At 61.3% G+C, this 274782-nt stretch overlaps 8 protein-coding genes and 1 long non-coding RNA gene across 21 annotated transcripts in view; 5 read left to right on the forward strand and 4 right to left on the reverse strand.

The window, feature by feature from the left end:
- Positions 1-806: 806 nt before the first annotated feature.
- AATK (apoptosis associated tyrosine kinase) lies at positions 807-32433 on the reverse strand. 6 transcript variants are annotated; one of them, XM_042965859.1, is made up of 14 exons: positions 32294-32433; positions 16095-16228; positions 13064-13211; positions 10787-10866; positions 10189-10307; positions 9904-9991; positions 8962-9095; positions 7498-7582; positions 7284-7405; positions 5860-6009; positions 2787-5397; positions 2505-2652; positions 2189-2374; positions 807-1195 (listed from the first exon to the last, which is right to left on the reverse strand). In XM_042965859.1, exons 1-14 carry the CDS (start codon positions 32373-32375, stop codon positions 1155-1157), a joined length of 4128 nt encoding a protein of 1375 aa, XP_042821793.1. In that variant the 5' UTR covers positions 32376-32433; the 3' UTR covers positions 807-1154. The 6 variants fall into 6 exon arrangements, with proteins under 6 accessions (XP_042821793.1, XP_042821792.1, XP_042821794.1 ...); XM_042965858.1 differs by having other exon boundaries at positions 9904-10069; XM_042965860.1 differs by lacking the exon at positions 32294-32433 and adding an exon at positions 26801-27112 and having other exon boundaries at positions 9904-10069.
- A 10249-nt stretch (positions 32434-42682) lies between these two features.
- On the forward strand, positions 42683-44587 carry PVALEF (parvalbumin like EF-hand containing). The gene is made up of 4 exons (XM_042967924.1): positions 42683-42788; positions 43019-43154; positions 43454-43569; positions 44544-44587. Exons 1-4 carry the CDS (start codon positions 42683-42685, stop codon positions 44585-44587), a joined length of 402 nt encoding a protein of 133 aa, XP_042823858.1.
- A 5008-nt stretch (positions 44588-49595) lies between these two features.
- Positions 49596-69377, reverse strand: CEP131 (centrosomal protein 131). 6 transcript variants are annotated; one of them, XM_042966125.1, is made up of 27 exons: positions 69202-69377; positions 68855-69060; positions 66839-67040; positions 66117-66226; positions 65524-65638; positions 65186-65325; positions 60950-61063; positions 59930-60085; positions 58542-58659; positions 58113-58229; positions 57700-57865; positions 57130-57224; positions 56490-56672; positions 56059-56235; positions 55865-55984; positions 55566-55691; positions 55070-55186; positions 54162-54264; positions 53224-53425; positions 52915-53022; positions 52716-52833; positions 52240-52314; positions 51221-51363; positions 50965-51142; positions 50733-50885; positions 49911-49971; positions 49596-49827 (listed from the first exon to the last, which is right to left on the reverse strand). In XM_042966125.1, the coding sequence occupies exons 3-27, from the start codon at positions 67022-67024 to the stop codon at positions 49715-49717; spliced, it is 3294 nt and encodes a 1097-aa protein (XP_042822059.1). In that variant the 5' UTR covers positions 67025-67040; positions 68855-69060; positions 69202-69377; the 3' UTR covers positions 49596-49714. The 6 variants fall into 6 exon arrangements, with proteins under 6 accessions (XP_042822059.1, XP_042822060.1, XP_042822062.1 ...); XM_042966126.1 differs by lacking the exon at positions 68855-69060 and having other exon boundaries at positions 65186-65313; XM_042966128.1 differs by lacking the exon at positions 68855-69060 and having other exon boundaries at positions 50722-50885; positions 65186-65313.
- Positions 69378-76916: 7539 nt separating this feature from the next.
- On the reverse strand, positions 76917-86419 carry TEPSIN (TEPSIN adaptor related protein complex 4 accessory protein). 2 transcript variants are annotated; one of them, XM_042966130.1, is made up of 13 exons: positions 86269-86419; positions 85108-85180; positions 84729-84820; positions 84498-84591; positions 82656-82723; positions 82416-82494; positions 82209-82280; positions 81268-81477; positions 80306-80483; positions 80106-80219; positions 79948-80026; positions 79576-79710; positions 76917-78616 (listed from the first exon to the last, which is right to left on the reverse strand). In XM_042966130.1, exons 1-13 carry the CDS (start codon positions 86314-86316, stop codon positions 78104-78106), a joined length of 1755 nt encoding a protein of 584 aa, XP_042822064.1. In that variant the 5' UTR covers positions 86317-86419; the 3' UTR covers positions 76917-78103. The 2 variants fall into 2 exon arrangements, with proteins under 2 accessions (XP_042822064.1, XP_042822065.1); XM_042966131.1 differs by having other exon boundaries at positions 85108-85721; positions 86269-86324.
- Positions 86420-86457: 38 nt separating this feature from the next.
- On the forward strand, positions 86458-89293 carry NDUFAF8 (NADH:ubiquinone oxidoreductase complex assembly factor 8). Of its 2 annotated transcripts, XM_042966132.1 has the most exons (4): positions 86458-86759; positions 86871-86981; positions 88257-88336; positions 89053-89293. In XM_042966132.1, exons 1-3 carry the CDS (start codon positions 86676-86678, stop codon positions 88323-88325), a joined length of 264 nt encoding a protein of 87 aa, XP_042822066.1. In that variant the 5' UTR covers positions 86458-86675; the 3' UTR covers positions 88326-88336; positions 89053-89293. The 2 variants fall into 2 exon arrangements, with proteins under 2 accessions (XP_042822066.1, XP_042822068.1); XM_042966134.1 differs by lacking the exon at positions 88257-88336 and having other exon boundaries at positions 86475-86759.
- A 1555-nt stretch (positions 89294-90848) lies between these two features.
- SLC38A10 (solute carrier family 38 member 10) lies at positions 90849-137438 on the reverse strand. The gene is given in 18 exon segments (XM_042965767.1): positions 90849-92402; positions 92405-93103; positions 93325-93486; positions 95548-95571; positions 96734-96862; positions 97504-97959; positions 98262-98429; positions 103639-103795; positions 115440-115546; positions 116605-116716; positions 120532-120714; positions 121637-121739; positions 124542-124666; positions 125885-126028; positions 126235-126328; positions 127088-127133; positions 131805-131922; positions 137034-137438. Coding segments are annotated over 18 exon segments (3279 nt in total). The 5' UTR covers positions 137133-137438; the 3' UTR covers positions 90849-92049.
- A 191-nt stretch (positions 137439-137629) lies between these two features.
- On the forward strand, positions 137630-139931 carry LOC122233581. Its single transcript, XR_006211210.1, has 2 exons — positions 137630-137761; positions 139366-139931. It is a non-coding gene; the product is annotated as an uncharacterized LOC122233581 (long non-coding RNA).
- Positions 139932-219310: 79379 nt separating this feature from the next.
- Positions 219311-223407, forward strand: LOC122233544 (the record flags this gene model as incomplete). The annotated part of the gene is given in 5 exon segments (XM_042966405.1): positions 219311-220042; positions 220044-221304; positions 221307-222821; positions 222824-222988; positions 222991-223407. Coding segments are annotated over 5 exon segments (3750 nt in total), but the record flags the coding sequence as incomplete, so codon positions are not given.
- Positions 223408-236919: 13512 nt separating this feature from the next.
- BAHCC1 (BAH domain and coiled-coil containing 1) overlaps positions 236920-274782 on the forward strand; it is a 59277-nt gene continuing 21414 nt past the window's right edge. Inside the window, 4 exon segments of the mRNA XM_042966785.1 lie at positions 236920-237106; positions 259757-259936; positions 270040-270162; positions 273238-274782. The exon segment at positions 273238-274782 is cut by the window's right edge and continues 219 nt beyond it. Coding sequence (XP_042822719.1) covers positions 236920-237106; positions 259757-259936; positions 270040-270162; positions 273238-274782 — 2035 coding nt within the window.

Consider the following 274782-nt stretch of genomic DNA (forward strand, 5'->3'; position numbering starts at 1 on the left):
TGTGCCCTCCCAGGCAGAGCTGGCAGCCAGGCCCCACCCCAGCACCACCCGGCCTCCCCACCCCCGCCCAGGGATTTATGCGCAAACCCCAAAAGAAAACACACGCTTAGCATGAAGGCTTGTTTTCTTAGCTTGATTTCTTTTAAAAAACAAACAAAAAAGGAACAAGGAAATCATGGCACCAGCATCCGAAGCCTCAGACTAATGAAAACAAAAAACACAAACCCAAAACAAGTCCCCCACCCCCACCCCCAAAGCAACAGTAAATCTGACATCTCTTTGGCAACAATAACTTAAAATCACCCCGCTTCCATTTGCTCAGACAACAGCAGTTACAAAAATACTCCCTGTGCTGCCCAGCCCCCCACTTCCCTCCCACCCGCACCCCCACCCCTGCAGGCAGGGCCCCTGACGCGGATTGTGGGGGCTGCCGGGCCAGGCTGGCCAGCCGCGGGCACCTCTAGAACAGGTGTGGCCGGAAGCCCCCATCTTTTGGGCCACCCGCCTTGCCCCACCTGCCCAGGCTCCAGTCGTGGACTCAGATGGGAGCTGGCCCAGACAGGTAGGGAGGGAGGGTGTGCGGGTCCAGCTGAGTCACCGAAGGGAAATACAGCCACAGACTCTGAGGTAAGGGTGGCTGGGGACACACAAGCCCAGGGTCCTCTTCTTGCAAACCCAGAACCAGGCAGAAGGGGAGAAGGGGACAGAGAAAGGCCGTCCCAGCGGGCCTGTGTCGTTCACCACAGGAACTAGTGGGCAGGGTGTGCAAAGTCCTCCCCCCACCCCAACCCCCCCCCCCCCCCGGGGCCAAGAGCCGGTCCCCTGGGCTCAGAAGCCAAGCAGCCCGCTAGCAGAGTCAGGGCAGAGGGGCAGCTGTACGGAGGGGACCTGCTCAGGCCTGAGGCTAGAGGGCATCCTCAGCAGCTATCAACAAACCCGTGTCCAGGAGAAGTCCTGCCCCTCGGGCAGCCCAGGACTGGCGCACACGGCCGGAGGAGGCCTCTTGTCCCGCCCTGCTCCGGGGCGCTGCATGGGGCACCGAGGCTCTGGAAGCTGCTGACGACCACCAACACCGAGGTCTCCACTCTCGGTCACCATCTTCGCTGCTGCCTGGAGCAGGACTGGCAGGAGCTCCAAGGGTGCCCGCCTGGGCCTCAAGCCTCTTTACAGCTGCCCCCGGCACCTGCTACAGGGCCTGGCAAACAGGTGTCACATGAGTGTTTGGAGAGACAGCGGGGACAGAGATGCCTGAGAGGGCCCTGCCCTCTGGGGACAGCCGACAGAGTCCCCTGCCCCAGCACTCCCCCCTGACCTCCACCCTTGGCCTAGGGACCAATGACCACTGGGGCTGCCCCCCTCGGGCCCCTTCACCGCAATGGGTCTGCCTATCCATCTAGGTGGGAGCCGGACCCTTTCTCTTTCCACCACCTCACCAGGGCTCAGGCGCAACAAAGCTCATCCAACAAAGGAAATGCCCCGGCTCTTCCCCAGACGGACGGAGCCTGCCTGGGGACAGAGAGATCTCATTTCCTGGGTGGGCTTTCAGGGAAGGCTGGCAGGAATGCAAAAGAACTTGTCAGGCACATGGAGGGGGTCAACCTGGCAGGGACGAGCCCGCCTGGTCGGAGGCTGACCGAGGAATGGAGCCTGGAGGGAGGGGTGAGCTGGGCACGTTAGCCACACAGTCATTTGTGTCTCCAGACAAGAGCCATCGGGTCTGATATGTGCCAGGTCAGGGGGAGAGGGGCAGGCAGCGGATGAAGCACATCGTGGGGGGGTGGGGAGGGAAGGGGCTGGGAAGGTCGTGATGCGAGAGGCTGCTGCCGGTTTGGGGGACTAGGGTCAGGCAGAGGGCGAAGTGGGGGGCGCTCAGTGTCCAGCCTGGTGCCTCCAGAGAAGGGAGAGGAGGGCGAGGCCCAAGGGCCAGGTGGCATCCCATCTAGGCACCCAGAGAGGTGCTGGACCAGCCGGGGGCGGGACACTGCATCTCCCCAGAAGGCAGAGAGGCGAGGCCAAGGTGGCCAGGACAGACAGGCCTGGGCGTGACCCCGCCTCTCCCAGCCTCAGTTTCCCCGTCTGAAAACTGAGCTTGTCCAGAGCCTCGGCCCCTAGCAGGTAACCTCCCGGCCGCCCTCTCCACTGTCCCGACTCCGTGTCCCCCCTCCCGCCAGCCCCGCCGCAGCCTCACCTCCCACGGATCCGGCGTCCGAGTCGGAGACGTGCGTAATGGAGAAGCGGGACGCGGGCGCAGGCGACACGGTGAAGCGCGAGAAGGGGCCGGGTGCGGTCTGCTTGGGGGGCGCGGCGGGAGCGGGCCGGGCGGCCTCCGGGGCCGGCGTCGGCGGGAAGCCGCCGTCCCACGCGAGCCCTCCACCTGCAGGCCGGCCGCCCGGTCACTCGCGTGGCGTGGTCCCGCCCACCCGCGACGTCACGCAGACCCACCCACCCTGACGTCACGGTCCACCCGGCGGCCCCGCCCCCGCCGCGCCCAGCGCCCCGCTCACCCTCTTCCGCCGCGGAGCCGTCGGGGGAGCGGTCTGCCCGCCGCGGCCGGCCGGGGGCGCTGGGGGAGCGGGGGCCGCCCGCCAGGAACGCGGGGGGTGACTCCTTGGCTCCAGGGAAGGGTTCCCCGAGCTCCCGGGTGGGGCTTTCCTGGAGGAGCAGAGCAGCACGTGGCTCCCGCGCCAGCAGCGACCACGCCCACGGCCTCCCGTCCCGCGCGGGAGGGGGGGAGGGTCAGGGAGGGGACCCTCACCCCCGCGCAGAGCCCGGGGCTGGCCGCGCACCTGGTCGAAGAGGTAGACGGTGACGTCGTCGAAGAAGGACACGGCTTTCTTTTTGCGCTCCAGGTCCTCGCAGAAGGCCTCCGACAACAGGCTGGGTATCTTGAGCAGACTGCGCAGGTTGCGCGCGCTCTGGCTCTCGGCCACCACCACGGGCACGGGAGGCGCCTCCTCCTCGCTCTCCTCGCTGGGCTCCTGGATGCTGTAGCAGCGGAGCTCTTCATCCGACTCATCGCTCTCCTCGCTGTCCTCCTCTTCCTCCTCCGAGCGGCCCTCCGGGGCTGCGGGCAGTCCCGGCAGGGCCAGACAGAGTGGGGTCCTGGGGGCACCCGGGCTCCCTGTCCGTTCCTGCTGGGCGGGTCCGGACGGCAGTACTGGGGCCTCCTGGAGCTCAGGGAGGTGGCTCTCTGAGCTCAGCGGGACCGGGGTCAGCAGGAAAATCTTGGAACCCCCGGGGCTGGGCACTGGAGGCCCTTGGGCAGGGCCCTGGGGCCAGGGAGGGTCCGGTCTGGGGCCCTCCGGGCATGTACTTGGCCCTGGAGAAAAGTCCTCAGGCAGCAGCGGCAGCACCTCTCTGGGACCAGTGCCTCGCGTCCCCCCAGCCACACCAGACTCAGGGGAGGGCTGTGCGGCCCGCAGCCCAGAGCTCTCCAGGTCCAGCTCTAGTCTAGAGGTCAAGTCACCTCCTCCCTTCTCCTGGGGGCCCGAAGTGCAGTCAGGCTCTGTATCCAGGTCCGAAAAGTAGGCTGAGTCACGGTAGGGGTTCTTCTGGCCAAGGCCACCAAGAGAGGTGGAGAGCTGAGTCTCGGGCCCAGGGCTCTCCTCCTCGGAGACCAGCTCCCCACAGGCCTCGGGCTCACATGGCTCGTGTGCCTCCTTGAGCACAAACTCAGGGGACTCGTAGTTCTCTGTGTCATAGCCACTGTCCAGGGCTCGGGGCTGCCCGCCGGGAGTGCCGATACCTGATGGGCTGAAGGCCTCGCGGCCACCACCATCACCGGCTGAAGGTGGGATATCCAGGGAGTCCCCAGAGTCGGGGGTCCCCGCCTGCTTCTGCAAAGAGCGGAAGGCCAGAGTCACGTCCGGCTTCTCGGCCAGTGGACCATCGCTGGACAAATCAGCGAAGACACCAGAAGTGGCCTCTGTCATGTCCTCTTCCTCACTGACTGGCGCCCCCGGCTCAGGGGAAACCCTGTAGCTGTCTGGGGTCTGGGCTGCCTCAGTGGCAGTCTCCCAGCTGCCAGCAGGCGTGGGCAAGGCGGGCAGGGTGTCGAGGGCACTGGCCGCCTCGGCAGGAAGCAGGGCTCCCTCTTGGGATGGGGCTGGGACAGAGGGAAGGGGTAGCTGAGGTCTGGCAGAGCCCTCAGCTTCCTCAGCAAGCCTGGGCTCCGTCTGGGGGCTGTTAGCCTGGCTAATGGCCGCCTGTGTCCGGGAGGATGTCACCAGGCAGATGGCCGGTGCCAGGCCCTCAGCAGGACACAGATGTGGAAGGCCAAAGCAGCGGCCTAGCTCCTGGCCAGAGGAGGCCCCCTTTGACCCAAGGAGAGGCTCTGTGGGGTCCTCTAGGGCCAGGGGACCGCCTAGCTCAGGGGCAGCCCGTAAGGTGTGCTCTGGGCCAGGGCAGCAGCCCACGCAGCCAGCCACGTGTCCCGGGTCCCAGGAGCCTGGTGCTCGGCTGCCACTGTTGTTGTTGGCGGACACGTTGGAGCTCCAGTGTCTGGGCTGGGCGGCCCTGCAGGCCTCGGTGGCCCCCATCTCCTCCCTGCCCGAGGGGGACGTGCCCACTGGGTCCTCCAAGAAGGGTGGGCAGAAGGCAGCTGTGCCCCAGTCGGCGTCCTCCTCCCTGGGCCCCGCCGGCACGAGGGTCCCGGGTGAAGGCGAGCTCAGAGGACAGGACGGGTCCCGGGCACAGCTCCCATGCAGGTAGTAGTCACAGCGGCCCCAGGACCCCTCGGGGGGCGGCACATGGCCCAGCAGGGGCTCCATGGCCGACGAGGTGGCCGCGCTGCCCTCCGAGTCATCGTCCTGGTCACCACCATCGGGGAGCAGGTCCACGGCATGGGGGCTGAGGGTGCAGCCGGCGCAGTCAGGGTCGTGGCCGGCGGCGGGCGTCGGCTCCTCCAGCCGGATGAAGTACTCGCTGCCCACCGAGGGGCTGTGCGCGCTGAGCACAGGCACCACGCCCGGGGGCGCACCGTCAGCGGCACACAGCTCCTGCGGGCAAGCGGCACGGCTAGGGCTCGCTGCAGCCCCGGGGGGTGGGAAGGCCTCGGCGCCGCGGCCCGCTTCCCACTTGTACTCGAAGTTGAGGCCGCGACTCGTCTCGGTCACCGTCAGCACGTCGTCCCCGTCCGCGTGGAAGCCGTCGCCTGCGAACTGCTCCAGCAGCGGGAAGGACGAGGCGGAGGCCAGCTCGCCCGCGCCCCCCAGAGCCAGGCCTGCCAGCCCAGGGCCTGCGCCACCCCCGCCCGGCCGCAGCGAGCGCCAGCGCCGCTCAAATTCTTCCTCCGCCTCGGTGGCGCCCTTGGCACAGAGGTAGGACAGCAGCAGGTGCACCTCCTCGGCCGTGGGCCGCTGTTCAGGCTGCAGCCAGCAGAACTGCATCACCTCGTACCTGCGGGCAGGGAGGCCTGGGGCTCAGCCCCTGCCCAGGGGTCCCTGCCCACCCCGCACCCGGGGCACCGCCCTGCCAGGACCCCACTTCCCCGCAGAAGAGCAGATCGGCCCTCCGCGCGAAAGTCTGGGGGCCTCTCCTCATACTCAGAGTTCTCCAAGGACGTTGAAGAGAACTTCCAAGCTCATTACAGGAGCCCCAGCTCTCCCAAGGTGGGCCCAGAGGTTTGGGGGCCGAAGCACTTTTCCGTGAGTGCACCACCCCCACCCACCCCCCCCGCCCCGGCTGCAGGTGAGTTTGAGTTTTGGTTGAAAAGGCTCCTTTCTCTGTGGGCTCAGGATGGGGCCTGGAGGGGAGAGCCAGCGGGGGCTGGAAACCGAGGCGCTCACACTCAGAGCACCCTCCGTGGTCTTGACCTTCCTACTGGGGACACTGCCCAGCCTGGCGTCCCGGGGTCCTCACCAGCGGTCAGACAGCGTCAGCTGCAGCTGGGGCTTGGGGAGCTTCAGCTGCTGCTCCCGGACTGCGTAGGCCAGCACCTGCCGGTCGGAGTGGTGGGGGTAGGGCTGTGCGCCCAGCTCAAAGAGCTCCCAGATGGTCACGCCCAGGGACCTGCGGGGGCAAGGGCCATCAGAGGGGGCCGGCGTGGCTGGCCACGGCAAGGCTGCGTGGGATCTCAGAGCCGTGGGCACCGCGGGGCAGCTCCTCTCACCACCCCAGTGTCCTAGGGACGCCCCTCCCAAAGGACAGCACTTTCCTTCAGTTAACTGGCAGGACGTGCCACCCGGCCAGGCCCAAGCCTGTGTCCAGGGCACCTGGGCAAATAAAAACCACACTGGTCTTTCCACAAACTCAAGTCTATTCCTTTGCGTGCTCGTTCCCTTGCTGCGGTGAAGGCCAGACACTGTTCCGGGGGTGGGGGTGGGGGCCTGGAGAAGCTCCCAGCCCTTGGGTGCCACTGGGGGCTAGAACGAGGGAGGGGCGCGTCTAGGTGCTCCCCAGCCCGGCAGGAGTGGGCCCGGGGGACAGGCAGGGCTCTGAGAAGGCGACTGGGTTCCTTCTGGTATACTTCTCCCAGCTCCTTGGGGCCCCAGGCCGTCCCGGGAGACCGGGAACGTGAGGAACAGAACAAATCTGGCAACGAAGAAGTCAGGGGGCCCGGCCCAGAACCGTCTAAGAGACCCCAGTCAGCGTGCGGCAGGGTAGGCAGGTTGGGGAGATCAGTGATGGAACGGGGTGGCTGATGGGCTGCAGTTAAGCGACTCAGGGGTGCTCAGGAGGGAGGGTGGGTCTGTGGATCCAGGCTCCGAGGGCTCGCCAGGAGCAGAGGGAGGACAGGCAGGCCCGGGGAGTGGGGGTTGGGGGAGGGGCTGGTCAGGCACAGGGATCCCCACAGAGGAGCATCTGGAGGCTGCAGGACTGAGTCTGTGCCCCACTTGGTGCAGGTGCTGAGGATGGGCGGTGCCTCCACACGGCGGTCGTGGGAGATCACCGGCCCCTCCACGGAGGGCACTCGGCACCCGCTGCTGCTCCCAGCGGGCCTTCCAGCCTGCACGCTGGCTCTAACCCTGAGGTCCGTGGGCGTCAGCGGGGCCTGGGGTGAGGCGGGGCCGTGGGCCACTGGCACCGGGAAGCGACGGGTGGCCCAGCAGCCCCACCTCCTACAGGGTGACGAAGTGGGACAGAGAAGCACGTCACCGCACGTGTGGCTGTCCTGGCCCTCACCCCCTCCAGCGCGGGGCGGGAGAGGACTCGACCCGCTGGAGCCTGCGGGCCCTGGGCCCTGGCCTGGCAGCCGTGAGCTGTGATGGCGGGGGACAGGACGAGGGCGGGCACTGAGTGCGGGGGGGGCACGCCCCGGCCGCGCCCCCGGGACCCCCGCTCACCACACGTTGCTGGCCTTGGTCTGGTCCACCACCAGCAGGTTGCAGTGCACCTCGTCCACCAGCTCGGGCGCGATCCAGCGCAGCGGCACCCACAGCTGGTCGGCAGTCACAAAGTAGTCTTCCTGCAGGCGCGGGGCCCAGGGTCACCCCAGGGTGCTGGGCGGCCGGCCCTGACCCCCCCACCCCCGCCCCCCGCGCGGCCCCGCCCGCTTACTCTGTATTTGCCGTGGGACAGGCCGTAGTCGCCGATCTTCACCGTCAGGTCGGCCGCGAGCAGGCAGTTCCTGAGGGCCAGGTCACTGGAGGGCGGGAGGGCAGGAGGGCGGGGGTCAGCGGCAGCGCCGGGCTGGGGGCGCTCGGGGCGCTGAGGGGCCGACCCGCTCGTGGCCAAGGGCATCGCCGCGAGCCGGTGGGAAGGGGCGTCTGAGAGGCGGCCCATCCACCCGCTGCCCCGAGCCCCGGGTCCCTCACCCAGCACGGGGCTCCCCGGGGCGTCCACGTGGACAGGGCCTCGAATGTTACAATGCAGACGAGGAAAGCGAGGCCCAGAAAGGGCCGGGGCGGGCCACAGGGCCCTCGTGAAGGCACTGCCCCACCGTTACCGGACCCCTCTCCTGACCCCAGCGGCTCAACGTCTGCTGACCCGTCCCGGGCACGAGCCAGCCAGGGCCGCTGCAGGCTTCCTTCCCGCCCGCTACGCCCTCACCCTCAGCTCCCCAGGAGGCGGGCAGCGGCAGGGAAACGGAGGTCCCGAGTGTCCCAGGGGATCCTGCCCCTGCCCTGCTCGCACAGGGCTGGGCACCGTTTCCGGCCCAGGGCAAGGTGGGTGCAGGGAGTGACCGCCTGCGGCCCCGTCGGTACCCCCACCGGGTGGCCTTGGGCTGCGGGCTTCTGCCCTGCCCGCTGGGTGGCCACAGGGGGTCTGGGGGCACAAGGCACTGGGGCAAGCATGGGGCCAGCGCACGTCCACCAGGGCCACAGACAGGCCTGCGCCCGTCGGGTGTGCGGGGGCCTGGGGCTGGGTGGGCCCGGCGGGCAGGTCAGGAGGCTGGCAGCTGCCCTCTTCAACAAAATCACTGATGCTGGAGTTGTATGTGTCATCACTCAGCACCAGGATATTGTTGGGGAGGACGGCCTGGGCAGAGTCCGGGAGCACCAGCACATTGTAGGGGAGGGCGGCCCGTGCGGAGTCCGGGAGCACCGGGACATTGTTGGGGAGGACGGCCCGGGCAGAGTCCGGGGCTGGGGGTTGCCGCTTGACTGTTACCACTTCTTCTGGGCACATCCTCCTACGCTGGGCACCCTGGTCCACCCCTCCGACTTCCAGGGCCAGGGAGGGAAGCAGGACAGAGCCATCCCCCCCCCCCCCCGCCGGGGTCTAAGGGAGACAGAGGCCAGCAGGGCCAGTGTGGTGGCTCTGACCCCCTGGAGACAGAGGATGGGCCTTGGGCCCCCCCGGGTGCTGCCCAGGCCAGCCGGCCCCCCTGCAGAAGCAAGCATCCACCTCCCCACACCCTCTCTGGTGGTTTTTCTTTAACCAGATTCCTTGGCACAATGGTCCCTAGAGGCTGAATAAATAAAGCCAGCTAACCCTCACACAAGCCCCGAGGCAGGGGCAGAGCCGCACAGAGAGCTCAGGGGGACCCCCCGGAGAGCCGCCAGCCCCGCACCCCCTCACCTGTGCACATAGTTGTTGCGATGCAGGTGCAGGACGCCACAGGCCACCTCGCAGGCCATGCGCTGCAGGGTCAGGGGATCGGGCGCCATGGACTCCGCCAGCCGGCAGCTTCGCAGGTAGCCCTTGAGGTCCCCCTGCCGAGAGGGGCAGCACTGTCACCGCCCAGCCCTCCGCCCAGCCCCTCCCGCCCGGGGCCTGCGGACTACGTGGGGGTGCAGCTACCCAGAGGAGCCACCAAACCCGCCCCCTAGTGGCCGGCTCTCAGTAGGACAACCCCACAGTCAGAGGGCGCTTTCCCCACTGTCCCTGCAGACCCAGGCAACCCTGCGGGGCCGGGAGGACCACGTCCCGTGTGCAGACTATCAGGGCCCATAGGCTCGCCACCTCACTGCTGGCAAGCGGCACACAGGCCATCTGAGCAGTGACGCCCAGCCGGGTGGGAACACAGGGCAGGCGACCGGAGGGTCAGCTGGCAAATCCCTGAGGAGGGCCCAGCCGTGCTGGGGGAGCCCCGGGGGGTCACGGCCACCGCCAGGGGTCCAGAAACCAGACAGTGGGGGCCTGCACGCTGCAGGGACCCATGTCTGCCGAGGGCCGCTCAGAGCAGGTGCAGAGCTGTCTGGGGGGGAAGGGGCCCTGGGGGCATCGTGCAGGAGGACACGCCGGTGAGGTAAGCGGGACTCGGGAAACTGGCTCAACTCAGCAGGACAGGCGGCTGGGCCCGCCCCAGACCCAGCAGCCACCCTCCTAGTGACCTGGAGCCCCCCTCCCCCCTGCAGGTGCCTCTGCCCCGGAGAGCCCACCTCCGGGGGAACATACGGGAGGGTGAGGAGGGGTCCCCAGCTCAGCAAAGGCTCCTCTGTGGGGAGGCTGAGCCCTCCTAAACATCCTGGACAGACGCTCGGGGCGGAGGGGCTGGAGGGCCAGGCAGCGGGGACTCACCATGGGGCAGAACTCCATCACCAGCAGGTAGGGGGTCACCTCCGCGCACTGCGCCAGGCACTGAAGCAGATTGCTGTGCTGCAGGGCCCTGCGGGAGCCAACAGGCTGCCCCCCTGACTCGAACTCAGGGCAGGAGGGGGCGGGCGGGCGGGGAAGGGGGCTGGCTCTGCAGGGGTGGGGGAGGAGCAGGGACAGCACAGAGCTCGGCTTTGTCCACGGGGGCCCGGCGCCCCGCGCCCCCAGCCCCCCACCTCCCCGCCCCAGCCGGCCCCGGGGGCCGCCCACCTGTAGGGCTGAGCCTCCTCCAGGAACTGCGTCTGCTCCTGCACGCTGGCGCTGGCCTTCAACTCCTTCACCACCACCTGGGTGCTGCTGATGCCCGAGTTCACCTCCCCCAGGAACACCTGTGGGGGCGGGCGTCACCGCGGCCCCCCGGGCTCCGCCTCCAGTCCCTGCTCTTCCTCTCTCCCCTTGAACCCGAGCCCGGAAGCCTCGTTACGCTCATCTGCAAAAGGGCTTCTGGGCCCCTCCTGGGTGGACCCTCCCAGCTGAAACACTTGCTCTTGGTGGTCACCCCAAGCCCCCCAGCTGTCCTCAGCTCTCTGGGGGTCTGCAGGGAGGAAGAGGGACCTGTTGCTGCCCCACCCGGGCTGGGGATCAGGGAGAAGCCAGGACTGAGACGCTGCCCCCCCACCCCCGCCTCTCAGAAGTACCTCCCGGCATCTGACAGCAGGGCTCCCCCCCCCCCCCGGGAGGGGACCCCAGGGCTGGGGTGGCTCCCAGGAGAAGCAGGCCTCCACCCTGCCCCTCTGCCTGCCAGGGGAGAGAGGGGCCCACGGGGTCAGCCCCTCTCCCCCACCCCACCCCAGGGTCAGCAACTCACCTTCCCGAACCAGCCGTGGCCAACCTCCTCCAGGTACAAGAGGCTGTGACGGCCCAGGTCTGTGGACTTGAGCAGCTGCACTATAACAGGGTGGGGGTGGGGGTGGGGGCTCAGGGACCCCAGCTCAGGCTGTCACTGCCCCGATCTTCCCTCACCCGGCGGCCCCTTCAGGGGTTGTCCACTTGGCCTTTTCTGGGGAGCTGCCCTGAGACCCCCAGAGCCGGGGCTGCAGCCGGGGGCCGCCACCAAGAACAGGGTGCCTGCCTCCCAGGGGAGCTGCAGACCTCCAAGTCACGTCCGGGCATCTTTCTCCTGGGTCTGCAAAGGCTGTGCCCCTAGGCCACCGGGACGAGCCAGGCTGAAGACAGCAGGGCCTGGAGCCAGGACGGGCGCACAGGCAATGCCAGGCAGGCAGTGTGGCCGGGGCCCAGCCCGTGGGGAGGAGGGCCCCGGAGCAGCCCGTCCCCTCACCCCTGCCACAGGCTGGCATTCCAGCACCAGGCACACCAAAGGCTCCTTTGTTGGGGTCTGCTTGGCACAGCCCTGTACGGAGCACACAGGGCCCATTCTCCTACAGGCTGTGCTGGGTGAGGTCAGTAGGGAGGAAGGGTCAGTGGGGGCCCCAGAGGAAGGGCCAGGGCTGCTGAACCCACTCGTGCCCTGCGCCCCAAGGGATTCCCCGAATTCTGCTCCCACGCCAGCTGTCCTGAGGGCCCAGGGGACAGGGCTGGGCCTGGGATGCCAGGAGAGCCTCGGGGGTGGGGGGCTGCTCCCGGGGAATATTGACCTTGATGCTGAGCAGAACTGAGGGTGGGGGTTGCACGGGCCCCGAGTCTCGGGGCTCCCGGGCCCCAGCCTGCGGGCTCCTCCACATTCTCCAGGTCCAGGTGATACCTGTTACTCAGGGTTTTAGCCCTTGACCCCGGCATCACCTGACGTCTCTCCCGTCCCCAGGGACAGGGAACCCTACAGAACTACACGTGAGCTACAGAAATGGAGAAAGCCGGCGGCGGCCGCTCGCTCCTACGCCCCGGCCCCCCACCCTCAGGGACGGTCCCCTGAGGGGTGGGAGAAGCCAAGTCTCAAAGATTCTTCAAGGTCCCCGACACTGCTTGCAGGTGACAGGGCCAGCCTGGCGGGGGGCTTGCAGGTGACAGGCCCAGGCATGGGGGGGAAGGGAGTGTCCCCTGGGATGACCCTTGGCTCCCCCACCAGTTACAGTGTCCAGGGTCAGCACAGGCTCAGAGGGCCCCACGGTCACCCAGGAAGGTCGGGGGGGCCTCCTACAGCAGGGTGTGTCTACCTTCAGGGTTTTATGGGGTGTTGATTCGGGCCAGTCAACAGATGTGCACATGCCTTGGAGCCCCAGGCCCTGTCTCCTGCCTGACTCCGGCTCGGGGGGTGGGGGTGGTGATACCCATGGAACCCTGGGCCCTCGGGCTGAGGACCCAGACCAGTGCCTTGGGGGCCCGCAGCCCTTGATGAAGTCTGGGCTTCAGGGTCACGGGCCTGGGAAGGTGTGGAACAGAGCGGGTGGGGTGGGCCAGCTCATGACCACAGCAACAGGCTGTCCCCTTCCCCCCCCCACCCCCACCCCGGGGCCTGACAGCCTTCCCAAGGTGCCCCTGGAGGAGCTGGGGTGGGCACCGGCCTTGCCTAGGAGGCTCCAGGGAGACGACTTGAGATCAGGCTGCCATGGAACCGAATGAAGCCAGGGACCGTCTCCCACCCCAGGCTCCAGACACACCTGGGGGCTTCCACAGGGACGGCCTCCAGCAGGCAGGTTCAAAGCCCAGCTACTATGGGAGGAGGCCCCTGCCTGCACCTGCCCCACCCCCAAGGCCTGAGTAAAAGGCCCATTCACAGCCCCGCCCACAGAGGGAGCCCCAAAGAGCCCCTCCTCCCCGAGTGGGTGGGCCCCACCCACTGGGCACAATGGGGCCCATGTGCCCGCGTGGCCAGCCGGAGCTGAGGGGGTGGTCTGGGGTCAAGCGTCCAGGGACAGCAGAGGAGCCCCTCCTCCCTGCACACGGGCAGCCCATCCCAGGACCAGGGCAACAGGTCCCTCGCCCCTGTGGCCACCCCTTCGCACAGCAGCCCCCAGGTGGGGGAGCTGGCGGGCAGGCTGACCCAGGCCTGCCCGTGGCGCCCCCGGTCCCAGCAGAAGGGGGCACACGCCAGCCCTTTGCCACCCCCGCCCGGGGGGGGAACACCGGCTGCTGAGGCCCGAGTCGCACCTTCTGCACACCAGCTGGGCCTACTGGGGGGCTCACTCACCTGAGCGCCCCGGCTGCTTGGCCATGGGCAGGGAGACCTCGGTGAGTGGCAGGACATACACGTCTGGCCCGTTCGGAGCCCCCGAGGCAGGGGAGCCCTGTGCCGAGAAGCCTGCTGCGTACTCTTCCCCCTCGGCATTCTCAAACTCCTGCAGCGGTAGGTGGGTGCCAGGCTCGCGGGGAGCGCCAGGACTCCGGGGACGAGGGCAGGGCAGGGGAGGGGACGGTCACAGGGCACAGGACAGGCTCAAAAAGGACCGAGCTGTCACCTCTTCTGGACCTGGGGGTGGAGCAGGCTGGGGGGCCTGACCTAGAGTTGGGGCACCTGCCGGCTGCCCCTTGTACCCCTCCTCTCGCTCCTCAGGGCAGAGGACACGCGGCCCTCCGAGCCCCTCCCCCTCCAGGGGACCAGGGACACCAACTGCCCAGAGGGCCAGAGGGCTGCTGTTTGTGTTGGTTGGTTGGCTGGTTGTGAGGAAAACCAGCCTCCCAAGGCCAGAGTCTCAAGCCTGGGGGGCCATGAGCCCCAGGGCAGCAGCGCCTGGCCCAGCCCGGTCCACCCCGACCAGCGACCAGCGACCAGCGGGGGTGGCAGTGGGGCCAAAGACAGGAGACCGAGAGGCCCAGGCCAGCTGCCCCTGCCCATCCAGTCAGCACCCCCTCCTCTGTCTGCCACCCCTCCCCACTGCAGCCCGAGCCCCGCCCAGCCTGTGAACTCAACCTCAAGGTTAGGGCTGGAGAGTGGGGACAGGACGGGGATGGGGGGGGAACTCACCACCCCCCCCCCGCCCCAGTGGAGGGGCATCTAAGTGCCCCTACCCCTTCCAGACAAAGAGCCTTCCTGAGTGCCCAGAGCAGGGAGCCCACCCCCACCTCCACCCCCAGGCCAGGCACCCTGCCACCTTCCTCAGCCGTCCCCCTGGACCTTGACCCAGGTGGGCCTTTACCCGCTCCCAGGGCTCCTTAAGAGCCTGGCCTGGGCAGCCCGGGGCTGGGCCCCACCTGGCTGGCTGCTATTTTGAAATGCCGCTGCTGCACCTCTCTGTGGGGAAGACCCCTCCCCCCAGGTCCAGAGCACATTCCAGAGGAGAGCCAAAGTCTCAGAAATCCAGAGCCTGATGCAAAACAACTCCTACTGAAACAATAGCAGCTCTCCTCCCTGGAGCCCACAACCGGACTGCCCAGGTGAGGAAACTGAGGCCTGGAGGGCCCCACCCATATGGACAGGCAGCTGGACTCGGAGCCAGGGGGCCTAGGTTTCTCCCTCAGTGCTGCGTGACCCCAGGACCCTCCTTTCCCCTGGTCTCTGTGTTCTCAGCTTCCAGGGGTGACTGGAGACCCCCTGCTGGTGTCCCTGTGGGCCAGCCCCTGTCCTGGCCCAGAGAGGACAGAACATTGGGGGCAGGGGGAAGGGGCTGGTGCCTGCGACGACCCCCCTGCCCAGGGCCCTCAAGACCACCCTCGGGGCCCTGAGATACTGCAGCTGTAGGCCCACACACCCCACCGGGGCCTGGCCCAGCCCATACCTGATGGTGCTGCCCGACAGCCCGCTGGATGGTTCCGGCACAGCGGGCAATCAAGTAGGACAGTGTGAGCATCGCTGCCCGGCCCCTTCTCCCAGCAAGCTCCACGGGGGTGCCCAGCCCTGGGCCCCCAGAGACCAGGCAGGAGCCCCCGGTGTAGGCAGGCCCTCCCACCAACACGTACTGGGGCTGGAATGTTCTGGGCACCATGTTCTCCAGGAGGTGAGGAGGGCAAGGGTAGGAGGGGCCGAGGCTGGCACTTGTTTGGGGCCTTGTTCTCACAGTACCCTGAGGAGGGGCTGACCTATACAAGGCTCCCCCGCCCCCCACCCCCCATGACCTCACGGCTCTGGCCCCAGGATCCTGCCTGGCCCAGATGCTGGGTGCCCGCAGGTCAGGGAGACCGTCTAGCCAGGGCAGGGTGCAAGGAGCCACAGCCCTGCCACGGAGGCACTGAGGGGCCTGGAAGGGTGGCCTCTGTAACAGGCAAGTTCCTCGTCCTCACCAGGCAGGTGGGCAGCTCCTGCGGGCCCCCACTCCGTGACATGCCATACCAGGGGGGGGGCGCTATTTCTCTAAAACGGGGTGTGGGCCACTTGGTGTGGACACTGATGGGTGCCACAGGACGGCCCCTCCCCTCCCCAACTCGCCAGGCCCAGGAATCCGACCTCCAGCCCAGGGCAGGGGGTGAATGACCACAGCCCAGCCCGCTATTTGCTAAGTTGGCAGGAACTCGACCCATGTGGGCGGGGTGGGGGGGGCAGCAGGGAGCCTCTGCTTGGGGTTCTCAACTGCCAGCTTCTCCCCCTGGTCCTCCCCGCTCAGAGCTGCAACCAGACATAGCGGGGTGGGGGGGACAGCCCTCCAGGGGGTACCCCTCAGTCATCATCCTCAGGAGGGGGCCCCAGAATTCAGCCCAGGACCCTTGGGAATTTAACTCTGGGGAGCGGCCGTAGTGAAGACGGGGCCATACATTTAGCTGAGGCTCCGTGAGTAGCAACGACCACTACCTCTGTGCACGGTCACCCTGATTTCTGGCTCCGGCACACGATCCCCACCTTGTGGGGTAGAAGATGCCCCAGGTCCGGCTGGCAAGGTGGTTTTGGTGCAGGGAAAGCGTGTCTGGGTGGCTTTGGTTTCCTGTTGTCGGTTCGAATGAGCAGGAACTTGAGGACCGCTGGGCCAAGAGCCCTCCTCCTCCACTGGGGAGTCAGGGGCGTCTGGGGAAGCGAGCCCCCTCCCCAACCGGCTCAGGAGCCCCCCGTGAGCCCTTGCAAGGCCCATCCTCACTGTCCCAGAGTGCCCAACCCATGTGTGGCACTGAGTGGCCTGGCCCTGAGCTGGGACATGCCCACACAGAGGGGGTCCAAAATGGGGGAGACAGTGGGCTGGCCTCCACGGCCCTCCTGTAGGCAGCCCCCCAGGGGAGGGAGGCTCAGTGCCGAGTGGGCACAAGAGAGCCCAACCCTTGGGATCCCGTCCGCATCCCCTTGGGCCCCCGGCCCTCACCTTGAACCCGATGCCACCCTTCTTACAGCACAGACAGGCCAGCATGAGGGCAATGACAGTGAAGAGCCCGGAGAAGGACACGGCCACCACAGCCAGGGAGGACGACCAGGAGAGCTCACTGAGGGGGGCGCCGTCTGCCGAGGAAGAGGGGGTCACGGGGCAGCCTCCAAGGCTCCGGCCCCCCGGGCTCACCCTGTCCCTCCAGGTGCACCCAGGGCCCAGCCAAGCCCCTGACTCCCCAGCCCGCCCTGACCCTTGCTCTGAGACCTGCCACCCACAGGCACAGCCGCGGGGCTCAGGGCAGAGCGGCCGCCCCCCGGAGCCTGCAGTTCCCCGGACGGCCACTGGGTGCCGCTGCGGCCTCACTCAGAGAACACGGAGCCGGTAAAGCGGCTGGAGCCTTTCCCAGGTCCCAGCTGTGGGGGTTCACGGACGCCCCTCCACGAGGCCAGGGTCTCGGGGCTGTGGGAAACTGCCCTCCACGTCTCTTCCAGACCTTGGTCACCCCACCTCCCCTCTCCGGAGCCTGCCCCAGGGGCTGTCATGCCCCCAAAGCTACAAGGACAGCACCCGCCAACACTGCGGGACCCCAAGGGCGAGGAGGGACCCTCAGGGCGCACTGTGCGGGAGAGGTGTGGGGGCAGCCGTGTGCCAGGCTCTGTGCCGCTGGGGGCCAGAGCCATGAGCCAGGCCCGTCTGGCCTCTGAGGCACAGGGACCCCACTGCCCTGAGAAGGTGGCGCTACAGCCGTGGGGCAGCAGAGTCCCCCCATGTGGCTTGGCCTTTCCAAGTCACCCTCTTGCTGAAGCGCCCAGTTTCTGTCCTGGGAACAGCAGTGACCCCTCGTTCTGCAGCACCTGGTCCACAAGGGCCCCCTCATGGCTAGCCCTCACCAGATGGGGAACCTGATGTGCCAGGATAGCATCACGTGGCCCCCCCCAACACATACAGGTGGCCCCCAAGCCAGGGCTCTGAGCTGCCCCCATCCACCCCCCCCAGGCTCTGCTCATCTGGTGTCCACGGGCCAGCACGGCAGGGCCAGCCCGGGCGTCCCCCAGACAGAGGCGGGCACGGCAGGCCTGCCCCTCCTGTCCTGTCACACTGCACCCCCTTCCCCCAAAGACCTCTGTCTGTCCATCCCCGATTTGGCCCCTGGAGGTTTTCTGCCCTCAGTTCCTCTGCACACACCAAGCATCCCCACCCCTCAGCCCCCAGTGGCCGATCCCCCAACCCGCCACCCAGCCCAGCCCACCTGGCATCCCGAGCCCATCAGTTCAGGTCAGATCCAGTCTCAGCAGGGCCTCGGGGGTCCCAAATGGTCACTGAGGTGGCCCTCAGGCCTGACCCCGATGGACAGGAAGAAATGAAGGCTCCGTGAAAGTGAGGAGCCTGCCTAGGGTGGCAGAGCTGACCTCCGACTGACGTGCCCCGTCCCCGTGCCTTCTGTGCCGACATAGGAACCCAAGCTAACGTGGCATCTGGGAGGGCTGCCTGGAGGCAGTGTGAGCCTGAGGGCCTGGAAAGATGGTGAGCACAGCCTGGACTCCCGCTCGGGTCTCCAAGCTCATTCCCCACACCCACACAGAAGATAGAGGGGCCCAGGGAGCAGGGGCCGGGCAGGGCCAGAGAGCCAGGAGGACGGGGCCACCGTGGCAGGGGAAACCGGCCGGGCCTGCACCAGGAGGAAACCTGCGTGGAGGGCAGCCACAGGCCGAGTCCCGGTGCCCCAGGGGTCCAAAGCGGACACCCTCCCAGGGCCTCTGCAGGCCAAGTCGGGTGTGTGTGTTGAAAGTCGTGCACTGGGCTCCAACACCTGATAGCGCACGGCCCACAGGCGCTGGCCCGTGGCGTTTCCTCCCGGGGCTGGAGATCCCCGCGCCCCCAGGGAGCAGCCAGAGCCCTCAAGGCCGCTCCCCTGCCATGGGGACCCACTGGGCACCCAGCACGCTCCTCTCCAGGTGCCCCCACCTGCACACGCAATCCTGCACCTCCCCCTCCTGGCTTCTCCTGCAGCCCGGGGCAGGGCTTCCGGCCCGCTGGGTCCTTGAGGAAGACAGCAGGCACCGTGGTCCAACAGCCACCCACCCGGCAGGCTGCACAGGCTGCTGCGGGGCACAACTACCTCAGGAGGCCCAGCTTCAGCCTCTGCCCTCAGCCTCCACGCTCAGCCTCCCCTCTGTGTGCAGAACTGGGGGCAGGGAGCAAGTTCACTGAAAACAGGGTTGGAACACTGCAGGGCCTGGGGGTGGCCGGAAGCACAGGTCGAACCGTGGGCCCAAACCCCTTGAGGGGCGGCTACAGCCTGGGGGCAGCTGAAGGAGGTGGGGGTGGGTAGGGGCGGGGGTGGTTCTAGAGGAAAACCCCAGGGGGGCCTCCTAAAAGCAGCAGCTAGAGCCCTCCCTGCCACCTTCAGTGCCCTGCGGGCTGAGCAGGTCACAGTTGGGGCATAAAAGGGGCTTTTCTGTTGTCATTAAGGTCCTGCTGTAAGCACGTGAACCCACACTGAAGGGACCACAGAGTATGGCTCCTTCACGTGGAGACACGAGACGTCAAAGCCAATACGTCCAGGAAATGGACACACCCGTGAGAAGGGACAGCAAAAGCTACCGCGCACACAGCAGGCACCCTGTCATCGCGGGCGCTGGCTCTGCCGACCAGAACCGGCCAGCATCCCGGCCACCCTGTCCCCGGTCCCGCCTCTGCACATGCCCTCCTGCAGGGGCCGTTTATGGCACTGGACCGTCTTTTGCCAGTTACATATTTTTTTTAATGTTTGTTTATTTTTGATATAACGCGAGAGACAGAGTGCAAGCAGCGGAGGGGCAGACAGAGGGAGACACAGAATCCGAAGCAGGCTCCAGGCTCCGAGCTGTCAGCCCAGAGCCCGACGCGGGGCTCGAACCCACGAACCGCGAGACCGTGACCCGAGCCGGAGTCGGACGCTCAACCAAATGCGCCACTCAGGCACCCCGCCAGTTACATTTAAGAAAACACTTCCATCCACTGCAGAAGCAACACAGAAAGTGAGGCAGAGACCCCAGGTCCTGTCACCGTCCACGGGTCAGCCTCCACCCTGCCCCGAACGGGACGCCTCCTCGATGGCCTGGTGGCCCGGGCACCACGGTCCGACGCGGCCGGGTCTTTCCCAGAGGAGGCACCGCGTTCTGGAAAACTGTACGGCCACGTTTAGGAGCAGTGCCTCACATTTATGGGGCACCTGCTGTGTACCGAGGTCTCCCAGGTTGCGAAGGGGACAGAGCATTTCTCGGGAGCTGGGCGGGAGAAGGGCAAGGCACAGGTCAGAACAGAACCAGGTGCCGGGCTGGGCTTCCCGTAAAAGGAAAATGTGACCTGTTTCTGCCATCAGGTGGGGACAGGTGTCTGGGCGGGACTGTCACATGACCTAGATCACCGCCCCCACCACCAGTCATCTGTCAGCGAGTCCTGTGACCCTAAGGGGGATGAAACTCTAACCTGGTGACAGAAGCTACAACAAGCAGAGAGAGGGGGTGGCCGTGTGTCTGTGGCTGATGACACGTGGAAAAGTGGTGATTGTCACCAGCACGCACGTGCTGCTGCGGGACGATGCGGGGAGCCAGGGCCGGAAGGGACAGCCCGGAGCCAGGCCGGCCGGCCAGAAGACCCCACACAGAACACAGGCGATGGCGGGATGGAGGGGCCGTGCAGGGGAAGAGCCACGCCCCCACACACCGCAGTAACTTCAAACTGACGTCTGGAAGTCAAATCACAGCACCAGAGAAGAAAAGAGGGAGACACCAGGCTTCTTCGTGGAAAAGAATGTTTAAGCTAAGAGCAATGGAGGGAATCACAAAATATCAATGGGTTTCGCTCCATAAAAACGTATGTTCCATAAAAGCCCCAAATTCAAAGCGCATGGCAAACCAGGAAAAACGATTTACAGAATACCTGTCACAAGACTGGCAGCATTACTCTACAGGGCCCACCATCAGCGAAAATAAAAAAAAAAAAAAATACGTTAAGACCCCACAACACAAACAGACTAAGCAAAGCCCACAAGGAAACGATCAGCCTCGTCCGTAATCAAAGGGGCGCAACTCGAAACACGAAGTCCGCTTCCGGCCTGAGCGAGTTCCCAGAACCCCCCGTCCTGGCTGAAGCCAGGGCACCAGAACCAGCCGCCAGGCTCCCCGTGCGAGAATCGGAGAATCAACTGGAAAGCGGTTCAGAGATGTGGGTGCAGCTCCTTGGGGACCGAGCTTCTCGTTGGCCAAGTGATTCCTTGTCTGGGAATTTATTTATTTTTTAATGTTGATTTATTTGGGTGGGAGGGGCAGAGAGAGGGGGACAGAAGATCCCAAGCAGGCTCCGCACTGTCAGCACAGAGCCCCGTGCGGGGCTCGAGCTCACGAACCGAGAGATCAGGACCTGAGCTGAAGTCAGACGCTCAACCGACTGAGCCACCCAGGCGCCCCCACCTTGTCTGGGAATTTCAACCAAGAGACTAACCCGGAGGGCGCACAAGTCCTGAATAAATGAACGGAGGAATGAGAGCGCTGACTCCGAAGACAGACACACGTCCCACGCATTCGCTACGGTGACAGTTCTAAGAATAACAAAAATGTCGCAAGAGTCCACCAGTGAGGAAGGATTGAACAAAACGGTGTATCTGCAAAGGAGCCAGAGAAAGTGAGTTGAAGAAGTTTTCAAAGTGGAAATCTCAACGTGACGCTACTCAGAAGAAGGAAGACACACGAGGACACGTTTGGGCGCCGGGCAAGTGTCCGTCACGTGACTGTGCGGCCAAGGGGTCGTGGGGCCCCCCAGACCACGCGCGAGGTCTCCCGAGGGCCAACCGTCAACGGGCGTGGTTGAGTCTATGTCAGTCACACGTCGATAAGGTTGAAAGCAAGAGGCAGGACTGCTCCTAATGAGTCACCGTTGTGTTAAAAAAAAAAAAAAATTCACCTGGAAGAAAATCTCTCAAACCGTGATCGGTGCCCGTCTGGGGCGGCAGAACCCGCTTACCGCCTGCTCGTTGCTGGCACATTCCATACGGCCGCTGCTGAGCACGCGGTCTCTAGAATCTAGTGTGTGTCATCTCCCGTAATTATCACTCACAACCCATCGTTCCGTCTGGAAAGACCCCCACGGCCGCAGAGCACACAGAACAGGGCCCCGGCGTCACCGAGTCCTGGGCTCGGCCCCCCACACCCTGTCCAAACTTGGGGGAGCCACGTGGCCAGAGGTCAGTGAGGTCTCCCCCGGGAATGATGGGGACACAGAAGGAAGGTGGAGGTGGCCTTCATCAGGCAAGAGAAGGGGCAGCGACCCTGGTTCCGTCCTCGAGTCCGTGGACTCACTCCAGGGACTTGAGTTTTGGCCACGCCGGCATCGTACAGAAGGGACGTGGGCTGAGCCGCGTTCTGGGCCCCGGGGCGGCCCTCCCGCACCTGCCCCTCTCAGCACCCACCTGGCTGTCCCGGCCTGGACCCTCCTCCCCAGCCCCGCCCAGGCCGCCAGGCCGCTGACACAGCGGCCACCAGCACAGCCAGGACCCTGTCCAACCTTCAGGGGTCTGAAGCTTCCAGGCCGTTCCTCACCCAGGCGGGCGCCATCTTCAAAAGCACCACCCACCAATGGCCCCTCTGAGCCATCCACGCTGAGCCCCACTTGCCCACGGGCTTGGCGTGAGGGGACATCCCTGCGGGCCTGAGACACAGGCAGTACTCGGGTGCCATGCTGAAGGAGCGAGGGCGGGGCCCGTCAACCCTCCAACCTCGACGCCACGTGCCTCGGTTTCCCCAGTCTCCTCTGGAGAGGCCACCCCCTGCTGTCCACCTGGCATCTGCTCTGAAGGGTAAGTGAGCAGTCTGACCACTAAGATGCCATGATTTTTGTTTACTTTTTGTTTATTTTATTCTGAGGGGGAGAGAGAGAGAGAGAGAGAGAGAGAGAACTCGTGGGGGAGGGGCAGAGCAAGGGGGACAGCACAGAGCCCGACATGGATCTCGAACTCTCAACCCATGAGATCGTGACCTGAGCCAGGGGCAGATGCTCAGCCAGCTGAGCCCCCCAGGCGCCCGATGCCATGATTTTTTAACGGGAAGTAAGTGTCGTGAGGCCCCACAGGTGTGGAGTCTCCAGAGCAGCAGAAAACATGGGGTGTTTGCCAGGGGCCGCGCGACGGGGAGTGGCTGCCGGTGGCTCGTTGTGTCGTTACGGGGTGAGGAGAAAGTTCTGGAACCAGAGGGGTGGGTGCACGACACTGGGCACTAAATACCCTGCATCGCTCACTTCCAGACGGTCCCCTTTACGTTACGTGAGCTTCACCTCGATTTCAAAGTGTCCGGAGAGCACTCAGACGCCCGTGGAGGCCAGGTCAAGGGTCACGTCCACAACAGAGAGTACTGTCCATCGAGGCCTGATGCCCTCTGCTGCTCGCACCACGGAGAGCTCACTCCCCAGCAGGAGCAGCCGAGGGGTCCCCAGCCCAGCCCAGTGCGCCCCGGGCTCCTCACGTGGCGTGCCCAGGCTGCCCAGCCCACGGGGACTCCAGCGCGGGGATCAGCCGCAGGCCCGGGGCGGGGCCTCGGCCGGGCGTCTGAGGACATCCTGGCACCAGTCCCCCTGCCCCCATGCCCGGTGACGCAAACGGGGTCCTGCACAGGAAGGAACCACAGCCAGGAGGGCGTTCTGCTGAGTTAACAGGATGAGGCAAGTGAACAGTGTTAAGGGTGGCAGTTTGCGTGCCCAGGGTGTCAGGGGCCAACGTCCCAGGGAGGCCCCACTGACCCCATCATCTGCCCCTGACACCCCCATCTCCCAGCCCCCTGCCGAAGCAGGCGGGAGTCAGCAGGATTCTGGGGTTCCAGGGGCGGGGGGGGGTGGCCGGCAGGAGAGGCCCCCACCCCCACCAGCCGTCCTGGGAGCAGAGCCAGTGCTGGGGGTGGAGGGGGCAGAGGTTCTCCACGAAGGTTGAGGGCCCAGACGTGGAAGTTTTCCCTAGAGGAACGGAATTCTGGAGCGGGGACACGGGCGCCCTCCACCAGGTCTGGGCCCTCATGTGGCCGGGCGCCTCCCAGGGGGACCCAGGCTCGTGTGTTTCCTCCCTTCTTCCCCCAGATTTCAGAAGATGGCGGGAAGGATGACAGAACGGACCGGGGATTGAAACCAGAGCTCCCACTTGTCTGTAAGGGGGGCTGCGGGCTGCCGGGGTGGGAGTGGCAGCCAGAGACACACGCGGGCCCCCCCGGGACGAAAGCCACACCTGCAGGAGACACCCCACAAGAGCCGGGACTGCATCCAGAACCGTCACGCACGGCCCCGAGGGGCCTAAGAGAGCCTAAGGGGGGAAGGACCTGACCACGTCCTCCCCACCTCAGAACCCGACTCTGGGCAGGGTCGCAGCTGCCCAGCCTCCGCCCCCCGCAGGTGCGTCTGGGTGGGGAGGCTGTGGCCCACTGCCCCCACCCCAGAACCTTCCAAACCTCTCACCCCCGAGTCCCGGTCTCCTGCTCTGTGCAGGACAGGGGGCGGGGGACGTGCACACAGGGCTGGACGGTGAGCAGGTGATCTGAACAGTCGTGCACCCCAAAGACAGAGGTGGGGCCGCGAGGGGAAGGGACGCCCCCTCCAAGAGAGAGAAGCGCGAGTGTCCACCTAGAGCGACAGGCCTGGAGCCGGCGGTCACGGCTCAAAGCTCTGCGGGTGCAGACGGCCTGCCCGGGCGGCCGTGGCCAGGGGCCAAGTGGGGTCACGGCAGCCGCTCACCCGAGAGGGCTCTTTCCGGAGCCCCCGACCACAGATCCACGGAGGGCGGCCCGGCAGCTGGCGTGGCCAGTATCAGCCCCCTTCCTGCTGTCGCTGTGGGTCGGAACCTAGAACCTCACCCAGAGCCTAAGAGGGGGAAGCCTGGGTTCCAGCTCCCCGGGGGCAGGATACCTCCGCGGGGGCCCTGGGGCCTTCCTTCCGGAGAAGGGGGGAGGGACAGCACACAGGTCCCCACGTCCTCACACACGGGCACTCACACGCACGTGTGCACACACACACACATACACACACTCAAGTACGTACACATTTGCTCCCACGCTCACATGCTTTCATGTGTTCAGTCTCCCACCCACGCACACCCACGCACACCCACGCACACCTCTAGGCCCTCACATGCACGCGCACGTGCCTGCTCCCTGATACGTGCACACACACTCGCACGCTCACACCTGCACACACACGCACTCCCCGCCATCACGCGCGTGCTCTGGAGCGCACACGGGCGGTTTGGGGGGGGCACACCCCTGGGGGCTCCCTCCAGGTTCCGCCCCAGGACCGAACCCCAGGGCCAGATGAGCAGCCGGCCAGCTCCGCCCCACATCAGGCCAGCTTGTCACAAACACAGGGACGGAAGGAAGTTCTGCAATCTGCACACTGTCCAGTGACACATGAGAAAGCCCAGGCCTGGCCACCACCCACATCAGAGCCCCCTCCTGCACCACGGGTGCACTCTCACAGCTGGTCCTGAGGAGGGGGCCTGGGGGTCTGGGTGAGGACCGCTAACACGGGTGCCGCGGCCTGCCTCTATGCTCCCCTCTGGCTGACACACGGTCCCCTCTGCACAAATGCTCCTCCCACTTGGTCCCCGGCCTCGTCCTCCTGTCCTCCTGAGACATGCAGCACGTCCAAGGCCCGCACTCCCCCTGGGGGCCTGTGGGTGACACCCCGGGAAAGCAGGCCCGACTGTCCTGTTCACCTGGGGACCCCGTTCTGACACACGCCCGGCACGAGGCCGCCCCGAGGGGCCGGAGCTGGATAGATGAGTGCTTTCTCTTGAGCCCGGCGGGGTGGGGGCTGCTGGGGGACAGCAGCTTGGTAGAGGCCAAGGGCCCACCAGGCTCAGGCTCGCCCCAGCCCCAGATCTCCTGCCATCCTCGCCTCCAAGTTTCTGCCTGGACCCCATGCAGGGCAGAGTTGGGGTGAGGCCGGCTAGGGAAGGAGGAAGGCAGGGACGTCGCCCAGGCCAGGGGAAGCCTCGGCCACGAGCAGGAATGCGCCCATGGGCCTAGCAGAAGGAGCCCAGGCCCCACCGAGGACCAGGACAGCCTCTTCCAAGGCTACGCGGCTTTGATCTGAGCAAGATCGTTCCTTTGGGCGGATCATCCGCGGGCGCTAGAAGCTGCCTCTTCGGGGGTGCACAGCCCGTTCAGAAGCGCAAGCGCCACGACACCTGTGTCTGGCCAGGAGCTTGGCCCAGGACGCGTCCACACCACGCCCGACCGATGAGGGAAAGGCTGTAACGGGCGTTCACAGAAGAGACGTGCAAACGGGCAACAAGGCCCCGGAAAGGCCTCGAAGGCACCAAGTGGCGGGAAAAGGCAAGTAAGGCTGCCGCGGGGCGCCCCGGGTTGGCGGCCACCACGCGCTGGGCGGCCCGCGACATCCACTGCGGCTGCCCCCACCCCGAGCGGCTCCAGCCGCTCTCCCAGCAGGGCCCTGATGAGCGTATCGGGGGGGGACAAGGGAGACCCCGAGCTGCGCGACTTGTGGACGCGAAATGTGCACGTGAGGCCAGCCCCTGGAGGCACACGCGGTGCCGGTGGGGGGCAGGGAGTGGGGAGGGCCTGGCGGTCAGCATGGGGACACCAGCGTTCCTAACCCCGCCGCTCAGATGGTTGCACGACTCCGTGAGTGCAGTAAACACCACCGGAGTACGCGCTTCACGGAGGTGAGTCCGGGGCGCCTGGGCGGCTCAGTCGGTTGAGCATGTGACCAGCTCAGGTCATGATCGCGCAGTTCCTGAGTTCGAGCCCCGCGTCCATCGGGTTCGCTGCTATCCGCGTGGAGCCTGCTTAGAGCCTCTGTCCCCCCCTCCCCTCCCCCTCTCAGAAATTAAAGAAAAAGCCAGGGGCGGGGTGAGTCCCTTGGAATGTGAATTCTATCTCAACAAAGCTGTCATAGGGAAGTCGGGACAGAAGGCAATGGCCGTCCACACCAGGTCACCGGCGGAACAGTGCCATCGGCGTGAGTGGGACGGACATCCGACAAACAACCCACCCGCCCGGCCTGAGGCCAAGCAAGAGCCACTGAAGGCCCTGGGTCCTCCTACTCGGGGGGGTCGGAGCCCCCGCACCCGCTGGGGACCACAGGCGGCCCCGCAGCCCCTTGTTCAAAATCATTAAGAATTTTAACATGGCAGAGCATGAAGCCTGTGGGACCCTCCCCGGAGCCAGACCCCGACGAGGACTCCCCAAGTCCCCAAGACGGTGTCCCCAGAACCATCCTGCTGCCGGGCTCCCACACCGGCCTCAGCACAGGGGAGGCCTCGGCGGAGTCCAGAGGTGGGACCCAGGCTCCCCTGCTCCCGGCCCGGCTCCCACGGACAGACAGCTTGTCCCCCCGGCCAGCCCAAGGCCAGCGGCCAGGGCACCCTGACCAGCAGGTGGGCACACCCTTCATGGCGAGGGGCACCACCGCACCCTCGCCGGGGCTGAGCAAGGCCAGGTCCGGCCACACCCCACCGTGGGAGGTGACCTCCCGTCGCCAGGACCCCACTGCCTCACGCACACGCGCCGACCCCTAGGCCGCCCAGCCACTGCACTGGCCCTGCCCACTCCTGTCCTGCCACTTCCTCCTCCCCAGAGCAGGGGCTGGGGCCTCTCGACCACAAGCCCCCGTCCCCCGGGGCCCGACGGTGGAGAGCGGCCCCTGTCCTCCCAGAAACCCCCACTTACCCCGCTCCGGGCGGCCGCTCCCACGTGGCTCCAACCGCTGGTCTAACCCCAGAGTGACTCTCCGGAGACCCCTGACCCTACTCGGGGCCCCCAGGCGCCCCGCCTCGGCCCTGCCACTGCCCGAGGAAGCCGGGGGGGGGGGGGGTTTGGCATGGACACGGCCCAGACAGGCCGCCTGGGAACTGGCCTCCGGCCCTGCGTCCCCTGCCCTCGCTTCCTCTGCTGCTTCCTCTGCGGGGGGCGGGGAGGCCTCGGGCCGCCGTCCCGCTGGCGCCCCTTCCCGTGCGACAGGCAGGTCCTGAGGATGCCTGCGCGTGGTCGCCTCACTTTCTTCTCAAGGCTCCACCAGGTGGGGACGGCCGCCCCGTCTGCACAGGTGGCGGAGGCAGGCGGAGGGCAGGAGGCAGGCTCAGAGCCACCAGGGGCTGCCGGACGGCACATCACCAGCGGGGATGGGGCACAACAGCGCTGGGAGCCAGAAGTCCTCGGTCAGGGCCACGCTCCCTCTGGGTCCTGCCGGCCTTTCCCAGCTTCTGGGGGTGCCAGGCGGCCTCCCGCATTCCCGCAAGGACCTCAGCCACGGGACTTAGGCCCACCCTGAACACTTACGAAGACTCCCATCCTGAGGCTCCAGATGGACAGGAACTTTGGTGGGGGACACTATTCCCTCCAGGAGCCCACTGTGGCAGGGAAGATGGGGTACGCGGGGGAGTTTCCCAGATAAAGGAGAGGCACGCGCCCCCAGGAAAGACTGTGGGTCGAGGGGCCCACCCTTGGGAAAGGCTCCATGGCCAGGGGACAGCAGAGGCAGCCTTTGAGGGCCAGCCACCGGGACAGAGAGCTCTGGACCCCGGAGCCCCAGGCCACCTGCTTCGGGCACTGACATCCCTGCCCCCATGACTGCAAGGAGAGCAGTGATGGAGCTGGGGGCCGAGGGGGAGGCGGGATCTGGTTCTCCCCTCAGCCATGACCCCACCCAGGATGCCCTAGTACCCACCCAGGCCAGCGGAAATCAACAGCAGAACGGGGCTGTGGGTGCGACAACCAGGAGGTCACGGCCCTGGCGGGGGCCTCATGGGCCGGGACCCCCAAGGACAAGGTGGTGGCAAAGTCCATGCACAGAAGCCAGAGGCAGTAATATGCCCGGCCCAAGGTCACCCAAGGCGGGGGAGATGGTCTGGCCTCGGAGGGATCAGGTCCAGGCCAGCCCCAAGTTCAGGTCAGGCGCAGGCCGGAGCAGCACGGACGGGCAGCCAGCGGGTCAGGAGGCCACACTCAGGGCTAACTGCGCCCAAGGGACACTCTCCAGCCCCAGCAGGTGACCACACATGTTATTAACAGGCAGGCTCTGCCCCGGCATGTCCGCACGAGGTGCACGTGTGTGTTCATCGGTGTGAAGGGGCACGTGTGCAGGCGTGCACCTGTACGTACGTGTGCACATGAAGAGTGTAGGCGTGTGCGACGGCTTATATGTGTGCACAGTGTGTGACCACGTGCGTGTGAGCACGTGTGTGTGTGCGCATAGGAGTGCAGGTGTGTGCACAGGTGGGTGAGAATGCACGTGCGTGTGTGTGCACATGAGTGCAGGTGTGTGCGAGGTTTATATGTGTGCGCACAGGTGTGTATGAGCACGTATGTGTGCGAGTGCACATGAGGAGTGGGGGGTGTGTGTGTGAAGTTTATATGTGTGCGCACAGGAGTCTGCGTGAGCACGTGCGTGGGTGTATCACTTTCACTCATGGGAGGGCATGTGTGCATCCGTGAGCGTTCACGCGTGTACGAGTGTGTGTGAGCCTCTTGCGTGGGTGCAGGGCCCTGTGGGGGAGAAACAGCCCCACTGAGGGAAGGGCAGAGCCTGGCTTCCCGGAGAACATGCGGGAAGCAAAGAAACCGGCTCCCCTCCCCCTGTGCCCGGAGGGACATGGCTCCCCCTGCTGGCCCACACCCCGCGGACCCACCCCGGAGGGCACAAGAAGGCCGCGTGCCTCTGTGGTCCCGGAGGGGCCTGGGAGCGCCTGCCTCCGGCTCCGGCCAGGCCTCAGGGCAGCCGGGCTTGCAAACTGCTGCCAGTTCCCCGGGCGCCCCCGGGGTCCTCAGCTCCCCTAGGTACACCCCTCCTTTCGTCCCCTCAGACCCCCCCCCACCGAGGCGTCACCCTAAGGCCCTGGCTGTGCCCAGCCCTGTGCTGGGAGTGAGCTCCCCGTGGGCCAGGCTCGGGGTGAGGATCCACCAGGGGCACGACATGAGCTGAGAGGCGGGGGGAACCGGCCGGGGCTGCCTTGTCTTCCAAGAACTTTCCCACACCCCCAGTCCCACCAGCCAGTGCACAGGACCCCTGCCCCGGGTCAACCTCGACCGGCGTGGCCAACACCTGCTTTCACGCCACCGACCCCGTGAACCCTCACGTGACCCCCAGAGGTGGGCACCTTACAGCTTAGGAAACTGAGGTGGCACAGAGAGGGCCACGTGGTCAGGGAGGGGAGCTCTCGGGGAGAAGCCAGAACCTGGAGGCGGCCCCTCAGACAGCCCCAGGCCCCCCGGGATCAGGGACTCATAGCCCTGCCCAGAAACGCAGCACGGTGACCAAGGCCGGCACCTGCCAGACACCTACTGAGGTCCCTCAGGCCTCATCCGGCCGGGTCCCCCCTCGGGACACTCCTACAGGAGAGGGGACCCTCACTCTCTCATGGCCACACCATCCTGTCCCTCCCGGCCCCGCCCAACTGCTCCTGACCCTCCCTGTGACACACCCATCATCCCTCGGTTCGCGCCTCCCACCTGGTCTCTCCAGGGTGAGGTTTCACGTATTTGGGACTGAACCTCAAGAGAGGTCGAGTGTTCGTTCGGCCCAAGGCCACACGGCACTGAAGTCACACGGCTACGTCTACCAAGAAATCCCGCACCCTCACCCGTATCCTGGGAAAGAGGACCCCAGAAGTGGCAGCCTGCACAGGCCCAAGGTGCCCCAAGACCACACATGCACGCCTGCCCCCCCCCCCCCCATGGCACCTGGCCCTGCCCATACCTGAGAGCTGGTGGTGGCCCAGGCAGGCACTGGTTTAGGTGGGGTCCCCAGGTCACACTTGAGCAGATACAGCCTCAGCCTCAAACTCAGTCCCCTTTTCTTTGTTTTTTTTCTTTTTTTGGTATTTTTTTTTTAATTTTATTTTTTTAAATTTACATCCCAATTAGTTAGCATGTAGTGCAACAACGATTTCAGGAGCAGATTCCTTAATGCCCCAGTCCCCTCTTCAATATAACTGCCACCGTCACTGCCTCCCGCCCATAGGGACCACCACGGAATCCCAAGAAAGCCACATGGCCTGGCCTGGTGACTTTATGAGGGACTCCCTGCACGGGCCTGGCCTCTCTGTCCACCCCTGACTGCTGGGCAACCACAGACACAAACTTCAAGACGGCCAAGAACTCGGGTCTTCCCTGCCCTCCGGACCATGCCCCCAGCATGGTCCCCCGCACCCCCCAACACGTGCAGCCCTCAAAAAGAGGCACCTGTCTCCACTCTTGGGTGGCGCCATGGAACCACCTCTAAAATAGCATCTCTGTTCACTAAGCCCCAAGTTTTTTCCCCAGGCACTTAACCTCCACGAGGGCCTGGGGGTAAGCACTGTTATCCCATTTTACAGATGAGAAACCAGCCCCAGAGAGGCGGGTTTGGGCAGAGAGACCCCAACGGGTGAGAACTGGGCTCCGAACGCTGGGCGCTTAGCGGGAGGCCAGGGGACCCCACCTTTCCTCCTCCCCAACGCTCCCGTGGGGCCAACACCCTGCACTCCTGCCCGTTTACCCACCGCCGCCGTTCAGGGCAGCCCCTCTACGCGAGGACACAGCTCTGCCCTTCACTGACCTTGCAGAGGAGACCTCCCCTCAGCCTCCGAACAACTTTTTTCCCTGGAAGTCATTAAACTGACACATTGTAATTACACTGATCACAGCTGTTTGCACTGTTGTTTCTCTAAAGTGGGGGAAGGGTCCGTGCCCAGGACACACCCGAGTGTAGGGAGGGGGTAAGTGAACCCCACACAGGGCAAGTCTGGGCTCCACAAATTGTGCAAGAGGGCGGGTGGGGGGAGGGCTTCCATCCCGGGGTCAGTCCTGGCGTGCACACACACACACAAGCACAAACGACCCTGCTACCAGTTCCAAGGCCGGCACTTCCTGAAGCTGGACCCCCGCCTCCCAGAGGGCACGCTGCCTGGAGCGCTGGCCTGGAGGGGCCTGGATGCCTGTCCCTAAAGGCTGCCCGGGCACAGGGCTGCTGCTGTCCGCCCTCCGGGCCAGCTGCTGATGACAGCGCCTTCTCCAAGCCCTGGGAGTTGGTTGCCTGGGAAGTCTTTTCTGAGGGACTGACACCCACACCCTAAACCCAACAGACAGACTTCACGTCAGCTCCCTCCTCCCGGGAGCAAAATGCCTTCGGATGGGGCCGTGCCCAGGAGACCCCGCGCGTGGCTGCACACGCCGGGCCCTGCTCCAGGGAGGGAGACCCAGGAGAGCCTGTCACATGTGCGCCCGGCTTTGTTTTGGCTGGATTAGCCTGTGCCAAAGCTCCAGTGACATGTGGGTGGGACTCGGGCCCCTGGGCCATGGCTCCAGGGCAGGGATTTATCTCTCAGGCTGGTGGAGGAGGCCCGGAGCTGGGAGGGACGGAGGGAAGAAAGCCTACCACCTCCTGGTGACGGATGCGGGCCTCCAGCTGCCCCCGGCGGCTGGGCCCACTGAACCTGCCCACCGCCGCCAGGAGGCCAGGCAGCCACGGGTAAATGTGGTGCCACCAGGCTGGCAGAAGAAGAGGCTGGGCCCCAGGGCCCCTGCAGCCAGCTAGATGGTGCTGCCTTGGCTTCCCCCACACTGTCCAGGGGGCCCGGACACCCACCGAAGCCCATCTCTCCCGAGCCTCTGCCCAGTGGGCCGTCCTATGGGTGGCCACTGCTCCCAACTCCCTATGCAGGCTACTGGTCAGCCAGGCAGGGCTCCCTAGAACCTGCCCCCAGCACCGACAGGGGCCTCCCACACCAAGACCATGGGCGGGCAAGGGGCCATGGTGGCCTGGGACCCAAAGCAACACTCCCACACCTCCCCGGGGGGCCCTGGTCCTGGCCACTTCCTCCCCTGGACACCTGGGGCCAATGCAGGCCTCCTGCCCCAGTTACCTGAGCCTCCGCGGCCCACCCCCCTGCCAGAGGCTTCAGCTGTGCCAGTGCCGGCACCACGGCCTGCCCACCTCCACCATCAGGCCCCTAGGGGGTCCTTCCCAGAGCAGTTCCTCCCGCGGGCTCTACTCAGGGTGGGGAAAGGGTTAATTTCCATGCAAAAGAGGAAACCGCGGCTCAGGAAGCATCATGTCCGCAGTGGGGGGGGGGGGGGGGGACTGGACTGGAGGTGGGGGTGGGGGGTTTGGCGGGCTGGACCGGCAGGTTGGGGGCAGCCGCAGCGGGCAGAGGGCTGGCCCAGGGGCGCGGCCAGCGGACTCACCGGGGTCGAAGTGCGAGCTGAAGGCGAAGCTGGGGTTGAAGAAGGACGACGACATGGCCAGGGCTAGCAGCGCGGCGGGCATCCCCGGGCTGACGCTGCGCTCAGGACGCCCGGGGCCCCGGGCCGCGCCGCGCCATCGCCCGAGCGGCCGCCGCAGGTGCGGAGCGCGCCCTGCCCGCCGGCCCGCCGAGCGCCCACCGCCGCAGCCGCGGGGCCGGGGCGGGTGCCGTGCGGGCGCGGGGCGGCGGCGGCAGACGAGGAGCCTCCGCCCGGCCGGCCGCGGCGCCGCGGGGCTCCGGGGCTGGTGCAGTCCGAAAACACTGGCGGGCGCGCGCGCGGGAGCGGGGGGGGGGGGGGGGGGGGGGGCTCCCTCCCCGGCGGGGCGGGGGGGGGCACGGAGCCGCGCGGAGGGGGGACCGGGAGGCTGGGGGGGGGGCGCCGGGACGGGGCGTGGGGAGGAGGCGCGGGCAGAGGGGACGGAGAGACGCAGGGTGGGAGACCCGGAGACGCGGGGGAGGCACGGAGGCAGGAGGGGGCACGGAGACGCGGGAGAGGGCACGGCGGCACACGCGGGGGTGGGCACCGTGGCGCGCAGGAGGAACACGAAAGCGCGCGCAGGGGGGCCCGGAGGCGCGCGGGGGGCCACGCGCGCGGGGCTCGGGGCCTGGCACGCGGCCCGCACACGCAGGTTTCGGAGGCGGCTCGGTCCGGCCCCGCGCCCTTGGGGCGGCGCCCGCGCTGGCGGGGGGTTATTTTTGCACTGGCCACCCTCGCCTGTGCCTCGCCGCGACGACCGTGGAGGAGGAGGCGGCCGCCCCCACCCGGGAGTGCACAGCGCCCGGCGTTTGGGGCGGGCGCGGCGGCGGCGCCGGGCACCGAGGGACGGTCCCCTCCACCCCCACCCCCCACGCCGCGCCATCTTGCACCGCTGCGGCGCCCGCTGCAGGGGACCCGTGGGGCGCGGGCGGCCGGGGTTGGGCGGGCGGGGGGGGGGTGCTGAGATCAACGCCCCTCCCCCTGTGGGAGCCGGGAGAGTTACAGTGTAGTCGGGATCTGGGTTTTATGTAACCTGGGTCACGCTGGTTCATCCATCCATTCATTCCCCGGCCGATGAGCAAAACCCCTTGGCAGGGCCCCGCTGGAGGGCAGGGGTGTTGTGGGAGGCAGGAGGGGGCACCTACTGCCCTCAGGGCCTGCGAAGGCTTTGGGGAGAGCAAGGACGCAGGCTCCCGCTGAGGAGTCAGCCCCTTAGGGAGAGGGTGCCGGAAGGTGGCCTTCTTCTAAGGGGTCCCCTTGTGTAGAAAGTGCCCCACCAAGGGGTGAAGGAATGGTCCCCTCCTTTCCCTTCAGACCTTAAGGGTCCCCTGCTATGAACAGTCCCGACCCACCACGGGCCTGTGGGAGCGAACAGGGTATCCAGAACCTTCTGACCGACCCTGATTGTGTGGAGGCTGCTGCTCTAAGTAGCTTTGACCCCACAGGCCGCTGTTGAGGATAAAGCAGCCACAGGTGGAACAGCCAGTAAGGGGCCCGGTGGGGACAGGTGCTCAGATCCCGGGGGCGAGCAGGGTCAGAGGCCACCAGTGGTGAAGGTGACTGAGGGCTGTGATCTCGGAGTGTACCCAGGAAAAGGGGCTGGGTCCACAGTCCGCGACCTCCCCTCCCCACCCAGGAGGTCGGCCCAGCACTGCCCGGCCCCCATAGGGAGGGTCCTGCCTCTGCCCACCCAGGAAGGTGCCCCGGATACCTGGACCCCGGGGAGGCTCCTTGAGGGACAGGCAGGGGAGATGACCGGTGGCCATCTCTGTCCAGACCCTCTGCACCACTGTGGCTGGCCTCAGTGACCAGGGTCAGAAGACAGTTCCCTGTGGCACGGTTTGCCTGTGAACACACATGTGGGCACACATTCAAACGCATGGGTCACCCGTAGCGGAAGCCTCATGCAGAGGGTGGGTAGATCTTGGAGCATTGGGGTTACGGACCTTCCTCTGGGGTCCAGGCAGGGCAGGGAAAGCCCCAGGGCTCCAGCTGCAACACTCCCCCCGCACTTGACCACAGTGACGCCCCTCCCCCCCCCCATCCCAGGCAGCAGGGTCTTCCCAGGTTTTCCTGGAGCCCTGCTGTGTCCCAGGCATGGTAACCATCGAACTTGAGGCATTCCAGATCCCCCCGCCAGCGTTCTTCTGTCCCTTGGGCTGGTACTTCCCACGTGGGGCCAGCCGGCAAGCATCACCGTCACCACGGTGTGGGGCAGGAAGCCTGGCACTGGAATTTAGGGGAGGGTCTGTCTGGATGCTCCCCGGAGTCAGAGCCAGGAACCGCTGTCCTGCCGGGGTCTCCTGAGCCCAAGGGCCCCCGGTTGGCACGAGCCTGACCCTCTTCCGGCATGATGAGGCCCACTGGGCAGAACAGGGCGCCGCAGCCCTGTGGAGGGCAGAGCTGAGCTGCTCGGGGCTGGCCAGGCTGCCTGGGACTCTTTCCCTGGCCTCTGGGCTGAGGTCCAGCCCCCTGACCTCTGAGAAAATACAGGGAAGACAAAGGATCCGAGCACCAGCAGCAAATACAACACCTTGTGCCCTGGGGCACTTGCTTGCCCAGTGTCAGGGGTGGGGGCAGCAAGACAGAGAGACAGGTCCCAGTGTAGAGGGCAGGCAGGGATGGCCCAGGGCTCCCGCAGGTCTGGCTTATACCAATCCCAGGGTGGGGGGAGGTCCCTGAAGACATGCCCCCACTTCCCCTGACCCGGGGGGAGGCCGGAGCCCCAGAGCCCTCCACAGCCAGAGCTGGGCCTAATAAAGGTGGGGGTCAGGGTGCCACACACCTGGGCGACCGCTGCCCAAGGGGCTGGCTTGTCACCCGTAAAGGCCAGGCTGGCAGGTGCTGTTTCCCTGGCTTCACCACAGGACCCACAGGAAGTCCTAGGCCACGGGGATCAAGGTCACGGCCAGGAGCCTCTGGGCCTACAGCACGGGGTCACAGAGGCATCTCGGGCAGATGGTGTGAAACACTGTTCCTGCCTCCCCGGTGCTTGGGGTGGAGAGGGGAGGGCACCTGTCCCCAGAAAGATCCAAGGGGGCCGGGCCTCGCCGGGAATGGTGTCTACAGAGGGAGTTTGGGCCTAGAGGAGACGCGGGAAAGCCCGAGGCTTCGGCAGCATGTGCAGGAGCAGTGTGGGGCCGGGCGGGGTGACGGAGTGAGGCCGCTCTGTCCCTCAGCAGGTGAGCGGGCCCACGTCCCGTGCAGGAAAGGGATGAAGCGTCACACCTGCGGGGACACAGGCCGGCCCTGGAGGCGTGCTCGGCGAGGGAAGCCCCAATGCACCAGGACAGAGGCTGTGGGCGCCCCCCACCCCCCGTGTGAGGGGCCCACGCTGCTCCCAGCCACAGAGATAGGACGCAGCCGGTGGGCCAAGTGCCCAGTGAAGTGACCGCTGAAGGGGTGCGTGGCCTCTTTTGGGGTGACTAAAGTGTCCTGTGATGCTCGTACACCTGCAAAACCCAGAATTGTGCGTTCTAAACAGTGACCTCTGTGCTGTGTGAATTATTTCTCAGTAAAGCTGTCGCACTTAGGAATCGGGTAACTGATATTTTGAAATTTTTTTTACACTTACTTATTTTTTTGAGAGACAGAGCGCGAGTGGCGGGAGGGGCAGAGAGAGAGAAGGAGGCACAGAATCGGAAGCAGGCTCCAGGCTCTGAGCCGTCAGCACAGGGCCCGACGCGGGGCTTGAACTCACAAGCCGTGAGATCATGACCTGAGCTGAAGTTGGACGCTCAACCGACTGAGCCACCCGGGCGCCCTGTGGGTAACTGATATTTTAATGCAATACCTTAAAGGGTCAAAATCAATGAGGAAATCCGCAATGAGCAACATACCACGATCTTGATTCACAGGAGCAGGAACAGAGCCGTCGGGGGCCTGAGACAAAGGGATGTCTGCCCGTCAGCCTGGCACCCCTTCAGTCCACACCCCAGACGAGCCCCTGGTCTGGCCAGCCTGGGGGGTAGCAGCCTCCTTTGTGCCCCTTGGGAACACGCAGGCCCCCTTTTAGGCCCCTAATAAAGGAGGGGGTCTGCTCTCCATTCTAGCTGGGTCCGCACCTGAGGCTTGGGGAGAGTGTCACAGTGGGGGACAGGCCTGGGGTGGGAGAGAGAGCAGGAGGGGGAGAGCATGAAAGGGTCAAGGGGAGGGGGCTTATTAAGTGTCCTGGGGCTGCCCTGACAAATGACCACGAGCCGGGGGGCTCAAAACAGCAGAAGTGTGCTCTCGTACAACTCCGGGCGAGGAGGGAAACTGACGGTTGGAAGGCACATCCCCTGAAGGTCTAGGGGAAGCGTCTCTGTCCTCTTCCACCTCCTGGTGGCCCCAGGGGTCCCTCGACCCGTGGCCATGTCACTCCAATCTCTGCCTCCATCATCCTGTGGCCTTTTCCCCTCCTCTGGGTGTCTCTTGTTCTCATAAGGAACCCGTCAGTGGCTTTAGGGCCCATCCCAATCTAGAATGATGCCATCGTAACTGGGCACATTGGCAAAGACTCTGTTTCCAAACAAGATCCCATTGACGGGTACCAGGATTCGGGTGTGGGCACACCTCTTGGGAGGCCCCCTCATCCTGCTACAGAGGTGGAGACGGGGCAGGGCCAAGGGCACAGGGACAGCATCTGTAGAGTCTCCTGTAATAATGAGACACATTGGCATTTCTGCACAAGGTTGCCCGTGTGGGGACGGGCACCACCGTGGGCATTGCAGGGCCCCAGGGACACCCTGCCTGCAGGGGTTTCACCCCCAGGAGATTCACGGCACCCACAGCCCCAGACCCGCTCCCCTGGCCCACCCCTTCCTGCTGCACCAGGAATATGACCACAGCCTGGGGGTGGGAGGAGGGGGACAGGTGCCTGTCCCTGCCTGTGTGTGTGGTGGGCAGGGGCAGCTGCAAAGGGAAAGGCCTGTCTCCCTCCCCCTGAACTTGCCCCAGACCCAGAAGAACTCTCCTACAGGAGCCTGCCTCCCACTGTTGTGCTTGGCAAGGGGATGACAGAAGGGGTTCTGGCATTTGCCAAAGAGGCAGGACGCAGTCACCGAGAGTGCCAGAGTTCCAAGCCAGCCTGGCCCCCACAGCACCCCCAGGGGGACAGGCCCTGACCTGGGAGGAGTCTGAGGCTTGCACCAGCCTTGTCCTTATGTAAAAACGGCTTCCTGTGAAAGAAGGGCTGATTCCCCTCATATTTGCGGGCCTTGGGGCAGGGCTGGGCTGCTGAAGGCTCTGCAGGGGGCAGGAGAGGGGGTGCGGAGACCAGGCCTGCCCCTCTCCCCCAGCAGTGGTTCCAGGCAGGAGAGGGCAGTGCCTGCTGTGCCCGTGCACGGGGACAACACTGTGCCCAGAGCTGTGAGGTGGCCCCCATGACCCATCCAGGCCAGCTCAGCCCAGAGAGCGGGCCCAGGGCCGCAGGTGAGGGGGTGCGGCCTGACTCTGGACAGAAATGAAAGCAGAGGGGCCTTCCAGAAGCCAGCTATCTGTCCGCTCAGGGCAGGTGCTGGTTCCAAGGGCCCGTCCGTCCACTCTCCATCCTGGGAACTCACCCCAGGCTTCTCACCCCTTACCTGCAACCTAAGCAGAAATGGACACAGGCCCGGCCTTCTGGAATATGCAGGGGCAGACGGAGCGGGGCTCAGCACTGGGCCAGTCACACTGCGAGACCCTTCACTGGTGCTTAATTTTTAGGTTTTCTCTCTGATTTATGCTTCATTAAAAGCATTGTTTCGGGGCGCCTGGGTGGCTCAGTTGGTTAAGCATCCGACTCTTGATTTCGGCTTAGCTTGTGACCTCACGGTCTCACTCCCTTAAAATAAATCAATCAATCTTTTTGTAAAAAAGCATTGTTTCCCATTCTACATTAAAAAAAAATTTTTTTATGTGTATTTTTCACAGAGACAAAGAGAGCAGAGCGTGAGCGGGGGAGGGGCAGAGAGAGAGGGAGACACAGAATCCCAAGCAGGCTCCAGGCCCCGAGCTGTCAGCACAGAGCCCGACGCGGGTCTCAAATTCACAAACCTCAAGATCATGACCTGAGCCGAAGTCGGACACTTATCCAACTGAGCCACCCAGACGCCCCAAATATTTCCTTTTTCTTATCGAGGTAAAATTTGTGTAACATAAAACAAACCATTTTAACATGAACGATTCAGTGGCATCTAGCCCATTCATAATGTTGTGCAACCAGTTCTAGAACGTTCTCCCCACTCCAAAATAAAAGCCTGTTCTATTTTAATTCCTCACTTCCCACCCCTCCATCCCTCAGCAACCCCCAGCCTGCTGTCTGTCTCTACGGATTTGCCAATTCTGGATATTCTAGACAAATGGAATCACACGCTCCGTGGTCCTCTGTGACTGGCTCCTGTCCCTCACGAGTGTGAGGGTTCGTCCAGCGTTTCATTCCTTGTGTGCCGAACAGTGTACATTGAGGGAATGTCAGCACTGCCTGCTGGGGACGAGACCTCGGGGTCCGCGTGCACGTGCAGGCGTGCATTCCACACGGGCACGGAGCAGACGGGCGTGCCGGGAATGTTTAGGGCAAGAACGTGGAACCGTCCACGGTTTGTCCCAATCATCCTGCTCTTGTGACCGTAGCCAAGGAGGAGACACTCCCCTGGACAGAGACACGCGTTGAAATAGCATCTCTATGACAAAAATGCTGGGATCTGTCCAGGGTCCAGCAGCAGTGGCCAGGGAGAGAAGTTTCTGGAACATCCTTAGCTTGCAGCCCTCACATGAAGTTGTTACACAAAGTAACATGTGTGAGCGACTCACACAGAGACGACAGATCTCAGAGCTGTGTCCGTGCTGTGCACAATCACCAGGGAAACCCACGCAGAGGAAAGCTGGATTTGGGGCTGGGAAGGGGCTGTTCCGCATGGCGTTATTGGGGCCGGGCTCTGTTGGTGAAGCACACGGGCCCAGAAAGCCAACGGACATAAGGTGTCTCCAGGCAGACCACAGCCAGGAAGGGTCCCCGGGGTGCAGCTGTCTCTGGTCTCCCTGCTCTCAACCTGGTGACTGTCCTGCGAGGAGGGCCCTACCCAGAGAGAGAGGCCAGCCCTGCCTGGGGTCCCACAGCCCTGGTGGGAGGCCGCGTGGCCTGACAGAGACTTCCCTGACCCCGCCTCACCTTTATGGCCAGCCCTGACATGGCTCCCTGGCCCCCTACAGTGACCCATGCACACAGGCCAGCCGCCCGGCCTGGATGCTCACCGGAGGAGGTCCCATCATTGTCCAGTGGCTTCCGGTGGCTTCTCAGACATGCTGGCCAGCCTGCACGCCCTGGGTGACCCTGGCAGGCCCAACCAGCCATCTCCTGGACCCCTCCACTCCCCTCAGCCCTATGAGGCCAGCAGGCAGGGTGGGACCTAATACAACAGACATTTGCTGTCCACTCTCCCCGCCCCCACCCCAGCTTGGGGAGACCAGGCGCTGCCGACGGTCAGTCTGCCCAGCCCAGTATGGATGTGCCAGGTGCCAGCGAGCCCCTGGGGGAGGCCAGCGCCAGGCTGGAGTGCCCGGGAGGGGCAGGGAGGGGGGACAGGTGCAACCCAAGCCGTAAACAGGCCCAGGAGTTGCAGGTATAAAAGCAGACTCTTAGCACCCCCAGCCTGACCTGCCACCCAGAACCCTCAAAGGAAGCCAGGCGGAGGTGAGCCCTGCCCGGGGAGGGGGGCATGGGCTCTGGGCCCAGCCAGAGCGTCTGGCAGAAGCTGGGGGCCTCATCTTCATCCGTAGGACAGGGGGAGGCCCAGGGGGCTGAGGAGACTGCAGGGAGGTCGGGGGGGAGGGAGGAAAAGGAGGAGGAAGGGGAGGGGCAGCCCCAAGGGAGCCCCAGTCTAAAGGCAGCTGCGTGTGCCTGGGTGGGCACGTGTGCACACTCATGCTGGTGTGGCCTCCAAGAAAGTGTTATTATTGGGGAGCAGTGTGGGGAGGCTGAGACCCACTCACTCACCTCAGGGCCCCAGGTGCTGAGTGCGGGGTCAGGGAGCCTGGGGGTGGGGAGGGTCCAAGGCCAACAGACCCGCTGACTCTGGCAGGCACGCTAAACCAGCTCTGGATCCCCTGGGACCCAGTCCCCATCCAGTGGGGCCCCTACTTCCATCACCCCCACTCCCAGCCCTCCCTGGGACCCAGTCCCCGTCTGAGGCGACCCCCTGCCTCAATTACCCTCCCCCTCCCCCCAGCCCATGCAGCATTTTTTCTCATGTCAGCATCTGAACTTGGTGACTCACTGGCAAGTGCCAGAGGCAGAACAGCCCCCAGGGGGGCTCCGCAGGTGGTCCACAGGGGTCTGGGGTGGGGGGGAGGTCCCTGCCAGCCTTGACCCCTGCCAGCCTTGAGAGGATGTTCAGGACATAGCAATGCTGGGGACATGCGGGGGTCTTAGCCAGGCTTTAAAGCTCCAATCCTGCTTTGGCGGGGAAAGTCAGTGAGGTGGGAGGGAGGGAGGGTCCTGTTGGAGGACAAGGACGAAGCGGGTGCCTTTCCAGGCACTGGGAGCAGCCCCGGAGGCTGGGCAGGGGGCCCACGGCACCAAAGGGCTGGCTCTGTGTGGTGCCCCACAGCTCCCACCCCCCAGCTCTAGCAGGACATATCAGCCTCCTTCCGGGGGTGAGTGAGACTCCATCCCAGGCCTTGGGTCAGGGCTATAAATACACCACCAGCAGCCTGAGGCCCCAGGCCCTGTCCCCCCTCTGGCTCTGATCTCAGGCTCCCCTGACTTCCTGTGGGGGGTACCCTCAGAGCAGTGGGGTGGAGCGGGTGAACGGACACAGCCCAGGGCGCCCACCAGGCTCGGGAGATGGGACGCCACCCCTGGCTCAGCCAGACCTGGCCTGGAATTTGGCCGAGGCCGTCCTCTGTAAAGCGGGTGACCTTGGCCCTGGCGGGGCCCCAAGTGGCAGGCAGGGCATCCCCTCCCTCCAGAATGGAGTTCTGAGACTCCAGGGTGGCAGAGGGGGAATCGGAGTCTCAGCCCAGGATGTGGGGTGGTGGGGCCTGTCTTGTGCGACTCTGTGGCCCAGGCCTGCCCCTGACCGCAGCTGACCACCGCCCCCCCCACCACCCCCGGGCCAGCCGCAGAAGTTGGCTGTTAGGGTTGACGCTTGGGGGCTCAGCTCCAGGCCCGCTCCAGGGCCCAAAGCCCTTTCCCCGGCGTCTCCCTTCCCTCCTGGTTCCTCACACGACCGTGAGAAGGGGCAGGGCGGGCAGGGGTCGCCCCGTTTCACAGATGAGGAGCCCGAGGCCCGGATCAGCTGTGAGGCATGCCCAGGATCAGGAAGGAGGATGTGGCTAGGGGGCTGTGTCCAGCACTCCCTGCCCCCCGGGGCTGCCAGGGTCGAGGTGCAACCTTTGACCTGTGGCTTCTTTATTGGGGAAGAAGGTAGAGACTCCTCCAGTCACTGCCCAGCCCCACTCAGGACACACGGGCCACTGGCTGCCCTTCCTGGCCATGGGAGTATGTTCCAGAAAGTTCTGTCACCCCATGAACTTTCAAGAGGGCCAAGGAGCCTCTGAAATAGCTGTTTTGCCACAAGCTCCAGAACCCAACCCCCCCCAGGGACGGCAACCCGAGAGCCCGGCGGGTCACAAGGCACCGCCCTGACCGCAGGACAGCCTGGTCCCCACCTGCTGGCCCCTCGGCCTGTGACCAGACCCCCACCCGCCTGACTGGAGTCCTGGCCTGCCTCGGTGGCTCCTGCTTGACACGGGCTCTCCGCGAACGGAGGACAGTGACATGCGTTCCGCCACGGGCCGTGGTCCTCCCTGCTCAGGACACCTAGGCTCAATCCACAGCCGGCCTGAGACCGGCCTGCGCTCAGCACACCTCACTGTGGGTGGTCAGGTGCCGGCCAGAAAGACCAATACCTGCCCGTCTGGGGTCTGGGGAGCGAGGCCGGGGCTGGGGGCCCCGAGTCCTGAGTCCTGATGGAAAGAGGTGGGGCTTTAGGTAACCACGAAGGCTTCCTAGAGGAGGCGGCTTTGAGATGGGCCCGGAAGGAGCGAGGGAAGCGGAGTGAAGGACCTTGTGATCGTTACTTACCGGACGCAGGCCTCAGCCTCTTCTGTGAAATGGGTGCGGTACCTCAAGGGGGCCGGCTGGCATGAGGCAGGTCTCAGGCACACCTTCCCCGAGGGCCCTGGACCCGGGAGTCTCTGTAAGGCCAGGGGCCCCAAGGGCCTCTGTGGTCAAGGGCAGGCAGGGGCCTGGTCCAGGCCCCTGGGGACCCTGCTCGGGAGGCAGGAGCTGGCACCAGGCAGGGGAGGTGTCTGCTCTGGTCTGAGCAGAGCGCCCCCCACCCAACCCGTGTGCACCCACCGAGCCGGCTCCCTGTCCGCCGCAGGGCCAGGATGGACGAGGACTTCTCCTCCCAGATGAAGAAGATGGCCTTGGCCATGGGCACGTCCCTGTCAGACAAGGACTTAGAGTTGCTGCCCACGGACATGAGGCATCACGGTATAGCACACCCCTCGTCCCCAGCACCGTGTCCCGACCCCGGGCCTGGCCCAGCCACGGCCAAGGAAGCAGCGGACACAGGAGCCCGTCTGTGAGCTCCCCCTTCCCCGGGCTGGGCAGCCTCGCACACACAGGGGTGGAGGGAGGGGAAGTGCAGGACACGGCAGTCCCCACCCCCAGGGCGGAAGCCTCCCTCTGGGCTCCCCGCGACCTGCGCCTGGCTGTCCCAGGTTCCTTCAACTACCTCAAGTTCTTGGAGTACATGCAGAAGTTCCAGGCCTCGGGGCAGCTGGAGAGCGCCATCCGCCAGGCCTTCCAGACTCTGGACAAGGACAAGAGTGGCTTCATCGAGTGGAATGAGATCAAGTAATGGCCAGTGGCTGGGGAGAGGGGTACTGAGCCTCAGGCCCCGTGCCCAGTCCATGGCCACCGCATCCACCCCGGCCCAAGACCTGGCACCCCCCGTTGGGCCCCAGCTGGCCTCGTGGGAGGTGGGGCGGCCGGAAACAGCCCAGGTCCACAGCACTGGGGCCAGGCCCAGAGACGACTCTCCAGCCGGGCCTCAGTTTCCCCACCTGTAAAGTGGGGAGTGAGCACCTTGCAGACCATCGGGCACCGGCCAGACACCCCCTCGGCTCTGACCCGAGCCCCACCCCTGGCTCCAGGTACATCCTGTCCATCGCCCCCAGCAGCACGCCCACCGCCCCGCTGACGGACGAGGAGGCAGAGGCCGTGATCCAGGTGGCAGACACGGACGGGGACGGCAGGATCGACTTCGAAGGTGGGTCAGCACAGACAAAGGGGGCAGAGGTGTCTAGGGACCTTCCTGGCCGGCCGCTCCCGGACCCCACGTCGCGAGGCACCCAGCTCGGGGCAACGCTGAGTAGGGCCGCCCACCCCCAGGCACCAAGCGAACAGCCTCCTCCTTAGGGGGCACCGTCACCCACCACAGATGGGAAGCTGAGCGTCAGGGAGGCTGAGCGGGTGGGGCGCTCACTGGACGGAGGGGAGCCGGTGGGGGAGAGGTGGGCTGAGGCGGCCATGGGCAAGGTCAGCCAGGGCGCAGCAGCGGTCCGTGGTGCAGGGGACGGAGCGCGGTGGTCTGAGATGGGCAGGGAGGTTTGAAGAGCGGGACCGGGGCCTCGGGCTCTCCATGGCTACCCTGGGGTCCGGGCATCTTGCAGCCCCGCCCGCCCCCCCACCCCCAAGTTGCTGGCCCCGGGGCCCGAGGGCAGAGGGCAGCAAAGTGACCCTGAGAAGAGTCGAGCAAGGCTCAGAGCCTCAGACAGACGGACCTCCGGACCCCACTGCCAGCTGTGAGCCCGTCCTCACCTCTCTGGGCCTGCAAACCCTGACTTACGGGGTAGCCCCTAGAATTAACAGAGGGGCAGCCTGGCCAAAGGGTTCGCTTCGGACTCAGTGCCCCAGCCTCTCTGCCTGAGAAAGGCAGGATGATCTCAGGAACTCTAAGGGGAATTCCTGAGGGTCTCCACAAAGGGGACCGAGGGTCCCAGTCCATCCTAAACCCCCAAAGGGGGCTGGCTCACCTCCACCAAGCAGGCCCTGGGTGGGGACACAAGGCACACAGCAACTGTGGGGGTCAATCCTGCTCCCCAGGGCTCAGGAGGGCTGGATGCAGGGTCCCCTCCCTTGTGAGACCCCCCCCCAAAGGGGGCGTGTGTTCCCGTTGGGTCTGCAGGACTTGAGGGGCACAAGGCAAGGGATTGTTCACCAGAAATCTGTCTCCTATTCTAGAATTTTCTGACTTGATCAAAAAGGAGAAAGTTCCAAAGAAGTAGTGCCACACCCAGCCCTGGGCCAGAGGAAGCTACCCCACGGGGCATCGCGGGGTGTTTGTGTGCCCGATCAAGGAGGCCATGGGGGTGGACACGGCATGTGCCAGGGAAATGGAAGAAAAATGTCATTAAATGAACAATGCGGCCCGAGTGTTTCTTGGGGGGCAGTGAGTGAGCTGGGAGAGGATCATGGGTCTAGGGGAGAGCTGGGGGGGGCGGGACAGGCGTATGGGGTGTAGGGGGGAAGACGGGAGGCTGGGCTGGTGGGTGCATCCAGCCCCTGCCCCTTCTGCCTCCTCCTTGTCCCCACAACCCTGGGGACACCTGCAGAGGGGTTCCACGGCCAGCTTTTGCTGGGCCCAGACCCCTGTAGGACCCCCTTCCCCAGCCCCAGCTGCACTCTGCTAGGCTGCCCTGGGTTCGCGCAGCAGCCACGTGAACACAGAGTGGGGACACCTGAGACCCCAGGGTCCCAAGGGGGCCCTGGCCTGTGTCCTGCGTTGTCTCCTGGCTCTCTCCTTCCTCTTCTTGATGACCCTTCTCCCCAGCCTCTTCCTGCAAAAGAGAAGCCCCTCCCCCTTGGGGCCTTGCCACCCCGCCCCCCCCCCCATGCTTGTCCTCTGGGAAGGGCGGGTGCTCCTGTCCTGCGGTTTAAGTACCACCTGGTGGCCAGGGCTCCCATATCCCACCTCTTCCCGTGCCCTGACTCCTGTGTCCATTTTGGCTTCCCGACGCCCCGTTTCATGGGAAAAGGGCATCCCAAGCTTAGAGCCCGGGGCTGAGCTCCGATTCGCCTTTCCCAAAGACTCGCCACCTGCACCTTCCTGTTTGTGCTGCCTCATTCCCGGGGCTGCTCAGTCCAGGAGCTTTGAGATGTGCACGCAGAGGGTAACGGCTGCCCTCCCCCTCCATCCTGGGGCTGGTCCCGGGGAGAGCACTGGGCCCCCTTCCCAGCCTCCCCTGGCCACGTGTGGAGGGTGAACACAGGGGCATGTGTGGCTTATGGTGAGGTTTACGGGAAGTGGATTCTCTCTTCCAGTCTCCATGGGACTCCCCACCCTCCAGGAAGGAGGGGCCAAAGGTGGCTGGGCCACCCTGGAAGTGAAGGCGCCCCTCCGGAGCACCCTCACTGGGCTGTGGCAGGAGCGAGGGCCTAACTCACATCTCATCTTGCACTCCTCCCCTTACCCACCCTTGTGGGGGTCCCACTGGCTCTGCCCTCAGAAAGCCCAGACAACTACCACAGCCCCCAGTAAGATTCCCACCTGCCACCTGACAATCGGTTCTCAGCACAGCAGTGGGGAGAGCCTTTAAAAATACAAGTCAGGGGCGCCTGGATGGCTCAGTCGGTTAATCGGCCGACTTCGGCTCAGGTCACGATCTCGCGGTCCGTGAGTTCGAGCCCCGCGTCGGGCTCTGTGCTGACGGCTCAGAGCCTGGAGCCTGTTTCGGATTCTGTGTCTCCCTCTCTCTGACCCTCCCCCGTTCATGCTCTGTCTCTGTCTCAAAAATAAATAAACGTTAAAAAAAAATTTTTTTTTTAATAAAAAAAAATACAAGTCAGATCTGGGGCTCCCAGCTGGCTCAGTCGATAGAGCAGGAGACACTTGATCTCGGGGTTGTGAGTTCAAGCCCTGCATTGGGCATAGCGCTTACTTAAAAAAAAAAAAAAAAAAAAGGAAGTCAGATCCATTGCCCCACTCAGAACCCTCTAGAAGCTCCCTTGTCAAGCCAAGTCCTTGGAATGCCCACGTGTCTGGCTCCCCATGCTCTCTCTGACTTCAGACCTCAGCCCCCACTTCAGCCACACTGGCCTCCTCACTGCTTCCCCTGCACAGCCGCTCTTGGGCCTGGCATGCTCTTCCCTAGAATTAGATCTGTGTGACTAACTCTGCTGCCTCCTTCAGTGTTTCCTCAAATGTCACGTCCCAAAGAAGCCAATCCTTACTCCCCTGTTGTACATCACACATGCCCTCCCCATGCCTTCCTCGTCTCCTTGCTCTGTTATCTGTCCCCGTAGCACTCACCAGCCCCTAATACACTACAACATTCACTTACTATGTTCATTGTGAGGAAAAAAAAGCACCAAGGACGTGGGGTCTGAGATCCCAGGGAAGGACGGCTTTGAGCTTCACGTTGGCACAGGTTCCCTGCCAGGCATCTGCCAGTTAGTAACGGTGGCCAAGAGGCTGGGCAGCTGAGGAGGGCATCTGGTGGCCTCCTGAGTGTTTGGTATCTTCCAGGGAGGAGGAGGGGTTTTGCTTAGGGCCCTAAGGGGCTGGAAGTGAGGAGTGAGGACAGGAGAACCAAGCCAGTCCTCACAGAAACTGGAGACCAGCCTCAGCTAGCCCAGTCCCTCCCCTCAGTTCCCCTCAGAGCAGAAGAAATCCCTCTGGATCAGGGGCAAAATGCAGCTCCGTACAGGCCAGCCCTGGCCATGCCCATTAATTTGCATATTATTTGTGGCTGGTTTCAAGCTGTTTTTAACTGGAAGGGCACGGAAAGCCTGGAAGTACGAAGAATCGCAGAGAGACACCATGCAGACAGTATGGTGAGAAAGCTGGTACAGTCACCACTGTCCGATGACAGAGACCGTAGGCAAGAGCGCTGCTAGACAAAGAGGCCATTTCATAAAAGTGAAGGGTCAGTCTGCTAGGAGAACACACAGCTCTAAATGTGTATGCGCCCACTAACACAGCCTTGGAATTCCTAAAGCAAAAATGAGCCAACTAAGATGATAAAGAGGTGATGCATGACCACAGGGGCAGATTTTACCATTCCTCTTGGGGACTGATAGAGTGAGGAGCAAAGAAAGCAGTAAGGATATGGAAGACTAGAAACACAAAGAGTGAACTCAACCCAAACGATAAAGATCAACTCTGCATCCAACAACTGCATTCTCTTTACGTCCACCGATAGAGCGGTTACCAAAATTGACCAAACGCTGGCCATAAAGCAAGTCTCAATGGAGTCAGAGAATTGAAATAACATAGAACACGTTTTCTGACCATGGGTAAGTCAAGTGAGAAAGCAAACCCAAAATGAAAAGTAATGCGGTGCTAAACAACCCACAATTCACAGAAAAAGTATTTTGAACCTAAGAATAATGAAACTACAATAAACCCAAGTCTCGTGTTGCTTGGAGGAAAATAGAGTGTTTGCTGCGTGGGCTCGGAAGGGAAAGGCTGACCATCAGCGATCTAAGAACACTTCTTGAGAAGTCAGAGAAAGAAAAGAAGATCAAATTTAAAGGAGAGGGAGGATAGTAGAGAAATTCTGAAAGGCCAAGGCCCCTGCCCCCGGTGCACACCCCATAGGGCAGGCTGTTAGTTTGTTTTGCTCATGGTTCTGCCTGGCACTGATCCAACAGGAACTTCGGGGATTCGTTTGTGCTGTCACTGGTCTCCAAAAAGGCACATGGTCAGAGGGCCACAAGTGCCGTGGGCCTTGGGACAGGGTCTGGGTGGGGTGGGGCCAGAGATCTCCCCCTCCAAGCTGCCCCTATAACCCACAGCCAGCTGGGGAAGGGACTGTGTCAGAAACTCAGGGTGTCCCCGCCATCCTGCCCATAGGGGGCTTCGAGGAGCTCCTGCCGGGTGGCGCCCGGTCCTGCCTGGGCTGGGAAGTCAGGCTGCCCCAGGTTGGAGCAGCACCTCTGCCCGTCTGCACAGGTTTCCTGCCTACCCCCGTCTCTGGCCCCCACCCTGTCTGTCTTCCCACCTGCTGAACACCTTACTTGCAAAAATACATAGCTTAGTAATTTACAGCGGCTTCCCCCTGGCAACTCCTAATGACAGCTTCAGACAAAAATACCTTTTACAGGAGACAGGGGGGAGGTCCGAACCATTCTTCCCCCGTGTGGCCCCCACCCTGCCCCTGGGAGCCGGCCCGAGGGCAGCGAGTGGCCGGCTCCTTCTGGCTGCAGCTGTAGCCCAGGGAGGGGTCTGAGCTGGTGCCTGCCGCCCCTCCCCTCACGGAGCCCCCACCCCTGGGGCCCAGCCATCCCCCCTTCTCGGGACTCGAGAGGACGCGTCTGGAGGTCAGCCTGACTCTTAGAACTGCAGGTAGAGGGGCTGAGCTCTGGGGCAACACTGGCCCCGCGGGGAGGAAGTGGGCCTGCAGCCCCTCCGCCCCTCAAGCCCCAGACAGGGCGCCCCAGTCACACACGCCAGACGGCCACTTCTTCCCATCCAGCATCTCACAGGACGAGACGGCCCCACGAGGAGGGGACGTGGACGGCCCCGAGCAGACGCCCCCGCCCCGGGCAGGGGTCGGGCCAGAGTGGGCCTGTGAGTCTCCGTGCTGCGTCCCGCTCTGGCACCAAAGAGGAGAAAGACTCTCCTGTGCAGATGAGGGAACCGAGGCTGGACACACCCCAAGGAAGGGAACGGCAGCGACAGGGGACGGTCCAGCAAGTGAGCGCCCTGCGAGCTGCCTCAGCCCTCCCCCGGGGCGGCCCTGCCACAACCCACGTGCAGGAGGTCACCCTGTGCGAGCTGGAGGGACTTCCTGGCCAGCACACGCTCCCCAGTGCGCCTGGCAGAGGGAGGGGAGGCGCGTCCTGGAGAAGGAGCACCCTGTCCGTGGGCCTCTCACCACCCCCACCCTGACTTCGGGGCGGCCTCACCCTCCTCTTGGGCACAGCCTGCCCAGTGCCCACCTCTCAAGGGCTCCAGGCTGCACACTTCCAGGGGGCGTCCCCAAGCGGGTGGGAGGAATGAGAGGGTCTCTGCCACAGGGGGAGCACAACCGCAGCTGGGGCACCCGAAGAGGGCGGGGGAAGAGCCTCCAAGCTCCTTCGGAGGGCAGGGCCGGCCAGCTAGGGAGCCCGGGAGAGCCCAGGCTGGAACAGACAGACATTCCCTGTGCTCGGGGGCTGGGACTCGACCCCAGGGGCGGGGGGAGGGGGGGGGCAGGCCGGGAGCACAGGCACTAGGACTGAGAGCAGCGCTGGGGACCCCGCCCAGGAGAGAGAGATCAGGCAGAATCACACCAGTACTAAAAACACCTCTTTACTGTCAAAACGCAGCCCCGGCGCTCTAGCCTCAGGATGACCTGAGCTCGGGGCGGAGGGAGGGAAGGGGGAGGGAAGGCCAGGGCCTGACGGGGGCCACGCCCCGCCGGGCGCCCTCAGCCCTGCTGTCCCCGCCGGTCCGGGCTGCTCTCGGTCACTTGGCGCTCGGGAACGGCCGCCTGCGCTGCTCCAACAGCTCCTCCAGCTGGTCGGCCCGCTTCACGGCGGCCTGCAACACGCGGGCCACCTGCGGTCAGGCCCCAGCCGCCCCCGCCCCTGCCCCCCGCCCCGGCCCCGGCCTCGGGGACCCACCTCGTGCTGCTTCCGGAGGCCGCGCACCGCCTCCTCCTTCTTTGCCAGGGCCACCTTCACCCTGCGGGGCGAACACGGACTCGGGCAGCTGAGGGTGGCAGGGCGGAGCCTCCGTCCCCCGAAGAGCAGGAGGGGCAGTTCTGCTGCCACCCCACCCCAGCCCTGCCGCCCGAGGGCACCGGGCCGCCTGGAGGGGCTGACGCCTGGCGCCGTGACCCCCACGGCTGGCCCCGGGCCGCTGCCCGCAGAACAGGCCTCGGCGGGCCAGAGCCCAGAGCGGGAACCCTGGCACCAGGACCGCTCCCTGCGGCCCTGAGGACAAAAGGCCCCGCCCCCGGCCCCGCCTCTCTGGAAGGACTGAGGGGCCTGCGGGGCTGGGGGCGCTGCCCGCTGCTACCCCGCCCCCACTTGGGACTCCTCCCACACGTGAGCTGCTGCTGCTTCACCCAGGCCTCTCTGGAGGCCGCGCTCCTGGGGCAGGAGGGGAGACCCTAGTCCCGCTGGGACGGCCGGGCCCTGGGGCCGCGCCTCACAGGGAGACCACAGCAGCTGCTGACGGGCCCCATTCTGCCTCAGCAACAAGAAGAGGCTCCCCTTTCTCAGGCCGCGCGTCCTGTCATTTGCAGCTGCGGGACCCTGCCCCCCTGTCCCCTCCCCCGTGCCCCCCAGGGACCCCGACTCCAGCCCGTGTCCCCCCCCTTCCCCCTCCTCCGTGCTCCCCAGGGACCCCGGCTCCAGCCCGTGTCTCCCCCTTCCCCCTCCCCCGTGCCCTTCAGGGACCCCCCCCCCCCCCCCCCAGCCCACGGCCCACCTCCCGTGCACCTCCTCCAGCTCCGCCTGCTTCTCCCGGGTCAGCTGCTCCAGCTGGGCCCTGGCCTGCCGGGTCTCCTCCTCGGAGGCTGCCAGGCGGTCGGCGAACTCCTGGCGGAGCACCTCGGCCAGGCCGCTCCGCTCGCCGACCAGCTGCTCGTTCACCTGGGCCGGCACGGGGCGGGTGTGAGCGGGGACCCGGATGCACCGGGGCCGCCCGCCCGCCCCTGCCCGCCCCGCTCACCGCCGCCGCGTCGGCCAGCTCCCTCTCCTTCTGCCGCACCAGGCCCTGCAGACGCAGGTTCTCCCCCTCGGCCTCCCCGAGGCGCCCCTTCAGCTCCGCACACCGTTCCTGCAGCTTCCGCTCGGACTGCTCCAGCTCCGAGAGCTCCGTCTCGTACTTGTCCCGGATGCGCCTGACGCTGGGGGGGCCGGCAGGGCAGGGTCAGGGGGCTCCGGGGCCGCGGGGCCGCGCCGGGGCCGCCGGGAGAAGGCCTCACCGGCTCTCGGCGGCCCGCTCGCTCTCCTCCCTGGCGCGCGTCATGTCTGCCTCCAGCCGGCGGATGACCAGCTCGATCTCCTCGTCCCGGCCTCTCCGGATTTCTTCCCTCAGCTCCCGTTCCCGGGTCAGCAGCCACGCCTCCTGGGGGGGGCGCACGGGGCTTGGTGGGGCTGGCCACGTCCCCCCAGGTCCAGCCCCCGGTACCCGGCAGCTCACACGGTGGATCTTCGGACCCAGGGCGACCCAGGACGGGACAGAGCAGGGGCACACGTGGGAACATGAGCGGTGCAGCCGGAGTCTGCTGCCAGACCCGCCAGGGTCAAAGGAAGGACCAGATCCTGGTTCTGAGAACAGGAAGGGACACCTCCAGGCCTGGCGAGCGAAGGCCCAGACGGGGCAGGCCTTTGGAAGGCAATTTGGAAACTCAGGTCAGGTTTCACGCCACACGCCCTCTGACCCAGCTGCCCACAGCTGCAAACACGTCCCACAAATACAGTGGCCGCTGTGCACAGCTACGGGGCACGCAGGGAGGCTGCTTGGCCACTGCTGAGGCCTTGTCACTAGGCCAATGGGCCATCGCCTCATGTGTGGCCCTGTGCACCTGTCCACCACAGCCTCCTTCCGGGACGGGTGAGCCTGGTGGCACAGTCCGTGCCTGTGGAAGGCACTGGAAGGTAAGGGGGGAGACCGCCTCCTAAGTGTTCCCCTTTTGCTCGCTGGCTGAGTGTTAGTTAACCCTGAGAGCAGCCAGCTGGAGGGCAGGGGCGAGGAACAGCCTCCTCTGACGTCAGCCGGGTCTGCCCCCCCACCCCCCACCTCTCCCGCCTCCTGGCGGCACTCAGGTGCTGCACACACACACTAGCACAATGCCACCGACCCCTGAGCTGCCCGACTGTGACACCGTGACACCGGGAACCCTGCCCTCGGCGAGGCCACGGAAGCGCGGAACCCCATGCCGCCTGCTCTGATGTCCGGGGTGCGGGGCAGGAAGAAACACCGCGGCTTCCCGCTCCCCACCTCCTTCTTGGCACAGCTGGCCTCCCACATCTGTCGCTCCACCTCCAGCTGGTCCTTCAGGGCCTTCATCTCCATCTGGGGGGGTGGGCGACACCGTGAGAGCAGGCATTGAAGCCCCGCCCCCCAGGGCCAGCTGGGCTGAGGGTGTGCAGGGGAGCAGGGGAGACGGTCCGCGGGATCTGCCCAGCTCTCCAAGTGGCCGCCATTCCGGCAGGTGGGGTCAGGCACGGATCGTGACCCTGACACGGTGCCCCCACGGTCCTGCAGCGGCTGACGGGGTGGGGATGCGGGGACGCCGGAGCGCGGGGGCGGGGGGCTGCGGAACGCAGGGAAGAGGGGAGGGACGAGGGGGCGACGGGGGGGGGGGGGGGGCGTGGACGGGTGCACGGGGACGCAGGAGACGCAGGGGGACGGGGGAGGGGGAGCGCCAGGGCAAAGGTGCGAGGCGGGGCGCGGGCGGTCGCGGGCTTGCCCACCTGGTGCCGGCGCTCCTGTTCCTCTCTCCCCTTCTCAAACTCGGCCCTGAGGGCCCGGCCCTCGGCAGCGCTGCTCTCCTCCAGCTGCTGCCTCAGCTCCTCCAGCTCTGCCCGCTGCCTGGGGGGAGGGGGAGGTGAGAGGTCAGCTGGGTGGGGGAGTGGTGGCGGCCGTGGGCGCCCGGGCCCCTCCCGGTGGCACCTGGCTGCCTGCTGGCCCAGCCGCTCCTTTTCCTCGGCCACCTCGCCGTAGAGCCGCCGTCGCTGCTGCTGCAGGGCCCGCTGCTCCTGCTCCACGTGCTGCTCGAAGCTGAGGGAGGAGAGAGTCTCAGCCGGGGGCGACCGCCACGTCGGCGGCCCGCCCCGCCCGGGACACCGTCGGTCTTCAAGGGGTTTGCGGGGAGGCCACGCCCCCGGCGCCAGCCTCCGCGTCCCCCGCCCTCCCCGGCTCCGCTCGGCATCCTCCCGTCCCGTCCCGCCCCGTCCCGTCCCGTCCCCGGGGCCCACGCACCGCTGCTGGGCGCGCTCCCGCTCCTGCTGGCCCAGCGCCTCCTTCTCGCGCTCCAGGTGCTCCCGCAGCTCCTCCACCTGGCGGCCGTAGCGCTGCGCCGCGCGCGCGTCCGCCTGCAGCAGCTCCGCCTCGTGCAGGCCCTTGAGCTTCTTCAGCTCCTGCTTATGCTTGGCGATCAGCTTCTGGATCTCCGGCTCCAGGCCTGGAGGGAGGGCGCCGCTGTGCAGGGGCCGCAGAGGAGCCCTGACCTCTGCCCACTCGGCTGCCTACAGCCCTGACCCTTGCCCCCAGTGCTGTAGGGGACCCCCCATTCTCGCCCACCGTGACACCAGAACTGCAATCCAGCCAGGAGATTTCCCCCCCAGGGGATCCCCTTCCCCCCCCCCCCCCCCAGGCTCCAGTGGAGGCGAGGCTGAGTCCACCTGGGCCCACGACCATCCGTCTCCCTCCGGGCGGCCCTGCAGCCTCCGTGGAGCTCTGGCCCAAGGGGTCTCCCCTTGGAGGCGACCGTCACTGGGGAAGAGAGTGTCCTAGAGCAGGAGGGCCGGGCGCAGGCCAGGCGTGGTGGGTGCAGCCCTGTCAGCCCCTCAGACCTACTCTCTAACCAGGTGGCAGGGAACCCCGTGTGTCCCCCATGCTCCCACCTGGCTGGCACCCCCAGAAGGTAAAAGAGTTCAGGCGGCAGAGGGAAGGCAACGCCCTTCCTCTTGGACCCACCCTTCGTCTCAGGTCCTTGGCCCGTGTGGCCAGCCCCCTCCCTGCCTCCTCCGGGCCTGAAGCTGGCTGGAGGCAGCACCTGAGGCCCCGTAACTGCCCTGGAAGGTCGTCTCTACTGCGGGCATAACCGAAACTGCTGTTCCTGCTCAAAGGCCCCCATGCCTCCCCCTGGGCCACGTGGCCTGTCAGCATCTGACCAGCGAGGTGTGGCCGGTCCCCACCTCGGACTGTAATTTCCTTGATTTTTCGGGTTTTCTCATTGATCCACTTCTCTCTGCGGACTTTCTCAGTGGCACTCATTAGTTCTTTGAGTTTCTTAATCTCCTGCCAGCAAGGAGACAGGAAGTCGACAGAGACCCCGGCCCCTCAGCCACCCCCCACCCCCGCCCCGGGGGCCCTGCACTCGCCAGTGGTCCTATTCTGCCCTCCCTGGAGGTGGAGGCAGGATCCAGTCTGGAGGCTTGAGATGGGGGAAAGTAATCGGCCTGCAGAGGCCCTACTGGGGTACCCCGAGTCCCCACTTCTGTGTGACGGAAGGCCCCCCAACCCTGGCTGTCCCCTGCGGTCGCTGTGGGGGAGGGGGCTTAACAATGCTGGTACCCCCCCCTCCCCCAGAGCCAGCTCTCGGCCTGGGGGCCATCGCCGCCCACACCGTGGGAAGTGAAGCTGGGCAGGGGAGAAGGCTGGTGCTGCCAGTAAAGCCCGATGAGGCAGGGCCCGGGCCTCGGCGGCAAAGCCAGGAAAGCTAGGGGAGGTCCCTCTGCCCAGGGGCCCAGAGCTGGGGCAGTTCAGGCTCCCACTCAGCCAGCACTGAGGGCAGGTGGTGGCTCCTCCCAGCCCCGCCTCCTTGTATGTGACACGGGAGGGGTAACCGGCTCCGCCCCAGGGTCTAGCACCCAGCGCAGCTCCAGCCCAGAGAGGGACGAGCCTGGGCTGGGGCGGCACCTCGTCCCGGGTGTGGGGCACGGGCCCGAGCCTCCACGGTGGGCCCAGTGATCTTGCTCTCAAACCCCCCATGACTCCCCTGCTCTGAGGCTGTTCCCCCCCCTCCCCACCGCCCACAGGGCCCGAGAGCGCCGGAGCTGCAGAGCTGCCGCTCCAGCCGCGGCCGCCCACCCGAGGGGCTCACCAGCTCATGCTGTTCCTGCACCTGGGCCTCCCTGTCCCTGCGCCTCTGGTCCCCCTGCTTCAGCTCCGCCACCACGGCCTCGCACCTCTCTGCCAGGGCCTTCTTGTCTTCAATCAGCTGTGGCGGGTCAAGGGCCGGGGCTCAGGTGGCTGCCCTGAGACGGGGGCCTGCCCCTGTGACCACTGACCTCCCCTCCCCTCCCCTCCCGGGCTCCCCTGGGGCCGAGACTGCAGGAGCCAGCGCTTGTGGACAAGGGGCGTGGCCGGGGGACGTGGCCTCGGGGAGAGCACCCAGTGACGCCCTGGGCTGGCCCGTCAAGCAGCTCCCTCACGGAAGATGCTGTGGTTTCTACACAAGGGAGCAGCAGGCCTGCCAGGAAGCCCCGTGGGTCTAGAAGTGTCCGTGCGGCCCAAGCCAGTCTGGAACCCAACGACCCCCTGGGCCCAGCGGGTCCCGGCCCCTCTTCCCCGGTGCCCGACTGCCTAGGCGGTGGCACCTGGTCAATGAAGGACAGATGCCGCTGGATGGTGGCCTCGTAGTGGTCCCTCTGCTGCCGCAGCTGCCGGCCCAGCTCCTTCTCAGTCTCCTTGACCCGCCGGACGGTGAGGTCCCGCTGCTGCACCTGGGGGGGTGGGGGGAGGAGAGGTGGGACACTGGGGACCAGGGGCAAAGCAGTAATGGCCCCGCGTGTGTGAGGATTTGCCAGGGTGGTGACGGGGCGACGGCCCAGGACGGGGACAGGGATGGGGACAGGGACGGGGACGGGGACGGGACGGGGAACCGGCGGGACGTTACCAGGGCTTTCTGCAGCAGCCCCACTGCCTGCTTCTTCTCTTCCACCTCCAGCTTCAGCCGCATCACAGACGAGCTCACCGTGGACGTGGGCTCCAGGCGCCCCTCGTCCGGCACCAGCCCCTGGGAAGGCCGCGTGAGTCAGGTGATGGCCAGGCGGGCGATGACCTGGCGCCCTCCCCGGGGACCCTCCGCACCTGAGGGGCTGAGGCCGGCCGGTCCTGGCCCGACTTCTCCATCTCGTGCAGAAAGCTCATGATACTCTGCAGCTTGGCCTCCGAGAGCAGAGTCCCGTCTTCGGGGGGACTGGCACACGTGCCGAGCCTCCCAAACCTCTCCAGGTTGTCTGCCGTCAGGGAGCTGGCATCGTCCTCCTACAGGGGAGGGGGCACGGCATCAGGGGCTGAGGGGCGGCCGAGGACGCTGGGCTGGCCCACCGGGAGCTCCTCAGGGACCCCCGGGTGGGAGGCAGGGGTGGAGCGAGTGCAGGGACGGCTGGGGAAGGCGGCCGGACCTGGTCTGGAAGGAAGGGCCTCTCCGCCTGCCCGGATGCTTGCGGGGCATCGCCCAGGGGCGCGCCGGCGGAGAGGCGGCACCCGTTCCCCACTCCCGGGCAGCCCGCGGTCACCTCGTCGGTCCAGGAGTATTTGTCCTTGTGATAGGCCCTGGGGTTGGGCAGCGGCTCGGGCACCTCCTCCAGCAGCCTTAGCGTGGCCAGCAGCTCGTCCAGGGTCGCCCTGGACTGGGCCTTGCCCTTGGCGGGACCCACCACCTCCACATCCTCACTGGCCACGTCCTGGGAGCCGGCATCCTGCAGCGGACAGGCAGGAGGGACAACCGCTGAGGCCATTAGAGGCCAAGACCCCCAGGGAACTGTGCAGGCGGGGAGAGGGAGGCCTCCTCTGCATCGGCCCACGGCCACTCAGCCACATGGATCAGGCGCACCCCGACCCACCTCCAGGAAAATGAGAAGGGTGGCTGGGCCTCCTCACCCCTCGGCCCGGGGGCTTCGGCCCACACCCAACCTCTGAGCTTCCTGCGCTCTTCTGTGGGCACGGACTTCGGGCCCCACCCCAGGGCGTCTGTGAGAGCCCAGACGGATTCCAGGGCCATCGTGAGACACCCCCCCCCCCCCCCGCCCCGCCTTAGGGCAACAAGACCCATTCCGGGCAGCCTTTCCCAGTCTGAGTGACCCCACAGCCACGCAGGGGCGGGCTCGGGCCACCCAGGCTGAGGGGGAGGGTGGACAGAAAGGGCTGTATGGACACCTGAGGCTTGTTCTCTGGAAACTGCCGGGGCTCTGGGGAGGAGTTGGAGGCCGGATGGCAGGGGTCCTCTGCACCTGCGGAACGGAAGCCAGCTCCTGCACGACAGAGCAGAGCGTTGGTCACGGGGGCATCGCCCCACCGGGGGGCAGCAAATCTGGAGGGCCCCTTGAGAAGAGACCACACGCACGGGAGGGAGAGCACGTGGCAGCGGGGACCACGGCAGACTGCATGCGGAGCAGAGGGAACATTCTGGAACCCTGACCTTCTGGGGTGAAAGGTCAGGGAAACTGGTGCAACCACCCCAGAACTCTCGGCCTGACTGGTCGTTAGGGTCATGGTGTCCAGCTTCAGAACAAGAGGGGCGGCAGTGGAGAAGCGGGAGGGGGCTGCACAGCCGAGGCCCCTCCTCCAGGGCGGAAGCAGGCGGGGCCAAGGGACGGCAGCAGAGGCCACGCCTCCTTCCTGGCCGCTGCCCTCCAGAGGGAGGGGGCGGGGCACGGGGCAGGGCCATGACCTTGAGAGTGCCTAGAGCTGGGAGGCAGAGGTGGGGCAGGCCTCTGTTGGGCTCACCCGCACTGGTGTTATTGGCCTTGTGGGTCCGGTGGGCCCGAGCGGTGCTGCCCGGCCTCAGGGCGGACTCTTGAGCGGGCTGGGGCTTCTCTGTCTCTCGCGCTTCCTTCTGCAGCCCAGGCTCAGGGTCGCCTGACTTCTGGGCTCGCTTCTGCTGCTGGAGCTCCTGCCGTGAGGGGCCCCTCTGAGCAGCCTCGCCCAGCACAAGCCGGCTGCCCTGCCCTTCCCGTCCCCCCTCTCCCCACCAAGCTGCCCCGAGGCCCAGCGTCCAGGGGCTGGGGGCAGGAGGGCTCAAGGAAGGCAGCAGGCAGAGGTCCCCCAGGAGCACAGTCTTGCTCTCAGGCACAGGGGGTGTACCCAGCAGTTGTCTGCTGACTCCACCCTGGGCTTCCTGCTCAGGGCACCCCAGGCACCTGAACCGCCAGTCGCCTGGCCTGGCGCGCCTTCTCCTCCCGGACCTTCCTCCTGGCCGCCTCCTTCTGTTGCTGCAGGTCCGGCACGTTCCTGTCTCCCAGCTGCTGCCGCTGTTCCTGTGGAACCACAGCTGGTTTGATGGCGAAGGTGGGGTTGCTCGTCCAGACCTGGGTTTCCACGGGACCCGCCCCCCAGCCTGCCTCCCTGCGGGTGGCCAGCGGCTCCTTCGAGTGGGGAGACAACTCTGCATCTCGGAGCAGGGGCCCTGACTCAGGGCAGGGAGGAAGGGAGCCCCCACATGGGGTGTGGGCCCATGGGGCAATTCCACGTTTCAATCCCGCTGGTCCCAGAAACCCCACTGTATGCAGCCGGGACCCCTGGGATTCCCGCCTGCCTCCTCGGGGCACAGCTCACACACCCCCGCTGACCTCTCGCTTCGGCGCGAGCAGGTGCTCCCGGCAGGCGGCTCTGGCCTGGCGCCTCTGCACCTGCTGGCGGTACCAGCGCTGGATGGTGACAGCAGCCCGGTTCACCTGGTGGATAAACCTGCGGGGGCAGGAGGGCGCAGGACTGAGGCAGGGCCCCAGGCAGCCGCCGACCCGAGTGAGTGACGGCCTCTCCCCCCTGGGCCCCCCGAGGGAGTGTGCAGCCGCACTCCCCAGGGGAGGTGAAAACGCCCATTCGCAGGCTCTGTGCGCAGTCACCAGAAATAACCCAAAGGCCCAGCGCCGTGCCCGGCACACCCGGCTGTGGGTCTGTGGGTGGGCGCTGCGGTCCTGACGGTGGACGCTATTCACCGACAAAAAGCAACAAACCAGAGACCTGGCCGGGCATGACAGGCCACAGGCTGAGTGCTCGGGCCATAGACTATTCTAGAAAAGGCAAAGCCCTAAGGGAACAGATGGGTGTGGCCAGGGTGGGGTCTGGAGCTGGATAAAAGCCCTCCGGGGGGTTCTGGGGGTGACGGATGTCCTGTATCTTGGTGGCTGTACCTGCAGACCACAGAGCTGCATACACGCGCCCGAACTCAGCCAGCAATACATCTAAAAGGGGTGCATTTTATCATACATCAATCACTTTGACTCAGTAAAGCTGAGTAAACTCTAAAAAGCCTTAACCCCGGCTCTAAGGACCACCTGCCGATTTACTCAGCCAAAGCCCTAACGGAGCATCCAGGACATGGATGGTTGCCGGCTTCGGGACAGGCGCACAGAGGGGCCTGTACGCTGATGCACAGCCAGGCGGGAAGCACCTGGCTGCCGGCTCCTCCCACGCGCCCACCCCCAGGGCCCCGTCCCCAGGCTCCCACGGGACAGCAGCGGTGGCCACCCACCAGGTGTTGGCTCCCACACTCTGACCAGCACAAGGTTCCTGACCGGCAGCGACACCCTGGACCAGGGGCCCCGGCGGAAGGTCCGGCTGCAGCCCACCCTCATCGCCCCCCTGGAGCGAGATTCAGGGGACGGGGCCATAAGGCTGTTTGGGGTGTTTTTAGTTTTATGTCTTCCTTCCAGTTAATGCTTTTTTAACTAACAGTTTTAGTGACGTACAATTTAGATACCATAAAATCTATCCATTTTAAGTATACAGTTCAATGGTTTTTCATAAATTTACAGGGTCGTACGACTGGCAGTGTGACCCAGATTCAGAGCATTTCTGTCACCCCCGGAAGGACCCCCTTCTGCAGCCACGGGCCCCAGGCAGCTGTGGCTCTATTTCCGCCTTCTCCAGATTTGCCTCTTCCTGACATTTTCTTAAGTGGAAATTTCTATCAGGGGAGCTTCAGGCTCCCTCCCGGCCCCCAGCCCGCGGTCACCTCTCGGCCTCCTCCTCTGTCACCTCCTTCCGTCTGAGCAGGCCCGGGGTGGCCCCGGCGTTGTTCTGGGCCACGTGGTTGCTGCTGGAAAAGTTCTTGTGTGGCTTCCCGGAGCCACCGCTCTCCCCCTCACCGGTGGCCGCCTTGAGGATATTGCTAACAGGAAGAGAAGAAGGGGCTCGCTGCGCTGGCCCAGGCCCACTCACGGCCCCGGTGGGCAGCTCTGCCTTCGAGAAGCGGGGCTGCCTCAGCCCCATCCCAGGGCCTTGGGCCTGGAAGGACACACCCACAGAACATCGGGGGTAGGCATGGCCCCCCGGTTCCCACACGCTAGTCGATCCCCAGGACCACCTGCCCCCCACACAGGGCCCACGTCGTGGGTTACTGGGCTCTTTCCGTTACAAAAAGCAAAGAGGTCTGGGGCATCTGGGTAGCTCAGGCAGTTAAGCATCCCACTCTCAACTTGGGCTCAGGTCACGATCTCATGGTTCATGAGGTTGAGCCTCGTGTCGGGCTCTGTTGATAGCGTGGAGTCTGCTTGGGATCCTCTCTCTCTGTCTCTCTCTCTCTCTCTCTCTGTCTGCTCCTTCCCCCAACCCTGTGCATATGTGCACATGCCCACAAGCACATGCCCACGTGTGTCGCTCTCTCTCAAAATAAATAAACAAAAAAAAAATAATTAAAAAATGAAAAAGCCTCAAAGTCACAAGATCCCAGAGCCAGACGGTGGTGACCCAGTGACCCACGACAGCCGACGGGCAATCCCTGACTCCGGGTGTGCCGGGCAGGGGGGTGGGGGTGACAGGTCCGGGCTGCTCTGGCCTCAGCCAGGGGGCCGGAGACTCGGGGAGAGGCTACGGCTTCCTCGGCAGGGACCCCTCACCGGGGGTGATCGCCCACCCAGGTCTGGTGTCTCTCTGCCCCGGTGCCCCCCCGCTGGCGAGGGCCGCAGCTCCGGGGGCGCCGGGGGTCCCGCCGCGGTCAGCTCCCGGACCTGCCCCAGGCCAGAGCCCACCTTACTTGAGGGAGGGAGCCGTGTGGTTGGAGCTCTTGGGCGGCGGCGCCTTCTCCGAGGGGGTGTAGCGGTTGTGCAGCATGGTGGTGACGCGGTTGCCCACGGCACCCTTGTTGCTCCTGCCGGAAGACACAGGGGTGGCGTCAGGCTCCAGGAGGCGGCACAGCCCGAGTCGTCTCACCGCGGCACCGTCCAGTCATCCCTGGGGCCCCACCGCGGCCACCACACCGACAGTAGGGGGCCTTCTCGGGACCCGGGACAGCTCCACCCAGGGACTCCCACAGAGCAGGACCCGAGGTGTCTGCTGACAGCAGAGACGTGCTGCAGGGAGAAGGTCAGGCCATCCGTCAACAGAGAATGGGCGTCTCTGTGCCAGGGAAACACGAGGGGAGGCAGACACCACTCTCTCCCTGCCCCTCTCTCACCCACCGGAAGGAACACACGCGGTATAAACACACAGGGACCAAGGGAATGCGGGAGGAGGCTGCCGTGAGGACACGACTGCAAAGTTTTAGCAGGATGAGAAGGTCCAGTGGTAACTGACACATGGAGGGACGGGGGAGAGGCCCCGAAGCGGCTGGTCTGCCCCCCTGGAGCCCCAGGCATGAGCCGGAAGTGGGGGCGCCCGGCTCTTCCAAAGAAACGCTGCACCCCAGATCCCTCCTGCACCCTCGCACCCAGGCACCAAGCCCACCCTGCGCTCCAGACAACAGGCTGGCCTTGCAGGAGAAGCAAGGTCTGTGCACTGAGCAGGACACCGCCGTGCCCTCTCCCGCTGGGCCCACAGCAGTGGCGGGCAGGTACCTAACCCCGAGGCAGGAGACCAGAGAACCGCCCCCCCGCTCCCCGCATCCAGAGAGGCTGAGCCGCCCAGACACTGATATGTGCGGACCCCCAGGACACCAGCCGGGTTCCTGCCCGGGCACCCCCAAGTGAGCCACCAGGCAACTTTTAGGGCCCCCCTCTTAGATGCTGCCAGAGCCAGTATTCCAGACGTTTGAGGAACAACCCGCACGCTAGAGGCCAACAAACAGGATGTGGTGGAGACGACACTAAGCAGAGGGAGGGTGTCCCAAAGAATCCATGCTGATGGCCGGGCCGCATGGACAAGCGTTACCAGCCCGTTCTCGGCAGGAAAAGCTCGGACTTGCAACGTTTGTCACCTTCAACATTCCCAGCACGGTGAACTCAGATGTCCCTGCGCGCAGAGGCGGGACGAACAGCCAGCCAGCCCCCCCCCCCCCCCCGCCCGCCGCATTTGGTGCAGGTTGCCAGCCACTGTTCCCCGCTGTCGTCAGAGACGCGAGAAGGAAAACCACGCGCCCCGAGCCGGAAGGCAGGCAGACGCCCTCGGGAGCAGGAGGCGCTCGTGGAACGGAGGGCTGTGCGGGGACGGAGCGGAAGGCAGAGGAGACAGGAGTGGTGCCCGTAGTCGGATCCGCTCAGCAACCCCAATCCCGGGAATAGCGGCGCAAAGAAAGGGAACAACTGAGCACAGTCTTGAAACCTCTCCCTGCCCAGCACCCTGGCTCCGGAGTCTGGCGGAGGATGTGCCCACAGAAGACAGAGGAGGCGGAGGTCGCACGGGGGGCGGACAGCTGGGACCTCGGGAGAAGCCAGGCTCCTGGGACAGGAGGGGCCCCTGCTGGACTCCCGGTGCAGAGGCCAGTTTCAGCCTTCTCTTGTCAAGTCTGGGACAGGCGGCCGAGACACAGACAAGCAGCTAGGGAAAAAGGAGCGATCGTTTCTAGCTCTGGGAAAGACAGGTGCACTGCGCTGCTCTAAGAGGCTCCCGGCTCACCCGTCAAACCCTCCTGACCCTGTGGGGCAGACACAACGGCGGCCCCTTAGTATAAATGAGCATCCTGGGGCCCAGGGAGGTTAAGTAGCGCTCCCAAGTCCCACAGCAAAAAAAAAAAAGTTGTGAACTCAGAACTCGGACCGGGAAGAGCCCCTGCGCGATAGCGTGGCCCCGTGGCCCAGGTCTGACGGACTCAGCTCTGCCACTGTGGAAGGACAGGGGAAGACTCACAAGGCGGCCACAGGGGAGCAAAGGCCCGCCTGCCACGTGGATTGCATGCGTCCAAGGCCGAAAACAGTCAACAACGAACACCACGAGCACGCTTTCATAACTGTTTTCTAGAAAATACTAGAAGAAACTGCTTGAAAGTAGCTGCTTCCAGAAGCGCCTGGGAGGTTCAGGCGGTCAAGCGTCCGACTCTTGATTTCGGCTCAGGTCATGATCCCAAGGTCGTGGGATCGGCCCCCAAGGCATGGAGACTGCTTGGGATTCTCTCTCTCTGCCCCTCCCTGCACGTGTGCTCACTCTCTCTCAAAGCAAATGAACATTTTTAAAAAAAAAAAAGAAAGAGGGGCGCCTGGGTGGCTCAGTCGGTTGGGCGTCCGACTTCGGCTCAGGTCACAATCTCGCGGTCCGTGAGTTCGAGCCCTGCGTCGGGCTCTGGGCTGATGGCTCGGAGCCTGGAGCCTGTTTCCGATTCTGTGTCTCCCTCTCTCTCTGCCCCTCCCCCGTTCATGCTCTGTCTCTCTCTGTCTCAAAAATAAATAAAACGTTAAAAAAAAAAATTAAATAAATAAATAAATAAATAAATAAATAAATAGAAAGAAAGAAAGAGGGGCGCCTGGGTGGCTCAGTCAGTTAAGCAACTGACTTCGACTCAGGTCATGATCTCACGGTTCGTGAGTTCAAGCCCCGCATCAGGCTCTGTGCTGACAGCTCAGAGCCTGGAACCTGCTTCGGATTCTGTGTCTCCCTCTCTCTCTGTTCCTCCCCTGCTCATTCTCTGTCTCTCTGTGTCTCTCAAAAATAAATAAACGTTAAAAAAAAAAAAAAAAAAAAAGGAAAGAAAGAAAGCTGGTTCCGGGAAGCAGGACTCAGTTCTGGGGGAAGGGATAGTGGGTTTGTTGTTTTTATTTTAAGTGTGTGGTGCTGCTCTGCTTTAAAAGCATTTTTTTTTTCATCTTTATTTATTTTTGAGAGAGAGAGAGCAAGCAGGGAGGATCAGAGAGAGAAGGAGACACAGAATCCAAAGCGGGCTCCAGGCTCTGAGCTGTCAGCACAGAGGCCGACGCGGGGCTCGAACCCACGAACCATGAGATCATGACCTGAGCCGAAGTCGGCCACTTACCCGACTGAGCCCTCCAGGCACTCCCACTGCTCCGCTATTTAGCTGTGTGCATGCATCACTGACAGAGATTAAAATTTAAAAAGTTTTTTTTAGAGAGAGGGAGCGCGCATGCGTGTGAGCAGGGGAGGGGCAGAGGGAGAGGCAGAGGGAGAGAGAGACAACTTCAAGCAGGCTCCATCCCACGACCATGAGATCGTGATCTGAGCACAAATCGAGAATCGACTGATTCCACCCAGGTGCCTCCAAAATTAATGTTAATTTAAATTCTTGCACCAAAAGGAAGAATCTTCCCGTGCTGACTCTGGTAGAGGATCCAAGACTCTTCCTCTGATGCATGGCTCTGGGCGTTAAGAAGTTCTTTCTTGCACTGAGGCACATGTATGTCCTTGTCCCTCTGCCCACTGGGCCCCCTGAGGCCAAGAGCGAGGGGGACCGGCTCTGCAGCCGAGGGCGGCTGTGCCGACCCTGAATTCCTCGGCGGCTTCTCCAGGCCCCCTGCCCACCCTGACAACCACCGGCCACCAGCCCCACCACCAAGGCCAGCTTGCCTAGCCCTCTGCAGACCCCAGCGTCGTGGCCATCCCTCTGCACGTGCTTGCTTCTGTCCTGCCGCGGGCGGTGCGGGCTGCACAGCAACCAGCTCTCGGCACCCAGTGAGCAGGGCCCGCCTAAGGCCACCTGCTCCACCCCTCCCGGAGGCCCAAGAACCTCCCCAGGGCCTTACTCCGACCTCTTCGAGAGCTAAGCCGGGCGTCTCGGGTCCTGGGGAGACAGGCCGCTCCACAGAGGAGAGGGCGGATGGAGGCCTGCAGGAGCCCTGGGCGAGCAACCCTGGGCCAGCAGAGCCCCCGGGTGCAAGGTGCCACCCCATGGCCTCCCTCCCCGGGCCCCTCCCTGCAGCCTCCTTCCCCAGGTGCAAGGTGCCACCCCGTGGCCTCCCCCCACCCCCCGGGCCCCTGGGTGGAGAAAACCAGTCACTTGTGCCCTCAGTCATTCATTCCAAAGCACAGGGCACCTGCCACGAATAAGACGGTCAGTCCCCAGGCGCTTCAGCGGTTGGGGTCCCTGTGCGGCACCCGCCTCAGGTCCCACCTGTTGTTGGCAGTGAAGTTGGGGGCCAGGGGAACGGTGCACTCTCTCCTCCGTGGGCCCACCGGCGCGCTGAGGGTGCCAGGACTCCCGGAGTCGGGTGGCGGGTCGAAGGCCCTGGGGTGGTCATCCTGTCGAGGACACTGACGCCACCTCAGACCGTGATGTGCTGCACAGGCCGCGGACCCCAGGCCCCAGGCAGGTCCCCCACTGCCTCGCACACGGATGGGGAGCTAACACGGACCCCCTCCCTGCGGCCGGCCCCTCCCACAGGTGCGGCCACAGCAAAGAACCGGGTGTCACTCTTGAAGGGACACTTAGACTCAGCCCCTGGCCCTTACCAGCACATTCCACGTGGCTCCCCTCTCGCTGGGGGCCTTGCTTAGACCGGTCAGCCTCTTTTTCCCACCAGGGCTGCCCTCAAAGAGCGTCAGAAAGTGGGGGTCCTCGGCTGGCCTGTGTCGGAGACAGGATGCCAAGCAGGGACAGTCACTCCGTCTGGGCGGGTCGGCTCCAGGAGCACAGATGGGCACGTCTTCCGAGGGGCCGGGAGGGGCCGGGAGGGGCCGGGTCACCGGAAGGGAATTCTGTTCCCAAGCCAACAGCTTAACTGTCGATTCTTCGCCATAATCTGACAACCGTGCCTGAGAGAGACGCTCACACCCTGGGCCGCGGCCACCCCGACACCCACGGGAAGAGTGCCGCAGGGACAAAGGGAAAGAAGCAGGTATGGGGGGCGCTGGCCTGGGGTCCACATCTCTACTCGCAGGTATGACGGGTCAAGACTCGGCCCGCCCGCCCAGCGCAGCATTGGCCTGGGTGCAGGTCGCGTCAAGCCCCGCTGCCCAGCCTGTGGCCAAGCTGTGGGCTGGAAGAAGGGCTGACGGAGGCAGGAGAGGAGTGTGCTGGGGGTCACCTGAGGGGGAGGGGTCACCTGAGGGGGCCGGTCCACGCCTGGCCGGCTGGTGGCTGGTGGACGTGCGTGGCGCTGTTAGATCTGCGAAGGTTGTTGATGGTTCGGGAACCTCCGGGCCCTGTGGCCTCCTGTAGAAAGGACGAAACAGCCGTCCCCTGGGTTTCAGACACTCACCAGTTCACCCCGAGCCACACCAGGCCTGGAAGAGCAGATTCAGGGCGAGCGGGTGGACGCGGCAAGAAGGGTCTCCCGGCTCTCGTGGACGAGAGCAGTGCAGGGTCCCGGGCATGGCCGCGGGAATCCTCTAGAAGCCCCGTCTTCCTGGATGAAGTGGGCACCCTTCACCCCTGGCTGGTGAGGGTCCGGGAGGAAGTGCGTGAGGCTTGGCCTGGGGGCTTCGGCAGAGGCTGCCCGGCCTCGTCCTCCGGCCTCGTCCTCCCCACCACCCGCTACCCAGGGAACGTGGTGGGCTCGCTTCCGCCGCAGCGCCTGCCGCCCGCCTGCCCACCAGGCTTTCCTCAAGGCCACCGGGGGCTTATCTCCTCTCCCCACCCCAGGTCACCCTGCTTCTTGAGGACCCAAATCCTAAAGCTGGTGGAGCGAGAGGGGCCGAGAGGCTGGCGACTTCGGTTCTGCCTCAGACCGGCGACCGACCCTGGCCTTGACCTCTTGGGGAGATCGCTCCGATCTGTGAGCTGGAGCCCCCGCCGGCCCTGGACACCTCCGGCCCCAGCACTCACCAGTGCCTTCCTCCTTGGCTCACTGCCCGAGACCGCGGAGAAGGAGCGGGCGATAGGCTTGGCGGCGGAGGCGCTGTTGGGGCGCCAGGACACAGGCGGAGGGAGGCCCGTCAGGCTCAGGTTCACACCTTCTGGGCTGCCCTCGGGGGGGCCGGAGGGAGCGCTGGCGGCCCGGGAGCCCTTCATGGAGGCTGCAAGGGCCCTGAGCAGGCAAGAAGAGGTGCAGGGGAATGCCTTCTGAGGAACCAGGCCTCCCGGCACACCACCACACCACCGCCACCCTCCTCACTGGGCGGTGGGGCTCCTTTGTCGGGAAAAGAAGCCACGTGGCAGAGCAGGGCTCCGGGCCACAGGGACACCTCTCCGTAGGGACCCTGCCTGAGGGTGGCCTGAGGCAGCATTTACTCCATGCCCCACCCCAAGACAGCTACTCCACCTGTCTGAGCCTCACCTCCTTCATCTGTAAAATGGGTATTGAGAAAGTGCCTCTTCCTGGGGTCGTCCTGAGGTGTGGACAAGGCGGCTACGTAAACACTCAACACGTTCAAACCAGGACTTGGTCTCATTGACGCTGCCCGACCCAGGGGCCACAGCTTGTCTGGCCACGGAACCCCTTCCGTTTCCTCGGAACCTCCAGAAACCCATGAGCTTCTGCGATGTGGCATCTGCCCTCTCGTGTCCAGGTCCCCCCCCCCCCCACCTCTCCTGGCACCAGGCACCCTTCACAGCCTTCCTTGCTGCCCCCCCACTCCCACCTCTGAAGTCGGAGGGCCCCTGGGGCTCAACCCCGGCCTCTCCTCCACCCACCCTCTCCCCTGGGGGACCTCGTCTGGCCTCCCGGCTTCAATCAGCGGCTGCCAGCTCCTGCCCCCTCGGTTCCCTAACTCCTGGCTCATGACCAGCCGTGCATTTGGCGCTTCAGCCCCAGAGAGACCAAAACAGAACCCTGACTCCCACCTCTGGCTGCCCCCTCCCCAGGGGTCATGCTTGGCAACTGGCTCAGGCCAAGGACCTCGACCTCATCCTGACATCTTCCCCTTCAGCGCCACACCTGCTCCCTCAGCAACCCAGCCAGCTGTGCCCTCTCCCCACACATCCCTCCCCTCCACAACCCGGATTGAGCCCCCTCTCCCTGAACCCGGACAAGCGCACCGCGCCTTCCCGGCCCCTCCCCGCACGGCGGCCGGGGCTGATGTTTCCCCACCAGGTCTCAGATCACACTGTGTCCCTGCTGAAAACCTTCTGAGGGTCCGCTTGGCACAGAGAATAAAGTCTAAATGCCCAACACCCCTCAGATCTGACCCTGCTCTCTCTGTGACCTCCTCACTGCCACCCCTCGCTCTGCTTCAGCCAAACCAGCCTTCCTGCAGCTCCTCAAACTGGGCCAGCCTGTTTCCATCCTGCTGGTCCCTCTGCCGGGAGCCTCTTCCCCTGGGATGTCACGAGGCACCCCCTTTATTCAGAGGGCCATCGGGCCATCACTTTGCTCCCTCGTCCTGCTTTATTTTCCTTCACCCTGCCTCATGGGCGGTCTGCAACGTCCGACCCCCTCACAAGAACATTAGCTCCGTGAGGACAGGGACCACGTGGCCCTGGCATGTGGCAAGCTCTCAAGCAACGGGAGTGGACGAGTGCACGAGCCGGTACCACGGGAAGAGGCAGCCCTCCCTGCCACCGAGGACTCTGGTGGGCCGACAGGCACACGCCATTACCACCCAAGGTCAGTGCCGCGGCCTCCTTCAGCCCCCCAGCCCCCTCACACACATGTGGGGCGCCCCGTGGCCAGGTGCCCCTGCCTCTCCGGCCTGGAGCACAGAGCTGTCCTGCCATTCACCAGGCCGGTGTCCTCAGGTATGCATTTCCGGTCGTGTGGGTGAAATTTAACACCCTCCTCTCCCCAGGGCACTGGCCACACCCAGCTGGACCCAGGCTGGCCAGCTTTCCCAGCCACGGGAGCGGCAGCACGCGGGATGGTAAACACAGCCTCTCCGTGGAAACCTCCAGGCCAGACCTCACCTTGCAGACAAAGATGTCTCTCCCAGCAGCCCACGGTGGGTGTCCAGGGCCTCTGCCCAGACTCCTCAAGATGGGCTGACCCAGGACCCCTGGCAGCTTCTCCACCGGGCAGCTCCCAGTCTCCCAAGGATCTGGCTCAAGGTGGTGGGACCTGAGACCTTTGATTGGACTCCGCTCACCGGTGCAGGCCCCCCACCCCGACACACCTGCACGGGGTAGGGGACAAGGGGGAAAGACTTCACCTGCGCGGGCCCCGGACTCCCTCATCCGCGCGAGCCCCTCTCATCTGCGCGGCAGCCCTCACCTACAGGGGCTGGGGCCCGTCACCTGCGCGGGGACCCCCTCACCTGCGCGAGCCGGGCCTGGGGCGCGGAGCCTGCGAGGCCGGCCCGCGGGGGATGTGCGAGGCCCTCCGGCGTGGGACGCCCGGGGCCCCGGCTTCAGGCTGACGACCTCGCACCCTGGCCCTGGCTCCGAGGCCCAGGTGACAATGAAGCGACCGGGCCGTAGTGTGAGCGGCGGCAGCTAGCAACCAGCAACCAGCCTGGCACCTCCTCCCCTGTCCGTCACCGAGGCCCGCCTTTCCTGCCCGCGCCGCCTCCGGATTGGCCGACCGGCTGCCCGCTCCGGCCGTCCCGAGAGCCCATTGGGCGCCTGGCTGTCCTTCGGGACGTTCAGGCGTGGGAGGAGCCTCGGGGAGCGGCGCATCTCCCCGCCCCCCGCTGGTGGCAGCGGGCCGCCGATTGGACGCAGTCAGAGGAGGCGGGATCTCTGCTGATATGGGGCGGGACCTGGGCGGAGCCTCAGGGAGAAGAGGCGGGGAAAGAGAAAGGACCGAGGGCAAGGCGGGGTGGGCAGCGTGGCGCTCCGGGCCCCTCTTTCTGAGCGACTCGGTCGGCCTGCGCTGGCATCCTAGCGGCCCTGGGCTCCCACGCGGTCCCGGTTCCCACGTCCTCCCCGGGCTCCCACGCCCTCCTCGGTTCCCACGCGGCCCCCGAGTTCCCACGCTGTCCCCAGGCTCCCACGTCCTCCTCGGGCTCCCACGCAGTCCGGTCTTCCATGCCGTGGCCGGGCTCCCACTCCGTTGCTGGGCTCCCACGCGGTCCTGGCTCTCTCCCCACTGCTGCTCTGGACACGTGGGTCCCGCTGCGCCCCTTCCCTGAAAAACTCCACTTAGGGCCCAGACCTCCCAGAGACCCGCTGGCTCCCTTCCTCCTGCAGCCCTGCCCCAGGACCTGGTCACTGAACCTGGCACCCAAGGCCCACCTCCCTTCATCTCTCAAGACCCCTGGGTGGCACATGTTTTGTTTTGACTGTCCTCTCCATTCTTCTACTCAGGGTTTTTTGTTTGGGTTTTTTTTTTTGGCCTCCTTCTCCAAAGTTTTAGTCACCCCCACCCCTAACGCCACTAGTCTTTGCCTGAGAGTTGTTTCCACCTGTAACCCCAAGTCCAGACCACAGGCCCTTCCCTCAGTGTCCTGTGTCCCAAAGCGGGCACTGCACTGCCTTCCCTGCCCTGCAGGTGGAAGCCACAGGCACCTTGTGCCCCTTCACCTGTCTGTGCTCCCTTCGCCTGGGAAGCCCCAGTCTTGCATCCCCTAACATCCAACACAGACGCCCTCTCCATGAAGCCTCTGGCCTCTACAATAAGAGTTACCCCTTAAACTATAACACTGCACGTTGGCTGGTCTTTACGGCACTTATTATAAAGTAAGTGCTTTTTTATTTTTAAAAACACACATTTACATACGAAGAAATTCACACTTTGGGGGCTGCAGTTCTGTGAGTTTTGACAGATGCACGTAGCTGTGTCACCACCGCCATCATGGTACAGAACATCCCTCGACAAAACACCCAGGGGCTGCCTCTTTGAAGCCAGCCACCCCCTTACCTAGGCCACCGCTAATCTGTGCTCTGTCGCAACTGTTTTGTCTTTCCCGGAATGTCACAGAGATGGAATCCTACAGAATGTAGCCTTGGGTCTGGCTTCTTCTACTCAGCACTGTGAGATCGATCCATTGGCGACTCGATTCCACCGCGTGGTGAACCACGCTTTATCGGTCATCGATTGAGGGACGTGGGGATTGTGTCCAGCTTGGGGTAATTATGAGTGAAACTACTGTAAACATTTACTTTCAAGCTTTTATATGAACATAAGTTTTCGTGTCACTTGGGTAAAAACTTAGGTATGTATTTATACTTGCATATATATCTATATATCTATATATCTATATCTATGTAGAGAGACTGTGTGTGTGTATACATATATATATAGAGAGAGAGAGGGAGGGAGGGAGAGAGAGGGAGACTAGATATGTGTTCAACTTTGTAAGAAACTTCTAGATTATTTTCCGCAGAAGCTGTACCATTTTATGCTCATACCAGCAGTTTATGAGAGCTCAGGTTGCTCCCCTGCCCCCCCCCCCATCACCCTCAACATTTGGTTGTTCAAATGTTTTTATTTTGGCTTTTTTTTTTTAATTTAAAATTTTATTTTTTGAGAGAGAGACAGACAGACATAGCTCGAGCAGAAGAGGGGCAGAGAGAGAGGGAGACACAGAATCCGAAGCAAGTTGCAGGCTCTGAGCTGTCAACACAGAGCCCGACGTGGGGCTTGAACCAATGAACTGTGAGATCATGACCTGAGCCGAAGTCAGATGCTCAACCAACAGCCACTCAGCCATCCCTGGTGTTCTCATTTTTAAAAAGTGATTCTAGGGGTGCCTGGGTGGCTCAGTCGGTTGAGTGTCCGACTTTGGGTCAGGTCATGATCTCACAGTCTGTGAGTTCGAGCCCCATGCCGGGCTCTGGGCTGACAGCTCAGAGCCTGGAGCCTGCTTCGGATTCTGTGTCTCCCTCTCTCTCTGCCCCTCCCCTGCTCATGCTCTGTCTCTCTCACTCTCAAGAATGAATAAATGCTAAAAAAAAATAAAAAAAATAAAAGGGATTCTAATTATTTAAATACTGATCACTTAGGTGTGTAGGGGTATCCCATGTCCCTATACTGATGTCGAGAATCTATTCCTAGGCTTATTTGCCATATATTTATATACCTTCTTTGGTGAAATGTTTGTTCAAATCTTTTGCCCACTTGGTAAATTGAGTTGTTTGCCTTAGGAGTTTTGAGCGTTCTTTACACGTTCTTGATAACAAGTCCTTCATGAGATACGTGGGTTGCGAATATTTTCTCCATCTGTGGCTTGTCCTGCTGTTCTCTTAACTGTGTCATTCAAAGAGAGGTTCTTAAACTTTGTGGTTTGTGCTTTTTGTATGTTGTAGAAGCCACGGCCTGACCCGAGGACAGAACATTTTCTCCTGTTTCTTCTAGAAGACTTAGAGTGTTAGGTTTCCTATCTAGGTCTGTGGTTCAGCTGAGATTTTGTGTAAGGTGTGAGGTATAGGGTGACATTTAAAAATTCTTTTTCTTTTTTGTACATGGATGTTGAATTATCCCGGTACCACCCGTTGAAAAGCTATCCTGTCTTCATTGAATTACCTTGACACTTTTGTGTAGTTTAAGTGACCATATTTGTGTGGGTCTATTTCTGAGCTGTCTACACTGGCCTATTGATCTGTGTCTGAACTTTCCCCAATACCACACTGTGTTGATTAGTGCTATTCCACAGTAAATCTTTGAATCAGGTGGTGGGAGTCCCCTTTGTCCTTTTTCAAAATTACCTATTCAATTTATTTGGCTCTTCCTATACTATTTAGTATCAGCTTGTCACCATGTACAAAAAAAAAAAAAATCCAGCTGGAATTTCGATGAGGGTATGTTAAATCTGTAGATCAGTCTGGAGAGAATGACGTCTTAACAATATTGTTTTCCAATCCATAACCATGGTATACCTCTCCATTTATTTAGGCCTAATCATTGATATCTTTCACTAGTCTTTTGTATTTTTCAGCATACAGTATTATTTTTAGCATACAAAAATACAGTTGGTAGTATAATTTACCCTGTATCCTGTGTCCTTGCTAAATTCATTTATTAGTCTTGGGGATTTTTGTGGATTCTATGGGAGTTTTCACATAGACCATAATGTCTGTGGATAATAACAATTTCTTTTCCAAGGTATTTGCCTCCTTCTCCTCCTGTTTTATTGAACTGGCCAGGGCTTTCTGTACAATACTGAAGAGAAGTGGTTGGAATGTGTATCATTGCCCTGTTCCCAGTCTGGGGGGGTGGGGGAAGCATTCAGTCCTACACCATTAAATAGGATGTTAGCTGTGGGATTTTGCAGCTACTTTCTACCAGGTGAGAGAAATTTTTATATTCCTCACTTGGGAAGAGTTTCCATGAATGCAATGTTGAATTTGATCCCTTGCATTTTCTGCATAAAATAGGATTTTCTTCATAAATACGTTAATTTGGTGAATTACATGATTGACTTTCAGATGTTAACCCACTAGACAAAAAGGCAGTGGTAGCAAGGGAAATGAGACAATATTCTGGGGGCTCCTGGCTGGCTCAGTCAGTACAGCATGTGACTCTTGATGGCCAGGTCATGAGTTAGCCCCATGTTGGGTGTGCAGCCTACTTAAAAATAAGATAATTTTTTTTAAAAAGAAGAAGAAAATACTGTTTTTCCCGCATTATATATACAATGTTTAAAATTGATTTTTTAATTTACGTCCAAGTTAGTTAGCATAGAGTGCAATCATGATTTCAGGAGTAGATTCCAGTGATTCATCCCCTATGTATAACATCCAGTGCTCATCCCAACAAGTGTCCTCCTTGATGCCCCTTGCCCATTTAGCCCACCCCCCACCCACAACCCCTCCAGCAACCCTCAGTTTGTTCTCTGTATTTAGGAGTCTCTTATGTTTTGTCCTCCTCCCTGTTTTTATATTATTTTTGCTTCCCTTCCCTTATGTTCATCTGTTTTGTCTCTTAAATTCCTCATGAGTGAAGTCATGTGATATTTGTCTTTCTCCGACAAATTTTGCTTAGAATACCCTTTAGTTCCATAGGTGTAGTTGCGAATGGCAAGATTTCATTCTTTTTGATTGCCAAGTAATAGCCCATTGTATATATGTACCATCTCTTCTCTATCCATTCATCCATCGATGGACATTTGGGCTCTTTCCATACTTTGGCTATGGTCGATAGTGCTGCTATAAACATTGGGGTGCATGTGCCCCTTTCAAACAGCACACCTGTATCCCGTGGATAAATGCCTAGCAGTGCAATTGCTGGGTCGTGGGGTAGTTCTATTTTTAATTTTTTGAGGAACCTCCCAACTGCACCAGTTTGCATTCCCACCAGCAGTGCAAAAAAGGTCCTCTCTCTCCACATCCTCGCCAACATCTGTTACTGCCGGAGTTGTTAAGGTTAGCCATTCTGACAGGTGTGAGGTGGTATCTCATTGTGGTTTTTGTATTTCCCTGATGATGAGTGATGTTGAGCATTTTTTCATGTGTCTGTTGGCCATCTGGATGTCTTCTTTGGAGAAGTGTCTGTTCATGTGTTTTGCCCATTTCTTCACTGGATTATTTGCTTTTTGGGTGTTGAGTTTGATAAGTTCTTTATAGATTTTGGATACTAACCCTTTATCTGATACGTCATTTGCAAACATCTTCTCCCATCCTGTCGGTTGCCTTTTAGTTTTGCCGATTGTTTCCTTCTCTGTGCAGAAGCTTTTTATTTTGATGAGGTCCTAGTAGTTCAATTTTGCTTTTGTTTCCCTTGCCTCCGGAGACGTGTTGAATAAGAAGTTGCAGTGACCAAAGTCAAAGAGGTTTTTGCCTGCTTTCTCCTCTAGGATTTTGATGGCTTCCTCTCTTACGTTTAGGTCTTTCATCCATTTTGAGTTTCTTTTTGTGTCTGGTGTAAGAAAGTGGTCCAGGTTCATTCTTCTGCACATCGCTGTTCGGTTTTCCCAGTACCACTTGCCGAAGAGACTGTCTTTATTCCATTGGATATTCTTTCCTGCTTTGTCAAAGATTAGTTGGCCATATGTTTGTGGGTTCTCTGTTCTGTTCCATTGATCTGAGTGTCTGTTTTTGTGCCAGTACCATACTATCTTGATGATTACAGCTTTGTAATACATCTTGAAGTCCGGGATTGTGATGCCTCCGGCTTTGGTTTTCTTTTTCAGGCTTGCTTTGGCTATTTGGGGTCTTTTCTAGTTCCATACAAATTTTAGGGTTGTTCTAGCTCTGTGAAGAATGCTGGTGTTATTTTGATAGGGATTGCATGGATTATGTAGATTGCTTTGGGGAGTATCGACATTTTAACAATATCTATTCTTCCAATTCATGACCTATGTATATATATTTTATTGAGACATAATTAAAACATTTATTCCCTCCAGGTTTACTGAGATTGAGTTGACGCATCGAGTGAATTGCCACCTAACCCTGTGCGAGTTTAAGGGGTACACAAAGGTGCTGATTTGATATTTATAGAATGCAAAAGGGTTACCTCCGTGGCGTTAGCTGATGCCTCCATCCTGTCACATGGCTGTTTCTTTGTGGTGTACATAGTATTAGAGTTCTGTGTCTTTCGAGGAGTTTGTACATCCGGGTAACCACCAACCTAATTAAGACATGAAACGTCACCATCCCAAGAAACGTTACTGCCTCCTTCTGCTCGATTCCACCACACGGGCACTTCCGTGTCTTTATTCTTTCACAGAGCAGAATGCTTTTGAAATGCATCCGTGTTGTGTAGATCTTCTATCGGCCCCCCGTTTGGCATCATGGCAAATCACGGTATGTGGCTTTTTGTGTCTAGCTTCTCTCCTAAGGTTCTTGGTGGCGACGCAGAAGCAAAGGAATTAGCAGGGAAGCCGGTGGAAAGAATCTGAGATCCCTAAACGGGACAAAGGGAGATGTTAGGATCTTGGCGGCAGCCAAGGTGGACTGTTTGGTGGCCAACAGAATGGTCTGGGGGAGCCTTCAAACTGGGGCACGTGCAGGGTTGGAAGGAAGGTATTGGGCGATCTGCGTACACCGAGGAAGCAGGGTAGGAGCGTATTTCTCCAGGAAGAGCCGGTCTTGACTCCCCCCAGGTAACTGCTGTTGTCTGGGTTCTTGTTTTTGCTGCGGATGCTTGTATTCAGCTTTCCTGAGTTTCGCTCTCTGGTTCTGGAACCAAACCTCCAGGGTCACGGCCACTTCTTGGTTCTGCAGGCTGGGAGGGGTGTGGGTTCTGACTGGACAAGAATTCCAAATCTGCTCGTGGCTTCTCCGTGAACATTGTTCGCTTCCTTTGTGAATGCTGCTAGTGCCTTCCTTTAGGAAGGTCCCCTGGGTCTGACATCCTGAGATCCACATGTGTTCCCATGCTCTGCTCCTGTGACCAAAAGAAGAGAACGTTCTGAACCGAATAAAAACAAAACTGTCAAAGTTCATGGGATGCAATCAAAGCAGAGTCTAGAGGAAAACTGATAGCATTAACATTTTTGTTAGAAAAATAAAGCTCTCGCGTCAATAATCTAAGCTTCCACCTTCAAGAAACTAGAAAAAGAAGAAAAATAAACCCAAAGCAGTAGGAAGAAACTAATAAAAAGCAGACAGCAATGAAATACAAAACATGGAATGGTAAGAAAAAAGGAAACCCCAAGGTTTAGTTCTTTGAAAAAACCAGTATTAACAAACTTCTAATCAGACTAACCAAGAAAAAGAGGGGAGAAAGTTATCAACATCAGAAATGAAAGATGGAATACCATTATAGACCCTACAGAAATTGGATAACGAAATTATGTCATAAAATATTCTATGGTCATATTCATCTTCTGTGAAATGGACCGATTTCTTGAAAAATACCTTCCTGAAACTCACCTGGGAAGAAAGAGATCACCCAAATAGCCCCACACCTACTTAAGAAACTTTGTAGTTCAAAGCCTACAATTAAGAATATTAAAGGACCAGATACTTCCACTGGGGAGTTCTTTCGAACATTTAAGGAAGAAATAACACCTGTCCTGCTTTTAGAAAAGAAGTTCTCTAAGCATGTCCTCATTAATGCTATCTTCATTAGCACACACGCGCACACACGCGCACACACACACACACACACACAGGAAAGAAAAACAGCAACGATGCAGCTTTGCGGGAACAACCGTGTTTATTTCGGAAGCTCTGGTGCTGTGACCCCTGGAGCAGCCGCGACCCTCTGAGGCACCAGAACCCTTGCCCCGAGGCCAGCCCCGCACAGTCTGCAGGGACCAGACACAGGTCGCACCGGGATCTGGCAGCAGAAACAGCCCGCCCCCCGCCCCAGGTGGATAAGCCGCTTGGCCGATTTATGACTCCCTGCGAAGGGAGCGCTCTGAGCCCCAAAATACTCAAGCCGTGCTTCCAAATCCACACAAAAAACCCTTGTTTCTGAGAGGCAGGCACGGGTCTCCAGGGGGCCCCTGAGGTCAGTGTTTCCCAGACCCGCTGCTGCAGGAATCCAAGTCCAGACAGCTAGCCTCTGGTAAGGGAGACATGGAGGGGAAACTGAGGTAGCCCCGAGCCCTCCTCCCAGGGTGGCAAGGGCCACGGCCCGGACTGTCTCCTCCTGACTCGTCCCCACAGAGGGGGCCGGGTGCCCTTCTCCATGGTGTCTGTGAGGACCCTGGGAGCCCCAGACAGATCCAAGTGAGGAGCCAAGCCTCTGCTCCTGTCCCCTCCAGGCAGGCCGTGCCACGCCCTCTGCCCCGGTCCCCCTCGCAGTCCTTCTGGCCGTAGGGAGAGCGGCCTGACAGTGTCTGCGGATGGGGCCCCCGGGACGGCTGCAGGGCAGGAGACCCAGCAGTCGGTCCGGGGCCCCCAGCCACCACCCTGAACAAGCAGCTCAGTTCCTAACCCTGCCCAGAAACCGGCACGGCTCGGCGCTGGTCCTGTTTCTCCCTCAAGGCCTCAGGCTGCCCCTCCGGCCATCACGCCCACAGGAAGGGCCCGTGCACGAGGGGGGTCCTGCCTCATCCACAGGAAACCGGGGAACCCGCTTTCGGGTTGGGAGCCGACCCCCGTGCACGGTGCCACCTGGCTCTGCTGGCTCGTGGACCGGCGGCACATCACCCGGGGCTTGATCAGCGGCCGTTGTATTCGCTCTGGTCAGCTGCCCGCACCGTGTCCTCGGTGAGTGAAGGGGGGACGCCGGAGGGAGGGCGGACCGGCCACACACACCCGAGGGGAACCACTCCTCGGTGGGATGTGGGGGCTGCGGGCGAACGGGACAGCACAGAGTCACGGAATCCTGGGATTTACAGGCCGGGGCCACGGTGACTCCACGTGTGGCCCAGGCTGGCAAGGTCACGAGTTTAGGAAAGGGAAAGCAGAAGGTTCCGAGCCGGGAGGGGCTCCTGCTGCCGCCGCCCTCTGTGGTGGCGTCCAGGGGGCCTGGGGGGCCTCTTCTGTGGCGGGCCCGGCCCCCAGCAGGCGGGGACAGGCCACCAGCTCCATGCCAGCAAACAAGGAGCTGCAGCCCCCGGGCCCTGGGCAAAGTTCCGGCGCTCCCTTTGGGGAGCCCGTGCCCGGCGGGCTCCACTCGGGTCCGGCCCCCTCCTCTCTGGAACCCACCAGGCCGGCCTCGGCCTCCCTGGGGACTGAGAGCGGGGAGCCATCGAGGGGAAGGGGGTGCGCAGGGCCCTGGGGCGGGAAGAGGGCGGAACTCAGCGGCTGCAGGAAGGCGTGGCTCCCGGAGAAGGGCACGGCGTCGGTCAGCAGGTCGGCCGGGCCCCCGCGGCCAGCCACAGGGCCCAGTTCGACCGGGGGCCTCTGGGCGGGGGGCCGCTGTCGGCAGGAGGCTTCAAAGTGCCTCAGGATCTGGAGGAGGAAGCGGAGGGGACCGGCTGAAGGTCCCTGTGCGCCCGGGAGCACAGAAGACACAGCCCCCCAGAGAGCAGGTGGCTCGTCCCACCTCCTCCTCCTCCGGCCACCCCCCACCGGCCACACCGTGTGCGCCCAGACACGGCGAACCTGCTGCTCTACAAATGCACATGTTCTCCGTCCCCAAACCCGGCCCCGTGACGAGCCACCTCAGGGAGGGGGGGGAGGGGTCCCTTGCCGGGTGCCAAGCAGCGCCTGACACAGATGCTGAGGAAACGAACGTGCCTCAAACCCTCCCGTCCTTCGCAACTCTGCACACACGGCCTCCTCCAGCCTTCACGTCCTCAGAGACACCGTGATGGCCTTGCCGTGGCGGGGTCACCGATTCTTTGACAAAGGACAATTTAAAGACACGCCACTGAGGATCCGAATTCTCAGCAGCCACAGAGGAGCGCAGAAGCCGGGGATGCCAGTGGGCAGGTGGAAGACGTGCTGGGGCCTGGCTGAGGGGAGAGGCCAGCAGCCTGTGAGGGCTGCCCAGAGGCTCCCCAGTGAGGGAGCCGGGAGGCCCGCACACAATTCGAGCATAACTGGGAGACGGACTCGCGTGAAAGAAAACACTTCTGCTCTCCAGGGGCCGAGCTCCTGAACTGTGACCCCAGGTGGCCAGCAGAAGGATAAATGGACCTGAGCAGGCAAGGAGGGCTTCCCGCAGGAGGCCACCCGTGGGCTGAGCCAGGCGGGATGGGGAGCTGCCTGCAGAGCAGAGCTGCTGAGCAGCAGGGCAGGGGAGAGGTCCCAGGAGCTGGAAAAATCCACGAGCCAAGGACCCCGGCTGTTCTAAGGCCCGGCCCATCCCGGCCCGGTTGGCGAGGGGCAGGAACGCGGAAGCGGATCTGGGAACGGCTGGAGGAACAAGCGTTCGACTTCTCCTCCGGGTCCCGGCTGCTGCCCACCTTGGTGGCCTTGTTGGTCACGGGTCCAGGGCTGCCCGCGCTGAGCTCCTGCAGCCTCGGCCGGGCGAGGAGCAGGATGTGCTCCTGGGAGAGCAGGTCGGTGCAGCCCAGGGACGCGATGGCGCCCAGGGCCCTCTGCCGGGCGGACAGAAGGTCAGCACGGTCCACCCCCGGAGGGAGGCCCCTCTCACAGCTCCGTCCTCCTCTCGGCCCGACTGCAGCCCCAAGGTGGGGGAGCCCCGGGGGTGGGCCCACTGCCCCCCCCCCCCAGGGCAGGCCCCGGGTGAGGCGGTCCCCGGCCAACCCCGCCCGCAACCCTCACCTGCGCACACCCATGCCCCAGGCGCCCCCCAGCCTCGGGCCGGCCCTTACCATCTGCACACGCTCGCTGGTCCCGTCCAGGTGGCGGGTCAGCAGTTCTAGGACCGCCTCACAGTTGAGCAGCCCACACCTGCAGGAAGGCACAAGCAGGAGGTGGGGGCCGGGGCCGGGGCCGGGGCCGGGAGCGGGGAGCCGGTGGGGGGACTCACTCTTTGATGAAGCACTGAGCCTCCTCTCGGCTCAGAAAGGCACGCGGCCCCCGTGTCACAGTCTGGACCAGGCTCTGCTCCTGCTGGCAGTCGCTCAGGGTCACGGCCTCCACCCTACCGGGGGCACAGCGGTCAGGGTAGAGAGAGACTCCTCCGGGTCAGGCCCCAACCCAGGGTGGGACCCCAGAAAAGGACCTCACCGCTCTGCCAGGTCGCTGGGTGCCTGGCTAGCCGCTGAGGGGCTGTCGCTGCCCGACCGACTGCCTGAGTCTGAGACCTTGCCTGGGTCACCGCTCTCCCGGGATGAATTCTGGGAGCTGGAGCCGCTGTCTGGCTCGTCCCAACCCCCTCCTGCCTGCCCGGGCTGGGGTCTCGTGACTGTGACAAACAGGACCGTGGGTGAGATCGGGGGCGGGGGGCCCTGACTTGCCTCATACACCCCTCCCCGGGGCACCTCGACCAAGAAACACCAGGGAAGAGGTGACACGGGACAGAGCAGGGCACCCCTCACACAGAACGGTCAGGGCGGGGACCGCCGACCTGTGGCGGCAGGGGCAGTGCCGGACCCCGAGGCACAGAACTCTCGGGGAGTCCCGACAGTCCTCCTTCAGGCCAGGCCAACTCCCAGGAGCTTGGGCCAGAGCACCGCGACGCTGTGGTCCCCTCTCACCACACACCTCGCTCGGGGATGGCCCTGTGTCAACATCCCCCCGACTAGAACGCACGCGCGTGGAGGCTGGCCCCCGGCCCTGGCCTCGCAGCCGTCCCGGCTGGACCGGCAAAAGCCGGGCTGCGGCCCAGCTCACGACCCAGGTCTGTACCCGAGGTGGCGGGGCCCTCCGGAAGCCCCCGCCCCCCTTAACACCATACACCCCAGCTCCTACTCGAAGCAACTGGCAAGAAGCTGGCAAAACAGCATCCAGACGCCGCGCGATCTTTGTACGGCACGGAGGCCACAGCGAGCGCACACAGAGCCACGGAGCTGGCGAAAGGCTGTGCGGGCCCGCGGCCCCCCCAGGACATACCACCTCCTTCCCCGGCCTCTGAGCCAGGAGCCTGTGCCCCTTGCCGGGAAGGTCCTGTCGGCAGCTCCGCGGCCCCCTCTCGCTCCAACACACCACGGGGACAGGCCTGCTCACCCGGACCCCCAGGAGAGTCTCACCGCTTCCTCGGGCGCCCGGGAGAGCTCCGGGGAGCGGCTTCCCGGCACTGAGGCCACCACGGCTGGCTGTGGGCGTCATGGCGGGCTGGTAGGCGTCACCCCGCGGGAGGGGCCTCCGGGTACCGGGGCTCTCGGGCCCGGGGCGCACAGCATTGGCCACCACCTCTGCGGCCTTCTGGATGGTGGAGAGGAAGGCTTCGCCCGCAGAGCCTGCGCCGGAGGGAGAGGGACAGGGTGCCAGCCCTCTTCAGTTCTGCCCGCCCCCGAGAGGAGTTCAAGAGGCCAGCACGTGAGCCGTAGTCACACAGCGGAGCCCACGTGGGGCACCCAGGCCCTTCTGGAAGCTTCCCCAGTGAATGCTGCTTCCGTGCATTCCCAGGCCCGACAGAGCCTGGCGCTCCAGCTTACGGCAAGGCCGTGCCCCCAAGTCCCCCGGCCCCACGTGGGAGCAGGACAGCTAAGGGGATCGTCAGAGAGCTCGGTCCCCATGGCGGCTCATGTCCAGTACGGGTGCAAGGGTGCGTGAGTGCCCTGACGGGACCAACCACCCTCACTCCCGAGTCAGGAACAGGCAAGGCCTGCGAGCCAGGCCTGCTTTAGGAATCAGTGCTCCCGAGGTACCGGGGGTCTGAGAGCCGAGACCAGAACCGGCAGCACCCAGGCCGGCTGCGTCCACTCACGACGGGCACCGTCCCCACGCCACCGCCCTCCGCCCTCAGCCCCTCTGAGGGACCAGGGCCTGGGTGCACGCGTACAGACCTAGCCTCCGCCCGGCTTCTCACCTGTTGGTTTCGCAGACTGGCCCTGCCTCGTTCTCCCGCGGGCCCGAGCAGAGGAGAGCGCGGTGGCAGGACACCGGCCCCAGCCGTGCCACCCGCCACGCCTCCCAGGCCAGATCCACCAGACCCTATGCCCGCGCCCCACACCCCCGCAGCACTCACCTGTGGGGCCCCGTTCCTTGCTGTAGCCGAAGCCCTGGAGGGCGCCCTGGGGCCTGGACTCGGAGCCCATGCCTGTGAGCAGGACCCACGTCAGTGCCAGTGTGGCCGCTCACGCTCAACCCTGTGTACCTGGGACAGGGGGTCGGGGGGGGACCTCAAACCATCCCCAGGGTGAACACCCAGCGAAGGGGATGGGCGGTCGCCTACCTGCCGGAGGCAGGGCCCTGGGTGGCTGGGAGGGAGGCGGGGGCGACAAGTTGTCCGAGAACAAGGCGCTCCCCAAGTCCTAGACGAGGAAGCAGAGGGCACTCGGCTCGCTGTGGTCCGGCTCTGTCCCCCCGCCCCCCTGCTCTCTCGGGGTCCCACAGCGAGGGCGGAGCCAGGGCCCCGGGTGGTGGAACAAACGTCTGGCAGTCTGTCCCGGGCTGCCCCGAGTGCTGGACTCACCTGGGCGGCCGCCCGCACCTTCTGGTACAAGCTGTTCCCGTGGAGAGGGTCTGGGGGCCCTGAGAAAACTGCAGGACGGAGGCAGATGCGCAGGTGAGCCGCAGCTACTGACACTCAGAGGTGCGGCTTTAATGCCCCCCGGCCCTCGTGGCGGGCACCCCCCCGGACCCCTGGCAGATGACCCCGGCACCCCAAGGGTCAAGGGCAGCCTCCTGAAACACAGGCCTGGCCTCCAGTCCCCGGGCGACACCCCTTCCAGGTCAAAGTCCCTATAGTGGCGGCCACCCTTCCGCACCCCCAAGCCCGGGAGCCCCCAGATCCACCTCATCCGGGACCCACTGCCCCCACACTGCTTTTCAGAGATATCCACCCACTGGGCCTATGGAGGCCGCACCCCGGCTGCCCCCTCGCTCATGCCCACAGAGTGGAGCCCCCTGCCGTCTCTCGCCGGGGTCCCTGCACTGGCCGCCTCGCTGTACCCGCCTCAACCCACTCTCCACTCGGAGCGAAGCGAGCAATCAAAGCCCCACGGAGGCTCCTGCGGCCCTGACGATACCACCTCCCTCTACGTAACAGCTTCAGCTGTGACAAACGAGTTTTTCCTAGAAGGAATTGAGTGACACCCCCGTTCCCAGTCTCTTGTCACAAATGCATCTCACTTTCTGCCCCGGCAGGTGGCCCAGGGTGCACGCCCATCGGCCAGCCGGGAATGGAACCACCAGGGAACCACCGGGGTGGGGGGGGGGGGGGATGGCGTGAGCCTCCCTGCTGTTCCTGCCGCACAGGACCCCCCCCTGCCCCGTCCCCTCGTGCCTGAGCTGAGGCCGTCACCTGCGGCCCCCCCCCACCCCAGAGCCACCTCCTCTCGCTACCCCACCTCCCCGACAGCCTGTGGCAGGGTCCCCCGGTTGGCACTCAGAGTACAACGGACTGGGACCGGCCCAGCAGAGACTCTGGTGCCAACAAGGACCCGCTGTCTGCCGCATCCCGTGCTGCCTCAGCTGCGCCCTGGGGTGGAGGACGGCGGTGAGGACGGGGTGGAGGATGGAGGCCTCCGGTGAAGAGACGGCCGCGGTTTCGGGGTGTGGGGGTAGGCCACCACCCGGCAGGCAGGATGCTGGAAATGCTCAGGATCCCCGAGGAGCACGCGGTGGCCGAGAGCAACTAACTGGGCCCCCCTCCCCGGCGCTGCCCTCTCGGGGACCCTCTCAGGGACGGCTCCGTGGGCGTGGTTCTTGCCTGCGGGCCGAGCCCTTCCGGTGTCACTCAGGGCGGGGTCTGCTGACGCTGTGCCCCTGAGACCCACTGCGGCCAGGACTCCTGCCTTACCTGAGGGGAAGGCCTCAGGCCCCGTCCCCCCAAATCCCGGTTAGGGAAAAAGACACGGGACAGCCCCAGGCCCGGCTGGGGAGTGAGAGATGGAACCCCACCCCAGACCCAGCTGTGCTAGACCTAGACCTCGACAGGCCGGAACCCCGCCTCTCCCGGGGGCCTCCCACAGACCTCCCTGTCTCGGCCCTGGGGAGCAGTCCGGGGGGGAAGACAGAGCCCCTCTGGTGTGCCGGGCACTGGAACAGGCAGGACGGGCCTGGGCTGCCCAGGCCAGGCAGGGCACACAGGCAGAAGTAAGCCACCGTGCGGCGACGGGCCCGGCGACGGATGGAAGGGAAAGCCCGTGACAGAATGAAGGCGGTGGCTGGGGTGCGGGGTGCCGGGGAGAAGACGGCAGCGGGCCGGGAGGCGAGTCCCGCTGGTGGGAGGGGCGTCTCTGTGAGATGGCGGTGGTCAGCAGAGGGACTCTGTGCAGCCTGCCCTGGCCGCCCCGCCCCAGCGCCCGGATACCTGCGGCTTCCTGGATGAAGGCAGGGTTGCGCTTGAGGATGAGCAAGGACGAGGAGGAGCCGTGACCACACAGGTGGAGCAGGATCTTCAGCACCTGGGGGACAGTCGCAGGGGGCAGCACAGGCCCAGAGGGCAGCCCGCACGCATCCCGCGGCGACCCTCTCCTCGTGCTTCGCCACCCGCTGGCCCGTCCCCCAGCGGAGGGTCTGCGGGGGCCGCTCGGGGACTCACCTTCAGCTTCACTCGGCCAGAGCCGCTGTGCAGACGGTTCAGAAGGTACTCCAGGAGGCACTGGCTGCTGCCCAGGGACTCGTGTGAGATTTCTGGCAGGCGCTCGGGTTAGGGAAGGAGCGAGCTGACCCCAGGCCACACGAGGCCACGCCGGCGGGGGAGAGAACCAGGCCTTCCTGCCACCAGACTTCTCCCGTGTCTTCCCCGCCAACACCCACCCGAGGCCCTGGTTTCAGGAGCTTGGGCCTCTTACGGCCTCCTGGGCCCCGCGTCATCAGTCGTGTGGCTTTTGGACCCACCCACACTTGGTCCCTACAGTAAAGGAGCTGGGGGGCCTCCGAAGGACAGGCCCCTGGACGTGGGTGACGAGGAAGGATACTGGCGATCTCCTCAAACAAGTAGCCCGGACACGGGACATCATCGTCCGACGTTCCCTTCAGGAGAACCGGGAGCTGAAAGGGAGCGCGAGCCCCTGGCATGATGAGTGGGCATCACAGGGAAAAAACCCAAACACCCATTCCCACTTGGCCCAGCATCTGGGCGTCTGGGGAGCGTGAGCCTCAGAGCAAAGACAGGTCGGGGAACCTCAGGGACACTCACGGGGACAAGTGCGTGGACTCTGCTGGGTGCTCACCACAGACTGACTACAGTTTGAAAGGGCAGCGGCCTGACGGCACGAGAACATGGGCCTGAAAGTCACCTTATTTATCCAGCAAGGCCCAAAGGGGAGCTGGACAGACGTGCAGAGCCGTGGAGGCCAGGGCCCAGAGCGGAGTCTCTGCACTAACGCAACCGAACCGACCGGCGGCTTCACCGGCGGCCCAGCCCCTGAACACCTGCCTGGCGACGCTCAAGGCCGCCCGCTGCATCTGCTTTGGCTCTGGCCAACACCAACGACAGGCCCCGACCTCCGCTTCTCGGAGCATTCGCCACGATGAACTGACGATGGTGGACGTGGGTCTCCCACAACTCGGGAGCGTCCTTCCCTAAGACCTGAGGGCCCCGGTTTGAAACGCAACCATTAGGAAGGCCCGGGCCTGGCTCGCACGCCCTGTACGGGGGCAGGACCCCAAGTCCCGAAAGGGCCGGCCAGCTGCCGAGTTGCACGGACACTGCCCGACCCCCGCCTCCCTCAGTGCTCCTGCCACAAATGGGAAGGGGCCGGGGCTGCCCGCGCGGGCGTCCGGCTGTGCCGTCTGAGACCCCAGCTGTCTCTTCCAATTCGGGTTCTGTCCGGGGGGTGGGGGGGGGGGGGATGTGAAGCAGAGGTGGCGTGCCCCGCCCACACGGCGTCGGGGATCGGGCCCCGACCCTGAGGCCACAGCGAAGAAGGGGACCCAGGAACGAGATGCAGGGGCAGAGGGGACACCAGGGGCCCAAGAACGGCCGGAGGGGCTCGCGGAGGAGGACGGGCACGGAGAGGGCCGGAGGGAGATGGAGGCATCTGTGAGCCTGGGAGGAGGCCCCAGCGGGCGCCGAGCAGGGCCGGGGAGGGGGACAGCTCTGGCCCGGGGTGGGGGCCGCGGCCGCCCGCACTCACCCGGTGCAGGAAGCTCAGGCGGTCCCGCAGCGGCGGCGTGGACGCCATGATGCCGGCCACCTTCCGGCCCCGCCCGCGGCCGCGGACCCCCTCCAATCACCGCGCGGGCCTGGACTAGCTGGCCAATCGCTCGCGCGGGGCGGGGCCTGCAGTCTATGCCGGCAAACAACCTGAGCCTGAACCAATCCGAAGTCCCAGATCAAAGACAGACAAATTCACGAGCCACTTGCAGGGCTCGGAGAGGCCCGGCGCCGTTCCGGAAGCGAAGCAGGGGCTGGAGCCGAAGCCTAGCCAAACAGAAAGCGCAGGGAAGGCGATGGGCGGAAGGCGCGCCTATCGAGAAGCTGGGCGCCGGAAAAGGACGGGCCTAAGATGGCGGCGCCCATGGGTGCCAGGAGGAGCCGCTCATGTCGGGGAACGGAGCGGTGTGGGGACGCGTGCGAGGCCGCCTCCGCGCCTTCCCCGAGCGCCTTGCGGCCTGTAGGGCCGAGGTGAGAAGGTGTCGGGCGGGGAGGGGGCGGGGGCGGAATCTGCCTTGGGTGACCGGCGGGGGGGGCGGGGGGCGCCCTCCGCGACCCTCGCCCGTCCCCGTCCGCCCCCAGGCCGCGGCTTATGGCAAGTGTGTGCAGGCGTCCACGGCCCCGGGCGGCCGCCTGACGAAGGACCTCTGTGTGCAGGAGTTCGAGGCCCTGCGGAGCTGCTTCGCCGCCGCGGTAGGTGGGCGCCGCCCCGGCCTCTTCCCTTGCCAACCCCAGCCCCGCCTTGGGGAGGGGCACCGGGCGGCGGGGACCCCGGCGTCCCAGCGCTGGACCGCTGGTCGGCCGCCCCCCCTCCCCGCCCCCGCCCCGCGTGTTCGGTGCCAGGCCGTACCTCCTGCCCGCCGGATCCCGCCGCCGCGGAGCTTGTGTGCCCTCGTCTGTCGAGCGAGGGGAACACCAGCCTCGTCGTGAAGATGCTGGTGGCGGTGGTGGCATGTATGCGAAAACTCTGTGACTGCTGCTGTCGCTGGAGCCTAATGCCCAAACGAACTGCAGCCCAGTAGTCCAATGGGCACCCGCTGTCTTAGCTTCCTTGGTGTTTAGGACCCCGCGTGTGTACCGCGCGTGCAGTTATAACCATAGGGCCACCCAGCACACACTGAGAGGCACCCCCGACTTCCCCCAGACAGCAACCCCATTTTGCAGAGGGTGGAAGGAAATCTATAGGCCACTGTCCTGGGTTTGTCAGAACAGGCTTCCAGAGGCTGGTAAGTCCTTAGCCTAGCTGCACTGGCTGTTCTTCACTGGCTGGGAAGTGGGCCCCGCTGGGAACAGTTTGCGGGGTGTTTTTGGTTCTCGACTGTAACCACTCAACAGCGAGTCCCTTCTCTTTCTGAGGCATTTTTTTCTGATCCCTGTTTGGTCAAGTGTTGAGGCAGCAAGAGTCTCGTGAATATCACCAGCGCTTTACAAAAATGAAAAACTAGTGTTGTATTTACACATTTTCGTAAAAAACATGGAATAAGTGGGGTTGGAGGACGTAGCCGTGCCCAGAGAACCTCCATGGGGAGTTCGACAGCATGAGGAGAGGGCTGTCTGCGATGAGGGTCCTGGGCTGGTGCCCAAGGCATCACCACCCAAGGTGCCTCCATTGGGTGGGGCTGGGTTGGGCCATGATGCCAGCCATCAGCTCTGTCCTCCGGAGCTGCTGGTGCAGTTGGGTGAGCTCGGCAGGATTCACGGGACCCGAGGCTGTTTCCTGATGTTCTGGGACCGTCTTGAGCAGGGTGGCTAGCTGTGGCTTAGCCGGTTCTCCAAGGAGAGAGTTCACGTATGTTCCCAGAGGGCTCAGGTCTCCTTGGACCTCTCTTTGCGATTATCATGGCCGAGAGCCTTTGGCCTCATCCTGCCCTTGTCAGCAGCCTCAGATCTGATGTGGGCTGTTCATCCAAGGTTGCACCTGTTCCTTGGACTTGCTTCCTGCTTCTCAGCAGCTTCCTTGTTTGACAGGCCTCCCCAGGGGACAAGATGAAGCTTCGCTGTGTGATTACTGGTTGGAAGAATTTAAGTGCAAGATGAAGATCAAACGTGTTAGTTATGCACAGATTTTCTGTCCCGCCTTTTGTGGTTAGGAGTTGTCTGTTGCAGGCATCTGATCACCTGTGACTGTTTTTTTTTTTTTTGCTTTTCTACCCTGGTCACTTGAGATGTCCCCACAGTGTGCGTGCTGCCCTCAGGAGCCCTCTGCTATTTTAATGTGCCATTCTTCACGGAAGGTGACTTACCTGCAGACCCTGGGCCCCAGGCACTTGGGAGTTTGGGACTAGGGTGCTCGAGTGTCTCTCACCATGAGGCAGCGGGCTGCTGAGTGCGTTTCCGCCCATCCTGCTCTCATCCCCGGCACTTGTGCGGGGCTGCAGGAGGCCAAAGGGGCGTTGGGCTCCAGACCAGCTTCGTCCCAGGGAGCCCTGTCCCTGGGCCAGTGTTTCAGCAGCTCTGCCTCAGCGTTTTCTGTAAGAAGTTCCCGCTGCCTTTCAAGGACCAAGTGGTGTGCTGGAGGGGGGGGGGAAGGTCTGCACAGCACCTGGTCCAGGGTGGGCTTGGCTTTGGGAGCACGCTGTCACCAGCAGATTGAGCCCCTTGGCCCGTGGCAGCTCCGAGCAGCTGGGCCCTCTGCCACGCATCCACAACCAGGCTCTCCCACAAAGTGTTCGCTAGGAGATGGCATTGGGGGTGGGGTGGGGGGATTCTGCCCTTTGCGGTCACATCTAACAAGCCCATTCAAACCAAATCTTTTCTCTTCCAGGCCAAGACGACCCCAAGGGGAGGCCTTTAGGATGGACAAGCCTGCACTACATTTGTGTTTGCTGCCCACAGCCTTGAGGGACAGACGCCTGAGACATCTAAAGCTTTTAGAACTAAAAGGACTGCACGCTCATCAGGGCAAGACGTGGGCAGACGGGGGATCTGGTTTTCTTGCCTCGTGTATGTAAGGTTTCTGGTTAGAGTAGAAACGACAAAGCAACAATACAGACTGTGGCAGACCACGCCGGGTCTCTGTTCTTTTGTACCCAGAGTGTGCGTGGGCCCTGGGAGTACACTTGTCAAAGAATTTGCACCCCAAACACGTTATTGGAATCTAACAGAGCCCCCAAATGTAGTTACCGGTTTACAGGATGTACCAAAGGACATCAACGCCGTGAGGAAAAGATTCAGGCGTAGGGAAGGAAACTCAGGTGCTTTTTCTGGACTTAGAGGCAAAAAAGGAGGGGCTGCCCTTCTAGAGGCTGGGAGGGTGAGGCACCAGCCAGCCCAGAGAGGGTCTGGCCTAGGAACCCAGCAGCAGTGACAGCATGTGGGGCGTCTGCCCTTCTGCGGCCTCCTCTGGGGTCAGAGCCCAAGCCCTCTTGACCCCACCCTGCAGTGCTTACGTGCAGCACACACAGCCAGTAGGACCCCCAGTGCCTGTGGCTGAGGATCCCACGGGTCCTGAGTGCCACCTGCTGGACGCTTGGGGATTGTGCTCCAAGAGCCCCTCCCAGGGGTGTGGCGGCTGTGCTACCCCTGGGCTCCACCCAGCCCCTGGCCTCTCAAGAGTCCCCAGCATCCACATGCTGATGGGGGGGGGGGGAGGGGGAGAGGGGCAGGTGACTATGCTCTGCTGACCCCACACACACCCCAGGGGCCTGAGGGGGAAGGGGCGGGCCTGGGAGCCGAGTGATCCTTACCACAACCCCCACCACCATCACAATGCTCCTCATGGAGCCTTGAGGGTTGCTCTAGACCCTTGCACGCTGTCCCAGGTCCTGACAGCCTCTCGTGTGGAGTGTGTGGGTGGCCACTGGCCACTGGCTCAGGCCCTTCCAGAACCGTCCTGCCAGGTGCCCTCCTGCCCCCATGCCTCCCAATTCTGTCTCGTGCTTCCCATGTGTCCCTCCCCTTTGGGCCACACACCAAGATCCCTTCCAAGTTCCTTGGCCTTTGTGTTTGCTTTCTGGCTTCGCTAAATTCGCCCCATCTTTAAGACTGTGTTTATGGAAGGAAATTCAACGAAACTGGCATCTGGATACGGCTGTCATCACACCCAATTCCTCGTATGCCTCTGTACCGGTCACTGGTGGTAGCCCTCGGGTGGCCCTGCCCTCAGATGGGAACCTTGAAGGCAGGATCCTTCCCCACTCGCTCAGGGCAGCTACCCACGAGGAGGGGCGCCCGCGGACGGCTGTGCTTGCTGCTTCAGCCAGACTGCCCGTCGCACCTGCTTGGCACCGGCGATCAGTCCCCACCCCCCACCCCAGCTCTCTGCAGTTCTGGCAAGGCGGCCCCACCCAGAGGTCCCAGGTTCTTCCCCGAGGGCTGTGGACAGGGGAGGAGGTGGAGGTGAGAGCCAGGAGGCAGGGAGAGTGTGGGTGGGACCAGGACCAGAGTATCCAAGGGCAGCACGACCCTGCCCCTGCCCTGGAAGGAAGTTGCAGGATGGCAGGACCTCCAGGAAGACGCGAAACTCGGGTCTAGAACGTACCTGGGTGAATACGTTTGGAAATAAAATCCCACTCTAAAAACTTAACGGAGTTCGGATCCTAGGGAAACATCCAAAAGGTGTCTTCCCACTGAGCGTGGTTTGTTTGGAATTTTTACTTAAAAAAGGATAGGAAACACCCAAGACCCCTCCTCACCCAAGGCTCACCAGGGGCTTTCCTCTGAAGAAGCAGTGCTCCTCTTCCTCCCCTCCTTTTATTACTAATTTCTGGTCCTCAAGCCGTCCAAGGACAGAAAGAACTACACGATTTCGAAGGTGCGGGGGAGGACAGATGGAGCGACGGCTGGAGCTGCCTGGGCAGCTGTGGTCCTTCCACCGCCCAGGCACCCCTGGCCAGCTGTCAGGGAGCAGCCGCACCCAGGGCCCCTGCCCTTGGAAGGGGTGTGGGGCATACACGTGGGACGGAGCTGGCACAGGCCTGAGCTTGAAGGCGGGCAACCCACCGCACGTGCCAGTCACACCTGCCCCCCGACCAGCCTCCGAAAAGCCGGGGGCAGCCTTGGGCTTCTGTTCCCTGAAAGTCTCCCCCAGACACCACCCCGCCTGCTCACAGGGTCTTTCCGGGGCTGCGTGGGGTCCAGTTTCCGTGTCACCCGTGAGGTTTGGTCAACAGGGGTTCTCCGGCCGCCTGTTGCAGCTCTATGCTGGCCACAGGGGCTCCTCGACGCCAGCCCCGCTAGCCAGACATCGCGCCGTTGGTTACGTTTAAAACCACTTTCTGGTTTGGGAAACGCAGGGACTGGAGCACGCAGAGCAGAGCTCGAAGGGGCAGGGGCGAGCGTGTGCCCGGGCAGCCCTCTGACCCCGTGGGCAGCCCAGCCCCGTGCCCGGTGCCCCACAGACACGAAGCAGCGTCCACTGAGCAGCCAGGTGGTGGCAGTGTGTATTAGGGTTTTCCACAACACTCAGAACATCGCGTGAGCAACGAACAGTTAGAGCAACTGGGAGTCGGGCAGACGGGGGGCTCTCGCTCTCCCCGAGCCCCTGTCGGGGCTGTGGTCCCCGGCCGGCCTCTCTCGAGGCCCCAACCGGACGCCGCATCGTCGGAGTCTTGGCGAGTGGCTGTTTCTCCTCGAGGCCGCAGCGAGCTCAGTCACTTGGACAAGAGGCGGGATAGCACAGGCACAAGCTGTCTGGAAACGAGGCCACAGGGAGAGGTCTTTCAGACTCCCACCCAGGGTGTGAACTCTGGAACTCCGCGCCCACGTGGTCCCGGTGTGGCTGGGTGACACCAGCCAGGAGGACGGTGGCCATCAGGGGTGCTCAGGGATCCTCCAGGGCCTCAGCCAGCTGCTTAATCTGGCGACCATGGACCACCCGCAAAGCACCCCCTGCAGCCTGGCGGAGCTGGGTCTCTAGGGCACTCCGGAGATCGTTGACCTGCACATCCGGGAGAGGGTTGAAGCTGATGATGACCCTGTCCTTCGGGGCTGGGGCTCCCCCTGCCCCAGGAGCCACATCCCGCCGTCTCCTCCGAAGGTCAGAACCGGCCTGGACTTTCAGGTCTCGGTTGGGTTTGGCGTAGTCTGGCTTCTGGGCCCCGGGGATGGCTGGTTTGGGCCCAAGATCTGGGTCTGGCCTCTGCTCAGGTTCTTGGACGGCAGCGTCCTCCCCTGAGCAGGCACACGGTCCCCGCCAGGGGCCTCCTTTCTGGCCTCCAGGTGACCGCCCTGCTGCCCAGCCTGACCCAGTGCGGAAACAGCCCGGTGCCCCAGCTGCCGGGTCTCGGCCTGGGCCCGGGGGGCCGCTCCTCCGGGCTTGCTGGCCAGGCCTGCAGGCCCCTGGTCTCGGATGACTGGCTGCGACTTCACACGCGGGTCCCTTATCTCCCTCGCCTCCAGCGCACCTGCCTCCTTCCGAACCCCGGCACCAGTGGCTGCCACCTCTTTTCTGGATTTCCTCCTTTCGCGGGAGCCTCCGCCAAAAACGTCCTGACCCTGCTCCGGGAACTCGCCGGCGACGAGCTTCTCTGGGGTCCTGGGCGCCTCAGCAGGGCCCGGCACGGGCACCCGCTCCCGCATGCCGGCGCCCGCTGCCTCAGGCACGACGCCCGGCCGGCCCTCCCTCGGCTCAGCCGGGGCAGCCCGGGGCTCCGCGTCGGCCGCGCCAGGAGGACCGGCCGGAGCTCTGCCCGCGGCCCCCACGGGCTCCTCCGCGGAGCGCTGGCCGTGCCCCTGGGGCGGAGCGGGGGGTCGCCCCGGAGCTCCGAGCGCGGCTTCCAAAGGCTGTTGGGGGGGGTGCTCCACGGTCTCCTCGCCGGGGGCCTCCAGCTCCTTCCCTCTGGGCGCGGCCACTCCAGGCTCGGGCGGCACTTCAGCTGCAAATGAAGGAGGCCACCGGTTTGGCTACAGAAGTGAGAAGCTGCTGACGAAGGGACTGGAAAGGAGAACTGGCCAGCGGAGCCGTGTTAAGAAACACAAGCGCCCAGGGGGACCCTAGGCCCTGGAGCCACGCACCCAGCCACACGGGGACACGGGGAGACGCTGCCGGCATCCTGCGTCCGGGGACCACCCCCTTCCCGACCCGGCCCCGACTTGCCCTCCTCGCCGTCCTGCCTCTGCTGGTGGATCTCCTTGTGCTGCTCCTCGATCACCGCCAGCAGCTTCTCCTGCTGGTCCAGCAGCCGCTTCTGCTGCACCTGCTGCTCCTTGATCACCTGCAGCAGGACGGCGTGGTCCAGCATCTCCGCCCGGCCAGCTTCTGTTGGGAGAACGCGCGGTGAGAGCCGGCCCCGCCGCACGGGGGCTGTGCCGGCCGGAAGGGAGTGCGAGACGTGCGGCCACACCACCGGGTCGTCTGCGGGGGCGGGGGGGGGGGGGGGGGGACACACCCCAGCACACCCTGCACCGGTGCCGGCTCATGTGGGCCTGTGGTTTAGCCACGCCCGGCGGGGTCCCAGCTGCTTTGATTGTCACTTGCTGGGAATAAAGGCTGAGAAAAGCCCCACAGAAGGTTCTGGGCCACGATGGCAGTGATGGTGGCCTTCTGGGCTGGGTGATTTAAACTGCAGACTGTTCTACGAAAACAATACCAATTCTCTAAGAAAGCATCTGTCAAGTTGAGAACTTCAGAAACAAACAGAATTTGGGGCTCCTGGGGGCGCTCAGTTAAGTGTCCGACATCAGCTCGGGTCATGATCTCACGGTTTGTGGGTTCAAACCCTGCATCGGGCTCTGTGCTGACGGCTCAGAGCCTGGAGCCTGCGTCAGACTCTGTGTCTCCCTCTCTCCCTGCCCCTCCCCCGCTTGTGCGCTGTGTCTGTCTCTCAAAAATAAAGATTAAAAAAAAAAAAAAAAAAAAAGGCAAACAATTGCCTTCCTTTCCAGCAGGGACCAGACCCGCGACCTGACGGACCAGAGGCCGGCTGCTGGCGCACAGGGGTCCCGACGCTGCCCCTGCCTGCCGCTCGGGAGACGGGCTGCAGGCCGGCCCTAGAGGAGTGCCAGGCTGGAATGGGAGGAGGCCAGAGCAGCAGGTGCGTGTAAGAGGGCCCGCCGTGCTCTCTTTGTACCACCGACGCAGAACAAGGGCCCAGGAAGAGGCCTGGAGTCCGAGCGCCCGGCAGCCACCGGCGGGCACACGGGAGCTCGTGTCCGCTACAGATGCTTTGGCGCTGGGTCAGCTTTTCGCAGCGAGCAGCCACAGCTTATGCAACTTCTACAACACGCGTGTCTCTACTGAGGAGGCCGTGGAAGATGATGTGAGCGGTTAGGGCCGGTCGGGGGGAAAGTTCGGAACGGAGAAAAACGTTCCGTGAGTGGTCACGCAAACATCCCGACCGGGCCCCACGGCCGGGCACGCGCGGAAGTGCTGGCCCGTCCTCCCCGATGGTGACCTGTGACGTGCTACAATAGCACGGGGTTGGCCTCCTCCCGGGGGCCGCGGTGGCCTTCCCCCAGAGGCCAATGAGGAGTATGCTGAGCCAGACCCTCAGGGAGGACAGGAGGACCAGGTGACACAGAAGGCAGGGCCAGGCAGAGGACAGGGCCCCTCAGCAGCCCCCGCTCCCCAGGCGCCCATCCGGACACCCTAAGGTCATGAAGACGCCTGCCCGAGCCACATTCCATAGACCGACGCGGGGCTCCACGCGCCCCATTTGCGTGAAGGAAGTACCCCGCGCCATCTCCACGGGGCTCTAGACCAGCCACCTGAGCCGTGGGCCTCGCTGTCGCCCTGGGTACCTGTGGCTCATGGCCACATCACGGTCAACGGTACAAGGACAGCCCCACGTGCTGCCCAAACCGCCCGCCCGCAGTGCTGGAGGAGGCAGGCCCCATCCTGCGCGGCCCCTTGGGGGACCGGACGGATGCTGGAAGAGGAGTGAGGTGACACCGTGTCACGTCCAGCCGGAAGCGACACACGGGGCAGATGTGAACCGGAGTGGTGGCGGGCCGTGCCCACAGGCAGAGCCCGGCCCCCGGGACCACGGGCACCGGCCTCGCGGACGCAATGCAACAGACACGCAGATTCACGCGGGGCCACGCACGCGGCAGGAGTCGCACATGGGCCCCATCCTCAGGGGACGCCGGAAGCCAATGGCACTTACAGACAGCACCCGCTGCCCTCCAGGGCCGGGCCGCTTGTGACAAGCCGTGAGTCGGGGCGCCAGGGGGACCCCAGCTACGGGGCTGGGGCCGAGCCCGGGGGACAGGCTACGTGTGTGGCCCCCGGGGTCTGGCTGTCACGGGCGGCCTGCCTGTGGCAGCTCTGTCCCCTCCGCAAGCAGGCTTTCTATCAGGACGCGCTCCTCTGGATTCGTACCTGCTACTATCTTTTTGATTTCAGCTGTTCATCCCATTGAGAGGCGTACGGAAGAAAGGCAGAATAGGAAACTGTGAAAATTCTCTTTTCAGAAAGAAAAACAAATCAAAAGCATCAAACAGGTTTAGGCAATAGATTATAAGGACCGGAATCAACAAACACGGGGAGACTAAAACCAAAGACAAAGCAACACGTGTGAAATTCCTAAAGCACCCCCCGAACTCCAGGGCCTCTTGGTTCGGGCGTCTGGCTGTTCAGAGGTTCAGCAGACATTCCCAGGCTCAGTGCTTAGAGCTGGCTGACCCCACAAGACCCGCTGGGAAGCAGCTGGGGGGGGGGGGGGGGGGGGGGGAGGCGAGGCATGCGGACCAGGAGCTGCCCCCAGTGCTGCTCCAGCGAGATCCCCACGCAGACCCCGGGAGCACAGGGAGAAACGTCCTCGCAGGGCTCACGGGGGCCACGCCTCAGACAAAGTCGGTGAGGCCAGGGCTGGGTTCTCACCGGGCGAGCACATGCACAGAGGGCCCCCGGTCACCAGGAGATTACAAGCCGGGAAGGCTGCCCCCACCCACGCTACAGAGGCAGTGTCCAACGGGGAGGGGCCGCTAGGAGGGGGTCGCCCCCAAAGAGGCTCGAAGGTCGGAAGGGAGATGACCCGCTGGAGGAAAGCACGACAGACTCTTGTTTTGGGACAGGTGCCAGTCTTCACTGCGGGTGGCACAGATCTCCCCCCGAGCTAAGGGCAACAACAGCCCCCTGCCCAACTGGGTCATGGGGAAGACACATCCTGAAAATGAGCCGCGTCTGGGCGCTCAAACTCGCCTACGCCTGGCGGCGCTCGTCGCTACACGCGCGTAGCTGCTTTCAAGGAGCTACAAATGGGAACGGAGAACCGTGTGACAGGGCGACAGATGTTCTCTTAAGGGGAGAAAGAGACGTAAAAACCGTGCCTAGGGAGGGGCCCGAGAGAAAGCTGCTGGTGGGAGGGGGTAGTTCGAGTCTCTCCTCAGGGGGACACCAGGAGGTACCGAGGTGGGGGATGGGCTGGGGACGCCTCGAAAGGACCCCCCAGGAGGACAGGCACCTGCGGCGGGGGCTCCTTCTCCGTCATCGCCGTGGGTCTGGCAGGGAGGGGCAGACGTCGCGGGGCCCCGGGGAGGACGCGGCAAGAAATCGAAGGCCTTACCCTCCAGTTTGCTGCCGGCGTGGCCTCCGCCCTGGCCCGCGCCCTGGCCCTCCGCGTTCCTCTGTTCTCGCAGCTCTGCCTGCGGCCCAGGCTCGGGGGCCAGCTTCACCGGGAGGGGAACCTTCCCACCTGCACACACGAAGATTCTGGAGGTTTGCAAAGAGTTCAGAAGGAAGCGGCAGGCGGGTGGGGAGGGGGTGGGGGCAGAGGGCGGCAGAGGAGGGACAAGGAGGGGAGCTGCTTCCTAAAACCCCCCTCCACGTGGCCCCTCTGTCAGCAGGCTCATACCCAACCTGACGATTACCGGGGAAGTCGTAAAAACATATTTAACAGGCTCACGGGCTCGTGGCAGGGAGCCAGCGTTAACCACCTTCACCAATTAACATGCGAGAACCGTCCCGGCCAGCACTCAGACGGCACTTAACAACGCGGTACCTGTCAAGCACTCCCCGCCCGTCCCCCGTGTGCGCCCACACACACAGGCACAGCGCGGCACCTGACGTTTAGTGGTCCGGCAGACAACTGTGTGACAGATACCACGGTAGCTGTCAAGCCACCAGACTCCCAGGTTCCCCAACAGCTGCTGAAGGGGCCGCTACGCTCACTTACTGACATGCCGGTCTCGGGAGCCGAGCAAGAGAGTAGGGACTACGGTGACGACAATCAATCCCCACGGCCCTGCCCCAGCCCCCCTCCCCCCCAGCGGGGCCCACGGCACGGGAGCCTCTCGAGGGAGAGGAGTCTGCCGAGACAAGCCCACTGACACCCACCGGGCTGACTCTTCTCCGCCAGCTCGCCCGCCGCCCCTGCAGCCCGGCCTGGCAGCGGGATCCCGCCTGCTCGCTCCCCTGCGCCCGCCGCCGGGGCGTCCTGCCCCTCGGGGAGCTCGGCCTGGGGCCCCGGATGCAGACCCCTGTCTCCTGGCCCCCGGTCCTCCTTCACAGGCTCGACGGCTGGCTGGCCATTTTCTTCTGGAACCTTCTGGGGCTCTCTGGGGAGACCACCTGCTGCCTCCAAGCCCTGGTCCTGTCTGGGTCTCTCTCTTTCTGAATCTGGCAGAGGTGGTGCCATCTGAGCCTTGCCGCCCACAGCCTTTTCATCCAGGTGCTTGGACGGACGCTCCTTCTCCTCTGCTTCTTCTTGGTCCTCCCCCTCGTCCACCACCACCTTGTCATGAGGGACGGGGGGCTCGTGGCGGTGGGCCTCGCCCATCGGGAGCACAGCGCCTGGAAGGAAACGGGTGTGTCGAGGAGCAGGCGGGGGAGGGTGGTCTCCATCCTGGGGGTGGGGGTGGGGGTGGGGGTGGGGAGTGAGTTCTAGTGCCCGACGGTGGCACACGGGCTGGCAAGCGCCACCTTTTACGGGTCGGACTTTTGTCCAAGCGCTGATACTCCTCCTGGAAAACTACAAAAGGGGCCCGGCTGCTGCGGCCGGGGCAGCAACAGCCACCTGGATCAAAGAAGGAAGGAGGCTGAAAGGACCAGAACGGAGGCAGGCCCCTCCCCCGCCCTGCCGGCGCGCGCCCCACCTTGGCCGGGGCGGTCCAGCTGCACCTCCTCCTGTTTGTTCTTGGCATCTTCCCTCGGGGGCACGTTCACAGGGCCCTTAATCTGGGCCTGCTCCGTCTCCTCTTTGTTATTCGGCAGCTTCGGCTTGTCTCGGCCGTCCTCGGCCACGTCCACCATCGGGTTCTGGCCTGTAAGCACGCGCAGCTGATTGAGCAGGGTTTCCACATGGCCACACCGCCAATCGGCACGGGAACTGGGCGGTTTTCCCTAGATTGTAATCACATTTCCTGGCCGAATGGCAGAGCCTCGGCAGTTATCTTCCTCCTGCTCCACCGTTAGCAGCTAAGCACAGAAAGCCGTCATTTTTCACGTGTATTCATAACAAAAATAGGTCAAGATGCAACTTACACCTAACTGGGTACAGAAGAGCAACACTCTGCGTAACGCTGGCCGTCACCACCAGATGGCAGCACGAGCCCGCGCTTCACCGGCACCGGCCCAGGGTCCCCCTTTCTCCGGAACCACCACCCTGCCCTAACTCAAGCCCTTGCTGCAGGCCAGCACGGAAACGGGAGATGCTTAGGGAGGCCGATGTGCCATCTGTCAACGTCGTACTGCAGACGGTGAAAATTAGCGTCCAAGGAAGACAAGGGCAAGCAGCAGAGCCTGGGAAGAGGCACCCCGGCCCGGCCTGAGTGCCGCGGCCTGTCCCCACACAGCCGTCCTGAGCCACAGCTCACCTGCACAGCAACCGTGGGGCCCACACGCCGGGGCCAAAACGGAGCCTCTTAGGAAATGGTCTCCGCTGAAAACGTTAGGCAGATGTGGCAGAAACTAAACACCCTGGGAAAAGAAACTTCAAAAAACCCCCAAAAACCCGCCATGTCACCCTCTGCTCCCCAACTCGTCCTCTGCGGGCAGCAGTGCCGCTGGCCTGAGCAGGGTTGGGGGGAGGCGAGGCGGGGAGGCTGGGGTCACAGCAATCCTGTTCAGACGGGGCCCGGCCTCTCCCGAAGGAAATTACCCAGGCCGACCCAATGCGCCAGCCAGGGGAGGCACGCTCACACGACAACTTGGGATAGCGCCCTCACCCAACTGGGGCCCTGCCAGGTGGCGGGGGCGAGCCGGCAGGAAGCAGACTCCGAACTCTACAGTTTAACCAAGTGGCTGATAACAGTAAGCTTGTGAAGTCGCCTGGGCAGGTGAAAATGTTCTGGTCGCCGGCACACAATTAACCCCTTCCCGGGGCCCCATGCTCCAACAGGAACCGCCAATAAATCAAGGTGTCTGACCAGTGGATTACAGAGCTAAGAAAAAAGTCCAGGAGAGGAAGGAAAAACACGGGAAAGCAGAGAAAACCGCCGTGCTAGCACGGGACCGAGTGGCCTGTGCGTGGTCCTGTCTCAGCAGGGAACGAGGTGAGTCCGCCATGAGAGCAGGGAGGGCCTGGCGTGGTCTGGGCCGAGGGGAGCCCTGTGTGGGCACCCCGCCCCCAGCTGCTGGCCTGACCCCCGGCATCACTGTCCACAGCAACAACCAGTCCTTCCTCACCTAGAACGGGGCTCTTCGTAGGGCACAGCTTGCCAGCCACGCCTCCTGGCGCAGCAAACCAACCCTCGGAATCAGTGACTGAAAAGCAGCCCGTGCTCACCAGTCTGCTGGGGCCGCACACACAGGAAATGGCCCAGTGAGCAGAGAGGCACCTTGGCTTCTCCAGCGACCCCGTCACTCAGCCTCAGGGTTGTGGCCCCTGGTTACCAGCGACCACTGACGACCCAGGAAAATCCCGTGTCTGTGCCTCATGCTGCCCGGGGCGGGGACGGGCTGGTTCTCAGGGGCCTTGTGCCACACTTAGAACTGCGCCGCCTGGTGGCAGGGACCCGCGCACCCTCCTGACTGTGCTGCGGGCTGGGAGCGCCCCAAGACGGGCCGACAGACGGTTACTCGTCAGACTTTCCTTTCCAGCGTCCAGCATAGGCATCGAGTCCGTGATTCTGGCTCAGTGAGCTGGACGCCAGGAGCTCCCGGAACTGTGCCATGGGCTCTGTGTTTGGAATCGGGGACGCAGTCTTGGGGGGGCACAGCCCCCAGAGCAGCCCTGCCCCCTGCCCCCAGGAAGTCTGCACTTGAGGACCAGGGACTGGGGGTGCCTCCTTGTTGGCTCTCCCCTCCAGAACCCTGTTCTGAGTTGGGGTACACGCTGCTGATCACCGGCATCACAGGCCTGTCTCCGGGCACTCAGTGGTCAGGATGGAAGGCAATCACCTCAGACCATCAAGCACCAAAGTAACGGGACCTTTCCAATCACGCCCGAGTCCACAGACACAGGGTCTCTGTCAACTGGAGGGGAACCCCGATTCAGGACACGCACAGGGCCCCAGGACCACGTCATAAAGCAAGAGCAGCTGCCTGACGGTGCTGGAGGAAGCCGGGCCCCGCTTTTAGGGAACTTTCTGGTGACCGGTTTCCAGCGCTCCTTGGAAACACCTGCCTGGACGTTGCTGTGAGCGGCTTAGCAAGCGCGTCTGTCTGAACCGCACTGTCCTGGACTTGACCGCGTCGCGATGACGGCCTTCTCCCGCCTTCCCAAGGGTGCAAGAAACACCATGGGCCCGGTTCTACCGGGAGAGCAGCTGGAGGGGGGACTCCGAGGGCAGGTCCAGGTCGCTCAGGGCCGCACACCGGGGGCAGTGCCCTCCCTGCCCCACGGGTCCCCCCTGAACCCGGCACAGCGGGGCTGGCGGAGTTATCTCACTGCACACTGCCGTGTCCCGCCGCGGGCAGAAACCATGGGGGCAGCACAGCGGCCGGGACCCGGGAGAGCCGAGGTGGGGCCCCGCTGCCCCGGCTGAGAGAAGGCGGACGCGTGTGGAGCCACGTCCCCCTCACACGCACTGGCATCTGTCACAGAGTGCACGCGCTTTCGCGCCTGTGTGCAGGGGCGAGTCCTCGGGCGAGAGGGTGTGGGGCGAGGGGGCCCAGTGGCGAGCTGCCACTCGGGCCGGCGGTCACCCTCTGCCACCTGAGTCCACAGGCACGGCCACCGTGTGGCCCGCGCTCCGGCCCAACACCCGCAGGGCCCGTCCTGGCCCTTCTTGTTCCTCCCCCACAGAGCAGAAGCCAGCCGTGCCCCCGCAGGGCGCTGGCGGGGACAGTGTGGGCCATGGGGGCTCTGACACATGCACAGTGGGGATGCGGGGCGGGGAGGGAACGCTGGGAGGGGAAAGAGGAGAGGGGACGTGGCACATTCAGAGGAGGGAGCCAAACAAGTTACAGAACCCGACCTGCCCAGCCAGACCCTCTAGGGTGCCATCAGATAGAGGAGATAAATGGCCTAATTAACCTTTTTAACAGATAATTGCCTCACGGGAATCAGCAACCTCGTTCCTCCACACTCGCTGTTTGCCACACCTGCGCGTCCGGGGCTCTGCTCCCCAGGGGTGCCCGGCCATGGGTGCCGGTTACGTGCGTCCCCAGCAGGGCAGGACCGCCATCATCTGTCCCGGGGCCCGCTTGGGGCTCTAAGGAAAGCCAGCACCATTCTGGCCTCTCCAACATCAAAGAGACCAATAAAACCCCACCCCGGCTGACGGGCAGAAGTCCGACAGGGCGTGCACACGGACGGGGCAGGCCCCGCGGTCCCAGCTCTGCTTCAACGAGGCAACCCATCAATTACGGGGGAGGCGGGGCGAGAAAACGGAGAACGCGCTAAAAACAAACGGCATGTGGTTCCAAGGGGGGCCATGTGTTTCGTTACAGCCTCGTGGAAGAAATGGAAACCAGATGTGCCCTCGGCGGGCTCCAGGTGAGCCAAGGGCCCACAGCCCGCCTCCATGGCAGGACGCAGCTGCTGACACAGGCCGTGGACTACGGCGGCCACGGGGACAGGCAGCCGGGTGCTGACGGATGCTGGAAAACCCACAGCCGGCTGAGATGGGGACACCGGTGCCCGAGTCCAGTTCTGCCAGGATCATCCCCAAAGCACCCAAGATGCCTGGCGGTGAGAGACCTGGAGGGCCGTCACTTCCCTCTTCAAGTGGACTTTCTCCACCCAAACCGCCCAACCCGTGCAACTCGGGGCGGGATGCTCAGGCAGCTTCTGACCACCCTGATTTGTTTCTCTGGCAAACGCTGCCATTCTCAGGGTCCTCTCCGCAGGGATCCCAGAAGGGGGATCTTTCCGCCAGCCCTCGCCACCCCAAGAAGGCAGAAGAGAGCAGAGCCGGCTCCTCTGAGCCCCAGGACGGACTGTTCTCCCGTAGGGGAGTCTGTGGGCTGCACTGACGCAGCCAGGGGCTCTCAAGGCCAGAGACAGACACGGCAACACATCCAAGGGCCGTGTGCCTTCAACTGCTGGCAATTCTCTCACCAGCCCTTTGGAACCTTCTCTTTTATCAGTCACGGTAGGGGGGGAGACCGGGGCTCCCACCTAGGGCAGGCACTCCTTAGCTATCGGCGTCGACAGACACCTGAAACCCACGAGCAAACAGCCTCCCCTAGGGGGCCTCCTCCCGAGGGGTAAGCCTGGCAGGCAGCCTGGCGAATCTCAATCCAAGTGGGGGTCTCTTTGCAGGGGAGGGGAGTCAGACACGCACAGGCACACTGCTAGCGCGGATGCATACAACTGTCGCCAGAGCAGGAGCCCCCAGAGTGAACGCTACCACGGAAGCACAGCCCGCCGGTGCCCAAGCCTGATGCCGTGCAGGGCCACCGCTGGGGGTGAGGGCCCAGCACGGAGGAGGTCCTCCCCGCATGCCTCCCAGCTTTGCCCGGAAGGACCACAGGCTCAAAGAAACCTCTTCTCTTCCAACCGACTCCGGACACAATGGACCCCCTTCTGTACCCTGGCAAGTCACGCTCAGAAACCACCCTGCACCCCATGGGCACGGCCACAGGTGGGGTGACAGAGCCACAGCCCAGCGGGCCTTCCAAGGCCGGCCCGCGGATGTAGCAGGCCGCGTGGGTCATCACCCATCGACGTCGGGGCGGAGGCGGGGGTGCCGAGAGCAATGCGGAACATCAAACAAAGCCAAGGGCATTGCTGACTTTGTCCAGGCAAGACCTGGCTCGAACCCTACAAACTCACAACAGAGCAAGCAAATGTGGTAACACCCGCTCATCCGCTTACCTGTGGGCGCACCGAATGGTGGGCAAGGAGATCTCAACCCTGCTGTCTGCTGCCCACCATCTGCCATCTGTCCCCTGGCAAGCAGGTGGCCGTACCCTGCCCTGGAGGCCCCCTGCCCCACTTACCACCCCAACAGGACAGGGGCAGGTGAGACAACCTGGAAAGCGCCTTCTGCACACCACGACCCTGAGGTGATGCCACCAGGGTGCCCCGAGGAGGCTGCGGGGCCGTGTGCGCCCCTGGGAGCCGCGCCCCTGGGAGCTGCATACCTGGGAGCCGGGCTGCCTCTGCCTTTATGATGCCCTCGGCCTCTTCCAGCTGGCCGGCCGGGGCTTCCTCGGCCAAGTCCACAGGGGCCTCCTCGCTCACGGACAGGGTAGTGTGTGTGCTGACCACCAGGATGCCCAGGCCAACCCAGAGCACCACCTGGACGAGACAAAGACCCAAGAGCAAAAGGGGTCAGGCAGTTCCTGCGGCCCTGTCCTGCGCAGGGGAGGAGGGGGCGAGTGGGCACAGCACACAGCAAGAGGGGCTGGGGAGCACAGGACACACGGGCCATGGTCCTGCCAGCCTGCCGGCCACTCACGCCGGCCGCTGGGAGACGGTGGTTCCTAACTGGTGAACGCGACCGAATCGTCAGTGAAACCGGCTTGAGCCATGTTGGCGGTGGGGGGGAGGGCGGGCTGGGGGCCTCGTGAGGGCAGCTTGAGGGCGGCCTGCAGACAGCCGACCCCCAAGCCAGACCCGTGCACCTGTGGCTGCAGAGGTGAGGCCCCGTCACCGACTCGAAGGGGGCGCCTGCGCCTCCCACCCCTCACCCAACGACCTTGCAGAGGGCCCAGGCCCCTGAGGGCCTGGCTCCGCACAGCCCGGGTGCGATCGTCCGCCTCCAGCGTCACCCACTGAGCTGGACGAGCCCAGGGCCGCTGGCACAGACGGAGAGAAAGCCATGGAGGCGGCGGCTCCGCGACCTCTTCAGAGGAGGGTGCCATCGGGGCCGCCCAGGTTGCGGTGCTGGAGGCGCTGCTGACGGCCGGGGGGGGCCTCGTCCCCGACCCCGTCCCTCCCGTGAAGGAGCCGCGGCTCATCACAGACGCTGCCCTCAGTAATTCAGTACGACAAACCCCACATTCTATGAGGCCGTCTCCTCCTGCAGCTGTTCTAAGACACGCACACGTCGGACCAACGCTGCGGTATTTGTGCCGCCACAGCAGTGGATGCTGCTATTTCTGCCCTGCCTGCGCCCGGCCCACCAGGCTCTCCCCGGGGAGCAGGAACTCTGGTCCTGCAGAGTCCGCGGGGGAGGAGCCCGCGGGGCGACCTGCCCCAGGAGCCAGGGAGAGCCTGCCACTCACCTGCACGCACTCTGAGCCAGGACTCAGTATCTTTTTCTGAAGGGCACGTCCGTCGACTCTAAAATGTATCCGTTCAGAATAACCAGTGAGCCTTTCTGGGTCCGACACGGCTGGAGAAGGGGCGGTCCCAGGAGGAAAGGCCCCACTCACCAGGGTGGGCGAGAGCGACGGGAGAGCCTCCAGGACAGGTCCACCTCTGCCCCGCCGCTCCAAACACCCTGCTCGTTCGGCGCTCCCACAGGCCAAGTGCAGGCCATGCTTCCGAGGTCGGCTGTGGCTCGGGGGGGCCTTTGGATTCCCAGAGCCCCCCAGAAGCGACCCCCCACCCACCTGCCGCAGTCAAGTGCAGTGGGGCTACTCGAGGTACGTGCAAGATCTGGGAGGCAGGAGAAGCCATCTGCAGACTGGGGTCAAGAGGGCCTGACCGTGACCTCGCCCCCCCCCCCCCCCCCAAGTATGCTCATACCCTGCTTGAGTATGCTCAGCTTTAGCACACGACATCTTTCCGGGAAGGTAAGATTCGTGGAGCAAAGGTGGTGTCCAGAAACGACCAAAGTCATTTCCCCCGTGACTTGGAAGGACTTACTGTAACACTCTGCTTTCTAGGCTTAAAAGAAAAATACCCCACACAAAATAAAAAACATGGGTGCCTGGGTGGCTCAGTCGATTAAGTTTCCCACTTCGGCTCGGGTCATGATCTCACAGTTCAGCTCGTGAGTTCAGGCCTCCCGTCGGGCTCTGTGCCGACAGCTCGGAGCCTGGAGCCTGCTTCGGATTCTAGGTCTCCGTCTCTCTCTTCCCTTCCCCCATTCGCACCTTCTCTCTCTCAAAAATAAATAAGCATTAAAAAAAATTTTTTGGGGGGGCACCTGGGTGGCTCAGTAAGTTGAGCATCCAGCTCTCGGTTTCGGCTCAGGTCATGATCTCATGGTTTCGTGAGTTCGAGCCCCACGTCAGGCTCTGCGCTGATGGTGCAGAGCCTGCTTGGGATTCTCTCTCTCCCTCTCTCTCCCTCCCTCCCCTGCTCACTCTGTCTCTCTCAAAATGAATAAATAAAAAAACTTAAAAAAAATAAAAAAAAAATTTTTTTTTGAATAAGATAAAAACCAAAAACAGAAACATAAAAATAAAAATAAAAAACGTCAACTCCACCAGTACCGGGAGACAGCCGAGCTTCCCAAAGAAGACTGACAGGCGACAACTTAAGGTTGCTTTATAAAGGAGGGACTGCATGGGACCAAGAGGTTCCAGAGAACAAGCTCAGCTCCACTGGGTCCCAAGCAGACACCTGCCCCGCCACCGGCCTGGACGTCCCAAGTCCCCCCCTCGTAGGACATGGCCCAAAGCTCCACCCACGCTCCCCACCCAGCGGCAGTCACCGAGACCCCGCCCGTCTCCTGACACACCTGGTTTGCACGCCAGCCCCGGGCCCTGCGGGGCACTCGCCAGCCGACCGCTGTCCCCAGCGTGAGCAGCCCGCGGGACCGGCCAGAGGCTCTGTGAGGAGCCACACATCTCAGCTCTCCACCCTCACCTTTCCTCTGGAGAAACACCACAGGCCCACAGAAGCCCCGGGGCAGGGAAGTCAGAGCCGCTCCCGCTTCGGGGAAGCCGCGAGATTAATGGCACACACGGGTGCCAGTGAGGACACTGGGGGACCACACCGGACACCAGGCAAGTTTTGGTCCACAGGGAGATGGCTCACGTGGTGACCAGACCACCATCTGCGAGCAGGAACGTTGGAGGCAAGAGTCGGCCGGAGCCAAGGAAGGAGCAGGAACACGGCCACACGACGGTGCCGGGCGCCCCAGGTGGGCCGGGCACTGGGAAAGGGCACAGGTGCCGCCCAAGTCCCCCGAGGCAGCCATGACAAGTACGTGCTGACCACAGGCCCACGAGCACAGCCTGGAGCTAGCTCTACGAGGCCCAGGGCTCCCGGGGCCTTTGGAGGCTGGATACGGAATGTGCAAACAGGAATGATGGCGGTGCTCTAAAGTCCCGGATAAGGGGCCCTGCTCCTGGAGGAAGGAGCCGAGCTCTGTGCCATCTGGGCCAGGAGCAGAGAGACAGGGAGCAGCGGTGTAGGGGCGCACGGCCTAAGATGGGAGTAGGGAGTTCCAGTCCCTGGAGCTCAGCCTCAGCCCGGAAGCCCCAAGCCCAGCCCCTTCCGGGTCTAGCCCTGTGTGCGTCCAACAGGATAAAGCTCACAAGTGTGCCCAGTGGGCCAGCCTTCTGACTTCACAGTCCCACTGCCGGGCCACCAGGAGGAGACAGACACAATACATTCTGAGGGCTTGGGGCGCCTGGGTGGCTCAGTTGGTTAAGCGTCTGACTTCAGCTCAGGTCTGATCTCACTGTTTGTAAGTTCGAGTCCCGCATCCGGCTCTGTGCTGACAGCTCAGAGACTGGAGCCTGCTTTGGATTCTGTGCCTCCCTCTCTCTCTCTGCCCCTCCCCCACTCGCACTCTGTCTCTCCCTTTCAAAAATAAACAAACATTAAAGAAAAATTAAAAAAAAAAAAAAAAAAAAGACATTCTGAGGGCTCGGCCCAGGCTTGGCAACACCAGGAGCTTGGCCTGGGGGCCACACGTGACATGATGTCCCGGAGCACCCCTCAAGTGGTGACCTGTAACCTCCAGATCTGCTGAGGTCCCGGACTCAGAGAGAAAGGCACCCAGGGGCACGGAAAAGGTTCCCTTTTGCTTCGCACATGGAAGCCTATGTGAACAACACACAGGCTCAAATTCTGCACCTCAAGGATGAACACACACCTGGAGACGGGCTCGGGCCAGCCTGCGGCCACGCGCCCTGGTTCTGGTCTCCGGGTCAGCACGGCCAGTGTCTGACGGGCACTCCGGCCCCAGCCCACAGATCCCAGCCGGAGGGTCTCCGGTGTCGGGCTCCGGTCGAGGTCAGCAGGCAACGTGGGGTGACTCACTGGAACCCAAGACTCGGTGTGCATTGACTCACTCGCGCCCTTCCAGGAGCACAGAGCCAACCTTCTGGCCCTGCCTGGGTCAGCTGCCACCCGCTGGGCGCCCGGAGAACGGCTGCACCGGTGAGCTGCACAGGCCGTGCCCTGGGCGCCCGCAGAACCTCTGCTCTCTTCCGGGGGCCCCTCCCATGGCTCCTGAGCCCCCTGCTGGCTTCCAGGACGCAGCGCGCCAATTCCAGAACCCTCCACCTAGGTCAGGACCGGACAGACACTCTAATGTAGTCTCTGATTCTCAAGATAAAGAATGAATGCACTATGGCAGATAATGTTCCTTTTCTATTCACTAAGGGCTCATGGTGTTTGCATAGTCCTTGCTCCTCCTTCCAGAATGTTTCTCAGGACACTCCTTCTTTTGGGACTTTCTGCAGCCCCGCCCCGACACACCCATCACCCACGCACCCCCAGTCCAGCTCCTGTCTAGGCCGGTGTCCAGGGACAAGCACTGTTGTGTCAAGGAGCACTCAGGTGGGCTGGGGAGAGCGGACCCTGGGCCCGATGCCCAGTCTGTGCCTTTGACAGGAGCAGCACCTGGAGCTCCTGGGACAGAAAGGAGACGGGAGCCAAGCAGGTGCCCCCAGGGCCCCAGGTCTATGCGCACCGACCTCCAGCCACATTTCCAAGCGCGTCCCTTGGGAGATGTTTTCCTCAACATGTGAAAGCTACATGTTCGGAAATAAAACGCAAACAAAAGGCAGCAGCAGGTGAAAGGGATGCCACGGTCAGATGGTCCACTCCAGAACTGACTTGTGATACAACTCACCAGGGCGCTAAGTCAGAGGGAGAAACTTAACCACCTTCTCCACAAATGGTTAATACAATTCAATGTGCTCTCTGGATTTAAAAAACCATACCCTCCCCTACTTGCTGGCTCTCTCTCTCTCTCTCAAAAATAAATAAATAAACATTAAAAAAAAATTTATCATGATCTCACAGTTCGTGGCTTCAAGCAGCACATCAGGGTCTGTGCTGACAGCCCAGAGCCTGGAGCCTACTTGGGATTCTGCCTCCCTCTCTCTGTGCCCCTCTCCTACTTGCTCTCTCTTTCTCTCTCAAAAATAACTAAATATATAGATGTTAAAAAAAATTAAAAAAACACGGTAAAGCAGGCACAGAGAGGGGCTTCTCTGCCACGATTCCGTGTGTGTTTATGTAGGTGTATGTGCAGAGGTGTGTGAATGTATGGAATTCTCCATGCACGAAGCCACAGCCAGCACCAGGCTCACCGGTTAAAGACCAGGAGCTGTCCCCGCTGAGGGAGGAGGCCCCTCCCACTGCCAGCCCCTCCCACTGCCACTCCTCCCACTGCCAGCCCCGCCCACTACCAGCCCCGCCCACTGCCACTCCTCCCACTGCCAGCCCCGCCCACTGCCAGCCCCGCCCACTGCCACTCCTCCCACTGCCACTCCTCCCACTGCCACTCCTCCCACTGCCAGCCCCGCCCACTGCCAGCACCACGGCCAGAGGGGCAGGACACGCACACGAGGAAAGAGAAGTCGTAACCCCTGGAAAGGAGGAGGTGAGATTATCAGAGACCCTGTACGGTGGGTAAAAGAGCTGGCATGTGAAGGGGACAGGCCCCTACACACAAGCAGGGAGAAGAGCTTTTGCAGAAAAGGAGATCCGGGTGGCGCAGACGCACGGGACAGCCTGGGAGAGGCGGACAGGACACCACACCCTGGGACGCCCAGGAAGGCTGCTCCGTACACACTGCACATCAGCTAGAGCGGAAAGATGGCACTTTCCAAATTAACCTACAGTTTCAGTGAATTCCAACTCGACCAAAAACCAAAAAGCTGGATTTAGTTTTGTTAAGAGTCAGATCGGCTAATTCGAACATTCATATGGAAAATGCACAGGCGAGCACATCCAGAAACGTCATTAATAAGAATGAGGACAAGAGATCAGAATTAAAACGTTTCCAGGGCAGGGTGCCTAGCTGGCTCAGTCAGGAGGCCACGGGGGTGGGCATGTGACTCTTGATCTCAGGGTGGTTGAGTTCAAGCCCCACACTGGGTGTAGGATTACTAAAAATAAATACGCCTTAAAAAAAATAGTTGGATCCAAATTTTAAAAAAAGTCTCCAGAACGATGCGTCACAGTGCAGGGGCCCCTGTGCTACCAGGGGCCATGGCAGCAAGCAGCGTGGATGGCTGCACGACAGGGCAGGCCAGAGATACTTTTTTGTTGTTTTTTAAAATTTTTTTAATGTGTATTTATTTTTGAGAGATAGAGAGAGAGAGTGCGCACGTGCACATGAGAGGCGGAAGGGCAGAAAGAGAAGGAGACACAGAATCCGAAGCAGGCTCCAGGCTCTGAGCTGTCAGCACAGAGCCCGACGTGGGGCTCAAACTCACAGACCATGAGATCATGACCTGAGCCGAAGTGGGAGGCTTAACTGACTGAGCCACGCAGGCACCCCCACCAGCGGTACCTTTGAATGCAAGTCCCACGTGAGGCCCATGCACACGCAAGCATCTATATACGTGGGAGCAGTAACATGGCACGTCGGGGACAGAGCGACAGCTAATGAGTTGGCTTTGCTTCTTACCCCAAAATAAGACACAGATGATCAAAGATTCAAAGGGGAAAAAAACGAAGTCATGACAGTACTAGAACCGAGGAAAAGAATTTTTAAAAATCATACTGAGAGGTGGGCCTTTCTAACAATGACTTTTTTCCCTTATAAGAGTCTGAGGGACTAAAGCTCTGGGACTTGATGAAGGAAAAAACGTGTGCAATCTGGCAGTCATGGGCTAGTTAATTCCCAGAACTCACTAAAATCACCGAGTTGAAGATAGCGGCAGACAACCTGGGCCACTGAGACTGCCCGTGAGGATGGAGGCCAGCACAGAGGCCCCAGCTCCTCCCGACCCGTGGCACTGAGCACCAGGCAAGAGAGCAGCAGCCTGGAGCTGGCACAACATGCAAGGCGGGCACCAGGGGCTAGGGGTGTGGGCGCTCCAGCATCCAGAACTCAAGCGCCCCCATCCTTGGAGAAGGGCACCCATACCCCACGTGCAGTTCTCCCCAAGGCACATGCCAGCTACCAGCTACGCAGAGAGGCGCAAGGAGCACCTGCCAAGAAAATCAAAGCTAAGCGGAGAATTTAGCAGTGTGAGGGCGATGGCGTTGAGCTGAGACCCTGGAAGGGCTGTGCCCTAGGAGTGAGGCAAACCACAAACAGACTCACCTCAACTGAATACGGGCCTCCTGCCCATCCTCTGTCTGCTGGAAGGCAGCATCTTTCAGAATCTCTACCAGTTCTCAAACAGAAACTACCAAGCACACCAGAAGACAGGACCAAGTGACAGAAAACCAAGAGGCTGCAAAGGATCAATATAAATAACACTGACAACTTAAAACAGTAACGGTATCTTGTGATGTTTAAAATGTATATGTAATTAAAATACACATAAAAAAGAAGTTTTAAAACTAAAATACACAAAAACAACAGCACCAAAGGCTAAAGGAAGGTAAACCGAGGCAAAATATCATGGGATACTTGTCTTATCCGGGAAATGGTAAAAATAATTTATAGCCAACTCTAAGATCCATATTAAACTGCCTTGTATAACCATTAGAACAGAGATGTGCAACTCCAGCTAAGAGAAAAATAAAAAGGTGAATACTTAAGGGGCACCTGGGTGGCTCAGTCGGTTAATTGTCCGACTTTGGCTCAGGTCATGATCTCGTGGTTCAGGGGTTCGGCCCCGCATCGGGCTCTGTGCTGACAGCTCAGAGCCTGGAGCCTGCTCTGGATTCTGTGTTTCCCTCTCTCTCTGCCCCTCCCCTGCTCACACTCCATCTCTCTCTCAAAAAAATAAACATTAAAAAATTAAAAAAAAAAAAAAGACGAATACTTAAAATGCCTGACTTATCCAAAAGTCAGCAAGAAAGAAACAAACAAAAAAAGAACAGATAGGACAAATAAAAAACAAAGAGTAAGATGGAAGTTTTAATCCCCCCCAAATCAGTAATTATATTCCCTATAAAAAAATCTTGGGGTGCCTGAGTAGTTCAGTCAGTTAAGCATCCGACTTCGGCTCAGGTCATGATCTCATGGTTTGTAGGTTCGAGCCCTGCCTCAGGCTCTGTGCTGACAGCTTGGAGCCTGGCGCCTGCTTCGGATTCTGTGTCTCCCTTCCTCTCTGCCCCTCCCCTGCTCACACTCTGTCTCTCTCTGTCTCTCAAAGATAAATAAATGTTAAAAAAAAAAAAAATCTTACTCTTTTTTTTTTTTAATCTTAAATACTCTTATTAACAAACTGGATAAAAACAAAACACTACAAAAGCCAACTACATGCTGTTATCTAAGACATACCACAGATATAAAAAGCATAGAGAGATCAAAAAAGGATAGAAAACTATACTGTGTAAATATTAATCCAAAGCAAAGTCAAGTTAGTCACGCTATATCAGACAAGACCAACTTTAAGGACAGAAGCAGTCCCAAAGATAAAAAGAGACATTTCACAGGAAAAAGGGTTAGTTGGGTTTAAAAAAAAAAAAAAAAAGTTAAATGTTTGTTTATTTTTGAGAGCACAAACAGGGGAGGGGCAGAGACAGAGCGGGGACGGAGGATCCCAAGCGGGCTCTGCACTGACAGCAGAGAGCCCAATGCGGGGCTCGAACTCACGAACCTCGAGATCATGACCTGAGCTGAAGCTGGCTGCTCAACTGACTGAGCCACCCAGGCGCCCCAAAAAGGGTTAGTTTTAACAAGAAACAACCAGCCTAAAATGATATGCTCCTAATAACATAGCTTCAAGATAAAGAGCAAAGACTGATACACCTAAAAGGAGAAATAAACAAACCTACAATTACGGCCTGACTTGTCCTATCTTTCCCTTAACTGATACACGAGGTCAAAAAACGAGCAAGACCACGTAAGATCTGAAAATCGCAGTCAGTAAACGGTCTAACCACCCACAGGCCCTGAGCATCCACTGGAGAAGACCACGTGCTGGGACACAAAACAGGCCTCAGAAATGTCAAAGCGCTGAAATTCAAGTTCTTCAGCGTATGTTCTCCGACCGCAAGGGGATCGTGCTTGAAAACAGTAGTACAAAAGGTTACCAGGAACCCCAAAGGTCTGGAAATCTAAAGAGAAACCGTGGGCAAAGAAGACAGAACGAAAATGAGGAAACGCTGTGCCGTGAAGGGCGGTAGCGGTTCTTGTGTCTATGGTTTGCTGCAACCCCATCGAAACCCAACACGGCTGTGTGGAGGGGGCTGAAAACTGACACAGAGACAGCGGGGACCCCCTTGCAGAAGAACGAAGGAAGGAGCTCCCGCTGCCTGACGTGCAGACTCACTGTAAAGCCCCCGCACTCGGAGCAGGGCCACGCCAGCACCAGGACAGCCGGACAGACCAGCCCCAGAGGCGTCCCCGGCAGTCCCCTGAGGGCACAGGTGACCGGTGATAGCAGGGCCACCTCAGTGGCGGGGACAGAGGGTGCAATCAGCTAGAAGCCCTCACCCTACCTCCCCATCCGTTCCAGACAGAGTGTGCGTCTGAATGTGAATGATAAAAGCTTCCAGAGTCTAACACGGGAGGCTATCCGTAGGACCCTGCAGTGAGCACACGTTTCTAAAACAGCACATAAAAAGCACCCAGCAAAAGAAGGGTGACAAACTGAAGTACACTAAAATTAAGAACAGCTGGGGGTGCCTGGGTGGCTCGGTCGGTTAAGCGTCCGACTTCGGCTCAGGTCATGATCTCACGGTTCGTGAGTTCGAGCCCCGCGTTGGGCTCTGTGCCGACAGCTCAGAGCCTGGAGCCTGCTTCGGATTCTGTGTCTCCCTCTCTCTCTGCTCCTCCCCCCGCTCATGCTCTGTCTCTCTCTGTCTCAAAAATTAAAAAAATAAATGTTAAAAAAAAAAAATAGAAAAAAATTAAGAACAGCTGTTGGTCAAAAGGTATCATGAAGAAAGTGAAAAGGTCGCCAAGAGCGAAAACATCTGCAGTAGGTATTTCTGAGAAAAGATTTAGATCCGGAATCTTCTAAGAACTTCCACAAAATCATTAAGAGAAAGACAGCACGCCTGGGTGGCTCAGTCGGTTAAGCATCCAACCTCGGCTCAGGTCATGATCTCACGGTTCGTGAGCTCGAGCCCCGATTCCGGCTCTGCACTCTCTCTCCCTCTCTCTCTCTCTCTCCCCCTATGTCCCTTGTGCCACTTTCTTTTTCTCTCTAAAATAAATAAACTAAATTAAATTTTTAAAATAAAAAAAAAAACTGTTTATAAAAAGAAAGGCCAACAACCCACTAGCTGAAACGGGACAAGACGTGAAAGGCAGTCACAGAGGCTCCCACGGCGGACATGCCCATGTGAGGGGGCTCAACACCACTAGTCATCTGGGAACTGCAAATTTGTTTTTTAACTTTTTTGATGTTTATTTATTTTTGAGAGAGAGAGAGACAGAATGCGAGTGGGTTGGGGCAGAGAGAGAGGGAGGCACAGAATCCGAAGCAGGCTCCAGGCTCTGAGCTGTCAGCACAGAGCCCGACGCGGGGCTCGAACTCACAAACTGTGAGATCGTGACCTGAGCCAAAGTTGGTCGCTCAACTGACTGAGCCATGCAGACGCCCCATGGGAACTGCAAGTTAAAACCCACACGAGGTGCCACCGCACAGCCCTCGGAAGGACTAGCATCTGTGACCAGGACAGCAGATGCAGAAGCAACTGGAATTCTAATGTGGGGCCAGAAGACCACTTTTGGAAAACTGGCAGAAGTTTGGCGAAAGCTGCCGAAGCCGGGGGGGACGTAAGCCCGGGACCCGCTACTCCTGCCTCAGTGAATCACCGACGTGCTGCACGCACATCACAGAAGAGTCTCGTGGAGGGTCCCACCGTCTGCCCTGGGGGAACCATGCGATGTCACGCTGCAAGAAGAGGCAAGCTGCCCGACCCCGCGGCGACACAGCTGGCCACAGATGTGACGCTTGGGTAAGGAGGCCAGACGTACAGAAACACGCATTGTTAGACTCCATTTACCCCAACTCGAAGACACGCAAGGTTTTTCCAAGAGGTCAGAAGACAGACGAGCAGTAACCTTTGGAGGGGAAAGACTGTGAGTCACCCCAGGGAGCCTTCGAGTGCTGGAATGTTCTAAACCTGCCACGGACAGTGGCTCTGTGGCTGGGTTCACTTAGCAAGGGGTCAGGCTGTGCGCAGAGAATTAGGAGCTCTGCTGTATGCATAGTACACGGTACTCCTGAAACAGTCACCAAACCACACCGGAGGGGAAGAACTCAGCAAGCCCCTACCAGGTTGGCAAGAGGCAAGTCTATCCCAGCACTCGGGCACACACACAGTCGTCACAGTTGTCTCCACGCGGCAGAGGGCACCCCATCACGCGGTCCAGGGAGACAGTGGGGGCGCCGCGGCGGGGGGGGGGTGGGGAGGGGGGAGCTGGGGGAGGGGTGCGAAGCGTGCAGCACACACGCACTCACGGAAGCGCCACTCACCGTCCAGACACACGGTCTCACAAAAGCGCTCCGGTATTCGGCGCTCGGCTGAGGAAGCTGGTGCGACACACACACCTGGCCCCCGGGAACCTCCCCACGTCCGCATGGCAGCGGTATGTGGCCTGACCCTGTGCCTCCTGCGCCATCCGGACCAAGGACCTCGCCTCCTGAGAAGCCCTCGTGGGACAGCACGACCCCCCGCCTCGCCCCGAGCCCAGACCCAGCCCGTGGGGCCGAGCCACACTCACCTGGGAGGAAAGGGCGTTCTTGTGGGTTTTCTTATGGATCAGAGCCGGACAAATGAAGCAGATGAGGCTTCCCATCGTGGCGCCCGTGAGGCCCAGGATCGTCTCCACTGGGAACAGGAAGCAACAGGGAGGGGTGAGGGCCAGCGGCTCCGGCAAGGGACCGAATGAAAGCTCTCGGCAGGCCCAGGCGAGCAAGCCCCTTGCCACGCACGCCTCCAGAACACGAGTGGGAGCGGAGGCACCCCTCCCGTGCCCACAGCCACACTGAAGGGGACGCCGTCCGAGGCTACAGGGGGGCACGGCGTGGGGCCGGCGGCCCTAGGAGAACCAGAGGCCAAGAGGCCACGCCTTCCCGGCCGTGGAGTCTCAGGCTAGCTCCATGCTGCGTGCACCTCAGTTCCTGGCCAGTGAAACGGGGCCAACGCGGCTCCCTCCCTCGACCGTGTGGGCCTTGGCGAGGCAGGGGCGGGCGTCTCTCCGTAGGGTCCGGCCCAAAGCGAGCCCCGAGAGCACCGCCCTGGTTCCTCCCAGAGCACGTGGGCGTCCAGCAGGGGCTTCTCGGATGGCTCATCTTAAATCACCACCCCCTCCGCCTCGCTCGGCGAGAGACGGAGCAGGACGGGTCCTCGGACGTGTGTGGAAGCCAGGACGCGTGGAGGGCGGACGCCTGGCCGGTTACCTGGGGGGAGCGCACGCAGGCCCCGCCGGGTATCCGATGGCAGGAAGCTCTGTGTGTCCGGGAGAACGCGTTTGAGAGCTCAGACCCCGCTCAGGTCCTCCCTCGGTGATGTGTCATCAAAACCGGGAGTCAAGAGCACAGAGCTACCGTAGCCCCTCGTTTCCACAAACCGGGCCTGCGTCCCCACACCTCCATCTCCACCCAGGGCTCAACTGCTCAGGTTTCTGCATGTGCTTGTGGTTCCCTGAAGCTGAGACGTTCGTCCCACGCTTTTCTTGGGGTGCCAAAGATTCACTGAGTGTCTAGACTGTTCTAGGACACCAGGGAGGGTGGCAGGAGACTCTGGGATGTGTCCTGGTTGAATGAGACTCCAGGCAGGGACGGCTCCGGGGTCCCTACGCGTAACACAGGGACGCAGGAGGACGGGGGACAGGCAGAGAGCCGGCAAGAGATCGGGCCCCAGAGCAGCCTCCCCCCAACACTCACCGTTTGGGATCATGATTCCACCGACCATGGTTCCAAACACGACAGAGAGGGTGAGCGCTTTAAACCGCAGAGGGGGCATGTACCCCCCAGCGGTAAAGGTGCCATCTTTCTGCTGGGTGAAAGAAAACAAAAACAAAGGTTTCGAAGTGACTGATCTCCTCTCTGCGCTCCAGCCAGGACGCCCTCAAAGGGCCCTGCCTTGTGCCCCCGACGGGTGAGGGTGAGGGCGAGGGCGAGGCCGCCAGCCGCGCTCCAAACGCGGCACCGCCCGGCTTGGCAACATGACTGGGAACCAGAAACCCAAACCGGCGCGACGCCAGGAAGGCACAGGCTGCGCCTCACGTCCAGCGGGGAAGGGAAACTGGAGAGCTCCGTTTCTCGACACGTGAGCGGCAAATCCTTCCGTCTTCCTTTAGAGCAACCCGCGGGAGAGACGGAGAACAGCACCGCGTGGTGGCCGCACGGACACCAGAGCCCAGCCCAGCCCCAGCCCCGCGGACACCGGTTGATGGCTTCAGAGCGAGCGCAGCGGGACCCCCCGGGTGCCCGCTCCCGGCACACCCTCGTGCCACCCGGTGCCACCCACTGTCACTTCCAGGCGCTGGACACGCAGCCCGAGAGGAAGGAAAGGACACCGCAGTGTAACCAAGGCCCGCGCACCAGAGCAGCGCTGGGCACACAGGAGGGGCCGACCGCGGTTCCCGCTCGTGGGCTGGGAAACACCTCTCCGGGGGAGCCTCAGAACCTTCCATAACCAGAAGTTCAAAGCACCCGATTTCCAGAATAGACCTTGACACAGGCGGCTTTCTTAGGACGGCCGCAGCCCGACTTTCTGAGCGGCTTAGGAGGACGGCTCGCACCTGGTCTGGCGAGGGGGGGTGTTAGGGCTACCCCTCTGGACCCGAGAACTCCTGCCTAGAAACCTCCCCGGGACTCCAAGATGAGGGGGGGAAGGGGAAGCTCCATGTGCGGAGGAGGTCGGGACAGAGTCACCCCCGAGAGGTCACGCGTGAACGCCCCGCAACGACCGGAGCACCCACAAGAGCTGGGACCCAGAGCAAGGGCGGGGAGGTGTTCGCGGTTTCCACGGAGACACGCACTCGCAGACGGGAGCGCACTCAGGGAAGGACTCTAAAGAGACACACGCTTGCCACGTCATCTGTGGGAGGACGGAGAGACACAGATGAAGTCTCTTTCTTCATTTTTGAAAGTTTTATTTTTTATTTTAGAGAGAGAATATGCGAGTGGGGGGGAGGGGCAGAGGGAGAGAGAGAACCTTTTTAATTATTTATTTGTCTTTATTTTTGGTTTTGGGGGGGGGGGGGGCGTGAGCACAAGCCAGTGAGGAGGAGAAAGGGAATCTCAAACAGGGTCTGTGCTCAGCATGGAGCCCGACGTGGGGCTCGATCCCACGACCCCGGGATACTGACCTGAACCGAAATCAAGAGTGGGATGCTCGACCGACTGAGCCACCCAGCCACCTGAGTTTTTTTCCTTGATTTACCATTTCCTCTACTGCCACCATGGATTTTACTTCTTAAACGATAAAAATTGGGGTGCCTGGCTGGCTTAGCAGGTCAAGTGTCCGACTTTGGCTCAGGTCATGATCTCACTGCTCGTGGATTCGAGCCCCGCGACAGGCTCTGGGCTGACAGCTCGGAGCCTGGAGCCTGCTTCGGATTCTGTGTCTCCCTCTCTCTCTGCTCCTCTCCCGCTCGCGCTCTGTCTCTCTCTCAAAATAAACGTTAAAAAAAATAATGTAAACGATAAAAATGCATTATATACAGAGGCCCAAATGCCGCTCATACACTAAGCGGGTGTTGGCAACAGACCGTGAAAGATGGACGCGAGCAACTCACCGTGCAGAGGTGGGGCGGGGAGCCGACCCAGCCACCACCCCCAAGGGACAAAGTGCGACGTCGTGCCATGCCTGGCGCCCAGGTACCTGAACGACGGGGGGGTGAGGGGGACAAACCGGAGGTGGAAGGACCGCCAGTCCTTCAGGACTCAGCCTCTGCCACGAGGTGCTGTCTCTGGTGGCACCACCGGTGGGGGCGGGGGGTTGGGGGGGGTGGCCGCCTCGAGCGCATGCCAACCACGTGGACAGCAGGCCCCACTCTAGCTCTTCTGGAGGCCCCGGCAGCCCGCCCTCCCCAATCTGGCTACTGGACCCCCCGTCTCCTGGAGTTCAAGACCCCAAACTCCCCACCTGCTCTGCGGCCTCGGCAGTTCACGCGGAACTTGTGCGGCCACCAGGAGTCCTGGCTGACACCGCACACCGGACTCAAGGACCTCAGGCCAGAGTCACAAGACACGGCCACGGAAAGAAGCTGCGAAAGAAGCTGCGAGGCTGTGGGCTCCCGAGGACGGGGACTCCCACAACTTGGGGCACGAACTGTGACACAGAACTTCTGTTTTTGACTGGGCAACACAGAGCCGAGAGAAACTTCCAGTTCCAACCCACGCACGGGAAAACGTCTCATAAAGGGCTAAGCAGGGCCCTGAGTGCACACATGAAAGTGAACGAAACTCGGCCTCTTCTGGAAGCTTCTGTCAAACTGCTGAAACTTTAAGTCCCACCAGCATGGAGAGCACCGGGCGCCGACCCCAGTGCCGACCTGGCCACCGTCACAAAGTGGCTCTTCCACGTTCCCACACATTCCACAGCTTCAAGGGCCCAGTTTCCTGCTGCATCGCTGTTTTGGGGATGACAGCAGGGGGCTGTACAGTCACGGGAGCGGGCCTTCGCTGCCCAGACACTCTCCACGCGCCCCACGTGAACAGACCCCTTCGTTCCAGCTCTTCTCTCCAAAGTTGGCTTAAAAAAGTAATAGCAATAATAATCCCAAGGTGCCTGGTCGCTCAGTCGTTTGAGCGTCCAACTTCGGCTCAGGTCATGATCTCCCGGTTCGTGGGTTCGAGCCCCACATCAGGCTCTGTGCTGATAGCTTGGAGCCCGGAGCCTGCTTCAGATTCTGTGTCTCCCTCTCTCTCTGCTCCTACCCCACTCACGCTCTCTCTCAAAAATGAATAAACATTTGGGGCGCCTGGGTGGCTCAGTCGGTTAAGCGTCTGACTTTGGCTCAGGTCATGATCTCGTGGTTCGTGGGTTTAAGCCCCGCATCGGGCTTTCTGCTGTCAGCACAGAGCCTGCTTTGGATCTTCTGTTCCCCGCTCTCTCTGCCCTTGCCCTGCTTGTGCTGTCTCTCTCAAAGTAAGTAAACCTAAAAATTGGTTTTTTTAATTAAAAAAAAAAAAGAATAAACATTAAAGAAATTCCGAGGTGCCTAGTGGCTCAGTTAGTTCTGAGTGCTGACTCTTGATTTCAGCTCAGATCACGATCTCACAGTTCGCAGGATGGAGCCCTGGTCGGGCTCGGTGCTCACAGCACATGCCTGCATAGGATTCTCTCTCCCGCTCTCTCTGCCCCTCTCCTGTGCACGCGTGTGCCTCTCTCTCAAAATAAACACATAAAATATATAACAATTATTTTTTAATTAAGGTAAGTCCCTATAAAAGATTTCACTTTAATCAAAGCTTTTCCATTTTTTTAACTTAATTTTTTTTGAGAGAGAGAAAGAGCACGCGCATGTGCAAATACATGAGCTGGGGGGGGAGGGAGAGAGAGAGACAGAGAGGGAGGGAGGGAGGGAATCTCTAGCAGGTTCCACGCTCAGCATGGAGCCCAATGCAGGGCTCGATCCCATGACCTGGGATCATGGCCCAAGCTGAAATCAAGGGTCAGACGCTCAACCACCTGAACCACCCGGGTGTCCCAAAGCTTTTCCATTTTTAACTAGGAAAAGCTCCCCCTACCACCACCTAGAAAAGAAAAGACCGAGCAAAAGCCAACAAAAGAGAACACGATTCAGATCAGGAAAGTATTTCCCTGGCCAAGTGCGGTCCGAAGGGCCTCGAGAGCCTTACCTGCTGCTCGAAGAGCAGTGTGTTCAAGGCCTGTCGGCACGGCAGGATCATCATGGGGAAGCCCACGGCCACCGACATCATGAAGCCCACGCGCATCATCTCCGTCACCAGGTTGGAGGGAAAGTGCATCAGCACGTTGCCCGCGGTGGCCTCGGTGAAGCTCACGTAGCCGAAGAAGCCCACCTGTGGAAGGACAGCGGCGGAGGGCGGGAGGTGGGGCCGTGCTCCCCACCCCCGGAGGCGGCCACAGAACCCTGCACAAGCAGCTCCGGCAAGCCCATGGCGCACGTCGGACTCTGGCTCGCAAACCGCCCCCCCGCCCCGCGACCGGAAGGCTCAATTCTGCCGAGGCTCCGGGAGCTTCCCGCAGGGACAGCAGGCACCGGGGAAGCGGAGCCGCCCCAGCGGAAGGAAGCCTCCGGACGCCCCGCAGGCCCCGCACGGCGGCCGGTCTTCATCTGGTGCAAAACCGAAACCCGGGAGCCGTGGGGCACACCGTGCTCGCCCGAGGACGGACACAGCGGCCACCGCGTGGACGACAATCTGTGTGGACCATCTGCAGAAACCGACACGACGCGGAAGCCGCGAGGCTCGGGGAAACAAGCTGGGATCTCGGCACAGCCATGATTTTGTGTGCGATGCGAAAACCAGAACAAATGGGAACACTAAGAAGTCTGGAAAAAAATCTACCGAAATGTCAACTGTAACGGCACCTGGGGGCTGGAATCGGAGGTTATTTTCTTCCTCCGCGATTTTACACTTTCTAGTTTCTATTAACAGACATGCCCCCTTCCACAGCTGACTGGCAAAGGTCTCGGAGAAGTCGAAGGAGCCTCCCAGCCAGTGCAACCTGGGAACGGTCCCAACGCCCAAACGCCCCCCGGAACAGGAGCGACGGCAGCGCCGCCCAGGGCAGAGCGGCCTTGCGGGTGGCCGTGGAGCCGAGCTGAGGGGGTCTGTCCCGTGGCCACCGGGCACTGGGTGGGAAAGGAACAAAGGGCCAGGCTGGTGGCGGGTGGGGGGACAGGGGGATGGGGGGGAAGGGGCCAAGAGCCAAGTCCGTTCCTGACGCGGGAGACAGGAGAGGGCGCGAAAGGGCTCCTACCGTGACGTAGAAGGTGGTGACCACGTTGAGGGAGGAGGCGAATATAGAGCTCATGGTTTTCACCGACGGCTCGTCCAGGCTGTCGTAGGTGGGCAGAACCTGGCTGTATAAACGCAAGCCACTTCAACAAGCAGATTCCAGAGAGATACATACGCCCCGTGGCTCCCTAGTTCCCAGGTCCACGGTCGAGTCTCCAGCACCTTCCAACCACACCCGCCACCACAGTAAGTCGGGGCCACAGCTGACCACGGTTTGGACGGCGGACTGCAGCCACTTGCACCCGGAGCGCCCCCCCCACCCCCCCAAACAAGCTCTCTGTAAACATTTCACAAGTGCCACAGGATGAAAGGCCATCTGTCCCGCTGGAGCAGGAGTGTGGCCCCCGTGCGGAGTGCTGGGCTGTGCTGGAGAGCACGCGCCCGCAGGAGAAACAGGAAGCGGTTCAGGGCACTGCCGTCAAAAGAACAGAAAGTTAAACAAACATAAGCGGGGCCGGGCCGCCTGCCCTCGCCTCAGTGCCGGTGACCGGGGCCGGTCCAAGGGCCAGGAGTGCAGAGCTGCTGGGTGTGAGGGGGACTCGTCCGGGCTCCGTGCGAACAGAGAGTCACTGAGGGAAGCAGGTGGGGAGAGGCGGGGGGGACAGGGAGGTCTGCGTGTGGCCCCGGGAGGGGAGGCTGCAGGGCGGGGGGGGGGGGGGGGGCGGCGTCCAGACAAGGCAGCAGGGATGGAACTGTCCTGGGGGTGAATGACGGAGAGGTGGCCACCCTCCATCCCATGCACTGTGGCGTAAGGATGGGGGCAAGGGGGCCACGGCCAGCGGTCACGAATGCAGGATGCCAGCTGGCAGGGGTGCGTCGGGACACAGAAGATCGTCGTCAATGAATGGACAAGCAGAACGGTCAGTGGAGCCAACCCCCCAAACCACCTTCAAGAAAGCGAGAGGAAACGTCATCGAAAAGCCAGCGGAAACCAGTGAGAAGGCCCGGCTGGAGTGCACTGTCCCGTCAGGGCACCCACGGTGGGCAGGGGCACGCTGTACGGCCGCCTTCCCCTCCGCATGGCAGAGGACACGCGGGGGCCACCACACAAACGTCTCGGCACCGAGCAGCTCCCGGGCCGGGGCGGGGTCCACACGGGCGAGTGCCGACTCGGGGGAGCGGGGTCAGACCCCCGGACAGGGACCTCCCTCCCGCGGCCCCCGGCACACACCAGGAGCTGCAGGGACTGTGCGGAGGGGCTTGTGCCCGGCACGTGGGCACGAGCAGGTGTGGGAAGGCCAAGGCGGTGGCCCCTTCTGATCCCGCCTGTGCCCCAGAAGCCCCTGGCAGTGGGAGCCACAGACACCCACGGCACCCCACCTCGGCCCTCCGCAGAGAGCACCGAGACCGCCCGCCCCGCCAAGCGGCCTCCACCGGCTCCGGGCCTCTCTGTGCTCAGTGTTCTCTCGGCTGCTTCTCCGGGCCCCGGAGCCTAGTGGTGCGGCACCAGGTACTCGTTACTATGAAGTCAGACCAGAAAGGGCCAGACAGCAAGGGCCAAGCAGAGACCTGGCCCGTCCCTGCAAGAAGGAGACCAGTCACACAGGAAGGGCCTGGTGGTCCCCTAGCGGTCACCTGGCAATGGCAGGCAGGGGCCCCCGTCCTGCACGCGCTCTGGTGCACAGATGCAGTGAGAGGGGAGAGCTCTATCTCTGCCCTTGGCAGACGCACGTGTTGTTAAGGATGGGGACGTCGGCAGATTGGTCACGCCGAGCTCTCAAAGCGCCATGGACACCCCCCCCCGCCCCCCAACAGCCGCTCACTACGGAGAATGTGGGCGTATCTACAGGCCGCCGCCCTCTGCAAGCAGCAGAACAAGATGGGGGCCCACCACCCTTCCAGAACCTACAATCTGACCTAAGAACCAAACCCAAAGGATGTGCGCTGGCTGCTACGTGGCCATCACCAAAAAGCCCAACCACGGGTTTATTTTTTAAAAAGCAAACTCACAGACAAAAAGGACAACCGGTAACTAGGTACGCGGTAAGAGAACGTAACTTCTGTCACCGATTATAATGGGGACATTAAACAGCAAGCGTGGAGCACGTTCTGGTGGGAAACCGAGCTGCCAAGAGAGACAGCAAGCGGGAAGTGACGATTTGGATCCCGCATGTGGTGTAAACACAGCAGCACGAGCAAATTTATCTGCCACGTTAGTTTACGATTGGCACAATACATGCCCAGCGGAGCTACGGGGGGGTGGGGGTGGGGGGCTGCTCCGCCAGCCCCCCACCCCCGCCCCCCCACCCGTGCACTGATGGTCTTTTCCCGTCCGTGCCGGATTTACGCCTCTCTTTTGAGCGGGTTACCGTTCCGACCGGGCATGAATCACTGGCTCTTGTCATCCGGGGAGGACGGTAATGCTGCTGGAATTCTGGAAATCGCCTGATCTGCATTCACAGAGCCCCGTGTGCCAGAGAGAAAGCACGCTCGCGCACGCGCACACCCCTCCGAAGGCGCCCCGGCGGCAGTCGGAAGTCAATGTTTGTGCAATTTCCTTTTAAATATTCTCACACGAACAGCTCAGTTTTGGCAAAATGCTTGGGACTGTGTGAATCAGATGGTTTTGGGCTGTTCTGTGTTGCCCACAGCCAACTCTTCGGGGAGGGGGGTGGCGAACTGGGCACTGTCCCCAGTACTGCCAGCAGCACGTCTCAGAAATGAAGTCGAGTTCCCTCTCGATAAAAATACACACAGCTCTCTCCCTCAACTTGGAGGGGGGACAAGTCACAGCGAAACGAGGCATCGCAAGCTGGTGGCCCGCGTCACCAATTACAGAGAGCAGACGACGCCCACTTCCTGCATCGGACCCCCGCCCCACGAAACACGCTGGCGCCTGGGGCCCCTTGGGAGCAGACGGCACTTACGACTGGCAGGCGAAGGACATGCCGAAGATGGGGATACAGCGGAAGACGCCCTCCCAGCGCACGTAGCTGACCCGCTGCAGCCACTGCCCACCGAACAGGCCGTGCTTGAGGGAGGACAGCACGATCTGCACGAGGACGAGAAGGGAGGGCTCAGAACACACGGACGACCGAGACGGGACCCGGGACCCCCGGGGCCTCGGCCACGTGCTCCCCTGCAGCAAGAGCTGGCGTTGCCGGCCGGGGCCCGGGGTCCCCAGTCCGCTGCCCTCCGCTGTGCCACGGGCTGGACGCACGCAGCCACCAGGAGCTCTTGCTGCAGGACCCTCCTGGGCCTCCGGGCGGCTGCCTGCACTGGGGACTCGGCACAGACGGGACACGGCGAGGCCCAGATGGTCCCCACAAACTGGGCGGGTCCCTCCTTTTTTTTTTTTTTAAAGTAAGTCCTACACCCAACACGGGGCTCGAACTCACAACCCGGAGATCAAGAGCCGCACGTTCCACCAACTGAGGCAGCTGAGTGCCACCCCCAACCCAGACAAACCTGGGGCTCCTGGGTGGCTCAGTCAGTCAAGTGTTTGACTCTTGATTTCGGCTCAGGTCATGGCCTCAGGGGTTCGTGAGTTTGAACCCCATATTGGGCTCTGTGCTGACAGCACGGAACCTGCTTGAGATTCTCTCTCTTTCCCTCTCTGTCCCTCCCCCGCTCGTTCTCTCTCTCTCTCAAATACACGAATTTTAAAAAAGAATAAAAAACAAACCCATAGAGGACAGGGCTGTCTGGAGAGCAGGGGCGACCATCACCACACTGGCCCTCACAACTGGGGGTGCTGGCCGCACCCCCCCCCCCCCAGCGCTCGGAGTCCCGAGGAAAACCCACTGTAGTATTTCCACCCCGTTCACTCAGGAGTGGGCGCTTCTGACCTTCGCCGTGAACGGGCAGGTCCGGGGCTCGGCTCCGAGGGGCCTCCGGGCACTCATAGGAAAGGAGCATTCTAGGCGTGAGCTCCACACCGGACCCCCCAGAGCTGGCTGGCTGTACACGGTCATCGAGAAAACAACTTGCCCCCTCGTGACTAAACACTGGCGCCAAGCCTCCCGATCCCAAGCTACACAGAAAATGTCTTTCCGTAAAACGAGGAGCATCCACACTTTGTCTCCTGGGGAGTCGGCCGCGCCCCCCGCCCTGGAAGACTCCCCTCCCCCGCCGTCGACGGCCCCCGAGGCCAGGCGGCCCGTGTGCCCCACCGGGGCTCACGAGGATAACTCTGGCTGCCAACCACGTTCCCGTCGTCCCCAGAAGGCAGCGGGGCGCCAGCCCGGAGCCTCGGGCGGCCTCCACTCACCACGAACATGAACACGGTGTAGAAGATGAGGGCCATCGCGCTGAAGGACTGGATGGAGGCCATCATGTTCCTCTGCAGGCTGAGTGGGAGCACGATGCACAGGGACACCGCAAAGAGCAGGAACACGCGGAAGGTGCCGGTCACCTAGGGGGGAGCCGAGCATGCCGGGAAGGCCTCGCCCTGGGGGACCCCCAGCGTTACGAACCTGCGCGCCTGGAACCAACCCTGGCCCATCCCGCCGGCCCTCCCGTCTGCACGGGGCTGAGCAGTGGCCCCACAGGGGCGCCACGCGGAACCGCCACAGGAGCGGCCACGGACCCTCCAGGGTACCGGGCCCGGGCGTGTCTTACCTGAAACCCGAACAGCCGAGCAAAGAAGTTGGACCCCAAGTCGCCAATCACAACGTAGAAGGCCATGCAGGTCCCCAGCATCAGCCCGATCATGCTGCGGAGAACGCGGGGGGGTTGAGAGGGCACCATCCTAGCAGGAGGCCAGGGGTCGAGCCCCGGGAGTCCCCGCCGATCACGGCTGGCCGGCGACCGCCCGGAGCCGGGCCCCATGGCAGACGCGGTGCCCAGCGTTCACCGGTCTGCGGGGCTGGGGGGCGCAGTGCGCCCTATCACACGCGACGCACACTGAGCAACTAGACTTCCCTCCCCACGGGGGGCTGCACACACCTTCCGGAGCTACCAAAGCGCCCCGCGATGCTGCTCAAGTTAAAAGAACAATCGACTGCTTCCAGAGAGACTTGTTCTTCTGCGTTCACGATTCCCTGGTTTAGAAGTCTACAAGGGCAATTTCCCGGCAATTTTTTCTTCTCGCAAAACTTCACTCCAAAGGGAGAAAGATAGGACACGTCCAATCTGATGCCGCCCTGAGGCGACAGCTTGCGGGGCTGGGGGCGCATGGGCTTCGGGAGGGGTGCCGAGGAAGGGGCCCCAGCCAAGCGAGCGCTGCTGCGCTCTGTGTTCCGAGCTGTCCGGTCCTGAGGCTTAAGTAAGACTTTCACCCTCGACTCTAATCATTTCAAGGGAACACCAACTTGAACTCTCAGCTCCTTAGTAGGCGACACCTCAGAACAGGGTAGCCTTCTAAACCAACGCACGTCTGAGGCACGTGGCTCACGCAGCAGCTGTCCCCCGGCTTCTCAGCACGGGCGACGAAGGGCAGCGGGCGTCAGGTCGGCGAGGCCGCTCCACCTACCTGGTCTCCACCAGCATCTTCCCCGCTTTCCCGTAGGCGTGCAGCGCTAGGGCGGAAACACAGAGTCAGCTCCTGGCCAAGAACACGGAAAGCGCGCCGCCAAAAACGCCTCTAAAACGAGGTGAGGACGGCCATGTGACAAGGACCCGCGGTCTGGAGTTTCACGGGCGTGAGGAGAGCGTGCTAGGATTTTGGTTCCGTGCTGCTTCCGGTCTATCATCAAGGAAAGCACAGGAAAAAGAACAAAGCAAAGGAAAGACACAGGCAGTCGGCTTTTCTCATTCAAAACAAAACAAAACAAAACAAAACAAAGGAAAGCTGTCCCTGCAAAGTGGCAGTCTCCCACACGCAGCCCTGAAGGAGGCCCGGACCCGAGGCTGCAGGTGCACACGGGCGGGGGAAGGGCGGGGACAGGGCGGACAGTGCCAGGAGACCTCGCTTCCCCGTCACCCCAGAGCGCCGGTTCTCCAGGCTCACGCCAAAGGGACCTGGTTCAGGGCTCTTATGTTCACTCTCTGTGATTTCAGAAGAAAACTCTGAGAATCCTTTCTGGTGGGGCACTTTGGGTGGGAGGGGACAAGAGGTCTCAGACCTGCCCCTTTTCAGGACGGTGAACAGCGTGTCCCACGGTGGAGGGGAGTTGCCTGTCCTTCCTTCTTGGCAACAGAATGGCTTTGAGCAGATGAGAGGTTAAGAGCTGGGCTCCACAAGGCCCTTCCCAGGACTGAACAGCGGTCCGGGAACCCTGCATCCCCCGCCGTCCAGGCAAGTCCCCATCCTCCAGGGGCAACCAGAGAGGGGGTGTGAGCGCACAGCCCAGCTTCCTGCTCCGAGGGACTCGGAGAGCAGGAAACATGCAGGCCAGTTGGTGTCGATGAGTCCAAACAACACTCGTCACTTTTAAATGACTTCGGAAGAGGCACAGGGCTGCCAACAGCAAGGGAGCTTGGCACAGGCGACACGGGCTACGAGCGGGCCTCCCTGGTTTGTCTGACTCCCCGCCGGAGACTCAAGGCCAAGTTGAGGCCTTCACGAACGAAGGACTCCAGATGGCAGCCAGTAGCTGAAGATCTGCTGTCACCAAAGGGAGGTGCTCCAAGGCCCCCAAGGACGGCCGGCAGGCAGCACAGCCCTGGACGTGACCCGGAACTCAGTGCCCCGCAGAGGTGGCCCCGTTCCTGGCCCTCCCAGTCCTTCTCCTTCTGCACAAGGAGACGGAATGTCTACAGCATACTCCAAATGCTCAGAGCAGCTGCCAGAAAAAATTCCAGAACGCGCCCGCATCCTGGACAGCAAGAAAATGGAAGGCACTCTAGGAAGCAGAGGAGCACGGTGGGAGGTGACCCTCTTCACCCAGACACTCAGAATGACATCCTGACCGGGCTGTCCCAGTTCCCGGCCTCCCCACTCACTCCTTTCTTTACCTACCCCGCCCCTGCTTCAAGTGCAGATCTCTCAGCAACCTCCAACCCAGAGTCTCAAACAGAAATGCCCAGCAGCCCCCAAGCCCCAGCCTCCCGCCTGGCACGGTGCTGGAAGGGCAGAGGGGGCCCGGGACTGCCCCTCAAGGGTGGAACCACAGTGCCAGACCGGCCCCATTGGCCTGGCAGGCGTCCGCAAGAGGGTTTCTGAGCAAGCCCCATCTGGTCTGGGTGTGGACCAGAGCTAAGCCAGGCCGTTCCCCCCCTCCCCCCGCCCCGCCCCACCCCCGCCGGTGATGGGCACTCTGCAGCTAACAGGCCGGGCCTCATGGGGACAAGCAGTAGGCGTGGCCCCGTACCAGCCTAAGCAGTGCACTCGTGCGGAGCTAGGACTGGTGCCAGGAGGCTCTCCCGGTCCTTCCCTGGGAGACAGGGTGGCGGCTCCTCCTGGGGGCCACTGCTCGGCCCAAGGCCCTGAGGCTGCCACGGACACAGAGCTCTCAGACCACCGGGCTCAGTGCGGGAGCCGGGCCGCGCTCCCGCTCTCTCCGCCAGCTGTCCAAAGCCTCCTCCGGACCACCGCCCAGCATCAGCAGGGCAGAGGAGGTGGTGTGCACACTAAACTGTGCCGTTCAAGACAGGACGGCGACCGCAACCCGGCCATCCCCGGAGCCGGGCCTCGGACTGCATTTGATTCCCCAGTGCCACCTGCACAGAGGACAATAAAACATTTGTTGCATAAATGAGGGTGTAGAGACCCCTGGGCATCAGGAGGCTTGGCTTTATAGCCCTCGTGCCCAAGCCGCGTACCCACACGTGTGGGTCACACATCTGAAGACAGGCAGGGAGAAAACTGGCCGGACAGGCCCCCTGCAGGCCCCACCCCGGGCCCCGGAGCGGGCAGCAGGCTGACCAGGCCCCCGGGAGGTCGGACGACGAGACCACGGACACAGCACCAAAGCATCTGGTGCTCGCAACTGAGAGCTCGGAAGCACCGGCCACACTCCACGGGTCGGGGTGCGGGCTCAGGGTGGCCTCACGGGGGCTGAGGCCACTGGAGGAGGTGGACTGGCCCGCAGGTCTGTCTTCTGAAGGCAAGGTTTAGAAAAGTCTACGTGAAGCAGGCTACACAGGGCGAGGAAGCAGGAGGTAAGAAGTGGATGAGATTCGCCAACACGGCCCGTGAGCAGCCAACGCCACAAACACACAGAAGTAACAACAGCAAAAACCGCCCGGCGCTCTATTTCCCGACCAGCCGAGCTCCCTGTCCAGCAGGGTGGCCCTTCACACGGGTGACCTTCACACGGGTCACAGGGAGGGGGCGGCACGTGACCACCGCGGGGGATCACCACACCGCAAAACCATCGTAGACTCACGTCTGGGCGAGGCAGACATACCCGTGAAAAAGGCCCGTTCGCGCCTCCCCCCCCCCCCCCCCACCGCCAACAGCCGTGGAGCGTTAGTGCCTCAAACGACCTATTTGTTTGAGCTTCGCCCCCGCCCCAGCCCTGCACGGTCTCCAGGTCTGGCCGAACGCCATCTGTCCACGTCCCTGTCCCCCACGGCTGCCCGACGCCCACGGACCCAGCGGACGATGCACGCCGGGGCCAGGAGGTCTGCTGACAGAGACGGTCTGTCCTGACCCCGTGGCACCGGGATGCGGGGCGCCTCCTCGAGGGCCACCCTCTCCAGCCGTGGCGCAAGCTCTCACGGTCTCTTCCCGGAGGCAGAGGATGGAGAGAAAGACCCTTCAGTAGGTCTCCGCCCAGGTGTGGGTCCGAGAGGCACTCTTCTCCTGTCGAGGACTCCTCTCTGAGTGGCGGGGTCTCTGTTTCTGGGAGACGGGGCCAGGCCCGAGGCTGGACACCAGGCGGCCGACACCGCAGGCGGGAGCTCACCCAACTGAGCCACTTTGCTGAACGAAAGACACCACCCACAACCGAAGACCGGTGGTGGTTTGGGGCCTCTTCTGCTTCTAGCAGCGGAGCTGCAGTCGCCCCAAGCGCGTAGAGGGGGGGCCCAGGCAGCCGCGTAGACGGGCGCCCACTGTCCGATTCCCTTTCGGCCTCTCATGTGCCACCACATCGGTCTGCCTTCTCGGGGACTTTCTAAGAATAATCAGACGGACCGCTGTCAAACCCGCGGCCTTCCCGGGCCTAGAGTCACACGTCCTCTTTCGGGGCACAGCCAAGCACCTCGTGGGCCGTCTTCTCGGGAAACCCCGCCGTATGCAGACCCTCAGAGAGGAGAGAGGGGACCCCGAGGCCAGGGCCCTACAGGCGGGGGAAGGGGTGCCCCGGAGCACGATTCATCCCGGCGCGGTCCGTTCACCTGTCACTATCCCTTCCTCAGGTGGCTCCGACGACGACGACGGCCTGAGAGCACGGCTCTCTTCGGGGAGGAGAGAAGGAGGCGCCCCTTCGGCTCGGAGGTCAGAGCGGATGCTGGCAGCTTGGCGCCGACGCAAAGCCGACGAACTGGAAGGAAACCCGAGGTGGAGCCGCCAAGGGCCCACGCGCGGACCCCGCAGATGCTTTTATTTCGTTTGGCCCCTGGAATCCGCACGCCGCTTCCTCTCGCCGCCCCCTCTCAGCCCCGGCGCCCCAGCCACACGCTGGCGGGAGGTGGGGGAGGCCGGGAAGGGGCTCTGGTCCGGAGCCCGGGGACTCTGCCCAGCTCTGAGATCCCCCACGCCAGACATCCGCGGTGCGGAATCCACACCAGCCCGAGGACGCTGGGAAAGTAAGGGGCCCGCCCGCGGAGCCAAGCGGCCTAGGAAACAGTCCAAACCAAAAGGAAGCAGAAAGCGCAGCCTCCTCGCCCTCGCCCTCGCCCGAAATCCAAGGAAGACAGAACTAAAGGACACAAACTTACAACCGTGAGCATCGGGGAAACAGCACCGCTAGGGAGGCAGGTGACGGGCCCGCCACCGGCCCAAGCCCATGACCGTCTCCCCCATGGCATCCACGGCGCGGAAGCACAGCAGACCCCGGGCCTGAGGACCACGGGTCCCGCCGGAGTTCGGAAGGGAGACTCCCCACGGGTATTTGCACAAGTCGGGGACGGCGGAACAAGGGTCCCCTCGATGGTAACGCACGTGTTTCCGTTAACGGTTTTTGAAAACCGAGTTACGCTTTACGATAAGGAAAAGAAATGCCGTTCAAGGAAGTCCGGAAGCATAAAGTGGACGAAAAGCAAACGAACGAGGGAGAAAGGGCCCGGCGCCAGAGCGCGTGCTGCCTGCCTAAGAAGGGGCTTCGGGCTGGGGCCACCGCGCCAGGGGCCAGCGCTCTCACCCAGGCCGGCGTATGTTCTCCTCTTGCTCAGGCTGGCGGACTTCACCAGGAACATGCAGGACTGATGTGTCATCCAAGAGCAGAAAACCAAGAGCAGGGCCCCCAGGACAATGCCACACTGGAGGGTTGGGAGAAAAAGAGACAAAATAAAACCAGCCGGTACGGTGGCCTCACGCGCGTGGCTCCCGAGAGCCCTCCCCGCCTCCCTCCGCTCTTGCTGATCCAAGACCCCGGCTCTGCCTCGCTTCTCTGCCCACGGGTGACAATCCCTAGCGCTGACAGGGACCGATTCCCCACGTGTGGCGGCCACACGCGTTGCGGCCCTGAAAGAGTGCCACGGACACCATTTCCTCGGTGGCCTCTCCGAGTCTTAATGAACAGCCAGGTGCCGCCAACGAGCGGCCCCCCCAGTTCTCCGCGTGCACCCCGCAGTTCGCCACCTTCTAGCCACTTACATCAGCAGCTATGAGTGGTGACCACATTCCGGAAGGAAGAGATTAAAAATGACATTGACACCTTTCTTACGAGTTCCAGAGTCACCATCTGACCCAGCGATCGCACCCCCCGCTATTTTCCCGGGAGAAATGCACACATACACGTTCACTCCAAAACCTGCATGTACGGAAGATTTATCCGTAATCGAAAGCTGAAGAAACAGCTTCAGGGCAGGGACTAGGAAGCCTTGGGGAGCGTCTAAAGGGCTAGAGCATTTTTAGAAATAAACACAAGGTCAAAACGCCTGGGTGGCTCAGTCAGTGGGCATCCAACTCTCGATTTTGGCTCAGGTCATGATCCCAGGGTCATGAGACTGAGCCTCAAGTCCGGTTCCACACTAGGTGTGGGGCTTGCTCAAGATTCTCTCTCTCTCTCTCCGCCCCCTCTCTGCCCCTCTCCCCCACTCGTGGTAATAAAAAAAAAAATTTAAGCAACTGAAATAAACACAGGGTCTTGGGACTGGGTTTTGAGGTTGAGTTGAGAGCAGGGGAAACAACCCGAAGGTTGGTGCCCCTACAGAGCAGACCAGTAGAGAACCTCCGTGACTGTATCTTTGTTTTATCCAGTCGTCTTTCCTCTCTGACTTCCGGGTCCCCCGTGTCAGGTGAGGTACCAGGGGTCCCTGTTACAAGTCAGGAGCCCTATAGAGAGAGCCCTCCTTTCTTTCGTACAAGTGCCTGAATGCTGCAACGAGCAGACTTTTGTAAAATTTTCTATCAGTTCCTAATGTCAACGGTGACTTGGTTCCTGGGGGCTACACCCAGCCTCGGACTTTTGTAAGAATTTCTGGGTGACTCACTTAGATGTCGTTTCCTTCTCACTCCCTTTGTTCCGCTGTGTAATCTAAGCGCATTACCCATATTTGCAGGAAAAAAAAAATAAAACAAAAAAATAAAAGCTGAAGAAACAAGTGTCCTACTGGTGTCGACCAGAGACGAACATACAACATACCCTACAATCCAGCGATTCTACTCGAAGATAAACACCCCAGAGAAATGCACACGTGCCGGCAAAGCCCGCGCACAGGTGCGCACAGAGCTCCAGATGCAGGGAAGGGAATGAATTGTAGCGTATCTGTATAACAGACATTAAAACGCACAGGTAGGTAGGTAGACATTAAAACGCGCATAGCAGGGGTGCCTGGGGGCTCAGCCAGTTGAGCGCCCGACTTCAGCTCAGGTCATGAGCTCACAGCTCGTGAGTTCGAGCCCCGCGTCGGGCTCTGTGCCGACAGCTCGGAGCCTGGAGCCTGCTCCGGATTCTGCGTCTCCCTCTCTCGGCCCCTGCCCTGCTCGTGCTCTGTCTCTCTCAAAAAATTTAATTTAGGGGCGCCTGGGTGGCTCGGTCGGTTAAGCATCCGACTTCGGCTCGGGTCATGATCTCGCGGTCCGTGAGTTCGAGCCCCGCGTCGGGCTCTGTGCTGACAGCTCAGAGCCTGGAGCCTGTTTCGGATTCTGTGTCTCCCTCTCTCTGACCCTCCCCCGTTCATGCTCTGTCTCTCTCTGTCTCAAAAATAAAATAAGAAAACGTTAAAAAAAAATTTTTTATAAAAAAAAAAAAAAATTTAATTAAAAAAAAATTTGTTTTTAATTTAAAATGCACATAGCAGGATGATTCTGTGTCCATAACGTCAACACAGAGGCACCACCCACGGACGGCCCTAGAGGTAAGAGGGTGGGCCGCCCGTGGAGGGGACAGTGCTGGCAAGGCTGTGTTCCTTGACACGGGAGCTAGTTACCCGTGTGTGCTCACTTTCTCACAACCCGGCACGAGGACACCTAAGAGGGTGTTTCTTTGTATGTATGTCTTGCTTCGGCAAAATGTCCATTTTTGCTTAAAGGACCCGACTTACTACAACCAGACCAACAAAAAAAGCCCCAGACCAACTTTTTTTAAATGGCATGGCTGTCGGACACTAAGCACACGCATCCCCAAAGTGCCCGCTGGCCTCCTGCTGCGCTCCAGCCGAGGGCCGCCCACGGAGGGGATGCCACGGCCCGACGAGAGTGGCTGTCCCAACCCCGCCAGGCCCTCAGGGTGGGGGAACCACTTGCGGTTCTGTGCGTGCACGTGGGCCTCCGCCACTCAGCTGTGAGCTCCCCCTGGGCCAGTGAGTCTGGGCCACGTTTAAATGCTCTGGCAGGGCCTCGTGCCCACCCCACAGCAGACTCGGGGACGGCTGAGTCACCCGGGTCCAAACGCGTGCCTCGCCAGAGCCCTGCCACGGTGGCACCTCACCGATCGATTTCAAGGATGGCAGCCGGCAGCCGGGACTTGCAGGCACGCAACCACACGTGTCCCGGGAGGCCGGGCCACGCCAGGCAAGTCACAGTGCACGCTGGGATCTGCAGCGCTTACACACAGATGGGCGCCGTGGGCTCTGCAGCAGCAGGTGCAACGTGGCCTGTCACCTCGGCAGGCAGGGCCCCTGTCCTCCCGCCCACGTGTCTGTCAACAGATCAGTAACCCACATGGGAGCTCTAAAGGAATGCAGGCTGGTAGGCCCTGGGCGGGGGACCAAGAATCTCCAGGGGCACCTGGCTGGCTGGCTCAGTCGGTAGAATGTGCACTCTTGATCTTGGAGTCGTGAGTACGAGCCCCGGGTTGGGGCTAGAGTTGACTTTAAAAATAAATAGATTGGGGTGCCTGGGTGGCTCAGTCGGTTAAGCATCCGACTTCAGCTCAGGTCGTGATCTCGCGGTCCGTGAGTTCGAGCACCGCGTCGGGCTCTGTGCCGACAGCTTGGAGCTTGGAGCCTGGAGCCTGTTTCAGATTCTGTGTCTCCCTCTCTCTCTGCCCCTCCCCCGCTCACGCTCTGTCTCTCTCTGTCTCAAAAATATAAATAAAGGTTAAAAAAAAATTTTTTTAGGGGTGCCTGGGTGGCTCAGGCGGTTAAGCGGCCAACTTCGGCTCAGGTCACGATCTCGCGGTCCGTGAGTTCGAGCCCCGCGTCGGGCTCTGTGCTGACCGCTCAGAGCCTGGAGCCTGTTTCAGATTCTGTGTCTCCCTCTCTCTCTGTCCCTCCCCTGTTCATCCTCTGTCTCTCTCTGTCTCAAAAATAAATAAACGTTAAAAAAAAAAAAAATTTTTTTTTTAATTTTTTTTAAATAAAAATAAAAATAAATAGATAAAGGGACACCTGGGTGGCTCAGGTCATGATCTCGCGGTCCGTGGGTTCAAGCCCCGCATCAGGCTCCACAGGGACAGTGCAAAGCCTGCTTGGGATCCTCTCCCTCCCTCTCCCTCTGCCCCTCCCTCACTCGTTCTCTCTCTCTCTCTCTCTCTCTCTCTCTCTCAAGATAAATAAACATTAAAAAAAAAATAAATGCAGATTCAGGGGTGCCTGGCTGGCTCCAGTCAGTAGAGCATGTGACTCTTAATCTCAAGGTCGTGAGTTCAAGCCCCATGTTGGGGGTGGAGCCTACTTAAGAAATTTTTAGGGGCACCTGGAGGGCTCAGTCGGTTAAGCATCTGACTTCGGCTCAGGTCGTGATCTCACGGTTCGTGGGTTCGAGCCCCACGTCGGGCTCTGTGCTGACGGCTGGGAGCCTGGAGCCTGCTTCCGATTCTGTGTCTCCCTCTCTCTCTCTGCCCCTCCCCTGCTTCGTTGTGTCTCTGTCTCTCAAAAATAAATAAACACTCTTTTATAATTAAAAAAAAAAAAAAAGAATCTCCAGATTAAAAACATAAATGTGCTATTTTTATCCAAAAGATGCTCAATATGAAAAATGCAAAGTGTCTGTTACTCCAAAATCAAACTACTGATGCCCACTTTCAGTTCCAGAACGTCATTTTATTTTCATTTTTCTACCTATTTGGTTTCATCACGCAAGACTGGTATGTGTGGCCTTGCGGGCCACCTGCCCTCCCCCTGCCCTCCCCACCCCCCCCCCCCCCCAAGGAAGCAGCTCTCTCCAGTGGGCAGGGAGAGCCGCAACTCCATCCACCCATCCACCGGGCACTGAAGCTAAGAAGTTCATTTTTAGGGAAGAAGTTGCCCAATTGACAATTTCACCAACGTTCCTCTTCTAAAGTACCAAACACCTATTTTTTGTGCGCTATTTATACAGAAGCCAAATGAATCCACATCTCAAAAAAGGTGACTTTTTTCCATCCGGTCGTTAATGCCCGACACCTATTTTTAAATAGATTGCCGATTTTTTCAACCGAGGTAAGATTTACATATGGTGACACCCACAATCTAGCAAATTCTGTAACGACCTTGGAACCAACACCCCAATCTAGTTCCAGGACCGAAAGACTTGACTTGTGCCCCGCCCCCCCCAACACACACACGCCCCCATTACAAATGCAGTCGGGTCAGAGTTTTTAAAAATAATAATAAAGAGGGGGCGCCTGCCTGGCTCAGTTGATCTCAGGGTCCTGAGTTCGAGCCCCAGCACCCAATCTCTTGGGTGCAGAGATTACAAATAAAATCCGCAAAAAAAAAAGTTATAATCCTAAAGCGGGATAACACCGAATCCTGTGGCCACTCCCCACCCGGGAAACATCAGTCCGCTTTGCCACGCTCTGCACTGGGGTCTCAAGTTGTTAACCGGGAACTCTCCGGCCAAGGCCGAAGCTCCGCCACCGCGCGCCTTTTACGGAGGGAATCCTCTGGGGCTTCTCCCGCACATCCACCCGGCCCTGGCTCCCCGCGCCCCGCCAACAGCGGACCCTGGGCCGGGTGAGCCCGCGGCGGCGAAGGGGCGACCCCTGTCCCGCTGGACTCACCTGTTTGAAGCAGAAAGGCATGGTGAGCACACTGACCCCTACTATGCTGTTCACTATGTTGGTGATCAGCCCCCAGTTGGAGGCGGCGGCCGCCGTCATAGCGCGGTGTCTAGGGCCCGGGAGCTCCGGTCCCAGGCGCTGGACGACCGCAGGATGAGAGACCCCGAGGGGAACGGGCGGCTGCCTGGAGGCGGCGGCCTCACGGGAAGGCGGCAGGGACAGTCAACCTCCAGACCTCGCCAGGCTTTCCGGCTGCCTCATGGCATCGCCCCCCTCCCCCACTAGCTCTCGGGGCCGCCTCCGGGTCCCCGCTCCCACACGCGGAAGAGTAGCCAGGCACCAGCCAGGGACACCTCAGCCCGACTTCACGGCCGCCTCTGCGAGAACACTTCCGCCTTCCGCAGCCTCCCCTGCCCGGAAGTGACGGCAGGAGGCGGGCTCTGAGGGGCGAGCACCAATGAAAGGCGGGCCTGGAAGGGCCGGCGGTGTCTTGCGGGGCTGGCGTGGAGGAAGAATCGACGTGGCCTGGTGGGGCGGGCCTCGTCGGATCGTGAGCCAATGAGAAGCGGGTGCGGGCTTCCGGGGCGGGGCCTGGGGCCTGCGGTCGGCGGGTCGCAGGCGGGGCCTGCCGTGTTCGGGGTGAGGGTCCGCATCCGTCCGGAGCTTCAGACCGCTTTTCCCGCGGATCCGGTTTCTTGAGCCTCGCCTTGCAGGGGCTGGAGGACAAGGTCAGTGGCGGTCAAGAGAGAAAGGGCAGCGCGGCGCCTTTCGGGGAAGAGCGGGGCTTGGGGGGTTCAGTTTCAGCGATTACACTTTGGGACCGATTTCGGGGCGTGTGCTGGGTACCCCGGCCGCGGGGACCGGGGCTTAAGTGTTGGAGCCGAACACCGAACCAGTGTGGAGGAGCTAGCACCTCCGTTTTACGAGTGACACGCGGAGGCACAGAGAGGTTTGGTGGGCGCACAGCTGGTAGGAGAGGGCGTGGGGATCTGCTTCCTGGGCCGGCGCCCTTTAGCACTACACGCGGATCAGTGCAAAGAGAGAAGCTAACATTGTAAAAGGAGCAGAGAAAATACTGTGAGAGGACAAGAGAGGTAGAGACCAATAGGAGTCCTGAAATCTAGGCGGGCTTCAAGAAGGAGGTAGCTTCTAGGCCTGGCCTTGAGGGAGAAACAGGAATGGAAGACTAAGGGAGAGAATGGAGAGAGGACATCTGTGAATTCCTGGCACCTGGCGATGCTCGCTATGTGTCTGCTGACTGGATGCATAGAGACAGGAGGGCTGGGAAGGACCTTCTCAGGAGGAAGCAAGTAAATCCAAGCAAGGTGGAGCTGTGCACAGGAGGAGTTACCAGCTGCTGGGAGAGGATATAAGGCGACCGCGTTTGTGGACACACCAAGGACCTTCTGTCCTGGAGCAGAAGCTGATTCTTCAGCTGCACGCAGGGCAGCCACTAGATAAGGCTCTCCCCCCGCCCCACCCCACCCCAGACACGAGAGGAAGAAGAGGGAATACCGGGTAAAGAGTACTTAAATTCAAAGTCAAAACAGGAAATGCCATTTATTTTCCTTTATAGAAATCATACATACATTCTATAACCTTTTTATTACTTACGTAATTTTTGTGAGATGTTAGCATGCAAGATAGGTTATGAAACTCAAATGTGTGTTTCCACAGAGAGTGATAAATACTCATGACCCCACCGTTCGGCTTTAAGACAGAATACTAACTTAGAGACTCCCTTTGGCCCCTCCACATGTCTACCTTCCTGTCCACTTCCCAGATGTGGACACAGCTTTTCGGGATCATCACTATCCAGATTTTATCATTTCATTACTTTTCCTTTTTTTCAATAGGCTTCATGCCAGGCACGGAGCCCGACACAGGACTTGAACTCACCACCTTGAGATCAAGATCTGAGCTGAGGGGCGCCTGGGTGGCTCAGTTGGTTAAGCGTCCGACTTTGGCTCAGGTCATGATCTCACGGTTCCTGGGTTCGAGCCCCACATCGGGCTCTGTGCTGACAGCTCAGAGCCTGCAGCCTGCTTCAGATTTTGTGTGTGTGTGTCTCTCTCTCTCTCTCTCTCTCTCTCTCTCTGCCCCTCCCCTGCTTGTGCTCTGTCTCTCTCTCTGTCAAAAATAAACATTAAAAAAAAAAAAAAGATCTGGGCTGAGATCAAGAGTTAGGTGCTTACCCTACTGAGCCACCCAGGCACCCCCTCATTACTTTCCTTAAAGGTTTACCACATATGGATACATCCCTAAACAATTACTGGGAAGTTTACTATTTGTCTCTTAATATTCATTTTTTCTGTCTCCCAAATTTCTCCAGTACATACGGCTGCCTAGGATAAAGAACGCACTTCCCAGCCTCCCTCGTGTCTGGTGACGCCTCATCCTACTGCTTGTAACATAGAGGTCACGGGCGGAAGCCGGCTCGGGCCATGCGGACCGTGGCAGGAGTGGAACAGCCAGCTGCAAGGAGCCTGGATCCCTGGACAACATGAGATGGCAGAGCCATCATCCCAGCCCCTGACTGCCTCCTCCACACTGCTCCACGGAGTGGAGACAAACCTCCCGTTTAAGCCATTGCTACTTTGGACTCCGTTGCATGAAGCCCAAGTTGTAGCCTAATTAATTCAGCAGCGTACGGGGTAGAGCATTTGGGCCTTTTTGATGTTTCTACTCGTGGACTCACATGTGTGTATTCTTCTGTAACTTCTCTTTTGACTCAACCGTTGGCAAGATTCACCATCATACTGCTGCTCTGAATCATTCCTTCTTGCTGCTCTATGGAAGTCTACTGTTCTGATAGCCCAGAATACATGTGTTTATGCTCCTGCTGAGGGCACCTCACTTGTTTCCAGTTATTTGCCATTATAAACAGTGATACAGTGACGGTATTGTCTCTTTCCTCTGTTAGAGTTTCTCTAGAGCAGGTACCTACGAGGGGAATTGTAGATTGGAGAGTATGCGAGCCTTCGATGTTCCTAGATATGGCCGAACTGCTTATACTGTACTTCAAAGTACTTACAAGAGTTCTTGCGAGTTTACATCGGAGGCTGGAAAACTTTCCTGCAAAGAGTCAGGTAGCAGATGATGTGTTCTGCTTTGCAAGCCATGTGGACTCTATCCCAACCATTCAGTTCTGCTGTCGTAGCTCAAAAGCAGCGCTAGCCAATACGTAAACAGAGGAGTGTGTCTGTGTTCCAATAAAACTTTATTTACAAAAATATTGGCCGGCCCCATTTGGCCTGAGGGCCGTGCATTGCGCTCCCCTGCCCTGAATTGTCACCATCACTTGGTATCCTCAATGTGGTCAGTCTGGTGACTAAAATGAAATCTTCCTGTGGTTTTAATTTGTTCTCCTTACTTGTAGGTCAACCACCTACTCGTATTTTTTATCGTCCATTCGTATTTCTTCTGTGGAATGCCTGGTCCTTTTGACCCATTCTTCTAATTGGCTTATGAATTTTGAGAAGTTCTTTCTATGTGCTTGATAACTAACCCTATGTCCCTCATACTGGGCCTGTCTGATGTCTTCTCATTGTATTAGTTCTCCATTGCTTTTGTAGCAAATCACTGTAAACCTATCAGTTTACCCAACACGAATCCCTTACCTTACGGTTCGGTAGGTCAGAAGTCCAGTATGGGTCTCAGCAACCGAAGTCAGGGCCTGGGCAGGCCACCCCCTTTCCGGAAGCCCTAGGGGAAAATCAGTTTCCTGCTCCTGAATGCCCACAGAATTCACTTCCTTAGAGTGGTAGGCCCAATAGCCCTGTTTTCTTGCCAGCTGTAAACGGAGGGCCGTCCCCAGGTTCTGGAGGCCACCTCATGGTCCCCTTCCTCCACTCTCAGAGCTTCAACGGAGGGAGGGGTCAACTCCCCCTCAATGTGCATTTCTCTGACCCAGCCAGGAAAAGTTTTCCAGTTGTAAGGAGTCACATGATTAGATTGAGCTCATCAGATAACCCCGGATAATTTTCCCATCTCAAGGCCTATTACCCTAGTCCCTTTCTACCAAGTCCCCTGGGCCAGATGAGCCCATTCACAGGTTCCAGGGGTTAAGGGGTGCACATCTTTGGGGAGGCCTTTGTGCCTACTACACTCATTCTGAGATTTAAGTTACGTTTCTTTGTCAGGAATATCTTAGAAGTGATGACCTGTTTTCACTGAATCCTAGCGGGTGCTGCAAGACTTTGCTTTGTCCAATCACGGACGATGTTCTCTTTGATGGCCTGATTAGGTAGGCTTCTCCACCGTAAAGTTACCTCTCTCTCGTTTGTAATTAATGAGTGCTTTGGGGCAGGTAATTCGAAACTAAATATCCTGGTCCCTATCAAACTTCCAATTTATCAACTGATCGATATCCGTGCAGACTCGTGGTTTCCTATTTTATTCAGTGGGTCGTAATCCGTGACTATCACTGGTTTTCTTCCCCGTGTTCTAGTTTATCCCAGATCTGCACTGTCCCTCGGTGTGTCCTCGTCATGATCTGAGGACTTTTGCTTTCTTGCTCAGTAAGATGTCCCCGGCTCATCTCGTACTTCTCCTGCAATTAGTCATTTCTCCAAGGATCCCCGATTCTTTCCGATGGAGAATGGTAATAGAAGCAAAGATCTGGGCCCCGGGTGTGCGCTCAGCCGTGGGATGTCCCTGCTCCCGGGCCACTCAGTGACAGAGCTAGGAGGTCGGGGGGCATACACCACACGCTCACGGCCGGACTTCCGCGTAAGCCCATCTGTGCGTGTTAAAAGCCACGAGTTCGTGGCAGGACCTCCAAACGCCCGTGGAGGTCCAGGGCCATGGTGTTCATTCTAGAAGTCCCCCTTCGGCATTAGCAACTCCCTGGCTTACGCCCACCCACGTCCTTCGGGCTCCAATCCCCTGCCCCCCCCCCCGGATCCCCTCCCCATCCACGTCAGTGCTGGGTGGCCTCCCCACCATCCAATCCCTGCTGGCACAGACACCCAGCTCATCCTGCCCCACCTGAAGTTTTCAGGACGGAAGTGAAAGCCAGTGGCCATTTTTGACCCTGTGCCCCCTCCACACTCACCTCCCACACGTGAGATCAATCACCAGAACAGACAGGGTGCCGATGTCCCGTGGGAGACCTCTGTGGCTTCTCCAACACAAAGGCTGTGTGACCTCAGGCACATTCGTGAACCTCTCTGAGCCTGCTCTGGGGCACCCACCGCTGAAGTGGCAGCTCTAAGGGCAGCAAGTTTCCATAAGTTTGCTAGAGATGACAGCTGTGGGCGCCATCTAGGGAAGGAAGAGACCGCACATGGGTGGGCAGAGGGGGTGCTGACCCTGTCCGTGGTGAGGTGAGGATCCTTCTTCTCCCCTGCTAGGCAGGGGCTGCTGCTTTGCCAGGGGTGAGTCTGTGTCACCCCATTCCCCTCCAGATCCCCCCGCCTCAACCATCACCGAAGAAATGCGGGGGCCCAGCCTGGGCTCAGTCCACATGGGAACCGCAGCCACTTCTGAGAAGGGCTCTAGGGGAGCCGGTGGCAGGCAGAGCCCGGGCCAGGGAGCAGGATCTGTCCTGTGTGTGAGTGGAAAATGAAGCCGATGACCCCACCTGTACACGTCCAGGGAGGGCTGGCCCCTTCTCTCCCAGAGAGCATCTTTATCAGGCAATTCTCTGCTTTTTCATCTGGGTCTCCAGCTTCCAAACTGGAGGCATGATGGGAGGCCAAGATAGCCCCTCGGAAATGAGTGTCAAGGACCCCGGTGGGGCTGGGGGGGGGGGCGGGGGAGGAGCCTGGGCTATGTGGGCGTCAGGGAAGCTTGCATGGGGCCTGGCAGGCAGGGGTTACATGCTCACTCCAGCCCAGTGACCGCACTGTCCAGAAACGAGTTTCCATCCCCCTTTCTGGTTGGTGCTCCCCCGGTCAGACCGCCTGCATCAGAGCAGGGCCTCGAGGCTACCCCAAGTCCAGGGACGTGTCTGGGGGAGAAGCCCAGGGCCTGGTGGCTCCGTCCCTGCCTCCCGCTGTTTATACAACCCCACAGCCGTAAACCTGACAACAGGTCCGGAACACAGGAATAGATCTCATTTAGCATCCCCTAGATGGGTCGCCACTGGAACCCACCAACCCCCTACCACAGCCAGACACGCGAGGGCCACGTCACAGGGGTAGCGACCACATGAGATGCCAGCTGCGCAGGGAGTCTCAGGATGCTACCCCCCAACACACGCACTTGGCCTTGGCTTCTTGGGTGGGGGCAGGGCTGGGGGCAGTCAGGCCTCGATGAGGTTGGAGAAGCCAATCGAATCTGGTCCCTTCCGCCAGCCCTGAGTGTTTGTCCACATACTCTCCTCTGACTGTTTCACTGGCCCCCTTGGGAGGGGAGGGGAGACCCAGGCTGGCCCTAGCGTGGACACATGCCCTCCTCCTCTGTCAGGATCCCCAGCTTGGAGCTACCTGGGGCCAAGATGGGGTTGGGTGCAGGGGGCTGGGTGGGCTAGGCGGGCCCAGCTTTGGGGGCCCGTCCTTGGGCCCAGATCCAGAAGCCACTACCCAAGGGTTTTTTCCCAGGCCTTAGACTGTGGTCACCCCCTGGTGGCTCAGATACAGGGAGGGGGGCTACGGGCCGAGGCTCAGGCTGTGCTGAGCAGGCTGGGCTCCCGGGGGCTGCTCTGGACCCCTGTGCTTGGCAGGCCTGGGAGAGCCGGGAGTGGGGGCACAGCAGCAAGGTCTGTCCTGGGTCTGGACGCTGATCACTCTGCCTCCAGAGACCTCTCGCTGGCGAGGGGCTGGGGAGGGACACCCCATCTCCTCGGAGCCTGGCCCCTGCCGCGCCTCCCCGGCTCTGCCGTCCCCACCCCTGGCCGCCTTAGCTGCCCAAGCCAGCTGCAACTCATGCTGGGCTGGGTTCACACACCACCTGATTGGCCACACTCGCCCTGGAGAACCCCGGGGATTTGCCTGATGGAAGCGTGTGCAGAGGAGAAACCTGCCTAATTCCAGCAGATGCCTGCAGGTGAAGAGGGTGGGGAGCCCACCACGGACCCCGGACCCCTCGCCTTCTCCCCCTCAGCTCTGACCTCTGCTGCTTCCCGCCGCCCCGCAGGTGGCCACTCTGATCCTGGAGCCCCAGACTCTGTCCTGCCCTTGGGGAGACCCTTGGCAGGAGCCTAGCCTTCTCCAGCCTCTCCTCCTTCCCTCTGCCCTTCTCTGCAGCATCCGCCGGCCCCAGCGCGCATGGGTCCCGTGGATGGATGGGGTCCCTGCCTGGGCTCCCCTCATGCAAAAGCACCCTGGCGATCAGAGGCCCCAGAGCCCTTTTGCCCAGGGAGAGGAGCTCACAGGGCTCTCTTCTCCGGGAGCAAATTCTAGAACTAGAGTGCTCACGCCAGGGGCGTCCACAATGGCAGCCTCCCGTGTTCTCAGAGCTTTCTCGCCCGCGCTGCTCATTTCCAGGTGCACGGCGTCTGCTCCAGTGGGTGGTCTGGGCAGGCGGCAGGGGCTGCGGTGACGGGAGCTCAGCCCTGGGACTGATGTATGGAGGCAGCCCCTCTAGACTGCTTGGGGGTCCGAGGCCATCACTGCATGGTGGCCCACAGTCTTCGCGGGGGGAGAGGTGGGGACAGGCCTGGTCAGGACAGCACAGGGGCCGGGGACCCACCTGCCTCGCTATCCCCCCCCCCCCCAGCGCAGGTGCACCGGGCAAACAGGACCCTTCCCTCTCAGCTGCTGGACGGCAGAAATGAAAGTCCCCTCAAAACGTCTCACTCCTTCCTGTGCCCCAAGAGTGGAAATGATGCTGCTCCTGGAGTCGGGACTTCTGTCTGGCTCTGGGTTCAGCGGTGGCAGGACCCTGGGTAAGTCACGCCCTCTCTGGCGGCCTCAGCTTCCTCACCGCTAGAAAGGCCATCGGATTAGAAGGTCCGTGCGCTGGGAGCCACCCGGCAGCTCACGCTCAGTGTCCCATCCCGGTTCGCCCAGGCGCCTGGGTGGCTTTGCAGACAAGCCCACAGCCCTGCCATCAGACTCCCTCCCTCCCCTCTGAGTGACGCACGGTGCTGGCCCTTCCCAGAGGCCCCGTCCACGGGGCCTGCCGCCCGGCCCGCGGTCGTCAGTACCCACTGGCAGCTGACTCTGGGCTAAGTGTGCCTCGAAGTGGCCCTCTGACCTGCATCCACGCCCCCCTTTCCTTACTAGCAGCGTTCCTGTCATTGCCCACAGAGGGCAACCAGCTACAAGATTACTCTTCCCTTTTTCCCTTTGCGGCCAGACGTGCTCATGCGACTAAGATCTCACCCACGTTAGCTGAAGGGTTGAGCAGATTTCAGGAAAGGCTTCTCAATAGTCCTTTTTACCTCCCCCCTCCTCCCTCATCCTGCTGCCTGGAATGCAGACGTGACGGCTGGAACTCCCGCAGCTACAATGGGGCCATCCTTGGCTTCTCCCTTTCAACACATCTCTCCCATCCAGTCTGTCGGGAAACCTTGCTGAATCCATGTTCAGACAGTCTCGCTTTGGAACACCTCTCACCACTGTCTCTGTTTCCACCACGATCCCGGCTACCATCATCCGTCTCTCTCCTGGGTCCCTACAAGGTTCCCCTCGCTAAGGAGCTGCTACCCTGGCCTCCCCACAGTCTGCTCTCCGCACGGCGGCCAGAAGGTCTGACCTTACCTGCTTCTGTTCAACCCCTTCGCACTCAGAGAAAAGCCTAGGCTCTCACTGAGCCCACACGGTCAGCGCCCCACCATCCCCTTTCCTCACTGTTCCCTTGCAGCCACACTTCTCCTGCCGGGGACGCCACCCCCCCCTGCCGCCCAGGCCTTCGCCCTGGCTGTCGCCTCCGCCTGGAGCATGTCCTCAGATACCCCTAGGCTCTCTTCTCTACCCCCACGCTTCTGTCCATTCCTTGCCTCCCTGGAGGCCATTCTGCTCATCCTACTTAAAATGGCAGCGGCCACTTAAGGGCCCTCTGCCGAGCCCTGGGTCTTCCCACGGAACCTCCCGCCTTCTGACACACCCTTTAATTTACTACTATTTATCGTCATAGTAGGGGTATCGTAGAAGTATCGTAGAAGTCTGCCAGCTTCCAGACCATCTCGCCTACTAAAGGGCAAACTCTATAGCCATTTGCTGAAAAACGTATGATGCTCGGACCCCGAGGAGGGAGGCTGCGGGAGGCGGGCACTGCCCAGCTCGGGGCCACCCACCACCGGCAGAGCCTCTGGTGTTGAAGCCACTTGTTTTGGGTCTCCGGATAGAGGCAGCCAACGGCAACCCGTTAGCCGCTCCACTTTACAGATGGGGAAATTGAGGCTCAGAGAGGCAGAGTAGTTTGTCCGAGGCCACATCACTCCTGAGTGTGGGGCTGAGATGTCGGACGCATTGTTGTGGCTCCGGGGTCCCCTGCACCCCAGGGCTGTTCGCCTCTGCCCCCTGCTGAGCTGAGGGCAGTTTCTTCCTGCTGATGCTGGAGTCCAGCACAGCGCCTGTGGGACTAACCCGTGGGGACACTTCAGGACACGTTAGGAGAAAGAGGGTACAATGAACACTATGACGCACGCTAGACCTGACCCCTGGCCGCAAGCTTTAGGAGCCTCGTGTGGCCCTCACGGGGCCCCCCTTTCCCTGGTGTGACCGGGTCCGGTCCAGCGGCTAGTAGAGGTGCGTCCCCAGTCCCATCAGGTGTGGCCAGGCTGAGGAGGAGGGACAGCGTGAGCCCTGTGAAGTTCCCCAAAGCTGCAGATTGTAGTCCTGGTCTGTAGGAGGAGATGCCCCCAAACCTCATTATCATCTTGTAATTAGAGGGGTTGTTGAGATTCAGCGAGATGAAAAACCTGCCTCTGTCCGTCCACATGCTTTTCCCTTTCCCGAAAATTCCAGGCCCGAGGGTGGCGCTGCCTGGATGCACAGGTGCACAACGCCCGCCCCGGAGGAGGGAGCCGCGTGCACGAGCCGCGGTCGCGCTCTCCGCTCTGCGAGTGTGGGCCGGGTCCTCCCTGCAGGTCCCGGGGGAAGTCACAGGTCGTGCCCCTTCCTGTCAGGGCAGGAGGCAGGCCTGGGGGCACAGGAAAGGCGGGGGTGACTTCCGAGCACGTTCTCCACCTGATTTCATTCTCCCGAAACACCAAACGGGTCAAGAGCTGGCGCTTGACCCCAGTCACCTGACCCGTAACCACCAGGCCACACAGCTGCCCCCGTCTGCTCTGGGCCTCAGTCCTCCCTAAGCCGGGACGGCCAGGATGTCCCGTGGCCGCATTCTGCCCAGCCTCAGCCCCGTAGTTTGGGACAAAGCCGGGGCTGAGACCCCCGCACTGCTTTCTACCCCAGGGACCCTCTGCCAGGCAGGCCGGCGAGGGGGCACAAAGCCTCACGCCTGCTCCCCAGGCTGTGTCTAGGGAGGGGTGTTCTGGCAGCAGATGGGTGGTCCCCAGGCTAGCCAGGGTGAGATCCCCCAAGGCTCTGAGAGAGAGGAGGGAGAGGTGTGGCCTGCAAGGGCCCTAGTCTGGCACCCCCTGGTCCTGGGGGCCCCCTGCCTGCCTTCCTCTCCAGCCCCGTAGGTGGGAGCTGCCCTGTCCACACTGGCCCACCTGGGCCGGCCTCCGAAGTGGGGAGACCTCCCCAGAACTGACCCTCCCCCAGGGCAGCCACCCAGGGATCAAAGAGGTGTCACTGTCCCCCCTGAAAGGTGTGCCCCAAGTAGGGTTTGTCCAAATACCACAAAGCCTGTGCACCCTGCCCAAGGTGACTCACAGTGGAGGAGGGGCGACCCTGGAAAGTCACATGGTCCTGCCTCTCGAGGGACATCCCCCTCCTGGGAAAGGTTTCCCTTGCCCTCAGGATACCCGAGCTCCTCCAGGTGGCCCCAGTGGACTGACTTCTCTCTGCAGGTTGGAGGATGAGGCTGGGGGGGGGGGGGGGGAGGGGGGGGGGGGGAGGGAGACACAGCTGGGAGCCCTGGGGCACAGTTGGGCTGTATTCAGGCTCCCCATCCAGCAGCTGCAGCCCCCCAGGCTCCCCATACCCGTGGCTGCCCCACAGTTGAGCAGGACAGTGGCCACGGGGAGGTATGCAGGAATGCGACATGCCCAGACGAGGGAGGGACAGAGCTTCTGAGAGCGTCCCCAGCTGTGCAGAGGCCAGGGCAGATGGAGCCCAGGTAATTAGAGCCTGTGACAGCCTAGGGGAGAGGGAGACAGGGAGCACGGGTGGGGGGTGTAGGACAGGCTGTCCCTGGGGGCCTAGGGGACCTGGGGGGGTGGAGGAGGGATGGGGCCCGGTTCGGGGGGGGGGCACTTCAGGGGCATGGGAGGGCGGGGCCTGGACAGGCCCTCTGTGTGAATCCTCAGGTCCCTCCCGTGGCAGGCTGTGGTCTGTGCCTCTGACCTGCCGCAGGACCCCCGCCCGCGTGGGGGGAGGTGGCTCAGTCCTCCTCTCCGACACAAACAGCTCAGAAGGACGGCACATTGCAAACAAGGTTCAAATCCTCTCCCCCAACATCCAGCCAGCAGTCTGGACCAGGGACTTCACTGAAATGCAGTGCTAACCGCACCCCCTCCCGAGACTGAGGCAGGAAGTTGAGTGTCACAAAGGGCCTGGTACACAGCAGGTGCTTAATCGACAAGGACCCCCGCTCGCTCCCTGCACTGCCCACCCCTTCCTCTGCAAGTGGCCACAGCGGGCCCCGCTTCTAACTCTGCCAGGGAAAGACCATCCTCCACTTGCTGGAGCGTTGGTGGCTCACGGGCGCCCTGGGGATGCAGAGGGCGGTCACAGCACCTGCCATGTCGTGTGTCCAAGGTCGAGCAGCAGGAGTGTTCCGGACGCGGGCACCATCACTGCCACCTGGTGTCACTGTCGTTGTTGGGTGCCCAGATGAACACAGAAGAAGTTTTCATATAACACGGGTGGGTTCGTGAAATCCCAGGCCGGGGGGTGGTGGTGCTGAGGCCAAGTTCAGGCACCCATGGCACAGCCAGGGCCCTGCCAAGGTCAGGACTAGTAACAAAGGTCCCCCAGACTCGGACTCCCGGCCCAAGCCCCTCCAGCTGTCCTCACCCTCCTGGTGCAGAAGGCGGGTGGTCCCACCCACCTGGGGGTGTGTCTGGGAAAAAGAGGACCCCTCCTCTTCCCCCCATGCTGTGCAGGCCTAGGTGTGGTCACCAGCCTGGTTCAGCGGGCAGGGGGGTCAGGGTGCCCACCCTTTTATAGGGCGCGGTCCAGCCCTGTGCCTGTCCACTCCACGCCGATGGCTAGTTACCCTGGGCTGGGCATTCTGGGGGCCTGGCGGTGAGGCCCAAGCGGGCGAGTAGCCCCCGGCTCTCCTGGGGACGACAGTCACAGCATGCGGCCGCAGGAAGCTTCCCCCACCCTTCCTGGGGGCCCCCAGCCTCTAATGGGGGGAGGATATTAAAAGAGGCCCTTTGTGTGGTAATCTCCTCCCTGGGGGCTGAGCCACAAGGTCACCTCAGTTTCTCAGCTGACGGGGGATGGAAGTCACTAGAATTCAAGCCTGTGGATGGGAGTCACCCCAACAGGTGGCTCCTGAGAGGTGCCCAGACCAGGACTTCCTAATGCTCCCCCCACCCCCAGGCCAAGCCTGTCATCTGTGGGACCTAGTACATGCCCTGTGGGGCCCGGCACAAAACGAGAACATGTGCCCCGTTCAAAAGGCTGGGAAAATGCCCCAAAATGTATGAGAGCATGAGATGAGCTTCCTCTTCCTCCGTGGTTCCCCATTTGTCATGGTGTTTTTATTTATTTATTTTTTTTATTTTTAAATTTATTTTTAATGTTTTTATTTATTTTTGAGACAGAGACGGAGGCAGAGCATGAGCAGGGGAGGGGCAGAGAAAGAGGGAGACACAGAATCCGAAGCAGGCTCTAGGCTCCGAGCTGTCGGCACAGAACCCGACGTGGGGCTCGAACTCACGAACCGTGAGATCGTGACCTGAGCCGAAGTCGGACACCCAACCGACTGAGCCCCCCAGGCGCCCCTGTCATGGTGTTTTTAATGGCCATTTAATGTCATTCCAGTAAAGAAAAATGCAAAGTAATGGCACACATTGTCCCGGTCACCGTCATGCTGGGCGATGCCAGGCTGCACCCTAAATACAGACAGAAGCACTGAGGTCGCTCAGTCTGCACAGGGCCGCCGGCACAGGCTCCTGGGTTTGGTTATTAGCAAGAGAGCGCAGACTATCTCCGTCCGGGAAGCAGGAAGCCGGCGGGGGAGGGCCTGGGTGCGGGCCTGGCGCCCGGGGGTCCCTCCCCTTGCCCAGACCAGCAGGGTTTCAGTGGGAGGGCTGGGCTGCCAAGGACACCAGCGAGCGGGGGGTGCGGTGGTGCGGTGGCTCTGTCAGCGGGTGATGCTTCTCACAACACGTTTGAAGGGGTCTCCGGTTCTCAGGGAAACGTGGCCCCTGGAGGCTGTCGGTGCCCCCCACCCCTCACTGCTGCCTCGCAGGGGACACGCCTGTGCTCGCTTTGGGGCTCCCGCAACATCGGCCCCCACATCTGCTCACAGGGCTTCCTGGACTCAGCCTACAAGGCTCACGGCACAGCTGGAAACGCACATAGGGCACCTGTCGCCTCGACTCTCGCACACGCTCCATTGTCCCACGCACAAACACAAATGGAAAGATGAATTTACTCAGAATTTCAAGACAACGGTAAACCACGGGCTCTTCTGAGCATGGGGCCCCCCCCGGCTGCTCCTCCGTGAAGCCAGCCCTGTCTCTTGGTGACTTTTGCTAAAATACCTGTTTTGGCCGGTGGGTTGGGGGCCCGGCTGGCAAAGCAGGGGCCTGGGGCTGGAGGAGGGGCTCCCGCTGGACCCCGGGAAGTCCCTTAGAGCTGGGTGTTGGGGCCCCTAGCTGGTGGGTGTGCCCCATCCTATCGGATCCCCTTCTCCTAGTGCAGCAGCCACAGCCACCAAAACACGAGACTGTTTGTGCCTCTCCCATTTGTGGACAGACTGGGCATGAGCCCCGTCTCCCCTGCTCTGCAGCTCCGGGCGGGCCCCCACCTCTGTTCCTCAGCTCCTTGAAGAAACCAAGCCTACCTGGCTTCTGCCTAGTGGGCCCATCTTCCCCACCCATCTCAGAGCTCCGTCTCCTCCTCCTGGAAGCCTCCCTGGCCCTCTCCTTCCTCCAGCTGGGTCCTACGTGCCCAGGGCCCCCCAGACTTACATGCTGTTGTCTCTTCCTGCAAGGGCTCGTGTGCCCTTGTGGCCTCGATATCTAGCACCCTGTCTGGAACATCACTAGAGCCCTCTTCAGGAGGGTGGATGACTACGGATAGGAAGAGATAGATAAGGATGGGCGGGAGGACAAACGGACAGACGGATGGACGGGCAGGCGGGCGGGTGGGTAGGTGGATGGATGTGTGGGTGACTGGACCAGCAGGTGGGTCGGTGGGTGCGTGTAACCTGGACGGCAGTCCCCTCCCAGTGGAGTCTCAACTCCTAACTCTCTTAGCCTCATCTTGTGGGTCCTGTATCAGCCCAGAGCTTTCAGAGATGAGAATCAGGAGGCGCAGCCCGGACAGGGGACGTGGGCGGCCGCACCCTGAGGACTCTCTCTGTGCCTCCACCTGGTGACCTAGTCAGGAGTCAACGCCCAGAGCCAAGCGGAGTCTGCTGGCCAAGGCCTGGGCTGCCAGGGGGTTGGAGCCCGGCGGCTGGGTTTCCCCGTGGGGACGGAGCCCACAGAGCTGCGTCGGCCAAGAATTACGCGTGGCCCCTGCTAGTCTCGTGGCACAGAGCCCACCGCTCAGGAGTGGGGTGTGCCGGGGAGCAGTCTGCCCCGTGATAGCCCCCCAGAAGGCCGTGTTCGCATCTCCACCTGGCAAAACCATGCAGAACTAGTGGGGATACAGAGGAAGACCCCAGGGTCCCAGGGTTCTCTTTGGCGGGGGGGGGGGGCACAGTGGCAGAGCTGGAGGCGGGGCAGGGGCCACGTGACATCGTTTTTGCTCGGAAGGTCCACTGAAAGCTTCCCAAACGCGGTCTATGCCACTTCACAGAAGATTGCAAGCTCCTCCCTTGTGCACAAAAGACCCTCTTTATTTCAGGCGGCAGCTGCGAAGGGAACGGCTCCCTCCTCCAGAGGGGACCTGGTGAAAGCCGACCCTTGTCCCCAGGTGTCCCGTGAGACCTCAGTTACAACATCAAAGAAGAGCTCAGTTTGAGAAACAAAAATGGACTTAACTCGTAAAAGACACAATTAGCCCAGTCACTCGTCCCTTCCAAATGGAAGGTCACCTGCCAAGGGACAGCCCCTCCCCCCAGGTGTGCCCCCCCACTCCCCAGGAAGCTACCCCCAGGAGCAGGTGGAGAGGAGGATGTGGTGCCCACGGTAGCCCTCCCGCCAGGGAATTCACACTCCCCCCCGGACGACAGCCCCCCTTCACAGTGGCCGGCTGGTTCCACGTCCGCAGGTGAGCCCCGGGAGTCAGCCCCCCGGCAGGGGCCGATTATGGGAACCCCTCCCGGGAGGAGACGTCCTCCGGCCAGGGCCTGGACGCCCAGCACAGCCCTGCAGAGGGCAGCTCGTGAACAAAGACCAGGTAAGGACATAAATCAGCCCCCGGATCACATTTCCTGCTCTGAAAGGTTCTGTAAAACATGGGAGAAAATTGACCTGTCAGGGGGGATAGATGGGCCGCGATAGTGGCCGCCATCTGGGGGCCCGTTCTCCATCCTTGGGGGGTCCCACCTGCACTGGCCGCCCTCGTCCTGCCAGGGGCTGGGCTTCTGTGGCCTGGGCAGCCCCTGGGCAGAAGCCAGGGAGGGGAAGGGGTGGCCCATCTACCAGGCCACCCTGGTGGCGGTGGGAGGGGAGGGGTTGGCTCCTCACCCCTACCCCCGGCACACCCTGAGGGAGGAGGCCCACTGCCTGAGCCGTCAGGCTATAAAACGGATGGAGACCAGAGACGGTGTCGGCAGACAGCTAGAGTACCTTTTAAAAAATGTAATCTCTTTTTATGTCCCCTCCCCTCCCCCCAACCTCCCAGTCACCCCTCCCCCTTCCTGCAGCACAGGCTGGCGGTGACCTTGATGCCTGGACCTTGGCGTGGGACAGCCAGAGCCCTCAAGGACGCCCTCATCACCTTGGGGGGTTCTGTGGTGGAAACAGGACGTGGGGCTGGAGTGGGCAGGGGCAGGGGGAGCACGGAGCCCGAGCAGGCTGTGGCCCCGTGGCCAGGCGCCACCCCTGCCGTGGTGACCCCAGCACCTGCAACTCCCACAGGCCGGGGCTGAGATGGGACCAGCCTTGGGAGGCCTGGACACCCTAGACCTCGGCGTGTGGCCGCCTCTACTGTCCCCCCACGGTCCTCGGGGTGTTGGGGGCTCCTGGTCTCCTGGGAGCTGGGCCTCCTACACAGTTACAGCAGTAACTGTTGTCTGAAGCCCCGGCTTTGGCTCCGGAGAGCTCCAGGGCTCACCCGGGCTTGGGCCGCCCATCTGGCCCCTTCTGGTGCCAGACCATGGCCACAGAGCCCCCAGGGTCTGACGGCCCCCCTCTGAGGGGAAAAGCCAAGAAAAATTGAGGGAGGGCCCTGGAGCCGAGCAGGAGGGAGAAGACAGGCGGAATCAGGTCCAGCAACAAGCTACTGAAAGGCGCAAACACCCCACCTCCAGGGGCACAGCGCCCAGGCTGCGGGGCCAGGATCATGGACTCGGGGGCCGCAGCCTGCATGGCTCTCAGTGGGGTGACCAGGTGTCAGAGAGGCAGCAGCTGGAGAAGGCCAAGGAGCAGGTCAGGGTGTGGGGAGGGGGCGTCCGGGAGCCAGGGGTCCGTGCAGGCGGGGACTGTCAGGTGAGGCACTTGTCCTCTGTCCGCTTCGGCGAGGACAGGCTGCTGGGGGCAGGATGGGAGGGGATGCATAGGTGGAGAGATACCCAGAGACGGAGAGAGACACAAGGAGAGAATGTGGGGACCAAGGCCCCACAACACAGAGCGTGCAGGCCACACGGCTGTGGGGCTGCCCGGGGACGTCGCCCCCCTTCTCAGCTGGACCAGAGGCTCCGGGGACTGGGGCCCTGGACTCACCACATAGGGGATAAGGGGCTAAGAACAGGGAAGGTGGCCTCTGAATTCAGGCCTCACTCAGGCACTGCCCTCTCCCGGGTCCCCACTGGCTGCCCAGGCACCACTGGTCCTGAGACTGGCCCAGCCCGGCACCTCGGCTCTGACCCTGTGTGGCTGGCTGACAGCTGATGGATCTCCACACCCTTCCAGAATCCCCTCTGGAACAATGGCCCTTTCAGGCCACTTGCTGGCAAGGGTAGGCCTGGCTGGAGGCCTGTGGCCTGGCAGTGAGCAGACAGATGACTGATAAGGAAAACAGGGCAAGGAGACACCCAGATCCAGTCCCAAGGGAGGTGGGGTCCCCCCAGTTCCCCAGCTCCCGGGGATGCCGGGCGCCTGGGGGACGGAGGGCTGCTAGGCAAGGCCGGCTCATCCTCCCCCTCTGAGCCGTTCTCCATCCTTAGGGCTTGGGGGGCAGAGAGGAGGTCCCTGAGGGCTGCGGTGGGGGCACAGTGAGCCTGAGTGGCCGATGTGGTGGTCAAAGGGGACGTGTGGGGAGCTCGTGGACGGGCAGGGCTGCGGGTGTGGGTGGGATGCCCCCACCACCTCACAAAGCCCTCTTTGCAGGCTCTCCCCTAGCACTCGCCTGCCCACCTCACCCCTGCACTCCCATCGCCTGGACGCTGCCTCCCCCCCAGCCCCCTGTCTCCCCTGGGAACGCCCACCCCTCGCTGTGGCCCCAGCTTTGGGCGCCAACTCTCCACCCTGGGATTCTCCAGCCTCAGCCCTCACCTGCGCATGCACTTCTGGGTCCAAGAGCACACACGGCCCCGGCCTCAGGCTCCCCGGGGCGTGGGGGTGGACAGTGGGAACGGGGTAGACGCCTCCTCCTCCTCTTACACACGCACACACTCGTGCACACATATGTCCGTGCACACGTTCCTTCCCACCCTGTGGATCCCTTACCCCAGGCTCTCAAATGGGGGGCTGAGAGTGGCCTGTCTGGCAGCCGCACGGGCACAGCGAGTTTGGGGTGCTTGTGGACGATGGAAGTTTCGAGAGGCTAAAGTTCACACCAGTGTCCCCACGGTGCCAGGTGTCATCACCCCCTCCTCCCTCCAGGTCACCAGGGCGCATCTCTGTCTCTGCGCCTTCTCCCTCCTCCCTCGTTGCTGCTGCCCCCACGGCCCCTGGCCAGTTCGGGAAACCTGGGGGGGCCAGTCCGTAGAGCCTGTCCTGAGAGGGTCCCCTCGCTGCCTGGGTCTCATACCCCCAAATGGCAGACAGGGGTTGATTCTTTGGGGCTCTTGTCTGAGTTGTCTAACCCTTCACTGTACCAGCCCTAGAGGGGCCCTGGATTGCGCCTCAGGGTGTCTCCCACAGCTCAGCCTGAGTCTCTGCTGGTTTCGTATTCTCTGGCCTGGGGCCTGGCCCTGTGTCCCCGGACGTCTTGCCTAGTTACATCCTGTCTGGCGGCCCCTCCCCCCCCCCCCCCCCCCCCCCCCCCCCCCCCGTGCCCCAGCCTGCCTCCTCCCCCCCCCCCCCCCCCCCCAGTCTCCACCTGAAATCTTTGATATTAAGAGCTAGATCCCGGTTGGCCCAGACACAGGCTTAAGTAGGGCAGGCCTCGGCTCCCTGGGGGCAGGTGGCAGAAAAGCAGGTTACAGCCAGCGAGCAGAACCCATCAGGAAGCGAGGGTGGAGGGTGGAGGGTGGGTGGGCTCTGGGCGGTACGCGGGGCGGGGTTTTCAGGGCCTCCCCCGTCCCCCTGGGCAAACAGAAGGGCGGCCCACGGTTGGACAACCACTTGCCCAAGGTCACTTAGGGTCCCCACGTTCAGGGACACTGCAAAGGGCTACCTGAGGGACAGGCATCGAATATATCCCCATTTAGTCCCCGGTTTTGATGGTGATTTTTTTTAAAAGCGACTTTATTTTTCTATTTCTCAAAAAAACTAACTTTTCCAACTTGAATGAGACAGAGAAAGCTCCTGGAGCCAGCGAGGTTGGGTGCCCACTGTGGAACTGTCCACGAAGGGCCACCTGCTGGGCGAGGTGGAGCAGTGAACACAAATGCAGGGGTTGGGGGCAGAGGGGGCTGGGAGGCTGAGACCACCGGGTCCAGGGGGCTGGCGGCAGCCCCTGGCTGTTCCTGGTACAGCACATCGGGGGAGCCTGCGGGTTGGGGGACCCCTGTTTTGCAGGACTGGGAGCTGGATGCCCTGTCCACCCCCGCCTCACAGCTGACCCCAGCCCCCCAGCCCCCCTGGAGCCGGACAGCACCACGGCTCCCCCTCCGCAGACACACCTCTCTCTCCCACAAAATAATTTAATGCAACTTAATGGCTTGAAGTTGATGTAAAAATTACAGGCGTGTGGGGGTGGGGTGGGGTGGGGGCCTCGCAAGAAATCTTTTTGAAAATATAATTGAGTTAATGGAGCCATAACTGTGTCTCGTTTTGGGGGTAATTGGCCTGCTTTTTGTCACTCTGTCCATTTACATACTCCTGTTTTCTTTTCTCTATTGATTTTTTCTTTATAAAGTGGGCCACTTTACTGCAATTTTTAAAGCCCCAGTGATGAATAAAAACCTTATCTTCCCACTCATTAAGACACAGGAATTAGCTGGGCTCGGAGCCCCACCAGCCAATTTGTGTAACAATCCTGGGCTGCCTTGTTTTGGCTGAGGCTGGGGGGGCTGTCTGCCTAAGGCCAGGCCGAGGGGTTCAAAGGCAGCTAGGCTGGCTGAGCCAATTTCCGGGAGGCGGATCCGGGGTGAGGGAAGCCTCCAGAGGGGGTCCACATCCAGAGGAAAGAGGCGGAGGACTGAAGGCCTCCCAGGAATCTGGGTCCCCTAGACTGTGACCTTGAGACGCCCTTCCCCGGCCCCTGCTGAAGCGGCCTTGGGCCCCTCCCTCATCTGCACCTGCCTCCTGGTGGCTGAAACCCAGAGGCCCCACCCACCTGCCTTTGACTGCAGACCGAGGTCACATTTCCTAAAGGAAATTTTGTTTCAATTATAAAATCTATACACACACAAAATAAATGAAGCCAATGGCACGTGGGGCACAAAGCAAAAGCAGCAAACCCCCAGCTCCCCTGGTCTCCAGAGGCAACATCTAGGAGCCGCTGGCTCGTGCCCCCTGCAGCTTGGCTGTTTTGTTGAATCTCACTCACTGGGGGGTTTCCCGGGACTCGGGATTTTTCAGTCCTAATTCCGGGACGGTCCCGGGGAAACTGGGACAGATGCTCAGCTTATGTGAATTTAGCCAACCTCCCGCTGCTGGACGTTTGGGCCGCTTCTGGTGTCTCAACGTAACAAATGTTGCAGCAGAGGACATCTCTGTTCACACATTTTTGTGCTCTTGTGCAAGCGTCTGGAAGACACAGTTCCTGGAAGAGAAGCTGCTGGGGAAAAGGCAAGCGTGTTTCAAATTTTGATTGCTATTGCCAAATTGCCCAGCAACAGCGGGCCAACTTACACCCCTACCAAGCGTGAGAGCTTCCTTCCCGCCATCGTTTTGGCCTCCCTCATCCGACAGGTGACAACTAGCATCCAGTTGGATTTTTATTTTGATCAGTTTTATTGCTACATGATTTCGATACAATAAAAGGCACACAGTTTAAAGGGTACAGTTCGATGAGTGTGGACAAACGTATAGAGGCATATAACAGGCCCCACAATTGAGACAGAACATTCCAGCACCCCAGGACAGTTCCTTCGAGGCCCCTTTTCGGTCCGTCTCACACCTGATGGCAGTCCCAGCGGCCACGCCACGGATTCCCTTCCTGTCACTCCGGAATGCTTTCGCCTTTTCTAGAATTTCGTACAAAGGGAATCACGCGGAATGCACCGAGCCAGGCGACGATCCGCTCAGCACCACGATTTTGAGACTCGTGAGGATCGTTCGCTCTGTGCACGCTCTTATCGCCTGGCTGGACCGTGTTTGTGGCGTCCACTCTGGTTGGACGCTTGGGCTGTTCCAGCGTGGGGCTCTTCGTGAACGTTCGAGTGTGAGGCTGCAGGTGGAGGCGTGTCCTCACCTGGCTGCACACCGCGGAGAGGAATGGCTGGGCCACGCGGGGCTTCTCCCTGTGCTGCGTCCCGTGGGGCTGGGCCTCGGGCACTCCCAGCAGCCCGGCTCCACGCGGCCACGCTGGGGGCTGTGTGGCCACGTCTCATTGCAGCATCTGTGTTTGCCTGATTAGCCTGCTGCCTTTTGACATTTGTTAACAACGAAGCTTTTATCATGCAGACATTTCAAACGTTTTGTGTAATACATTTCTCCTTCTGTTGGTGGTTTTGGGTTTTATCAGTCTCCCTTTAGACCCCAGTTGTGATGTCTTCGTAGCCATAAACTGGCCCCTCAGGCTGACCCTCACTTACCCTTAGGTGTTTCCAAAGCACAGGAACACCGCCCTCCCCCCCCCCCACCCGGGCTCATAAAGCCCATCTCCCTCCTCTCCGGCCACACTGGGGTCCACCAGGAGCTTATTGGAAAACAGCACAGAGACGGACATCAGTGCCCCCAGGGGGACCGACACCCACACCGAGGGTCCTGTCCTGCGTCTGCACAGCTTGGCCTGTCTCTATCACCCCCGACCGCGGGCCTCAGCCCCAGGTCGAGGAGGCTGGAAGTTATGACTGTAAGCCACAGCCACCTGCAGCGTGAGCCTGCATGCAGGGGCGTCGCCCAGAGAGACTGCTCAGCAGGACACAGAGTGAGGTCCCCGTCACGTCAGCCCTGACCAGGGAGCCAAAGCTGCCTGTTCCACCGGGGCTCAAGGAGCCCCACATCTGTCCCCTCTTCTTCCTGGCACACGGGTGCGGCCACGGTTACCGTGGGCCGTGTCCGGTCAGCGGTTTCGGCTCCTTCTGCGACCCGTTCCCCCTTCCCAGCCGGCCCCCGCCCCACTGCCAGCCAGCCCCCCAGGGAGGAGCCCTCTCTTCTCGTCACTCCTCTCGCCACATTTGCTTTGCCAAGCCTTTCCCTCCAGCTCAGGGCAGCTGCCACCCAACTATGCCCTGACCTGTGACAGCGCTGTCACTGACTGCCCTGGGCCGAATGGTGTGTCCTCCCAGAGCCTCAGGATATGGCCTCCCGTAGAGTAAGGGCCTTTGCAGGTGTAATTAAGGTAAGGATTTCGAGACATGATGGAATAGGTGAGCCCTAAACCAAGTGTCCTTTTAGGAAGAGGACAGGTCGCACCTCACGGGGGGGGGGGGGGCAGAGGGGAAGGCCATGTGGGGATGCACCAGGGGGGCTGCAGTGATGCAGCCACAGCCAAGGGAAGCCAGGGATGACCCGGGGGGCCCAGGAATGGGGCAGGGCCCTCCCTCAGAGCCACAGGCGAGCAGACCCTGCCGACACCGGCCCGGATCTGGGCCTGCTGGCCTCCAGAGCCGGGAGAGAATCCACCGCTGTGTTTGTGGTCCTTTGTTATGGCAGGTCCCAGGCCGGGGGCTCCCTGTGCTTCCCCCTAAGCAGGGCCCGAGACAAGGGCCCCTGGGAGGTGACCCCAGAGTGTAGGAGTGAGAAGGTGATGAAGGAAAGCCCGATGCAGGTGCACCGACAGGGGCTGCACGTGGGCAAGTGGGGCCACACCCCCCCCCAAAACGTGGTTCAGAAAGGTCCCACGAATGCTCACGCTCGGGGACACCGGCGGCACCTATGCGGGAGGACCTCTGCGGGCCCCCAGCCCAGAGCGCACACAAGTGCTCCGGACGTCTGCACGTGGTGAGCCGGACGGTCCCGGGGACTCAGCGGGCCGACGGGTCTCAGCAGCCCCTGCCCCCGCGGGAATCCAGCTCCTGCTCTGAACCCCCAGTGTGCCCACCCCGGGAGCGCCTCGGTTGTCAAGCTGGGGTGCCCACCAGGCAGACAAAGAGGTGTGTGGAGGGCACCGGCAAAACCAGGAAGCCAAAACTTCTCGGAGATAATCCGACACACAGTGGTTCCAAAGGGCACCAAAGCACTCACCTCGGCCGGGCTCAGCCAGGTTCTGATGGGGGAGGGGGGGGCCCGGCTCAGCCAGGTTCTGATGGGGGAGGGGGACACCTGAGCTTCCAGGACCCCAGTCCCTTGCCCAGTGCCCCTGCTGGGACCTCTCCCAATGGCCTGTCCCCAGGGGTTCACCCCTGCAAGAGACACCAGCTCCTACCTCTGCTTCTGCCCGGGGCTCCTCTGGATATCCTTGCCCTCTGTTCTCATCTGTCCCTCTCACGCGGGCTCCCCCAAAGCCACCACCTCCCGTGGACACCACCTCCTAACACACACCTCAGCTCACAGCAAGAGCCGGTCCAGCCTCAAGTGTGGCGGTTTACGGGGACGGGTGAGTGCCTGAGTCTGTGATTTTACACTTCCCCAGAAGCAGCCAGTGTCCCAGTGTCTGCTGCTCCCGCAGTGAGGCGGGGGGGGCGGGGAGGGGGGTGCGGTTGGGGGGGGTGGCAAGTCTGCTCCCCGCATGGGCTGTGGGCGTGGAGGCAGTTAATGGGATGGGGGCTGCCCTGAGCGGCCTAGTGCCCCCGTCCCCCCTCCACTCGAGGACAACCCCTGCCCAAGTTCCCCCCTCCCCTCCCCCACCCCAGACCGCCCCAGGCTGGTGGGGGAAGGGTGCTGGCCCAGGGACACCCGCAGCCACAGCATCGAAAGGGCGCGTGGCACCAACTTTCTAGCAAAGAAGAGTCTGTAGGACGAAGCAGCGTGAGGACAGCGAGAGGGACCCAGGCTAGAGCTTGGGGTGAGCTAGGCGCTGGCAGAGGAAACTGGGGTGCCCTCCTTTTTAGCTCTGGGCAGACCTTTTTGGTGAAAGTGGCCCTCCGCGCACATTTAGGAGGAGCCCCAAGGGTCCGATGTGCAGGCCGGCCCTTTGCAGCCCCGCTGGCCCGTGACGAGAGAGGCCCTCGGACTCTCAGGAAGTACGGGCACCAGGGCCCTCACGGTGCCAGGCCCCCTCCTGAGGGCGTCCCTCGCGCTTGCTCACCAGGAAACCCTGCGGCGGAGGGGGGGGGGCATCACTGGCTCTCCCTGCAGACAAGGAAACGGGCACAGAGAGGTTGAGTGGCCTCACCCAGGGCACGCAGCACCCGGCCACACAGAGGGTGGTGTGGCACCCATCACACCCGGCCCTGGCGTTAGCCCAGCAAAGCAAGGCAGAGGCACTGGAACCCAGTTCTCAGTATTCGTTTCTCCGACATTGCAACTGTACATGTAGTTCCCCAGCCCAGGGCCTCTCTTCTTCTTCTTTTTCTTTACTGTTTATTTATTTTTGAGAGAGAGAGAGAGAGAGAGAGCACGAGCAGGGGAGGGGCAGAGACAGAGGAAGACACAGAATCCGAAGCAGGCTCCAGGCTCTGAGCCGTCAGCACGGAGCCCGACGCGGGGCTCGAACTCTTGAACCCTGAGACCGTGACCTGAACGGAAGCTGAATGCTTATCCGGAAACTGAATGCTTAACCGGAAGTTGAATGCTTAACCGGCTGAGCCCCCCGGGCGCCCCCACCAGGCTTCCCTTCTTACGAACTTACAGATGCGTTTCAGGCTGGGTCATATGAGCCCCAGGCGCCCCACACTCTTCCTGAAAGGACCTTTTCCTGCCAGCTCCTTCCAGGGTCTTGCCTGACGCAGCAGCTTCAGGAGGCCCTCCTGGCCGTGCCACCCAGGGTCTCACCCCCAAGCAGGCACCGCACCAGCGGCCCGGCCCCAGAGCTTCCAGGTAAGCAGGTCCGTGCGCCAAGGTCTCTGCGTTTCCAATTCCCAGCACTGCTTCTGGGCGGGGGGTGGGGGGTCCCGGGGCCACGCCGAGAAGGCAAGTCTACCCTGGTTGTGGCCACCAGGTGTTGCCAGGAGCTGAGCCCACAGCCCAGACCCACCCCAGCGCATCACGTGACCAATGTGTGGCCTGCTCGGATTGGCCAGCGTCGGCCGTGCACCTGCCCCACCCGCATGACACCCTGAAGTTGAAGCCTGAGCAGAGGGGCCGGTGCTGGCAGGTGTCCCCCGGGCCTCACTTTGTACCCAGAAGGAGAGGTGTGTGTGTGCCTCAGCCCCTTCCAAGCAGGCAAGACCCACACTCTCTGAGAACCTCCCTTCCACTCTGCACGGGGGGCCCTTGGTGGCGGAGTGAGGACTGGCGAGGGCCTGGGTGTCCCACGGCGTCACCCTTGCCTGCATGAGGTCCCGGGCTGTGAGAACGTGGGCCTGTGGCTTGGGGCCTGTCACAGCACAGCTGGGGCTGGAGGGAGAGCGTCCACTCCCAAGCAAGGTCACCAGCTGCCAGTCCAAAGTCCCAGGGCTGAGGGGACTCAGTTCCCAGGGGACCCCCACTTGTAGCTGAGGCTGGTTGCGCCTACGGGGGCCTCGCCACCTTTCCTGCTTCCTGTCCCACACCAGTTAGTGTGAGGTCACCCTGGGGGCACCCAAGGTATGTGCACATCCACAGACAGCGTGACAAGCACCCGTGACATCTACTCAGGTGAGGCCCTGTCCGGGGCTGGAGGCGGAAGGAGTTCTTATGTTGGGGGTCGGGGCTCCCCACGGTTCCAGACACCCTGGGATGCCTAACGAGGCTGCACGCCAGCGTGAGGGCGCTGGCCAGTGTCGGCCCGGAGCCATTGGGACGGGGCTGCTGTCACCCACGATGGCCAATGCGGCAGGGAGAGGGGACCGCTGACTTGGCTCTCAGGGCCTGAGTCCAGTCCCAGCTTCAGCACCGCAGGTCTGGTGACAAGGTGGGTCTCAGAGCTTCCTACTTCGGAGCCGGGAGCCCGGCTCAAGTCGGGGAGCAGGTGTCTCTCTCCGCCTTCCAGGAATCCTGTGAATGTGTTCTGCCCGCTGGGTGCTGGGGCTGTAGAGGGCTGTGGAGATCTCCTCCGGGGAGACCGGAGAGGGGGCGGCTTGGGCCGGCCTCTTGTCCTCACTGTACCTTCCGGAAGTAGAGCAGAGAGCCCCAGGGAGGAAGGCTGAGAGGTTCCTGCCCACCGGGGACAGGGGCCGAGCAGGACGTGGTCAGAAGCCATTCCCCGGCCCTCACACCCCCTCTCCCCTCTTCACTCCTGGGCCAGGACGGGGGCTCCGGTAGGACACAGACACAGAGACTGAGCAGTGTCACTCTGAGAGACACTCATGGGAGGAAAGGCCCAGAGATCAGAGGGGCCTCCACAGCGCCAAGCCTCCAGCCCCAGAGCAAGGCCAGGCCTCCCAGGATGGAGCCATGGGGAGGCCGAGAAGGGACAGAAGAGGGGGACTGGAGGGGAGAGCTGGCGTCCCCGTGTGTGCCGCGGACCTGCCAGGCGGCCTCCCGGACATCAGGCACACCTGAGGCCTGGGCCCCGGGAGCTGTGTTTCTGTCTGGTCCCCAGAACTGGCCCGTGTCCCAGAGTGGAAGGCTGGCCGGACACAGCCTGGGGTCCCAGGGAAGGAAGAGCAGGGGCTAAAGTGGGTAAGTGAGCAGAGCTCCAGGAAAGTCCCAGTTGGAAAAATTACTCGTAAGTGCTCAGGAAGCATTAGAACATAGAGACTGCTAACGAGCCCTATTGAGATTAAATCAGGAGCCCGATAAACACTGTCATCTGGTTGCAAAGGGCAAATGCTCTCCTTACCATGGTTCTCCTGGTGTCAGGGGAGGAAGGGGGCGCCCCACACCCTCCCATCTCTGAAGGGGTCCTGGGAGGCCTGCAGGTGTCTGGGCCAGGGGTCTGGCCCCTGGGGCACCCCTCCAACCCAGCAGGCTGAAAGATCCTGGCCCCAGGAACACCCACCTGTCTGAGGGCTGAGAAGTGGGGCCCAGGGCCCCTCACCCACCCCACCCCCATCCCAGAGGCTATCCCAGAACGCTTTGGGCCGGGGCTGTTGCCCAAAGTATGACCCCCAAGCTTCTCTAGAAGGGAGGGAAGGGTCTGAGCCCCTGAGGCCACACCTCCACCCCCATCACCTCTCATCCTGTACAAGCACCCAGACTCTAAGTGGACTTTGTTTGTCTTGGGGTAAAATCCCCATCTACAGGTGCCATTGCTGTTACCCTGGCCCTCCCCAGGGGTGCTGCTGGCTGTTCCTGGAGTGAGGAACATGCCTTGGGTCCCACTCTGCCCACCTTGTGCTCAGACCGTATCAGCCGTCCCCCTTCCTAAGCCTGGGCCTGGCCTTAGGGGTCCCCTTGCAGCCCCCACCCGTTATAGGACGGACCCTGAGCCCCAGCATATTCCCAGGAGGTATGTAGGAAGCAAAGTCCCCTGCCCCCTGTGGTGAGAGGGATGGCCTGGTGCTGGGCTGGGGGCAAGACTGCCTCCTACTCTGGGGTCACTGGGTTTGGGACCTCCGTCCTAGAGCATGCTGTCTAGGGGTGCGTCGACTGGGGCGGAGAGCAGGGCAGGGGCAGGGTTGTGCTGAGATCACGTCTGGGGGAAGCGGTGGCCATCCAGCCTGGCAGTCCCACCCGGGGCCCCCCAGCTCCCTCCCCTTCCCCTGGGAGACCCACAGCGCTTGTTTTCCGGAGCAACTGGAGGCCGAGGTCAGCGGGAGGCCAGCGGGGAGAGCCGGCTGGGGGTGCGGATGGGAGGCCCGGCCCCCGTGCCCGGCAGCCCTGGGGCCCCAAGAGGGACGGGGTGGCCCGGCCAGCCCAGGAGCCGCCAAGGGCACACAGAGTGCAGCGCTGGGGCGAGCTGCCAGCAACCCCCCGACAATGTGGTTTCAATCTAATTGTCCCAAAATATTGTTACAACACGAACCACGTGCCATCCACTCACCTGCAACTAATCAGCAGCAAAGCTACCGAATAAATCGGTTCCACACCCGTGGGGCTGGGCAGCCCGGCGCGCGAACCCAGGCACTCAGGCCAAGGCCGCTGCTGCCGGGGCCTGATTCTCCGGGGGTGGGGTGGGGGGGGGAGTGAGAACGGTCAGGACAGGTGGAGGTGGGGGGCACCCGCAAGGGCTCCTCCTCCTCTGGGACCCCACCCTACTCTGGGGGGCAGAGCTGGAAGGGCCAGCCCCTCGCGTCACGGCCCATCCGGGCCTCAGAGGATTGGCCGGGGAGCTGGGGCCACACTGGGGCTGAAGCCGGGTCAGCCGAACTCTGCCCGGGGTCTGAGGGCCCAGGGAGTCCTCAGCGCCCTCTCTCCAGGCTGTTTCAGCCTCAGACTGTGTCCCGCGGGGGATATGCGTCCGCTCACTGCAGTAATAACACATAACCTTCAAAGCCCCCAAGGCTACGTGACTTGAGTGATTCCTCCAACACTCAAGTGAGCCCTACTGCAGTCGTGGGCATCGGGACCCCTTCCCAAGAGCCTGCACGGCCCCCGCGGTGGCCCTAGCGCTTGGCCTTGAGGGCGAACAGTGTGTCTTAGGCAGGAAACATGGCAGAACAGTGGGCTCCCCACACCCGCCCTCAGTTGTTTGAGCCTGACCTGACAGAGATGCTTTTTCCGAAAAAGATCACACTCGAAGGTTCCAGGAGGACTTCTCTTTTCGGGAGGATTGGGGTTACCATTCCACCCACGGCACAGAGAGAGCCTCACCTATGACCCGCCCTTGAGAGGTCATATTCCATAATCAGGGTGCCATACAGATAAGCGCTTTTCCTACACTACTTTGCACATTTCTGGGATGTAGATACTACCCTCTACTTTTTAGTAAGGAAAGTGAGGCTCAGAGATGTTAAGCAGCTGCCCTGAGGCTGCACGGCTTGGGAACAATGGAGTCGATTCAAACAAAGCCTGTGCCCTGCCTACAGCACTCAGTAAAGCCTGAGAAGTGACACTGGAGGCTTTGTTACAGCAGGAGCTGAGTACCAGTTACCTAAATGCCACAGAAGGAGGAGTCACGTCCCGGAGCCACCAGGAGCCCCTATCCCTCACGCGGGGGGCCATTCTGTGCAGACTCAGTGGCCCAGGAAGGCCGCGGAGTACCCAACAGCAGACAGCTGCCGGTGTTGGAACAAGGGTCTAACTCGGGCTCACATTCCTGCAGTGGCCCGCAGGCCGAGGGCGGCCCCTGACCGGCCTTCAGGTGGTGGCCAGCTGACAGAGAAGGTATGAGACTGGACAGAGAGGACGACAGCACACCCCAAAACCCTGCCGTGGGGTTCCCGCCGCCCATTCCGTGCCCCTGTTTGTGCCAATGGTTTCGCCCTTCCCCATCCATCTTTGAAGCAAAACAAAGTGGACAGGATTGCTTCTTGTCTCCCGTTGAGCTGGGCTCGCCTGTCAGGGAGCCACCAAGGAGGTGGGCTCGGGGCTTTGACCCTCAAGAGGGATGGTGCAGGGAGGGGGAGGCCGCCGGGACCCCCTATATGCCTCTCACTGGGCCCTTTCCTTTTTAAACCATTGTTTTATTGGGGCAAAAAATATATAACATATAACCAGCCGTCGTGACCATTTTTAAGTGTAGAACTCAGTGCCTTTGACTGCATTCACAACGTTTGCAACTGTCAGCACTATCGATTTCCAAAATTTTCATCATCCCAAACAGAAACCCGGTCTCCATTAGGCAATAACTCTCCGTCCCCCTCCCCCCAGCCCCTCGTAACCTCCACACTACTTTCGGACTGAATTCGCCTGTCCTACACATTTCGTAACAGCGGGTTGGACGTCTGTCCTTTTCTGTCTGGAATCTTCCGCTTTACCATCAAGTTCACCCGTGCTATTCCTTCTTTTTTTGTTTTTAATTTAATGTATTCATTTTTGATATATATATACACACATATGAGAGAGAGAGAAAGTGCGAGCCCGAGCAGGGGAGGGGCAGAGAGATAGGAAGACAGAATCCCAAGCAGGCTGTGAGCGGTTAGCACCGAGCCCGATGTGGGGCTCGAGCCCACGAACCAAGAGATCATGACCTGAACCGAAACCAAGAGGCGGACACTTAATCGATTGAGCCACCCAGGCGCCCCACGTCATTCCATCTTAAGGCTGAGCACAGGTCCCTTAATTACGTGGATGGGGCACACCGTTCAAGGCCTTGCATTTGGTTCTTTGGGGTGCAGACCCAGAAGTAGTGTGGCTGGATCTACAAACCCCCCTCCTCTTTCAACCCATTTTTAGTCTTTGAAAAAAAAAAAGAGGTTCTGTCTCCCTTCCCTCTCGTGGACCAGTGACAAATCTGTGGAGGTGGGAGATGGCCACACAGCCACAGACACAGCCAGGCCGGCGGGGGGGGGGGGGGGGGGGGCGCCCTGCGGGCAGCAGTGTGGACCTGCCTGCCTCTCCATCTTGGCTCTGACACTCTCCCCTCCACCCCTGCCCAGCCCAGCCCAGTGGTGACTCATCACCCTGTGCCTCGGTTCCCCCATCTGTCGAAGGTGGGTAGAACAGCATGCCCCCGTTGGGAGGCACTGAGTGTGGAGGCAGGCCCGGCACGGAGCCCCGCATTGGTCGCCAGTCACCAGTGCTTGGTAACGTCTGTCTCATGACACGCAGCCTCCCGCTGGGGAAGATGGGCCAAGACAGGCTGGCCCTAGCCCACCCAGACCGGCCCAGGTGTCTCGGGGACTCTGTCAACACTGTCCAGCTCATTTGCTCCCTCTAAACTGTTCCCAAGGGACCCCGGGCAGGGTAGGCCTTCCGGCAGGCTGGGAAGTGGACCTAGCAGCCTGGAGGAGGGGCCCCGGGGAGAGGTGGAGAGCAGAGGGCGTGGACCTCCCCCCTTCCTCCCTGCCTGACCCACTGGGCTCACTCATCTGTCCCTTGTGAAAGAAGGGAGCAGGGCTTTGAGGGCTGCGGGGTTGGCCAGCCGCCCAGGGGAGGAGGCCGGGTGCGTCCCGCGGTTCTTTCCAGCAGGGGGCGCCCTCTGCGTTCCGCCCTCACGCTTGCTTTTTCAGCAGGGCACCAGGGATTCGGTCCTTAGCTTAAAGCGCTGGCTCTGGGCCTGGGCCTGGGCCTGGCCAACAGTGTGCGGCTCCCCTGACCTTCAGAGCCCCGGACAAAGCTGGTCATGTGGCCACGCTGGTATCTCCGAACCGGGGTTCCCAGGGACGGAGGAGGTCACTGGGGTTCTCTGCCTCACCCTGGGCGAAACGAAGAAGCGCTTAGAAGGGGGGGTTTGGAGATGACTGAGCAGCCCAAACAGGTGATCTCAGGGGAGGCGTGGGCGTGTGTGGGGCCCATGGGGAGCCTGCTTGGGATGCCCTGGCCTTCACACTGTTCCCAGGGCGGAGGGGACCCCAGCTGCCCAGAGAGGCTGATTCTGAGGGTCCGGGCCTGCAAGGGCGAGGCAAGGGGCTCCAGACTGGACTCGAGGCGGGGGCCTCCCCGCTCTGGGGCTGTCCCTTGGGAAATCCCTTTCCCAGATCACCCTCTCTGGGCCCCGCGTTGCCAAAGGAGGGATTCGCCTTCCCCCAGGCTGGACTGCCTGACATGATCCACAGATGGCCCCGAAAACATTTTTAAATGCATGATTTCTTTTGCATGTGTTAGGGAAAACAACACATCACGCCTTCGATTTCACAGATATTAACGCCTGGGACGAGATCAGGTAAAAGAGAAGCCTGTGAAAATTAGAGGAGGCGTGGGGGTGAGCAGCGGCACGGGGTCTGGAGACAGTCAGGCCTGCCGTGACTCAGGTTTGGGAAGTGCACCCCCTCTCCCACCACGCAGGGGCCCGGATGGTCCTGAGCCACTGGGCTGGAGCAGAGGGGAGGAGCCAGCTGGGTGGGGAGCCGCCCCTTGGGGGCCCGAGGGAGCCCCTCCATCCTGCCCCGCCTGCAGGTGCAGTGAAGATGCTCCCAGCCCGGCCCCTTCCCGCAGGTTTTTTCCTGTCCGTCAGGAGCCCTGGCAGGCAGGCCACAGGCTGGGCGGTGACTCAGAGCTGGCTAGGGCCCATGTGCCCCTGCCCTGGGGTGAAGTGAGAAACCTGACCAGGCTCCAGCACAGATGGGAAACCCCACCCCAGGGCCCGCGGCGGGACAGGTGTGGCTGGGCTCCCTCCCACACCCACACAGGCCTGGGGCCAGGGCGGCCGAGCCCCGCCTGGCAGCTGCCTGCCGCTCCGGGCCCGGGATCCAGGCCGCGGTCCCAGGCACTCAGCTGGGGTACGGGGAGCCCCTGGAAACCGGCTCCTGCTCTAGTTAGCCGTGCGGCCTCAAGTGAGCTGCTTGGCTCTCTGCGCCTCCGCATCTGGCTTTGGGGGGCCTGCCGTTCAACAGGCATCACAGGTGACCCCGAAGGCTCCTGAGACCGCCCCTCCCCTCCCCCACCCCCATAGTTTGCTCTCACCTGGGGCAGAGGGGTGGAGGCTTCCAGGGCCTGGGGGCAGGGATCTGGTCAGTCTGAGCTTCTCACACCCTCCCTGGTGGAAGGGGCCGGGACCACTCAGGAGTGTAGGGGGGGGGTCTCCCTCTCAGGGGACCCCTCCTTTGCGAGCTGCCTTGGGGAACCCATCGGACCCTGGTCATCCAGAAGTAGCAACATCTGATTCTTCTTCCCCTTCTTCCATCGTCCCCGGTGCCAGGCTGGCTTTGCTGCAAGAGGTGGGGGGATCCAGGCAGCAGCAAGAGGGGCCCGTCCTGCCAGGCCAAGGGGCACAAGGACACCCGGCCTCTGGGGAGCTGGCTGGGGCCTCTCAAAGGAGACGTTCTTAGAGCCGAGGAACGAATTCCCAGCCAGAGCAAAGAGTAGAGGCTCTGGGCAGGACCATGCAGATGGGGTCTGGGGGACTAAGATATAGGTCGCGGGGCCGTGAGGGGAACAGTGTGGGAGACGGCCAGTGCCTGCCGGCATTGGGGTGCATCAGGGCTGTGTCCTACACCAAGCTGCCCTGCCCGCCCCTCTCTCTGGCCGGGGGACTTCACTCCTGTATTTTGACCCCACAGCAAGGTGGGGAGGGCAAGGACCAGATGATGGGCAGAGGGCTTAGAGTCTCCCGGCCCCCAGCCCAAGTGCTGCTAAAAGGCTGAGATCTGAATTTACAGCCAGAGTCCTGGATTCCAGGCCCACCCAGCATCAGAGAAATAGGAGTTGTCGTCTTGAGCCCGCTGACCGCTGGGAAGGGATGTACACACGGATACCGGGGTGCCTGCTGGCTCCAGGGGACCAAGCCGAGCCCCGTGCTGTGGGCGAGGCGTGCCCAGGAGTGGAGGGAGGTAATCCCTGGCTGGACCCTGGTGGGCCTGGGGCCGTCGCCAGCCCGGAGGGGCCAGCAGTTGTGACGTGAGCTCTGGGGAGCCAGCTGCCCGTCCCTCCCCCTGCCTGGGGCTTCCAGGCCTCAGGGCAAGCCGAGGCTGCGGAGGGTGAAGGGGCCAGGCCTGGAGGCCGGACCCAGAGCCCAATCCTTGCCCCTGCCCCCACCCTGCCAGGACCGTCCGGCAGCCGCACTAGGCCCATTGTCTGCTCGCCAGTGCAGGATCTCACTCGTGCACGGGAAAAGAAATTAAAGGAGGAGGAAAGGCAAACTGGTGAGCTGGGCCTGGAGGCCTCGTGCAGCCCGGGAGGAGGCTAAGGGGGGCTCATCAGGCTCCGCTGTGCAACTTGCCTCATGAAAATACAGAAGGCCCCGGGGGTGCCTGCACCTCAGTGGGCTGATTGTGCCCTCCTCCCAGGGGCGGGGACCCTTGTCCTCAGTGGAACAGAGGGGACTGCCCACGCCGTGGAATGCACCCCTGCAAGTGTGCGGGCGCCTGGGTGCGGGGCGTAGTCTGAAGGCATCCGTGTGGGGAGTCTATGTCTGCGTAGCCGCAGGCCTGGAGCTGGAGGCTGGTGTGGACCTCATTCATCCCCGTCGCCCCCAGAGGCTGCTGCAGGGGAGAAGCAGGCAGGGAGGCTTAGGGCTGCTGCCCGTGGGGCCTGCCCGGCTCCCCTCAACTTTCTCATTTGTGGAACGGGAATCAGAGTAAGACCTTTCTCCCCGTGTTGCTGTGAGGGGCAGGCGAGGTGTGCCACGTTCCGTGGCCTGTGCGTAGTAAGGTTTGGGTCAACTTGAGCCACCGTGTCCCCAGCTTCCCCTAAGCTTTAGTCTTTCTTGGCCTCAGCTTCCTATTTAAAAATGAGTTAAGGGGCACCTGGCTGGTTCAGTCGGTAGAGCATGCGAGTCTCGATCTCGGGTTGTAAGTTCGAGCCCCATGTTGGGTGCAGAGATTACTTAAAAATAAAATCTTTAGGGGAGCCTGGGTGGCTCAGCCGGTTAAGTGTTCGACTTCGGCTCAGATCACAATCTCACGGTTCGTGAGTTTAAGCCCTTCAATGGGCTCTGTGCTGACGGCTCGGAGCCCGGAGCCTACTTCAGATTCTGTGTCTCCCTCTCTCTCTGGCCCTCCCCAGCTCACACCCTGTCTCTCTCTCTCTCAAAAATCAATAAACATTAAAAAAAATTTTTTTTTTTAAATTGGATGCTCAAAGGGGCTCCTGGATGGCTCAGTCGGTTAAGCATCAAACTTCAGCTCAGGTCATGATCTCACAGTCCGTGAGTTCAAGCCCCACGTCGGGCTCTGTGCTGACAGCTCAGAGCCTAGAGCCTGCTTCCGATTCTGTGTCTCCCTCTCTCTGTCCCTCCCCCACTAGCACTCTGTCTCCCCCTGTCTCAAAAATAAATAAACATTTTAAAAAAATGTTTATTTTTGAGAGAGAAAGAGCGTGAAGGGGGAGGGGCAGCAACAGAGGGAGACAGAGGATCCAAAACGGGCTCCAGGCTCCGAGCTGTCAGCACAGAGCCCGACAAGGGGCTCGAACCCACAAACCGTGAGATCATGACCTGGGCCGCAGTCAGACGCTCAACCGACTGAGCCACCCAGGTGCCCCTAAAGATTCTATTTTTAAGTAATCTCTACACCCAACGTGGGGCTTGAACCGATGACCCTTAGATCAAGAGCCAGTCAGGGGGCGCCTGGGTGGCTCAGTCGGTGAAGTGTCCAACTTCGGCTCAGGTCATGATCTCACAGTGTGGGTTCAAGCTCTGCATCAGGCTCCGAGCTGATGGGGCAGAACCTGCTTGAGATTCCCTCTCTCTCTCTCTCTCTCAAAATAAATAAGTAAATGAACGTAAATTAAAAAAAGAGAGAGAGCCAGTTGGACGACTGAGCGAGCCAGGCGCCATGTTTAAAAACACGCCATGGCGTCTGTGCTCTTTCCTCCCCTTAGAGAAAATCTCTGAGCCACATGGGAGTCATTCGCAGATGCCATGACACTTCGCTCCAAAATACTTGGGCATCGAGCGGGTAGGCATCTAACAAGTGGGCATTTAATGTCCAAGAAGGATTCTCTTACATCATCACACCCAGGAAACGTACCTGGCACAGTCTATTAGGTCCTATTCTGTCCCTACACAAAATCCCTGCTTCTGTCCATGATCCCTTCGAGCTGACCCCCAATCCTGGGGGTCCAGGACCCTACCCGGGCTTGCACTGCAGTTACTCGTCCCCTCTCTTTAACCTGCTTTCCTGTAAAACAGGCACCCCATCTTTCCATCCTTTTCACCACTGATCTTTAGAAAGCCTCCAGAGTGGTTGTTGTGTAGACCGTCCTTTGGGATTTTCTTTATTCTTCCCCGTAGCTCAGTTCAGGTTAAGCATCCTGGGCAAGAGCATCACACAGGTGATGCTGTGAGCCACTTGGTGGAAACTGAGGCTCTGAGAGGTGGAGTGAGTCAGTCATGGCTGAGGCCCATCTCCAAAACGCCGCTGGCCTCCCTTCTGCCCTTGCAGGGGCTCCAAGGGGCTCTGTCTGCCACACCCAGGTCCCACAGCAGCCATCACTCATACATCTGTCCTTATGTGGACCCAGGGCTCCTCGAGGTGGCACCTGCCTGTCGTGTCTCCTCTGAGCTGACCTGCGGGCCAGCGGGGAGCAGACAGGACCTGGATGGCCAGAAGTGAGGGGCGGAGTGCCTGAGGACCAAGGAGCATGGGGCTCTGGCCGGGGTTCCTCGGAGGGCTGGGTGCAGAGCAGCACCAGGAAAAATCCAGCCAGGAACTTCACGCCCTTTCTCTAAGCAGGGTCTCAAGGAAGATCCAAAATATGTGGGCCAAGGGCTCCGGGGTGGGGGGTGGGGGGGGTGGGGGGAGTGTAGGACTACAGTCTGGCTGTGTCCGGGAGGAAGGTGGGAGCAGCCTGGATTCCTGTCTCTGCAGCTGCCAGTGCCCAGGAAGGAGGGCGGTGGGCTGAGGGGGGTGGGGGAGGGAAGGTATCCTCGATTTCCCAAGCTCTTCTCTGACAGATCCCAAAGGTGCTGTGGCTGGAGGAGAAGGGAGCCCCCACTGCCAAGTGGGCTCTTGGCCATCAGGTCAGTGTGTGCTACGGATCTGCTGGGGCCCTGCAAGGGCCCCCCGGAGGGAGATACGGGACACTCTCTGCAGGGCTGGGGGGGCATCACTCTCCTGGGGAGGGAGGGACAGGAGAGAAGGCACTCCTGGAGCCCAGGGAGGGTGGGAGCTGGGAGAATTGTGCCCGAGCGGGGTAAGGGGTGCACAGCCCTCTTGTGCACCTCCTGTCCTCATTAGCCTGTGCCTCCCCGGCCCCACCCCCGTGGGGGTGCAGGCCACAGGACCAACAACCACCCCACAAAGCAACACACAGCAGGGTGGGGGCAGTGCAGAGAGGGGGTGGGGGCAGGGCACAGCCGGGTGGGGCAGTGTCTGCAAGGGGCCCATCGGGCCCCTGTAGCTCAATCCATAAACAAGCATAGAACAAATGCCATCTCAATGAAAGCGTCACCAAACAGCAGATTCCCAAGCCCCAGGATGGGGGTCCCAGAGCCGATGGCCCCAGCTGGGCCTGCCCCTGCACCTGTCAGGGTCCACCCCGGTTGCCGGGTCCCCCCAGCTGACCGGCACCGCCCTCTGAATGTCCACTATGGGCCATGGGGAAGGTCATCCTGGGGCTGGGATGGGGCCAGGGAGGACAGAGGCCTGCTGGGCCTGGAGCCTGGAGGTGGTTCGTGGATTTCAAGGTTCCTGGCTGTGTGTGGGTCTAGGATGGATGAGGACCAGTGGGGAGAAAGGCTGGCCCAGGGAGGCCAAGGTGGGGCAGTGACACATAAGGGACTAGGGTGAGAGGGAACTTCAAGCTAGAGACGCGACATCGGGGGCAGGACGGGCAGGACTTGGTGGGAGAAGGGACCACTGGAACCCTGGAGAGAGCTGGAACCCCTCTGCTCCCATGCTTCTGTCCCACCTCTACCCCAGGATGCCAGGGGATGTCCTCAGGGCGGGTGACTTGCCAGGATGGCTCTATGTGCAAAATACCCCTAAGCCCTTAGAGCCTTCTCCCGAGCTTTCCCGAGGCCGGGACATCATTACCTGCAGTGACTCAGGTGGGGCCAGCCCGGGTGCACTGAGGCCTCAGTCGTGGTGCGGTGGGGGATGGGGGGGGGTGTTGGCATTGAGCGGTATGTCCTGTGCTGACCTGACCTGAGCAGGGCACCTGATGCTGGTCTGCGGGACAGAATGGTCTGTGTGAGAAGTGAGATGTTCTCCCGGAGGATGGCACCCCCTTTCCTAGCAATGTGCCCGAGGTGGCCCCCCCCCCCACACACACACCCTGGGCCCTCTCCAGGCCCCAGAGCGGTGTGGCATGACCCTCTTCGCCCTCAGAAGCAGCCTGCCCAACCTGCCCAGCCCACACAGGTCAGCTGTGTGGCTCAGGGCCAGGGACACAGTCCCAGGTGGGAGGAGGGACCCATCAGGTGCCCTGCGGAGACGATAATTTTAATTAATCTGCAATATGTCATGTCTTGGACAAAGGCAGGCTTCCCAGTCAGACGGGCCTGGCTCAAATCCTGCTGTGTGGCCTCGGGCAAGTTACTGACCCTCTCTGTGCCTCTTGTCTTCAACTTTAATGTGATTTCTACGGAAGGGCCAAAGCTATAAATGTAGCGAGTGCAGGCGCCGGGAGAGTCAGTCCTCCCCCCCTCTCTCCTAGCCCGTGTCCTTGTGGCCTCTGGACAAAGCAGTCTGGCAGTCCTGTTGGGGTGGTGGGGTGGCGGTGTGGTGGGCCAGCAGAAGCACACCACGGTCAGCACTGCTTGGGGGTAGACAGAGATGGCCGAGGTGGCCACGGCTGGCCTCTGCACCTGCCAGGTGAATAGAAGGCCCTTCCAGCAGTGGCAGCCGGCTGGGATCCTAGTCCAGGAGCACAAGGGGGGATTGCTGTGTTCTCGCTGCCGCCCTCCGCGGCACCCCTCCACCTCCCTCCCTCTCCATTACATCCTGGCCCCTCTGGGGACATTTTGGTCCCACTTCAGCAGCATGGAGGTGCCGGGTGGGCGGGACCGCGAGGTGGGCCACATCCCGGGCCCTCCGGGCCCTCGCCCAAGATACGGGGCAGAGGCTTTCTTGTGTCTCTGCAGGGAAGAGGCCAGGAAGCCCTCTCTCCCAACTCCCCACCCCTGTGTGCCTCCCTCACACAGAGTGTGAGTGTGCTCTGACCTCAGGTTCTCCGAAGAAATTTTCCAGTGAAGCCGGCTCTGTTTCCCATAGGCAGCGCGCACCCGCACCGCAAGAGTGACGAGGAAACCATCCTGGTGCCGGGCAGACCTCACCATCCATCCGTCCGTCCGTCCATCTTCAACAAACACTTCCTGTGGGAGGAGCACCCCCCCCCCCCCCACTGCCTCCCAGTACTGACCCTGCGGCCCATCCAGGCCTCCCGGGTGGTAGTTGGACTGCCTGGTCAGAACCATCCAGAGTCCTTGCTCATCACACCCACTCCTCCCAGGCCGCTCTCCAGGGTAGGACACACCAGGGACACCGGAGAAGCCCTGCATCACCGCATCTCTCAGAAGGTGCCGAAGGCCTAGCAGAGCAGCCAGCACAGCGGCTGGCTGCGAGGGAGCTGTGGGGAGGACCCTGCTGTTGGCGCTGTGCCCTACCCACTCCTGGGGCTGCAGAGACCCGGGCAGAGGCCTGCTTGGCGGGAGTGTTAATTCCCCCACACCGCCCAACAGGACAGGCCCTGTCCAGCCTGAGCCCGTGAATTCGAGGAAAGGGACTATGCCTCTTTAGAGGCCGGGGGTCCCGGGGCGAGGTCTTCAAGCACCGGGTTACCCTCTGCCTTGACTGGACCAGTAAGACCATGGTCACTTGTCTCCAACAACCCCAGCCCCCCGCCATCCACTGCATGGAGGTCTCTGGGCTCCCCCCTTCTTACACCTCTCTAGTGAAGGCCTCTTCCTTGTAAGGGACCCAGCTGGAAGCACCCCAGAAGACCCCATCAGGCCCAGGTCACATAGCAAGAGAGCTGGAGTGGGGGTAGGGTGCAGGGGTGGCTTGAAGCCTTCCAAAGCACCCACACACCTGTGGTGGCTATGCTGGGGCACTGGGGCCGCAGAACCCCTAGATTGCGCCAGGGACTCCTGGCCCCCCAGAAGGCCTCGTTCATGCTAATGGCTTTTCAGGGGTCCTTGTGCACCAGCCCCCCCTTCTCCCGGCTGGCACGATCAGCAATGAGTTCAGCGCCAGGAAAATTATTAATTTCCATCCTCAAGTTTACTTCTGGGGAAGTTTGCCAATTAACTCAGCAAGCCGAGGCGCCCAGAGTAAGAGGGACAGGCGGGCAGAGACCCAGCACAGTCCTTGTGAGGGGTGTGCGGGGAAGCCGTGTAGACTCCATGACCCTCAAGAGCTCGGAGGGCCACAGACAGAGGAATTAGGAGGCCACCCCCAGCCCCTACCCACCCATGGCTGCTAGCAAGGGGTAGGAGGGCAAGGCCGTCTGCTCTTCTAGGCCACGGCGGCTGCTAAAGCGTGTGTGTGTGTGTGTGTGTGTGTGTGTGCGCGTGTGTGCGCATGTGTGTGTTGGGGGGCAGGGATGATAGGCTGGGCCGGGAGCCCTGGCTCTCACAGTGTGCACGTGTGAACAACAAAGCTGACAGTTTAGCACTAGGTCTGGATGGCAGGAGCTGGTGGCCTTGGATCCTGTGACAACCAGGGCCAGAGTGCGCTTCGGGGTTTCAGATGTCCTGCCGGACGGTCCCCAATCCCAGTCCTACACATCCTTTCTTTCCCTCTTTTGTTCAAGGCCAAGCCCCTCCACTTCAACGCTGGGTTCCACTCCGGTAGCCTTGGCTACCACCTCTCCTGGGTCCCCAGTCGCGGCTCTGGCCTTGCCCTGCAGTCTGTGTACAGGCAGGGGAGGGGGTGGAGGGGTGCAGAAGGAAGGCAAGGGGACACACCTGCTGGGGCTGTCTGGGCCCTCAGGCCTTGGCATTGCAGATAAGGCCAGCAGGAGTCAGCTGGCCCCTCCAGAGGCTTCGGAAATGGGAATGAGATCCTTCCGCAAGGCCAGAGGGGGAGCTGAGCCTAGGTAGGGCTCCTGACAGTGGGGGGAGTCCCCGGCAGGCTGCTTCTGGACCCGAGGAACCCACCCTGCCTCCCACGGGATGGGCAGGGGACCACTCTGCCCAAGGTCCCAGGGCCCCCGGGGGACAGTCGTGCCCAGCAAGCTTTCAGATGTCTGGCTCAAGAATGCTTCCCCAGGCCTGCTCTGCAGCGTCCAGGAGCAGAAGGGCAAGGCCTCAGGGTGACTTTTCGTTGCTTTTTTACTATTTATTATTTATTTTAAAAAAATATTTATTGGGGCGCCTGGGTGGCTCCGTCGGTTAAGCGTCCGACTTCGGCTCAGGTCACGATCTCGCGGTCCGCGGGTTCGAGCCCCGCGTCGGGCTCTGGGCTGATGGCTCAGAGCCTGGAGCCTGCTTCCGATTCTGTGTCTCCCTCTCTCTCTGCCCCTCCCTCGTTCATGCTGTGTCTCTCTCTGTCTGAAAAATAAATAAACGTTAAAAAAAAAAAATTTATTTATGGGGCACCTGGGTGGCTCAGTCGGTTTAGCATCCGACTTCGGCTCAGGTCATGATGTCATGGTTCGTGGGTTCAAGCCCCGCGTCGGGCTCTGTGTGGACGGCTCGGAGCCTGGAGCCTGCTTCCGATTCTGTGTCTCCCTCTTTTTCTGTTCCTCCCCCACTCATGCTCTGTCTCTCTCTGAAAACCAAATAAACATTAAAAAAAAAATTTAAAAAAAGAAAGTTTATTTATTTTTGAGAGAGAGAGAAACAGAGCATGAGCGGGGGAGGAGCAGAGAGAGAGGGAGACACAGAATCCGAGGCAGGCTCCAGGCTCCGAGCCACCAGCACAGAGCCCGACTCGGGGCTGAATCCACGAACCGTGAGATCATGACCTGAGCCGAAGTCGGATGCTTTAACTTAAACTGAGCCACCCAGGTGCCCCTCACCACTTTTTTTTTTTAAATGTTTATTTATTTTTGAGAGAGAGAGAGAGCAGGGGAGGGGCAGAGAGAGAAGACACAGAATCCGAAGCAGGTTCCGGGCTCCGAGCCGTCCACACAGAGCCCGATGTGGGGCTTGAACCCACAAGCCGTGAGATCATGACCTGAGCCGAAGTCTGACGCTTAACCGACTGAGCCACCCAGGCGTCCCCCTCACCCCTTTTTTAAAAAGGCAACCCAGAACATTCTGCCAGCCTAAGGCTGCTGCCTGCAAATGCAGCTTCCTCTGTGTCTCCTGCTGCTCCCAGCCAATTTCAGCTCCGCCATTCCTTGTCCCTCCAGTGGAGGGGCTGCTGCGGCCCCTCCGGTGATCCCCTCGCTGCCCCCATCAAACCCTAGAAGTACTTAAAAACGTAAATTAAAATAAATTGCATTTTTAAATTGTAAGTAGGGGCCATTTAATCGCTTTTATTGCATAACAACCATTAATGAAGTATAGTCCCTGCCGCCTTAATTGCCTAGAGACTAAAGTTCAATTCCTGTCGTCCACGCGGACTGGGGGTGCTGGAGGTCACGTCCACGCACCGGGCCTAACGCAAGCATAAATAAATTTATGGGCAGAACAAGAGGCTTCGGGGAAGGTCCTGGAGGCTACAGGTGGAGTCCCTGCCTCCTGAGTGATGCATCAGGGGGTCCTGGGAAGGCAGACCCTCTGTGGACAGGACAGGAGGGATGGGGGCTGAGACCTCCCCACTCTCTTTCCAGGCCAAGGAGGGCAAGAGATGGTGGTGTAAGCGCCCTGGCAGCCCCCCACACTCAGCCCCAGCGACAGAGAAGCAGAACGGGATTGACCTGGCGGAGGCTGATACCGGAGGCCCAGATCAGCCACACACCACGAGCCCAGCTGGCTAGCCTGGCCCCTCCTGGGCATGGCCACTTTCCTGGGCTTCTCCTGCCACTCTGCAGGCGGCCAGGAGGGCCAGAGCCCCCTCCGCTTCCTACACTATGCACCAAGAGGCTGCAGGGGTGAAGCCGACAGCCAGTAATGGCTGTGGTTGGCAACTGAGCTCCCCAATCTCGCTCCCCGTCCCCCAGCAGGACAGGTGAACACACAAGTGTGGTCCTCTTAAACCTTCCGTTCAACCTTGGGGTTGGGGTGCAGCCTTGGTGCCCAACTGAGAGAGGGACCAAGAGCCAGCCCTGTCCGACTCCATCCACAGCGCCCCCCCACCCCCACCCCCAGGCTCATTAATCTTTAACTGCCTCTGGGCTATCACTGACCCCGAAAGCAAACATGAACAATTCCTGGGGAGGGGACAGTCTGGTTAGGGGCCACCTGAAGTGGGCTTGGGGTAGGGGTGAGGGCCAGGTGGGAAGGCTGTACCTCGTCCCCCAGCATCTACCTCCAGGCGGCTACTTTCTCCCCAGTTCGGAGCGCTGGGGCCCCCAAGGCGATCCTAGATTTCGGAGCCAGAGCTGACGGCCCAGCAGGGGTTTCGGGCAGGGGCAGGGGAGGAGGTCTCCGCGGCAGCCTGAGGGCAAAGGCGTCCCTGGCAGAAAGCAGGGCTGGGGGCGCTTCCTCCAGAAATCCGATGGGCTATTGTTACACTTTCCGAGGCCAGGGAATTTTTCCGGGAGGTTGTGACAACCAAAAAATAATAATAACGCCCCTCCCCCAGCATCAGGAATTCTGGAGAAAACAGCTGCAGCCGTGATCGGGCCGAGAAAAAAACCAGGTCAGGCGCCGCGAAGATCTAATTTAAGGCGCGCACCGGCACCCACACCCGCCAGCCACGCACCGGCACGCACCGCCCTGGCGGCCGCGGTGCAGGGTTCGCGGCCCCGCGGCCCCCTAAGACCAGGGCGCGCGCCCGACTCCCGCGTCTTGTCCGGAGTCTCGGGCGAGGGCCTGTCCTGCGGGGCTGTCGCAGCGGCCGGGAGACTGGAGGGGGCAGGGGGGGGGTGGCTAATTCGGTGTTCAACAAAGCACCCAACACATGGGGGAGGAGGAGGGGGCGGATGCCGCCGCCGCCGCCGCCGCGGGGTAAGCAGAGCCCGGCCTCAATCAGAAGTGACAGCAGAATGGGCCGCGGGCGCTGGCGGGCCAGGCCCGGGCTGGACTACCAAGACCCCGTCCGCACCTCGGTCTTCCGCGGGCCGCGCCTTTCTCCGCGGGGTGCCGAGAGCGTGGGCTCCGGCGTCGGCTTAGAGGCGGGGGCCGGCTGGGCCTGGAAAGTTCCTCGAGTTGACGCCCACTCCCCAGGGGTCCGGGGCGGGGGGAGGGGGGGCGCAGGGGGTTGTGGCAGCCCCGGTCGTCCGGGAGGGCGCGGAGCAGGCCCTGCGGGGCGCAGGCGTTTCGCACACGGTAGCGAGGCCGAGCCTGCCCGGTCCCGGCTGTCCCTCCGAGGGTCCTGCGGGGGGCCGCTGTCCCGGGCAGACGCTCCGGCCCCCGCGGATGCTCCGATGGCCCGACACTCCGGGGCCAGTGCCGGGAATTCCGGCGTTTCGAAGGACGCCGACGAGCGGCCCCAAGCCTTCTCGGGGAAAGGGCACCGCGTGCGCGGTACGGGGCGGGCGGGCGGCGCGGAGCGGGGAGGCCGCGGGGGACGCGAGGCCGGCTGCTCCTCGCGCCCCCTCCCCGCCGCCGCCGGGTGTGAGTTCCTGTCTCCGGGGCAGAAATCAACAAACAAATAACTCTCCGTATTTCCCAAACTGGGGGGCCGGGGTTGAGACGGAAGGATGGAGACAGGAGGGCACAGGGTCGAACTCGTGGTGTGTGTGTGTGTGTGTGTGTGTGTGTGTGTTTTTACTTTAAAAATTATATATTTTATGTCACAATCGCTTTTCGTTAAGACCACAAACATCCAATTTGGCTTGGCGTAATAAAATCAGCCGGAGCTCCCTTAAACGGAGCCATTCCGGAGAATTAAGTTGTGAAATCTAATCTATTATATCCATAAAGGAGAATGCTTTCATTGTAAATTCAGGTTATAAAGCAACTATACCTGGGCCGCCAGCCTCCCTTTCGGATTTGCTACTTGAAGGCTTATCAAATTACTTCAAAATGTTGGGCTACCCTCTCCATATCTCATGGCAGCAAAAATTAAATGTGGCAACATTTCTTTTAATAGTAGGAAAAGGTCAGGTACAACCGCCACAACAAGGGGGTATAATTAAAAAAAGGCTTTCCCCCCTCAACCTCTTCTCTGTGTTGGGAAGCGCGGTTTCTATTTTACCAATTAATTCGAGTTTTTAAAACCCATCTAAGCGGGCCAAGACTTCTTCCACGTTCTCTCTTGCTCCGTGGCTGGAGGCGTCTAGGGCGTAGCTGGGAGCGCACGTGGGCCCGGAAGACGAGACACCGGGACCCCCGGACCCGGTGCTGGGACCTCGTGGCTCAGCCCCAACCGACGTCCAACGTCCCCGCCCGCGGTCTGCACACCTGGGCCAGAGAAGGGCCTCGGAAGCCCCGCTCGCTCCTTCCCGCACCGGTGCGGGGACCCTCAGGCCCAGCGCGCGGTTGGTTGGTGTCCGCAGTGGCCGGGCCAGACAAAGGAGTCCTCCACGAGGGGTTAATCCGCCCCCAACCCATCTGCGTCCCCACCCCACCCCCTCCTCGGGCAGCGCGGAGCAGGGGACGTGCAGCACCCTAATAATATTTATTTGGTTGGCAAACCGGGTGGGGGTGCGTGCCGCTTTTCCTTGGATGGGGGTCCGGCGCCCCAGGCCCTCGCTGTCCAGACCACACCCTCCCCCTGCGACACCTTCATCCATTTCTGAGAATTAACTGACTTCAGGCTGGGGCAGGGAGGATCGTGCGCTGGCCACAAGTCGGGGGCCCCCAAGGAGTCTCCACCCGCGCTCTCCCGAAGAGGGGTGTTGGGGGGACGGTAAAGCGCAGATCGAGAAGCTCGAAACTCCCAGGTAACCTGAGGACGCGGCTTTCTGTCAGGCCCGCGGAGATTTACGAGGCGCCGGGCGGAGTGTCGGCCAGGCCTCGCCGGGGCGGCCAGCGCACCCCGCCTAATCTTTGACTTCCATCTAATTATTTTGTTCCTGCCACTTTCAACTCAGTGTCCAGAGGAGCAAACAAAGGGAGGGTGGGGGATGGGGCCACCAGGCAGCTGCGAGGGATCGGTGGGGGTCCCCCCCCCCGCGGCACAGTGGGGGCCCCTCGACGCCCCAGACTCGTACCCTGCGTGGGTCCCCAGGAAGGTGAAGGATGAGGGTGACCGTACTGGGACCGTGGGGGACTCACTCTCCGACTTGGCTCACCCTCCGCCACTGGCCTAGGGTGGGGGGCCACGACCCCTAAGCAGGGTTCCGAGCCCTGCGCAGTCCGGGGCGCATCCAGGGTGCCACCAGGCAGGGCTCCTTAGGAAGAACGCCCTTGGGCGGCGGGAGAAAGAAAAAAACAAAACAAAACAAAACAAAACCTTCCCCTAAATTGCTATGGAGGGGGTCCGGGGGGCCGGTTGTGCTCAAGCGGAGGTGGTAGAGAAAGCAGAGGCAGGCCGGATTTCTCTTCTTCCCACAAGATAAAAGATCCGCCCAAGCGGGTAAGAAAGGAGTGAAAGTTGCATTTTTCATGTTTAAAAAAAAAATTCTAAAATGGAAAATGACTTTCGTGGTCACCACCCATAAGTCAACTAAAAACGGGGATAATTAGAGTGTGGGGAATTCGGGGGACCATAAATCTTCGGCGCCTTTTCTACTGGAATCGGGAGCCTTTATGGTTTGTTGAGTTTTATTCCCGGGCTTTGGTGGATGCGGGTCCGTGCCAGGAGCGCCACGCCGGGGCGAGAGGGGACGCGCGCGGCCAAGGGCGCCGTGAACCCGGGCTCTTCGTCCCGAGAAGGTGGAAACCGAAACCACGCACTTTGCCCAGAGGAGGGGCCTTTGCTGACCTCGGGGGGCGCCCCCCTCTCCCTCTCAGCAGTCCGGTAACCGCGACTTGAGACGGCCTGAAGGAGGGTCTCAAGAGCTAAGCTCGACTCTGGGCGGGGGGCCTCCTTTTCTTTCCAGCCCAAACTCCAGGAATCCTCGGGTGTACACCAAGACCGGGAGGTGAGGCGTTTTTGTTGTTTTTTTTTATAGCGTGCCCATTCGAACCGCCACCTCTTTCGCCTCGGCCCTTTGTTCTAATTTATGGTGGGGGGAGCCGGAGAAAAGAGCACAGCATCATCCCATCCGCGTTAACCATTAAATCTCTCCATTTTCAGTCTTCCCCCAAACGGCAAGGAATACACTTCACTCCATGGGGGATTTTCCCCCACCGGGTAGAGGCCGAATTTCCAATTTCCCACGTATAACTACAGTCTCCAAACAAAAACACCCCAACCAACTATCACCTAAAGCCCCATCAATCAGGTGGGTAAGTGGGGAGGAAGAGGTGCATTCTCTTCCTTAAAGTGTCCCCAAATAAAAGCGCGCTCTTTCCTTCAACTCTCTCCAACCCTCCCTCCCCTTTGTTGTAAAGACTCAGTCCCATTCTAAGAACAGGGGCGGGGGGGGGGGTGCTACAGGTTCACATTCAGAAGAGCTTTCCCCCCCAGACGATTCTCGGAGGACTTCTTTTGTTTGACGTGGGCATGGGGGAGGGGAAGGAGCCCGCCCCAGGCCGGCTACCGGGCCTCCTCTATTACCAACCCCCCCCACCAAAAAAATAACTCCAAAGCCCAAGGGTCTCCCCTAACTGGCAAGTCCGGGGCTCCTGGGGCCAGGAGGGGCTCAGTACGAAACGAGGGGAGCTGCCCGCCCAGCATGGGGCCGAGATTGGGTCTCTCCATTCCGAGCTTCCTCCAACCCTCCCCCAAACTGAGCACCGCGGCTCTAAAAAGAATCCGGGTTTTCCGGGGGATAAGGGTTAAGAGACGGCAGGAAACAAAGCCCCGTCGCCCCAGCTCTGGGGCCGACGCAGGGCTCGTGGTCTCTTCGGTGAATTAAACGGAACCTGGAAAAAAGACACTTTTTTCCAAAAAGGCACTAGCTCCCGGCCCCGAGGTGGAGCGGAAGACGGTGCACCGGCAGGGACTGCAGGCGCAATCCGGGTCGGCATCCACCCCGCGTTTAGCGGCGCTCCCTGAACACTGCAGAAAGACACGCTTGCAGCGAAAGGCTCTTACACACCAACCGGGTTTTTATTCGTTCTCTACCCGGGTGCGCTCTGGGCGCGCGGGAAACAAGGAAACGCACGTACCTGGCGGCGCTCCGAGGGCGGCCTCGCGGGCCCTCCGTTGGCTAGGGGGCCCCCAGAAGCCACTCCCCGCCCGGCCGGTCGCCCCACGGCCCGTCCCTCCCTCCCCGGCGACGCACCCCGCCGAGTCAACTCTCCAGGAAGCGCCAGGAGCTTCCTGTCCGAGCGCCGCGTCCAGCTTCCAGTGCCAGGGCCCGCGCCTCCTCTCAGTGCGCCGTCCCTGCAGAGGATCACCGCAGTCCGGCAGGCCGGAAAGGAGGCGCCGAGCCCGGGGAGAGGCGCGTCCCGCCGCTGGGCAGGGGGTCTCGCCGCACGTCCTACCCCCGGCCTGGGCGCATCCTTCTCGGCCGGGGCTCCGCGTTCCCGCGTTCCCAGCCGAGCGGCGGAGACGGACGCGGAGCCCTCGGGGAAGACCAGGAGGCGGCAGCGGCCGCGGTCCGGGCAGGAGCCCCGGAGCGGGAGGGGTGCTGGGCGGAGGGGCGGGCGGAGGGGCGGGCGGGCGCCCCGCGCCCCGCGGCCGCCGCCCTCCGGGGCGCCCCGCCCCGCCCCCGCCCCGCCTCCGCACAGGAGTCCTCCCCCTGCACTGCCCGCGCTCCCCCCGAAGCGCTCCAGCCGCCTTCCCTCTACCTCCCCTTCCGCGCCGCGCCCCCCTGCCGCGCCCGGCCCAATCACCGCCCGCCGCCGCCGCTCCCTTTGTCTGGGCCGCGGGCTCGGACCAATGGCATTGCGCGGACACGCGGGCCGTGCGCCTCTGGACCAATGGGCTGGTCGGACGGGCCGCGTGGGGCGGCGCCGGGCCCGGGTGTTCGTGCGCGGCCGCGCGGCGTCTGGCGGGCCCGCGCCCGCGGCCCAGACGTAGGCTCTGAGACAAGGGACTTGCGGCTGCAACCCGTAGGGCTGTCTCCCTTCTCGGAGTCGCCTCCGCTGCGCGTCCAAGCGCCCCGCGGTGCGCAGGAGCCGACGACACTTCACGCGGGCCCGGGAGCCCGAGGCCCCAGGGGACTGGGGCCAGAACAGCTCTGGGCCTGCAGCCCCATGCGCTCCGCGCGCCCAGGGCCGCGTGCGTCTCTCTGAGGACTTGCAGAGAAATGCAGCGCTCTGGGAGGGAACGAGGGCGCCCCGAGGGAGGTGCTGTGTCCCTTGGGGCGGGATTGGGGCCCAGGAGCCAGTTCTGGCCGCACTCCTTGCCTAGCGGCTCTAAGGACCACCCGGAATAAAGAGTGGCTCCCTGTCCCCCTGGGCTGGGTCATATTGAGGGGGAAATCTCGACGCCAAGAGCTGGCACCCAGGGCCTCTCAGATCTGAAGTCTACACAGCCAGGGCTGCATGCCTGATGCGCTCTGTCTCCTCCGGGCAGGTGGGGTTCTTCCAGCTGCTAGAGAAGTGGGTCGAGGGAAGGCCTCTGCCTGTGCCCTCATCCAAGCCCTGTGGGGGTGAGAAAGGCTCTGACCCCTTTATAGTGTCCTTGTTGCCTCCTTATGGAAGGAGGAAGTGACAAAGCCTCTCCAGGATGCCGCAGTGCTCGTTCTGGTCTCCTTTTCCCAAGGGAGACACGCAAAAAGCAGGTTGGCGTCTTCGTGGAGGATTTCTCTCCACCCGGATCCTGTATCTTCTGTAAAAGTAAACATAGCAAACATAATTAGTTTTCCCTCGGTGAGGGGAGATGACCACAACACATGGTCCTGGGCCTCAGGGAGGCTTCCAGACTTGCCTTGGTTTCCAAATCTCAGCTCAAAATGAAATCACAAATAAGCCAAAATAGAATCCTGAGCACAGCAGCCTGGGGGGGGGGGGCGGTCACCCTGAAAGCATTGAGGTAGAGATTGGGAATGTCCCGCTCCGTAGGATGGGGACCCTCCCCGGGGGAGTGGAGCACGAGTAAGGTGCTGCTTGGCAGAGGGACCGGCCAGGTCACAAACGTCCCAGGACTTGTTGGGTTTGGCCTGAGCATTCTCAGTCGCCACATGACAGGAGCTCATGTCACCAACGTCACCATTTCTAAGGCCACAAGACCGTGATCTCTAAGGCTCCATTTTGGGGTTCCCCGCTGCAGATCGAGGGGATCCCGAGGCAGGCCCAAGAAGGCCGGCAGCAGACCTCTCTGGCCCAGGCCCTGTTGCTGCCCACAGATTCCATCAACTTGTCCTTGGACATTCTGCTCCCAGGGACTAAACATCCAAGTCTTGAGAACTGAATGGGTTTAGATGCCACAGAGACTGAATAAAGATGATGGCCTAGATGCTTCTTAGTAGTCTCCCTAGGCTCACCTTCAATGCCTGGAAATGACAGAAATTTTAAAAATCTGTTATAACCAGAAGAACAAGAGGAGGGAGTGTCCTCAGTGGGCCAGAAATCCCCAGGGGTTCTGGGGAGATGGGCTGGGGGTGTTGCTCTGGCCCGAGGGAGGAAGCCAAGCCCAAAGCACACAGGCAGCCAGTGCTGGCAGGTGAAGGTGGCTCGGAGGCAGCAGCTGAGGGGGCCAAGGGCAGCTGTAGGGGTGCCCTGGAGGGGCATCGGACAGAGGAGAGACGTTATTGGTGACCAATGCCTGGAAGGAGCGGAGGTCCCGTGTCCCCTGAGCGGTCACTGATGTCCTCGGCAGCCTGCTGGACCCTCCGAGTAGCAAGGGGCCACCAACAACGTGCTGATGGACAAACAGAAAACGTGGCGAATGAAGAGCACAAACCGGCAGTCGCCAGCCCCGTGGGAAGTAGCAAACACCACAGACGAGGTCACGCGTGAAGGGGGCTGGGGCTGCAGCTGTCCACCGAGGTCAGGCACCCCTTCCTCCAAGCTCGGGCTACACTCCCTTTCCCAAATTCCTCAGCAAGTGGGTGTGGCCAGGAGACCCACCCTCTCCAGTGGAACTTGAGCAGAGGTGACAGGTGCCACTCCCACAACCGGCCACAACCCCCTCCTGGGGTCCTAAACTGTAACAACCCCCAGGGACCGGAAGGGACCGGGAGACTGCGAGTGGCCATCAGTCTGGGGCTGTGAACGCAGGCAAGCATTAAGGCCACCGCCATACGGGAGGCTTTTCTGTGACTTCTCCAGAAGGAAGCTTCTCTTCTGTGCGTGTGGTCACACCAGGATCTGTACACTTCCCGTGGCTCCTGTGCGTTCCCTGTGCACTTCCAGGGTGACTGAACTGCCCGTGATCCCCGTTTCTTCACTGCCCTGCACCAGAATTCCACATCTGCCTCCGCGCCCCGGCCTCTGGGTGAGTGGGATACACTCCCCACCTCGACTTGGGACTTGGCAATGTGACTCCTTTGGCCAACAGGTGTTTGGCAGGTGCGAAGTGAGCGGGGGCTCCGAATGCAGTGGCACGGTCAGCCTTGTTCAGCAGAAGACGGCCCGTGGCAGAGTGAAGGGCGGACCGCCGTGCGCCGACGGGAAGCTCCTGGTCCAAGGAGCACGAGGGAAGCCCGGAGCAGGCCTGGACCCGCCCCGCAGCGGCCCTTGGCTCCGTGAGAGTGGGCATCAGTGATTGTCGCTTTGCCATGGAACTTTGGAGTGGTTTGTTATGCAGCATTGCCGTGGCAACAGCTGACTAACACGCCCGTCCTAACTAATACAGAAATGGGTGCCCAGGGAGCGGGTGTGACAAAGCCTTAAAATATGTGCCGTTGGCTTCGTGGCTGGCTCGTGGACGACAGGGAAACGGATATGGGGAGCCGGAATTAATAACACTCTTCCCTCGTTATGTCGCAGCAACATTTGGAAAACTGGGGCCGTGATACACAAGGGCCCGGGCGCGAGTGCGTGCTGGCAGGTCCCGGCTGCTTCACCGTGACGTTACCAGAAAGCGAGGGTCAGCTTGCACTCAGAGAGGCCTGGAGACCCGGGACCCACACGTTGGAAGAGCCAAGTGCTTATTCCTCAAACGGTGGGAGAGCCGACTGATGTCGCCCAGGGCCCTCCCGTGAAGACAGTTCAGCCAAAAGGCAGTGCGGGGCGGGGGTGGGGGGCTGCAGTGAAGATCTGATGAAAGACCAGATTGGAGGGGCGGGGGACAGATCGCTGGACAGCTAGTCTGGCAGATGGACCGGGAGGATGCAGAGCCGGACCCGGTGGGAGGTCGCACGTATTCGAGAGACTTGGGCTTTGGGCTGGGCCATCTCCCTCCAGACGAGGTGCTTTTCACCCTGGGGGCGGGGCGCGAAACCCGGGTGCTCACGGACCTCCGGAGCCCAGAGGGCGGACTGCGGGTGTCTCAGCCGTCCACCAGTGCGCCCCTGGCTGCACTACATTTCCCAGGTTCCCTTGCAATTGGTGTGACCAGGTAACTGGTCCTGTCCGACAGCACGTGGGAGAAGCAAACGAGTGCCAGCTTCAGACTAGCACGGAGCCTCTCGGGAGCCACGTTTCCCTGATTCCTCTGCCCGTGGCTGGAGCGGGGACAGGCGCGGCAACCGTGGAAGCCACGGGTTGTAGGTAGGGCTTCCCGCCTCCAGTTGGAACACTTGCCCTGGGCAGGTGAGAGACAGCGACGCTTGTGCTAACACGAGAAGCAGCAAGAGTTTCCGGAACACAAAGACCGTTTAAAACAGCATGGGGGGTGGGGGTGGGGGTGGGGGTGGGGGTGGGGGGCAGCGCCTGGGTGGCTCAGTCGGTGGAGCATGTGACTCTTGATCTGAGGGTTGCGGGTTCGAGCCTCACCTTGGGTGTAGAGATTACTTAAAAATAAAATCTTTAAAAAAAATAAATAAAAAATAAAAATAAAATCTTTAAAAAATAAAAATAAAACAGCCTCAGTAATACTATCAGAGAGAAAAGAGAGTTTATCTTTTCAAAACAGCATCTGGGGAAGCAAAGGCTCAGATGATTTTTGCTTTTTTTCAAAAAATAATTTTATGTATCATACACATTTTTATAAGAATTTATTATTTACATATTAAGAGGAAAGACAACGACAAAACTCTGTTGTGAAAGAAAATGAAAATGAGGGGCGCCTGGGTGGCTCAGTCGGTTGAGCGTCCGACTTCAGCTCAGGTCATGATCTCACGGTTTGTGAGTTTGAGCCCTGTGTCGGGCTCTGTGCTGACAGCCCGGAGCCTGTTTTGGATTCTGTGTCTCCCTCTCTCTGCCCCTCCCCTGCTCATGCTTGCTCTCTCTCTCTCTCTCTCTCTCTCTCTCTCAAAAATAAATAGACTTTAAATTTTTTTAAGGAAAAATGAGTTTAAAAAGATACTTTCCAGAAGTCAACTCTCTTGGGATATAAAAAATTTGGACATTGAAATAACAGATACTTAAAAAAAAATACTCAGAGGCGCCCAGCCAGCTCTATCGGTGAAGCAAGCAACTCTTGGTCTCAGGGTGGTGAGTTCGAGCCCCATGTCCGGTGTAGAGATTACTTAAAAAAAAATAGGGGGAAAATACTGAATAGGTGGGCCAAGAAATTGAATAGAATCAGTTGAGTCTGGAACGGGTGAGCTGGAAAGTCAAGCTGAGGAATTCTCTAGAACGCAGGGTAAAAGATAAAAAGTTATAACGTAGGAAGAAAACTTAAGCATGAAAAATAATTCCACAGTTTTCTACATCCAGTTATTTAAAAGGAATTCCAAAGGACAGAGACTAGAAGGGGAACTCGACTTCAACAAAGAATACAGGAAAACCACCCTGGACTGAAGAAAACCCGTGACAGGACTTTGGAACATGGACAAAGGGGGCAAATAAAAGCTCCCAGTGGGAAAAAAAAAAACACGTTACTTCCAAAAAAAGAAAGAAAAGGATAAGCCTGATGTCAGACATCAGCAACTTTGGATTCCAAACAATCCAGGGGCACCTTCACAGTTTGGAGGGGAAATTATTTGAGCCTATGATTCTCTGCCAGGCCCAACAGCCATTCAGCTGGGAGGAAAAACAAACACTTTTTTGGGTCATGCCAAGTGTTCAGAGAGTTTATTTCCAACAAATACTATCTGACATAATTACTAGATTATATGCTCTAGCAAAACGAAAAGTGAATCCAAGAGGAAGACATGGCCTTCAGGATTCAGTGAAACTATTTTTACCGGGGAACTCAGGCCGGAAAATACTCTCAACAGTCTGGGAGGAAAATCCAGATGAGCTCATCCTGAGCAGGGCGGGGAGAGGAGGCGGGAAATAAAACTGCCAAATGTGTCTTATTTGGGGGACAACCGGAATACTGATTAATTCTCCACATGGGTAGGGAAAGGTGAGTTCAGATGTGCACGCTAAAAATTTTAAGTCACCACTAGGCAAACAGAAATATGGTGCCAACCTTTCAAACCATTAGAAGAAAACACTGGAACGAAGACAAGGTTGGAATCGAACAGGAACAGGAAGTGAGGCCAGGACGGGGATAGCGAGGGCAGGAAACAGGCAAAGGAGAACCTAACCCTAACTCACAGGACTAGGTTTCCGTGTGCTGATAATCACAATAAATGCTAACGAGTCAAATTTTATGCATTCAAAGGCAGAGACACTGCGATAAGTCGAAGTTCGAAATCCAGACCTGTGCTGTGAGGGAGGCTGACCCCACACCGACCTGGGCCCGTGGAGGCTCCCGGACAGAGTCAGAGGGCCCAGGAGCCTGGACGGGAGTGCACCACAATGCCTTTCTTTGCTCTCATTCCCAACCGCAACTCGGCGTTTCCGTGGGTGATGAAAGTGGACTTCGCTGGAATGACATTTACTCTCAAAGCACACTGCAATTACCACAGATGTCTTGAAATACTGCTTCTGTTCGTCAACACCTTCCAAATTTTGGTAGCTATTTAATGTGTTAATGAAGATGCTCAAATATCGCATATCAATTTTGATGACATATTAACATACATGCGAACCATACGTACAGAAATCATACAGACTTTGATGATTGTATTTCAACATAATTGGTTTCTTTTATAACCCTATGTGTTTTCTGTATTTTGTTTATTTATTTATGTATTTGTTCATTTTAATTTTTTTAATGTTGATTTCTTTTTGAGAGAGAGAGAGACAGAGTGTGAGCGGGGGAGGGGCAGAGAGAGAGGGAGACACAGAATCCAAAATGGGCTCCAAGCTCCGAGCTGTCAGCACAGAGCCCCACGCGGGGCTGGAACTCACGAACTGTGAGATCATGACCTGAGCCAACAGACTGAGGCACCCAGGCGCCCCCGTTATGTTAAAACCTGTACGTTAAAACCTGATTCAGAGAAGGGGTCCACAGACCACCAGGTGCCAAGAAGAGCCCAGGCCGATCTCGGGGACTCTGCTGCTGGAGCCGGATCCGGGCGGGGTGGGCGTAGGTCCGGTTGTGCACGACGCATGCAAACGGACATGTGCTGCCGGACTCCAGGACAGGCGGAGTGCTCTCTGAGGAGGTGCTCCGTTCTCCCCCTGCATCCTGCCCAGCCGGGGTGGGGAGCCTGCATCCAGCAGCCACCTCGCCCAGCCTGGGGGCAGACCCGGCCCTTCCGCACCTCTCCTGTGAGTCCCGGCATGCGCCCCCAGGTCTGGGAGACGCGGAGCCACCCCAGTCGCCAACCCTGGTGCTTGCCCACCTCCGTCGTGCGAGACGTTAAGCGGCGTCGTTGACGCCAGCGTGAGGCCAAGTTACCGCCCCCTGCACGGCCGCCCGGGAGAGAGCACTGCGCAAGGCCAGAAAAGGGCGGCAGGCCCGGGGCGGCAGGCAGACGTGTGGCTCGGTGAGCCGGCTGTTGGCGCGCTCGTTGCGCGAGGGTCTGTAATGCAGCCGCTGACACAGGCGTGTTTTTGCACGTGCGTCTTGTGCTGCAGTCCAACGTTTCAAAATGCTGTGTCGGTGGTCACGGTTGCAAGGCATTGTGGGAGTTCTTCGCGTCACTGAATCGCTGATTGACACGATGAAGGCTCTACGTACGTTTTCCTACAAGCAAAAGAAAGGAAAATTCATGGGATTACGGAAAACATGCGAAATCAAATGCTCCCCAAAAGGGACGGATGTAGGGGCGCCTGGGTGGCTCAGTCGGTTAAGCGTCCGACTCTTGATTTCGGCTCAGGGTGTGATGTCGTGGTTTGTGGGTCCCCGCCCCGCGTTGAGCTGTGTGCGGACAGCAGGGAGCCTGCTTGGGATTCTCTCTCTCTCTCTCTCTCTCTCCTTCTCTCTCTGCCCCTCCCCTGCTCACGCTCTCTTTCTCAAAATGAATAGCTAGACTATAAAAAAAGGAACAAATGTAGTAATCTTAATGACAAATTGAATTCAAGGCCAAAGGCATGTAAAGAGACCCCCAAAAGTCCACTGTATTTCACTTCCAGTCGTCACGGAGCTTTGTCAATTGTATCTGCACTTCCGTAGGTGTTCAGTTGCAAATAACAGAAAACTTAACAGATAGTGACCCGCACAAGCACATTCTGGCCTTTGGCGGCGATTGGCTTGTGTCCCCGGGGTTGTGGTGCCTCTAGTCACATCCTGTTTCCAAAAATGAGGAAGGGGGAAGGGCCGAGAAGTAGAGCTTGGTCTCCACGAAGCTTCCTTTTATTTTTAGGAGGGGAAGTCCTCAGAGGTGGCTGCCCACATCTTCTTAGCCAGGACCGGGTCCCGTGGACACCCCTGTCTCCGAGGGGGACAGAGGCTGCCCCTTCGATTGTGAACTGGTGTGGAGCAACCAGCATCTCTTCAAAACATAGAGAGGAAAAAAGTATAGAGCGCGCAAACCCGCACACCGTAGAAGGTCTCAGCCCATCAGTTTCAGAAACCGAGAGACCCGGCGAACAAAAGACAATGAAGGAAATGACAGCTTTGAAAAACACAACTAACAGACGCGATCCGACAGATCTCTGTGATAGAACTTGGTGATCAACAAACAGAGGTTCTGTTATTTTCACACATATGGACCAGCCACAAAAAGTGGTCCATTTATTGGGCCACAAAAGATTCGGGCCGGCTCAGTGGGCGGAGCTTGGGGCTCTTGATGTCGGGGTTGTGAGTTCGAGCCCCACGTTGGGTGTGGAGCCTACTTATTGAAAAAGACAGAAAGGAAGAAAGAAATCGAATAGATTAACAGAGCAGAGATCATGAAGCTCGCATCCTTGACTACAATGAAATCATTTAGAAATTAAGAGGAAGAAGGTTAAATAAAAATTAGTCACTTGGATGTTTAAGGACATCCTTCTGAGTAATTCTTGGCTAAGGAAGGAAATCAGAGCACCAATCATAAACTCTTTACAAATGAGGAAGTGATGAGAATACCGTACTCAAAACCTGTGGGCCACCCCAAAGGAATAATTGAAAATGTGTACCCTTACGTCCTAGAAGGCAAGAAAGATTGAAAAGGAACAAATTCAGTTTTTAACCAGAGAAATGTATAAAAAGCAATAAAGAAACTTCGACATTTTAGTCAGTTCATAAAAGAACACAGGAGGTTGAGGGGCACCTGGGTGGCTCAGTCGGTTGAGCGTCCGACTTCGGCTCATGATCTCAGGTCATGATCTCACAGCTTGTGAGTTCGAGCCCTGCATCGGGCTCTGTGTGGACATTCCAGAGCCTGGAACTTGCTTCAGATACTGTGTCTCCCCCCTCTCTGCCCCTTCCCTGCTCACACTCTGTCTCTCTCTGTCTCTCGACAATAAATAAATGTTAAAAAAAAAAAAAAAAAAAAAAGAACGCAGGAGGTTGAAACAGATTTCCGTTGGTTTTTCCGCTTTGGTTTGTAGAAGAGTCGGGCAGAGTCCTACCTTCTGCGCTTGGAGGGGTCTCCATATCTGCTCCGTGAGAATGTGGCTGCACGCGCCTGAAGGCCGTCTGGGCCTGGAGCCATTTTTACGGATAGATTCGTCCATCTTGCCAACTTCCGATGGTTATTTCTACTTCTTCTTGAGTCAGTTTTACTTTTTTTCCCCTAGAAAATAATCCAGATTGTTTTTTGTTTTGTGGGTGCTGAGGTGTACCACGCATTCTCATAATAAAAACGAACGAACAAACCCACACAACTCTGCATTTGTGTGTCTCATCCCTTTTCTTATTCCGTGTGTGTGTGTGGGGGGGGGGGTTCTTGGCTGTGTCCTGTCACCCATCTTTCCCCACTGGCTTTTCTCCAGTGTATAAACGCGCTCAAGTTTCTCTCACCCTAAAAGCAAACAGCACCATCATCAACAACAAAACAACCCCAAACACCTCCTTGTACACTGACTTCCCCTTGGCTTATGCTCTGTCCCCCTCCGTCTCGGCAAGACATCTGGAAAGACTAGTGACTCAGGGCTTCTGTTTTGGTTTGTTGGTATCCCGATCCATTGGAACCAATACCTCTGTAAAATATAATAAATTTGAATTACTAGAAAAATGAGGGGCGCCTGGGTGGCTCAGTCGGTTAAGCGTCCGACTTCGGCTCAGGTCATGATCTCGCGGTTCGTGGGTTCAAGCCCCGCATCAGGCTCTGTGCTGACAGCTCGGAGCCTGAAGCCTGCTTCGGATTCTGTGTCCCCCTCTCTCTCTGTCCCCACCCTGCTCATGCTCTGTCTCTCTTTCTTAAAAATAAACAAAAAACAACAACAAAAAAGGAAAAGGAAACAAAAACCCCTAAGACATCCACGGTGCGGGTCCTAACTTTGTGTTGTCAGATTCCACAGATCCGAATTCCCCTGTCAGCTTGCCATCAAAGTTGCTAAATGCTCACTCCGGGCCCCCGTGCCCCTCAGCCGGGCCTGGTGTGCGGCCCCTCGAGGGCAGGGCCCGGCTTCCACCCTCCCACGGCCTCCAGCGGCTCCCTGCGGCTCCTCAGCCCTTCCCTCCCTGGGCGCTTCCTTCACCACCTCCTCGTGCCTTTTCGTCACTGAAATTGCTCTCCGGTCTCTCCTCCTCCTTCCGCTTCTTGTCCTTCTTGGCTCCTTCTTTCTCCCCCACCCTTCGAAACACTGCACCCTGCCCCCTCTTGGCCTTCTGCATGCTCTCTCTGGAGAATCACACCGTGGGCTGGACCTCCCTCGCCTGAGTGCTGAGAACATCCAGATTCTTTTCTTTTCTTTTTTTTTTTTTTTAAACATTTTTTTTTAATTTTTTTTTTTAACATTTATTTATTTTTGAGACAGAGAGAGACAGAGCATGAACAGGGGAGGGTCAGAGAGAGGGAGACACAGAATCGGAAGCAGGCTCCAGGCTCTAAGCTGTCAGCACAGAGCCCGATGCGGGGCTCGAACCCACGGACTGTGAGATCATGACCTGAGCCGAAGTCAGACGCTTAACTGACTGCGCCACCCAGGCGCCCCAGATTCTTTTCTTTTTAATGTTTATTAAAACATAGAGCCCAACGCGGGGCTTGAACCCATGAACTGTGAGATCATGACCTGAGCCGAAGTCGGAGGCTTAACCGACTGAGCCACCCAGGTGCCCCAGAGAATGTCCAGATTCTTGCCCCAGTCGCCTCCCTGTGCCCCCCCCACCCCCGTCTGCTGGTCACCTCCTCTTTGGCGTTCACAGCTCCTCCTGGTCAGCACCCCTGCATCGGTTAGGGTTCCTGGAGCGACATGGGTTGGCTCACAGATGGGGGCAGAGCCGCGTCCCCAAGCGCCCCACAGGACAAAAGTGTCTGGGGTTTGGGCTGGGAAGACAGCTGGGGGTGACTTAAATGGCCGGGGGCCTGGAATCCTCTGGAAACACCCGCGCTCCTCTTTCTGGTGGTTGATTCCAGCTGTCGGTCTCTCCGGTGTCTCTCCTGGTGGCTTGGGCCACACGACCTGGCAGCCTGGGTACCATGTTTTCTGCAGCACAGCTCGGGCCTCCAAAGGCCCGCACACCAAGAGAACCGGGTCGAAGCTGCGGGTCTATTCGGACGCAGCCAAGCCAGGGAGCAGGACCAGCCCCGATCTGACAGGGCTGGGGGGACGCAGTGCAAAGTGTATCAAGCTATCTGCAAGCATCTTTTTTTTTTTTCAAACTACCACACGAAGGAATTGTCACATAAGCTTCTGTCACTGCCCAAGTGGAAATTCCGGGGAGGGAGAGTCTAACTGCTGAGACGCCTGTTCCGGTGCAGAAGAATCCCCAGGAGAGTCCGTTTCAAATTCAGATCGCTGCCCGGGAAATTTGGTCTCTTCGTTCAGGGCGGGGCCGGGAAGCTCACACAATAGGCTCCGCCAGTGATTCTGAGGCAGGATCCCCCGGAGAAACTCACTTCCGAAGACATCAGAGTGAGTTTCTCCTGGTTTTTCCAAATCCTGAGTGTGAGCGGCCAAGGTCACCACTCCTGCCCTGAGTCAGAGCTGGGCGGAGAGACGGAGGGGTAGGCCCCAGGCCTGGCTGGGGAGGGGGCTGTGAACTGAGTGTGAACAAGGGGTCCCCCCGCCCCCGCAGGCATGAAATGCAAGAGGTGAGAACAGGGGGGATGCTCTCTGGTCCGGGGGCCCTGGCCTTGCCGGCTGCCTGTGCTGCGGGACCTCAACTCCGTCCCCTGGAGGCCTGGGAGCCGCGAGCAGCTGGCGTCCCTGCTTTGTTTTCTGCCCCCCAGGCCCACTTCTGCTCACAGCACACTGGCAAATCCGAGGAGTGAGCTGGAATGCGGGGCTGTGCCTCTGTCTTCTCTGCAGACCCTGGAGAGCCCACAGCTCTCTGTTCGAGTGCGCAACAGAATCAACTGGGAGCCCGCCGATCTTGCCAGCAGCAACTCCAGAGACCCAGAGACTGGCATTTTTCCCCCTAAACACTTAAAACGTCATTTGCGTGTGCCAATGTTTATGATGAATATTGCACAGGGGCAGCTGGGGGGCTCGGTTGGTTAAACATCTGACTCTTGATTTCGGTTCAGGTCATGATCTCACCGTTTGTGGGATCGAGCCCCACGTCGGGCTCTGCGCTGACAGGGTGGAGCCTGCTTGGGATTCTCTCCCTCTCTCTCTGCCCCTCCCCCACTCATGCTCTCGCTCTCTCTCTCTCTCTCTCTCTCTTCCAAATTACATAAATAAGCAAACAAATAAATATTGTACAGCAATATGTATTTAGCGTTGATATAAAATCACATTGCACGACACCAATATCAGGGTTTATTGTTGCTGTTATGCTTATTTGGAAATAATTAGAGATTCACCTGTAACGTCAGAAACGCTTCCCACACTCGTCCCTGGTCGGGTCTGTGGTCGGCCTGTGTCCTCTTCCGGTCCGCAGCTTGGACGGGGTGGGTTCCTTTTTTTAGCTTTTCGCTTTTGAACAGTTTGGAACTTACAGAAGAGCTGTGTGAAAGGTACCAAGAGCCCCAATGTTCACCCACGTCCCCCAGGTATGAACGTCTTACCACATTTTCTTATTCTATTGTTTTGAACCGTTTGAGAGTAAGTTGCAGACGCGAGCCCCGTCATCCCTTCACACTTGAGCGTGTACTTCCTGAAACGAGGACAGCCCCCGCGTGGCCCCAGCACAGCAGTCACAACCAGGACATTAATGGGGATACGACACTACCCTTCAGACACAAGCCCCAAGAGAATGTCACGGATTGCCCCCAAAAAGTCTTCTAGAGTCCCAGAACCCAACTGGGTTTGTTGTCGTGTTTCTTTAGTCTCCTTCAACTTGGAATTCAGTTCTTTCCTTGTGGCTTTGTCACTTAGGCTTGGGAAAGCTTGTGTTCTACACTTCGGTCTGAGGGCCAGGCTCAGCGCCTGGGAATTCAGGGAGGGAAGCAGGCCAGGCAAAGCCTGTCTAGCAGACGGGCAAACCGAGGCCAGAAAACGTGGGGGCTTGCTCAGGAAAGCACAACTAGCTGAGCGTGGGGTTTCTGGGCTCACTAGCCCCTGCCCTGAGACCCTGTATGCCCTGGGACTCTGGATGTTGCTGTCCACTGCTAAGGCAACCCAGAAGGTCAGAGGACAGAAGAGTCACTTTTTCAAAATCGAATTTAGAAAGTGATACGCTGAGGGCTCCTGGCCGGCTGTCAGTGAAATGCACAACTCTCCATCTCGGTCGGGGTCATGAGTTCAAGCTCCACGTTGGGTATAGAATTTCCTTTAAAAAAATAAATAAATAGGGGCGCCTGGGTGGCTCAGTCGGTCGAGCAGCCGACTTCGGCTCAGGTCATGATCTCACGGTCCATGAGTTCGAGCCCCGCGTCGGGCTCGGTGCTGACAGCTCGGAGCCTGGAGCCTGTTTCAGATTCTGTGTCTCCTTCTCTCTCTGACCCTCCCCCATTCGTGCTCTGTCTCTCTCTGTCCCAAAAATAAATAAACTTAAAAAAAATTTTTAAAGAAATGAAAATTTAAGAAAATTAAAAATGTATATGTGTTTTTTAAAAGTACTACACTGACCACGTTCTTACACCATACACAAAAATAAACTCAAAATGGATTCAAGACTTAAATGTCAGAGTTGAAACCACAAGCCTCCTAGAAAAAACCTAGTAATTTCTCTGACTTGGGTCTTGGTGGTATTTTTGGGGTCTGTCTCCTCAGGCAAGGCTAAGGAAAGCAAAAATAAACAAATAGGGCTACACGAAAATAAAAAGCTTTTGCACACTGGGGAGCCTGGCTGGCTCAGCTGGTGGAACATGTGACTCTTGATCTCAGGGTCCTGAGTTCGAACCCCACGTTGGGTGTAGAGACGACTTAAAAAAAAAAAAAACTTTCTGGGAGCACCTGGGTGGCTCATTCGGTTGAGCATCCAACTTTGGCTCAGGTCATGATCTTGTGGTTCGTGAGTTTGAGCCCCACGTTGGGATCTCTGCTGTCAGCACAGAGCCCGCTTCGGATCCTCTGTCCCCTCCCGCGATGCCCCTCCCCTGCTCACTCTCTCACTCTCAAAAATACGTAAACTTTATTTAACGTTTATTTATTTTTGAGACAGAGAGAGACAGAGCATGAACGGGGGAGGGGCAGAGAGAGAGGGAGACACAGAATCAGAAACAGGCTCCAGGCTCCGAGCCATCAGCCCAGAGCCCGACGCGGGGCTCGAACTCACGGACCGCGAGATCGTGACCTGAGCCGAAGTCGGACGCTTAACCGACTGAGCCACCCAGGCGCCCCAAAAATACGTAAACTTTAAAAAAACTTTCTGCACAGCGAAGGAAACCATCCACAAAACAAAAAGGTAACTTACTTAAAGGGCGAGGATATTTGCAAATGACAGATCTGACAACGAGTTAACATCCAAAATATATACACATGACTCAATATGGAAAAAAAAACGCGAATAATTAATTTAAACATGGGCAGAGGACTTGAATAGATATTTTTCCAACGAAGGCACACAGATGGCCAACAGACACAGGAAAAGATGCTGAACCTCACTCATCATCGGAGAAATTCAAGTCCAAACCACAATGAGATACCACCCCACACCCGTCAGATTGACTGTTATCAAATAGACAAGAAATAGCAAGTGTTGGAGAGGATGTGGAGGAACCTCGCGCACTGTGGTAGAAACGCAAACTGGTGCAGCCACTGTGGGAGACGGCATGGAGGTGCCTGGAAAAACTGAAAATTGAAGTAATGTACGATCCATTGGGCGCCTGGGTGGCTCAGTCAGTCGAGCGCCCAACTCTTGATTTTGGCTCGGGTCGCGATCCCAGGGCGGTGGGACTGAGCCCCGCGTTGGGCTCCGTGCTGATCGTGGAACTTGCTCGGGATTCTCTCTCTCTCTCCCTCTGCCCCTCTCCCCAGCTCACATGCTCTCCCTCTCTCAAAGAAGAAAGAGGAGGAGGAGGGGGAGGAGGGAGAGAAGGAGAAAAAGGAGAAGGAGAAGAAAAAGAAGAACTCTAACACCCAGCAATTCCCCTTCCAGGTTTTTATCCAAAGAAAACAAAAAAGCGAATTTGAAAACACCCACGCATTCCTCTCTTTGTGGTGATGTTATCTACAATAGCCGAGATATGAAAACAACTCAAGGGTCCGTGGATAGATGAATGGATAAAGATGGGGTGTATCCACACACACACACACACACACACACACACAGACCGGAATATTATTCAGCCACAAAAAAAATGACGTCTTGCCATTTGCAGCATCACGGATGGAGCTAGGGAGTATAATGCCAAATGAAATAAGTCCGTCAGAGCGAGACAAATACCGTATAATTTCACCCGGAAGGGAGAAACCTGAAAAACAAAACAAAACCAAAAACGGAGACAGACTCACAGAAACAGAGGGCACGCTGGCAGTCACCAGAGGGGTATGGAGAAAATAGGCGAAGGGGATGAAGAGGTATAATCTTCTAGTTACAAAGTAAATAAGACATAGGGGTGGAATGAACAGCGTGGGGTATGTAGTCGTTGATATTGTAACGACTTCGAGTGGTGACAGAGGGGATGGTGGCCATTTCACAATGTGTACAAACGTCTCCTCACCATGTCGTGCACCTGAAACGAATACGATGTTGTGTGTCAACTATCCTTCAATAACGGTTTTTACAACGGGATAAAAAGGGGCGCCTGGCTGACTCGACCGGCAGAGCGTGGGACTCTTGATCTCCGGGTCACGCGTTCAAGCCCCATAGTGGGCATAGAGCTTACTTTAAAAATGTGATAAATAAATCTGTATCTTTAGAATTGGTCTTTATATTTCATGACTGCGATCTTTCTGAAGTGTCCAGGCCAGTGATTTTGTAAAACATCCCTCAGTTCGGGTTTGTCTGATGTTTCCTCATGATTAGGTTCCATTTCTGCGCTCCCGGCAGAATCTCTCTCCTGGTGCCTCATCCCACTGGGAGGCACTCGGTGTCTGTGGGTCCCCAGTGCAGGTGACGTCGGTGTTCATCACTCGGTTAAGATCGCGTCTACCGACTTCCTCCACCGTGAGGTTAATTAATTCGTATTTTCAACAGTCAATAAACAATAATTAGTCAAAACTTCGTGAGGAGATTTGCTGAGTCTGTGCAAATGTCCCGTTTTCGCCAGGCTTTCGCCGCCAGCAGAGACCTTGCTGTTGACTCTTGCCTGAATCGGTGATGAATCTGTGGGCTGCCAGACACAAGTTTGCTAATTCCAGAATTCCGTCCCTGCCGTCTAGGTATCCGGTCATCTATCTGCAACACGGGTTATTTACCCCACAGATGAAGAGAGCCGTCCGTTACTGTCTCCTTCTTCCACATCTGGCAGTAGTATCTTAGACGTGTCTCCCTCTCCGTGGACGCTTCCTTCCTTTGTGGCATCTCACGGTGCCGACGCTCATCTGGACATTCCCTGCCCCAGCCCTGGAGCCCGCCATTTCTCCAAAAGGCCCTTGTCCCTTTTAGAGGAGAATGGAATTTGGAAACTAAGATCTGGGCACCAGGTGTGCTCAGTGCTGCTGGGACGTCACTGCTCCTGGGCCCTGTGGGCAGACAGAGCTAAGAACCCCCCCTACACACACACACACACACACACACACACACACACTAATATCGATTTCTTTTTTTTTTAAGATTTTATTTTTAAGTAATTTCTATGCCCAACGTGGGGCTTGAACTCACGACCCCGAGATCAAGAGTTACACGCTCCACTGACTGAGCCAGCCAGGCGGCCCCCACCTCCGTCTATTTCCATATTTAAAAAGCAAGTTCATGCCAATAGGTGCTCACCCGAGCAAGGGACAGGTGGCTGTGGGCCGGACGTGGGAAACCTGTCCTCGGATGATGTCAGCTCACTCGACCTAGGCCCAGGGCAGCGCTGGCCGGTGACCCCCTGCACTGTAGCCGGCATTGAGCCCCAGGACCCCAAAGGGAACCTGTCTTGATTCTTCCAGCCTTGCTGCTGCAGTGACCTCAGGTCTCAGGTCTGGACGAGCCAGAGTGGTTCTGGGGGGTCTGCACGAGAGGCTGACTCGGTCTTTGTATGAGAGCTGAGTGGCCCTGGTGCAAAAGCCGGAAACTCTGGCTCAGGTTCCTACCTGTGAGATGACGCGGCTGCACCAGAGGGGCCATGCCCCATTGACGCTGTGTCCCCCTCCCACACTGTTCAGGCTCTGCTGTGCTATCCGGGCCATTTCGAAAACCATCCTGGGCCTAAAACTTAAAAGACACCCACCTCTATGAGCACAGGCCTGAGCCATAAAGGTGTCAGCTGCTCAGACCTTTTGGGGACTGGGGTGGGGGCAGTGCAAGGGTCAGGCAACACCCCAGAGGTTCTGCTAAGCACTGCCAGATCCTAGAGAGAACGGGGTTCTGGAACTTGCTGCCTCCTGCAGGGATGGACAGGGATCCTGGTGTTGGCAGCCTCAGGCCAGGTCTGGCATCTGGAATTCAAGAGGGAATCAAACAGTGCGGGCCGCTCCCAGAGGGGGAAACTGAGGCCCAGCGAAAGATCACACACCTGCCTTATGTGCCTGCCCTGTGCACAGTTGTGTCTGAAGCCAGAGAGGCAAGGGCCTGGAGTTCGGGGAAAGACCTGGAAGGGACCGGAAGGCACGGCAGTCCTGGGAGCTGGAGGGGACCTTATCTCCCGACGCGCACGGAGGCGGGCTGCCCTCCGTGCTCACGGGTTCATTTGTTTGATGAATTTGTCATAACTTGAAAGGCCCTGGTTTATAACGCTGACTTCCTGTTCCAGTCCCTTGCCAACATAACCACAGGCAAGTTAATTGCACGTCCATCACCGGCCGGGGGTGGCAGCCAGCGGAGCCCTGCAGCCTCCTGGGTGTCCTGGCCGAGCCGGCTCCCCGCTCCCGCTGCCACAGCCACCCCGCAGTCCCCCTGTGCCCCAGAGCCCTCCGTCGCCACCCCTTCCAGTGAACCGGCCCAGACGTGGCTGGAAGAGGGGACAGCACCCTCAGGGGTTGCTGGAGAAGGAGGGGTCTGGGCGGGCCTTCCCGGAGAGTCTAGGGGAACCGTCGTGGGAAAATGGGAGTGTTCTCAGCCTGGGGCGGGCCGGGCAAGGCCCTGAGCTGGATGCGTGTGCCCGCGGGTGCCGCTGGGGTCTGCCGGGGGGCAGGGTTGGGCTGCCACGCGCCCCCGTGGTTGCGAGGAGGGCGCCAGGCCCCCGGAGCGCCGCTTCACGCTATGGTCTCTACCGCTCGGACCTTCCTTTTGAGGGATTGTAGTCTCCCTGGGACCCTCCATGACAGGTCCCCGCAAACCGGGTGCCTGACTGCAACGGGACGGCCTTCACTTACAGTTCAGGCGGCCACAAGTCCCGAACCAAGGTGTCGTCGGGGCTGAGCCCCTCCAGAGGCTCCCGGGGAAATTCTTCCTGGCCTCTTCCAGCTGCTGGTGGCCCCAGGCGTGTCCCCAGTCTCTGCCTCCTCCTCACGGGACTTCTCCCTCCGTGTGTGTGTGTGTGTGTGTGTCTGACACATCCCTCTGCCTTTCTCTTATCACAAGGGTGCCCATCCCTGGACTTAGGGCCCAACCTAAATCCACGATGGCCTCATGTGGAAAAGGGATGTAAGCCAGAACCAGGAGGGACCCGGGACCTGGAGCCCGGCCCCTCGTCCATGACTGCAGGTGCACGGGCCCGAGAGGGAACCGGCCCAGGCCAGTGCCCTCAGCACCCAGGCACCTGGGCGACTGGGCTGCCTTCCCAGGACACCCTGGCTGGAAGAGGCCAGAAAAGCCACAGTGAAACATTGATGTATATTTGAGCTCACATCCAGGTGCTGCAGAGACTGAGTGGGGCCGAGGGGGTGGATGGTTCAGCTATGACCGGTGTCCCGGCCAACTCCTCGGATGGCACTCGGCCCACACTCGGCCTTGGAGCCCGCAGGGTGGGGTCAGGCAGCCCGGCCTCTGTGTGCAACCCCGGGGCCTTGGCAAGTGACCTCTCTTCTTCACCTGTAGACGGATGAGTTCCTCCTCCACTGGGGGCCCTGGGGCTGCCCACGGAGACCGATTTGGTCTGGCTGCCAGACTTCACCCAAGATTCAGCCTTGGGAAGCACAAGTGGGTGGCCAGTCCAGCCCTCTGTGCTCCCCAGCTCTGGAGGCGGCCAGGCCCACAGCGGTACCCTTACCTGCAAAGGTGTAGGGCCTGACGGAGGTGGCTGGGAGAGAAGGCAAGCCCAGGGTCCCACGCTCAGGCCCTTTCCCCCTTTTGGAAGCAGGGTCAGGCCTGGCGCTGGGACAGGAGGCTGAGGGTTGTAGGCCAAAGCCTGCTGGGGGCAGCTGAGAAGCCAGGGCCCTCCCTCCCCCAGGCTGCCCGGTGACCCCCAGGCTCACACCGGGAGAGGTGGAGGGGCAGACGGAGGGCCCTGAGGCTCTCGTGGTGGGCCGGACAACTGCCCGCTGCTGCCCTGGCGTCCCCGGAGCCCATCCCTCTGTCCTCCTGCGGCTGGGGCGGGAGGGGCCAGCCCAGGACATCACCCTCCAGGACTCCGGGTCGTTTCCCCTGCTGGGAGCAGCCAGTTCACCCCACGCATGTCCTGGGCCCCCTGATGCCCCGACCCCTTCCACCCTCCTTGTGCTTCTCCTCTGGGGTGGGGTGAGGGGCTGGGAGGCCTGGGCGTCCTGAGGGAAGCTGCTGGCCCTTCCTTGCTGTTCTGCGAGGCGAGCAATTCATTCCCACAACCACCTGGTTAGCCCAGTGTTCAGACGAGGCTCTACAGGGTGGCGGCCACTGGGGGCCCTGCTGGCCCGGGGTGGGGGGAGACACAGGGCCAGACGCCGGTAACCTGGGTCCCGGGCTGCAGCAGACCCCTGGCTCCAGGGTGGAGGCGGACGCAGGGGCAGACGCGGGGGGGAGACGCGGGGTCACAGCAGACAGACCCCTGATTCCCCGCTCCTGGGGACCAAGGCTGGACTCGGGTGACAGGGTGTTTGTAAAGTGAGGCACCAGGGTTCGAGGCACAACAGGGCGGGTGCACTTAATGCCCTGAGCCCTGAGCTTACACGTGGTCCAAAGAGCCCATTTTATGTACATTTCACCACAGCTTTTGCAAAAAAGTAAAAATTTTAAAGAGGAGAAAAGAGCAAGGCAGCGGGAGATCTGAGACACAGAAGAGACGGAGGCTGGAGGGCGGGGTGGGGGGCGGGGGAGAACTGTCTTTCAGCCTCAGGGGCCCCAGCCCTGCCCCGCCTGGTCCGCGCCCCCGGGTGTAAGGAGAGAGCACGTGACCTGGCAGGGGTGACCTGGTGGAGGTGACCTGGCGGGGGCCACGGGCTACACTCGCCCCGGGGTGTGAGGCTGGAACACGTGCCCTGGCAGGGTCTCGCAGGAGTAAGACGGGAGGCAGGAGCCCGTCCCGTCCCTCAGGCAGTGCGAGTCCCATCGGGGCCTCCGGGAGTCCTCGCCCGCCAGGAGCGCTGGCTGTAACCAAGGAGGCGCCTGGGCACCTCGGGGCCACGGCGGGGCTCCCGGGGCACGCAGGGGCTGCTCCTCGGGGCCGGGGCCTCCCTGCAGGGTTAAGAGGTTGGGACCGGGTGGCCAGCTCAGGGAGGGGACCCTGGGGTGGGTGGGGTTCAGCTCTGTGTGCTGGCGCTAGGCCTGAGAGGGGGAGGGGAGAGAAGCAGGGGCCCGTCCAGGCGACCGGTGGCCGCCACTGCCCAGGATGCAACGGTCGGTGCTCAGCCCTGCTCTTGGGTGACCCAGGGGGTGACGCCGGCCCGGTTTGACCTTGCTTTCCCAGGCTTCCAGGCCTGGTGTCCCTCCTGCTTCTCTGGCCTGTCCCCCACTCCCAGGCCGTCCGTTGTCACTCTTGCACCGGCCTCATCCACGCCTCTGCCGGCCACGCCAGCCACGCCCGGGGACTCTGCGAGCCAGTCGGTGGCTCTCACACTGTCCAGCCTGACCTGCTGCCTCATCGCCGCCCTCATGCCGAGCAGAGCAGAGCGCACCCTGGCCCCTGAGCCCCCCCCCCGAAGCCTGCCGGCCCTCAGCACCCCTTCTTGGCCAAGGGCCCCCCAGCCCTCCAGGCTCAGGCCCAAGCCTGCAGTCGTGCTCCACTCTGTTCTTGCAACCCCGGGGCAAATCTCCGTGGCTCTGAGTTACAAACTTCATGAAAAATCCCGCTCCAGCCACCCTCACACCTGCAGCCCCCTCCCCTGGGCTCCATGGGGGGCCCCCAAGAGGCACCCCCCCAGCAGCACAGGCGTCCTTCCCACACTCAGAGCTCTCCGCTGCCTCCCCTGCCGGTCTTCCCAGTGTCCCCACCAGCCCCTGGCTCCCCAGCCCCTGCCTCAGGTCTCCTCCCTCCTGCCCCCACTGGCCTCCTTTTGTTCCCGGAAGCCCAGGGCCTTGCACCTGCCAGCTCCTCTGGCTGAAATGCTCCCGACTCCCCCTAATGCACCTCATCTCCTTTATTGCTTTTCTCAAACGTCCTCTCGAGTGCCCTATCTAAAACCGCAGCACCCCCCCCCCCCCCCCGCCCCGCCAGCTTCCTGGGCTCTGCGCACACCCTTGGAGCATCTGTATAGCGGACTCATTTGGTGCGTGCTCTTGACCCCACCCCAGTCGCACTGCGGCGTAAGCTCCAATGGTCAGCTCGTGGTCCCAGCTCCCTGTGCGCACACACCAGGCCCACGCCTGGTCCCAGGTGACTGTGTGGTGGCTGAATGAGAGGGTTGGTGGTGAGGACTGCTGCATGGCAGGTGAGGTTGACCTGGGCTTGCCCTTTCCCTGGGAGCTGCCCTCACTCTCATCCGCAGCATCCTCCGGAAGGTGTGCTCGGCCTCAGTAACAGGTCTGAGGTGGGGCCCCAGCCTGGGAGGTGCAGCTGGCTCTCAGGGCCGTGGGCCACCTGCTGGCCTGGCAATTCTGGGTTCTGCAGAGACTCCGTGGGGGTGGCTGTGCTCAGTGGCGGACAGAGGAAGGCCACCCTCTGGGGTGGAGAGGAGCAAGCTGGGTGGACGTTTAGAGGCCAGCCTTGGAACCTCCCTCCAGAAGCCTCCTCTGCTCCGGCCAGCGGGCAGACTCACTGAGCAGTGAGCAAAAGGCTCTGATGATTGGCACAAAAATAGTCAAACAGACCAGCGGAACAGGAGAGAGGGTCCAGAACGAGACACTCCCTCCAGCCCATCTCCGAATCAACTGGTTTATAACAAAGGCCACTCTAGCGCAGGGAGAAAGGATGGCCTAGGGTGGCCTTCTCATTCAAGGTGCCATCTCGGTTGGATTTGATGGGGAAAGATGACCCTTGATCCCCACATCATAGCATATACAAAAATTAATTAAAAATGGATCACAGACCACCATGTGAAAAAGTCAAATCAAAAAACTCCTAGAATAAAAATAAGAGAATCTCTTCAAGATATTGTCACTGGCTAAGATTTCTCATATAGGACACAAAAGGCACTCACCATGAAAGACTGGACTTCATTACATTTAAGAACATGTGCTCATCAAGATGCCGTTAAAAGAGTGAAAAGGGAAAGCCACAGACAGGCGACAATATCCACTCCATACATCTGTACACCTTTTTTTTTTTTCATAAAGATTTTATTTTTAAGCCAATCTCTGTATCCAATGTGGGGCTCAAACTTACAACCCCGAGATCACGAGTCGCATGCTTTATTGACTGAGCCAGCCAGGCGCCCCCACACATCTCTATGTAGTGGTAGATAGATAGATAGATAGAGAGGAACCCAACGAAAACTTCATGTCCAGACCGTATAAAGAGTGCCCACAAAACCATTAAAAAAAAAAAAAAAAAAAAAGACAAACAGGCCATTTTTGAATTGGGTAAAACACTTGAACAGGTACTTCACAGACCTCTAGGACACCCAGATGGCCAGCATGCAGGTGTAAAATTGGTCAGCCTCATTGATCATCAGGGAGACAAACATTTAAACCACAATGAGATACCGCTTCACATCCAGCAGGAAGGCTAAAACGAGAAGTCAAGTGCCAGCAAGGCTGTGGGACATTGGGAGCCTCACTCCCAGTGGGGTGAAGGCTGGCGTGCCCCCACTGAAAGCCGCCTGGCAATCTCTACCAATCCCCACGCCAGAGCTGGGACCCAGTAATTGCACTCTTAGGGATCTACCTGTGATTAGTTTTATGTGTCCATGTGCCTGGGCCGTGGGCTGCCCAGACATATAGTCAAACATCATCCTAGCGTGTCGCGAGGGTGATTTCGGATGGGGTTAACGTCTAAAGCCACAGACTGCCCTCCCTACTCTGTGTGGGCTCATCCAATGGGTTAGCGGGCGAGGAGGACAAAGAGGGGCCCCCTCCAGAAAGTGAGAGAATCCCCTCCTGTCCAGCTACCCGAGCTGCAGCAGCCATTTTTTCCTGCCTTAGCACTCACACCAAAACATCAGCTTTTCCCGGGTTTCCAGCAGCAGGTGCACATCTGTGCACTTGTCAGCCCCACAGTCACGTGGGCAATTCCTTACACGAAATCTCTCTATTCCGTGGCGCACTGTGTCGGTGTCCCGTGGCTGCTGTGACAAAGGACCACGGACTGGCTGGTTTAAAACAACACAAGTGTACCTCTCACAGTTCAAGAGGCCAGACGTCTGAAAAGGAAGGTATCCGCAGCTCTGGTCCCTCTGTTCGTGACTCCCTCCTGGCTTCCGGGCGGCTGTGACAATCCTCATCACCCCTTGCTATGGTCACATGACTCTGATCTCCACCTCCATCGCCCTGTGGCCTTTCCTGTGTCTCTGTGTCTCTCTTCAGCCTGCCCCATTCTAATGAGGACATCTGTCTTGGGGTTTAGGGCCCACCCTAATCAGGGTAGTCTCATCTCAGGATCACTAACTAATTACATCTTTTCCTAAAATAACGGCACATTCACAGGATCCGGTTCACGCACCCTTCAGTGGGGCACATACTCAGCAAGCCCCAAACTGGAAACGACCCAAACACCCATCAGTAGGAGAACTGGATGGACAAACGGTGGTTTCTTCCTGTGATGCCATATCACTGGGCCAGAAGGAGGAAGTATTGACACGTGCAACCACAACAGAGGAGTCTCACAGAAGCAGCGTGGACTGAAGGAAGCCAGACACCGAGATTAAGGAAGAAACAAAGCAAATCCACGCGCTACGAGGGGCAGTTAAAAACTGCAAGGTCCCCGTGGGGCACCTGGGCGGCTCCGTTGGTTGAGCCTCTGGCTTCGGCTCAGGTCATGATCTCGCGGTTCGTGGGTTCGAGCCCCGTGTCGGGCTCTGTGCTGACAGCTCGGAGCCTGGAGCCTGCTTCCGATTCTGGGTCCCCCTCTCTCTCTGCCCCTTTCCTGCTCATGCGCTGTCTCTCTCTCTGTCAAAAATTAAAAAAAAAAAAACATTAAAAATTAAAAAATATACACCAGGAAGACCCTGAGGTCACCCCACAGGGTGGGACTTGTTCTGTCCTCACCCAGTGCACCTTAGTGTACATGTGCTGTCCCCTGATTAAGACAGGACCCCTCCCCCCAGACCTCAGGCTGGGGGGATGCCTGCTGGGCAAGGGTACCCACCTTCGGGTCTGGGGAAGCATGGGGACGTGGGTGCTGTCAGGGCTTGGGGGGCATCGGTGACGCTATTTGAAGCTTGGCCTCAGACACCTCCCTCTACCTCTCTGAACGGTAGTTTCCCCAACTGTCAAATGCGTGAGGACCTGCCGGCCGCACGGGTGTGTAAGTTCTCAGCCCTCACCCCCTCCGCTCCAGGGGGAAACCTGGCTCCGGGGTGAGGGGCCAGGGCCAGGTCAAGGCAGGAGGCCAGAACCAGCGTTTACAGACACTCCTGCACTGGTGTGCCCACACGTATGAAAGTGTGTGCTCGTACGTGCACGGGCGTCAATGTATTCATTGGAAATCTGCGTTGGGGAAGGGGAGACGGAGGCCTTGGCGATCACGAAGGCTTAAATTCTGTGTGTGTGTGGCTCACAGTGTTACTGCGGACGGCCCTGCTCTGCGAGATGCGTCAGGGGACAGCAGCCCTTCTCCAGAGAGAAAATCAGTGGCCGCTCAAACCCACTTCGAAGTGCCCCGGATTCCAAACTAGTGATCTCCAAAATCAATCAGGCATCACTATGACCTAGACCTCTCTGCCCACCTGTCCCAGCGGGTCTTGGGATCCTGGTCCTTTCCTGACTGGCTGGTGGCTGCTCCCCAACAGCACATGCTCCCTCCATCGCGGCTCTGCCCGGAGAGGAGCCTACACCCTCACCCGTCACCCAAGATCGGAGGAGCTGCCTGTGGCCAGGGACAGCATGGGGGTTGGTGTCGTGGGACTGTCAAAACCAATGACCACAAACCGGAGGCTTAACGTAGCGGAAATGTATTCTCCCAGCTCTGGGGGCGAGAGGTCCAAAATCCAGGTGTGGCAGGGCCTCACCCCCTCGGAAAGCGCCAGGGGCACGTCTTTCCCATCTCTTCTGGCTTCTGGGGGCCCCACGAGTTCCTCGGCATGTGGCCGCATCCCTGCAGTCCTGGCCTCTGTCGTCACACGGCCTCCCTGAATCTCCCTCTGCCTCTCTCTTAAAGGGACACGTGTCGTTGGGCGTAGGGCCCACCCTAATGCAGAATGACCTCATCTCGAGGTCTCTATCTCAGTTACATCTGCAAAGACTCTTTTTCCAAACAAGTTCACTTTCATAGGATCCTGGTGGATTTGGCTTCTGGGGGCTACCATTGTGCACGGACACTTGCCCTCAGGCTTCTCCGTTGTCACTTGGGACCACCCCACCGTCTGCCTCTCAAGTCCCCACCTACAGAAGGTCCTCCCCGTGATTGTGGGGGACGTGACCTGCCCGGCTCAACCGGCAGTACGTGGCACACCTGGGTTTGGGCCCGGGTCTCCTGAGACCAAGGAGGCACACGTCAGCTTGGCAGTGGTGGTCCTGGAGCCCTCGGTGAACCAAAGCAGGTGCAGGTGGGCTGGAGAGAGCTTGCAGGAAGTGAAGGGTCTCGTCCCCAGCCATGGGAGACTTGGGCCCCACGAATGCTAGGCAGCCCCTTAGAAACAGGAGGAAAAGGGACCTCGGACGTGCCCCCAACAGGCTCCATTTCTGGGGTCCAGGTCACAGGATGGGCCTGTGGGTGTCTGGTGTGGTGTGGGCCCTGGGTGTGGCCTTGGTGTGTGACAGGGGACGGGGCACTGGTGTGGGTGCACAGCGGGCTGCAGGTGGCCTAGGCTGCCAGAGACACGTGGGGCCCAGGGGGCCGACTTCCTCTCCGCGCGGTTGGCCGGGGCCTGTCTCAGCCTCTGTCCCGGAGCGGCACAGAATGGCTGGAGATGAGGCCAGGGAACCTTCGTGACACTGATATGCCACTCAAACCTTTGACCTTTGTATCTCGGGTTCATATAATGCGAAACACCCAACAGGAGGAAGAAGCAGGCACTGGCCTCTGCCTGGCCCCCTACCTGTCCCCTCGACCTTGGAGCCGGGCCTCACCCTTCTCTCCCAGGCACCCCCACCTCTGGCTCAGCCCCTTCCCCACCAACCCCAAGCCCGGCCTTGCCTCCACGCTCCAAGAGGCCTTTCCAAGTGAGGAAATCACCCAGCACCTGAGCCCAAGTACAGACAAGCCCACCTGCCCGGCCCTACCTCCGTCTGAGGACAAGGGGAGCTGTGTGCTTCGCGGCCACCGGGGACCGAGAGCTGGGCTCAGCCAAGGATGGGGGCATCTGTCCCCGCCGAAATGCTCCACAGAGGCCCCTCTGAGGTTGCTCATCAGAACCCAAACCCTGCGTGTCTCTGGGTTTTCAGGGCTGGAGCTCCGACTGAGGTGAATGGCCTGGGTCCAGATACTGGCTCCCCCTTCCCGCCTGAGTGGCCTTGGCCGGGAATGGGGGTCACCCGCCGGCTGAGGTTTGGCACTCAGGAAAGCTCCATTCTCCCTCCTGGTCAGCGGTGATGGCTGGCGCCCCTCGGCCTAGCTGGCAGCCATGCCCATTTCTCTTCCTCCCCACCCCCCACTGCAGATTCCTGTTTTCACTCTGTCGGGGGGGGGGGGTCTCTCCTGCCCCCTCCCGGGGGCCCCAGGACTCCGGGCACCCCCTCCGGGCACCTGTGCGAAGCCAGAGATTCCCTGCAGCCAAACTCTCACCCAGCAGCTCCGCTGAAAATCCTCCCGCACCCCCACGCCCAGCCACCCTCAAGGGGCCTCCGGCCCATGGCCCTTGATCCTGGAGAGGGGGCAGGGCAGATCCACCGACAGCCCACAAAGCAATCACTGTGGTGAAAACAGGGGCAGGCTGGGTGAGGGGCTCCAGCCCCTCTGCCTACCTCCGCCGGGAGCCCTCTGCAGGCAGGGTGGGGCCACAGCATTGGCAGGGGGTGCAGGGGGCCCAGGGATCCCACTGGGGATCCAGAAGGAAGTGAGCTCACCCTCGCCCACACCTGAGGCATCAGGAGGCCCCCCACACGGGTGTGCCTGCAGCAGAGGACCCTGACCCCTGGGTGAGCCTTTCCCAAGGCCCTCGACGGGGTGCGGGAGGCTGGCTCAGCCCTGGAGGACCGGGCCCCCTATGCCCCGCCGTCGTGGGGTACCCGGCACCTTCAGCCTTGGCCATGGGCCTCCCACGAGCAGGGGTCTGACCAGGGCTCACTTTACTGTGGGTGTTCGGGACACAAATGCCCAGTCACCGGTCACATCCCAGCTTTGGGGAAGTGGGAAGGGCTGCTGGGGGCTGGTCTGCGTCCCCCCTGGACTCTGTGCACTGAGGGACCAGAGCCGGAGCAGGCCACATCTGCCCTGGGTCCAGCCGGTGGTCTCCACGGGGCCTGGGGGTGGTGGGTGCAGGGCAAACTGAGGCTCCCCAGGGCGCACAAACCATCAGGGAGCCTGTGGGGCAGGGATGGGGTGGAGAGGCTCCGCAGAACCGCGAGCACCCAGCGGGGGCAGTGAATTCACAGGGCGGCCAGGAGAGGGAGCAGGGTGTCCCAGGGCTTCCCAAGAGCGTGGCGAGGGGGCCGGGATCTCTGGGCCTGGACGTGTGTTGGGGGGTAATGTTGATTATCTCGGTTTTCCGTGATTACAAAATGAATACATTTCAAAAGAGAAATTTGAGGAATTTAGGAAATGGTAGAGAAGAGCCTCCCCAAGGCTGCCTGCGCAGGGGGAGGAGAGAGGCGGCAGGTGGTATGGCCTGGACGGGGGACACAGCAGCCCTGAGTGCTCCAGTGCCCCTATTGTCCAAGTCGCTGGGCCTTTGCCACCCGGCCTTTTACTAAGAGAGAACAATGCAAACTCACAGGGAGGACCCCATTTCCTAGCCCAGACCCCCAATTCGAGGCCTGCGAATCACCCTCACCTACCACCTCCCCACCTCAGTCTGCCCTTCCCTCCTCCGGGAAGCCCCTCCTGACGGACTCCCACCAGAACTTCCTCTGAAGTCACCACAAGGTCCTTGGGTTTCCAGCCAAGGATGTTGGGACTCTTCTCCCCGCTGAGGTTGGGTCGCCTGGGTCTCCCCATCGTGGGGGCTGAGATCTGGCAGGGCTGAGGGATGCCCATGTGGGACCCACTCTGCATGACCAAGAGCTCTCCAAAAGTGAGGTGCATGCCAGAGCCAGGCCAGGGCTGGGGCGCCATCGGGTTGGGCTTCTATTCCCAGATGGGCCTGACTCAGGAAGCGGATTCTGTGGGGAAGGCTGAGTCTGTCTCAGAGTTACCTCCACCTGGATCCCCTCACCCAGGGCCACCCTCTCATCTTCCCCGATGGCCGCGGCCGTTTAAATCTAGAAAAAATTGGGTTTAACAACCCTGTTTTGAACCTTGGACACTGACACCAATTTTTACCCTTCTCCTGCAAGCCCCCGGCCCCCCAAGCACAGAGCTGGGGGAAAACCATGCATCCGACACCCACTCAAGGGTTAACTGAGGCCAAAAGCAGCCACTGTTGTTCCGAGGCGCCCCCAGCCCTGATCCCTGGTCCCGTGGTGAGCACGGGAGTGTGGGTGCGGACAAAGCTGTGTTCATCCAGCCCTGGGTTTGATGATAGCCGCACAAGGACCCCATTCTCCGGCGTCTCCAGCTGTGTCCCCTCCCCCAGTGAGCCTGACACCCCGGGGAGGGCCCCCAAGGGCACAGGCTCAGCTGCTGGGGCTCTGGCAAAATTCACAAGGGGCCTGCGCTGGGGAGCTGGCTCTGCCTGAACAGAGCAGACAGCTGCGAGTCGGCCCATCACGTCTTCCGCGGGAAACTGCCTGCGTTTTTACAACTGATTTTTGAACCTAAAAGTGGAGGTTCATATCCAGCCTGTTAAACATAATCTTATTGGTTTCAGTCCAATGTGACCTTTTGGAATCTGGCTTCCAGATTCTTGCCATATATTAGCAGGTCTTCCCAGCTGTGGAGATGTTGACCTGCCTTGCTGAGTCTTGCTTCCAGTGACTGGGAAAAACAGGCCAGGCTGGCAGCGCCTGCAGAGGGGGCTTCCCAGGGAAAATGGGGCCCCGGTGGCGTCCTTCTTGTGGGCGCTGTGGCCCACAACGTGGTGTCGTGAGACCCATGTTTTTCTGCTGTTCATCAAGAAGCATAAAGGGCTTGCACAGTCTGCCATGTCCAAGAGCCTTGGGGCTGCTCGGGACCCACAGATCAGTCAATCTGGTTTTGCAGAGTCTGGGGCCCAGATATGCAGCCCTTGGGTGAGAACAGACCAAGTATTTACTGTCCGGGTCGCAGTTTGCTCATCTGTAAAATGGGCATGATCATCATGCCATCTGTGTCCCAGGCGGTCCAGAGGACGAAATGAGTGTCTAGGACACCACCTGGAACCCAGATGTCCATGTTCTCATTGAGGCCACAGAGGCCGACCAGTGGAGTGGCCCGAAAGGCTTGCCCTCTGGATCCTGGTCTGAGCTCCCAGCCAGGAGTGTGTCCATCCCCTGGGGCTGCCCCTCATTGGCCAGAGGGCAGCTCAGTTAGGTTGCCAGGTTGCCCCACTTGTGTGTGTGTGTGTGTGTGTGTGTGTGTGTGGGTTTGTTCTCTCTTGAGCACGTGGCCCTTCTTTTCTGCAACTCATTCTCCTTCTGAGAAGCACACCCCCTCACCGTCACTTGTTGAAAGCCGGATCCTTGGCCCCAGCTGTGTACCCCAGCAGGACCAGGCATCTACTGAGCCCCGGCCTCCTGCAGGCCTCCAGCGGCGGAATTTCGCCCCTGGGCTGGAGAAGGGGATGGAGGGGGGGGGTGGGGAACAGCGCCCCGCGCCCCCTGGCGTGACCTTCTCCGCACGGACAAAGGCCGGCAGGGCGGGCGGCGCCTTTAAGGACGCGGCGCGGCGGGGTCGGTGCCAGGAGGCGCCGGGCGCGCCCCGGGGGAGCAGCTCCGGCAGAGGGGAGCGGAGGGGAGCGGAGGGCAGCGGAGGGGAGCGGAGGGGAGCGGAGGGGAGCGGGCGCTCGCCCGCGGCCAGCCCCGCAGCCACCCCAGGCGCGCCCCGCGTGGTCACTTGCCCTTTTCCCACTTACTCGGGCGGGGGCTGGGCTCTGCGCGGTGGGGGCGGGGAGCTCCTCGCCGGACGGGGGGGCCCCCCGGAGTTGGGGAGCCGAGCGAAGGCCAGGGGCGCGTCGGACCGGGGTGCGAAATGCGGCGGAGAGTCGGAGGGTCGCCGGGGGTCGCGGCGACGGTCTGGGTGCTCCTCTCCTCCCCCCCCCCCCCCCCAAGCCCGCCGCCGACCGGGCAGAGCTCGGGAGGGAGCTCCGGGCGCGGGGCCCCCGGAGCGCACCAACTCTCGGCGACCCCTCCCCGCGTCCCGTCCCGCAGCCCCCTCCTCGAAAAGCGAGTAGAGCCGGCGTGGAGGGTAGAGATTAGATTCCGCTCTTCTCCCATCAATTTTCCGTTTAATGTCACCGGGCCCCATTGTGGGAGAGGGAAGCACGTCACCCAGGCCATAAATTTGCGATTATGGCGCCTCCAGCCGCCTCCCCGCTCCCGGGACCGGGCGGGCTCCGGAGAGCAGGTCGGGACGGCGCCGCGGCCGCTCCCGGAGCGGGGATCCGGGGCGGGACCCCGGCCCGAGCCGCCCCGAAGCCGCCGTGCGGTACGTGCACTTCTCCCGACGCGGGCCGCTGCGCCCCGCGGCTCCTTCCAGAGGGCTTTTGTTTCCAGCGCGGAGGTCGGGGCTTCGCTCGGCTCCCACCCGCCTCGGGCGGAGGCTCTTTGCCTCATAATGCCCGCTACTAAAAAATACTTGTGCAAAGAAAATCCATTTCGGTGGAAAGAAAACTCCCTGATTTGCGCCTGCGCTTCCACGGGGCAGAGCGGGCAGCGGCCGCCGGGCTCTGAGTCCGCGTGTGGACACCGACCCTGCCCGCGGGCCCGCGGGGGCAGAGGCCGCGCCGGCAGCGACTTGCTCCAGAAGGCCCCGGCGGAAGTGGCCGTCGGGCGCCGGCGGCGCAGCGCTGACCCCAGGTCAGCCTCCTCTGCCCATCCTGGCTTGCCCTGTCGGACTAGGGAGTTTTCGGGGGAGTCTCCCTTTGGGACCCTTTCCCCGGAAGCTTCCCGCCCCCAGTGACCACCTGCAGCCGATACTGATGCATCATGAATTGGGACGGAATATATGTTTGTGCAGGCCAAAAAAATACAAAAAAACAACGGATCTATTGAATGATTTTTAATTAAATGGGTCTACTGCCCTGTTAACAAAAGAGGCCGTGGGCGGGCGTGCTCAGATCAGGCCCCAGTGGTGGTCCTGTGGCCGCGCCTTGGCCAGCCCCACTGCTTGCCTCCGAGCACCGAAGGGGAAAGGGCTTTGCCACAGGCCCCAGCTGCTCTATGGGAACTTTGAAGGGAATTAATTTATTTCTGGTCCATATACACTGCAGGTAAACAGGCCAGCACAAGAAAGAGGGGAGTGAGCGGATCTGGTGCCTTCCCAGCCCTGGTTTCTAACCAGAGGCAGCCCAGGGAGGGAGCCTCCAGCCTCGGGCATCTGGCTGGGAGAAATGTCCCAATGGCCTCTGGACAGCGGGTGTGGGCTGTGGCTCAGCCCCGGTGCAAGAGGAAGTTGGTGAGGTGGGCCCACCGCAGACAGCTGGGTCTGGGGTGTGAGTGTGGAGCTTGGCCAGCAACAACTTTACAGCAGGAAGAGAACAGGAGGGCCGGGCGTGTGACCTTGCCAGATTGAGCCGTCCAGGCCTTCGTTTTTTTGTGTCAGAAGCCAGTGTGAATAGGCCGTAGGCAGGGTCTTTCCCAGAGCCCGGTGCCGGGGCAGAGGTAGGAAGGGGCGACTAGCAGCGGCTGGGGCTTTTCCGCCTTTGGGAATGTGAAGAAACCCAGCAGGGAAGCTTGCTTTGAGGTACCGTCCACCCTGGAGCCTGGGGTGGGAGGGGGCAGGTGCCATTCCCCCCCTATATCTCAGGGCCCTTCCCTCCTGCCTGAGCTCCATAACTGGTGCTCCGAGGAACCTTGTTGGACTTGAGTTCGGCGTGGGGGCTGATGGGCTGCCGCCCTGAAGATGGGGTCAGCCTGGCCCCAGACTCCTCCTCTGGGTTTTACTACTGACCTTGCTGGCCCGTTGCGGCTCTGCCTGGGCCAGCTGGATTTTATCAGAGGAAACCCTGACACCCCAGCCTGTACCCCTGTCTTGAGAGACTGAGAGAAAAATTACCAGGTGTACCCACAACTGCAAAGAAAAGACCCCCCCCCCCCCCCGGTTCAGGAAACAGCCAGGGCTGCCCAGTTGTGGTCTGACCTAAAGGTGGGAACCAATCGAGTTCTGCTGAGTGGTTTGACCTAAAGGCGGGAACCAATCAAGTTCTGCTGAGTGTTCAAATTTAAATGTCAACCAATAACAGCTCTGTAACCGCGAAAAATCCCTAACTTCCCCATAACTTGCTTGTGCCTGTCTATAAAAGAAGCTGTAAGATCCTCGCTCGGGACCTCTTAGCGTCACCGGTAACGAGTGCGCGGAGGTCCGGGTTCGAACCTGCAATAAACGACCCTTGCCGCTTGGCTTTGACTCTGGACTCTGGTGGTTTGTTCTTGGGGGTCTTTCGAATTTGGGCATATCATTTGGGGGCTCGTCCGGGATACCCCCAAGCCCACCAGACCCCAAGTCAACGGGTCGTCCCTGAAGCCGATCAGTAAGTGAGCCGGCTCTGTCCATTTCTGTCTGTATATCGTCTGTTCGTTTCTGGCTCTCTCCCGCGCGGGATCTGTATCGGGGACTGACACGGCCCTGGCAGACGCGCTATAGGGCAGTCGGTCGGGACCAGTAGGAGACGTCCTCTGGTACCCGTCTGGGGCACCAATTTGGCCCATCGGAGCTTTTCTGTTCGGGTTACGGACACCCGAAACGCGCTAGCGACCTATGTTTCGTGTTCTCTATTCTATAACCTTTAAGTGTTGAACCCCCTTCTCTTTCACAGGTGACCTGGCCTGGCGCAACCAGAAATCCTCATAATTTTACTGTTTCTCCTTTTTAATCCTTTTCTCCACCTCCAGGATACAGATGGGCCAGTCTCAAAGCACTCCTCTTTCTCTCCTTGTTGCTAACTTCAGGGATGTTAGAACCAGAGGACAGAATTTGAGTCTAGACATCCGGAGGGGAAAATTAATAACCCTCTGCCGCTCCGAATGGCCAACCTTCGGCGTTGGATGGCCAACCGAAGGAACTTTCTGCCTCCCTATAATTGCTAAGGTGAAGTCAAAGATTTTTCTACCGCGTCGCGAGGGACACCCGGATCAGATTCCCTACATTCTAGTATGGCAAGATTTGGTGGAAAATCCACCCCCTTGGTTGGCCCCCTTCCTGTCCTCAGGAACGTGTAAGGTCCTTGCCATGCGGACTGCAGATCCCCCAAAACCAAAGACGTCATCCGCGCCCTTGTATCCCATATTGCCTGATAGTCAGGACCTACTATCCCTAGACCCTCCACCCTATCATCCCCCTCCCCTCGTACCCCAGGCCCTACCAGCACCAGCCGCCCCACCAGCTGCCCGCTAGTTGCCCCCCTAGAGGAACCGGGAAGACGGGAAGCGGCAGCTGCGACGGAACCAGGAGGACGGGAGGCTATAGGTGCGTCGGGCCCCATTGAAAACGAAACCGACCGCGAGGGGCCAGCCGGCCGAACTCGCGGGCGCACCCAGCGTGAGCCAAACCCTCGCCTCCCCGACTCCACTGTGGCCCTACTCCTGCGGGAAATAGGACCCCCCGATGAAACAGGCAACCCCCGACTCCAGTATTGGCCCTTTTCCACCAGTGACCTTTACAACTGGAAAACACAGAACGCTCGATTCTCTGATAACCCTAAAGACCTAATAGCTCTCTAGACAGTGTCGTGTTCACCCACCAGCCCACCTGGGACGACTGTCAGCAGCAACTCCGCATCCTGTTCACTACAGAGGGGCGAGAGAGGATCCAATTAGAAGCAAGAAAGCTGGTTCCCGGAGACGACGGTCAGCCGACATCTAACCCTGACCTCATTAATGCGGCTTTTCCCCTAACCAGACCTCCACAGGACAAAGGGGACTACAACACGGCAGAAGGTAGAGGAAGGCTACTCATTTATCGCCAGACTCTGATGGCGGGTCTCCGGGCTGCAGCTCGCAAGCCCACCAATTTGGCTAAGGTATATTCGGTCGTACAGGGAAAGACAGAGAGTCCAGCTGCTTACTTAGAGAGACTAATGGAAGCCTTTAGACAGTTTACCCCCATGGATCCAGAAGTCCCTGAGAACCAGGCTGCTGTCGTTATGTCCTTTGGAAATCAAGCAGCTCCTGACATTAAGAAAAAACTCCAAAGTCTAGAGGATTTAGAAGGTAAACAGATCCAGGATCTGCTCCGTATAGCACAACGGGTCTACAACAACAGGGACGCCCCAGAAGAGAGACAGATCAAGGCCACAGAGAAAATGACTAAAGTCCTGGCCGCTATAGTCCAGAAAGAACAGCCACCTCCAGAAGGCACTCAAACAACACGCCCTCCCAGGCGGCACTTAGATAAAGATCAATGTGCCTATTGTAAAGAAAAAGGCCATTGGGCGCCGAGAATGCCCCAAAAAGAAACAACCCCACCCCAGCCAAGGACAATGGCAGCCTAAAACAGCCCCCATACTGTTTACCCAAGATACAGAATCGGGAGGACGGGGTTCGGATCCCCTCCCCGAACCTACGGTAACATTGCAAGTGGGGGGGACCCCGGTCCAGTTCCTAGTTGATACCGGGGCACAGCACTCAGTTCTGGTCAAGCCCCATGGAAAAGTATCTGAAAAATCTTCCTGGGTACAAGGAGCCACCGGAAAAAAAAAATACCCCTGGACAACTCAGAGGACTGTGGACTTGGGAACTGGGAAGGTAACCCACTCCTTCCTGGTCATTCCCGGCAGCCCCTGCCCCCTGTTGGGGAGGGATTTGCTTACCGAAATGGGGGCCCAAATTCATTTCCAACCGGGAGGACCCACAGTGACTGACTTTCACAACCAACCCATATCTGTGCTCACTGTGAGACTAGAAGATGAATACAGGCTCCATCAGGAACCCACTCCTCTGGATCAGGGCACCGAGCCCTGGCTTCAACGCTTCCCAGACGCGTGGGCAGAAACGGGTGGTATAGGGCTAGCAAAACATCGCCCAGCCCTATTTATAGAGGTCAAGCCCGGGACGGACCCCGTCCGCGTGCGCCAATACCCGATGCCCGTGGAAGCCAAAAATGGCATCACACCGCATATCCGCCGCTTCCTTGACCTCGGGGTCCTACGCACCTGCCACTCAGCATGGAATACCCCCCTGCTGCCCGTGCGCAAACCCAACAGCGGGGAATACAGACCAGTGCAGGACCTGAGAGAAGTCAATAAGCAGGTAGTGGACATACATCCAACCATTCCTAACCCCGATACTCTCTTGAGCGCCCTCAGCCCAGAAAAACAATGGTATACTCTTCTGGATCTAAAAGATGCTTTTTTCAGCTTACCACTAGCGCCTAAAAGTCAAGAGCTATTTGCATTCGAGTGGACAGATCCAGACAGAGACATAAATGGCCAACTCACTTGGACCGGACTGCCACAAGGATTCAAAAACTCTCCGACCCTGTTCGACGAGGCTCTACACGAAGATTTAAGTGAGTACAGACAACAACACCCTAATATAACTCTCCTGCAGTATGTTGATGATCTCTTAATAGCTGCCGAGATGCCCGAAGCCTGCATCCAGGGAACCGAAGGTCTCCTGCGAACCTTAGGCTACCGTGCCTCAGCAAAGAAGGCTCAGATCTGCAAGTCAGAGGTAACTTACCTGGGTTACTTACTGAAAGGGGGCAACGCTGGCTAACGGATGCCCGGAAGGAGACCGTCCTTCGTATTCCCAGACCGCAGACGCCACGACAGGTGAGGGAATTCCTAGGGTCGGCTGGGTTCTGCAGACTATGGATACCAGGGTTTGCTGAATTAGCAAAGCCTTTATACCAGGCAGCAAAAGATCAACAGCCCTTTAGTTGGACGGAAGAAGCCGAACAGGCCTTCCAACAGATTAAAACTGCTCTGCTATCAGCACCTGCCCTGGGACTCCCCGATGTCTCCAAACCCTTCCACCTATACGTAGATGAAAACCGAAGCATAGCTAAGGCGGTGCTAACCCAGCATTTAGGCTCTTGGCGCGGGCCAGTAGCCTATCTGTCTAAAAAGCTAGATCCAGTGGCCGCCGGATGGCCACCCTGTCCCCGGATGATTGCAGCCACTGCCCTAATGGTAAAGGACGCTGATAAGCTGACCATGGGCCAAGAGCTACAAGTCACCACCCCGCATGCCATCGAGGGCATCCTCAAGCAGCCGCCCGACCGATGGCTGAGCAATGCCCGACTCACTCATTACCAGGGACTGCTGCTGAACCCCCTCAGGGTGATCTTTACCCCCCAGAAGGCCCTGAACCCGGCATCACTGCTGCCAGACCCAGACATGGGAACCCCACTCCATGACTGCGCCAACATACTGGCTCAAGTTTATGGGGTCCGGGAGGACTTGAAGGACCAACCATTGTCGGATGCGGACGCCATCTGGTTCACCGACGGAAGCAGCTTCCTTCACCAAGGACAAAGGTATGCGGGGGCGGCCGTGACCTCAGAGACCGAAGTGGTGTGGGCAGAAGCCCTACCCCCCGGAACCTCGGCCCAGAAGGCTGAGCTAATAGCCTTAACCCAGGCCCTAAAGTTAGGAAGAGATCGCAAGCTAACCGTGTACGCTGATAGCCGATATGCCTTCGCCACCGCTCATGTACATGGGGCGATATACAGAGAACGGGGGCTCCTCACAGCTGAAGGAAAAGACATCAAAAATAAAGGAGAGATTCTAGCCCTGCTAGCAGCCTTATGGGAACCCAAAAAGCTAGCGATTGTGCATTGCCCAGGACATCAGAAGACAACCGACCCAGTTTCCCGGGGCAACAATTTGGCCGATCAGACTGCAAAAACCATAGCTCGGCCCCCAGCACAATCACTGACCCTACAGCGGCCAGACCCCGGACCCCGGGAATTGCCCCCCAGCCCTGAGTATTCAGAAAGCGACATTAAATGGATGAGTAAACTTCCTATGACCCGAATCAAAGATGGCTGGTGGAGAGACTCCAAAAGCAGCATTATACTCCCAGATAAACTAGGATGGCAAGTTCTAGAGAGGATCCATCGAAGCACCCACTTAGGTTCCCGGCGAATGTTGGACTTACTGAGACAGACTGGACTAAAAATCAGAAATGTCTCTGATGAGGTCGACCAAGTAGTCACTAAATGTACAGTGTGCCAACTCAACAATGCGAGTAGCCATCCTCAGACAACAGGGTAAGACAAAGAGGGAGCAGACCGGGGACCTATTGGGAAGTAGATTTCACGGAGGTAAAACCAGGAAAATATGGATATAAGTATTTGCTAGTTTTTGTAGATACCTTTTCAGGATGGACTAAAGCCTTTCCAAGCAAGAATGAAACAGCGCAGATTGTAGCCAAAAAGATCCTGGAAGAAATCCTGCCCAGGTATGGTTTTCCAGTAATGATAGGGTCAGACAATGGACCTGCATTCGTCTCTAAGGTAAGTCAGGGACTGGCTTCCACACTTGGGGCTGATTGGAAACTACACTGTGCATACCGACCCCAAAGCTCAGGACAGGCAGAGAGAATGAACAGAACCTTAAAGGAGACCCTAACCAAATTGACCATGGAGACTGGCGCTAACTGGGTGGTCCTTCTCCCCTACGCTCTGTTCAGGGTGCGTAATTCCCCGTACAAACTGGGACTCACACCCTATGAAATAATGCATGGTAGACCACCCCCCCTCATCCCTAACCTAAAAGATAACCTTGTCAAAGCTGAGAACGATAATAGTCTTGAATTCTTGTTCTCCCTACAAGCCTTGCAGAGGGTCCATGAAGATGTAGGGCCCAAATTAAGAGAACTTTATGAGACTGGACCCCCGCCTATTCCTCATTGATTCCGCCCCGGGGATTGGGTCCTCGTCAAACGTCATCGGCGGGGGACTCTGGAACCCAGGTGGAGAGGACCCTTCCAAGTCATCCTGACAACGCCTACTGCCATCAAAGTAGACGGAATCGCCACCTGGATCCATTTCGCCCACGCCAAACCGGTGGACCCGTTCTCAGACCTCATCGGACCCTCAAAGACAACCTGGACTGTTGACCGGACTAAGGACAATCCTTTAAAATTGACCCTACGCCGCCAACGGACTGAGCCGTAACTATGGTACTTGCCCTCCTCTTGATTGTTCTGCAAATTCTGTCTGTACGTCCGAACCCCCACAACCTCTATAATTTGACATGGGAAATTACTAACTCAGAGACTCACGAAATCTACAACAAAACCCAAGGAACTGCCCCATGAAATACTTGGTGGCCAGATGTCTATTTCAATTTAGAAAAAGTTAGTCCATTAGAAGAAATGGAGGGTAGATGGAGGCAACCGCAAAGGAGGGTATCAATAAGCAGAAATGGATTTTACGCGTGTCCGGGATTCAGGACGGGGGCGATGAGGCACACATGTGGAGGGATCGAAACCCTCTACTGCGCAGCCTGGAGTTGTGTCCACCAATGATGGGGAACGGAAGTGGGAAGCAAAACCCCAATTTATTGAAATGTCCCATGTCCAACCATGTACCCGCACCAGGTATGATGAGAACTGTAACCTTATTCATATAAGATTTACAGAGGAAGGAAAAAAGGACAGGCGGTGGGTCTCAGGACTCACTTGGGGACTCTACTTATATCAATATCCCCTCTTTGGGACTGCCATTCAAATAAAATTAAAACCCTCCCCTCTTGTACAACCAGGGGGGCCAAATCAGGTATTAGGAAAAAAAAGAATAAGCCTATCCCCGGGCAGATCTCCACTACTCCCTCCAGCAGGACCCCCATCCTTACCCCAGGAGTAAAAACACAAGCTATCCAAGAAAATCAGAACCCAGAAGGCGTAGACTCCCTATGGAAATTACTAACAGCAGCGTATGAGGCCTTAAACCGGTCGGACCCTGAGGCGACAAGGGCCTGCTGGTTATGTTATGATATAAAACCCCCCTTCTACGAAGCCATAGGTCTGGCTGCCCCTTTTTCACAATCAGGAGAAGGGTCACCAGCAGCTTGCAAGTGGAATCGAAAGGGCCCCCGCCTCACGCTGCAAGCGGTCACTGGCAATGGGACTTGTATAGGAAAAGTCCCCTCTAGCCATATCCAGCTTTGTGCCCCGACTAATTACTCTATAAATGAGTCTAAATGGATAATTCCAGCCCCTGACGGTTGGTGGGTTTGTTCTAAGACAGGGCTCACCCCATGTGTTAGCAGGGATGTCTTTAATTCGTCAACAGAATATTCTATCATGGTATTAGTGTTTCCAAAGGTTATTTACCACCAAGAAAATGTTGTATATGATCTGTGGACAGAAGGGACAGAGGCAAGAGAGTCGATGAGAACAAAGCGGGAACCCTTTACGGCCATAACCTTGGCCACCTTATTTGGCCTCGGTACCATAGGGGCAGGAACAGGGATCTCATCACTAGCCATCCAGCACCGGGGGTTCAACAGCCTGAGGGCAGCCGTTGATGAAGATATAGCCAGACTTGAGGACTCAATCTCACACCTTGAAAAATCTCTGACTTCCCTTTCTGAAGTAGTCCTACAGAACCGAAGGGGGCTAGATCTAGTCTTCCTCCAACAAGGAGGTTTATGTGCAGCCTTAAGAGAAGAATGTCGTTTTTATGCTGACCACACCGGAGTAGTCCGAGAGTCCATGGCTAAAGTTAGAGAAGGCCTGGCCAAATGGAGGCATGAGCGAGAACAACAAGGCTGGTTTGAGTCTTGGTTCAATCAGTCTCCATGGCTAGCCACCCTTTCTGCTCTAACTGGTCCCCTTATACTCCTCCTTCTCCTCCTCATCTTCAGGCCTTATATTATTATTTTTTTAAACGTTTTATTTATTTTTGAGACAGAGAGAGACAGAGCATGAACGGGGGAGGGGCAGAGAGAGAGGGAGACACAGAATCGGAAGCAGGCTCCAGGCTCCGAGCCATCAGCCCAGAGCCCGACGCGGGGCTCGAACCCACGGACCGTGAGATCCTGACCTGAGCTGAAGTCGGACGCTTAACCGACTGAGCCACCCAGGCGCCCCTCGGGCCTTATATTATTAATAAACTAGTTGCCTTTATCAAAGACCGAGTTAACACGATCCAACTGATGGTCCTTAGGACCCAATACCAACCTATCATTACCGAAACACTTGAGTCAGACACATAAGATCCAAGATTGGCTCTTAAGGCACCAAAGAAAGGGGGGGAATGAGAGACTAAGAGAAAAATTACCAGGTGTACCCACAACTGCAAAGAAAAGACCCCCCCCCCCCCCCCCGCCGTTCCCGGAACCAGCCAGGCCGTGCCCGGTTGTGGTCTGACCTAAAGGCGGGAACCAATCAAGTTCTGCTGAGTGGTTTAAAAAAAGGCGGGAACCAATCAAGTTCTGCTGAGTGTTCAAATTTAAATGTCAACCAATAACAGCTCTGTAACCGCGAAAAATCCCTAACTTCCCCATAACTTGCTTGTGCCTGTCTATAAAAGAAGCTGTAAGATCCTCGCTCGGGACCTCTTAGCGTCACCGGTAACGAGTGCGCGGAGGTCCGGGTTCGAACCTGCAATAAACGACCCTTGCCGCTTGGCTTTGACTCTGGACTCTGGTGGATTGTTCTTGGGGGTCTTTCGAATTTGGGCATATCAGTCTGAGGGCCCTCCCACCAGTGTGAGACCAGGCCCCCGGGAAGTCCGGCCCCAGAGACCCTGTCCAGACATACCCTGACAGCGACATGTGTAAACACACCCAAACACAGCCGTGAAGGAGGGCCTGCAGCAGCTGCTTACTGGGCACTTCCTCTAGCTGGTCTGGGAGGAGGCAGGTGTCCTTCCAGGGAGCGTGTACAGCCAGCCTCCGGCGTCTGTGACGGTGTGTGTGCCTGGAAGCGGCACGTAGCTGACCCCTCGCTAGGCCCCAGCAGAGTTTCTGTCCCCCAGCAGGACGTGTCCAGCCACTAAGCCACCGGCCTCCCTTCCCATGGGGCTGTGCTCTGTTCATCAGTAGGGTCTTTCCTCACAGGAAGGGCCAGCTGGCCTTTAGGGGAGGGCAGCCTTGCACACACACTATTCATTCCTTTACAGACTTCCTGGGGGTTCCCCTGCCTTTTTCCAGCTTGTATGAGATAGTGGCCGGGGGTGGGGGGGGGGGTGGGTGGGCGGGGAGGGCAGCAGGCAGTGGGGGGCAATGAGGGGCTCCATCTCCTCTGGGGGGTCCCAGGCCTCTCCCCAGCCCCTTCATCCTCCTTATCAGGCCACCAGTCATGTTCCCACTAATAAAACATCTCGGGGGGAGGGGAAGCTGGCTGATGGGACGCTCCTGCCCTTTTATGAAAATCACTTCAATTTAACCCAGATGGGTCTCCTGTTACCCTCACACAAGCAGCACCCTGAATTATACTTTGCGTGTGAACACACCGGGTTATATTTAGCCACAAATTACGACTCTTGTGTTTAACAAGCACCTTCCCTGCGCCGAGGGGGCCGGGCAGCCTCCTGACCTGCTCGGACCAACCAGCAACAGATTTAACCCCCCAGGAGGGAGGGGCCCTGGGAAGGCCTGCTCACCCAACTTCAAAGTCTGGCTCCCCAGCAGCTCTTGCTGCCTTTTGAAACTCCCAGCCACATCCCAGGTCTGTCTGGGAGCCTGTCTGTGGCCTGCAGGGGTCAGCTGCGCCTGGGAGGTGGGGGAGGTTTCCGAGTGAGCAGGCCCCTGGCTCAGGAGCTGGGATCTGGGAGGGATTCGGCCCAGGGCACAGAGCCTGGTGATGCTGGAGGAAGACTTCCTGGGGGAGGCGTGGCGGGGGACCCTCCCAGCCAGACCTGGCCCCAACCACTCTTATTTCCGTGTCTGCTGCCTCTCTCCTGTCACCAGGCCCATTGTGACTGGAGGCAGTTTTCTGCGGGAACAGCATCCTTCTCTGGGGGACGGGAGTCCTGGGGATTTTCATCTTTCTCTCCGCTCCAAAGTGGGCTGCCCCAACAAAGCAGAAGCCCCGGAAGCTGAAGATGTGGCAGCTAAGGCCACCCTCCAGTCCAGGCACAAATTCCCGGTGCAGCACCTTGGAGTGGACCTCCTGGGGTCCCACCCACAGCCAGGGAGCACCCGGGAAGGCAGGGATCCAGGCTACTCTGGGGAGTGCTTAGTGAGGGAGCCACATTTGGGGGCTTCTCAGGTGGGCTGGATGGGCTGCCCTTCCCCCCACACCCCTGCTCCCTCCAGCGCACCCTCCCACGCCCCCCCTACCCCCCCCCCCAACTGGTGGAAGACCTCCTTCTGGAAGATGGTGTTGGGGCCCAGCCCTGCTTCCTGGAGGCTTCAGTGGTGCCTGGGGAGCCCCTCCAGCTAAGGCGCTTCTGGGAACAGGCCTGATTTTTTTTTTTTTACACCCCTCATGTACTGTCCTTGGAAAGAGAGTGGATGTGCACCGCTCTCCCGCTGAGGGAGGGTAGGGGGTGCTGGGTCAGCTCACCCTCCTTCCCCCTCATGCCCAGTGCAAACCTGTGGATACAGGGCCCCCCCTTCAGGCGGGCCTGCTTGCCTGCCCTCTGGACCCGGCCCCCTGAGCCTGGCAGGGGGTGGGGGCGAATTAAGAGTCAATTTTTGCCAAGAAATTATTCCTAATTTGCCCTTTGACTAATGGCCCTGGGAACAATGGAGAGACACCCGGCACACAATTACGGAGCGCGCAGCTCTCTCTCTGCTGTTCTCTGGCCCAAGTAGGCATTTATTTGGAGCAGGGACTAATTCACAATTTTATGTAACTCGCCCGACACCCCCACACCCTTGTGTTAAAAAAATGATTATTTCATGATTCCAGGCAGAGCAGGATCGTGGTCTTTTGGGAGCTGGGAGCACTGTAGATGAAACTCCATGGCTGGGGACAGGCTGGGGGGGATGCGTCAGGGGCCCCCGGGCTGCGTGGGGCAAGGCAGGTTCTCCAGATCGCCGGGCCACGTGTAAACATGGGCTGCTGTGTGAGATGAAGCGTGTGCACGTATGTTTCGTGCACATGGGAGTGTAACGTGCTGCGTGGTGCTCAAGGGTGTGCCTGAGTGTGATGTACGCGCACGTGTGTGCGAGACGTACGCGTGTGCACAGGGGCGGTGTGTGCGCGGGAGTGTAGTGTAGATGTGCGTGTGCTGAGAGAGCACGCCCAGGTGTCAGAGAACAGCTGGCTTCTCGGGCATCTGTTTACCTTCTTCCCAGGCCAGAGGGCAAGCCAGGAGGGGTGTCTGGCAGGAGAGGCATGTGGACGCGCGGGTTCCTGCAGGGAGGAAGCAAGCAGAGCTGAAGGATGCCTCTGGCAGTGGTCCAGGCTGGGGCCAGGCCCACGGGCGGCCAGGGTGTGGGGGTCCCTTCCCTTGTGAAACCGCAGGCAGCTGCAGAGCCCTGGACACCCCGGCTCAACCTGGCCTCCCATCAGGACCCCCTCGTTTCTCGCGTCTGCCCTCTCCCTGCGTCTCTCCCGCCCTAGTGGAAGGCGAGTCCTCAGATCCCTACACCATGTTTCTCTAAAATTAAAAACATTTGTTAGCTCTGGGCAGCAGGGAGAGTGAAAAGGAAACCGGAGGTTTCCTCGTTGCTGATAGTGCTTCCAGCCAAACATGCCCCGGCCCGAGCCTCACGGGGGAACACGGGCAGCTTATTTTGGTGGTACTTGGGGAGCTGCCTGGCGGCCCGGTGCCCGAGCTGGGAAGCTGCCAGACCCTGCCGCATCCAGCAGGCCTATCGGCAACTATTTGCTGTAACAACTGTTTTGAAACAGCACTGGGGGGGGGGGGGGGGGGGAGAGCCCACTAGATTTGTTTTAAGTGATGCTGGGGGAAGTAGGAGGGGGTGGGGTTGGGGGAGCCATAGCTAGGCAGGGAAGAGTGAGGCCTAAGCACATCCAAGGCCTCTAGGCCCTCCCCAGGCCTGCCGCCTGTCTCTGGATGCGAGTCAGCAGGGGCAGGGGACAGCACTGGGGATGGGGGTCCTGAAAGCCAATTCTCACCCCTTGAATTAGTAATCTGGGGAACGCCAGCTGCAACCCGCAAGGGCAGGGAGGTCCCGGAATCCTACAGTTCTCTGCGGTCTGAAGCAGCCTGCAGGCCTCCCTCCAGTACCGCTAGGGTGGGGCCCATCAGCCAGGCTCCAGGACCTTCAGAGAATCTTCTGCCCTAGGAGGTGGGGAGCAGAGAATGGGGATTTCCCAGCGGGTGCCTTTCTGCGCAAACTGCGGGATCCTGGAGACTGGAAGCCCCTACGTCTCGCCCACAGGCGGTCAGAGGCCAGGAGTCCCCTCCTGGCCCATGGGCATCGGGCGGCGGGCGCAGCTCTGGGAACTCAGAGAAACTCCAGGGATTCCGCCGGTCGCCAAGGTGTTCTTTCCCTTGGATGGAGAATCTTTTTCTTATATGTATTTTGCTCACATATATATTTCATTTCAAACGGAACTTTAAAACTCAATCTTACATTAAAAAAAAGAAGGTTCCCGGGCCGGAAAACAACTCATTGGAGAATGTCAGCAATGGGGTACTCCGCTACCAAACCAGAACAGGCAACGTGCTGTCAGCTAGGGGCGCTTTGCCGGGGGTCTAGACTTCAAAGTCCCGGCTGGAGAGCTGTGCCGAGGGGCTGCGGGAAGCTGGTGAGGGTCCCAGGGCTCACGGACCGAGCAGCCTCCGCGCACCAGGCCACCGGGGCCAGGGACGCAGTGTGAGCCCGGCGCGCTCCGGGACGGCGCGGCAAGCCGCTTCCAGCCCGAGCTCCGGCCTCGCCTGGCCCTGCAAGGGGTTCCGGAGCCCAGGCTGGAGGCCGTCCCCGCCGACCCACCTCTAGGCGAGAGCGATTTCTCCCCAACCGGGCCGGCTTTCCTGGATGTGCGTGGGAAGCGGGGGGCCTCCGCACGCACCCGTAGGGGCGGGACCCAGAGGAAGTCCGTCTCCCCAACACATGTCGGGGCCGTCACTGCGACTCCATCCTCCAGAAGCCACGGGCCGAGCCCGGTGGTCCGCGTCAGCCACCCCCTACCCCGATGGCCGCGCCAAGCCCGAGCGGCCCCCCCCCCGCCCCCCCGGGTCCGCAACGGGGACCTAATTCAATCGCCCACGGCCTAATGAATAGCCGCGCGCTAATCGGATCTCCAGGCGCTTTATGGATTTATGCAAGCTGCCTCTCCTCCCGCGGTTGCCGCGCGCCGCCTGGGGTCGTTTCCGAAGGCGTCGGCCTCGGGACTGGCCAGAGGCTCCGGCAGCTGGGGTTTTATCTCTGCCGCTGTGTCGGGGCATCGTCGGAGCCTCAGCTCGGGACCGCGCGCCCTGTCCCGCGCTCGCGGTGTCCCGGTGCTTACCTGCCAGCCCCGGGCTCTCCGGAGCCGCCCCGCCGGCCACGCCGCCCGAAGCGGGCGCCCAATCCCGGAGCCCCCGCCCGCCGCCCAAGCCCCCACCCCAGGTCAGAGATGCCCGCGGGGGAAGGCCGGCCCCGGCCGTGCGCCTGCTTCCCCTTTCTCTCCGGATTCCTTTGATCCGCAGGCTCTGCGGCGCACCTCGGCTCCCGGGCTGCTGGGGTCGGCCCGTGGGGGTCCTGGAAACTGTCCCCAGCTTATCTCCTTTCATCAAGCGGCCTTGGGCGCCTTGAAACCGCGGAGCCAGTAATTGCTTTTTTCAGGAGGCCCTGTGCGGACTGGACAACAGCCAATCAGCGCCTTGTTTACACTCGGTGATTGACAGCCTGCTGGCAACGTGCCAGCCAATCCCGGCGGTCCCGCGGGAGCGGGCGGGGGGGGGGGCGGGAAAAGGAAGGAGACAACAGAAGGCCTCAGGCTTAACCCCTTCGTGTCCCTATTGGAATGAGCCGGTGGAGAATTTCTAATGCGTGTGCATGAGTTTGTTAGCATCTAGTTTAAATATCCTTTTTTTTGTGTCTCCCAGAGGGGGAGGTAGAGATTCACAAGGAGAGAGAGGAGTAAATATGTATCCATCACTACTAAAACATCACCTTGACTCCCCGGGAATAAATAAATAGCATGTTGTCGGGAAATCAAATTCTAACAGAAATATTTGTTTGGAGAATATTTTTAAAAGTGCTTTAAATCCAATAACGATAATTGTTCAGTGGCTCTTATTAATTGTGGGGAGAATTTAGTTGATATGCAGGAGACTGGCTTTGAGAAATGCAAGGTTTTCGCATTGTGCATTATCAAGGTGAACATACTTTAAAAATCTAGTTACAGCTGAAGAAAAGGGCAATCTTTGTCTCAGCTATGAATTCCGGATTTTCATTTTGATCGGTGCTCCGTTGCAAAGTATGGCCAAGGGAGATAAAAATGAGAGCTGGTAGATAGATAGCCAGAGATGCAGGACCATGTCCCTGAGGTCCGATCCGCAGGGCAAGGGACAGGAGGGGACCAGGCAGGTGACTCTGGCGCTTGCGCTGCCCTGGCCTCGGGAGTGCAGGCATTCCCGAGGTCGGTGCGACCAGGCCAAGGTCCGGATGGTGGAAGGACCAGGCAACCCGAGAAGGCTTCTACGCTTGGAGCTCGGACCTACTTGTGCGGGGTTCAGCCACCTGCCAGACATCCCAGGTATTAAAAAAAAAAAAAATCTGCTTTAACGGGTGGTGTTGTTTCTTTCTCCCGGCCTCTGTTGCACCAGAAGCCAAACGTTAGACCTGCTGGATTAATTTAAAAAAAAGAAAGAAAGAAAGAAAAAAGAACGAAAGAAAAGGAAAAGAAGAAAAGAAAAGAAAAGAAAAGAAAAGAAAAGAAAAGAAAAGAAAAGAAAAGAAAAAAAAGAAAAAGCCTCCCCCTATGCGCGGACACGCGCTCCCACTCGCCCTTGCTCCCTCTCCCGCCCTGCGCCACCACATTCCCATTCAACAGCAACGATCTGCGCAGAGGAGCTGCGCAGTCGCCGGGCTTGAATTAGGCGCCATCGGGCTCAGTAGTAGCCCTGCTGCTCCCTGATTGGCAGCTCTCTGGCCCGGCGCCAGCCTATTGGGAGGCCTGTTTACGCCGAATGAGTGGCACGAGCTCCCGGCCGCGGAGGGCTGCGCGGCCAATCAGCGCGCCGGCTGCTCGGGGCTGAGTGGCACGAGCTTATTAGTATGCAGGGCCCGTGGCTCGCCGCGCCGGGCTGCAGGTTTGAGAGCCGCTCTGGATGGGCTCGCTAGAGTCGTTGTGGTGGAAGCGGTGCATTTACAGTGCAACAGTCAGCACATTGAAAATACCAATAGGAATACAAAACAAAGTCACATTTACTGATTTAATTGTATTGCATTCAATTGTATCCAGGAAACAACCTCCAGTAAGTAACTGAAATTGCTTTCATTTTTTTGTTTTTGTATTTTTATTATTATTTTATTTTTTATTTTGGCTTTGGGGATTTACATTTTTTTCTTTTTAGCAAGAGAAATTCAGGCTTGTGATGTTAAGAAATATATATCTTCCCTTTTTAAAATTCCGTTATAATGTGGAGTAGGTTTTTTTTTTTAAAGATGGTCTAAATAGGAGAGCGATTTTTTTTTTTTCCTCTGAAAAATCTTATCGATCGGTTTAAAATTCCCCCCGTAATGCGTCCTTGCTTTGCTCTGAGCGCTTGTTGTCTCGATCGACACCCAGCATTAAAAATAAATAATCGCGACAGGACAGGGACAGCCAGGCTGCGTCCAGCGCGAACCGCGCGGGCGGCTCCGGGCGGACCGTCGGCGAGGACCCCCGGACGCCGCCAACGAGCGCCGAGCTCCGGCTGCACCACGGACGAACCCCGATTGTTTGCCCCCCCATCTCGCTCCCTCCCCCGAGCAGCCCCGGGTCGGCCCCGCCCGGCCGCTCGGCGGCGCTGGGAACGGGCCGGCTTGGGGTGGCCTAGGCGGCCCGGGCCGCTGACCGGAGGGGCTTTCCGGCCGCCGGCTGGGTGCGGGCGAGGGGCCGGGGCGGGGAGGGGTAACGCGAGTTCTTCGGGTTTCGCTTTCCAGAGCCTAATTCATTGCAGAACATTTCAGAAATTCTTTTCCTGGGGGGTGGGGGGCGCTGAGGATGGATGAGGGGGGCAACGAGGCCGGCGCAGCGGGGCGTTTTCACCGCGCGCGTTCCGGGCAGCGCGCGGGGCTCGGGCCACGGCCAGCGAGGCGGGGTCTGCGGGCGAGTGCGCCCCGGGCCGCGGGCTCTAGTGCGGCCGGGCCCTCGGTCCTCTCCCGGGGGGGCGGGCGCGGCCGTTTCGCAGGGAGCGGGTTCTGCGGCGGCGCCCGAGCAGTCCGCGCCCCGGTGTGCCCCTGGCCCCAGCCCAGCCTGCAGGCCCCACGGCGCGCGCGCGCGCGCGCTGGGAGACGGGCGCCGGGGGAGGCGCACGGGAATGGGTGCTTTTAACCGGGGGGCGGCCGAAGCGACGGTGGGATTTTTAGTCCTTTAGTTACAACCAAAGCAAACCTAAAGGAGCCCCGCATTCAGGAGAGCGTGAGCCACGCAAAGCGGGGACGGTGGCTCTGGGGACCGAGCCCCGCCAGCCCAGGGAGGAGCCGAGCGTTCCGAGGTTCGGTTCTTTCCAAAATGCCCTTGTCATCGTTTCTCCGGCCGGCGCGGGGTCCCCTGTTCTCCGCCGCTTTCCCTCCCATTTCCTTCCTTAGACCGGCCAGGCCTGTGGCTGCTGTGCTGTCCTCTGCTTCGGCCTCTCGAGCCCCTGGGGGGAGGGGGCTTGGAGCCCTGGGACTGGCGGGTGACGGCACGGGGCCTTCGGGCCCTAGCTGCGGCGGCCGCGCCTCCCCGCCCCGCTCCCTCCTCGGCCTGGGTTCCGCAGGCCGCGGAAGCCGCTCGCTGGCGGCCGAGGAGGCGCTGCGCGGCCTCTCCTCCGGAGCAAAGGACACAAAGAAAAGTCCCTCCAATCCAGTAAGAATCTCAGTGGCACGGACAGGCGACGATAATTCACCCCCAGTCTGCGTAAAAAAAACTGGCGGGCTGGTGAACCCGCGATCCGCCGGCCAGGGGTGGAAGGTTAAAACTGCTGCTGGCAGCCGAGCCCGCGTCCCGAGAATCGCGAGCAGCTCGCGCTTTCTCGGCAGTTCTGAAATCTCGTACTGGAAAAAAAGAAACCCCCACAAAACAAAAGCATAGCACACACGACTCCCCGGAGGCCGCCGGGAAGCCTCGCACCCCCGCGGGCGCAGCCGCGGGCCCTCGGCGCCTTTGAAGCTGCAGGTTCCCGACCTCCCTCCCCTCCTTCTCTCCCTTTGTCACTCCCCAAGCCCCCCCCCCCCCTCCAACCCTGGCCCGGGCCGCCCCTCCCCTGACCCCGGCGCGGGCAGCCTCCTCGCCGGCGCTGCCCTGGCCCTGGCGGCTTGGCGCTCGCTTTGCAGGCCCGAGCGGCGGCGAGTCGAGTTATTTGTTAGACCGGGGGAGAGAGCTGGCGATCCCTAGAGGCGAGGGAACCCCAAACCTCTTTGTATGAAGTTGAGAGACAAAGAGAATTCTTTGTCCAGGTCCCGTTTATTTACAATGCAAAAGTTCTCCGAATAAATATTAAAAAAGCTTATCAGCTGAGCAAATATGTATTCACTTAATACATTATGTTTTCGGTTATAGATTAAATCAAACACCAAATAGTCTGCAAATAAGACGTTGTAGAACTCGTAGCATTAAATATAGCAATTTAAAATGGTATTCACGAGATGGAAAACATCTTATTCGCCCTCTCCTCACGGTGGGACGGCTAAAAAAAACCCCAAACAAACCAGGTTTCCTGCAGGGTTCACAATTAACATTGAGCCTACCCATCTCCCTTTTGTTGGAGGTGATAAAGAACATTAAAACAATGTAGGTTTAGGAGGTTAAGAGCGATATGCAGGGTGAGAGAGCTGCACACGCTCACTCACAGTGGTGCGGTTTTGTCCCCGGCTCCGTGGCTCCACGCTCAGCCCCGCAGTGCACTCCCTTGGTTGGGTGGGGGTGGAAAAGAAGGGAGGTGGGGGGTGTTTCTAAGTGTCCCTGCCGGGAGGTGGAAACCCATAACTGAGTCCCAGGGTCTGCTGGGGCCTCAGCCGGGACGAAGGGTGCACGGGGGCTGGCTGACTTTCCTCGCCCAGAGGGCCGAGCTGGCCGCCACAGACCCTGCTTGCCCCGGGCTGCCGGCCGCCGGGAGACCCGGGGCAGGCGCTGCAGGGAGAAATTCTATGGCCGATGTGGGGCGTAAAGAGAAAACAATTTCTGACTCTCAAAGCACCCCCCCCCCCTCCCTAAAGTCCCCAGTCCGCAGAGGCAGATCCTGGGCGAATTTGATTGGGGGGCGGGGTAATTGTTCCAGCCTCGCTGGGAAGCTCCCGGCTCGGGGACAGCAGGCCGGGCACTGCGGCGTGGCCGCCCAGGTGACACCGGCAGCGGACGCAGACTCCTGGGACTCTGGGGAGCTGGCCCGGGGTCCCCGGCCCAGGGTCCCCGCTCGGTGCTGGGGACGGGGGCCTCGTCCCGTTGAGGGGGGAGGGCGGAGGGTTCTAAAGAATGGGCCGAAAGACGCATGGGGGGATGGGAGAAGGAGAGAAAAAGGAAGGTTATAAAAAAAAAAAAAAAGTCTTGAGTTACAATCAATAAAATTACTCGCTTAATTAGCATGGTTATTCGGTTAAGCGGAATGTAGTAAAAGCTGGACCTCGGAATGACGGGGGAGAGGAAAAAGGCGAGCGTGGACCTCGGGCCTTTTCCTCCGAGACACCTCTGGGCAGCGGGGGAGGGGAGAGGGTGTGCGTGTGAGTGAGTGAGTGTGTGTGTGTGCGTGTGCGTGATGGCTTCGCAGATTTGGGTTTTTATCACCCAGCGGAGCCAGCAGCCTTTTGCCGCGGCGCCCTCGCCGCAGGGACCCGCGGGGACGCGGAGGGGAAGCGGCGAGCGCTGCAGCCGGGTTCCCCCGGGCTCCTCGGGCCGAGCGTGGCCGGGACGGTGCGTGTGCGCGCGGGGACCGGGCGGTCCGGGGGGCCCCGGCGCGCGCGTGAGCGGCGGGACACGAGCCGCGTGCCCCGGGCCCGGCCGCCCGGCCCGGCCCGGCCCGGCCGCGGCTCCGGCCGGCGGGCGGGGCGAGGACCCCCAGGCGAGCCGAGCCCCCCGAGTCACCGAGTCTCTTGTGCTTGCCTCCGCAGACTATGGACCCGCACGGCGGCCGCCGGCTCGGCGCGCGGCCGCCCGCCGAGGAGCCCAGTCCGCCGGCGTGCTGACCGGCCCGCCACCCCGCCGGTGACCCCGGACGCCGCCTCCTCCGCGCCGCCCGCGCGCCGCCCGCGCGCCGAGCCGCCCCCGGGCCCCGGCCGCGCTGCTCCCCGGAGGCGGCGGCGGGCCGGGGCCGGGGCCGGGGCCCGGCATGGATGGCCGCGACTTCGCGCCGCCGCCGCATCTGCTGTCGGAGCGCGGGAGCCTGGGCCACCGCAGCGCCGCCGCCGCCGCCGCCGCCGCGCGCCTTGCCCCCGCCGGGCCCGCCGCGCAGCCCCCGGCGCACTTCCAGCCCGGAAAGTACTTCCCGTCGCCGCTGCCCATGGCTTCGCACACAGGTCAGTGCCGGCCCGGGCGGGCGCGGGAGAGGAGGCCCGGCCGCGAGGTGGGCGCGGGCCTGGGGGACCGGGCGCGCGCCCCCTCCGCGGCTCGGAGCGCTTGCGGAGCAGCCTTCGGTTTCATTTCCCTGCACGGGCACCGGTGGCGGGCCCCGAGCGGGGCCCCCCGAGCCGGATCATCGCGGTTTAGAGCGGCCTTCCCCGGGGTCTCCGGGGTCTCGGAGGGGCAGCCCCGGAGCCGGCTAAAAATAAAGCCTTTCCCCTCCGGCCCCCCTCCCCCACCCGTTCCTGCAGAAGAACTAAATTCCGCGGAAACCTCATTTCTGCATTCTGCATTCACATCCTTAAGACATTCTGGGGCCGGGACAACGAGGCACTTTCTGCGGGAACAAAACGGCTGTTGTGACTGGGGGGCGGGGTGGGGGGGCGCCGCGGCCTGGCGGATTAGGGCGGTGTGCGCGCGGGGTGAGCGTTAATAGGGACTGCCGGTGTAAGACGAGCAAATCCTGTTTCTATATAAAGCCTTGAAGTGTCAGGGTGAGAATGGGTTTGCAGGGGCTGCGTGTGCTTTCACAAGTGCCTCTGGTATCCTGCTAAAGCCGGACAAAGCGTGGCCAGAGCGCGGCCCAGGCTGGCGGCCCGCGGCCCTGGGGGAGGGCAGCGCCGGGCGCCGGCCGGGCTGGGGGTGGCGCGGGACTGCCTCCGTATTTCGGTGCAGGCGAGTTCGCAGCGAATTTGCTCCAAGAGGAGGGAACTGTGGCTGCCCGGCGTTCCTGTCCTCTCGGATCCCCTTCCGGAGAGGGCTGGTCCTTGGCAGGGCTGACCCAGGCCTCCGGAGCCACCCTAACCCTCCTGAGGTGGCTTTGATATTACTGTTGAGCAAGGTCAGGGGAGAAGCAGAGCCGGGCAGCCGGTAGCCGAGGGGCAGCTCCCTCTAGGAGACCCGGGGGTCACTGGCCAGCCGCCACAGAGTTTGCAGGAATGGTTTGGGGCTTGGTGTGGGGGCCTGCTGGTCACCCTTGAAGGCTGGCTTGCTTTTGTTTACAGTCTGTTCTAAACATCAGAAATGTTGTTTGCCGCTTTTTTTTTTGTTTGTCAATTTGGCAGTAACAGTTATTATTGCTAGCTTGATGAACTGTGAATACTAATAAAATTATATCTGCTTTAATGGGATTACAATTAGCGTGTGGATTAAAACGGTTGGAAGAGTCGAGCTAGAAGGGAAAAAGTCAGAAGGGAGGGCAGTCAGAAAGGAAAACATAAATTTCCTAAAAAGAAAAAATATGAAAATTGCTTAATTACTAATGGGCTTTTAGCATTTACAACATGAAGAGATTCGGAAAGTTAGACGAAGGCAGGGAGTGGAGGGGCTGGGCTCCCGTGCCCTCCTGGAATCAGCCCCGTGCCGTTTCCTGCCCCAGCGCGAGCCTTCGGCAAGGCTGCCCTTTTTTTCTCTTCCTTGCTGTTTCCTCTTTCTATCCATTTCTTTTTTCCCTCTCTAGATTTATAACTCAAAAGAGGAAAAGTACTTGCTTGGGAAATGGGTGATTTAAAAATATCCGGCCAGGCTGTCCCTGAAGTTAAGTGTCCCTCCTGCCCCTGCTTTGGAGGTGCTGCCCACCCGGCTCAGCCCACACTGGGGGGCTGCGGCCCAGGGCTCACGGTGGCAGCAGGGACAGCACACCCCCCTACTAGCCCCTTCTCCAGGCTGCTGGCTTGCAGCCCCTGCTGAGGGTGGGAAGGCCGAGCCTGCAGGCTGGGGGATGGGGAGAGAGCAGCTGTACTCACCGCCCCCCCCCCCATATGCCAGGCCCACTAGCCTAGCAAGGTAGTAGCATCACAGAAAAAAACAAGGGTCTGGAAGGGCCCCTGACACTGAGGCTTCCCCAGGGCTATCCCACCCTGGGGAGGCACAGCCAGGTGGGATTCCCCGTCAGTTCAGGTCACGGCTGCGTCTTCTGTCCCCACTCATCCGCCCACAGCCTAGCCAGGTCCTGGTCAGCCACCATGTCCCTTTTCTGCTGTTTTTGCTAGATGGAGGTACCGCCAAGTCAGGTGGGAATGCGGTCGGGGTGGCCCGAACCATTGTCTTGCTCTTTTCAAGTTTGACCACGTGGTTCTTGGAGCAGAGGCCATGCTGGGTTTGGGAGATACTGGGTGGGCGCTGGCCGGGTGTGTGTCCTTGACCTAGACCCAGCCCGCCTCCCCATACGCAGGGTGCTCTAGAGGGCGCTGGAGGTCCCCAGGGCACCCTCAGACGGGGGGCTGAAGGGCCACGTGTTCCCTGTTCCTGGAGGCCATTTCCACCCCCCTGGGGGACCAGAGAGACCTATTGTGCTTGGAGGTGTGCGACCCATTAGTGACAGAAAGGCTGGCCGAGCGGGCATCCAGCAAGAAACATCTGCTGCTGAAAGCCTTTTGAAATTGCTGAAAGCCAGAATATTGTATTGGTTTTTAAAATTTAGCTACATCAATTTTTTTTTTTTAAAGGAATTGTACACCAGATCACTTTGCTCTGGTCTGTATCTATATATGATCTAGTTTAGAAAGAAAAAAGTATAATTAAGTTAAAAAAATTTTTCCCCATCTTGTGCACGGATTTCCAAATGGCTACTTTGGCGGATTCTTCTTCCCATTTCCGCAGATGGCCTCGGATCCGCAGGCCAGGCCAAGGCTGCCGCAGCCGGCCGCCCCTCCCCGCTGCGACCGCCCCGCTGAAAGGAGAATTGTCTGCGCTTCTTGCTGTGTGCAGGTCTGACGGGGGAGTAGGGTCCAGTCGCCTCGGCCACCCTGGCCGGGCCCAGGGGCTCCGGCCACCAGGCCGCCACCCGTGCTGCCCCACCCAGTGTTTTCAAAATGTCAGCTTGAGGACCCTGATGGGACGTCAGGTTTCTTCCATTGTTTTTCTAAAAATGGAAGTGCTGGTAGCTGTAGAATCGGGCTGTACGATTTTATGGTCAAGTGCTGTTCCAGTAACCTTGTCACCAAAAGGTGCAATTAAAATGTTTGGAATCATTATTTTTAGTGCAGTGTTAGATTTTGTCTCTAATACAGATGGTCCGGAGGCAAAGCTGTGAAATCTGGGGGGGTGGGGGGGGGAGGAAAATCAACAACGCATCAACCCAAGATTTTTCATCAGTCCTAGTGCCCGGAGCGATTGGGGACCGCGCCTCTCTCGGAGCATTTAAAAAATTGGCAGCCTGGCCTGGGAGAAGCGGGTCCCCACCGCCTCTTCCGGCCGGTCAGCTCCAGGCCTCCTGTATCCTCCTCTGCCCATACCCCCTCAGGCCCATCAGGCCCAGCCTTCGAGAATCATCGGGCCTCCAGCCGAGGTAGGCGGAGGTGCCGAGAGTCTTGGTTTCAGTAATCTGGCTGTGGGTTGGCTTCTCCTCTTTACCTCTACTCTCTCTCTCTCTCTCGGGGTGTAAATGGTATAAATGGCCCGGCCTGGAAGCCAGGTGTCTGGGGCCTGGGGACGTTGGGAATAAATCGGGCGGCAGGTCCCTTCTGCTGGGAGTGCCGCAGACTCCTTCCCTGCTGAACGGGCTTCTGATTGCCAGCCTCGAAAAGAAAGAAAGCAAAACACACTAGAGGAAAAAAGATAATTTCCTAGTGTGAAAAGACCCCATCAAAGGTTCCCCCTCCCTCATCATGTGATATTTTTTTGTAAAGAAAAAAATACATTTTCGTAAATACCTCATTAACTCAATGACACGACGGAGTGTTTCTGCAACAGTTACCAACATTAAGTAGGTGTGAAAAGAGTTACTTTCTGAAGACTCTACCCATCCTGCTCTGAAAGTGACAGAACCAGACATGAAAGCGGCCGCCCAGCCGCAGAGCCCCGGGAATCCCGGCGGCCGCGTAGACCAGCCCGGCTGTGGCCGCCCTGCCCGCCCCACCGAAGCCATTTTTGGAATGTGGGTTTTTTCTCAGTGGGGCTTGTGCTGCCCATGTCTGATTATTGCCTATAAGGATATTCCTATAGGAATATTCAGGTCACGTGAGTAATAAAGCAAATTAGCCGGCGAGGCAGGGAGCGGCCTCGTACAGATAGCACATCTCCCCTGGAAAACACACGCACCCCCCCCAAACGCTCCCCGGTTATTCTTAGAAATCTCCCTCCTCTGCTTCGAGACTGGGTTCAACAGCCCGCACAGACAGGACCGAACGCATAGGAGTCTGTTAGAATAACACGGATGAGGCTAAAAATACCCCTCAGAAACACACATAAAAAAGCCAAATCCAACAACAGAACGGGCTAAAAATATTCCAGGCTTTGGCAAAGAGCACAGAGTTAAATAAATTATACAAGAGCCATTCATGGGAGCAAGTTGACTTTCTCTCTTACGGGAACTTGGTTCAAGCTAATAAAAATAATAATTTACTGGCCACTGAGCTTTGCATGAGTTTAAATTTAATTGGTGGGGCTTCTGGCGTTTGTCACTTCTTGGCGATTAGTGGGCTTGTCCTAGCCTGGGGCAGGGTTGGGGGGGGGTGCTGGGCCTAGGGTCCCTGGAAGCACAGGACGGTGGAGCAGGGCCTGGGTGAAAGGGTGGGGTGCCCGGGAGGCCGGAGGAGGAGGGAGGCCGCGGGTGGGGGTGGGGGGGGGGGGGGCGGTCAGGGGAGGCAGAAAAGAGACAGGCAAGGTGCGGCTAGTTTAATTTGATAAATGATCGTACACCTTTAAGAGTGTGTTTTAACAATCAAGATACACTCCGGCAAGTTGATAGGATGTTCGCTGTCAACTTACATATGTCATCAGAGCGGGCTGTGAGCGTAAATAATGTTCTAGAGTGTGCGGGATGCGTCGCGGCCTCTCCTGGAGCCCGCCAGGTAGCACCCCTGTCCTCTGGCCGGCGCTTCTCTCTCCTGGTGTCTGGGGTCAGTGGCCAGAGGAGGGCAGGAGGTCGGGGGGGGGGGGGGGCACTTTGGTCGAGGTCTTTCCTCTCTAGGGAGTTCCCGGGTCTCCCCGCCAAAATAAGAGCTGGGTGGGCTTGCTAGAGAAACCAGCACGCAAAGGCCTGGGGCCGGAACTGCAGCATTGGCTGGTGTCTAAATTCAGCCGTTCTCAGGCATGTTAAATTTCCCGCAGGGATTAGGGTCAGGTAGTCCCCTTTGCACCCTCCTCTTCTTCCGTGGTTCCTCGGTGGAACACCCCCAGAAATCCCTGCAGGCCTTCCTGATCCCTAAAAGACTACACTTCCCAGGATGCCCCTGGGTCAGCTCCAGGGAGTGGGGGGGGGGGGGTTCCCTAGCACAGAGAGAGTTCAGCCAGTGCCCCTGGGAGTGAACTCTTTCCAGGTGGGTGGAGAGGGGCCCTGGGCGCCCCCCGTCCCCCGCCCCCCCAGCCATCTTTCCCTGCATCCTGGAAGAGGCCTCTGGATATGAGCCCCCAGCAGATGGGAGCTGCCCTCCACCCCCTGGATCCTGTGTGGCCGCTGTCTTGATTGGCGTGTCCAGAGTCCCTGGGGGTCCCCACCGGGCCCCCTGATTTCAGCCCGTCGCCCGTGCCTTCCCTCGGCGTGGTCTTCTCAGAGGGGTCCGGTGTCTACGCGAGGGCCGGCGCGGAAGGGACGTGAGGCCTCTGCCCCGCATCCGGGCTGCTCTCTGTCACCTAGTGCCACGAGAAAACCCCTCACAGCCACGCTGTCGTGGTCTCACGTCCTCAGACAGCAGCTGCCTTGCCTATCAGCATCCACCCTGAGCGACTTCTGGCAGTTTCTAAGAAGAAAGCTTCCCCCAGGACAGGCCCCTCTGCAGGAAAGCCTGGCTCATCGTCACCTGTCCAGAGAAGGTTCTCAAACCAGTCGCCGCCCGCAGCCCGCTGGAGAGGTGGCCCTGCTGCTGCCCATTCTTCCTGGGGCCTTCGCATCACACGACATTCTCCACGCTGGCGTGGGGCTTTGGGACGCAGAGCTCACAGCCTGTCTGGCAGATAGACGCCTTGCTCTGCTCTTACCGCCCCCCTCCCCGCCCCGCCCCCGACTCATCCACTAGGGACCAGCTCCCGGGTCTCCGGCCCCCATTAACCTCTGGGGTCTCCCTTGTCGCACCAAAGACTGGGTACCACAAGCAAACCACAAAATCAGAGCCAGCCTGCGGCCTCTAGAAAATGTCCCGCAGCCTCCCGGCCGCGCCGACCGAGCTCGGGCCTTGGGAGCCCATGTGCGTGGGGCTGCCGCTCTGCCTTGGCTCTGACGCTCTGCCCGCTGACGTTTTTATGGGATAATATACCGTTTAGATCACGCAGGTCTATTTGTCAGTGGGCCGCCCCTGTTTGTTGTAATATATAATATTACTGCCTCCTGTGGCCCTGTGAACAGCTGCCTTCGGAGGCCAGGCGGCCGGTGGGAACTGGGCTGCGCCTGCGGGAGGTGGGGGTGCTGGATTTGCCGAGGGCCTGGCGGGGAGGCGTCCAGCGCCCAAGCTGGGAGCCAGCCGGGCTGGCATCCGAGGGCCGCTGCAGCTGTCTAGACGATTAGGTTCCAGATTGGATCAGCCAGGAAGAGTTTTTCATTCTGACCTGGGGTGGGGGGAGGAGGAGAAGGGAATAAACAGGTGGGTTGGGTTCCCTGCTCCCTGTCCCCTCCCAGGCCCCCCAACAAAGAGTCTAGTGTCTCTCCATGCAAATGCTTTTGAGGCTCGGTGGGGGGACCCACTGTGTGCCTGGAACCGGATGGAAAGATGAAGCCCCTCCCCTCCCCCCCCGCCCTCCTCAGGGCAGGAACTTGGTTTTCCACTGGAAATTTCCAGAAATGGGGGAGGGGAGGAAAAGATGGGTGTGCTGTCCGCAGGAGCCTCTAAAGCAGCAGGCTGGGGTCCCCGAGGGTGGTCAGGGAGCAGTGCCTTCTTGGGGCACCCCGTCAAGAAAGTGAGTCCTGAGGTGAGTTGAATAAGAGCTCAACCAACCCCCTGTGCCGTCCTCCCAGGAAGGTGGTCTCGGCCGGGTCCCTCGGCCTGTCCCTCTGGGAAGCCAGGGGCTTTCCTCCGGGGGATGTCCACACCACAGGCAGCTCCGGGGGAGCGCACTGTGGCCCCCCCCCGACCCAGAGGCAGGCGTGGTGGAGCACGGCTGGAGAGGGGTGAGAAGAAGGCCCTCTGGGGGCCCCAGGAACGGAGCCCAGGGTGGGGACAGCGGTGCTGGCAGTGGGTGGGGCTGCACTGCCCGCCCGGTGTCCACCCAGCAGCACTGAGTGACAGACTCCATGTCAGGCACAGCCCGTGTCCCCTTTGTGGACAGAGGCAGAGGCCCACCCTGCGGACCCCAGTGGGCCAGCCAGAGGGTAACTGGCTGAGCTCACCTGTGCCCCCGGGGCCCGGATGCAGGCCACACCCTGCTCACCTGTGCTCAGGCCACCAGACAGGTCTCACGCTCACCCACGACCAGCCTTCGGGGAATCCCACCCGAATTCTGCGCCCACCTGCCCAGTGACCTGAATGTGTGCGCTGCTCTGTCTCCCGCCACCTGCTCCGGGGCCCCTGCCGGGGTGGAGCCCCTTCGGGGCCCTCACTTACGGGGCTTGGACCTGGTGAGCTGCCCACCTCATTTTAGCTCCTTCCTGCCCTCTCGCTGTGGACCCCGGAGCCCCTGGCCCAGGCCCCTGCCTGCCGCAGGCTGTTCCCATGGCCACTGCACTGCCCCACGCACCTCTGCTTCCCTACCCCCCGCCCCTCCCAGAGCCACCCTCCAGCCGGTGCCTAGGCCGCCGGTGCCCAGGCCTTGTCCCCCGCCCTTGTTCTGATCCGCAGCTGGCCCTAGAGGGTCCCGGCCTCCAGAGCCCCAAGTGATTCTGCCATGCAGCTCTGCCCAGGCCCCCCAGCCCCGAACTTGCCCCCAGCTCTGCTCGGACTCCCCCTGTCCTACTCCGGAGGGCCTTCCTGCGCCTGCAGCCCACCTCCTGCCCCACGTGCTCCGTGGCCATCCCAGTGCAGCCGCCCTGACCCGTGGCGGTGGGGGGTCCCTTCCCCAGTGGACGGCAGGGGCCTGAGTGTGGGGTGTCCGTGTCCTCTGTCCCCGCAGCCTGCCAGAGCTGGGCCACCCAGGACGGGGGAGGCCGTAAGGGGGGGTGTGTGCCGTGCTCGGGCGGCACGTGTGTGCCTGTGGACATGAGGTCTCTGTCCTGCAGTGTCACCCCCACGCTGGAGAAGAGGGGAGACCAGGACCCTCTCTGGGGGAACTGACCTGGGGAGATGTGCCAGGGCCTACACTGGCCCTAGGTCTCCTCGCTAAAACCAAGCTGCCCCGCCCCCACACCCGAGCACGACGCGGGGACGCTTGTGCTGGCGGTGCCCTCCAATTGTCCCCAGCCTCTGCAGCCACCTCCCAGGGGCCAGGGCAGCATCTCCTCACCTTCCAGAAGCATCTTGTGTCATTGCAGAGGCTCCCAAGCTGTGCCACATTCTAAAAGGTGTCAGAGCTGAGCAGGTTGGCACAGTGAGCTCTCCCCTGTGTTAGTATCACACCTGACGGCAGGGGTTGGGGGCAGAAGCCAGAGGCTTCACCTGGGTCACAGGGCGCTGGTGGGAGGGGAGGACATGCCCCTCCCCTCCCTGGTGGCCGTGTGGGTGGCTGCGCCCGGCAGTGGGGTCACGGGTGGGGGGGGCAACCAACCAAAGGAAGATGAGAGCTGTGGAGGGAAAAGGGGGCAGGGAGAAGGCAGGGGTCGTGGGTCTCACCCCCTGCCACCGTGGTGTCTCTGTCCCGGGCAGGCAAGCCTTCACGCTGTGCCACTTTGCTTTCTGGAGCTCAAGCCCTGGGAGGTGTGCATGGCGGGACTGGCCGTGCCCAGGCTTTCTGACAATCGGCAGCCCCAGCTCTGTCCCTTAGGAGCCCGTTAGAGCTGGCTGGACACATGCTTGTACACAGTCCTGCCCCAGGATGTGCCCGGAGGCCTGGAGACAAAGTGACAGGGCCCTGGGTCTTGCAGGAAGGGCTGCTTCCCTGGGGACAGTCAGGCAGACCTTCACGGGTCATAGTCCCCCCGGCCCTTCTCCGTGGTGTCTGTCTTGAGGTCCTGTGGTCTTGGGGCCTTAGTCTGACCAGAGAGTTAGACAAGGGGTTCTGGGGGCACCCGAGGGGCTCAGTCGGCTAAGCATCTGACTCTTGGTTTTTGTCTCTGGTCATGACCTCACGGTTGGTTGGTTCAAGCCCCGTGTCAGGCTCTGTGCCAATAGTGTGGACCCTACTTGGAATTCTCTCTTTCCCCTGCTCCTGCTCCCTCCCCTGCTCCTGCTCCCTCTCTCTCTCTCAAAACAAATAAATGAACTTTAAAAAAAACTTTTAAAAAATGCATCCTGGCTCTTGCACCCCAGCACTGGGGTCCTGCCACCATCCCCGGCACTGGGGAGGTAGAGACCCAGGTCTGGGCCGAGCGGCCTGCAGGTCCTAGAGCCCCGCAGCGTGGTGTGGGTGGCCCTGGGTCGATAGATGGAGGGGACACTGGGGATCTCTCTCCGGAGCCCACAGGGAACTGTCCAAGGTCAGAGGCAAGATGGCCCGGGAGGCTGGGCAGATGACCCAGGGCAGGGCTGTTCTCTACCTGGGGCAAGGGAGGCTCTTGGGGTCACCCTTGGGCTCCTCAGCCTAGATGCCACTGCATCCTGGAGGGGCCCTGCCTGTGAACCGACCCTGAACCCCCCAGGCGGGTCAGCAGGGAGAGATGCATCTGTGGGCACCTCTTCCCTCGTGAGTGTGCAGAGATGCGGGTGGTCGCGGCCCAGGACTCTGGCCTGGGGCTGTGAGTGGACCTATGTCTCTCCTCTCCCGGCCTGTGTGTGTCCCGGGCCTCCCCGAGCACATGTGTACCTGGCAGGGCCTGAGCAGGACTCCACAGCCAGCCTCCTTTCTGCTCCCCCTTTTCTATACCCCCAAACCCTGGCCCCAGACAGGCACCTGGGCCCAGACTTGTAGTCAGTTTGGGCCAATGAGAGCAAGACTCAGCAAGACCCCGGGGCTGGGGACACTTGCCGGGGGGGAGGTTGGGTGGCGGCCACCGACTGCCAGACGGGGAGGGTCACCCAGCCACAGCTGGCTGGCTCTGTCCTCTGCCACTCAGGTCCTGACTGAGCACGAGAGGCCCGGAAACTCTCAGGTTAGCGCCTCCCTCCCTCCCTCCTTTCTCCCCGTCCTCCCTTTCTCCTCTGGCTCTCCAGCGGGGGGCTGCCCCGTGGAGCCGAGCCTGTGAGCTGACCTGACCCAGCACACCAGCTGGACTGCAGGCCACCCCAGCCTGCGGCTCACTGAGGTCCTTCCCCACAAGCCCCCCTGCACCTGCCCCTGCAGGCCCTAGTCACTCTTCCCTCCCAGCCCCTTGCTCCTGTCCCTGTCCTGTCCCTGTGCGTGTGCTCAGGAAGGTACCTTGCCCTCCCCTGTGGCACTAGCCCGGGTGCCTCCTCCTCTGCACTCCCCAGGGCCCTGGCGGCCAGCAGGTGGTGGGTTCAGGACCCAGACATGGATGAGAACGCGGTGAGGGCAGAACTGGGGCCCCCAGCTGCCTTCTTTTTTTCTTTTTCATTCATTCATTCATTCATTCATTCATTCATTCATTCGTTCATTCATTTTTGAGAGACAGAGACAGAGCACAAGCAGGGGACAGGCAGAGAGAGAAGGAGAAGCAGAATCCGAAGCAGGCTCCAGGCTCCGAGCTGTCAGCACCGAGCCCGACGCGGGGCTCGAACTCACAAACCGTGAGATCATGACCTGAGCTGAAGTCGGATGCTCAACCGACTGAGCCACCCAGGCGCCCCAGCCCCCAGCCGCCTTCTGGCCTCAGCGGCTTCTTGTAGGAAGGTGACAGCAGATCCCTTTGTCCCCGGCCTGTGTGCCTGGCCCTCCTCACCCTGCACAGGTTGGGGAGGGGGGGGGGCTGGACTCCGGAGCCTGCAGGACGTGTCCTGTGTCCCCATCCAGGCAGCCCATCATGTGCCCCAGCCACCCCGGCCAGCAGGCCGCCTGTGGGCAGTTAGCCTGAAGCTGGTCCCCTTTTTGAGACTTTTTGCATCCCTTTGGGTCTCCTAAAAATAAGGTTTTAATTTATTTTAAATTAACATTAGAATTAAATCTAAATTAAGTTGTAATACATCTTTAGGCCAGCTCTTGAGAAGCCCTAACCGTGTGTGAATACAGATAAGACCGAGAAAAGTTGGAAAGGTGCACATGCGGCTGCCTCGTCCTTCGTAACCTGTTGCAGATTTGATGACAAGCGCCTACGGTGCTCCGGCTCTGCTAGAAGGGAGGTGGGGGGCACCTCTGTGTGGCCGGGCTGGGAGGCTGCCAGCTGGCCAGGGCGGGGCTGGGGCACTTCCCACATAAACCCGGATCTCTGGCTTGTCTGCAGAAGCAGATCTGTTCCCTGAGTTGCCGACTCCCCTCCTGATCCTCCCTTCCCCTTGCTGAAGCTTCCTTCTCTGCTCCGGGCTCCACTGTAAATGCTACAAAAACCCTCTGCACTTGGGTTCCAGGGCTTCTCTGTGTCTTAGTTAGCTCCCGCCGTGTAACGGATCATCCCAAACTTGGCAGCTTACAACGGCGAACGTTTATTGTCTCTCTGTTTCGGTGGCTCGGGATTCTAAGTGAAGGTGTTCGCCCGGGCTTCAGGCATCTCAAGGTTTGGCTGTGGGGGACCCGCTTCCAAGCTCCCCCTGCCCCCCCACGTGGCTGTCACAGGCCCCAGTTCCTTGTCGACTGCTGACTGGTGACAACGGTTCCAAGGGTGGTGAGCAAGGCGGCAGCCACGGTCTTTTTATGACCTGATCTCCAACGGGTGTTTTCTGTTCGTAGAAGTGAATCTAATCCTGCCCACGCTCAAGGGGAGGGGGTTCCATACAGGGGTCAGGGCTCGTGGGGGACCCCACTGGATCTGGACCCCCCCTGAGGCCATAACTGCCCCAGTATGCCAACTACTCCCAGGTCCCCTCTGCGGCCCGGGCCCTCCTCCTCCAACTGCTGGCCAGCCGAGGCCCCCACGTTCCCCGGGCTCCCTGCGTGTGACCCGGCCCAGCCGCTGGAGAACTCCCTCCCTCTCGGCCCCTGCCCCCTCCTTGCTCCACAACCCTGTCGTCACTTGGTCACGGGGACCCCGCTCTGGCCCGTCCCCTTCAAAAGCCCCATCCCTGCTTGGCAGAGGGCCCTCAGACAAGCGTGGGCCTGCTTACCCCACTGGCCGGGCGTGTTGTCCACAGAAGCACGGCATCATCTTCCCACCTGTGAGATGTCTGCTCCCAGAGATGCCACCACCAGGCCAGCAGGCTGGTCCCAAAATAGCCTCGAGGACGGTGCAGGTCACCGAGAGATCCAAGGGCCACTGTTGGAGGCCAGGGTGCCTGGCCTGCGGCTTCCTCGGATCCCAGGCGGGGCCTGGGTGAGGGCGGGTGACCCCGCACTTTGCGGGCACTCGGTAATTGTTTGTCTAATGAATGAGCCTGGTTAGAGTTTCACTCTCCGGACGGAGCCCGGGGTTCAGGCTGTGGCTTGGGTGACAGGGATGTCGCACCATCAGGTCCGGGCAGCACTTTGTGCTGTTCCGGAACCAGCCGCCTGCTCTGTGCCGGTGCAGGTGCCCTGGGCTTACCTGGGCCGCCCCCTGGACCACCTGGAGCCAGTGCAGGCCCTGGGTCCCCCTGAGGAGAGGGGAGCTGGCCCCGGGCTGGCCACCGCACAGGTAGCCAGAGGTCATGGCACATTTGTGGCCTCTGACCCTCGGAGGCTATGTGTGAGGTGTCTTCTGGGGGACCTTGTCCTGTCTGGGCAGCCCAGCGCAAAGCCCCCTCCCCTCCTTTGCACAGGACACTCGCTGGGAGCCCGGGGTGTGAATTGGGCGAGGGGGATCACCCTCAGGCTCGGGGACGAGCCTCCTGGGGCAGATGGGGTCCAGGTGACAGAGGCTCAGTGACACCACTGGTTTGCCCTTGGTCACATTGGGAGCAATGCGAGAGCACAGGCCTCCGGGCCGGAAGCCCCGAGCTGGTTCTCTGCCCACGTGCCTCCTCCCTGGACCCGTGCAGCCCCACCGCCCCCCACCCCGGCCCCGGCCCCAAGCGGCTGGGCAGCCAGGGAGCACTGGGCAGGGTGCCAGGTGGCAGGTGAGCTGGGATGGGGGGTTGGCCGCTGGGTTTTCTGTCATTTGGAAGCCCCCGCTGGGCTGGCCCTGGCCTGGTCCCCCACGGCCTCCCCTGGGCTGGCCTTCAATCTGGCCCCATTCCAGAGGCCTCCCCTCCCACCTCAGGGCTACTGCTCTGTCCTGGGGGCCTCTGGATCAGTGGGGTGCAATTTCCCCACCCCCACCTTGCCCTGCACTCCAAGAGTCCCCAGAAGCACCATCGTTTTACCTCTGAGGAGTGAGTTTTCCTTCTACTTATGCTGTTCTTTTTTTTTTTTTTTTTAACGTTTATTTATTTTTGATAGAGATACAAAGCGTGAACAGTGGAGGGGCAGAGAGAGCGGGAGACACAGAATCTGAGGCAGGCTCCGGGCTCCGAGCTGTCAGCTCAGAGCCCGACGCGGGGCTCGAACCCACGAACCGTGAGATCATGACCTGAGCCGAAGTCGGACACTCAACCGACTGAGCCACCCGGGCGCCCCGTGTTCTGACTGTTCTTAGAGACTAGAATATCTCATCTTGACACATGTGAGGGAATGGGGTGCTTCGTCAAAGTGGCCTGGCTGCAGGAAGACACGGCGAGGGTGCGGAGAGCCCCCGGTGCACACCCGTCCCCTCCCCGGGCTGCCCTGCGAGCCCTGTGGGCCAGGAGGGGTCTACACCCCCCACCAGGAGCCAGCAGGGAAGGGGTGCGGAGGGACGGCCCCTCAGAAGGTCGGGCTGCCCAGAGGTCTCGGCCAGGAGAGGCCCGGGGCCTGGGTCACTCGGGACCCCGTCTGTTGGGAACATTGGACACGGGTGCTGGGCAGGCCCAGATCCAGGCTCCCCCCAGGGTCCCCTTGGGGATTTGGTCTCACGCAGGCGTCTCTTGGACGAGTCACATTGGCTCTCTTGGCAGGATACTGCCAGGCCTCCACGCGGCCAAGGGCATCGGCTTGGCGGGAGCCCCTGCTCTGACCCCCACCCCCCCACCCCTGCACGGTGGTGCAGTCTGAGAGAGGAACAACATTTCTGGTTCATTAGACCCCTGCCTCTTCTCCACCTCCCTCCCCCGGCCCTCGCATCCCACACCCTGCAAAGCATTTGCGGGCACTGCTCTCAGGACTTCTGTTCCTTTCCACGTCCCCAGGCTCTTCTACTGTGGGCATTTGCCCCGGGTTTCTCTCTGGCTCTGTGCCCTTCCTGCCAGGTCCCGTGTCCCCTCCTTCAGGAGCCCCCTGCCATGAGCAAAGCGCTGTGGGCCAAGAGACCCTTCTGGCCCTGAGGGCAGCCTTGCGCTGACTGGGCCTGAGGCAGGACCAGCTTCCGAGGGGCATTGGGGTCAGGTGGCCTCACCCTGGTGTTCCTCAGCCCGTCCCTGCTGCTTTCTGGTCTCTGTTCTCCGTAGGGTTGAGCTGCTGGGACCCTGGACTCGCCAGGGGCCCGTGCCTGGCAGCGGGCCTCTCCCTCGGGGCCCCGATGGGTGTTTAGTGCCTGGACGCACTGCCGGGTGCCGAGTGGAGGGCTGGGTCGGGCTGGGTTTCACAGAGGAGGCCGAGTGCACACTGAGCCTTGAGAAAGAGGCGGGAAGGGATGTATTCTAGAAGGGGCAGCCCTAGAGCGTGAGTCCCCACGTGGCTGGATCGAACCAGACCTAAAGGAGGTGGCTGGGAAATGAGGACAGAAAGTCAGTACTGGCAAAAAAAAAAAAAAAAAAAAAAGGAAGGAAAAAGGAAAGGGGCATCTGGGTGGCTCAGTTGGTTAAGAGCTGACTCTTGACAGGCTGTTCCATGCAGTGACCCATGGAGATCTCGGTGCCCCTTCTGGCCCCACTCCAGCCCGAGCCAGCCCCGTTCTGGGAGTCAGGCCCTCGGTCCCCGGTCCTTCTCAGGCACGAGGGAGCAGAAGCTGACCTGGGTCCTTGCAATGGCCGGGCAGAGCTCTCCCAGCCCAACATGGTAGCCGGCCCCATGGCCGGAGGTAGTGACCCCAGTGCTCACGGCCGTCCCCGCCCGCTGCCCCACGGCCACAACTCTGCTGGAGCTCGCTGACGCACACTAGTGCCTCTCCCGCTTGGCTGTGGGCGCCAGGTGCCTGGTCAGCCTGTAGCCTCACTAGGTGTCTTTGGGAGGCGTCTCCAGACCCCTCCACGCCCACCCAAGCCAGCCCAGCTTCCAGGCCTTGTGTCTGGACCTGGGCTAGATGTGGGGTGTCATCTAGGATGTTCCTCACACTGGGGAGATGTGGCGTCCCCAAGGGCCCCATCCTGAAGCTGCCAGGCTCCGGGCAGGGCGAGAGTCCTGCATTTACTTGGGGCAGCAGAGGGGCTTACGAACCCAGGCTCGGTGATGCTTTAGCCCGGCTCTGAGTGCCGAGAGAACCACCTCCGTGGCCAGCAGGCTAGGGTGATGGCGTGGGGAGCCTGTGCCCCCGACAGCTGCAGCGCACATGCCTTCTGCTCCGGGGCCAGCACCCAGGTGGGCATGCAACAGGGGTGGCCTCTGGGTGGGGGTGAGGGGTGGCAGGAGAGGGACAAGTCGTGCACCTTGATCTGGGGGCGGTAGGAGGGATAAACAGATGGAGAAGTGGATAGATGGATGGGTAAATGGAGGGCAGGATGGATGGAGGGAAAGAGGGAGAGAGGGATCCACAGGATGGGGGATGCACCTGGGGTGAACCTGACCCCAGGTGGCCTCCAGCCAGCACCTGCCCCCCACCCCTCAATTTCTCCGGCTGTGCTGGCCTCGGGGCCTCTGCCCAACGCAGCCAGTGGTGTTGCCTTCGCGAGGCTGGGGCGGGAGGAGGAAGATCACAGTCTCTGGGCCCCAGTCCACTGCCAGGCCACACAGGACCCGGTGTCTGGTCCTCTTGGCTGGCAGTGCAGACTCACCGCCCCCAGGCATGGAGCCTTCCCATGAACGTGGTCCCATCGGGACCCGCCCATCGCGGTCTCCATCCCGTGCCGGCAGGACCAGATCAGACCAAACCCCGAGAGCAGACCTGCTCGGCCCTCTCCACGCCCCCCCAGCCCACTTGCCTGCCCTCCGGAGTGTCCTGGAGGGGGACGTGCTGGCTGCCCCACTGGGGAGAGTGTGCAGGGAAGGAAGGCCGTGTGAAGAGAAGCGAGGGGGCGGCCCTCAGCCGCTGCTGCCCAGACCCCCCGGCCGAGGGGCCCTCTGAGTCACTCTCAGCCCCGAGTCCGAGGGCGGCCCCTTCTGCCCAGCCAAAGGGCTAAATTTACCCTTTTAATAAGAACCAGACTTATATCCGATTTTCCTTTTCTTTTATTAGTTCTGGGCTGTTGGTGGTTGGGCCTCCCCTGTCATCTTGCTTCCACGTTTGTCGGCTGGGTGGCTCAGCAACCACAGAATTTTCCTATTATGGCCTGAGAACTGCTGCCTTTGGGCCAACCGGGGCTTCTGGAAGGTTCTCCTGGGCCAGCGGAGAGGGGCTTCCCATGTGACACACTCATGTTTTTGGGCTGTCTCCACATCCTAGGGCTGGGCCGGCCAGGAGGTTCACCCACGGCTTCACAGTCCTGCCTCCTCCGCCCGTCCCTCCTCCCTCCCTGTGCCCGTCTCAGGTTCCTCTCGTCCGGCCAGCGTCTCGGAGTCGTGGACGGCAGCCGGGATCCTTGGGAGGAGCCCTCAGGGACTCCTAGGGGCCGTGGTAGCAGCAGGGCAGACCCGGTGTCTGGTGGGACGGAGTGAGGGAATGGGCCAGACAGGCCAACATCTGGGGGCGGCCAGCTTGTGGCCGGAGGGGACCGCCCCAGATCTGGACGATGTGTGGGTCCTGGATAGCCTGCCCTGCGGGGGGGGCGGGGGGGGGTCACAGATCAGAGGGGACTTCATGCCAGTCTAAGCTGCTTCTCCACCGCAGAGGGGGGTGGGCTGCCTATGGGGAGGCGAACTTGGCCACGTGGCCTGCCAGCTGTCCCCCAGAATCCACACGACTCCTGGAGCCACTGTCAGGTCCGGGTGGCTGGGGGCTGAGCAGCCGGCCTGGGGAGGGGCCTGCTCCCGTGCAGCAGGGGCTCGGGCTCGGGGGTCTCTAGTTTGGTGCAGACGACAGGCTAGGGTCCCCTTCCAGCACAGGTGAGCCGGAATGTGCTCCCACTGCCCAGGGCGGGGGAGGAGGTGGGCAGGGCCCGGCGGCCTGCGGCCCCTCCCACGTCACCCCGGGGGCACACGGAATCAAAGGTCGGGGGCCTTTTCCGGGGCCAGTAAGGGGACCAGTCTGGTGGGGGTCTGACCCTGGGAAGCGGGTCTTTGAGGCCCCCCTCTCGCAAGAATCGGGTCAGCCACCTCGTGCGTGTTCGGGGCCGTGCCTCAGACACGCGTGCACATCTGTGTCCTGTGTGCACGCCCGTAGCCAGCATGTACACCCGTGGCCACGAGCGCGCGCCCGGACACGCCCCGTGAGCGCCCACACACGGTCACTGTGCTGCCTCTGTGCACGCGCACGCGTGTGCCCGGGCCAGCGGTGGGTTCCAGCCGGGCCGGGACCGTTCTTGGGTGGATCTCCCCCCGCTTGCTTCCCAGCCTTTCCATCTTAGTCCGTGCAGGACCAGGGCTGAACGCCGATGGACACTCTCCTTCCTTGTCCCCTGTCCTGGAACGGGAGGCGTGTGGCCAGGTCCCTGGGGCGGACCTCCTGCCTCCTCTTCTCTGACAGCTCCCTCTAGGCCTGGCTCAGCACAGGAGGGGCACTCTGGCCCCCCAGGCGGACTGCCTGTCCCTCCAGTGTCTCAGCAGCCTCTGGTGTCCTGGGGGAGACCCCGGGTGCTCCCCGCGCACCCAGGTGGGCCCTGCAAGGCCTGAGGGAAGTGGGGAGCCTGAGCAGGTATGAGCGGGAGGGGGGGAGCTGGGGAAGCCCCGCCAGTAGCCAGTCAGCTGGGCTTCAGGAGCCTCAGGAGCCCTGAGAGCCCGGGAAGGGCTTGCTTCTCGGAGGCGGCCGGCAGCCATCTCGGTGAGGCCTTCGCAGCCCGTGTCACGGTTTCCAGAGAGGGAGGATGCCATCCCCGTGGCTCACGTCAGACACAATAAGTGCCCGTTCTGCCCAGCTCTCGGAGGCCCTTCTGTCCGCCTGTCTTTCCCCGACTCCCGCTCCCTCTGCCCTCAGCCTGGGGTCACAGTGAGGAGATAGGCTTCTCAGCACCCCCACCACGGGACAGCCTGGTGGGGAGATGCGGGCGGCGGAGAGGGCACGGTGGGCACCTGGCACCTCAGACTTGGGGTGCACGGCACAGGGCCACCCGTGTTTTTGCCAGTCAGGCCCGCAGGGGTCTCGGTGGCCCCTAGACCGTAGGCTCTCCCCCGGGCAACACCTGTGCTCTGGGGCAGGGGCGTCCTCAGCACCTTGGCCGTGGCAGGTGGGCCCGGCAAACAGATTGATGGAGGAAGACCCCGTTCTCCAGTGTTGCCCGGCCACGTGGTGCCCCCTCTCCAGCGGGCCAAGGCCGGACTCAGTGGTCGCTGGAGGTTCCTGGGGTGTCCGGGGCATTCCAGCTGGGGCAGCTGCGAGGGGCCGGGTCGTCTGGGCCTCGGGGTGTAGGGTCAGATGGGGCTCCGGGGTCGGGGCCGTGCCCGAGGACCTAGGCCGCCAGAGGGTGTCAACCAGGCCCCCCGGGCATGCTGGCTTCCGGAGCGGTTTTCTCAGCCAGCCGGGCGCCCAGGCCAGGCCTCCGTGGGGCACTAGGCAGAGCGAAGGCGGTGCTACAGCCGGGACTAGAGCCCCGTGTCTGGCCTGGGCTGGCGGCACGGCGGGCCATGCATGACGCTCAGTACACGGCGGCTCGCCTCTGGCCCTGCTGAAACGTCACACGGCTTCGGGCCCCTTCCCCGAGGTTATCGTGAACGTGGGACGTATCTGTGACGGCAGCTGACAGAATCTCAGGGCAGTGGCCACCATGACCGCTCCTACTGGACGGGGCAGCCTCAGGATGGATAGGCCTCATTCAGACCTCAGCTGAGGCACTGGGGACCCCGGGGTCCAGACTAACGATGCCCCGTTCCTTGGTCAGCCCCGTGGTGGCCCGTTGTCTGGGACTGCATGAAAGCAATTAGTGTGAGGTTTGTAGAGCCCCTGATCTGAGAGGGGTAGTGTGAGTGGCTCCAGGACTGGAGGACTGGAGCTCCCAGCCGGGGCGGGGGCGTCCAAACCAGGAACCCCTCTGGCCTTCCCTACTGCTCAGGCTCCCACCGTCCCTTCCCAGGCTGGTGACCGCAGCGCTCCGTGGGCAAGGACCTTGCCAAGAGGAAAGAAGCCTTCAGCCCAGTTCCCGGCCAGACTTGGCCTCGAGGCTCCGGCCCTGGCCCTGGCCCTGGCCCAGGCCGCCTCTGCTCACGCTCTGTCTGGGGCTGGCTACTGGTTGGCGGGAGGGGCTAGGGAGCTGGTAGCCAGGTCTGCCCCAGGCCCCTGCTGGCCAGGCACGCTGCCAGCTGCAGACTCCTTGGAGGTGGAGGTGACGATGCGAGCCGGCTGGGGGTGGGGGGAGGTTCCAGGGGCCATCAGCCCTCTCCCCGCCACCCGGCCCCGCAGCCCACCTGGCAAGGCCTGTGGCACCTTCGGCTGCGTCCACGCTTCTAGGCCAGGACGGTGGGGAAGAGACCGAACCGTTCAGAGCAAGGACCGTGGAGCCCGCCGCACAGGGCCCAGGCAGGGGGGACTGGCCTGCAGGAAGTGGGGGGCGGGAATGGGAGCCCCTGGCGGGACCCGGCGCTGCAGACCGGGGTCTTAGGAGGGAGAGGCCACCTGGGTCCCCGCAGGAGTCTCCCACAGCGGCTCAGGGCACGGGGTGTCTGTGTGTGCAGCCGGGGCCGGCCAATGCCTCTGTGACGCTGTTGGGCCCAGAGCACTTGTGGTGTGGGGGCGATGGGGTCTCCAGCGCCCTCTGCTTCCTTCCCTGTGTCATCCTGTTTGCGTGACAAGCCCCTTCTGTTTTCCAGCTGAAAGGAAAAGAGTGGAGAAGGTTCCCCAGGTGGATGTCTGAGTCAGCCTCCAGGCCAGCGGGGCAGCCCCTCAGTTAGCAGGGTGGGCAGGGGCAGCCCCGCCACGGGCCGGGGAGGGGGGCTGGGCTGGAACAGTGTTTCAGCATTTCCACTACATTCCCCACACTGTGGGGCAGGGGTCCCCTCCCTAGACGCAGAGAAGCCAGCTCTCTGAGGGCCCCCAAGAAGGTCCCCTGCGTCAGGAGACGGGCGGTGTGGGGCGAGGTGGGCCCCAGGCTTGGGGTCTCTGGCCGAGGCGGGAAGTGTAGCCTGTCACCAGTATGTCCCCTGCTCTGCAGAGCTAAGACCAGGGGCCGGCTGAGCTGAGGTGCCACCCTCCTAGCCCCCCGTGCGGTGGGACCCCCTTCTGGGATAGGGTCAGAACAGAGCACCCGTGAGTGTCCCCCCCCCCCCCAAGGCCAGGATCAGTGTCCGGAGGAGGGCATGAGGTCCTGGGACCCCCAACCCAGATTTTAGCCTAGAGGTCCAGTATTGGGTCTCAGGCCCTGCTCCCCACCCGCTGTGGCCCCAGGTGGCTGACCCTTGGGGATGTGGCGGGGGGGGGGGGGGTCTGCAGAGGCCAGACCTCTGAGGCCAGAGCCTCAGGCCCGGGAGACCCTGCACGGGACCCACCTGGAAGCTTCGGCTTCCCTGGACCCCAGGGCCAGGGGGCCCCGTGGGACCCTGAGCTGCATTTCCTGTCCAGCCTGGAGCCTGGCCCGCCGCTTCGCCCCCGCGGTGTGGGAGAGCTCAAGGTGTGGGCTTCTCAGGCTGAGCTCCTGGAGAAATCCATTATCCAGACCCGGCTTTTGGACTGGGCTGCTTCCCAGTGTCCCGGGAGGAGCAGGGTGGGAGGGACCTTCCTGGGAGGGTGCGGGGGTGGGGAGGCCTGGGAGACTCGAGGCTGGCCTGGGCGAGGCAGGAAAAGGCCGCTCATCCTCCAGGCATGCCCCCCCCCCCCCAGATCCCTGGGGCCCAGCAGGGGCCGCCCTCCCACTCCTGCCCCTCCACCCGCGGCCCCCGGAGGCCAACACTTCCCTTCCCAGCCCAGAGTCCCCTCCCCTGGCTGGACGCCTGTGGTCTGGCCTCGGCCCATGGCAGTCCCAGCCCTGCGGTCCGGGAAGTCCCTGGCCCCTGGGCACCTTCGTCCCCTGCCCCTGGGTCTTCCCAGGGTCTCCCTGCATCCTGACACCCACCACAGAGGTCGGCGTGTGCTCCAGCCCCTGGCCGCACTCACACACCTGCCTCTGTGGCCGGCGCCCAGGAGAGGCCCCCCTCCTCCGTCTGTCCCGTTCACACGCTGGAGGGGAGGGAAGCTGCCAGGGTCCCCACCAGGGCAGCCCCTCCCTCTCCCCTGCTCTGGGCCTTGCCTCCTCTCTGCTGAGTCACCCGGTGTCTGGGAAGCTCCCAGAGCCAAAACCGGGCTGGATGAGGAATCACAAATTCACAAAATCCCCCTGCCTCCCGGGCAGGGAAACAGCTGCCCTGACTCACCTAGGGCAGGGCCTGCAGCCTCAGGGGACCCCCTGAGAACTCCTGCGAACCCCACCAGGCCCCTCCCTACACCCAGCCTGATGGGGTGCTGAGCGCCCAGGCCACTGCTCCCCATCCCTGGGCTGGTCCCAAGCCCAGGCTCACTGCCTGTGAACAGGGCTGACGAGATGGCGGGGTGGGGGCCAAGCAGGGCTGTCCTAACCCCCCACCACCCCCAGGGGCTGCTCCTCAGAGAGCGGTCTGTGTCCGCCTGCGTCCTTCCTGCGCAAGCTGCCGTCGCCATGGAAATCCAGGGAGGCGCGCTCAGCCTGGCCTTGGCCACTGGATTTGGGCAGGGAGAGGGGACACAGTGGCGGGGGTGCAGGTGGGCACGGAGAGCCGGCTGTCAGTGCCAGCGCGGAGTGTCCTGGGGGACAGATGACTGTGTGTGTCCGCCTGCCAGGCTGGCCGGGGTGTGACCCTGAGAGCCCCGGGGGGCTGACAAAAAGCAGGTCTGGCTTCATCCCTGTCTGTGCCTCCGCCTCCGTTTCTGTCCCTCTCACCTGGGTGGGGCTGATGAGTCCGTCGGTTGCACCTGGGGAGAAGGTCGAGGACCCCACTGTGGGGAGGGGCCGGTCCCCCCAGCGCTGCCCAGAAGGCGGGCAGAGGCTGCGGGACCCACAAGGCTGGAGCAGGGCCCCCGGCTGATGCCGGGCCTTTCTGGGAGGTGTGGGTAGAGCGCTCTGGCAGGTGCGCCAGTGGCTGTGGGGCCCCGGAGCTGCCCGCCACCGTGGCCTGGGAGAGTCAGGGGCTCGGCCTCTGAGGAGAAGGCCCACCGCAGAGCCAGCCGCCTGCTGCCCGCGGGCACGGCACTCGGCATCCCATTGATCAGGGTGGGGGCGGGGGGCGGCGCTGGTCGCAAAAGTGCCAACAGTGGCAGGAGGGCACGGGACCCCGAGCGTGTCTGTCGGGAGCCCGAGTGGGCCGTTTCTCCTGCTTCTGAAGACAGAAGCCCCGGGGGTTTGGGGCTCGAGAGTCACCCCTGGAGACGGGCTCCTTGGCGGGCTGGCCCGGTCCAGACTCACCCTTGCCCCCTGTGTCCACAGCCAGCAGCCGCCTGATGGGGAATTCTCCGGCGCCCTCGTTCATGGGCAGCTTCCTCACCAGCAGCCTGGGCTCGGCGGCCCCCGCGCACCCCAGCGGCCCCACCCCCGCCCCCTCGGAGCAGGCCTACCGCGGCCCCCACCCCGCCACCTCCCAGATCTGGTTCTCTCACTCCCATGAAGGTGAGTCCGGGGCCAGGGGCCGGGGGCCAGGAGAGGAAGCCCCCACGCACAGGGGAGGTGGTAATTGGTTGGAAACGGGGGGCGGGCCCCACCAGGCAGTGGTCCTGGCCAGATGTGCACCGCAGATGGGCGGCGGGGGGTGGGGGGGGAGGAGGTGGGGCCGAGAGGGCTCTGGGGGAGCCAAGGAAATGTGGAACACAGCTGGGCTGGCCAGGGCCGGGCTGCACCCTCTGCCTGGGGCTGCGCCCACCTCCCCAGACTCAGAGCGGTATGGGCTCCAGATGTGCCAGCTGGGAGGGAGGTGTGGGGGGGGGGGGTGGAGAGAGCTGTCAACATGCTCCTGCAGCCACCTCGGGGGCCTCGCCCGGAGCAGAGCCCCTCCCAGGCCCCTGGCCTCCCCTCGGAATGCGGCCCTGTGCACGCAGGCCTTGCGGCCGCCCGGCAGGACAGCCCCAGGGGCCCCTCGGGGACTCTGGGGCTCCCCTCCGGTTTCCCAACCGCCTGCTGTCTGTTCAGCCCCTCGCACTGGGACGTGTGCGGCAGCCCGGGCCCGTGGCTGCTGGTATCCGCGCGGCCCGGGAAGGGTTAAGCCCGGCGGCGGTGGCTGGCACGCGGAGAGGTAATTGCAGTTGGCAGCGGGCACAGAGGGCTCTCCGCTCCTGGCACCGGCGCCGCCGTAACTCAGTGACTGCTGAGCGGCAAGCGTTGCGTTTGCAGAGCGCGGACCCACACGCCGCGCCCGCCGTCCGTGTTCCAGGCAGGGAGATTAGCGCCCGGCGCTGCTGGAGAGCCAGAGAAACCTCTTTGTGCAACAAGAAAGGGGCTGTTTTCCAAACAGGACAGGTGACAAGTGAGGGACAGTTGTTAAAATAATCTAGGCTTTAAGCGCTGCGCAGGGTGCACATGTTGGGCAGGCGATAAGCAGCAAGAGGTCTCCTTCCTGCTGGAGGGAGGCCGGGTGGACGGGGCAGGGTCCCCGGCCCAGACTCACCCCCCCCCCGCCGCCCGCTTCCCACCCCCGCACTCTTAGTAGCCTCCCCAGGGGGGACCCGCTGGTGCGGGCGGGGCTGGGCGCTGGGGCGAGGCTTCCCTGGCAGCGGTGGGTGGCCCCGCGCACTCAGTGCCTCTCCCCCTCCCCGCCCCTGCAGCTCTTCCGCCTCTCTGTCCGCCAGGCAAACTCCAGCCCTGGCAGGAGCATCTGGGAAGGATGTCTGTAGGAGGGAGGGGTGGGGGGCTGCAGCAGCCACGTGGGACCACCTCAAAATAACGAAGTAACGGAGGAACGGCCACGGCCCCACCCTGGCCCCGCCACAGGTGCATGGGCACACCCGGGCTGGCTGACTTAGTTTCCCCTCCGGCCCGCCCTTGGGGACCTCAGCAGCGCGGAGGGCGGTTTGTGGGCAGTGCCACCTGCCCTGGGGCCCAGGGAGAAGGTGTCCCTGTCCTGCCCCTCTGGGGGCTGCGGGGAGGGCGGGGTGGGAGGCAGCCTGCAGACGGCGTCCTCAACGGCCTCCCGCCACTCGCTTCCCCTGAGCCAACGGCTACGTTGGCGGCCTGGCTTTTGGCCTTCAGGGCTCCCCGCCGCCCTTAGCTGCAGCCCCAGGGGAGTCCGCTGGCCGGGTGGGGGGGCCCGTGCGGGCCTCCTGCCTGCCTCCACCCTGTCCTGCATCCCGTAGAACCTTCTTTGAGGCAGGGGCAGCCTGAGCAGGAAGAGGGTCCGTTGCTCCGGCTCAGACCAGCCCTGGATTGCCCCAGGATTCCAAGTCATGTGTCCATCCACCTGGACCTCCTCAGGCTGGACATGCCCACAGCCTAGTGGGGGAGGGCACGCCTGCCCGGCCGATGGGCTTAGTGGACAAGCACAGGTGGCCAAAGACAAAGGGCGACAGGGTGTGGCTCTTAGCCCCCCCCCCCCCCCCCCGCCCAGCCCCCCTGAGCACAAGGCCTTGCAGGGAGCAGGGCCCACCCGAGGCCGAAGAGGAGCCTCGAGAGAGGCAGGAGCCCTGAGGCGGAGGGCACCCCCGACCTGCCAGGTCCCACCTGGCGGTAGCCGGGATCTGTACATCCTGGCGACCGTGCAACCACATACACCTTCCAGGCCCGTGCCTCAGTTTACCCCCTCGCCACCTCCTTCTCTCTGCCCTCCGTGAAGCCGCCCCGCCTCGGGATCTCCTTCCTGCGGGGGTTCCCTGCCCTCCGCCCTCCGCCTGTCTGCCTGCTGTAGCCTCGCTCCCCGACAGGCCACGTGGTGCCGGCTGCCTCGCTGTGAGCCTGGAGCGTAAAGGCCGGCAGGCGGGCGGGCGGGCGGGGCCGGAGCGAGTGGCAGCGTTTGCTGGCTGCCTGCCCTGGCAGCGTGCCTGGCTGCTAGTTTGACTGGGTGCCAGCTGGCTCCCCTCGTGCAGGGGCCTGTTTCTCTGCCGTGTGTGTTCGGAGAGAAGGGGGGTGAGGCGGGCGGGGGGCACGCGACACGGCCGGAGCGTGGGGGCCGGCAGGCATGGTGGGCTGCCTGGGCGGGCCGCTCAGAGGTCTGGTCTCCCCCGAGTCCTGCTTCCTCCCACCACAGGGCGGCAGGTGCCCAGCAGAACCTGCTCCCCACCCCCTCCCTTACCTGGGGTGGCCGGGGCGGGGCCTCTGAAATGGCTCTATCTTAAGGAGGGCAGCCAGGCCGGGCCCCCGGCAGTAAGTGGGGGCCGGGTCAGGGGAGATGGGCCCACGTGCCCCCCCCCCAACTCCAGGCAGGACTCCCCACCCTCCCACCGGTGGACCTAGCTTGCCATCTGGGGGGGCAGCCGCCAGGACAGGGGCCCAGCCTTCCGCTTCCCTGGCGGAGCAGCTGGGGTGCAGGGGAGGCACCCTGGAGCTGGAGGAGCCGCCCCGGAACATCTGGCCGGAGGCAGAGCCTGTCTGCCCAGCCCCCAGGCCTCCTGCTCCCCCCTCCAGGCTCGCCCAAGTGAGGGGTCCTGCCAGAGACTGGACATTCCCCACCGAGGCTTAGGGTGGGAGTGGGCGTCAGAGCTGGCCCCGGGGCAGGGGTGAGCTAGTGTCCAGCCCGCCTGCCCTGGGGGGGTTGGGGCAGGGGCGGGGGCACAGCACAGCTGGTCCCATTGTCATGGAGTCCGGCCCCCCCTGTCCCCACCCCGCCCCCAGCTGCCTGGCTGGGACCACCCACAGGGCCGGTGAAAGGGGATTCTGTTCCTGGGGGCTCCGCTGGGGAGGGGTGGGGCCCCCTGGCTGCTGTGCACCACAGCCCCGCTACTTGTGGTCTCTTGTGCCACCTGGAGGGGAGCCTTGGGTGGCAGCGGGACGCGTGCCATCGCCGGCTGTGGGCCCCGCTGGCCTCTTTATCCGAGGCCCTGCTTCTCCATCCAGGGCTGGGCCGGCCTCCAGGAGCGCTGGGGACCACACCAAAGTGTGGTTGGATGTTCCCCACTGCTCCCGGCCCCCGGCCTCCCCTCTGCCCCCTCTGTCCCCTCTGAGACCTCATGGGGACTTCTGGGAGGGAGCAGGAGCCTGGGGTCATGTCTGTGTGAGGGACACAGGTGTCACCTGGCATCCACCACCTCCGTGTGACCTCAGAGGCCGTCCTGGCTGCGGAAGCTTCATTTCCCAGAACCGTCTAGAGGGGCTGTCTGATGTAGGTCTCCGCCCTGGACCCCAGCCCCTTCCCCCAGGCCCCGTCGGCTCCTTCTTCCTCTCCTGGCCTCAGTTTCCTCGATGGCTAAAATTGCCTCTGATTCTGCCCCCACAGAACCACCGATGGTCGCCCTTCTAGTGCACCCCGTCCTGGGCTGGGTACCGGTGGCCCCGAGGCTGCGGTACCCCTCGCCCTGCCTCCCTGAGTCCTGCCCATGCTGGACGGAAGGAGGAGACAAGTGGGGGCGGCCGGCTGCTCTGAGATCTGAGGACAGAGTGTGGGGAGGGGCCCGAACTCCCCAGATCCCAACACAGAAATCGGGGCTGCCCCGCCGGATAGGCCATGTCCGGCCAGAGGGAGGTCGGTCTCTTGTGGACCTCTGACCCCTCCAGAGCCTTCATGGGGCTTTTGTGGCCGGCCTTCTCTCACCCTTCCCCACGCCCTCATGCCCTGGCAGGTCTCCTCCGTGGCCCCGGCTCACCACCATTTCCTTCATGGGGCTCTTTACATAGCAATTGGTTGCTGAGGGCACGGGTCCCACCTGATCCCTGTGAGGCTAGTCCCCGGCGGGCTCACTGTACTGGGCCAGCCTGCCTAGCCCTGGTTTGGTTCTTGCAGCCACAGGTGGCCCTGAGGTAGGGATGCCAGGGCCAATCCCTAGCTCTAGGTCAGGCCAGGTAGCACACCTGTGGTGCTCGGGAAAATGATGCTTTGTTCTGCTGCTGGCCCAGGGGTACCTGCCTCGTTAACTTCAACGAGCAACCCCGCGATACGGGGGGCGGTTGTTCACCCATTTTATAGGGGAGGAAACAGGTCCGGGAAGCTGTGTGGTGGGTTTTGAGTCCAAAGAGTCTGACCGGGGGCCATCTGGTCCTCTCTTTCTCTTGGCTGCCCTCTGAGGCCTGTCTCCCTCTGCCTTCCTTGTGTTGGGAGTAGATGTTCCCCGTTTCCAGCTCCTGCTGGCGTAGAGGCTGCTCTGGGACCCCGGCCGCGGGCACCTGCCTCACGGGCCCCTGCCCAGGCAGCCGTGGGCGGGGCAGCACCGCGCTGGACCAAGCCCAAGGCCCCTGCCCCTCGTAAGGGTCATCATCACTGCTCAAGAGCTGCATCAGCCTTAAGTCCACAGCGCCCGAGAGGCTGGGAGAGCCAGCGCACCTCTGAGCCTCAGTTTCCCCATCTGCAAACCGCCCTCACCCTTCAGACCCAGCATGACACAGTCAAAGCCAGCAAGTACGAAGCATTTGCTGCCGACTGCTTCGTCTGGCCTGTTCCCCGCGGCAGCCGTCCGCTGCTGGGCCGGGGGCCGCCATTTGCAGTGGGAGCGTGTGTGGGGGCAGCACTGGCTGGGCGAGGGGGAGGCCCCTTGTCGCTGCCTGGGCACATGGCCTGTCCGCAGCATGACTGTACGGGTCCGAGCAGCCAGGATCCCCCAGGTGCAATGGCCTGAGTGTGGCCGGGACGCCCCACCCAGGGGGCTTGGAGCCCTCCGGAGGGCAGGGTGCAGAGCCTGGGCCAAGAGGTCTGGGCAGGGCAGGCGGCAGCCCCCCTGCATTTCCCGGGCAGCCAGTTGCATGGTGGGATGTCGGCGAAGGTTTTGGGGGTGACGCCGGTCCGCCCCCAGCTCCTAGCTCTGAGGGGCTGTTGTCTTTCCCGGCTGGAGGCCTGCAGCGATCGGGGGCCCCAGCCCTCCCAGGCCTCCCCTCCTTCCGAGGGCTCTCCCCTAAGCTGTGCTGCCTGAGCCTCCCTCCTCCCTGGGAGCACGTGTCAGGAGCCCGGGACTGTCCACAGGCCGCCCGGATCCTGGGCAGGCTGCCCGCTGCCTGTGCTCCAGAGACGCCTGCAGGAGCCTGGCCCCTTCCCCCAACACCTAGTGCTCCTCCGAGCCTGGGAAGAGACCGAGGCTGCCAGGCCCCGCGCCTTGGGCCGCGGGGGGCAGTGAGTATGCGGGGAGCGCCTGAACTGGAACCTCGACGGGGGGGATGGAAGAGGGATCCACACAAGCCTGCGCTTGGCCGCCCAGCTGCGGAAGGCTGAGGCCGGGGCACTCCCCGAGGGCCGAGCTTCCAAAGCCCGCCCCCTCCCAGAGAAGGGGGTCTCACGCAGGTCATCCCAAAGTCCAGGGGGACACCCAGGGGTCTGGCCACCAGGCGTGAGGAGGCCTGTGGACAGAAGCAGGGAGGACCCGGGGAGGGGCTGTGGCAAGGTTAGCGCTCCTCCCCGGGCAGGCGTGATCAGCCGATCGTTGCACTCGAGCCGCCTGTAGGTGCAGCCTCAGAATCCTTCTTAACCCAGTGTCTGGCCTGTCCCTATCATCTGGTAGACTTGACGCCACGATGGCAACCCGCTGACGTCCTGAGTGAAAGGGGCGTCTCGTGGGAGGGAGCCGGCGTCCAGTCAGTGACGGGCATTGGGCCATGACCCGTAGCCTGGTACCTGTGGCAGAATCCTAAATGATAGCAGTGCGTCAGGGCCCCAGGAGCAGGGGCATTTGCCCAGCCGCGTCCCTGGGTGTCTCTGTGGAGGTCATCGTGGGTGAAGTAAGTGTGGGATCCTTCAGGGCTGGCAGGAGGTGGGGGGGGGGGCTGCTGGGCTCCATCTGGGGGAACTTACCCCTGCTGATCCCCAGAGAGGGCCTGACCCAGAGGAGATGGGCTCTGACTGGTCAGATGGGCAGTTGAGCTGCTAAGAGCCCGCCCCGGGTGGCCAGTTGGGCCTAGTGGTCGTGTTGTGGGAAGCTGCCCTTGGGAGCTGATGCTGGGATCAGCTGGCAGCTACAACCTGAGGCTCGATGGCCGGTGAGAACTTTCCAGCAACTGGAGCCTCAGGATAGGGGAGGGAGTCACCCTCCAGGGAGACAACAGTGCTATTCGTGAAGGTGGCCCGGGGCACGGGGGCGTCTGTTGTCGAAGGATCTTGTCCTGAGAGCCGGGCAGGACTTTGGCGGGGTGAAGGTGGTTGGAGCCTCCCAGAGTCTGCTGAGCGTGCTGCCTCTGTGTGGAGCTCTGTGGGCCTGGGCTGGGGCTCCCTGGCCTCCCCGCCAGAGAGCCCTGGTCCTCTGGTTGGCTGGCCACACACCGCAGTCCCCCCTCCCCCCCCCCCGCCCCAGACCTGGCCAGGAGCATGCCTGCCCTCCAGCCTCCCGAGAGACCCAAGAGCAGTCCCCAGGGGGCAGGATGCCCATTTCATCACACCCATCGGGTGATGGCCTTGACCCTCTAGGGTCCCCCATTTTCACTTATGTCGTGGGGTTGAGTGTCCTGACAACTCACAGCAGCGGGCAGGGTGGACGGTGTCATCGGTGAGACATCCACTGAGGCCCGGGACCCCTCCCCAGAGCTCCATCAAGAGTCTCAAGAGCCTCCAGGGCCTGGAAGGCAGTGGGAGGCCAGGGACAGACCTGGGGCCCGGCTCCCCACCGTGCACCGTTGCTCAACAGATTTGCCACCTGTCAGTTAGCTCCCACCTCAAGGATTACGAGGGTCTGGAACGGGGTCCTGGACCACCATATTCCCTGCAGGAATGTGGGCTCCTGGGCTCCTGGGCATCCAGCCCCTGCCCCTCTCCCTGCACCCCGAGCCGTCCTGAGAACCATAGCCCCCGCCCTCTGCCGTGGCCCCGTCAAGGACCCACAGCGGCCCTGCCTCATGCCTTCTCATGACAGCTGCTGTGGTTTGTAAGATCAGCTTTATTTTCTTCAGTTCAGAGAGGATGATCTCGGCGAAAAGAAAGGGACCTTTCTATGCTTGGCTGGGAGGCCCCCTCCATGTCCCAGTCTAGTCCCCCCACCCATGCCCCTTCTGCTTTTTCCTTCTCCCCCAACTTCCTCCCCACAGCTCGAATCTCCCTGTGGGATCCCCGAGGGCAGGGCCTCAGGCAGCTGGAGGTGGGAGGGAGTCCCCTGCTCCCTGGCCTGGACGGCCACCAGCTCCGCTCAAAAGGAGAGGGGCTCGGGCAGGCACCCTAACACCGAACACCCCCCCCCCGACCCAGGGCGCCGCAGGGAGGGGCTCCCCGCTCAGCCAGCGGACGCCACGGGTGGGCGGCAGGCCTAGACCTCCCGAGGGGTCACGGGGAGGCGGGGGGTGTCCACGCCCGGGAAACGGGTTCTGGGAAGGAGGAATTTACAGACTTCTGTTTACCAAAACGAGGCCCCGTAAAACATTTAACAGCGGCCAATTAAAAGGGGACAGCTGCGGTGGCTTACCACCCCGGCCCCCGCCCGCGCGGCACACACAGGCCCCGGCCCCCCGCCCGCCGCCCCCGGCTGCTCCCGGCCCGTCCGGCTCTCAGCTTTTGTCAAGTCTCCCAGGAGCTGAGTTTAATCTAGGGAACAGCTGTTCCAGATGTGTCTCCCCACACAAACTAGGCCAGTTGGCCAGGCAGGAGGGGGCTAGGAGGGGACAGGCCGGGGCGGTGGCTGGCACCTTTCCCGAGCCCTCACATGTGCCTGGGGACGTGAGCCCTAAGCAGAGAGCCATCCAGGGACTCCTCCAGCCTCCAGATGGGGCTGCTGGGAACGTCCCCTGGGGACAGGGTTCCACAGCTCCACCTCCGAACCAAACCGCGTCATCTGGGTCTGAGGGACCGAGCCCGCTGGGATCAGGGTGCAGGCCACCCCATTCGGGCTGGGGGATCCCAGACGGCCCCCATTTGGCGCTGACCACTTTCCATTCCAAGCTCTGCCCCTGCGGCTGCATTCTTACCTCTGAGCTGAGCTACGCAGCCTGATCCACGGTGGCACAGCGCACCCCCCGCCCTGCCCCCAGCCTCAGGCCTGCCAGGGGGCTCCCGGGCCCCTGGTGCTCGCGGTGGGCTCCGGGGCTGACCCCCGCTGCCTCCACCGCCGCCCCCGGCACTGAGATAGAGCCCCCACGCCGGCCTCCACACTCCACCCTCCGCCTCTGCGGCCTCTGTATCCAGGCAGACCGGCCTCAGGCCGGGAGTAATGCCCCAGGCCCTCTGAGGACGTGGGGGACTGGAGGCCTGTCCCGTGGTTCTGGCACCACCCCTTCTGGAAAGGTGTTTCCCAGAAGATACTCCGTGGGGTGCTCAGCCACCAGCTGTTACAAAGAACGTTCCACTCGAACAGCAGAGGGCTTCTGTCGTAAATGGACTCAGGGAAGCAATTAATGGGCAGGATGAAATGGGGCTCTCTGCCCCGGGACTCGTCCGGACTCCACTGTGACCCTAGGAGGGGTGCTGGTGCCCGTTCCCCAGGCACGGGGCTCACGGCTCCCTTTTATCAAGGGCGACAGGCCACACACACCAGCCTGGGGGGCCGGCCTGCCCTCCCCGCCCAGGACTGCTGTCCGCAGGGCCCCACTCGAGCTCCTCCTTGTCCCTGTGGCCGCTGCTCCCCGGGGAAGACCCTGGATGGCTGTTCCCTCCTCACAGCCAAGGCCACCTTGAAGGGTGCGAAGGCGCTCCTGGGAGCTGATCGCTCCTGGGACAACCATGGGGTGACAGAAACTCCTACAGAGCACGATCAGAGCGTCAGCTCCAAGCAGGAGTCTTAGAGTAAGACTGTCTCCTGCCTGCCCCAGCTGTGGGCCCCCACCCCGCCCCTCCCTGCTGGGCCACGAGGGGGAAGGACCAGCGGTGAGGAGCCCCAGTCAGGGTGGCTGGTGGCTCTGGACATCCAGCAGACACAGCTCCCCCAGGCTGTGCTTACGCCTGTCTGTCCTCGTCCCTTCTGGGGACACGGCGTGCGTCCCAGGTGGCAGGAGCCCCCAAGGTCCGAGGCCAACAGGTGGGGCCAGCTCCAGGGTATGGCTGGCGTTCCTGTGCTGGGCAGGGCCAGGCCCCAAGGACGGTTCAGGCCCCAGAGGGACGGAGAAGGGCCTGCCTGGCATGACTCAGACCCCAGGGCGGGTGTCAGGGCTGGGGGCCAGCTCCCTCTGTAGATCTCAGAGTGGAGGCCGGGCCGCTGGAGAACCGGGCCATGCTGGCAGCCCCAGCAAAATGCGAGTCGGCACCCCCCGACGGCGCCAGCCCCAGGGTGCGGGCTGCCCGAGCACTTAGGTGCCCGTTGGATGGCGTGGGCCGAGGTGGCACCTGGCCCTGGCTGTCCTGGCCGGCAGTTCGGCCTGTGCAGCAAGGGCCTCCGTCCAGCATGTGTGTCCGCTGCGGCCCCGTCCTCCCAAGATGCCTCTCCGAGAGGAGCTTTTGTTGCCCTGCCTCAGAGCTCCCGCCGTGTGCTACTGGGGGAGGGACCGCAGGCGCCCTCTCCCATCTTCCTCTCTCCCAGCCCATCAGCAATTCAATTTGTGCCGCACCAGAGGGATGGTGTTAGTCGAGTCAGAGTTAATATGATGTATTGATGGGTTGATTTCCCACCGGCGGGCTGTATACCAGGCTCTGCGGGGCGCCGCTCCTGGGCCGCCCACCGCTTCTCCCCTCCCTGGGGTCCGGACGCATGCGGGCCGGGGCCTCGGGGGTGCCTCTGCAGCCAGTGTCCTTGCTCCTCCAGCTCCAGGGTACCCCAGATTTTCGGGGAGTCTGGCATCCACCTTCCTACCCATGAGCCACTTGGATCACCATGGAAACAGCAATGTTCTCTATGGGCAACATCGTTTCTATGGAACCCAAAAAGGCAAGTGCTGGCTTGGGGCCTTGCTGGGGGTCTGGGGCACAGGGCATCCGGGAGGGCGGGGCCGGGCGGGGCTGGGGGCTTCTTGGGTACCAGGTGAAGAGGGCCAGCCTGGGCAGACCCTCCTCTCCGGGTCTCAGGCCACGGCGGGGTAGGGACCGAGGACAGGGAGCCTGCTTCTCAGGCTCCCGGAGGATTTAAAGTCTCAGGACCATGGCCAAGAGGCAGGTCATGTGCTGGGGTTAGATGCGCACCCTGAAGACACAGCCATGCTGTCTGGACGTCTCCGGCTCCGGTGGAAGATTCCCAAACGACCGAAGCCCCTAAGGGGTGGTGCCTAGCCCCTCGGCACCTAGCCTTGACCTGCACACACGATTTCCCGATCCCCACCGCCCTGAGCAGCTCAGGGGGGGAGGATGCCATCGGGCAGGGGTGGGGGGGGAGGAAGCCCCCAGAAGCCTGCACTTCCTGCCTCACCCAAGCTGCACACCAGGGCCTCAGGTCAGACAGGGGCTGCAGGCTGTGTTGGGGCGTCAATGTGCCCCAGCAGGCAGAGGAGGGGCTCTCATTCCATCGGCAGGAGGGGGCCCCCAGGAGGTGTCTCTGGAGAGGGGACACCGAGGTCAGGGCTTTGCTGATGAGAAGGCAGGGCTGACGGGACTGTGGGGAGGGTGTACGTGCACACGTGTGTACGTGCATGCGTGCCCTCTCGGGCGTGCACACGCACTCTCATGCAAAAGCCCAACCTCAAGGTCATGGATCCCATCAGGGAGCCCACAGGAGATGTGGCCACCGGGAGAGTGGCTGGGGCCCTCAGTGCCCTGTCGCCTAGATTTTTGCTGGATGGGATCACATCTCATTTGCATTTTAGGAAGGTTTCTCTGGGGTCGTGCCAGTAGATGGGCAGGGAGGCTGTTGGGTTCCTTACCATGTTTCAGATGACAAGTGATATGGACTTGAATTGGGGCATGGGGGTCCCACTGGGGGTGTGGAGGGGACATGCAGGTCAAGAGGTCCTAGGTGAGCCCCATTCATGGCCAGGCTGTGGGAGGGGTGCACCTGCGGGGGAGCAGCTCAGAGGGGAGGGGTGAGTTCGTCTTCCACACAGAGGGACTTTCCCAGGGGTATCCGGGAGGTGGCTGGACACACATGGTGGGGGACAGGTTGAGCCAGCCCAGGGAGAGGGGCCAACCTGGGTGAGGACACACACAGCTCCAGGGATCCCAAGGAGCCCCAAGCCTGGGGCCCTCAGTGGAGGCAGAGGAGGGGACCACAAAGCACCCAGCAGGGTCTGGCTGATGGACAGGACACCGGGCTGGGCTTCAGGACCTAGCAGTTCAATCAGAGTGTGCTGAAGGGGGCCTCAGGGAAGGAAGGGAGGCCCCCAGCAAGGTGACCCCCAGTGAGGCAGTTTGGGGGTGGAGCCTATGGCCAGTGCTCATGTCCTCCTAGCCCTGCCCCAGTCCTTTCTCCCAACAAGCTTCCCACTCCCGGACATTGCTGTGTCTTGTGCCTTTGGGCCGGGCGGGGCAGCTGAGGTCCGGAAAGCTTTGGCCTTGACCCAGCCGAGGATGGGCTGGCTGGGATTGATTCGGACAAGAGTCGGCCTGTGCCAGGGCCAGGAAAGCCCGCCACCCCCTGCCCCAGGAGATGGGTAGGTGAGGGATGCTCCCCGGAAACCAAGTTTCCCGCATGTGGGGCCAGGTGCTCCGCTACCCAGCCAGAGGACAGCCCCCACCGGCCCCAGGCGGGGTCCCCCAAACTCCCACGCGTGCAGCCGTTTTGACAGCATTTGTCAGGGGCGACAGCCCGACCCGGTGACCCCGAGTCCAGAACTGCCCTTGCAGCAATGGGGCGCTCCTGGCCTCTGAGCTTTCAGTGCTGTGGTGGAGCCCCACCCAAGAACGTTTTGGTTTGGGAAATCAAGCTAATTAGGTTTCACCCAGGCTACTCTTCCCCGGCGCCCCGCCCCCTGCCCCCCTCCCTGCCAGTTTTAATTAGCAGGAAATTGACAAGGAACTTACGTGCATGAGGACAGTTTTACAAGTTCCAAATGTTTCTTTGTTCCCCCTTGTCTGCCCCCTCGGGGTACCCCAGGTCCACAGAGACAGGAGCCCAGCTTTGGGAGCAGCGGGCGGCCCCAGGCTGGAAGGGCTGGCCCAGGGCCCAGGCTGGACAGCAGGCCACGGCCCAGCCCAGGGAGCTGGGGGTACACTGCCCCCTACTGCCCACCACCCACCGCCAGCCTCCATGGGCCCAGAGCTGTGGGGGCTGCCGGCTGCGATCACTTCCTCTTCTCCCTTCAAAGCATCCCCGGATCCCCCGGCCTGAGGTGCCCACAGTTAACATGCAGAGAGGAGCTGGGGGCCTGCCAGGGTGTTCGGGAGGTAGGCGAGCGGGGTCCTCCGCCCCCAGCCCATCCTCAGAGTTGGCCTCACTTTCTCCTGGGTCTTAGCCCTTACAGGGGCCTAGTCAGAGACGGGCACTTCGCAGTCCACAGTGCACGGTCCCGCTTGCAGTGGCCGGGTGTCCGGGCACAGCCAGCGGTGTGGTGGCCACATCACGCCACATGCTGTGTGCCACCGGCCACTTAGGCAGCCCCGAACCGTGAGTCAGCGACCTCCCCTGCTTTTAAGGTTCTGATGGCCGATTTTGAGGCCCTGGCGTTGCCTGGGGCGGGGGAGATGCCTGTGGCCCCGTACCCCTCCGGCTCTAATCCCTGTGGGCGCCGGGCAGGGCAGGGGCCCCGGGCCATTCGCAGCTCCCACCTCCCGGGGGGCCGAACACGAGTCAGAACCTTCCTAGGGAGAGGGAGTTAGTGTTTACCGGGGACAGAACGACGATAAAGTTCTGGAGACAGACGGTGGTGGCGACTGCACGGCACCGTGAAGGTTCGCAGTGCCAGCCGACGGCGCACTTAAACACGGTTAAAGTGGGAGACCCGACGTGACGTCTCTTTTACAACTTTAAACCTTCTCAGACGGTAACTGCCAGCAGGCGGTGGACAGGCTCCTGGAGCCTGTGTCTTGGGGAAGTCCCCCAGCCCTCCGGTGACCGCGCGGTTCTCTCGGCACACAGATAACTTCTACCTGCGCAACCTGCCCCCCCAGCCCACCCTCCTGCCTGCCAACCACAACTTCCCCGGCGTGGCCCGAGCCGCCCCCGGCCACCCCATCAGCTCCTGTAGCCGCGACCGAGGCGAGGCCGGCCCCCTGCAGAAGGGTGCCAAGGAGTTCGACCGCTTCCTCATGGGCCGAGAGCTGGGCAGAGAGAAGGCCGGCAAGGCTGCGGAGGGCAAGGAGAGGCCGGCAGCGGGGGAGGAGGACGGCGGCAAGGAGCGGCACAAGCTCGTGCTGCCCATGCCGGCAGACGGCCACTGCAAGGACGGCGGCGGGGCGCCCCGGGGCGCCTGCGAGGGCCGCCCCAAGCACCTCGCCTCCTGCCTCCTCAACACCAAGGTGCTCAACGGCGAGACGGGCAAGGCCTCGCTGGCCAGCTGCGCGGGGGGCATGCTGGTGCGGCCCGGCGTGGGCGTCGCGGCCTCCGGACGCTGCACCAAGGAGGCGGCGGGCCCCACAGAGCCCGGGCCGGCCTTCGGTGAGGGCCTGGAGAGGCGGCAGACGCGGTGCCAGGCCGCGTCCTACGCGGTGCCGTCTGGCCTGCCCGCCGGGCCGCCCCCGCCCCTCAGCACGGCCACCGGCTCCTTCCCCTGCTTGCAGCTGCACGCGGGCCCGGACGGGCTCTGCCCGCTGCAGGACAAAGTCCCCCGAGACCTGAAGGCCAGCGGGCCCACCTTCGTGCCTTCCGTGGGACACCTGGCCGACAAGAGCCGCCCCTTTCAGGCAGCCGAGGCCTGTGCGGTGGCAGGTGACGGCAAAGACCGGCACCTCGAAGGGGCCTTGGCCCCTGAACACGCTGTGCCCTATGGGGTCTCCTACGCTCACCTGAAGGCCGAGGGCAAGGCCGAGCGGCGGCCTGGGGGCTTCGAGGCGGCTCTCAACCCCCGGCTAAAGGGCCTGGAGTATCTCAACAGCACAGGCCCCGAGACCCCCTTCTCCGGGCTCCCCAAAGGTGGTCTGGACAAAAGTGGCTACTTCGAGCTGCCTGCCCACTCACAGGACTGTGCCCGGCCGAGTCACCAGGACCCGCTGGGTGGGAAGGTCACCCAGGCCTGCTGCACTTTAGATAAGACCGCCAGCAAGGAGGCCCCCTCCGGTCCCCCTGGGGCCCAGAAGGTGGCCCGGATCCGGCATCAGCAGCACTTGGTGACCCCCGAGGTGGAGCCAGGGGGCAGTGGGGCGGAAGCCAAGCGCACGTCCCTGGAACTGGCGTCTCTGGGCTATGGTGGGCCCCACCTACCCCCATGGAGCATCCAGTCGGGCCAGGGCACTGCCATGGCCATTGGCGAGGAGCATAAGGCTGGCACCTACCTGGACCCCTTTAGCGGCAGCCTGCAGCAGGCCGCACTCCTGCCCCAGGATCTGCCCGCCCCACCCGATGAGGTCTCGGCCATGAAGAACCTGCTCAAATACAGCAACCAAGCGCTGGTCGTCGGCCAGAAGGCACCCTTCGTGGGCCTGGGTGGCCTCAAGGCCAGCTGTGCCCAGCAGGATGTGAAGTTCC

This window comes from Panthera tigris, chromosome E1 (assembly GCF_018350195.1).
Source record: "Panthera tigris isolate Pti1 chromosome E1, P.tigris_Pti1_mat1.1, whole genome shotgun sequence".
Classification (NCBI taxonomy): Eukaryota; Metazoa; Chordata; class Mammalia; order Carnivora; family Felidae; genus Panthera; species Panthera tigris.

Coding starts and splice junctions, on each gene's coding strand:
- AATK (XM_042965858.1), bottom strand. CDS start 32,375: ATGCCCGCCGCGCTGCTAGCCCTGGCCATGTCGTCGTCCTTCTTCAAC. Junction 9,096..9,903: donor TGATGGAGTTCTGCCCCATG/GTGAGTCCCCGC, acceptor CCCTCTCGGCAG/GGGGACCTCAAGGGCTACCT. Junction 7,583..8,961: donor CGCAACAACTATGTGCACAG/GTGAGGGGGTGC, acceptor CCCGCCCTCCAG/TGACCTGGCCCTCAGGAACT.
- PVALEF (XM_042967924.1), top strand. CDS start 42,683: ATGGACGAGGACTTCTCCTCCCAGATGAAGAAGATGGCCTTGGCCATG. Junction 42,789..43,018: donor CACGGACATGAGGCATCACG/GTATAGCACACC, acceptor TGGCTGTCCCAG/GTTCCTTCAACTACCTCAAG. Junction 43,570..44,543: donor CGGCAGGATCGACTTCGAAG/GTGGGTCAGCAC, acceptor CTCCTATTCTAG/AATTTTCTGACTTGATCAAA.
- CEP131 (XM_042966124.1), bottom strand. CDS start 67,024: ATGAAGGGCTCCCGGGCCGCCAGCGCTCCCTCCGGCCCCCCCGAGGGC. Junction 58,230..58,541: donor TGCTCGCGCCGAAGCGAGAG/GTCAGCGGGGGT, acceptor GTGGTTCCACAG/GAACAGCGGCAGCAGCTGGG. Junction 53,023..53,223: donor CGGGAGCGCGCCCAGCAGCG/GTGCGTGGGCCC, acceptor CTCCTCCCTCAG/CTTCGAGCAGCACGTGGAGC.
- TEPSIN (XM_042966130.1), bottom strand. CDS start 86,316: ATGGCGTCCACGCCGCCGCTGCGGGACCGCCTGAGCTTCCTGCACCGG. Junction 82,281..82,415: donor CAGGGCCCTGCCTCCGGCAG/GTAGGCGACCGC, acceptor TCCTGCTCACAG/GCATGGGCTCCGAGTCCAGG. Junction 80,484..81,267: donor CCCGGGCGCCCGAGGAAGCG/GTGAGACTCTCC, acceptor TGTTTGTCACAG/TCACGAGACCCCAGCCCGGG.
- NDUFAF8 (XM_042966132.1), top strand. CDS start 86,676: ATGTCGGGGAACGGAGCGGTGTGGGGACGCGTGCGAGGCCGCCTCCGC. Junction 86,760..86,870: donor TTGCGGCCTGTAGGGCCGAG/GTGAGAAGGTGT, acceptor GTCCGCCCCCAG/GCCGCGGCTTATGGCAAGTG. Junction 86,982..88,256: donor GGAGCTGCTTCGCCGCCGCG/GTAGGTGGGCGC, acceptor CTTGTTTGACAG/GCCTCCCCAGGGGACAAGAT.